This window comes from Myodes glareolus, chromosome 1, assembly GCF_982192425.1.
Source record: "Myodes glareolus chromosome 1, mMyoGla1.1, whole genome shotgun sequence".
Taxonomy (NCBI): Eukaryota; Metazoa; Chordata; class Mammalia; order Rodentia; family Cricetidae; genus Myodes; species Myodes glareolus.
Window position 1 is genome coordinate 108,850,757 of NC_142026.1, and position 288,358 is coordinate 109,139,114.

General features: G+C 41.2%; 2 protein-coding genes across 17 annotated transcripts; one reads left to right on the forward strand and one right to left on the reverse strand.

Moving 5' to 3' along the window:
- The first annotated feature begins 18,139 nt into the window (after positions 1-18,139).
- L3mbtl3 (L3MBTL histone methyl-lysine binding protein 3) lies at positions 18,140-126,871 on the forward strand. 13 transcript variants are annotated; one of them, XM_048425080.3, is made up of 23 exons: positions 18,220-18,289; positions 21,969-22,051; positions 41,595-41,712; positions 49,207-49,318; positions 49,707-49,781; positions 51,330-51,492; positions 52,721-52,856; positions 54,865-54,949; positions 56,471-56,562; positions 58,536-58,640; positions 63,038-63,173; positions 64,936-65,027; positions 67,402-67,553; positions 79,072-79,148; positions 85,063-85,148; positions 87,247-87,357; positions 92,704-92,818; positions 94,282-94,384; positions 103,001-103,150; positions 114,267-114,346; positions 120,893-121,338; positions 121,586-121,648; positions 125,060-126,871. In XM_048425080.3, exons 3-23 carry the CDS (start codon positions 41,611-41,613, stop codon positions 125,201-125,203), a joined length of 2,625 nt encoding a protein of 874 aa, XP_048281037.1. In that variant the 5' UTR covers positions 18,220-18,289; positions 21,969-22,051; positions 41,595-41,610; the 3' UTR covers positions 125,204-126,871. The 13 variants fall into 13 exon arrangements, with proteins under 13 accessions (XP_048281039.1, XP_048281047.1, XP_085545836.1 ...); XM_087911304.1 differs by lacking the exon at positions 18,220-18,289 and adding an exon at positions 19,115-19,167; XM_048425079.3 differs by lacking the exon at positions 18,220-18,289 and adding an exon at positions 20,096-20,390.
- Positions 126,872-129,082: 2,211 nt separating this feature from the next.
- On the reverse strand, positions 129,083-173,362 carry Samd3 (sterile alpha motif domain containing 3). Of its 4 annotated transcripts, XM_048425407.2 has the most exons (11): positions 173,237-173,354; positions 172,953-173,053; positions 172,161-172,350; positions 168,903-169,007; positions 157,042-157,227; positions 156,397-156,481; positions 150,570-150,737; positions 136,178-136,378; positions 131,471-131,642; positions 130,427-130,509; positions 129,083-130,215 (listed from the first exon to the last, which is right to left on the reverse strand). In XM_048425407.2, the coding sequence occupies exons 2-11, from the start codon at positions 173,029-173,031 to the stop codon at positions 129,937-129,939; spliced, it is 1,548 nt and encodes a 515-aa protein (XP_048281364.2). In that variant the 5' UTR covers positions 173,032-173,053; positions 173,237-173,354; the 3' UTR covers positions 129,083-129,936. The 4 variants fall into 4 exon arrangements, with proteins under 4 accessions (XP_048281364.2, XP_048281367.2, XP_048281366.2 ...); XM_048425410.2 differs by lacking the exon at positions 172,953-173,053 and having other exon boundaries at positions 173,237-173,362; XM_048425409.2 differs by having other exon boundaries at positions 172,977-173,348.
- Positions 173,363-288,358: the final 114,996 nt, after the last annotated feature.

Consider the following 288,358-nt stretch of genomic DNA (forward strand, 5'->3'; position numbering starts at 1 on the left):
AAAGCCAAATTCTCATTTCCTCTTAGATTTCTCTCAGTCTCATTTTAACAAAAATTTGAGACGCTACATTCTGTTTTCCCCTCCATTCTTATCCCCTGTATAATAATAATACCCTTGTGGTGTGTTTTCTGGTACAAAGGGGGCTTCTTGAGGTTGACCTCTGGCTTTGTCTTATCATCAGGCATAGCAATGTATATATGTAGATTCTTGACATATTTGTTGACTGCCTTGATATCTCTTATAGAGTTTTGGAAAAGAAGAAACGGTACTGGAAAAGAACCACAGGCAGGGTTGTGTGGCAAGATCTTGGGTGGAGAGATCATCTAGCTGTAAGAGCAGACATCTCCAGGTGATGACCAAAAGGAAGAAGGGTACTTCAATTTTATAATTGGCAGGCATGGGGTTTTGCCAGTTACTAGGTAAGCTCAGAATGGAATCTAAGCCTTAGGGCAGACCTTGATTGCAACTGGGTGAGGTCTTCAGCAGAGTTTAGCTCTGGTGAGATAACACAGGGTTGCTGTAAACACGTGCCTGCACACCTGCTCAGATAGCAAGAGGGATCAAAAACAGCTTCTGCATCTCAAAGACCCGTGGTTCTTAGCTTCCCTAATGCTGTGACCCTTTCATACTCTTCCTCATGTTGTGCTGACCCTCAACTGTAAGATTACTTTTCTTGCTACTTCATAACCACAATGTTGCCACTGTTACGAATCGTAATGCAAATTATGTGGTCTGCAGGATATCTGTTATTCGACCCCCAACCCGGAGAAAAGGTTGTTAGACCCTCCCCCAACACATGCAACAGGGGTTGCAACGGACAGGTTGAGAACCCCTGGCAAAGGCTTTTAGTTTATAAGCAAAGATAGAAAAAAAAAAAAGCTTAATTTATTAGAACAAGACTTGATAGACCATTAAACTGATGGGAATAGTGAACGGTTTTAGAGACAAAAGCAAACAGCATTCAGGAGTTCGGCTTGTGTATTCTGAAGTGACCAACTTGTTCCTCCCTTCCCCCTTGTCACTGGGTCCAGGAACTAGACTGCTCTGACAGAGCCTAGCTGGCCTCATTTTTTTTTTATCACCCCAAAGTTCTCTATTGAGAATCCTGAGAATGGACAGACCCCAAAAGTGTGTTGCCTGAGAAATATACTCTCTAAAAGGAAAGCTCTATGCTCTCGGAGAAGGAAAAGCGAAGACAACAAGGGTAAACACAGGAAAAAAAAGGCACCCTGATATCTCCAAGGGCTGTTAGCAAAGACAGAACAGACAGAACAGTAAAGATCTTAGCCTAGATCTTGACATACAGCAACCTTCATTGAATCAGAACCATTACTTTTAAGTATCCAGAGGACTAAACCTCACCTTGGCAGTAAGACAAAACACTCTTCCTCTGGCGTTAGAAATAGGAGCTTGTTGAGATTTTAAAAAATAAAGAAGAAATAAAAAAAAAGAAAAGAACCTCCCAACACTCAAGGAGACAGGCTTAAGTCGCTGTGGATACCCAGATGGGTTATAATTGAAGTTATCAGAGATTAGGAGGTTACAGATCCCAACATGGTATCTGTGCCTAAGCCCATTCCTCCATGTTCACAGCACGGCTTTAGATGTGAAAATTTAGAGTGCTGATAATATTCGACTTACTCATATTTGGCCCCTGTTCATTAAGCACATAACACCTAAGGATCCCCAGTGCTGAGCGATGAAGCTGTGGTGTTTGCTATGCTGGGGGGGGGGGGGTCTAACTGAGTGCCTCACATACGCTAAGCTGCAAGTCCTCCCTGAGCAGCATCCCCAGCCCTAGATCTGTTTTGGAACTCAAAAAGATCTGTGATCTTTTTGCTGGAGGGGGCCATTCCTCAGCACACCCTTTCTGAGGAAGGTGTCATTCTGGCCCTGAACATCATTGATGGCTGGAGCTAACTTCCATTCCATTCTGTTCAACTCCACAAGTATTTATTGAGCTCCCATTATGTGCAATGAACTGTATTAAGTGCTTTGATAGATTAAAAAATGAATAGATAAGATGGAGCTCCTGACCTTAGGGTATTTTATTATCTCACAAGAGAGACAAATGTTACAAGGACCAGATACAACGCAGAGTGACTTGACAAGTGCTAAAATAGATACAGAAGAGAAGAAAGGTTTATATTTCAAGTGTGGTTAACTAGGCTTTTCCTGGCAGAAGTAGGATGTGAGTCTTGTCTAATCACAGGTGCTCCTAGAAACATGAACATTTTATTTATTTCTGTATTCTTAGTGCCTGGCACAGTCCTTGGTTCATAATCTCTACAATTAAAAATTAGTTTAAAATTATTTAAACTATGATAAAACTCTGCATGAAATTTTTTCATCTTAACCATTTTAAAACATAGTCTTGTGACAGAAAGTGCAATCACATTGCCCTGTACCACTGAAATACTGAATTTTTTTCTTGTAAAGCTGAAACGCTTACCACATTTTTAAAAAAATCTCTGTATCCTCCCTCCTCATTGCTCCTGGCAATGCCTTTCTGTTCCCTGTCTCCAGAAATTTTCCAATTCTAGTACTTCATTGGAATGAAATCAGATTCTGTTTGTCCATTCCTTTATGGCTTATTTCACTTAATATACAATATCTTAGAGCATTGTCTACATTGTAGCATTTGCCCAAATCCCCTTCCTCTTTAAGGATAGGTTATATAACATATGTATGTATGCACTTGTATACACACACATACATATACACACATTTTCATTCTGTGTGTGTTTGTGTATCTCTCTCTCTTTCATACACACGTTTTCATTCTCTTTGAGTCTCTCTCTTTCACATACACACACACACACACACACACACACACACACACACGCACACACTATCTGTTAATAGGTATTTGGGTAGGTTCTCATCTTTTGGATATAAAGATAAGAACATTGCTATTGGCTACGAGAGAGGTGAAACAGGGATGATGTACAAACATCTAATTGAATGAGTTAAGCCCTTTTGTTTGTTTGTACTGGAGATGGAACCAAGGGCTTTATGTAACATGGACAAATGCTCTGCTATTGTGCTTTACGCCCAGTCTATGACTTAGACATTTTGATAGGCTGAGATAGGACATACATAGAGAAGGCATTTGGAGCTTAGGAGGTAAAGAAAATGATAGGTGACAATACACTGGATTTCTTGGTGTAAAGAAGGTTCGGTGGTATTCTAAGTTAAGATGGAAAGATCAAAGAACACTGAGTACCATAAAAGGCAGACAGATTTCTTCTAAAGGTAGGGGAACTCATTTAAGGGCTGAGGCAGGTAAGTGAGTAACATTACTAAAGAGTAAAATCGTAACAAAAATGTAGCTATAAATATAAGGTCATAATTCTGGCTGGAGACAAAGCAGGGCAGTGGCAGAGGAAATAGTAAAAGGGGGAGGAAGGGTGGGGCAGCATTATAGAGGAACAATCAATGGGATTTGTTGACCAACTGGATGTGGGTGACAGGGAGAGGAAGTCGTTGTTAAATCCATGCCTAAGATCTCAGTGGCATTGTAACCTGGAAAGAATAATGCAGAGCAAAAAAATGCAACAACTACAGTTACCATGTGTTGAGTTCAAACATATTACCTTATATAAGCTTAGAATATCCCAGGAAAAGTAGGGATTATTGTAAATGGGAGAAAATTCAGTTTACATAAATAGCTATGACCTAATATCTCATTAGGAACTAAAATGGAGACTCCAACCTAGGTCTAATTCCAAAGTTCAAACATTGTTTTTAGTCAAACACACTATCTCTTTGTCCTAAAATATATAGATGATCCATGAAAATTTCTGTCTAGAAATTGGGAACATAATACTCAAAGCTCAGTAGAGTGGTCGTGATAGCAGTCCACAAAGATGAACTCAGGTGCCATTGAGAAGATACAAGGGCTCACTTAGAACAGGGTGTGTGATGGTTTGAATGAAAATGATCCCCATAGGCTTATAGGGAGTGGCACTGTTAGGAGGTGTGGCCTTGTTGGAGGAAGTGTGTCAATAGGGGTGGGCTTTGTAATTTTAGAAACTCAAGCCAGGCCCACTCATTCTTCTTGCTGCCTGCAAGTCAGAATGTAAAACCTAGCTGCTTTCCAACACCACATCTACCCACTCACTGCGATGCTCCCCAATACCATGTCTATCCACAACTGCTATGCTCCCCAACACCATGTCTACCCACACACTGCTATGCTCCCCAACACCATGTCTATCCACAACTGCTATGCTCCCCAACACCACATCTGCCTACACACTGCTATGCTCCCCAACACCATGTCTACCCACACACTGCTATGCTCCCCACCATGATGATCTACTCTACAACACCACGTCTACCTACACACTGCTATGCTCCCCAATACCACGCCTACCTACACACTGCTATGCTCCCCAACACCACGTCTACCCACATACTGCCATGCTCCCCAACACCATGTCTACCCACACACTGCTATGCTCCCCAACACCATCTACCCATACACTGCTATGCTCCCCAACACCATGTCTACCCATACACTGCTATGCTCCCCAACACTATGTCTACCCATACACTGCTATGCTCCCCAACACCATGTCTACCCACACTGCTATGCTCCCCAACACCGTGTCTACCCACACACTGCTATGTTCCCTACCATGGTCATAATGAACTAGACCTCTGAACTCTAAGCCAGCCCTAATTAAAAGTTTTCCTTTACAAGAGTTGCTATGGTCATAGTGTCTCTTCTCTTCACAGCAACAGAAACCCCTAATTAATACAGAAGTTGGTAACAGGGACTGGGGTATTGCTTTGATAAGCCATACCATGCTTCCATTTGGAGAAAGATGGACTTTGGGACCTTAAATCAGAAACATAGCTGAGCAGAATTTAATTGACCATAATAGTAGGAACATGGAAGACAGTGATATTGAAGGTGGCTTGAACTATGGGGCCTGGCTCAAGAGGTTTCAGAAGGGAAAACTATTAGTATGTGGCCTAGAGACATTGTGGTTTGGTTTTTTGGTGAAGAATGTGGCTGCTTTCTGCCCTTGTCCAAAAGAATCTGCCTGGGGCTAAAGTGAAGAATTATGGATTAACAGCTTTAAGAAAGGTCATTTCAAAACAATCTAGCACTGACTAGATTGTTGTGTGGACAGTCTTAGGCAGATCTACAAGGAAAAAGAACAAGCCAAGTAAGAAAAAAACCCATAAAATGTACACTTGGAGAAGAAAGAGATCACCAGGAAGTGTAAAGAGATTAAAGGAAAGCTTGATGCTAAAGGGAATGAAGGGAATAGTGACCTCAGAAGAGACTTGGAACTTTGGACTTTCAAACAGGGTTCAGACTGATAGACTACGGGGACTTTCACAGTTGGACTGAATGTATTTCTGCATCATGGTATGGCCACAAACCTATGGGAGTCAGAGGTGAAGTGTGGTGTTTTGAATGAAAATGGCCCCCATTGTCTCATAGGGATTGACACTATTAAGAGGTGTGGCATTGTTGGAGGAATAGTATGGTCTTGTTCAAGAGAGAGTGTCACTGGGGCCAGGCTTTGAGGTTTCAGATCCTCAAGCCAGGCCCAGTGTCACTCTCTCTTCCTGCTGCCTGCCAATCCAGGAGAACTCTCAGTTCCTTCTGTAGCACCATGTCTGTCTGTAAGCTGTCATGCTTTCTGTCGTGATGATAATGTATTAAACGTCTGAATGTAAGCCAACTCTAATTAAATGGTTTTCCTTTATAAGAAGGCCATGGTCATGGTGTCTTTTAAGAGCAACAGAAACCCTAATTCATATGTCTTTAGTTACTTTTCTTATTGTGTCAAAAATACCTTAATAAAGCAACATAAAGAAGGGAATGAGGCAGCAAGGTAGCTCAGCGAATAAAGGTCATTGTCAGGCTGAGTCTGATGCTCAGACTTCAGTCTCTAGAACCTGAATGAAAACAGAAAAAGAAAACTTATCCCTGTGACCCACCCACTCTGTCAGGGACCAGCCTTGACAAAAATACCACTCACCAGGGTAAGGGTGTTAGGATTTACAAATATTAGTAAAGAATATGAAGGTGTGAAACTAATAAGACAGAGAAACATAGAATAGTACTGGGAGGGAGTTTCAGTGAATACTGAAATCACCCACATTTAATTTCTGATTGCTTAAAATGCTCCTGACCTCAAAAGACAGGAGTATGACAAACACAAAACAAAAAACAAAACAAAACTGCATTAACATGATGCAAGGAAATGAATAGACCAGTTGAAAGTCACAGGCTGCAACATTCTGTTGGTAGAACAAAACAAGTCACACTCACACCCTAGACCAAAACATTCTGTAGGCCCATCACTCCCTGAGTGGAGTCCAGTGCTATTTCCTTAAAGGAACTAGAATCTTAGTCGGATTTTTAGACTTTTGTTTGAGGTAGAAACATATCTACTTCTCTATTCCTGAATATGAGGTCTGGGTATTAGCCACACCTGTTGATAATAACCGAGAGAGAGAGAGAGAGAGAGAGAGAGAGAGAGACCAGAACTCTCTGATCTAAATGTAGGCGGGAACTTTGTTTGAGGTAGAAACAGAATAACCTTGAAGGAATAGCTCCAACTCTCTGACCTTTGGTCAACATGAAAATAGGCTCACATTTTTTGGGCCTCCACACCACCCCCTGATACACACATCCCATACATGCAACCATGCCACCTAGAATGATAAACAAATAAATAAATTTTAAAAATATTTTAAAGGGAAAGATGGATTTACCTCAGCTCACAGTTTGAGGGAATACAGTCCATCATGGCAGAAATATCTTGGTGACAGGAATATGAGTCAACAGATCATACTGAATCTACAATCAGGAAGCGGAGAACAAGGAATGCTGGGATCTAGCTCGATTTCTCCAGGGCACTAGCTCATGCAATGGTGCTGCTCACATTTATAGTGGCTTCTTCCTACCTTAATTAACCAGGTCTACAAACTTTCTTAGGGAAATACCCAGAGATTTATTTCCAAGGTGAAGCTAGACTCTGTCAGGTTGTCAATCAATATGAATTACTACAGAGTAATTACAAGGGGTCAAAACTTGGTTTCAGAAGCACATGGAACTAGTTCAGAGCTCTTCAGAGGGACAGCACCAATAGGAAGGAGGGATAGCCAATATGTAGAGGATGAATGGACAGGTAGATAGATAGACAAGGGAGGTTTAGTAGAAAATGGGCTCACGTGACTATGAAGAAGTTTGATTTAAAAAGGCCAATAGAATGTAACTCAGTACCAGAAAGGTCAGTAGTGTAACATGGCCCAAGGTGGTGTGGAAAGGTGATTGTTAAAGTTTTGTAGTGCAAAGATAAAAAAAAAAAATCCTGTACTTCTATTGTCGAAGAGCAAGAGACGACTCATGCATCCCATCTCCAGGACAGAGATAGAGAGGAATCTTTCTGTTCTCTCTGGGTTCCCAGATGATTGGTGGTACTTCACAATATTGCACTAGGTTTGCCTGGTGTAGATAACGTGTGAGTCCTCCAACTTGCGATGTCTTTCCTCTGAAAACACGTTCACAGACAGACTCAGCAATAATTCTTTAAGACTCCTTGGGAAAATCCTCAATCCACTCAGAAAGCAAATTTAAACACCAAGTACAGATTCATCAGATGAGAAGGGAAACAGGGGCTGGGCCTGAAGAAAAAGAGAAGAGTGGAACAGCAAATTGTCAGAGAAGCTGCATGAGAAGCCAGGTATCAAAAGGATTAGTTACTCCTGCACAATGATTCCAAAATCTTAAGTAGAAGAATGTTGAAAGTGGCTGCTTGTTTGGTTCTTGGCTACTCAGCCCCAAAATCATCACACAGAAACCATATTAATTAAATCACTTCATGGTCTATTAGCTCTAGCTTCTTATTGGCTAGCTTTTACATCTTAATTTAACCTATTTCTATTAATTTACCTATCACCACAAAGTTGTGGCCTACCAGCAAAATTTCAGCACCTCTGTCTCCAGAGGTAGCTCTATGGCTTCTTTCTGACTCTGCCTCCTTTCTCCCAGCATTCCGTTTAGTTTTCCCCACCTAGCTCTGTTCCCCTGTAACTCTGCTATAGGCCCAAAGTAGTTCCTTTATTAACCAATGATATTCACAGCATACTGAGGGGAATCCCACATCAGGAGGAAGATGGTGGCCAGAAGATCTAATGTGTAGGATGTTGCTGAGGATTTTTCATAGAGCGAAGTGTACATAGAAGTGTCCATGGTTTGAACAATGACTAAGAAGTAGGAAAATAAAGAAAGTAAATGTGAGCCACTTGCTCAGGAATACTTGGGGTGGGGCAGTGAGATGGCTCAGTAGGTTAAGGTACCTGCCCATGCAAGCGTAGCAACCAGGATTCGATCTCCTGAACCCACATAAAGGTGAATTAAGAAAGACAACCCCGCAAAGTTGTCCTCTGACCTACATGGTCCCACACTAATAACAAACAAACAAATACTGGGAGGCAGAAGAGATGGCTCAGTTTTTCAAAGCACTTGTTGCTCCTGCAGAGAATGAGCATCATCATGGCGTGATTTAGAGCCACTGTAACTCCAGCTCTGCGTGTATATACATGAGGGCAAAACAGTAAAATAACTAACAAAACCAACAGCAGAATAAAAAATGTTGGAAGTTTGGAAGTAAAGAAAGCAAAGTAAAGGGAGAGATTATGAAGAAATGAAGAAAGATTTTTTTTTTTTCCTGTCTGGCTAAGATTTGGAAGAAGAAAAAATGGCCTTTGGCTATGAAGAAAGTTCTGGAAGGATAGTCTGGAGATTTTGAGAGGATGATGACAATTCATGGGTTAGGGAGAGGGTGTCTTAGAGTTTTTACTGCTGTGATAAGCACCATGACCAAAAGCAACTTGGTCGGGAAAGGGATTTATTTCATCTTGTAATTCTCAGGTTGCAACCAATTACTGAAGGAAGTCAGGAATTCAAGGCAGGAATTGGGAGGCAAGAGCTGATGCTGAAGCCATGGAGAAATGCTGCATACTGGCTTACTCCTCATAGCTTGTTCAGCCTGCTGTCCTACAGCACAGCAGTCCACCAGCCGAGGGGTGGCACCACCCACGACGAGCTGGGCCCTCTCATATTAATCAATCAAGAAAATGCACCACAGTCTTGCCCATGGGCCAATCTGTTGGGAACATTTTCTTAATTGAGGTTTCCTTCCAAAATGATGCTATGTCAAGTTGACTTAAACCTACTTTGACAGAGGGCATAATCAAGAACACATTTAAAGGCAAAACATGGGTACGAAATATGGGTATTGTTTCTCTGGAGATAAAAGTTTGGAAGTTAAAGAGAAATGCTAGAGGTATTTGATAGAGAGAGAGAGAGAGAGAGAGAGAGAGAGAGAGAGAGAGAGAGACCACCTAGTGAGGAGATCCTCAGATAAAGGCTAGTTTGAAGCAATAAACCCTGCTAGAGCCACTGGGTAAGGTTCCCAACTTTTCTGACAGCTCCTCTGCATTAATACCATTTCAATATCTAAGGACAATGAGCAAAAGCTAGTATCTCTTTCAGAGCAATGGGCATCAACTTCCTGAAACTCTAGAGTTGTCCATGATCAGGCTTGGGTATTTCCCAAATGCCTTGAGGGTGTGTACAGAACCTTATACTACACCAGTTTTTGCTGATTTCATCAGTGGAAAGCTGAGTTTTATCAATTTTAATTTTTACTGCTAACAGATTCCAGGGGCTTACAGGTTACTCTCCCATTCCTACATAAAAACACTAGAAAGAGCTACCTTGTGTATGTGTTGGGGGTTATGTGTGTATGTATAATCACTTGTGTGGGAGTACGTGTGTGAAGACATGTAGGAAAAAAAAAAGGAAAAGCCCTGGCCTCCTCTGTTCCCCAGGTGCTATCTACCTTGATCTCTCCTGTGGCTGTGACAGGGTCTCCTTCATCTGACACTCCGCAATCAGTCTAAGCTGACTGGCTAGCAAGCCCCTGACACCTGCTTGTCTCTGCCTTCCCTAGCTGGACTTGCAAGCATGCACCACCACGCTTTGCTTTTTAAAATGTTTGCTGGGGATAGAACTCAAGCTCTCGAGCTTTATCCGTTCAGCCATCCCCCAAGCCCTAAGAACTACTTTCCTGAACAGCTTGTCATAGGAAAATATTGAGAAATTACTGAGCTATGATGAAACAATGTAATATGAAATTTCAAAATTACATTCTTTGAAGATGTTAAGCCGGTAGAAAACCCTCAGCATAAAACCTTCCTATTGTTTCCAACTTCTAAAATAGAACCAAGTGCGAGACAGGTAGTATAATGTAAAGTAACAGATTATTTCTCCCACAGTGACATCCCATTCAGTCTTCTACACAGTATAGTGTTTTACACACACACACAGACACACACACACACACACACACACACACAGACACACACGGAGAGAGACAGACAGACAGACAGACACACACACACAAACAATGAGAGACAGAGAGTGATTTACTGCAGTTATGTGATAAAGTCAGCATTTTGCAATACCAAATACAGGTATTAGCTACTGGAACCTTGCCTCAGTTATCTCTCTTAAGAAAGATAACATGGGAATGCTTTAGACAAATATTTAGTTAAAAATGTGAATAGGACGGAGAGTGTAAAGCGTAATACAAATGCTAAATAAAGATACTAGATTTTGAACAACAGGCTCCTTTGAAATAGGGCCTATGGATTCCATCATCACTTTGTTTACGTGCTTTTTATGCAACTTTCAGGAAGCTCCTGCCCATGAATACCCCTATGGCATGATATCCATGGCCTGGTGACCAGCAAAAAAGGATCAAGCGGGAGAGCGGTATGATAATATGCATCATAGTATTTCTTTCAGTTGCTTAATCAGCATTTGTTGCACACTCACTTGGAGTTACGAAGACTTTGTCTTGGCTCGTGTTCCTGGGCTCTCACTTCTGTATGATAGGCACACCACAGGAACAAACAGACAGAAGCCTGATGAAGTACGTCTCAAGCAAAGACATACAAATAGTCAACAGATATGAAACAAATATCCAACCATGAGTCATTTGGGAGACAAAATTGGCTGTTAACAGACTCATGTTAGGAAGACCATTATGGAAAAGGGAAAGAGACATGTGGGCCAGAATATGGAGCATATCTTTGCACACCAGGAGGATGTCGCCTTGTAACATTATTACAGAAAAAAGCATGGAGGTGCTAAAAACCGCTGACACTACAGCTATTCATGTTCTACCCATACTACAGCTCAGTATATACACAAAGAGTTGAAGACGGTGTGCGAAGATTTTTGCACTCCCTCTTGTGCTTATTGTAGCACTATTCGTCATAGTAGACCCGTGGAATCAACTTGTATCCACCCACCGATAAACACAAAGAAAAGCTGACATGAACGCATAGAGGAAAAATTCAGCTTGAAAAACTGGGAGCTGATTTCATTTGAGACAGTATCATGACCAAGAAGTGAAATCCACTCGGCCCAGAATGATAACCATCAAAGGTTCTTTTAGCAGAATCCTGACACAGAAGCTGTGCAGAATGGTGATTATCAGAGGGCGGAGTATCTGAGAATGTGCAGATGTGGGCCGATGGATACAATGTTTCAGTTCGACAGAGGAGAGCGTGAGTAAATAAAGTGTCTGAAGTAACGGAGTTACCTTCACTCAATCATCCCACTTTGATAAACATATTAGAATAACTGTATAACTTGTGTTTGTTTTTTTATTTGGAACAAAAATACCCGAGAAAACAATTTGGACCAGAAGAGTTTGTTCAAGCTCACAGTTTCTGAGGGTTCAGCATTTTTTTTCTGGGCTGACATTTTTGCTCTGGGTCTGAGATGAGGTAGAGCTGGGTAGTAGAAGGTAAGGCTGGTCCCTTCAGTATAGGCAGGTCTCAGAGATAGAGCGGGGGAAGAGCCAGGTACAGGATATGCCCTTTATAGATATCTTCTACTAACCTGCTTATGCTTGTCAAGACTGTATGCCATGGTTCCCTTCACTACCTATAGTCTATTCAACTATGAATCCAGTGAAGGATTAAATCACTGATCAGGTCAAAGAGAAGCCTCCTGATCTTGGCCCTTCCCCAAATCCCTTACTGTGCTATGCATTGGAGACCAAGTCTCCCAGAGACATTTCGATTCTAACGCATAGCATCTGAACATATATATATATATATATATATATATATATATATATATATATGATATTTTGTTTGTAATCTAACAAATAAAGCTTGTCTGAAGATCAGAGTACAGAGCTAAGTAACTAGCTGGTCATAGAGGTCAGGCAGTGGTGGCGCACACCTTTAATCCCAGCACTCAGGAGGCAGAGGCATATGGATCTCTGTGAGTTCTAGCCCCTCCTCTCCCATGAGATGGAATCAGTCTAAAAGAGAAACAGAGCTCACATCTTTGATCCTAGCACTTGGGAGTCACACACCTTTAATTGCAGCACTAGGGAGGTGGAGAGAGGAAGGGATATGACTGGGTAGAGAGAAGACCATAAGGAGGGAGGAAACAGGAGCTCTCGGGATTTAGTCTGAGTAGTTATAGAGACAGGATACCCCATGCGGGGTGAGGACTTCACAGAGGTAAGATTAGTGGTTGGCTGCTCTGCTTCTCTAATTTTTCAGCTTTCACCCCTAATGTTTGACTCAGAGTTTTTACTTTAAAGACCAATTAGAATTTTCAATACAATATATAATTATCTTTTTCTAATAGCTGATACATATAATAAACATGGGCAATGTCTTTACCATTTTCATTACAACTAAATACTGAGGACTTTTTTCTTGGATTAGTCCACAAAATTGTTAACTCCTGATCCAACCACCTGTGGCCAGGAAGCCAGGGTAAAAACAAAGGGGATTCTAGAGTGAATTGCTAAGAGAATAACTGGGGACAATTGCCACCGATATGTTCTGAGATCTGGTTTGTTCTCATTAATTTTGCTCAGTTCTGAGGCTTTGAGATTTAGATCTCCTTTCTAAATTTTCTTTCCTGTTTTATTTATTTAGTGTTTTTAGCAGTGCTGGGGATCGGACGGATCCTTTGTGTGGCAGGCGAGAGAGCTCAACTGCTAAGACACTTGACTTTGGCTTGTTAGTTTTCAGCCAGTCTCATATGCAGTGCACATGGGTCCTAATTGCTCTCTTGATCCTCACGCCTCAGTGTGACCCAAGCGCTGGGACATCTAGAATGTTCTTGGAATTATCAATTATAGTTCACTTTCACAAGCTTTGTGCTAATAATGTGTACAGATAGGTCACAAGAATGAGAATGAGAATTGGAGTTAAAGTACTTGGAAGAGCCTTTTAGTGTTATGTAGAACTTGTCTCAGGCTGAGGATCGCATCTCTACTTTGGGTTACATAGCTGACTGAGGAGGTCATGTGCACAAAACAATTGCTAACGGCCCACGGTTCTTGATCAACTAACAACCAGAGAGCAATTCAAAAATCAAACATCCAGGGCTAACGTCTAAGCCATATCTGGAAGTGCCTGCCTGTGTTGTACCGTGACTTTACTGCAGCCTTGGTTCTAACATACAGCATGCACACATTGCGATGAGTATGCAACTGCACCATGGAATGTCAGAAAAGGTCACCTAAAACACCACGGCTTAGAGTTGATGCTGTTGCAGGCTGTGACCTGCAGTGTTTTGACATACAAAACTTTTGGCTCTTAAATAAGCACAAAGATATGATTACAAAAAAACAAAGAGTTTTAATATTTTACTCTCGTCCCTCAGCACATAAATATCAAATCAGTATATCTTTGGATCATATTTTGTTAAATATATTTTGTAAAATATTTGTTTAATTTTAAAAATTACTTGCACTTGCATTGCTGACTTGAGTTTCATAAAAAAAATTATCAAATGAATTTTTACTTGGAATTAGTAAAACATTTTCAAGAATCTAGGAACTGGCCCTAAACATATTTCCACCATTTTGTAGTACATATTTATGTGAATTGCATTCTCAGCATTGATGCTTATAAAATTTAAATGTCAATAAACTCTGGAAAGTCATGAAGATGCTCTACATCCTGCAATACTAAACATTCACATGAGATTTAATTCTTGATGTTCTGATCAATAAACAAGTCTATTCATTACATTAGTATGCAAATTTGCTTTTATCTTTATAAATGGTATGGCTATAATATCAAAGAATTGTTTTAAAACAAAATTCTTCTTAATTTATTATAAATAAGTGCTTGATTTATGTACCTATTTAATATACTCATAGATCTAAATTCCTATAAAAAAAATTGGAGCAAAAATGGGCTACAAGTAGTATAAGTTTAAGAAGTCCTAATTCAAAAGAAGCTCTAACTGAGCTCTTAAAAGTATCAGTAATAGGCTGGGTTGTGATGGCACACGCCTTTAATCCCAGCACTTGGGAGGCAGAGGCAGGCGGATCTCTGTGAGTTAGAAACCACCCTGGTCTACAAGAGCTAGTTCCAGAACAGGCCCCAAAGCTACGGAGAAGAAAAAGAAAGAAAGAAAAAAAAGAAAAGAAAGGTATTACTAATAAGAATCTGGATGAAACCAAAATTACATCCTTGGAATAACATGGAGTACACAATTTCCTAGGCAAACAAAACACAGCAATCACCTGATCACTCGATGCTTGTTTAAAAGACAATTCAGTAAAATGCACAATTTTTAGTAATTGTTTACGTAAACAGTTTTTCTAGAAATAGTCATCTTTACCATAAGACTGATGGCCAATCACACACATTGCCACCGGAGGTTCTGAGTTAAGCAGACGGCGACTATAAAGCCGATCAAATCTAACCGGCCTTAGGGAAATGGAATCCGTGCCCTCTAAGTACCCATTAGTACAAGCTTAAGCCTAGGGAGCGAACTCTCTGTTGACAACGTTCTGCTACCTGGAAGGTGGATGATCCCTCACTCCTGACTCAGATTACTTCCTGGGTTCTATATCATTCGTACTAAAATGTGACCAGCACCTGTCACAATAGGAGGGTCAGAGGCACATGGGTTTTTAAAGAGACTCAGAAATCAGTCAGTTTGTTTGCACTGTTAAACTAAGGAGAGAATGGAGGCCCCAAAATGTGCATGGGCCTGCTCAGTGGGTCCCAGTGGGGGTGGTTCCAGTGGGACAGAACACAGCCCTCCTGGACTTCATCCATTCTTGGGCATCTTTAAACTGAGGGTGAGGGCACTGGATCATGGAGGAGGCCATCCATCGCAGGCCTGCGTTCTAAAGGGCAGGACCTGCTTAGAGTTTGGGACAGGAAGTGAAAGTTTCTAACCTGAAGGTTGTGCAGTGACAGTTACAGAAGGTAAAGGCAGAGGTTTTGAATGACTGCCACTTGGAAGCTCTTTGAGAAGCCTCAAGGATGTCATTGAAGAGTGAGTGCCATAATTTGGTGAAAACATTTTCCATAGAAAATTACTTTGGCTTCAGCATATCTAGGAATGGACACTGTATGTGTGTGTAGGGGGTATGAGTGGATATTTGTTATTTAAAACACATAGAAAAATAAGGAACTGAGGCAATCCCCTTGTTTTGGACATCAGGGGGAATGGTAGGCCTACATCTGAAAAATGAGTTTGGTATTTTCATGTTCTGGGATGAGGCAGAGTCAGATAAACAAGAGGTAGAGCAGGAGGAGATTGACGATGCTGGTCAGAAGCATAAAGTATTTGCCAATTGGCCAGTGACTGATTAGGAGAGGGTTGAAGGCAGTGCAAAGAAGCTTCTATTAGTATATTGTTTTTCTGGGGAAAAGTGGTCCAATGTACTGATGATAGTACCAATTTACATGAAGAATAAAATTGACATCTAGGTTCTCATGGCATTTCTGCTTGTCTGTGATGGTGTCTTTCCAGGTGTTTTGTGGGGATGGGTAGGGGGAGAATAGTTTTTAAAGTCCTTATGCTGACAGGCCTTCATTACCTTCAGTATCTCCACTAAGTAGGGCTACAACAACTTGAGACAAAGTTTCCACAGTGATTTTCGGGAGCAGAGATACAATGTATCAAATCCAACTTCAAGTCATCACCATTTCTGTTAGCCAACCCTCACCAGGGCAGGTTTCCATATAAGGCATACTCTCTAAACCCTTGACTGTAATAGGCTTCTCTGATTGGTCTTCATAGACTTCTGCTAAGATAATGGGCCATCATACATCCTGGATGTACATCTCTCCGTATTGCTAAGGGTACACCTCTATTGTTCCTGCTACCATGGTTTATTGCTTAACAAAGTTGCATATAATGTTACTTTTGGTCATCTTTTCATCTGAGGCACCTTGGAGGAAGGGTGGGTGATCATGGCTGCAAACATCTACTACTCCAGTCCTTAGGAAACTGAGTTAAATAATTGCTGTGAATCTAGGCCAGCCTGGGTTGCAGTAGAAGACTTTAAACCAAAACCAAACCAAACTAAACCCAAAAACCTAGTTGAAAAACGACCATTGAATACATGCCTATGAACACACACACACACGAAATAGAAATATCACCTAAATTTTAAGATGGATGGATTGTAAATTAATTTTGATTTTCCTGGGGGCAAGTTCTTAGGTTACCACAAAACCCCTGGCCTTTCTTTCTCTTGTAGTCTGCCTTTGCCCATTCCACTTGTTATTCAAGAGTTGGGAAGAAAAGGGGAGAAGTTGAAATTCCTGTCTGCTAATGAAGCTGTCCTTGAAGCAGATTGAACTTAACGAGTAAAATCAGTCCTCAGGTGGTGGTCTGAGGTAATCAATAGCTCTCACTAACCAGACAGTCCCTGATGCACACCCCGAACCAGCGACGGTGTGCGCAACACATGAAGTTTCTTTTACAAACCCACTTAAACTCTGCAGGGTTAGTTAGCACCTGTGTCCCCAAAGCACATGGCAAGTCCTGTACCTCAATTTGGAAGTTGGAGTGCTGGTCTCTACAGTAACAGAAGAAATGGGTGGTGATCTGTTTCGCTAGGGCAATTTCACGGGCCTGAGGAAAGAATTTAAGAGTTTATTTTCTGAAGCTAGTTCAAGGAACATTCCTTCAGTGAAAAAAAAATCAATCGAGAATAATCTTACTTTTTAGGGGCAGCCTTTTTAATATGGAATTTCCATCTGTGATATATTTAAATTCTAGGCCTCGGGTAACAATAGCAGAGAAAGGCCCCTGTACCCTTCATTAGATGCAAAGCAAACAGGACACGCTGGGGGCGGAGCTTTCCTTTACTTCCCCACTGCTTTCCCTTTCCCCTCAGAGAAGTGCTAGGCTTGCCTCACAGTCTCTGAAATCACGCGTTATGGCTTTTCCCCCCTCTCCCCTCGCAGGAAACTCTCCCGTTGGCATCTACCTATGTATTGCAACTTTAATGACTTCCAATTGTTTTGTCTGCCCCATAACCATAACCTTGTAGAAAAGGGGAACCGTAAACTCCTTCAAAACCAGCTTGCAGTCCGTAAGCAGAAAACTGTCAATATCGAAATACAATACTAGCTGGATCCAGATTTGACGCGCTGACAAAGGCAGGGTTTGCTATTTAGGAGAGCTCAGCCATCTTGCCTGAGTACATGAAGCGGGCGGTCCCGTCTTATTGCCTAGGCACTTTACCAGGGATTTCTAAGTTGAGGTAGAACTCCCAGCGTCCCTTAGAACCGAGGCCTAACCCGCTGAAGCTGTCAATAGAAATCTCATTTAGGATGCGGAACGAACGCGCAAGTTTCAGACTTGATTATGCATTCTCCCAGTCTCGAAAAGGGCAAATTCAACTCCGTTGCAAGCTTAGAACTTTATTTCTGATTTTTCTTGACCTGTGGCATGTATTCAGCCCCTGGGTAGCAATTGGGGTGAGACCAGGGCCCACTCTTTAATGGCTGAACGCACACATTTAGTCAGCACATGGTGGATTCGCTGCTCTGAGAATTGCCTTAGGAAAAAAAGTAAAGTGCAAAAGCAGACAAAGAAATCTATAACCTTCGCAGTCTTTCCCATTTGTTCGGGCCGTTCTCCGACCCAGCTCGGAAGCAGCAGCGACAAGGATCGCGAAGGGATGCACCTGAACCAGTGTCTGCGGGCGGCCGCCTCGGCCGAGCCGCTCAATTGCTGCTTTCCAGCGGCGAAGGCGCAGCAGCAGTAACAGGGAAGCCAGCGCGAGCCTCCCCGGCGGCGGCGGCGGCGGCGGCGGCACCGGCACCAGCGCAGTTTCCCCTCTCCCCAGCCCTGACTCTACGCGCACATGCGCACTGCGCCCGCAGCCCTGGACCATTTGTCAGGACTACTCGTGAGACGGAGAAAAAAAAAAGAGAAAATTTGGGGGTAAGAAGCGGCTGATCGGATCTAATCTCTAATTAATCCGCAGCTCGGCCCGTGCCAAAGCCATTCATTGATTTTTTTTCTGGGTGAGGATGAAAGTTCCGAGAGCTAGAGAGGGAAGGAAGCGCACCCTCGTCTTGGGAAAGCGATCAGGGGAGGGGAAGGAGAGAAGGGGTTTCTCCCCCACTTCTCTGCGCCTCTGGGAAAGAGGAGAAAACTTAATCCCGGGGAAAAAAAGTGGGCAAGTGACTCGGAAGCGGCTGGTGGGGGAGTCTGTGGGCATCTCACTCTGAAGTAGTGAGTGCGAGTGCGAAAGAGGAACAAAAGAGAGAGAAAAGAGAAAGGAAAAAATGGGGGGAGGAGAGACTTGTATTTTTTCCTCCTTTTGCGCGCACACGGGGAAGGGTGTGGGGGGCCGTGCGGAAGGGAGCGGGCCGAGGCGGCCGCGTCGGGCCGTCGCCGGCGCGCAGGCGGCGGGATGCGTGTGGGCCCCCTCCCCCGCGCCCCCTCGTGCTTGTCACTTTGGTCGCTTTTTTGACACCGGGCGCGGGGTGGCGGCGGTGGGGGGAGTGCGGCGCCGCGGGGCTGCGTGTCCGGGGCGGCGCTGGGTGTGTGTGTGTGTGTGTGTGTGTAGGGGGGGGGCCACCGCGGCGGAGCCGCAGCCTCCCCGGGGGGCGCCGAGTGCGGTCGGCCCGGGGCAGGGGGCGCCGGCTTCGGGAGGGGACCGTGGGGGACGATCGCGGTGGCGACTCGGTGCGGCGGCGGCGGGAGGACGCGAGCCCCGGCGCGCCGCCCCTGCGGCCCCATCCGCCCGTGTGGCCTTTGTGCCGGGCGCGCACCGGGAGAGCGAGCGAGCGAGCGAGCGAGCGCGAGAAGTCCAAGTACGGGAGACCGAGGCAGTGGGAAAAGAGGCCGGGCCACTTTGCTTCCCGGCTCGGCTGCGGAGAACGGACTGGTTGAATGTGGCAGAGGCGCGTCTCGCCGGCGCGGCCGTGTGTGTGTGTGTGGTGTGTGTCGGTGTGTGTGTGTGTGTCGGTGTGTGTGTGTTGAGTGTGAGCGCGCGCCGAGAGGCCTCCGCGACTCGCACCGCGCACACGCACCCTCACACGCACGCACACCCGAGCCGCGGCGGGGCCGGCGGCCGAGAGTTTGCGTGTGCTCTCCCCGCTCGCCACCTCCCCCGCCCGCCGCCGCCGCCGCCGACTGTGGGAGAATTTCCTAGAGATCGCCTCCAATTTCCGCCATTTTGGGAAAGTTGCACGGAAAAAAAAAAAAAGAAATAAAGCCTCCGCTGGATTTTTTTTTTCCCTGCCCGAGAGAGAAAAGTGCTTTTTAAGGGAGCGCGGCCAGCGGCGCGGGCCCGGCATTGGCGTCCCCGCGGGGAGCAGGGCGCGGGCCGGGCACCCGCGCCGTCGCGGCCGCGTTCTTGTCGGTGCAGCGCCGCCGGTGCGGGAGAGCGGGCGGGCGTGTGGGAGAGGCGAGGCGGCGGCGGCGGGGCTGCCGCGGGGGGCCGCGGTGCCTGCAACTTGTTTACGGTCGCCCGCGGTGGCCGAGGCCGGCGAGCCGGGTCCGCCTCGCGCCGCGTGCGTGCGCCCGCCCGCCCTTCTGCGCTCATGGGCTGCTGTCTGGTCCCCGCTCGCGTCCTGGGCCCAGCGGGGCGGCGGTGGCGGCGGCGGCGGTGGCGGCGGGGCGGGGGAAGTAGAGGCCGGCGGGGGTGGGGATCGGGAAGCGCAGGAGCCGAGGCATCCGCCGCGCGCCCCGCCAGCCGCCGACCGGAGGAGGCAAACTTGAGAGAGCGGCGGGCCGAGGGGCGCGCTGGCGGAGGGAAAACTTTAATCGCCTCCTGAGGGTGGAAAAAAAAAACCCAAAAAGACAAAAAAAAAAGGGGGGGGGGTCTGGGATCCGAACCCCGCGATCGCGGCCCACCGCGCGACCGTGAGAGAAAGTTGACCGGCTGGGCGGCTTGTTCCGCGCCCGGCCCGCGCGAGGTAGAGGTGTCTGTCTGTCCGTCCGCGCTCCGTGATAGCCGGGGTGGGAGATCGAGTCGCACTGCCGGGTCGCGTGGGTCAGGGCTCTTGCCCCACCCTTCCACGGGGACACGAAGGTAAACGTCGCTTTGGTTTCCCTTCTCTGTCCTGCAGCCACCGCCCAGCTTCCTTTTCCTCCTCTTTCCCCGTTGATTTTTTTTCTTTTTCTTTTCTTTTTTTTTTTTTGTGGGGGGGGAACCCGAAAAACGGAGTCTCTTTCCTTATGCAACTTCCTCGGGCGCCGTTTGCAAGGCCCTTCCCCCCGCCTTCTGCATCCCTTGGCCCGCTCCTTTGCCATCTCGGGGCCACCGCCAGAAACATGCATTTGAGATCACCCAAAGTACCCAGGAACAAAAATAGATTTTAAAAAATTGTTCTAAGTTAAAGGAAACTGAGACGAGAAATAAAAACCCGTGTGTGTGTGTTTGTGTGTGTGTGTGTTGAATTTTTATCTAGGTTTTCGTAGATGGTTGGTTGTGATGTCTTTATTGGTGTGGGGAGCCCTGGAGGCTTTGTACTGGCTACCTCGGTCGCGTGGATTTTTGCGCAAGTTTTTAGAAAAACACTGACTCGAGTAGAGAGCATTTCTCCGGAAAGTTTCAAGTGTAGCAAAATAGCGAGCCTGCAAAACTGGCCGAGGGGGACCTCTAGTGGTTACAGTCGTCTTAAATTCGCGAGGCAGAGAGCAAAGTTTGGCCTTTACTTGTAGCTACGCAGTCCGTTTAGACGTGGAAGTAATTAGAGGACCCGAGTTAGCAGCTAGATGTGGGAACGGTGCTGATCAGAAATAGAAAGTTTGTAAATCAGAGGACAATGAAGTGGGAGTTTTCGGGCCCTGTGATTTCCGCTCTTTCTTGCTTACATTAAAAAATCCTTTTATTCTGAGATTTGAGATCGGCATACAGTAGATTAAAGAAATTTGTTTTTTCATTCACTGTTTTCCCCCACTCTAAGGAGTCCTGACAGGTAGTTTAATTTGGAACGTTAAGGAGAAATCAAAATAAAACATGCTTAAAACTGCAAAAAGTGAAAAAAAAAACTTTAAATTTGTTTTTTCTACGAGCCTGTCATTTTGTTCTCTGATCGATGTAATTTCAGGTTAAAAAGTTATTCACTAACCTACATATATACTCATAAAATAAATATTCCCGTTGTAAGAATTTTGATTCACCAAGTAAAAAGTTATTATGGGAATACTTTGTATAATTTATGATTTAAATGAGTTGCATACCTATTTCCCAGTGTGTATACTGAAAGGGATCTTGAATTTTAAAAGTGAAAACCAGAGAAATGAAGATTGTGTCAAACCACTCTTGTAACTGCCCCCTGTCATCATACAATGAGAGAGACAGGGCTCACCTATATAGCCCAGGCTGGTGTTGAACTTACATCTTCCTGCCTCAGTGTCCCTAGTGCTTAGGTAGCACTACTCTTGTTTTCAATGAGGAATTTTGTGTGAATTTAGAATATGGGAATGATGTGAATGATTCAAGTTAATTTCGCCTCATGTGGAACTGGCTGACTTTATTCTAATACACAGAGAGATGTCGTGTGAAATTATGCATGTGGAGTTTGAATTGGAGATTATAGATGTGAAGGCTTAAGGAGAGGGCTTTGATTTTTTTATTTTCTTTCTTTTCCTCTTTTAAAATCAGTGCTAGATCCTTAGGAGAAGTCTTGGGGTGCACAGCAGTTGTGAAGGCCGCCAGACGGTTCTGCCTTTCACCACCGCCTCGAGGTAAGAGTCACGTGTTGCGACCAATTTCTTTTCTTATACACTAGGAATGCTGAACACTGCATTTGCAAATCAAGGAGAGTGTGTGTCAGGTTTAGTAGGAAAAAACCCCCTAAGTTTGTGGGAGGTTCTTTGAACCTGTGAACAAGTAGACACCAAGAGTCCTTGAAAAATGAGGAAAGATGAGATTTGTGCTAGGGTACGTGTGTTTGGTGTGGGTGCGTGGGGAGGCCAGACATCAGCTGGAGCTGTACCTTGCCTTCCTGTATTGCTCACCAACTTTTTTTTCTTCCTGAAACCTGATCGCTGGCTTTCTCTGAATCTGGCTCACTGATTGGCTAGATTGACTAGCCAATGAGCTTCAGGGCTTCTTAGGTTGCCACCCTCCCTAAATGCTCAAGTTACATACAGATGAGGGTGTTTTTGTGGGAGTGCTCAGGATCTGAATTCAAGTCTTTCTCTTCATGTTTTTGTGGGTGTCACTTTTGTGAGCTCTCTCCCCAACACCGTGTTACTGAATTATTTTCTTCTTGGTGGGGGGGGGGCGTGAGTGGGAATGTGCATTTCGAGTCAGGGTTTCTTTGTGTAGTCCTGGCTGTTCTGGAATCTTCCCTGTTGACCAGGCTGGCCTGTCACAGAGATCGGCCTACTTCAGCCTGAGTATTAAAGGCCCGTGCCACTAAGGCCAGGCTGTTGTTGGATTCTTAACATTGCAGTGCCCTCTTTTCTACTGAAAGCAATTTCTTCCTTTTGAATTAAGAAAGTGAGAAAACCAGAACAAAGTGGTGTGAATGACTACCTTAATAAATATACAATAGGAAAAAAATAAGAATAAATAAATATACAATAGTAGGAAAGAACCGGGAACTTTAAATGTCTTTGGAGTCTGAGCTACAACTTTGTAGCTAAAATTTATGGCAGTGTAGGGGGAGTTAATTAATTAACGTGTAATTAACATTTAAGTGTCTCCTATGGATTAAATCCAGGAAGGCCTTACTACTGCCAGATACCATGTCTTAGGGGTATAGCATAGACTTGTGAGTTTTTAAAAACATTTCTATGGGGATATATAGTTTTGTTTAGATTCTGCCTAGTAAGATCTCTTTGCTTATCTTGGAGGCTGCTGGCTTAACCCCCAATAAATAATCCAGGACCTACCTTTAGAATCTGAACCATTTGATGGGGGGAACCACAGACTAGAATATCTGATTTCTAGTCTTTAATTTTTCTTTCTCCTTTCCCACTGACTTTCCTGCCTCCTCTGTCTCGAGTTCTAAAGAATTTGCTAATTGGGCTGGAGAGATGACTCAGAGCTTAAGAATCTTGGCTGCTCTTCCAGGGGTCCTGAGTTCAATTCCCAGCAACCACATGGTGGCTCACAGCCATCTGTAACGAGATCTGGTGCCCTCTTCTGGTGTGCAAGCATACTTGCAAGTAGGGCATTGTATGCATAATAAATAAAACTTTAAAAAAATAGCTTGCTAATTCCTGTTTGGCAGAAGCAAAAGGACATGGAAGTTAACTTTCCTTTTAAATTTTATTTAATTATTCTTAGTATTCCTTTCTCTTTGTGTGTGTGTGTGTGTGTGTGCGCGCGCGCGAGCGTAATATTACATGTGTGGCAGTCAGGACATCATTGGGGTTATTCCTTTCCATCTTTATATGGGTTCTGGGGATTGAACTCAGGTTGTCAGGTCTGAGTGACAGATGCCTTTACCCACTGAGCCATCTCACTGGCCCGAACCTTCTTTTTACAAGCAGAGTTAATTATCCTCTGTGGGTCCGGTATGGCTTACCAGTGAAACTGAATAGTGGCCAGAATAAAAGTGATTGTAAACAGTGGTTTATTGTCATTTTCTGCTGTGCACTGACTTAATTAGTGCAGTTAGTAGATTCATAGATCTAGTCCTCGGGCATATGTGGGTGATCCAGCAGAGACAGTGGACAGGAAGAGTCACCAGGCTGTGCAAACACGCGCACGATTCCAGGGAGAGGAGACCCCAGCTTGCTGGAGTGGTCAGTGCAGTACCTGTGTGCTGAGCTGAAGACAATGCTTATTAGTATTGTTTTGAAGAGCCACTGTGGCTGTGGATAGCAAGCTACAATGGAATCAGAAAGCTGAACTCTGCAATCCAATATATCATCTTGTATGAATTACTGGGCCTCCTTCACCCTGGATTTTCCCCCCTGGAAAATGGGAATGTCAACATTGTTCTCTTTCTCTCTCTCTCTCTCTCTCTCTCTCTCTCTCTCTCACACACACACACACACACACACACACACACACACACACACACAAAGGAAGGAAGTTTCGAGACCTGTAAAGAGGTGTTCAAGTGTGTGGTGGTCATTTGACCCTGTCACTGTCAGCAGGCTTTGTGACAAACAAAAGTCAGACTGTTTAGTGTGGAGCCAGTGATTCGATTCGGTCCCTGGCTTTTTACTACGATAGTGTATGTACCTGTAAAAAGGTTTTAGCAGCATCTTTCTTTTATATCACTTTCCTTTCTTTCTTGTTTTTGTTTTTTGAGACAGCGTCTTGGATTTGTTGCTCTGACTCTCTCTGTGTAGACCAGACTGACTTGGAGCTCACAGAGATCCTTCCACATTTGTCTCAGGAGAGTGAGGATCTAAGTCATGTGCCATTATGCCTGGCTTGGTCTGTCTGTCTTTCCTTATTATTTATATTTTTTTCTTTAGATTTATTTGTTTATGCCGTGAAGTGGTGGTGCACACCTTTCATCCAAGCACTCAGGAGGCAGAGACAGGTGAATCTCTGTGAGTTTGAGGCCAGCCTGGTCTACAGGGCTAGTTCCAGGACAATCAGGGCTACACAGAGAAGCCCTGACTCAAACACAGAATAAAAACAAACAAACAAACAAAAAACCAAACAAAGAAACAAAAAAACCAATCAACCAAAACAAGCAAACACAAAACAGATTTACTTATTTTTTATTTATTACTTTATATGTATGTATGCTTTGCCTGCACGTATGTCTGCGTACCACGTTTGTGCTTGGTGAACCCCAAAGTCAGAAGAAGATGTTGGATCCTCTAGAACTGAAAGTGGGTGCTTTGGGTCCACTTGGGTCGTCTGCAAGAGCAACAAGTGCTCTTAACTGCTGAGCCAATTCTCCAGCTCCGGTGCCTTTATTTCTCATGAAAAATTATGTTGGTTGTTGAACGGAGGAACAGCACTCTATCATGCTGCTGGCTACAAGGCCTGAACTTGGTCCCAAATGAATGGAAGGGCTAAAGGAAAGAGATGTTTAAAAATAATGCCTGCTGGTGGGGAGGGTAGGGTGAAGTACGGATCGCTGTGAGATGGAAATCTGTTTACTGTCATTAACATCTTGGTGGCATCGCGTGGTTTTGTCTGGAAAAAAGGGTGAGAATAGGTGACCGGGGAGGTAGTAACGGGAGTCACTGGGGAGGGCAGGGATTTATTCCTGAGAATGACTGCTTTGAAGGAACATTTCAAATAAGACTCCGCCCACCCGTGTTTTCGGACGTCCTTGATATGCTGTCTCACTCATTATTGCTAACTCTCTAAAATCTGGATGGAGAGAGAGAGAGAGAGAGAGAGAGAGAGAGAGAGAGAGAGAGAAGTACTGTTATGCCTTCATCCTCATGATATCGAACCTGACACAGCAAACCCTGGTATGTTTCGGTTCTATTCGTTTTATTTCGTCTCCTTTTTATAGACTATCCAATCAATATCCTGAGTGTCTAAACACTCAGTAGTGAAGGAGAGACTATGTACTTGTCCATTTATTTAATCCTGGAGTAAATGAGAGAGAGGTAGTTCTCGAGTAAACTCCGTGTTTTTGTTGTTGTTGTTTTAATGTTATGCCTATTGGCGCTTTGCCTTCATGCAAGTCTGTGTACTACTTGTGCCTAGGGAGATCAGAAGACATTTTGGAATCCCCTGGAGTTACAGGTGGTTGTGAACCACCATGTGGGTGCTGAGAACAGAACCCGAGTCCTCTGGAAGAGCAGCCAATACTCTTCACCACTGAACCATCTCTCCAGCCCGTGGTATTTTATTTTTAGGAACCATGTGTTGTCATAGGTAAGCTAGCCATGGTTTATGGTCGATAGGTCGGGATAGGGCCATTGTAAGAGAAATTGCTTTATGTGGTGTGTGACAGATAGGCCATGGAGTCTTCTCTCAAGCAGTGTTTTTGGTTTCTGAACCAGTTGCTACTGAGTTTTAACAGTGTTGAAATCTGAGAGGCTAGGGTTTGTTCCCTTGGAGCTCGCAGGCTCTTTAGCCCAGGAGGAGAGATCACTGAGAACTCCGCCAATTGCAGCTGCTGCTGCGGCTGTTCTAGTGTGTGTGGTCACAGTGTGGCGAGTGCACATTGGGCCATGAAGAGAACACATGCTCTAGGTGTTAGAGAAGTCAGTGAACTTGGGTGCTAACTGGTGATGTAAAATGATGTTATACACGAGACAGTATGTATCCCATTTTAATTAGTCTCCAGACATGAGTAAGTCACTTTCTAACCAGGGCTGAGGAACACCTCAGTTGTCCCTCTGGTCAAAGTGATGCCTTTTCTTTGACCAGTGTGCTCACAAGGTGAGCTGGTGAAGATCTGCCCTATGACTCTTCCTGTTTGCTACCGTTGGATGGACTCATCTGCCTTAGAATCCCAGGATACTGTATTTAAAATACTTACGTGTTCACATGTGTAACACGTTCAATGTTCATCATTGGTATATGATGTCTTGAAGTTGAAGGGATCTGTGGAAGTGATATTTTTTGTACAGTCTTTATATATATATATATATATATATATATATATATATATCTTTATAGATAGATAGGCAATTAGGTAGGTAGGTAGATGGATGATTTGTAAAGTCTTCATTATCCAGTGGAGATATTCTCAGGGGTTGTCTTCTCGCGGTGTGAAATTTTCTCAGTAATGCGTGTGGATGAGAGTCAGTGATTGTTCATGGCTGTTATGCAACAGGTGGAGAAAGGCGGGTACCAGGAACACATCACCCTGATGGAGAGTTGAGCTTGATATGGGGTTGAGGAACCCCATTAGGAATCAGGTAGTTTGGAGGAAGGAAAAGAACATGTCCGAGGACCTTGGCTGAAGTTGGGTGATGTTGGAAAGAGAAGTGGATTTGGGACCATGGAGATGGATAACGGGTAAAGGCCCCTGCTGCAGAGTGAGGTGGTCTGAGTCTGATCCAGTCAAGGAGAACTAACTCCAGGAGTTTATCCTCTGATCTCCATAGGAGTTCCACAGCATGTGTGCTTCTAGGTGAGTGCAGAGACACGTGCGTGCACTCATTCACACATGCATGCACATACACTGTGGGAGAGAAATACATGTAATTAAATGGGGAAAAAGTAGTTTGGAGTTAGGAGCTTTGGTGGAAGTTAAAAGGATTGTGTGCACGTTATAGGTAATATGGTAAATGCCTTCTCTAATATCCTTCTGTCCCATATGTACCATAAATGTTTTGTGTTCATTCTGCTTGTTTGTGGAGCATCTGTTTTACTAGGTCAGTATTGGGGAGTAGTCAGGTGATCAGCATGTAGCACTGAATCAATGAATGTTATGTCTACTGAGCTGCAGAGCGTCAGTCTTTAGCCTCAGTGTGTTCGTAATCTAGAGAGATAAGCTGTACACATATGGTAGTGTACAGACCATGATTGCGAGTGTATGGTGGAGATTAAGTCACAGGTACACAGGACATCTCTGAATGTGCTGTTGCCCATGCTGCTGATTTAGAGATGGATAGAGAGCGCCAGGGCCTTCCCTGCTACTTCCACTAGTCTCCAACATTCTGTGTTATTACCTCTGGTTTTGATACAGTGTTTCACTGTGTAGCCCAAGGCAGCTTTAAGTCCAACTGTATCAGAGGTTGGCCTTGAACCCAGAGTACCTCCTGCTGTGTGCGCCTACTTTCACTTGTTATTTACTTTCAAAGTAACTCAATCCTTAGAGATAACTTGTCCAAATCCATTTCGTACTGTTTGAAAGGGGAAGGGCCAAAGAAAATGACAGCATAGGCCTAGGACTGTTTTGTTACCTTTAGACTTCTGATTTTCAAACAGCAAGTTCTAGAATTAAAAGAAAAACGTATTTCCAGATTAATGTGTTTTAACAATAAAGAAGGATTGATGGGAAGAAGGTATTTATCTTTTTATCCTAATCTTTAATTTGAAAATTGAGATTATTGATATTGGGTTATGCTAAAAGGTCCTCTGCCTTGAAATGACCCACAGTATTAGTAACATATTGAAGAAGAGCAGAGAGAGGCTGGGATTGTGGCTCAGTGGTAGATCATTTGTCTAGCATCTGCGAGACTCTGGCTTCAATCCTCTTTAACATAGGAAAAAGTGGAACGTAAGTTTACTGATACAGACTGAAAAGATTATGAAATTCACTCAACAGCCAGGACTGTAAAAAAAAGAAACTTAAGGGACACCACACACACACACACACACACACACTTGTGCGTGCACACACAGGGGGAGGGCAAGTGAACGAGGTGGTGCTAGTGGACAGTAGTGTGGTATCCTAGAGTAAAAATGCAAACACAACCTGGGTTGGAAATATTTCCGCAACAGTGCTTCGACTACCGGTGCTAAAGTCTGATCAGAAGGCCGGGTGTATGGTGCGGGAAGGGAGGGGCCCTTTGCCTTCTTCGGGGGTTCAGTGTTGCAGTGGCCACACATACCTGCTATGTGAGTGGTTTACATCAGACAAGTCTTTAGAGTGGCTTAGACACTTGTCATCACATGCGCTGATTTAGGGGGTAATGAGTTGTTCAGATTTGACCGCGTCCCCTCCCACCCCCCACTCCTGCTAAGTGGGACCATACCTTTATATTGTATTTAGTTTCTGTTTCTAGAATGTTTGAAATAAGGTTGCTTAGCCTGCAAAATCACCTGAGTCTTTCCCCCATCCGTTTCACCATTGACTTCTGGATAGTGAGTGAATTGGAAGGTCTGCATGGCTAATCATGTTCTGGGTGTTAAGTAATCTAAATAATTCAACCTGTTGGTGGTATGGGCTTACTTGGTGGATGCAGCTTCGCTGCTCAATCTGTTGATGGGGAGGCTGCCTACAAATGGTTATCGAGATAAGCCTGGAGGCATGACTTCTGTGAGAGAAAGGAAATCTGGTCAAATCTAATTTATTACATGCAAAAGAGAGATCGAGTGTAAATGCTTCCATTTTGGTTCTGCGTTCTATAAAAACACGAAGCAGAAAAAAAAGAAGATGCTGCTCTTAGCATTTAAAAATTATGAAATGAAATAAAAAGAACAAGGCACTACTTTTAGCTTCTTTTCTTTTAAATCTGAGTTCATGCATATGTAGCGCAAGCGTGGAAGTGTCTGTGTCGGGCAGGTTCTTGTTCTTTTCCTGGCCCTTGGATCTCTCTAATGGGTGTAGGATTTCTATTACTGTCATTCCAGTGTAGTATGTTGATGAGATGGTGGCGCTCTTACGAGCGGTTCTTCTTTGCCCTGCGATGTCTCCTATTCTGTGCATGGAACATGAACTCAAAAGCCTTTGATGGGAGCTTATTAAATAGGCTGTCAGTCCGTTAATGTCGGTTAATGTGATCTTCACTTTCTGTCTACATTTCTCTTTTCTTTCTTGAAAGACATTTTTCATTTTCTGTTCCTCCTTTAGAGGAAGTAAATAGGTTAGGCCGCAGAAGCTCAAACACTTCACCTTCTTACAGGAACGAACTAAGGGGCAGGAAGTTGAGATTTTGTAAAGGTTACCCTGGCGACTACTGCTTTGCATACAGTCTTTATGACAGCACAGGCAGCAAGTCACAGAAATTCTTTGATGCTGTAAATAAGGCTGCTCTCCCTACAATTGGCCAGCTGGGCAAGTAGGGGGAGAATGGCAAGACCGACCATCCTAATTATGGAATGTATATTTTTAAAGGCTTCATAGATCTTACCTGACTCTTGTGTTTTCCGTTGCTCGGGGCCTGTGGATAATAGGAGCCTGAGAGCCTCCAGCATCGCTTCTTGATTGTACTAACGTTTCAGTTCTCACATCATAATAATCTAGAGTTCTGTCTGTTCGCAATATGTGAACCCAGGCCCTCGGGGCAGAACTTATCATCTCTCCAGTACAGATCGCAATTCCAATATGTGTGCAACTCAGAGTTCTTATCAGGCCGGGCGAGTAGAATATCAAAGCTTGTGTCTGTCATGTTTGATTTGAAAGGGAAATTTTTCTTTGTAGCAATATGTGTTTGTTGAGAGATGCTTCAAGTGCGAGTTTAGCTCGCTCTTGTCCATATTGAATAAGCCCATTTAAGAGGTTTGAATTTAACTTCTTTTGATGTGTTCTTCTGACGCTTAAGTGAGGGGAGTTTGTTGGAGCACAAAGCTATGCTTCTACTAAACAGTGAACTAGGTACTTAGCGGCCGAGTTGTCAGCTGGGAATTTTCAGTGGAGAACATGACATGGATGGATAAGTGAATTTCCTCCTGATCTCCCCGTGCTCTCCTCCTCTAGTCTGTTGTTCTGCTACTCCCCACCCCCATCCCCTCTTTCCCCCCAGTACTGATGCTTAAATGCAGCGCCTTACGTAGATGATGCAAGGAGTACACTTCTGAGCTGCATCCATAACTCTCCTTTTTGATTGCTCTGCGTGTCTATGTGTCTGTGTGTCTGTCTGTCTGTGAATAAGTGCATGTGGAGGGCTGAGGACAACCTTTTGTATGTTTGCTCCAGCACCCTTTTATTTGAGACAGGGTCTCTTTTGCCTGGGCCTTTCAACAAGTACACTAGGCATTTAACCAGCCAACCAATCCAAGGGGTTTCCCCTTCCTCTGCCTCCATCTCATCTTGCTGCCTTTCAGTAGGAACCACAGTGTTTTCTAATGTGAGTTCTGGGGATCTGAGCCGAAGTTCTCCTGGTCACAGGGCGACCCTGTACCAACCAATCCATTGTGTGCCCCCCCTGCCCCGCCCCACTGCCAACTCTGGGTCACCCAGTTGATAATTGTCACACTTACCGTTGAGTCTTTCTGAGGGATTTTAAAAATTAGCAAAAAGTTCTCCTTCAAAGCCTTCTTCTTCCTTGGAGGTCATCAGGACCCAGTGTGGGTATTATCAGGGGCAGTTGCTGTCTTCCTGCTTTTCTCTTGGCATCTCCGTGTGCACTGTGTGTGCATCCCGGAGCTCATGCAGAGACTCACCCTGTAGTTATTGTAGCAGCCCCCTCTGGGTGGAACCCCTCTTATCTCTCTTTTCCCACTACCTTCTCACCGCAAAACATATGGTGCTTTCTGTTGCCTTACTTCTTGCTCTCTAGAAAGGAGGTTTTACAAGTACCGTTGTTGGCACAGAGGAACATTTAATGTTTCCTCAGCATAAATATCACAGGGAAAGGTCAGTGGTGGCCTCATTCACAGTAGTTGTTCAGAAATTAGGTCTTCATTATGTTTATTTGCTTTCAAGTTGTTAAATTTTTTTTGTTTGTTTGTAAAAGATTTTGGCAAAGCTAAGTTACCAACCTTCTATTTGGGAGACTCTACAAACTCTTCCACGTTCTCTTTGAAATGAAATCTACTCCTTCATGAAATCTCAAGAGTCCTTGGGCTTCTCATCCAGTCTCTGAACAACTGAATAATTCCAGAGGATTCCTAATGCGGCTACCGGTCTTGGCACTGCTTACAACACCTGTGGTCCTTGGGCCGGGAGGAGCCTAGACATACAGAATATATTGTTTTCCTTTCTTCTGGATGGCCAACCATTAGGCAGAGCATTTCAACTTTAACACTGTAACAAAAAGAAGTTCTTATGTCCCTGACCAGTAGACATTTCTCTCTGTTTTGTAGCCAAAGCAGCTAAGGCTGAGGAAGGGACTGACATTTAATCCCAAGGGTTGTGGCTCCTGAGCCTTTGCTTACCACACTTATTGGACACTTTCCTTTCTAGTGTGTAAAATAAAGAAAGATATTGGGTACTGTCTTAGAAAATGAAAGAGTGTTTCTTGTCCAGATGGCCCGAATTTTCTTAACTTTTAAAGTGGAGATAATAGTCCTTACCAGTATGAAAAGAAAGTTATAGGGTTTTAGCTAGCTTGTGTTGGTGACATCTTTAACCAGAGTTCCTTTTGCCTCAATATGTCGGTGTCTCTCTAAATTTGTCTGTTAGGTTCTTTGACTGTGTATGAGGGCCCCTAAGTTTTTTGACTGTGTATGAGGGCCCTATGTGTGTGGTGCCTTGGAGAATTGGAAATATCCCGATAAAGGCCATATAGGAAGTATGGAAAGTCACTGAGACCTCTAGGAAGGCCTTATAATTCAGGGATCGAATCTTTCTCAGGATTACTTTCTCAAGACTGGACTTACAGGATTTTAGGTATGGGGCCATTCCCAGGATTAGACACCATAGACCTCAGCACAGGGATGCAAACCAGCGGCTAGATCTAAAGCTAGCATCTCAGTAGTGGGGGCTAATCTGAAGATAAGTAAGCTGTGTCCTATAAAACTATGTTCTACAGTGAGGAGTCCATGAACTCCCTGTACTGTGATAAGAAGCCCAAGGCTGAGGGCTGAGTGTCTGTGGAGAACATTGAGAGAGCACCCTACATGTGGTTGAGAGACTTCCAGTGTGAGCCTTGCTTCTCCCAAAGGCTGCTAAGAATTTCACTTTTAAAAAAAAAATCACAAAATTGGTTATCATGAGTAAATGGCTTCCAAAACCGCATCTGGAGGGAGCAGTCTTTGAAACTTATTACCTGGCCTGCAGTCTCATCTTGTTTAAGTACAGTCTGCCCAGGGCAGTGGCACTATGGGCAGTCATGGGTGATGAGATAAGTAGATGCCAGATTTCCCATCCCCCCCCTTGACATATTCTTCTTTGTTATGGTGGAGAATTGCTTTGGGAAGAGACCAGTAATCTTTCTAGAGTGTGAACATAAAGAACTCAGAACAATGAAAAAGCCACTTTAAAACAGTTTTGATATGAGAATTTCATATATGAGTACTTTCTTTATATTATTCCCCCATCTCCTTCTAATGCCTCTCATGTTCTCCCACTCCCTTCAAATTCATGACCTTTTAAAAAAATATTATTGCTATACACACATAATATATGTGTATATATACATATATATGTACACACATATATAAATGTACACACACATATAAATATACACACATCAATACAATTTTCTGAGTCCATTTAATGTTGTTTTCATGTGTATGCTTTTACGGCTGACTTCTTGGTATTGGATAACCAATTAGGAAACTCATCCCTGGGGAAGGCCAATTCTCCCTCCCTGAGTGTCATTAATTGCCTGTAGTTCCTACTCTAGGGGTAGAGCCTTTTGAGATTTCCCCTATCATTTTTCCTTCTCTTTTTTGTGAGTGGGTCTTACTACATAGCCCTGTCTATTCAATAACTTTTGTCAACCAGGCTGGCCTTGAACTCACGAAGATTCAGCTGTCTCTGCCTTCCTTGTGCTGGGATTAAATATGTACACCCTCACATCCAGCAGGAATGCTGATTTCTATAAGGAAACAAAAGGCCTTCGGATAATGATCTTAAAGAAGCACTGGGCTCCTGCCTCTGAGTGTGGCTTTCTTTCATTGTCCTGTGACTCTGACACAGTTGTCATGTTGTTTGGTTTGTGGTAATGATTTTACTGCTTCTGGTTCTCTCTATAAGATAGTGAGGTATGTTGTCTTCTTAACCAAAGCTTAGAGAGGTAAGTCTATCAACATCAGGCAGTAATATCTCAGACCTCTTGTGTGAATCACACATCTTTAATTATGTTCTCCAAATTTTAATATGATTCTGCTTTGATGTGATGCTTGCCCCATTGTATAACCACCCTGGGCTCACAACCTTCGCATCCCTGGACCTTAATTTTGAAATTGCATCTGTCAAATGAAAAGCTTGAAAGTGCAGCTTCAAAGAAAGCAAGTATAAAATGATTGTGGCTCTATAACTGATCTTTTGTTTGTTTCCTTGTTTTGTATTCCTAGGAACTGAATTCAGGGCAGCTGGAATTCTAGGCAAGCATTATACTTGTTGGACTACGTCCCCAACCCTTATTTATGGTTCTTGTTTGTTTGTTTAGTTGCAAAATCTCTTTGTTTGTGGTATGCGTATGTTCACATCTGTGTGCTCACTTGTGCAGGTCACATGTGTGTGGAGGCGAAAGGTTGACATCAAATGTCTTTCTTGATCATTCTCAACCTCCTATCTTGAAACAAGGTCTCTAACTTGACTCTGCTATTTGATCTAGCCAGCTTGCTCTGGGCTTTCCCTGTCTCCCCTTGCTGAGTGTTAGTTAGGATCAAAGGTGAAGCATCCTGCCTGCCTCGCATTGATGTGGATGTTGTGAATCTGATCTCTGAGTCTCACTCTTGTGTGACAAGGTTTCTTCCACTGAGCTGTGTCCCCAGCCCCTGTCTTTTTGCTCTTGATGAGCACTGACTTGCCATCCCTGTCAATATCAATTTTGGAGGAAACACTTTGGACAGAAATGGCCAGGCTGCACACTATGCTGTACCCAGGACATCCTTGTTTGCTCCCTCCATCTGCTGGCCCAGACTTCCGGGGGGAGTTGGGCCACTCTTTTTGCGAAGTGCTGAGCCAGTGAGGTTGTTCTGTTTGTCTTCAGAGGACTGTTATCTTCTCTCCATCTCGTCTCTTCCCTTCAGAGTGCTCCAGGCACCTACAGAGAAGCTTCCCTTCTCCCCAAACCTCTCTTTTATCTGCTCATGGTAGAAAGAGCAAACAAGTGGTATGGAGAAAGTCTCAGGAAGAACACATGCGCCCTGATTATGTTTAGTCAATGTGAGATGAGTAGATTCAGGACATTTGTGAGGGGTAGGTCCCAAACCACCTTCAGTCCTTATATTAAAAAATAAAAATATGAAATAAATAAAACTGTAGCACCTAAGTTCTGTAAAATGGCTGAAGTAGAACTTAAATAATCCCCCCAGACCCTAGCCGCTCATCTCACTCGTTGCGTGATCTTTAGGATGTTGAGCACTAACTGAAGTCAATCTGCACATCTTTTTTACTGATTTCCTTTTGGAACCTTAGTCGTTGTGTTCGCAGTGTGTCTGAGTCATTGCGTTTGACATTTCAGACTTCAGTGTATCCGAAACGTCTATCTTGTGGCCAGGGCCTATGACTTTCATAACTATTTCCATATTCCCTTTCGTCCAACTTCAACACGAGACTCAACTAACAGTTAATTTTGCTCGTTCCGTTTCTTAAAAAGAAACAGGTTTTTGTTTTTAAAATCCTTTTATTTTGCAGTGTTCGCAGCGGTAAGAATAAGCTCTGTGACTAAGAGCATACCTGGCCCGTGGCCAGGCCTGGCGGTGTGCTCCTGCCCCTCAGCTCTATGGCAGAAATGATTCAGAGTCACATTTCTGAGGAAGGATGGACTAGTAAATGTCACCAGAACTTCAGGTGTTGCTCAGGAATGGTAGGAACTGTAAGTGCTGGGGCTGGGGCTGCATCTGGTTGTGCCGTGAAGGAGTGAACCCTTCACTTCTCCCCTCAACCGTCTGTTGTGTGAATACACTTGTGCCGACACCTCTCAGTAAGTTACCCAAGAGCTTCCCAGGGCTTCTTTCCTCTTCGCGACTTCTAGACCGTGCTTTCTCCTGTTGACATCAGTAGCAAATATTTTCGTGGGAAGGCAAGCCTTTTTTTTTTTAAAATATACTTTTGAATAAGTATGAAGCAGAATTAACATGCATTATAATTATATCATGATTTTTGAATGTATTGTTTTAGCATTAGTAGATGCACAGAGAAAACTCAGCATGACTTTTGCTTAGCATCGTTACCTGATTTTGGGCACAGCCAGAGTTCCCAGTTTCTGACAGATCCTTCTAAAAATAGTTTATGTGCATACACAACGCATCCTTCGTATTTCTTTTTGTTTTACATGAAGGTTGACACACCATGTTTACACTTTGTTTAAAATTAGACATATTAACCATGACTTGAATTATTTCTGTATTAGAATGGAGACCTTTTGTGTCGTTTTATACCATGGCCTGGAATGGTTGTAACTCTCTACCCATGATGAACCCATGATGAACCCATAGATTGTTATAGGTTTTATCCACACGGAAGTCTAATATTCTAGAAGTAGACTGTCTGAGTTGGAGGTCTCAGACAGGTCTGAGGTCTGGATTATTAGTCTATACCAGGTTAGCTTACAGTTACGAAAAAGAGGCCGAGCCTCATCACGTAAAACTTTTGTTTGTTTATTTTACTTGTTTGTTTGCTTTGTCCTGGGAATTTTCTACCACTAAGCTATATCCTCAGCCCCTTACCATGGGGTTCTTAAATATAAGATACTAACTGGTGCCAGCATTTGCCTACGTTGGAATTGCTGTATGAGGCCTCAGTTTCCATCTTAGGACACACATTTCTCCCAAAACAAATGAGAAAAGGAAAAAAGAAATCTGGCTTTATTAGAATCTAATGGAGTAGCTTTATTAATATCTTGTGGTAAAAGTTCACTAACCTGGGGCTCTCAGAGATCTGTTTCCATGAGAAGCTCAGGTGGTTCATCCAATAGAGAGATGTTCTCAAGGGAGGGTCAGGTTGTACAGCTTTGGTTAGGAGACCAGGAAGTGGTACTGGAGAGAGACAGGAAGTTATTCTGAAGATAGCGCCACATGTCATTTAGTTTGCTGCATCACTCTACCATAGAAGCTTAGGTCAAGAAGACTGTAATTCAAATGGGTAACGCTGCAGTGGGCTATTCACAAAAGGGGCCTTTGGGACTATAATGTATGGTATGGTGCCAGCAGCAATCATCCTTTACTTCAGCAAATGCCATCAATTTCTTGATGAGGCATCCATAGTAGTCACTGGCAAAGGCGTGCTGGGCAACAATGCCTTGATTATAGTCACAGTCAACAGGTCATATATACCTTCAGGAATCAGAAGCTACTGCCCCATCTAACATCATTGGTGGCTGGAAAGTTTAAGAAAGGGCAGAGTAGAAGAAAATACTGGATCTTTCCTGGTTGCACATATTATGGTGCCCCTCTATGGTACTTCCTTAGGAAATCTCAACAGTATTTACTAAGAGAGTCAGATGGGCATTCTTGCTCAGTGGGATGTTGTTTGTGGCTTTTATTCTCTCTCTCTCTCTCTCTCTGTCCCTCTCTCTGTCCCTCTCTCTCTGCCTCTCTCTCTGTCTCACTCTGTGTCTCTTTCTCTTTGTATGTGTGTATATATCCCCTGTAGATGTACTTATCTTACACACAGAATTAAGGAATAATATCAAGTAGTCATTAAAGAAATATACAAATCTAGAACCTTTCAGGGTGCTGAAAAGGTGACTTACACCTCAGAACAAGAAGTAAAGATGTTTGTGTGTTTGTGGGTCCATGTGATCAGGGGACGAGAAACGAGAAAGACTTGGGTGTCATGAAATAAACAGCTTTTGTTAACAGTGTTGGTTGCCTGCTGTTCTTCCTGATTAGTAGGTGGTAGGAAAACCTTTAATCTGTTGTAGCTATTCAGACTTCTTCTGACAAAGTAGTCAGTGGCTTCAAAATTAGATGATGGCAGAGACAGTGTAGTAATTGTCTTTTACTCTATAATAGCTTATTCAACACCTCCACTGACCTTAAAGTGAAAGAAGTGGGTGGAACCAGTATTTGCCAGTTTGATGGGTGCTTAGGGCTGAGTTGACTGCGTACTGCTGATCTCAGGCAAAGCAGAAGCCTACTCAGACATTATGTGCAGAGGGGGCATTCACCACAGCTTTTATAGACTACCAACTTTTAGAGTTCTTCTAGACACAGACACGTTCTACTGTTCTGTCATTTGTACCTTCATGACTTTTAGGTAGGGGAAGACTAAACCACCCTGCTTACCTACTGGTTGCCCAGCAGGAGAAAGCGTTTTATCAGAGAATACCGCTCTTACTTCAAAGGGACCCAGTTCCATTGCCATCATAGTCTATTTCGTGAAATTGTGAATTTCATTTTGTTCTGACTAGTTTTGCTTTGTTTTTTTGTTTTGTTTTGTTTTGGTTTGTTTTTTTTGTCAATCTGACATAAGTTAGAGCTATCAGAGATGAGGAACCTCAATTAAGAAATTACCCCCAGCTGGGCAGTGCTGGCTCATGGCTTTGATCCTAGCACTAGGGAGGAGGCGGGAGGCGGGAGAGAGACAGGTGGATCTCTATTATGAGGCCAGCCTGGTCTACAAAGTGAGTTCCAGGATAGCCAAGGCTACATAGAGAAAGCTGTCTAGGAAAAAAAAAAAGATAAAAGAATAAAACAAAACAAAAAAGGAAAGAAAGCGCCTCCACCAGATTGCTTTTGGAAAATCTGTAGGACATTTTCTTGATTAACGATTGATGCTGGAGGGTCCAGTCCACTGGGAGCAGCATTGCCCCTGGGCCTGTGGTCTTAGCTGATCTAAGAAAGCAGGCCCTGAGAAGCAAACCAGTAAGCAGCCCTCTTCCATGGCCTCTGCTTCAGTTCCTGCCTTGAGTTCCTGGCCAGCTGCCCCTCAGTGATGGAGCATGACTTGAGGGGTGTAAGATAACATAAACCCTCCCCTCCCAAGTTGTTCTTGCTTGCAGTGTTTTATTACTGCAATGGAAACCCTGAACAAAGTCTTAATTCATCTAATATCTTCAAATTTTCCCACATAATTCTCCCCTGGCAATCATATCCTAGTTCCTGTTCTGAAGGTTAAGCCTTAGTAATAGTGAGATCTGCTTCTTGTGGTTCACGCTGCATACTTTGAAATGTCTTCTAGTTGATATTTTACTTAAAGCAAAGGGGAAGACAGAATATCAGCACATCTGGAAACTCTCCGTGGAAGAAAGTCTCTCACTCCACGAAGTACAGAGTTTTTACATACCATTTAGAAATGCATATGACATGTATTAAAAGACCACACTTTAAAAATCTTCAGCCTGCTGGCATAGTGGAGCAAGCATGGAATCACAGCACATGGGAGGCTGAGGCAGAGGGATAAGATCAAGGCCAGCCATGGCTTCCTTGCAAGTTGTGGTTAGTGTAGTACATAACGAGATTCTGTCTAAAGAGAAAACAAGGCACCTTGAACTATTTCTTCTAAGCATATGGAAAATTGAGGATGTAGAATGAGTCACCAAAGACCCTGCTCACTTCTGGACAGTTCCCAGGACAGCATCAGTTTTATTTGGTCACGTGACCCCATTGATTAGTTTAAGACAGATTTTTTTGCATGTCTTCTCTCACATCCATTTGTAGTTTATCACTAACATATACAGAAGAACTTTCCACTAAAAGGAACATATTCCCTGGTGTGGTGCAACGTACCCATAATCCTAGGACTTAGGGAGTAGAAGAAACATGACGACTGTGAGTTCACAGCTAGCAAGACTGTGTCTCAAGAAAAAAACAAAATAAAAGATGGGCCAGAGGTGACTCATTACCACCAAATTTGATGACCTGAGGTCAACCCTCAGAACCCACATGATGGGAGGAGGGAACTGACTCCCTGCAAGTTATTGTTGGATCTACACACACATGCACACATGCACTGTGGCATGTATGTGCCCTGAAATGTACACACACATACAATGAGTGAATGAATGAATGTATGTATTAGTATCTATCATCCCGCCTTTAAGAAGCAGTAGTAGTGTTTCTTTGATATTATCAGATGACCAGTTGCTCTTCATCTTTCTGTCTGGTAATGTTTTTTAATAATTTAGATTGGACTAGATTTGTGAATTGGTGTCTTGTGGTTGGGTACCATGTTCTATACGTGTGCTTTGATCTAAGTTCCATGTTCAGCCCATTGGTTAATATTTCTTCTTTATGAAAAGAAGCGAGTTACTACTACTCTGCATAGCAGTGACTTTCAGACAGTTTGGTCTTAAATCTCCTTTATAATTGAAAAGTCAAGTAGGTATTTTTTTCTAATAGCCTGTGCATATTGATACTGTGCTAAAATAGATTGATTGCTCACTATATAATATATATAAGCACAATTTTTATGAAAGAACAATAAATACATAATAATAGTAGTAATAAATACGAGAGAAGTTGCCATAGTTTCAACTTCTGCAGATCTGTCTACTGTCTGGTTTTACAGGAGATAGCTGGATTCTTACAACTGCTTCTCCCTGTAGTCTATTCCAGTCTGTTTTTTTGGCTGAAGTGTGTGAAGAAAGTCTGGATTAATGTAAATACAGGGTTGGAAAAGAGAGGAATATTTTGCTAGCTTTTCAGTTATAGTGGAAATCTTTGATATCGCAGCAAGGGTAGTTTATGTTAAAGGTGGGTTGGTGTACAGTGTACAGTTGAAACCCGATCACTGAGATTTCACCCTGTATTAAAATTTATTGATCTGAGAGTTGGAACGGATCCATGCTCTGGGCTCAGTGTTGTAACATTATACCTTAGCCATTTGGAGACCATGTCTCCAAAGAACTATGTAAATCTTCCAAATCTCATCACATCTCATTAAGTATTTTAGGCTTCATTCTCATTTCTGTCACTACCTTTCCATGTCTTTGGCAACGTCTTGGCTCTTGGGAAGCTGTCGGGGGTCACAGCAGGTGCTTCAACTGAGTCAAACAAACTTGATTTCCTCCTGATAAAAAATCACATTCACGTCTGTTGTGTTAGTAGGTCAGACATGTGATTGATAGGTTAATATAGATGACAGCGAATAGTAGACTCAATTCCCCTTTTATTTTCCCACTATCAATGGTATCTTTTAAGTCTACATTTTATTTAGTAGTTCCCTTATCTTTGGTTCCACTTTCTGAGATTATAGTTCCCAGAGGGCTCAGTTACTTGAAGTCAACATCTCCTCAAAAATATTAGATGGAATTGTCAAGAAACAAACAATCCATCAGTTTTAAGTGTTGTTCTATGCAGTGTGATATCTTAGGCTATCCTGCTTTACTCTGCTTAGGGATGAAGTCACCTTTTGGTCCAGTGAATCCGTACTGTATATACACTACCCCCCTCCCCCACTGACTGTCCAGATTCACAGTGCGTGTCTTCAAGTACACCTCATTTTGTTTAACACTGATGCCCAACTGCAGGAGCACTGATGCTGATGACTTGAATATGCCAAAGAGAATCCCTTCGTTTGTTTAAATAAAAAGGTGAAAATACTCACCTTATTAAGGAAAGAAAATCATGCCAAGTCACTGACAGTTGTTCTTAACATTTTGCAGTGGCCAATTTAGAAGTTAAACTTCCCTGTAGGAATGTCTGCTTAGGGGGGAAGTGTATGGAGCTGATGGTATAGCTCAGTAGTAGAGCGAGTGTCTCTCCAGCTCTGGTCACAGTTTCTGGCACACAGAGTCAAACAGACACATAGTAGACTAGAGCTTGGAGTGCCCCACACATGCCAGGCAAGTGCTCTACCAGTGCTCAGCCCTATTAGGGATACTTTTGAAGCAGTTGTTTTTAGATGGATAAATCAACAAAATAATGTAATTAAACGAAACAAGTAGTAATGATCACTAAATCAAATTGATGTGCATGTGAAGTATTTACGTTCCCTTATTCCTCTTCAAGGTTAAAAAAATAAATCATGACTGAATCTGCATCTAGCACAAGTGGTCAAGAGTTTGATGTGTTCAGTGTTATGGACTGGAAGGATGGAGTTGGTACCTTACCAGGAAGTGACTTAAAGGTGGGTTTTCTTTATCATGTATGAATTATATGTTGTGTGTATCTGTGTGTGAGCTTACTTTACAGTGAATACATACATAAAATAAGAACTCGAACCATTAAATATAATGTTATGGCTTTATACAGTATGTGGTCCTCTGCAGTAAATTTGTAAGATAACTTGAAATATTGATAGATTGTCAGTTGGGTTAGGGGACTGAGGAATATTTTTAGAATGTTCTTAGTTTAAGAAAATCAATCAATAGCTCTGAGGAGGATCATCTATCTATCTGTTTTGATTCTATTATGATGATGGTCAATATATATGGAAATGGCAGACCTACAAGGTCTAGCATTTTGAATATTTTAGTAACAGCTTTGGAGCTTTGAGTGGGTCCTAGGGGTCTTATATTAAACGGGGTAAACTAATATGAAAATTTTGAATCAGTAGGACTATTCACTGCCTTTAAATTATTTATACTATGAATATAAGTTTTTGTATAATGGCTTTTTTAGGAGCAAGTTCTTTTTATAAGTCAGTCTGTGATCTTATATAAAGGGCTCTTCGTGGGGTTCAGTCTCCCCAAGATATATGTGCTGGTCCACCGTGTATCCACTCTTCATGGGGTTCAATCTGCGCACGATGTGTGTGCTGTTCCTCACTGTCCCCATTCTTCATGGGGTTCCATCTGCCCACTGTATATGTGCTGCCCACCCCACATCCCCTGCCCCACTGAATCTACAGCAGCACCACCTCTACTGCTCTATGAAGCCTAGTTCTGCAAGCTCAAACTGCCCCCACTTCTCATTTCTAATTTGGTTTAGCTGTGTTCCTATCTCTGGGACCTTGAACCTGTCTGTGGCCTTTTAGACTTTGTGTTTGTACTCAGTCATTTAGGTGTTTAAACTTTCTGCCTCTCTAACAGGCTGTCACTTAGTCTGTCTCTGTAATACTTGATGTTCAGTGCTGTCTCAAATAGGAAAATTTTACTCCTGACTTAGGCTTCTTGAAATCTAATCCTTTTGATGGCTGCTTGACAAATATCTTAGCCAAGTCCCTGCGCTCATTTATCCTCAGGGGTACAATTTAAACATCTGCCTGCCGTTGGAAAAATGTTTGAGATTTTGGTTGGCTTAGGTTTAATTAAGTACAAAGTGCCAGTGAGTTTAAACAAAACTATTGCAGCGAGGTTTAGTGAAATCTGGAGGAAGTTCTTTTTCCTTATTGTTATTGTTTTTTTAAGTGGTTACCAAAACATAGCCAGGAGGTTTTTAATTCTAGTATTCTTTTGTACCATAGGAAACTATAGTCTAAAATAATGCATGGTATACTTTAACTAAAAACAATCACAGATGTGCTTAATGCGTATAAGTAGAAATGTCTTAGGAAGTAGGAGAGCTAATTTCCTCATCTGAACATTACATATTATAGGTGTATATGGAAATAGCCTATGGTATTCATAAATATGCACACATACGATGAATCCACTTAAAATTATTAAAAAAGGAGAAATTTTCAGTTTTAGTTTTATGTGATGATGAGTCATGGAATAAGTTAATTCTTCTGGGTCAAAATTGCTCTGCAGTAAAATAAATAAATACAAGAGCAAATAGGAATTGAACGTCTCTGACATTCTGCAAGAGTCTAACTGCAGGAGACGTGATGGATAGAGAAGGCTGAAAAAATACTATTCCTCAAGCTCTGATAATGTGAATCATATATCAGCCATGTGAACTTTGCCAGATTATTTAAAATCCGAGAGGGGAGAGGTATTTCAACACCTAAGAGCATGCACTACTTTGGTAAGGTACTCTAGTTCGGTTAGGCTTCACAGCGCCTGTAAGGCCAGTTCCAGGGGATTTCCAGTTCCAACAGTCTTTTGGGTTCCAAGGGTATTTGCACTTGCAGCCTCCTGATTCCAGCCACATACATATAACTAATAATAAAATAAACCTTGTGACTGATTACTTAAAATCTTTACATTTTGTAAGCGTTATCTGGAAAAACATTGGGTGTTGTTAGGACCCATAAGGTCCACAACTTTAGAAAGGATTTAGAAAGGATTGTAAATAATTACTAGTGTATGCATTTTCTGACTTGGCAATAAATTATGAAAACTGTCTTTTTCTGTTATTTCATCTGCATACTGTTCTTGTGCATTTTCACTGTATAATGGTGAAATTTATAACTTTCTTTTAGTTAGCTTTTGATAGTAAACAGGAGTTTCCATCCCTAAGAAATCTGGATTGCTTTAAAGTTTTCCAAGCAGTGGGTTTTAGAAATTGACCTATTATTTTTATTAAGATAATCAGGTAATTAAGTCATTTAGGGTATTATAGTCAGGGTTATTTGATATGACTTTTACACTGATGTAATTACTGGGGTAATTGCTATGTGTCCAATCTACTTCATGAACAGTAGACTGTTTGATACCTCATTTTCACAAATAATTTGAAGAGTTCGGGAGATTACTTAGTGGAAGAGCACAGAGTTTAGAGAAAGGCCTTTTCTCAAGGAGATAAGGGGTAGAGTGACAAAGCAGGACATAGACGTTCTCCTAGCCTCTGTATTGTATGTATGGTGTGTGCACCAGATGTGTGTGCGTACAACACTCACATACACCTCTCTCTATCTCTCTGTGTCTTTATCCCACACACAATGTTTTATTTATAACCCCTTTAATTGAAGAGTCATATCCCATCTATTGGGTAACGGTTTCCTCTGAGATTTAGACATTTAATCATCCTACAGAAAAATTCCTTAAGCAGGAAATTGAACAACTCTAATAGCTTCAGGAAGTCCCCGAAACTGAACAGATTCACTAGGCCTCTCCCTGCCAGAATAAACAACAGAATAAAGCAGAGATTCTCTCTCCAGAGAGAAGTGCCAGGCTGCAAAGAAAATTCTCAGACAGGCTGGCCTGCAAAAAATCAGAGCAGAACAGCTGACTGGAAGAATCAGAAGCCAGCAGACCAACCTGGAAGAGGTTTAGCTCAACAAAGGTACCTGGAAAGGACACTCTCCATCCTGATGAGTTGTCTGCAGGCTGGATAGTGTGCCCCAGGTTCCTAGATCTGTGTGCACACCACCCATGCTTGGGTAGGCTCTGGTGATGCAGCTGTCTGAGTCATCTTTGGTTCCGAAAGTAACCCCAATTTTAAAAAAAAAAAATTGTTCACAAAGTTGAACTTTGATAGTATCTGTACTTTGGTTTGTTGTGGGCTCCCTATCTGGGATGAGTAGATGTGTGCATTGAGACTCCCTAGGAAAAGTTTTGTCATACGACGCCGTCTCATTGACTATACTTTGTAGTGTTTCTTATATCCCAATCTCAGTTGTTTAAGAGGTTGATAAAATAATTTTCTCCTAAACTAAAATGTTAACACTTTGAATAATTCATAAAATTGGCTTCCTCACATCATGCTGAGAATTTGGCCTTACCCAGGCGGCTGCTTTTAAATGGTTTGTGTGTCTACAGGCATGTAGATTTTCGAACAGTTGGTACCTAAGCCATCCAACTGAAGTTTGTCCAGCTGGTACAGCCTGGCCTCATAGGCAGAGGTCAGCCTCCCATTGTGCGAACAGGCTTTATGTTCCGTGGATTTTGCCATCCTGAAAGAACTTTCCTTTGTGACAGCCTCATGGTTGCTGGCTAATTTCATTGTCATTTTTCTGGTTAAACTTTTCGAGCAGCTGCCATTGGCCGAGGTTGAGCTCCTGAAGGTTTTTGGATGTCTGGCCCCCACTTTTCTCTGGTCCCACATCTCCTTTTACCTCAGTGCCTCTTTGCCCCCTCCCCCCCATCTTTGGCACATTTTCCTGACTTGTCACTAGTATGTTCAGCCCTCCCACATTGGGCCAATTAACTGTAATTATTTGAAATAAAGCACAAACATCTTTTTGGGTGTAGAAGTGAGAGAAATAGGAAATTAACCCCCTGAGGGGGCACCTTACCTCCACTGTATTTCATCCTTTCACAGCCTCTGCCGTCTGTCTTGTCAGTTGACGCATGGGGAAACTGAGGCCCATTTGCCCAAGTCAGTTATTGCAGCTCTGGGGTGGAGGAGACGGCGGTGGTGTTGAAACTGACTCTGTTAACACTAGTACAATGTTGTCTAAAGACAGCATCCTCGAATCAACAGACACAAGGAAAAGTGTGCACAGTTAGAGACAGCAGCTTCCTTCAGCAGCGGGGACCAGGAAGTCCTTTGAAAATCTGGTGTTCTTTGAGTTGAAAATGCTCATTGTGAGGACTTCTTGGAAGGTGCGGCGGAAGAGAGAGAGCAGAGCAAGCTTTCCAGAGGCAGAGCCCCTTCCAGGCAAAGTGTTCAAACGACACCAGTCTCAAAAAGATTGTGGTCATTATCACAGCGTTTCTGCCTAGACAAGCTTCAGAAATTTTACCGTTACCTAATCTGTTCCTTGAAAATACAAAAGAACTTGCTTAGAGCGGCGTCCCCAGGTTGACTGTCGGAGAGGCAACTGACTAAGTGGCTGTAGAAAGGTACCTGGCAGGACTTCCCCAGGCCCGAGTACCTGAGTTTCTCTACCTGAATTTCTAATGGCGTCTTAAACATTTCTTCAGAAAGAATTAATCCTCTGAGTCAGAAGGAGTTAGTCTCCCAGAGGCCCTCAGTAAAACGCAGGTGCTCCCCTGAGAGCGATAGCATCTTATCTGGCAAGAATAATTGCTCCTCATCAGAGAGCAAGACCTGCTACGGCAATGCAGAAGCCAGCTGTCAATCCAGCCCTTATTCATTATGCATGGCTTCGCCTTGTCTCACTAAATGTTTGAAATAGTTTAGTGACCGAAGATCTTTGCCCTTAAAGCGCATTGGTAACTGGGATTCAGGTTTCAACATCAAAAGTAGTAAAGGGGAAATCATAACCTCAAGAGTGTCTTTTAGTGATCTGTTATTAGAGACCCCAGAAGAAGAAAAAAGGCTTTTGACCCTGGAAACAAAAATAAAGAGTAGACAATTAATGTGGCTCAGGCTAAGCCAAATAAACAAAACCTTGCCACCCTGCAGATGTCTGAGGCATCGTTCTTCCTTTTTTTTTTTTTTTTTTTTTTGACTGACCTGGATAGATTCATATGTAGTAAAAGCTGCCGTGCCAACTGTATGTCTGTCTTGCTTAATGCTTAATGAATTACCTTTGTAAAGTTTATGATTTGATATTTTCTGTTGGAGAATAGAACACTTGAGGAGTTTTGTGTCCTGCCAGAGTCAGTCATAAAATCATTGAGGACCCAGGTGCTCAGTTGGGGAAACAAAAGGCAATGCATCCATCTTTCTGGAGTCCTGTCTTTGGACGTCCAGTTCCGCCAGCACACTCGTTCTTCCTAAGATTTCTCTCCCCTCATCATGCCATGGAAGACGCACAATCCAAGTGGAGAAGCCACAGGGACATTTAATTCCTCTGCCTTTTTTACGCCTGTGTAGTGCATTAGTCCTTGAAGTCCATCCTTGGTCTGTGACTTCAAGACCAGAACTTCGGGTTGTTCACGGTGTCACCAGGTGACACGGTATGTCTGTTTGTATTTAGACTATGTATTTAGACTATTAATTTAGACACTGCCATTAATTATGGCAGTTAATGTTAGCAGATAGAGAAGATGGCGAAGATTAAATGTTGCATTTGTCGAGATATGACCTTTTAACTTTAAAGGGATTTGAGTCAGACCCTTACAAGTGTCAGGCCTGCACTTTTCACCCAGAGGTCTGTTCCGCTGTCCTTTCTCAGGTGATTACAACACAGGGTGGTTTCCAGGGTGCCAGCCATTATAATCCTTTCTGCGTGCTCTCAATGTCTGTGCTATTTCTCACATGTCACGTTTGTCAAGTGAGCATACATCAGCATAGATAGCAAATCATGGGAGCAGAATTACTCATCGTAAGTGAATCATCATTTACGCCTGTTAAAAATTGGAACTCAGAATTGATTTTTGTATCGCATTCTTTAATATCATTAAATAACGGTCTCAGCAGCGTGTTCTGTCTGCTCTTGCCCAGTAGATGGTACTGTCAGCCTTATTTTGAACAGTTGCTAGTTAAGTTTTTTTTTTGAACCTTAACGTTTCTTTCTTTTTTTTTAAGTTGTTCTTTTTAGTTCTTGTCCATAAAATTAACTTTTATCATTTTCTAAGCTGATGTGGACACTAGGTATGCCACACATGTTGCTTGTGAATTTGTACTTAGGATATATAATACAAACGTCACATTCCTGAACTTTTTTCGCTCATTCAGTCTAGAAAGTACTTAATAATTTTATACCATGAGTGTGGGAAATACATATAGCAGAGTGAAAGATCTGAAACATTTTATTGTTCTTTCAAATCTGAGCTTTCCACTCTTCTTCCTACTGCTGGCACCTGCGTATCCTGACTGTCATTCTGTCCTATGAAAACTAGGGGTGAGAAAAACATTTAGGTCCATGAGTTCTGGAGTCTGAGAAAGCTCAGGATCTCTGCCATGGTATCGTAGCAGCAATGAAGCCTTCCACTTAAAACATAAGCGGCTTACTGCAGAAACCTGCTTTTTCAGTTGCTGGGGAGAGACTCCATGACCTTCCTCCTCAGTGATGCGACGCCACGTCGCAGGCTGGTTTAGCTCTTAAAGTTCTTTCTCTGCTGTTTTCCACTTCTTTGGGACTGAACTTCATGGAGAATTTTTGAGGGTGGTGAGGGAAGTGTGGCGCTGGGGAGGGACTGTCTCATGGTTTGTGCCTTTTCTTCCTGGCATAGAAGGAGGAAGGTGACAGGCCATTATAGCCTCCTCTTTGAATCAGGACACCTTTAGCGAGCCGAATCGATTTCTGGGGATGGGGTGGGGAGCGGGGAAGAGACTTTTCCTTTAGTGGCCTTGCTAAGTAAACAGTAGTATTAAATAAATAAAAATCTTAGGAAAAATGTGTCTGAGATGACAAATAGAAGTGCGCAGCTGTAGTGACGCCCACTCCTTTGTGCACAGCCGTAGTGACACCGTGTAGTGACACTCACTCCTTTGTGCACAGCCGTAGTGACACCCTATAGTGACATCCTTTCCTATGTGCACAGCCGTAGTGACACCCTGTAGTGACACCAACTCCTTTGTGCACAGTTGTAGTGACACCCTATAGTGACACCCACTCCTTTGTGCACAGCCATAGTGATGCCCACTCTTTTGTGCACAGCTGTAGTGACACCTACTCCCTTGTGCACAGCTGTAGTGACACCCTGTAGTGACACCTACTCCCTTGTGCACAGCTGTAGTGACACCCTGTAGTGACACCTACTCCCTTGTGCACAGTTGTAGTGACACCCTGTAGTGACATCCTCTCCTTTGGTCTAGTCTTCCTCAATCCAAAATTCATAAAACAGAAGTGCTTATTGTTACTGCCTAGCCTACCCAAGAGAGACTGTTTAACTCTCCACGTGTGGTTAATTTGCTTAAAGACTGTGTGTCAGTCATGAACTAAATCATGCCCCGCGGAATTTTGTAAATGTTGCCTTCTTTCTTCCTTGTTGATTGCCAGTTTAGGGTGAATGAATTCGGAGCTTTGGAGGTTATCACCGATGAGAGTGAGATGGACAGTGTCAAGAAAGCCACTGCCACCACCACTTGGATGGTCCCGACCGCTCAAGAGGGTAAGGCTGGCCCACCCGCTGCTGACGTCTTCTCGCCGAGCGATTTAAAGTCGGTCTGCCCAAGCTTTCTTACAAGAGGGCCAAACTTTGAAAGCCCCAGATTACCTTTGTGTCTTGGGTCCCTACGTAAATTTTTGTAATGGAGTAGACAGGAAACAACTTCTACATTTTAAAATAATTATAAGCTGTCTTATTTCTAACGCCAGATCTGTAATAACCTGAGATTCGTTGTGAATTATCAAAGTAAACCCAAGTTGCTAATGGCCTAGGTGATTTATCCAAAAGGCCTGGCACTTTTGGGTTTTTGTTTTTGTTTTTGTTTTCTCATATACTCCAATGATTGTAACTAACACCTATATGCTGACGACTCCAAAATCTATATCTCCAGCCCCGACCTCTCCCCCGAGCTCCAGGCCCGTATTTCCACCTGCCCACTGGACATCTCCACCTGGATGTCCCACAGGTACCTCAAACTCCACATATCTGAAACGCAATTCATTTTCTTTTTCTTTCTCCCTTCCCCTAAAACCTACTCTTTCCTCCGTAACCCATGTCAGCCGGTGGTAGTGCCATCTACCTGGTGCATAATCAAGATGTCTAGGAGTCATCCTGCATTTGTTCCTCCACTTCCTGTTCCTTAATGCTCTCGGTTTTTAGTCCCTAAATAAGTCTCAGGTCTGGCCTTTCCTATTTTCACTGCCACTGCCGTAATGTAGGCCTCTAACTCTCCCTGAAGCTATTGCAGAAGTCTCTTAAATAATCACCGCTTCAAACTCACCCCTCTCCAATTTATCCTGCACTCTGAAGTCAGTGGAACTTGTGTAGACTGCTCACCTGCTACTTGGCTAATGTCTCTCTGCCACCCCAGCGAAGCCTTCAAGGATCTGGTGGCCTGCATCCACCTGATTGCTCTATCTACCCATTCTGTTCCTTTCTCTGTGTGTTGTACTCTGGCCCTTTGAGCAGCTTGGACCTATGTGTCATTTTCCCAAACTGTCCTATGATTTCTGCTTCCCTGCCTTTGTTCATTTTGTTTTGTTTTGGTTTGGTTTGGTTTTTTTTTTTTTTTCCTGACTCAAATGCTGTTTCTTTCTTTGCTTTGGCCTTTAAAACCCTGTTGAAGTGCTGTGTCAGAACCTCCCTCCTGCCTGACCTTACCCCTGGCTGAAAAAAAATCACTTCTTCCTCTGCCACCCTAAAACTTGCTTGTACTTCTATGAACTTCTATGGCTGCATGCATCCCACATGATTAGAAGGCCTGGGCTTCTTGTATGGCTTCTCCTCTAGACTGTGAGCTGTCTTGGGCGAGTGTACTGACATAATCAGTGTCCAGCATAAATTGGTGCCTAATAAATGTTTGCTGAATGACTCAGGCAGAAGGAAATGGTAGTTCCTAAATGACTCGGATAATTATGACCCACGAGATCAGTTACATTAAAATTACATGTGTTAATTTAGTCAGTTAAATAAAAAGTCACTCATCAAAATGTTATAAACATGAAGTAACTTAGATGACCCTTTTAGCTGTACCAAGATTCACCTATAGGTTAGAGCTTTTAGACCAATAATATTTTCTGGAATTCAGTAACTAATGAAATTCTTTTCTTTCTATTTTGAACTCTGTAGGAAATGCTGAGGTCTTGTGTGAATTTTTTTTTATGTTTATCCTTTTTGGATATTTGTTGTTGAGATAGGTCTCACTAGGTCAAGAAAGCCTCAAACTCAAAGAAATCTGACTGCCTCTGCCTCTCAAAGGGTGAGATTAAAGATTAAAGACAACACACCTGACCCTCTGTCTAGATTTAAAAAAAAAAAAGAACCAGAAGTGATTTGAGTGATTTTTCTGCCAAACTTAGCCCCCATTCCCAACTTTATAGTTCAATAACTGACTCATTCAACAAACATCATTCTTTATTCTGTCGCTAACAAAATTAGTAGAAGAGAAAGTTTACACATACTTTGAAGCGCCTGCTGACGTGGTTTTCTTTTCCTCTCCTTTCTCACCTTCTAGTCTTTTCAGAGAAGACTGGGGTACCATTCAGGTTGAAGGATCAATCAAAAGTAGATGGGCTTCAGTTCTGTGAGAACTGTTGTCAGTACGGCAACGGCGAAGAGTGTCTCTCTGGAGGAGGAAACTATTGCAGCCAGAACTGTGCTCGGCACGTCAAAGACAAGTAGGTTTCCTTCCCTTTCGTCTCTGAAATCGTCAGAGACTTCCAGAGCATCGTATCTGCGGAAACGAGGATTAAGTGGGCCATAGAACATCTGTGCCCCTCTCGGACCTGTTTGCTAGGCTTTCTCTCTGGTAACAGAGGACCCTTGACCCCTCCATTGGATTGACTTTCTCTAGAAAGTCTGTTCTAGTAATGCTGTTCTGTCTCTGTAATCAACCACTGTTACCATTGATTTGATTGTTTCCAGTGAAGAGTGCTTAGGTGTTCCAGACCTATGTGCACATTTGGATGGTACTGATTTTTATGGCAACACACTTGTTCACTTCCACATAGGGAACCAAAGTCCCTCGTAGAAATGTCCATAGTAGATAATGTTATAAGTCCTTGTAGGATGACCTCAGTGGACATACAGGAAGTGATGTAAAACCTCCCCATCTGGGGACTGTCTAATAAACTGCAGCTTAGGAGCAAAAGGTGTGTTTCTTGAGTATAACGTAGGACAAAATAAATGACATTTATTTTTTTAATTTAATCTTTAAAAATCTCTTATGTGGGTGTTTTGTCTACATGTATATCTATGCACCATATGTGTGCCTCAGAGATCAAAAGAGGACATCAGTTTCCCCTAGAACTGTAGTTACAGGCAGTTGTGAGCCACCATGTGGGTGCTGGGAATTGAAGCTGTGTCCTCCTGAAGAGCAATTAGTGCCCTTAGCCACTGAAGCATGTCTCCAGCCCCTTGACTTTTGTGTTTCAATGGAGATTCCCTCATATCATATTTAATATAGAAACTCCTGATTGTTTTGTATTGGCAAAGGGATTCTTTGCAGATTTATAATTGGCCTTTTCTACTGGATTTGACAATCTTAAAATTGCTAGTTCCTTTGTTTCAAATTGCCTCGGAAACATATATCTCAACGCAATTGATTATTTTGTTATTATGCAGACAAGTAATTATAAACCCATTAGAATCCATTTTACGAGCATTGATATTTCCCTTTTGAAGTTAATATATAAAATAATTTCCAGTTTTTACCCAGGAAGATCTATAAAGCATGATTTTAAATGTTCCCTAAACTGTATGCTAATCCCTGTGGATTTCTCGTAGTAATTAGATATTTCCTTTGAAGAGGAATTTTTTTTTAAAAAATAATTCTGCATCAATAGTCAACATGTAGGTATTTGATAGGTATTGTTTCCTGTCACTGTTTTGGGTTTATAAACACAGCAGAGATCAGAAGGAAGAAAGAGATGGAGGTGAAGACAACGAAGACGAGGATCCCAAGTGTAGTCGGAAGAAAAAACCAAAATTATCTCTGAAAGCTGACTCCAAGGAGGATGGAGAAGAGAGAGATGATGAAATGGTCAGTAGCCCTTACCTGCCCATTCAGAGATGCGGGCAGTCATCTTGGGGGTGTGTCCAGTTACCAGATCTGTTCTGGAATCAAGTGCTTGCGTTAGTTAATGCTAGTTTCAGGGACCACTTACGTCAGGAGATTCCATGCCACTTCGTACCTCACTGTCATCATGTAAACCTGGGACTGATAAGTAACAGTGACAGAAGTCGGATGTCCTGGAGTTTATGACTGGGATGAGAGGCAGCAATCAAACCTTTAGTTTTGTGGCTGGATTTCAAATTCTCTCACCAGCAAAATGCCGGTACAACTTTGGTAAATGGCGGATAGATCTTATAAACTATGAGTGGATAGAGAGTGACATGTAGCTATCAAGTGTGCCTAGAGGGGAAAAAAATCATTCAAAATATGTTAATTGAAATGTAACTACTTTCACCCTAAAGTGGGTATTCGTAGTTTTACAGGAGCAGAGACCTTTGAGGTCTTGAAACATTTTATCCAGGATGAGTTAATGAGCAGTTGTTATCTGCTAGACACTATTCAATGGACTGGGAATATGGAAATGAGTAAGAAATGCAGTAGGATTAATGTCCTTCATGAAGACATTGTGTTCTGGCTAAGGAGGCTTGATAATCAGGGAAAAGAACCAGAGATACCAGTTTATCCCAAGTACTATGCTGGCATTTAAAGTAGAAAATTAAATTAGGATTGACTGACTAATGAAAACTGGAGTTTGGTAGGGAGAGAGCCTCAAAAGACAGGAACACTGAATTGTGAACAGTAAGGAGAAATCAGCTGTGTGCAGTTAGCTCTTCACGTACTACAACTTCTGAGGGAGAAGACCTGAAGTGAGCATAGTTGTAGCACATTCTGTTGGAGGGCACCCACAGAAGTCCCTAAGGCGCATGGAAGATTAGGGAAGAGCAGGGTGAGGAAGCTGAGGGTAGTATGACTTGGGTCAGGTGAACATGATGGCTTCCTGAGGAAAGTGGGAAGACACTGGGAAGTTAGAGGCAAGGGGATGCTGTGGTTTGATTTGTTCTTTGCTTGACCAGTTTTCTGTGACCTATGTAAGCAGGAGTAGAGTCAGGGAAACTAGTTAGATATTCTAGGTCAGAGGGCCATGTAAGATATAAGCTAGGTGATTTTGTTAGCATTAGGGTTGTGAGGATATAGAAGAAATGGGAAGAGTCGGGGATTCTATGAATCGTAGCTTCCTGGATTGGATAAACGCCTGGAACGTGAAGGCAAGAGTGGAGGAAAGACTCAGGAGGTCTTTGAGTGTGCAGAGTTTCTTGTGCCTGTTACCTACGCATCTCGAAGTCGTTAGGTAGCCAAGCACAGGCACATGGAGTCCTGGAAAGGAAGCTAGAGATGGAGGGTGAAATACTTAGCGTACAAATGACATTCAGGGATGGGGAAGTGGTTGTCAGTAACGTGCTTGCCCTCTGAATATGAGGACCCGAGTTTGGATCTCCAGAACCATAGAAAAAGCTAGGTGCCATAACACTTGCCTCTAATTCCAGTACAAGAGAATCCCTAGAGCTCATGGCTTGAAGCCTAGCTTACCTGATGACATTCAGTCACTAGGAGAGCCTGTATCATAGGGAGGTGGAAAGAGCTTAAAGAATATCACCCAAGCTTGTCTCCTGATCTCAATACTCCTTGACGTCAGTCACAACCCCCCTCACACACAAAGAAATGACCTTGAAACCCCTGGGTTAGAGAGGTGTAGAGGTTGAATGGGTGTAGACAGCAGTAGAGAGCCTGCAAAAAGGACTAGTGAGATCTGAGGAACAGCAAGACACCGAGGAGGAGGGAGCGGGACTTGAACTCTTCCCGACAGCAATTGATAGTGTTCAGTTCAAAAGCAACATGGTCTCAAGTGGACCATATTGCTGCTTTGGAAGTCAAGAAGCAAAGGTCAACAGCAGAAAGCTTCCAGACGGCCCTCTAAGTTTTCCTTGAGACCAATTTCATGAACTCATGAAGCCAAAGGTTTTCTTTCTTTCTGTAGGAGAACAAGCAAGATGGAAGGATCCTGAGGGGTTCCCAGAGAGCCAGGAGGAAAAGACGTGGAGACTCAACCGTCTTAAAGCAGGGTAAGCTGGTGATGTAAAACCTGCCAACCTGGTGGCCCCAAGACGAAATTCAGAGAAGCAGTATCGGACTTTCTGATTCTCGACACCCCTATAGAGTACTTCTTAGAGTCTTTCTGATGAAGTTTCCTCCATAAACATGGAGGCTTGAGGGAGCAGCTTAGACAGGAAAGGCAGCCAGTTTTCAAGTTGTTACCACGTGTGTAGGGAATACCTTCTTTCGTTTGCTGGTTTATCCGTCAAGATGCCAGTTCCTGCTTCTACCCCTTTGCCCAAACCCCTGTTCTTGCTCATTTCCCGAGATGTTAGGTTTATTGTGCCCTCTCAAAACACGGCCTTGTCATGTGATCTCCTTTTTTTCTTTTCCTTGAGGCTACATCTTACTCTCTTGGGAAATCCAGTTTGAGCCTTTCTCTTTGCTGTTAAATTGGATAAACTCTTCTTCTTTGGTCATTTCTATATAAGCTCCTCTCAGCCTTACTCCACACAACCCAATGCAAATGCCCTGCCAGGCCTTTGATGGAGGTTAGGTGAGGTCACTGTGACCTGTACTGCCCAGCTACCAACCTGCGTGCTCACACTCTTCCCTGAAAGAGAGGGCTGTGGGCCCAGAAGCCCAGCATTCTTGCTCTGTGCTTGGAGACACTCCCTGTTGGTTCTTCCACTGATCCCCCAGAAGGAACTGTAAGTTCCTTCCACCTGTCTTTAGCTCATAGCAGACCCGCCATATTCTTTCAGGTGGATGTTTTTTTGTTTCCATGATTAAGGGAAGTAAATTAAATCCCTTCGTTACTCTGCATGAAATGAAATTTCCTCACTCTGAAGTCTTTCTCTCCTTTCCTCCTAATATCTTCTCTGGATGAAATTCCAAACCCTTGGCTCTAGTAGATCTTGTCCTTCCTATCACTCTTTCCCCTTAACTGTTCCAATTTCCTTCCTTTGTGAGCTGCCCAATGCTTTGTGCATCCCTGTGGACCCACAAGGGCTTCCAGTGTTGTTCCTAGTCAACCTGTCTCATCCCTCCTCTTGTTTCAGCACTTTGTCACGTTTAATCCAAAAGCATCTTATTTTATCACATATGCATTTTTTTGTACGTAATAAATATGATATTCACCACATCAGTGTTTTTCTTCATTTTCAAGAATAGCAGATATTCCCTAAACACTCAGTGCACTAGCCTTTTCTCGGTCCTCAATTTCTAGGTGCCATGGGAACAAACAAACAGCATATTTACACATCTTGCTCCTGGAAGATGTGACTTCCTGTAGCTTCTCTGGGCTTCCTGCTGGACTTTTCATGTGTTCCGAGTTCTTCCATTTTCTTCTGCCTTCATCAACTGGATATTTATACCACAGTTCGTTTCTCAGTTCTTGTTTTTATGGTAGAGGAACCAGAAAAAAAGAGAACTGTCAGCCACGGAGCGGGAAGAGCCAGAAAGCATAGTATTTGCGCAAGAGATGTCCTGGAACATTTTATTGATTTCTTAGCTTCGGAAAGTCCATCATTTGGTTTCCTGTCTTTCAGGTTTGCCTCCTAAAGGCAAGAAAACTTGGTGCTGGGCATCCTACCTGGAGGAGGAGAAAGCTGTGGCAGTGCCGGCAAAGCTGTTCAAAGAGGTGCGAGTTCTCCAGGCACTGTGGGGAAAGACAAAGGAGCAGGGAGCTCATCGGAACTCATATCGTCATTTCCATTGTCTGCTTAGGAAGTGTGACGGGGGATAGTTTCTCAGGGAGAGTGTTACATGGACGATCCCTCAAAAGGCAGCGATGATTAGGGTGTGCACAGAGTGGAGTACAACACGTCCACACTCACAGATGCTCACAATGTCAGCACTGTCACCCATTTTGCACTATGGGAATACTAATACTGAAGCACTCATGGACCCATTTTGTGTCTAATTATGAGGGGCCGGACGTGAGTTACTGAGATTTACGTCCTGTTAGGAAACCTTTGAAATGGTTTAGCGGATTTACTACTGATAAGAATATTCCATCGTAAGTAATTTAAAGTCACTTGAAAGTGTAAACAGTAGATATAGTTCTACCTAGGTTCTCTTGCCACTTGACTCAGGCAGGACTTGGTAAAGTTTCTCTAGAAAGGGTCATGTGCTTTTAAGGCATCTGGAGTCTGTTGCCATAATAGAGCTTGTTACATAATATGCATGAAGGCGGCCATAGATAGCATGTAAATTAGCAGGAATGGCAGTGTTCCAGTAAAATCTTATTTACAAAGCTGTGGTGGACAAGATTTGGCACACAGACTGCGGTTTGCTGACCCTTCATAAATGACTTAATGTATTATAAACCTTCCATGGGTATCTTTCTATCTATGAATGAACAAAAGGACATTAGCGTGAGTACATCGGCCCTGAGAAATGTAATAGAAATTACAACTTGTTCCGGATAATTATTTTCTGTAAGTTTGGTCCTTTACCAAATAGACTTTCATATTTTTCAAAAAGATTTGTTTTTAATACTGTGTGTGGGTGTGTGAGTAGTTGCCTGTAGAAGCCAGACGATAAAATTCTCTGGATCTGACGATTCAGAAGGTTGAGTTGCCTGATGTGGGTGCTAGGAGCCAAACTTGTGTCCTCTGTAAGAGAAGCAAGTGCTCTTAGTTATTGAGTTATTTCTCCATCCCCACTTTTTTACATTTTTATAAATTACATGAACTTATATGATTTAAAGTGTCAGTAGTGAAAGACAAAAGTATGACCCTGTGTTTTGTCTTCCTAACCACTAGATTTGTCTTTGCTGAAGGGGCAGTATTGCTAGTTCTTACGTTTCCTTCCTGGAATGTCATAAGCACATACACGCACCTCTCTGCCCTGTGACAATGGCTGGTTAAACTAAAATGACTTTGTTAAACTTGCTTTTTAATTTTACAGTTCGGAGATGATTTCATTTTGGGTCATCAATCCCTCCAGCTTTCTTTTTATGATAAACTATAGTATTTTTAACATATTTATTCCGTAAAACTTTAAGTCGCTCTCTATTGGCTTCCAGGCAGATATATAGACTTTAGAGAGGGTGATGACATTCTACATATCTGTCAATATCTCCATTAGGTACTTTCCCAGAGTCAGAATTGCTGCCAGAAGGCTCAATTCTGTGTAGATAGCATGAAATTGCTACTGATTGTCCAGACTTTTCATTTCCAGTGGTCCATGCCCGAGTCTGCCTTCGCAGGGCCTTCCAGCACAGAGTCAGCAAGCTCTTTGGTCTTCACCAGTCTAACGGGAAATGTATCTTTTGTGGTTCTGGTGGGCAAGGCTGACTGTCTCTTCAAGCCTGATAAAGCTATAAATCATTAGATTTTGTTTTATGACTTGATTATAACCTTTGTGAATTTTTCACCTTTCATCTGTCCTTTTTGAATTTTTGTTTATGTTTCTATGTTTATGAATCTATGTTTGATAAGAGCTATCTTTGGGATAATTGGGATAGGACCCAGGGCCCTACTTGTGCTTGCTTAGCCACTGAGTCATATCCCCAGCCCTAAGAACTCTTTAAAAATAGTAACTGTTTACATTTTGACTAATTGTTTACCTTTGGTGATTATGTAATTCTGCTGCCATTTTCTATTGCAGCACCAATCCTTTCCATATAACAAAAATGGATTCAAAGTCGGAATGAAACTAGAAGGTGTGGACCCGGAGCATCAGTCTGTGTACTGTGTCCTCACCGTGGCTGAGGTGAGCTTTGTTTTGTATTTGCTTGGAAAATAAAATGATAACTGCAGGGCCTTAATGATGAAAAAGAAATGTCCTTGATTGAATGTTTACATCATGTGAAGCAGGATGTTTAGTGTTTTTTATGTATGTTATCTCTCCTGATCATCATGAAATAATGTCTTATGAAACCCATTTTTTTTCATCCCTGTTTCATAGGAAGGGACATGAGGCCAGAGAGGTCAAGTAGTCAATATGAAATCACACAATTGCAAGGTGATAGATCTAGAATTTGAAACAATGTCCATCTGATTCCATAGACTTTGCCATACTATATGTTTCTTGAGAAAAGAACCTAAGCAACATGTACACACACACACACTTGCGCACACACACATACACACATCCATTATATTACTGAGAGTACTTTTTAAATTTGTTTTTCCCTTATGGTAGCCTCCTTACTTCTTCCATTTTTTGAGAAAAGAACCCAAGCAACACATACACACATGCGTGCACACGCACCACACGTCCATTATTACTGAGAGTACTTTTTTAAATTTGTTTTTCCTCCTGTGGTAGCCTCCTTACTTCTTTCATTGAAATAGGGTTATGGGTCTTTCAAAACCTTCTCTCTCCAAAGGAGTAAGGTGCAGGCACTAGCTCTGGTTATTGTAGGGCTGTGTCGGTGACTGGATTGTAAGAAGCTTGTATCCTGCAGAACAGAGACAGCGCAATGTGGTGGTCACAGTAGTATAGTTGCCTCGAGCACTCTGTGTGTCCTGTGCTGTCTTGTAGATGGGGTTTTGGGAAGGAGCAGTACCAATGCCAGCTGCTGTTGGTGAAGATAAGGCCATGGTGTCCTGGACCTGGGTGTTTAAGGGAAATATCTGGAGAAAGGCTTGAGTTTGAAGATTCAGAAAGTCTAGATTAAAGCAATCTAGATATATCTGTGAAAGAAAGGACCTTGGGAGAGTGGGGGTGGATTTTAATGACTGTGTTTTCTTCTTTGTGGTATTGAAGATGGAAGCCAGAGGTTCACATTGCTAAGCAACCGGTCTATCACCAAGCTATATGCTGAGCCCTTGACTCTTGTTTTTGAAGGTTTATAAGAGCTGTTTGCTCTTTGTAAAAAACTTCAGAGTACAGTAGTACTGATTGCTGTCCCATTTGCCTCTTGCCAAATCCCAGAAAGCATCACCCTTACTACTTGCTTCTGGTAGATGCCTTCTCTGCACATCAGATTGTATATCTCAGTTTTCCTCCTTTACATGTAAATGTTACATTGTCATATTCTGCCTTCTGTGTCTGTGACACATATACACATTTACTTTTCACCATCAGGTCTTTTTGAAAGGGTATTGCAATGAAAGGGTGTCTTCGTGACTGTGGCCAAGGAATGCCACAAAAATCATACCATGCCATGGACCTTGTGCAAGAGATTTATTAGGAAGTTGGGGATGCAAAATAGCTACCTCTGAGTAAGATGAAAAACAAATTAGAGCAAACCAGGCTCTAATGCTGGGCCTTGTGGAGTGTGTTGGGGGAAGCATAGAGCATGCGCATAGGGACAATACAAAGATACTGGTGGTTGGCCATTAGTGATGACTGTCAGGAGTTGATGCTGGTTGAAGGTGAGGAGGAACCTGGTTTTGGAAAGTGGGCTACTCTTAGTTGACTAACTCTTGTCCCACAGAATTGCTTTTGCTCATTTCAACTGCTTGCGTATTGATATCAGTTGAATGGGCAGGAGGATGGTGAAATTGAAGTTAGACTGCATAGTGGAACCTGTCCCCATCCCCCAACATTACCAAGTATCTCTGCTTATTAGCCCTGGAACTCCTGAATGAGAACCGTTAAGGATACACTGTCTGTCATGCTCTTTGCTGTGTGTGTGACAGGGCAAAGCAATATGGAGCCTCCTCCGTCTCCTTCATTTTGCTGAGCTGAGGTCATTTTAGGTTTGACTGGCTTGCCTTGAGTTTACCAGTTCTTTAATCTTCCTAAAAATGAGTGAGAATTTGTTGACCAAAGACTGATTAAGGCTTTTGTTTTTATTTTAATCTACTCCCTGCCCTGAGAGGGCGAAAGAGCAGGTGGAGTCCTGTTACCTGAGGGCTTTGGGGCTTTACTCCTGGAACAGTGCTTGCAGGGGAAGAAGGGGTAAAGGAAGGATGGGGGTCCTGAGCACAGCAGGCCTGCCTGTTAGAAGCAGATGGGTTAATTTCCTTGACACAGGTGTTGAAGAATTGTCAAAGAAATGGAGATGACTGTGTTGCTGGAAAGGCAGAAAAGATTTGCATGAATAATGAGGAAGGAAGCTAGGCAATCCTTAGTGGAAACAGCCCAGCATTCCATCAGAGCTGATTTCTTTTGTCATCAGTCTTCCTGTGCAGAATCTAGCCTCACACATTCTCCTGCCTCAGTTTCCTCTGTGTTGGGATTACCACCGGGTAGTTGATTCTTGTGACTCTCTTGGTCATCACATCCCTCAGATTACCTCCTGGGAAACCATTGCTCCTACAGGAAATGTAAACAGGAAGTGTAGGCTTAGATTCCTACCTCCTCTAGTGACAGTACTTTGGTCAGGACACATACTTGTTTTTGCTTGATGATTCCTTGTTTACTATATTATTGTTTTGTTAAAACTGAGCTCTCATTCATCAGCAAAGCACCACATAAGGCTTGAATAAGGGTCCCATTACACACCTTTTCTCTGTTAGGTTGACATAGGGTTCTGGGCACTCAGAGGTTAATGAGTGAAATCACCAACAGAAAGGCTGGGGATGTGAAAAACAGACACTCTGTGGGGTACTTATTCACAGGAGGAAGGTCCCTAGGAGAAGGCCCTGTCAGTCCCTGCTGGGAACCTGGATCTTGTTTGACTCATATTGCTGCCATTCAGTATTCACCTCTCTACTGGCACCAAGTATGTTATTTTCGGTTAGAAATAAGTTTTAACAAGCAAGTGAATTCATAGGTACAGAGGTTATGAATAATGAAAATTGCCTTATTTTTTGCTTCCCAGAAACATCCACCCTAGGAATCTTGGGAAGAGGTGGGCTAGGAATTGGAAAGATGAAGGCTTTCTAGGGTTAGACCTTTCACGTAAGAGCTGAAAGGAATGGCAGTTCCTGGTGGGAACCAGTTCCATAGGAGCATGTGTCTGACACAAGAAAGAAAGGATATGGAAGTCCTCAGAATGGAGAAGAGGTATCTGTCAATCAACTGGGGCTCAGGGTCTTAATGAGAGGGGACAGACTAGAAGTATAGAACTGAGGATGACCACGGTGAGAGACAGCGTAACCCTGTGGCCCAAGCCTTGGAGGAACAGAGTAAGGGAGCCAGCTATGGAAAACGTAAAGCCTCAAGGCAAGGCAGAGCTGGACAGCTGTCTCTAGGCAGTGAGGCTGACAATGTAGGAGGTTGTTCACCAAAGCACAGCACTGCAGAGGACAAGAGAGTCAGGACGAGCTCAGAGTGCTGTGACCACAAGGGACTGGGGTAAATGATTTAAGGCTTCACTTGTAGAAGGGGAGCAGAGACAGCTTCCTGCAAGGCAGGGTAGACAAGAGGACCCTGAGCTCCTCTGGGCGTGAGGTGGTGAAGGTGAACCCTCAACCTTCCCAAGAGATTGAATTCCCCAGGGACCCCAGTGTCACCTGGGACTCTAGATTCTGGAAGGAGTGAGTTTAATTGTAAATTTTTTAATGCTAAATATTGATGCTTTTTAACTAAAATATAACATATAAACTTATAAAACATATAAACATATAAACTTATAAAACATGCTCTCTGCCCCCCCCTTTTAGTTTTTTTTTATTTTGTTTTTTGAGATAGGGTTTTTCTGTGTAGCCTTGGCTGTCTTAGAACTCTTTCTGTAGACCAGGCTTGCCTCAAACTCAAAGAGAATCTGCCTGCTTGAATGCTGGGATTAAAGGCGTGCACGTCCACACCCGGCTCCTTTCTTTTTATTTCCACTTCCCAGAAGAAATAGTTGTCAATATTTTGTCGTGCATGTATGTACATGTAAATATGTCCATACATTTGTAGAAGGAGATACACAGCATATATGTAAGTGCACACATAGTTTTCTCACAGACAGACTCACCTTGTATAATTTGCTCTACCATTTGAATTTTAATGGACTCTTTTAGAGGCCTTTCCATGACAGTAACTACAGTTTCCTCACTTTGGGTGCTCCCTAGTGCTGGCTCTGCACTCAGCCTCCTGTGGGATCCTCACATTTGTGTGGCAAACACCTTCCTGACAAGGCCATCTCCTTAACCCCACTAAGGATATGTCATGCCTGATACCCATGTTCATTTAGAATGTGTGTGTGTGTGTGTGTGTGTGTGTGTGTGTGTGTGTGTGTGTGTGTGACTGAGTATGAACTTACTCAACATGCTGATCTATTTCAGGTTTGTGGATATCGGATAAAGCTTCACTTTGATGGATATTCTGACTGCTATGACTTCTGGGTAAATGCGGACGCTCTGGACATCCACCCTGTAGGATGGTGTGAGAAAACTGGCCACAAGCTCCAGCCTCCAAAAGGTACTGCTGCTTGTTGTTTCATGCTTGAAATTCAGTGAAATCTTCCTTTCTCAGGCACTAACTTGGAATTTTTAGATATTAGTCTTCATGACAATTTAAGTCAAGCTTATTCACAATGTAAAACATGTTTATTAAAGTTAAAAAAATAAAATCTAATTTAAGAGAATGAATTATTTCCATGCACTTATTTGCATAGAGATTAAAACCCGAATAGAAATTCTCTTCTATAGACAATTGTTATATACAGATCTGTTTTATCTGTGCATGTGTGTGAGTACATACACATATATACACATTGCTTTGAATAAAACTATTTGAGACATTAATTTTACTGCTAGTTCATTATATAAGAAAGTTTTGAGAAGCCAGATGTGATGCACACACCCATAATCCTCATGTTAAGGAGGCCATGGTAGGATCATGGGTTAGAAGGCAGTTTGGCCTTTACAGTGAGTTCAGAGCCAAGATGAATTACAGTAGGTAGATCTTACCTCTGAGAGAGAGAGAAAGACAGAGAGAGAGAGAAAGAGAGAGAGAGAAAATGAGTAATTGAGGAATTATATCTTGAACCCACCAGTTTTGATATGTTAGAGATCGTAGGGGAAAATATAGCACTAAAAGCTGCCACGGATAGATGTTGGGCTAACAAAAATTACTTGTTAGTGCTAGGGACCAAACGTAGGGTCTCATTCATGGTAAGGAAGTGCTTTACATTGATATAGGGCCCTAGGCAATGGGGTGCTTTGCTTTTGATTTGTTTATTGAGACTTGAAGCCTTGTCTCCAAGGGAACTCTTTCCTGTCTCCTGAGTGCCGACTTAGGCTTGCATGGCTGTACCTGGTAGAATCCTTTATATTATAGTCTGCCAGGGTTTGTTGTTTTTTTTTTAACCTGTTTTATGATTAGAAAAACAGACATTATCACTTTTAGTCCACCCCCCTATATATTTAGTAGTATATCCTTCTTTTCAACTTTTTGGGGGTTGTCAAAAATTCAGCCAACAGTTTGGTACTTTTGCCTCCTCTCTCCACTATGCTGGGGATGGAACTCAGGGGCCCTGCACATGCCAGGCAAGAGCTCCACCACTGAGTTACATTCCAGCCCCAAAGATGTGATCTTATAGTAGGCTACCTTTGAAATGGATTAATAAAAAATGCTGCATGTCCCGAGGCGCGATAGAAATGCTGCAGGTCACAAGTGACAGCAGTGGGCCATGTGGCGACAGGCAGTGGGCAGCGGTTCCCGAGAGCAGCCAGTCCCAGGAAGGGATGGCGCAGTTCCCCTAGAGGCTGCAACAGGCCACGAGGAGAGACAGAAGGATGGGCATGCCAGGAGACCTCATGGCAGGTCTCGGAAGGCGGCTGGTCCTGGGTAGGGAGAGAGACGAGTGAGAGACAGAGACATATATAGGCACACCATGCAGAGTGAGGTTGGACATTTATTTAGTGGGTTATGAAAGGGAAGGGGAGAAGGCACAGTGTAAAACCTGCCAGTTTCAAAATGCATTTGCTTCCTTATGCCTTTTCTGTACATCATTACCACACCCATTTAGAATTTAAAAACAATAGCATAGTTTGTTGAAGCTAAATACAACCTGGATCTAAAAATACACAGTTATAGATTGTGGGCTAAGTATTTATTGAAAAACATCCTTTGGTTGCGTGATTTGAACATGTTCCAGCTACAGGCGGAGTAGGACGGGGAATTAGCTGGTGATGCTCTGTGTGTTTCCTAAGTCTGTCCACGTGTGCTTTCCCCTTAGGGTATAAAGAAGAAGAATTTAATTGGCAGTCCTACCTGAAGACCTGCAAAGCCCAGGCTGCTCCCAAGTCATTATTTGAAAATCAGAACATAGTAAGTGTATCCAAAGTACTTTTCCTTTCAGGAGGAGGGATTCTATTTTTAGGGTCTCATAGGATAAATCACAGTGACAACAAGGAACTATAATCAATTTTATTGCCTCGGTAAGTAGAATTCTCGTATCTTAATTAAACTTTAAAATTAGCTTCAATTCTTCATGAGTAAATATCTATTTTATAGCCATATTATGGTTGTCTTATTGAATGGTATGCCAACATAATATGAAATCCAGGTGTGACTTACAATTAAGATACATAAAAATTAAATCGACTGGAATATTATACTGTTACCATTATTTGGCTAGGAGCGCAGTTCAGATGGGAGTCACACCGTGTGATGGATACAGCCTTGTTAGAGTGTGCAGGCGGGAGGTCACCAGGGACTCCACCATGCCTTTATTGCAGCTCATAGCTTTGTTGGCCGCAGTTTGTGTAGCAAGAGCAAAGGCAGATGTATATGCATTTTCTGCGTCTTTGCTGTCTTTCTGTTTTTATCCTGTGTTCCTCCCACGGCATATCTGAGACAGCCTTATGCATTACACTTTTCCTTCCCCAGGATGTGACCTAATTAGGACAGGGGCAAACAAAGTGTCATCCTTATAGCTGACACGGACTAGATAGGAGGACATAACGCAGCCTTTCCCTGCAGACAAATGAGCCTCTTGATGCCGAGCCCTGGAATCAAAGTTGCTTTTTCTTATCCCCCGTCACCCCTGCAACACCAGGGAGCCCTGGACCCTCAGCAGAGTAGAACGCGTGCCTGGCTCTCTTAATAGCACAAGCATCCTCGTCTCCTAGATTCATCCTTTAGGCAGCAGGGAATGGAAGGATAGGGGCAGCAGCATCACTATCAGAGCTCCCTCCACGTGGAACAAGCATCAGCAATGGGGAAAACTTTCTATCCATCCAGTGTTATCAGGCATCTGGTTTGCAGGTACAAATCTAATGGAAGAAATGCTCTCTGATTAAACCGAACGTAAACCAGTTTGAAAGAAGAGTGAAAAGAGAGAGAGACAACATGGTCAGTCTCTTTTATTATCTCTTAATTGGGCAGCCAGCTTAATCACCGGAATGTAAATACTGCCTTGTCAGTATCTATTCTCTGACAAGACATTTCCCTGGAGGAAGGTCAGTTTGCTGGACACTCAGCAGCCTGCTGTGTCTGCCCCATGGCTGCTTCCCTGGTGATAACTTACATCACAGTGTGATTGACTGCCGTGAACCATCGCTGCATTCTGGTCATGGTTAGCATACACCCTAATCTTAGGCCATGGGTTGGTATTTGAGAGGCAATTAAGTTTTCTATTTCTAGAGAATAGTCAGATATTTATGGCCATAAGTGATATATAATTTCAGGGTTCAAATATATGGTAAGTTTTCTATGTATTATTTGCACTCTTTAATTCGCTCAGGACTTGCAACATTTTCAGATATACTTGCTTATATTTTTGTGACTGTAGCTAGATAATTTTACTTTTACGTAAAGTAAAAGGTAGCATTTGTTTACTTAAAGCATTAGACTAGTGATCATATGCTTCATTTGGAAACAAAGGGTTTTTATCAGAGGATAGAAATGGTGTGCATTATTTTATAGCTAACGTAATGAATATTCAAGTAAAGTATCCTACTCTGAGATTAGAATATTTTCCACAAAAAAAAAATGGTGAGGGTTCTTTACACATCACTGTCCTTCAAGCACTAACTTAGTGAACCTCTATTGTTTTCCTTGTAAATCCCAGACGACTGATAGTCTATGGATTACCTTAAAATACGTCATAGTCCTAATGACAGCATGAATTAACAGCCAGCTCCTATGCTGCCGCTATGAATAAGAACTGTCTGTAGTGGCAACCTGAAGTAGTCAGAGCTTGAAGCTTTTCCTAAGCGAAGGTGACCTACTTTCCACACAGTGCTTGAGGGATCTGCTCAGAGGTGGGAGTGAATTTGTACGACTCCACATTTTTAACACCATCTAGTGCATCTTTTGTGGGAAATAATTTTCATTGTCCAATCTGTAATCAAGGAAAAAAAAAAAAAAGAAAGGCCAGACTATCAGCTGCGTGGTGAGTGAAACTTGCCTGCCTTGCATACATCTCCTAACTAAGGTGTTAAGACACACACTGAAATGAATTACTTTAAACTCTGCCAGGTTGCCGACGACGCTTTCGTTCTGAGGCTCAGATAGTTAATTGAAAGTACGGTAGAGCTTCGATGTTTATTGTTGCCGGTGGAAAGCACCCCCACTGTGAGGCTGGCCTAGCATTTCATATTAGGTGAAGATGCTTGTCCTTGAAGCAGGGGCACAGAGTATGTAGATCTCACTGCTGTGAAGTGTGCTTGTCTCTAATTAAATCTGTGTGTTTCCATAGACAGCGATCCCGTCAGGCTTTCGGGTTGGAATGAAGCTCGAGGCTGTAGACAAAAAGAACCCTTCCTTCATCTGTGTTGCTACGGTAACAGATATGGTGGACAATCGCTTCCTGGTACATTTTGACAACTGGGATGAGAGCTATGACTATTGGTGAGACAGTTTCCCCTAATGTGTGCTGTTGAGAATTTAATGCTTAGCTAGGGAAAGGGAGTTCACAGTTCAAAATAAGGAACAATGTGAAGTGTGTAACAAAACAAAACAAAAAATCTCTACACGTGATGGTGATGCCCTCCTACTCTTGAGTGGTGAGGCAGAAGGATCAGAAGGTCAAGGTTTTGAGACCTAGGGTGTTTTGAGACCAGCCGGAATTACACGAAAGCTAAAAAATAAAATTGACGGGACCGAAAGAAATGGCTCAGTGGTTAAGGGCACAGGTTGCTCTTCCAAATGACCTGGGCGGGTTAGCAGCACCCACGTGGCAGGTCATGACCCCCTTTAACTCTGGTTCTAGGGGATCCAATGCCCTCTTCTGGCAATGGTGGGCACTGGTATACAGATATACATGCAGGCAAAATACCTACCCATACCCAGAAAAAGAAAAGCCAAAAACAAATGTTTAGAAGTTCTGGTCCACTTTTTCCTGTTTCAGATTTTTAAGGTTTTGCTTGTCCATGTATTTCTAATTAATATCTTTTCAGATGACTCAGGATTTGTGTTTGACTTGACTTTGTAATATGAAATTGAAATTTGCATCCCCATGTTCCCAACATAGACCTGCGTGTGGCAACTTAGACCTACATATACATACAAACACAGACTCACTTTCCTTCTCCTCTTGAGTGTCTGGTGTAACTTTTTAGTAATTTTATTTTAATCATGATCAGCTAATTGAACCATTCAGATAGTTGAATACCAATGGAATATTATTTTTAATCCCTGCATTTTTAGATATACTATATACAATAATAAGAACATCATACTATGAAATTATGCCATTATAAAATCATCGTACTAGAGCATTTGACTTTTATATGCATATATATGATGCTAGGGATGAAACCTAGATTCCTACATCTGCTAGGCCAGTGTCCTCCCTCTGGATATAGCCTCAGCCTAAGCCGTTGCATCTTATTACACAGCTGATGACTAGAATTGGATTTCCTGGTGAAGATCATCTGTAAAGTATTTCTGTCTTAAGAACATGTGAGATACGAGTATTGTAGAGATATGTCAGGTGTGATATGGCTCTTACCAAGGGAACATTAATTTATGTAAATGTTCCATAGTTTTTTCTCTTCAAAAGTTTATTGCATAGATTTCCATTTATTGAGGGCAGTGCATATGGAGGTCACAGGAATCATCCTCTCCGTCCACTGTGTGAGTCCCAGGGGTTGAGCCCAGCTTGTCAGGGTTAGTGACAAGTGCATTTACCCATTATAACTCACCTTAATATGTGTATCAGTAGATCAGTCAATAATTCTCATTACTCTTCAAACTGTATTTTTAGGTATCAGTTTTAGCTGAATCGTTTAAGAAGGAGAATCTTTGGATATATTTTTAATTGTTCGGTATATGTGTGTGCATTCATTGAGAGGCTAGACGTTAAAGTCGGTGTCTTTCTATTTCACTTCATTGTGTTTTCTGAAGTGGAGTCTTCCACTGGATTTTTCAGCCTGCTAATACAGTTAGTCTAGCTACCTCTCTTGCCCAAGGGATTCCCCGTCTGTCTTCTGAGTGCTGGGTTCACTGGCTGGCCGCCACACCCACCTAACTTTCTGTCTGTGCTGGGGTTCCTAACTCTGGCCTTCAGGGTTGTGCAGACAATGCTTTATCCCAGGAAACATCTCTCTAGCCCCTACAAAAGACTGCCATGCATCCTCTTTATTCAACTTAGATAAAATGAATTAATGTTTATTTGTATGACCACATAAGTATCACAGTGATTTTGTTGTTGCTGATGTTATTGTCATTTTTAATTTTTTCATTTGTTTGTTTGTTTGTTACTTTTTGACAAGGTCACTTTGTATAGGCCTGGCTATCCCAAAACCTGCTGTGTAGACCAGGCTGGTCTCAAACTCACAGTTAATCAAACTGCCTCTGTCTCCCAGTGCTGGATTAAAGGTTTAGAAACCATGTCCAGCTCATCACGGTGTTTCATAATTACTTCTTTGGATTTCTGGAATAAAGCAATGACAATGGGAAGCTTTGGCACAGGCACTTTCTCTAATGTCAGGTTCCTTAATGAACTATCAAAAAGGACCCTGGTTTCTTCTGAGAAAGAGCAAAGGGGAAATCTGATCTCTTAGAGCTGATTTTGCACTTTTAAAAGCATAAACTAATGTCCTTATTTTTACACTGTTGTGTCCTTTGAGGATTATTTATATTTCTATTGACATGAAACCATATCTCGTTAATTGTCAGAAAAAAAAAAGTGTGCTCCCTTCCTCAGGGTGCAGCAAAGGCACATTAAAAATTGCCTAAGTGCCCTGGATTCTCTCCAGTTCTCTAGTCTTTGAAATTTTGTTTCTGCATAAATTACTTTGGTGTGTAATTGAGGATACAGATTTCCTTTCTTTTTTCAATTCAAAGTAGTTTTGAAACCAGAGTGTTTACCCCCCACCCCCCCCACACACACCCTTAGGATAGAGATACTGTATCCCATTTAACACAAAGAGAATGGGAAGCATGCATCTGTCTGTCAACATCCAGGTGCTACATGTTCAGTTGTGATAAAGTTTTCTTCCTTCTAAAGAGGAACATGATAAGAAAGGAAAAATAATTTATGTTCAAAATAAAATACCTTTACCTCTGGGTTTCTTGATGGCTGTTAGGGTTAGAAATAACCTGAAATATCACAAGATATTGAAACTACAAACTGTTTTGAAGCTGCAGGAAGGAAAGTGAGGGCTGTTCCGGGGATCCCACCAGCGATAAACACTGAGACACATCTAGCCCATCGACAGTCTTTATTCCCGCCGGTTGGGAGTACATACAGGACCCTAGTGTATCACTGAGTGTTTAGGGTGAGGGGTTTTTAAAGGCAAAAAAAGGCTACTTTCTGGTAGCTTGCTCCACAGCTGCAGGGGAGGTTTTTAACTTAGCTTAGTTTAACAGAAGCTAAGCTAAGTGATTAGCTGGAGGGGAGGGGAGGCTTGCACAAGCAGGTGGTTTAACAAGCTAAGTTGAAGGGCATCTTTTCCTCAGGTTCTTAGAATAGAGCTGGGTAATTTTCCACGGAATTCTCCATCAAGGAGATCAAATTCTAGTTAAGACTGAAATGACTTCAGCAAGAATACAAGATACGAGGGCTGGAGAGATGGCTCAGAGGTTAAGAACACTGACTGCTCTTCCAGAGGTCCTGAGTTCAATTCCCAGCAACCACATGGTGACTCACAACCATCTGTAATGAGATCTGGTGCCCTCTTCTGGTCTGTAGCATATATGTAAGGAATACGCTGTATACATAATTAATAAATAATTTTAAAAAAAAAGAATACAAGATACGGGAACCTTTGCATTGTATTGCCATGCATGTCACAAGGACCTTAGAAGTCATGTACCTCACCCCCTTTTGCAAACAACGCCTCTTTTCCCTCTTACCTTCCTGCTGTCTGATATTGGGCTCCAGGGGCAGAAACCTATCATGAGAACAGTCACTTCTTATTTCTTCTCAGATGCTGGGAAATATTCTTCCTTGTAAGAAATAGTATTTCCTTGTGACCTTGTCTTTGGGGATTCTGGACAGCGTGACAACAAGACTTAGCATGTTCAGCACAAATCCCTGGGTGGCTAGAACTGCGGCTTCAGCCTCTTTGATTTTATTCCGATGAGGCATCTCAGTGAGGAAGGGAAGAAGTCAGCAAGGAACAGATCTGTGCAGGGAAAGAAGTATCAAAATAGGGATTCACAGAGTCCCAATCTTTCCCCAGGTGCTCCTAAGTAAACTGCAGACTTTTTAAAGTGAATTTCCTCTTTTATTTCTAGATATATTGAGACTGTATTTATAAAAATGTTATATATATATATATATATATATATATTGATGTTTAGGTTGTTCATCTTTTGCTTTTTTGTGGTTGTTTTCCTTTTTTATTCTTTTTTTATTGAGCTCTACATTTTTCTCTGCTCCCCTCCCTGTCTCTCTCCCCCCCTTCAGCCCTCTTCCAAGGTCCCCATGCTCCCAATTTACTTAGGAGATCCTGTCTTTTTCTACTCCCCATGTAGATTAGGTCTATGTATGTCTCTCACTGTTGTCTAGGTTCTCTAGGATTATGATTTATAGGCTGGCTTTCTTTGCTTTATGTTTTAAAACCACTTATGAGTGAGTACATATGATAATTGTCTTTCTGTGTCTGGGTTACCTCACTCAAAATGATGTTTTCTAGCCCCATCCATTTGCCTAAACTGCAGACTTTTTAAAAGGTAGATTTCTTTTGTGTTTATGAATGAGAATAATAATAATTTTGTTTCTCCCTAATGGAATTCTGATGTACTTGTAACATGGGTCTTAGAGTGATATCAAAAGTGATTTCACTACTGAGTTTAGTTGGCGGTGCACTGGATGTCAGTGGTGACAGAAAAACATTGAGTGCATGAGACTTAGACAGTCACAAACTTCAGCTCTGGGGGCCCGTGTTCTCCCGTAGGAAAGAAGCATGCCCCCCAGTCATTGGTGGTTAGTGTTTAATTGGTAGAACCAACTGTTATTGTCTTCTGTGACATGTGGCATAAAGGGTTGACTCTACCTCACTGGAGGGCTCATGGGGAAAGACCTCTCAGAAGACATAAGCTTGGAGTTACACCACGAAATAAGGCAATTGGCACATGGAAAAATAGAGGATCACCGGTCAAAGAGAGAATGCCTGTGTTTGGGCTAAGGGTAGGGTGTGTAAAAGTTGGCAGCCTGCTTATGTAGTAGGTTGCTTAACTGAAGCTCTAGTTGTCCTTGCAGAGGGGTCAGGTAATGCCTACCTCATCACGTGCTGCAAGGATTCAAATAAGAGTTTTAGGGGCAAAACCCAGTTTGCAAATGGTTGAGGAGGTGGCTGAAGAGACCATTGGTAGAAAAACTGCTAAAAGCAAAGGATATTTGCTTGGAGAGTGGCAAGGCCATCTTCTGAGTTGGGGTTCCTGCACCTAGATTGTTTTGACTGTGGTTTCATGGCTGGAGGAAGGTCTTACACCACTGTGAAGCGCGAAGTGGAAATATCTAAGACTTCACGTCTTCTCTCTCAGCCCGGAGAAAAGGAAGAAACAAAAGGATAATCCTAGGGTGACTAAATGGCATCACTTTGATCTTTGCCAATTTACCATGCTATCAAGAGATCCTCACCAAAAAAAGCACATTAATTAGTATGAAGTAGGGATGGAAGAGAGAATTAGGCCACTCAGCCGGATGAAATTTGTAGTTGATTAGTAAAGCAGGGAGTTAAGAAAAGACGAGTGGCTGGGGCCACTCCTGGCTAGGCGATCGCGCTGCGGATGGGGCAGTGGAAGGGATTGGTGACATAGCTTACAAAACTGCAACCACTGTTACTCGAAAGACACTTTGATGCTACCTTACATAAGGCCCTGGAAATGCTCCTGCTTGGCTCTCTGCTAGGCTTGCATAGGTACATGGTTTTATGTAGTTTTTGACTGTGACATGATAGTACTTACCTGTAATCTCATGGGAGGTAGAGGCAGGAGGATTAAGAGATGAAAGCCATCCTCAGCTTCTCAGCAAGTTCAAGGCTAGTCTCAAAACAAATGATCATGGCCAACAAAGCAGATGTCTTTCTTTTCAGCCCCTAGGGCAGAGGTACTCACTTAGCCTGTTTGTGTTTCTATAGTATGGCCTTCCTTTCTTGCTCACTTTAGAATTAAATCGTAAGTAATGATTTTTTTTGTGAATTATTGTGTTTGTTTCTGAGTCTTTCAAAATGTACTAGTCTTGTTCCAAATGGATCATAGCAGACTCTGTGATTAATTTTCACTTCAAGTTTTTTGAAATGTACTTCTGATATGACATATGAAAACCTAAGTGATCTCTGAATAAAGGAATTTAAAAAAAAAAAAGAAAAGAAAACCTAAGTGATAGAAATAGAGAGGCCCAGTGAAAAGCGATTTGCTGTCAGTTCCTTGTTCCTTTTGCTACATTTCTGCCTTTAAACACTAGATGGGAGTAAGATGTGGTGAAAGAAATGAGTTTGGAACCTTCCAACTTTTGAGTGAAGTGTTTGCTCCTGACAGAGTGTAAGTAAAATAGGTCATAGTAGGCTATTCTTATCTTCTCTACTGAGTGGTGACTTTATCTTAAATAGTGAGTTTAATCAATATATAGTAATAGTAATGAGTAAGACCTTACATAAGATTTAGGTAATACTAATATGTAATACCTAAGGTTTCCTTAATTATAATTTATAAAGAAATGAAATAAAATAAAAAGTTATCTATTGTTCTTGCCTTGAAATAATCATCATGGATCTGGCAGATACTTTACAGTTATAGTTGATTGGCAGTAGGAAGAATTAAACCAGTGTATATTTATTATTATGAAGCTATTTATAAATACTTCCTTTTTTCTCATACAAAGTACTTTTATTGTAAAAAAATATAAATTACTAAAACATCATAGTAATCTATTTAGTATATCATAACATACCAATATTTTAGAAAGAAAAATAGAATAGTTATTTCATGTGTTGAAATATTATATACTACCCCATAGTATGCTTGTATTTCAGCATACAAGCTGCTGAAGTAGAAATACTTTCTTAAAGGTACTACACCACCAGTAAAAATCCATAACCAAGATGATTCAGAAAAGCTGAGGGTATCCAAATAGCCCTATTAGTATAATTGTAACAGTACATCATAAGGAATTGTATAAAGTGAGACTGGACTCTGGCCCCTATGACCTTTAGCCCACTATTTCCCAAGCTGAGTTTTGCAGAACAGTCATGTTCCATGTGATGTTAAAGGTTTGCTGGATAAAATAGTATCTCATAACTAACTGCCTCCCGGAAATGCTGCTTTAGAGAATTCTAAACTGGCTTTTTTTATAGTATAACTTTATAGTGTTTTGATATACTGTGTACTGAAATTCTTGGAAATGGAGTATATCGTGCTGTTTTGAAATATCTTGACATGTTATGTGTATTTCGACTCTTGCCAGGTCTGGTCTGGTGTCAGTCTGTCGTCTCTCATCTCTCTCTCTCTCTCTCTCTCTCTCTCTCTCTCTCTCTCTCTCTCTCTCTCTCTCTCGTGTGTCTGTGTCTGTGTGTGTCTGTGTGTGTGTTTCAGAAAACTTGTTATCTTTGAGAGCACAGATGGGGCAAAGTCCCAACCAGTTTTTTAAGAACGATGCTGTGGTATGCCAGTAGGACTCCTGGTATTCTGTAATATTTACTGTGAAGTTCTCCCTTGTAGAACAGTCTTTATCTTCTTACTGTCTACTTGCCTGGCATCACAGTGCAGGTTGAATCTACTTTCTGCCTACTGTGTCTGTGCCTGACCATTGAGTATAGCTAGAGATAGGAACACCACATGCTGGCTGGTGTGACCTTCCATTTGTGGCTGTTAAAGTCAGCTGGACCCTCAATTCCAACCTCTCTCCTTGTCTAGTCTTCCAGACCATATTTCCTTCCGGTTTTCTCCTCTCTCAGACTCTTACACTCTAACTCTGTCCCCTCTCCAAACAGAGGTTTTGGTTTTTTATTTAACTGAGAGAAAGCAGTGAGAATGGACTCCCTCTTCCTGTACCTCACTTGGCTCCCCTTCCTGATCTCCAGGTGGGTGACTAACTCAGAGGCTCCCTTGGGGCTCCACCCTCTGACTCCTCCTCTTCTGGGCACCATCTCACCCTCTCTGATGAATCCTTGCCAGTGCACACGTACAGGAAGAGAAATATGTTTGAAACCTGATGTATCCTTAGCATATGGAATGCCCCGCGGGCCCCCACCCCCATCGCGGGCTTTGTTCAGCAGCTATTTCTTTTTTAACTAATGTATACTTCTTGCCTTGCTTTAAAAAAAAAAAATCCAACTTTTATTTTCCGATAATTTTATACTAGAAAATAGAAAATTCCCATATGTACCCTGTCAGGTTTCAAACCCTACCAGTGGTCCAGGTGCCTATTTAGCATATCAAAGCAAACACTGGCCTGCAGGTTCTCCTTGCCCTCCTCAGTCCCTTACAGGACACTCATGGCTGTCATACTCCACCTCCTATCCTACATGTCTCTAGTCCAGGGGCTCGACTGCCCTTCCTGCAGCTGCTCTCCCCTATATAGTCCAGCCATTTTGGTTACCCCTCATCGTTTGGGCCTATTGGCTGCTGTACCTGGTTCCCCTCTTTTTCCCTCCCTTCCTTTCCGGCTCTCCTCACAGGGCTCAGAGTCGTGTGCACTTTAGACTCCCAGACGTCCCTGCCTCTGGCTATGCTCTCCCACATACCTGTAATAAACTTTCTTCTCCGCCATATCTAGGGGCAGTTATGTTCTCTTCCTTTTTAATTTCTTTTTTTCATTCATCTGGTCCTGAAACCCAGGACCAATCATGTCCTTTCCTTTCCTATTTCTCTCTTCCCCCCCCCCCACTCGTATCCATCTCATGTCTTTCAATTTTCCAGCTTAAGCAATAAAACAGATCTTCACTTTTGCTCTTTCACTGCCTCCACTTATTTATTATTTATTTTGGTTTTTCAAGACAGGATTTCTCTGTAGCTTTGGAGCCTGTCCTGGAACTAGTTCTTGTAGACCAGGCTGGCCTCGAACTCATGGAGATCTGCCTGCCTCTGCCTCCCGAGTGCTGGGATTAAAGGCGTGCGCCACCGCCACCCGGCTCACTGCCCCCATTTATAACCGAAGTTCTTAAATATGCTTTCTGTGTCACCGTCTTCATCGTCTCTCTGTCCGTTCTCTCCGAACGCCATTTTGTTCCCGCGTTGTATTATACTCTTGTCACTGATGTAGTTCCCTCCCCAAACCAATTAGGAGACTGGGTCCTGTGTGTAAAAGCAAAGAGCTTTTCATTCTTATACAAGTTTGCGAACTTGAACTCTCTGTGAGTCCAATGTATTGGAGTGACGGGAGAGCCCAGAACTCCGCTGGGGTTGGGTTTTCACAGTAGTTAAGGTGGGGGGTGAGAAGTTTCTAAGGTTCAGGACTTCTGATTGGCTGACATTTGTCTAGGGGTGCCCTGGTGAAAAGCAATGGGTGTGTGCTGGCAGGTGATCCTATCTACAATGGTTGGAACTTTAGGAATTTTCTTTGGATGATCTGTACCTGGGAGGGGCCTGGGTGGTCTCAGTTTGCGGTCTTTCTTGGAACCAGTTATTGCCTTAGGGTAAACTACTGAGGCTCAGGCCTCAAGTGAGCTTGTCAGGGCTGGGTGCTACATTGTTGACAGGTCCCACGACAAGCCCTTGCTTCTCCTTTGATCTGTAACACCATCGCACCCAGCCGACTTCTTCTGCTACTTCACTTGCTAGTCCTCTGACATGGACTTCATTCCCTTCTCTCTCTGGATTGTCTCAAGTCTGCTTGTGGATTAAATATCATCCCAAATGCTGATAACTCCGAAATGGATACTTTGGCCCTGATCTTCTTTGTGTGTGAACTCTAGACATGGTTTATTTGACATTCTTTTTCGTTTGTCTAATGGGTATTTGCTAAGCACGCCGATAGCAGGAGCTTTTATCCTCCACTTGAAATGTCAGAACCATCGCTAGCAGTATTTTCCTGCCCAGGAAATGGTAGCTGCGTTCTTGTTGCCTATGCCCAGGACCTTGGAGTGTCCTGACTTCTTCATTTCGCTCACCTCCTATATTAAATGTACCAACAAACGCTCTTAGTTCTATACTTAGATTGTTTATCTAAACCTCACTGGTTTTACTACCTCCACTGTGGTCCAGGCCCCTGTGATCAATTTGGATCACCTTCTAACTGACTCTTGCTTCCAGTGTGGATTACTGTTTGCCTAGTAGTTAAAATAATCACTTTAAGACATAAATCAGACTAAGCTATTTAACACCCGCCACAATGTTCTACTTCACTCTTGATTACAAGCCTTCACTTTGTTGCATGCTAAATGGGCTTCCGTTCTGACATTTTGTATTTATCTGTTTCCTTTCATCCGTTTTTTTTTCTCTCCATGATACAGCACTTCCTAGGATCCCCTTTTCAGAACCTTTGAACTTATCTCTACCCAGAATAGTATTTTTTTTCTATGTTCGAGTGGCTCACTTCTTTCTTTCATCACATCTTTCAAGTGTTGGCTCAGGTATCGCCTCACAAGAGACTAGGCTAGAAATGGGAGCGCCTTTGCGCTCTTAACCTATTCCTTACTTCATGTATCTGCTTCCCTTTGTGCCAACCGTAGCTCATGAATTTAATTAGGCCTGTGATGGTCGCAATAGTACTGAACATGTACAAGCCTAAAGTAATTTATTCTCCCATAACAATTCTGTAATATTTACACCATACAAGCTATTTTAAGTAACCCTGAGGTGGTTTCAAGGACACAGGAGGATACACATACAGTGAATACAAATGTCACACCATTTTATAGAAGGTTCTTGAGCACCTCAGTTGTTATCTTCAGGGGTCCTGGGCTCGAATCCCCTTGCAGGGACCGAGGAACTTTTATTTCTAAAGTTCCTGTCTATAAGGTCATTTCCTCAGGATCTGCCCAGTGCCTGGCATATCAGTTTTTGACATACTGTCTTCACTTGATATTTAAAAGAATGAGTGAGCAGATACATGGGTGAAGTACATTGCATGGAGAGGTAATAACTTACAGAACAAGTGTGGTGAGGAGCAAGGTCTCAAAAACACCAATGTCGTGAGCTCTGGGGAATACACACTTAGTTATAGCGAAGATGATGGGCAGGAGAAAGCAGAAAAAGGAAGAAGCGCCTCATTTTAGTCTCTGGTGTCTGCAATTTAAAGGGTAGCAGAAATGGCATGCTGTTACTATTTATGTATTTGCTTATTTGCACTGGGCCTTTTGCTAGTCTATGGGATCTAGAAGAAGCACCCCACACTCCCATTATCATTTATTATATTTATTTTAATTTTTCAAAAACCTTCGCAGCAGTAGGTTCCCACATGGTGTTCTAAAATTTTTAGTGCTAGTTAACCTTCCCGGTTCCATTGCCCCCACCCTCACCCCCCATTTAATCCTCCTTGCTCCTTTACCCCTTTCCCTGCACACCACCTGGGTTCTATCCTCCTTGAACACTTCCCTACCCAGAGCCCCTGATTTTTGTGGGTACTCTAGCCTGCTGGTTTTGATAGTGATCTTGCCCTTGAGCTTTAGAGATGCTAAATTACTTTTAGCTTTGCTTTTACATAGTTTGTTTCCTCCCATGATGCTTTCGAATGGTGCTCTTCCTTTGTACTTCTTTTGCATTTGAGGTTTCAGACTTTAGCGTTTCCATGGGAAAATAAACCTGTGGTGTCAATTCCGTATGATAATTTATCTAGCAAAAATATACACTATATGTGTGAAAATTTTATGCATGTATTTATATGAAGAATGAAAGTTCCTTTAGCATTTTATCAAGTTTATTTTATTCAATAGATAGAACTCTTGAATGTGTTCATAATTGGTAATTAATTTTCCTCTTGAAATTTTCTGGCAGTATTTGCCTGTCTCTCTAGTAACTACAGATTTTTAACTTGCAGGTGTGAATCGTCCAGCCCACACATCCATCCAGTTGGTTGGTGTAAAGAACACAGAAGAACCCTCATTACCCCACCAGGTTTGCATTTATAATGTGTCTTTATGTTTTTCATGTACTTGCCGAGTTGACCACATTTTTCTCTAAAGAGCCAGAAAATAGATACTTTGAATTTGGGGTGCCCGGGAGTCCCTGTCACAATTGCTCAGCTCAGTTGTAGCGCAAAAGCAGTTGTGGGAAATAAGTACACACATGAATGTGAATGTTTGCAGTTATCCTTTACGAAGTCCTGCAGCCGACAGCAGGCGGAAACTCGCTGACCCCTGATAGAGCCTCAGCTGTATTCAACAGTGGCACCGTTTCCATCCCAACCTTAGCTTATCATCCTCTTTGACAAAGTTTATAAAGATGTCTTTCTGTTTTCAACTTGCGATTCATTTTTTGGACTCATTTATATTAGGGCACAGTTACTAAACTTGGGCAGGTAAGCAAAGTAGATGAGGTGCTGAAGGCGGAGCATGGACCGCATTGTTGGGTTCAGTTCTCCCAGGTGTCCGGTGGAAGTGAGAGCCTGTGACTTTAAGCTTTTCTACTAAGTTCAGAGCGTACACCTTTGCTTTTGTTTAGGTTGCTGTGGTTTCTGGTTCCAACACAGGTTTTTGTAGCTTGTGCTAGCTAGTATCTCTGTTCCCTGAAGCTTTGGGGGGAGAGGGTGCTTCAGCTGTCTGCCAATAGCTGTGGAGTCTTATTTTACTGGTTTTCTCTTTGACAAGAAACAATGTAACTGCTGACAAATAGTGTCCTTGTGGTTTTATGTGCCAAAGAACAGATTCATCAGCATCCTCTTATAAGAACTGTTTGAATGTGTCCCTGTTGAAAGTGCCATGGTCCCTACAGGTGGGAAAAGGCAGGATCATCAGCTGACACGAACCCCTACTGCTCAGGGGCTGGTGGCTTAGTGGATATTAGAGTAAAGCAGACCACCTTGGTCACAGAGAGAAAATGAGACCTGGGTTTCCGGGCAGATAGTCTGGATGGAGCCTGCAGCGTATAAGATCAGTCTCAGTTTGCAGCTTCTCGATAAAGCTTCATTCCATTCAAATAGCCCTCTGTGTGTTAAGATTCACCCCCAGTTCCTTAGTCCAGGGCCACATTCGGACTGCCTGATTACTTCCTACAAGGGAATCCACCATTCTTATCACCGGCACACCTAGTCCTTTCTCCTTTCAAAGGTGTTTGTAGGGGGAAGGGAAGAAAGGGGAGAAATGACTCATCTTCATGGCCAGTGTGAAGACAAGAGAGGCAGAAGTAGCAAAGTTAAAGCAGAATATTAATAGTTCTATGACTCAAACCCGTGCCGCCTTGTCTTAGGCTGGTGATCGCAGAGTTGGTTCTCTGGCAGCACCACCGTCTAACCTGCTATGAGGAGTTCTGATATTTCCCAGTTTAATATCAGTTCTGTCATGCACACCACTATTTCTGTGATCATCAGCATCCGGTAAATAAACAGTGAACCAGTGGCTAACAGGTTCCTGATGCTGTCCCTGGGAAGGGATGCGTGTGGTGTTGCGTTAACTTCATCTGTGAGGCCCAAGCCAAGACATCCATCACCTTTCATACACTTTTGTACTGAAATGGAAGAAAATAACAATTTCTTGGATAAGCTTTTAAACGTTCAGAGTTGCCTGTGAAGATGTCCAAATATCATGGTATGTTTTTAAAGGCACAGGAGACTGTACACCAAAGATGATGAAAATGATACATTCAGTATTACATAAATTCTACAAAATGTAAGAGCAAGACTAACAGTGAGGAATCTCAGTCAAATGTGAGCCTAGTTCACCAGAGATGTGTTGTATGGTTCTTTACAGAGATTCTCTCTCTCTCTCTCTCTCTCTTTCTCTCTCTCTCTCTCTCTCTCTCTCTCTCTGTCTCTCTCTCTCTCTCTCTCTCTCTCTTTCGCTTTCTCTTTCTCTCTCTGGTTCCTTTACCTGTGAGGGCTCAGTCTTACCTCTTGTCTGAAAAGAAGTGTCTAAGCACTCAGTTTCCTTGGACAACTTTTCTGTCACCATTGCTACCTCATGCAAAGCCTGTCCATCTCCTGACCACTTCTCCTGGCTACACTGTGTTCACATTCCGTCCATATGCCTGTCTGTATTGTTCCTTTTTTGAAATTAAAATCTTTGCCTTTTAAAAATAATTTTAAATATATATACACAAATGTGCATTTATAAATTGAAATCAAGGCACTGCATATGAAAGAAAATATGTGATACATGTCTGAGTCTGGCTTATTTTACTCATATAGTGGTCTCTCTTTCCACCCAGATTCCTAAGACTGTCATAATTTTATTCCTCCTTAGCAGAAATTCCACTGTGCATCCATGCCATATTTCTTTATGCATCCGATGATGGGCCACTAGACTGGTTCCGTATTTCGGCTAATATGGGTAGTTTAGCTCTAGATACAATGCTTGTGCCTCGGTGGTATCCAGACTTGGACTTCGTACAGGTTTTTAAAAGGACAGAATTGCACATGGAGTAAGAGTGACTTCGCCTCATCGTAGTCCTGTTCCTACACTGCGGAGAGACCGCCACGCTGACGTCCATGATGGCTGTGCCAGTGTGTGTTCCCACCAGCGATGTGTAAGGGCGTCTCATTCACACCAGTATCTCTTGATTTGCTTTATTGATGTTGCTCATTTTGACATTAAGGTTTTTAAAGGCCTTATCTGAGGCTGTTCATTTTTATGCAGAGTGAAAGACAAGAACCTAGTTTCATTCTCTTATGTTTTGAGAACTTTTTTGTCTCCGTTCACCAGGAGAACTGGTTTGTGATTTTTCTTTGTGTTGTGTGGCTTTACCAGGTTTGAGTATCGGAGTGTGTTGGCTTCATGGAGTGAGTTTGGTAGTTGATCAACAGTTTGAGAAGTGCTTGCTGATTTGAGTTCTTACTTAAAGATTTAGAAAACATTAGCACTTCGTCTGGTCTGGGCTCCCTTTGCTGGGAGACGCTGTGTCTCTGATTCAGTTCTGTGGCTTGAAGTGCATCTGTTTGGTTATTCACAGTGTTTCCTTTCCTTTGGGAGACTTGTCCATATCTTGGATTTTTTTCCTAGATTTCTCTTGTAATACTTCTAAGGATTTATTTGTAATTTTGTATTTGTATTTGTAATTTTTTTCAATCAGGTTTATTTTTACAAATAACCAACTCTTTGCTCGAGTGACTGAATATATTGTTCCTCAGTTTTCGTTTTATTAATTTCTGTTAGGATCTTTATTATATCTTCTCATTTACCTCAGTGGGGTTTGGTTTGCATTTCTCTTTCTAAGAACTTATGGTCTATTGGGTAATTTATTTGGAATGTTTCTATGTTTCCGTTTTGTTGTTGTTGTTGTTTTGATTTGGTTTTTTTGGTTTTGGAGCCTGTCCTGGAACTAGCTCTTGTAGACCAGGCTGGCCTTGAACTCACAGAGATCTGCTGCTTTTTAAAAAAAAATATTTATTTGTTTGTTTGTTTGTTTTGTTATGTATATGAGAGTTCTCAGATCCCATTACAGATAGTTGTGAGCCACCGTGTGGTTGCTGGGAATTGAACCCAGAGCTCTGGAAGGACAGCCGGTGCTCTCAATTGTTGAGCCATCTCTCCAATACTCTGGGTTTTTTCTTTTTGTTTTTAATGTAAGTTCTCACAGTTGTAAACTTCCACCTTTGAGCTGCATTAGCTGTGTTCATCAGTAAACTGTGCTTCATGTTCATTTTAGGAACTTTTAAATTTTCTATCCTCATTTCTTCAATAACCACACTGTTCATTCAAGAATATATGTTCAGTTTCCAAGTGTATATGGATTCTGTGATTTCTCTTGCTGTTGGTTTTTCGTTTTATTCAATTATAATTTGATAAGCTATAAAAGTAATTTTGATATAATTATGTGTGTGTTAATTGCATACAACTACTTTTATTTTTCTAAGTTATATCCTACTCCATGTTTGGTTTTAAGTTCAAAATGAAATGGAGTCAGCCATAGTTTTCACTCTTCACAATTTAAAGGTTTGTTAGCTTTTTCTGTTTATCCTGTCATTTTAGAGAATGCTCTGATTGAGGTTAAAGCGTGCTAGGTAAGGTCATTAAATTCTGTAAAATGCATGTGTGTGTATATAGACTTGCATGTTTCCTTTTTAATTACTTTGAAACATCCTCCAATGGGGAGAAGTTTCAAGACTACTTTCAAACTCATCTGTACTTTGACTTGAGCCAGAAATTCATTCCGGCTGGACAGCTGTCCCCACAATGCCATTTATGCAAACCCATCATGCACTGCAGTCAGCTACCGATTCTTCAAGTCCCCAGTCAGAGTCTCCTTGACAATCACAGCCTTTGTATGTGTGAGACTTGCAGACGAATCATTTTGTACAGAGTGATATCGTTTGAGTATGATTGACACTTCCTTATGACTGGATCCAAGTTGTACATTTGTTTGTTTTGTTTTTGAGATGGTCTTGCCAAGTAGCCTTGCTGGCCTGGATTTCACAATGTAGACCATGTTGGACTCAAAGTCACAGAGATCCCCCTGCCTCTGCCTCTTGAGTGCCATGACTAAAGGAAAGCACCCTTATGCTCATCTCCAAGTTTTCCTTTTTTTTTTTTTAAACGAATATCAGTGTTTTTTATTGTAATTCTCTCAAGGGCACAGCATTTGAGTCTATCTTTCACCATGAATTATTCAAGGAGATATTTGCTAGTCTCTTCTCCCAATACTTTTTTCTCGTGTTCTTTGAGATTTTGTAATTACCGCCTATCTCATCTTTCTTTCAGTAGTTTTACCATCTGTTAATATTTCTATTTGAAACTAATTACTATTCTAAGTTGACAAATGTTAATGGGTAATGGTAATTTTTCTGACTCCATCTATTTTTGTATAGAATTAATTGATGTTTTTCTGTAAACATTAGCTTTTTCATTTCCCAGTTATTCCTCCAGTTAATTCATTTAATGGAACTGTAGAATACTAACTTCATCCAGAGTTCAGTGTTGATTTTCATGTGGATGTTTTAAAGATGTACCCAGCAAGAGCTCCTTTCAGCTGGCTTCTACCTCCTTTCACACGCTTGTCTCAGTTTCTGCAAACTGCTGTCTGGAACAGCTGGGATTATCGTACCCTCACACGTCTTGATCCAGCCCTACAGTCATTCTTTCCGTGTGTGCGTGTGTGTGTGTGTGTGTGTGTGTGTGTGTGTGTGTGTGTGTGCTATATAGAAACCTTGGTCTGCTTACCCACTGCTGGTCAGGTGATGCTCCTATTGGGTATCTCAGTGGCTGTAGAAATGGACATCTGTGAGCATGTGCAAGACTTCGTGTTCTTTTCTATTTCAGCACTAATGTATGTTAAAAACCCTTCTCATTGATACCGTTCAAGTCTCAAACTATTGGCTTCATTTTAGTTTTCTTCTATTCATGTTTATACCTGTTTCTCAGTTGGGTGGAAACCTGGCTTCCATTATAACTAATCTGTTTGCAGATTTTGTAATTCCCCTTCATGTGGCAAATTTTTCACCCAAATAGGCCACTGTTTTGCCTGCCTAATAGATCTGGGGCTGTATAGGAAACAAAAGGCAGCAGGGAGAGGCAGAGGGGTTATTTTTACACACACTTTTAAAAATATTCTGTGATATAGGCATGTTTCTTTATTCAGCCTAATAAAGGAGGAGCTATCTGAAATATTTCATAAATAACACTCATAAGTCTTATGTATTATTTCAGTATTTTAATAAAGATATTTTGTATAATCTCATCTAAAAAATAGAAGAATAAACGATCAGAGTGGAGCTCCTCACTGTGAGCGACAGCTCTGGAGGAGTATGTTTCCCTGTGGTCCTGAGCAATTCTTTCCTGGGCTAGGCGCTGATGGATCATGATTTTTATGGGACACCTTGTTATTCTCACTCTCATTTCACGACACCCTCACAGGATTCATGTTTCTCTTTATTTCCTAGGCTACTCGCACGTGAAACACTTTTCTTGGGATAAGTATTTAGAAGAAACCAATTCTTTACCTGCTCCTGCAAGAGCTTTCAAAGTGGTGAGAGAATTTGCTTTGTCCCCCTGATTTGTGTGTTCGATGATGCTGTTGGTTCGTGGACATTTAGGAAACTGGTCAGCAGGCGTGGCAATGAGAAGAAGCAGGAGGTTAAAGGAGATGCTGTCAGAGCTTTTCAGTTTTGAAAATTCCGAATTGTTTTTGTGATTTCTGTATATGTGGACGCACATGTGTTCCGGAGGCAGGCATAGGGGTGGATGAAGAAGAACCTTGAATGTTATTCCTCAGCGTCTGTCCATCTTGGTTTTTGAGAAAAGGTGTCTCACTGACTTGAAACTTGCCAAGTGGGTTTAGGTTGACTGGTGTGAGCCACAGAGATCTGCTTGCCTCCACCTCCCCAGCTGGGATCTTAGGTGCACCACCACACCCGCTTTGTAAATGTGGGTTCTCGGGAGCAAGCGTGCCAACTGAACTAGCTCCCAGCTCCTCAAATATATTACTTTATACTTTATTTTTTCTCATGAATTTATGGGGAAAAATAATTATGTTAAATAATTTTGTAAGAGTCGGGCCCTGGACACTTGTGTGTCGTCCTAACATTTGAGAGGCCACAGATCAAGGCCAGTGCAGGCTATGTACAAAGATTCTGTTTCAAAATAAAATACTGTTCTTTCGAACATGACTCTGTTCTGCAGACAATTTTCTTCTTTAGACGATACTTTAGTACAAAAACTGCTAGAGGTTTTAATGGTAGACTTAATTAGTAAGTATAGTTTAAGATAGAAAGGATTTTAATGAGAAACCATAGAGAAAAACTTGTGAAAGGATTTCTATGATTCCCCTTGACAGAAGTTCAGGCTTTCGAGTAAGATTGAGGGGTGCCATATTTTTCCATTTCTCTACCCTTTCCACATGCAAGCTTTTAAAAGCCTGTACACCGGCAGCAAGATCAGGCTACATGTCTGCTGTGGTATAAGAGGTCGAACTAAGGTTTCCGCAGCTTGGATGTCAAGAATCTTGCAGGCATTGTTCTGTTCTTCATGTTATTTTATATAATTTACTAAAATCATATTCACCTTACTTTCCTCTGCCCATGGCTTTCTCAGAATGTAACTGTTTCTTCTGAGTGTTTAATCTTTCTTTCCAAGAACAAGATTTTCCATCTTGTTCAGTTGGATTGATGATTTGTTTTAAATTGTCCCTTCTCCACTTGACCACCACTTCTAGATGTTCCGCAGACACTTTGATTTTTTTCCCTCTTTAAAAAAAAAAATCCCTTTCTGTGTCATTACTGCTCCTGCAAGCATGGTGAGCGTTCCTAAGACCTGCCAGATGTTCTGTAAGAAATGACAAGCACCAACCCCACAAAGTGACACAGGACAAGAAGGGCAAGGGCTCTTTGTATACCCAGGGAAAGCGGCTTTCTGACAGGAAACAGAGTGGTTAAGGTGGGCAGACTATTCTCTGCGAAAAGGCTAAGACTACAAAGAAGTCCCCACTGAGACTGGAGTGTGCAGAGCCCAGCTTCTGATCTAAGAGGATGCTGGCTAGTAAGAGATGCACACATTTCTGAACTGGGAGGCAATAACAAGAGAAAGGGCCAAGTGATCCAGTTCTAAACCAATTTTGTTATGAAGACAATAAAATTATGAGCTTTTACTCACCTCAAAAAGGAAAAATATGCCAGGCATTGGTGGCACACACCTTTAATCCCAGCACTCGGGAGGCAGAGGTAGGTGGATCTCTGAGAGTTTGAGGCCAGCCTGGTCTACAAGAACTAGTTCCAGGACAGCTATGGCTGTTACACGGAGAAACCCTGTCTCAAAAAACAAAACGAAACAAAACAAAACAAAAAAATCATGCCTATTGACTTTATTCTTACACCTCAACCTGTTAGGAAATGTCTAGTCTTCCCTGTGACTGATCAAATAGCTATGGTATCTCTGCCTTTCTGTTTTCTCCCTAGCTGGGCCGTCAGGTTGTCTTTTTACATGTGTATTGACCTGTATGTTTTGATCACAAATGTCACTCAGTGCTTATCTAAGAACTGGTAACCTAAACAATTCAACTGTTGCTTGCTTACTGGTGCTGTCCATCATCCTGCTCTTCCTCACGACATGATATCCTTCTGTTATGGCAGAAACCGCCACATGGATTCCAGAAAAAAATGAAGCTTGAAGCTGTAGACAAAAGAAATCCGTTGTTTATCAGAGTAGCAACTGTAGCAGATACAGACGATCACCGAATCAAGGTAAGTGTTCTTGGTCCTGCCTTGATTTGGACCTTTGTTATTCTGTATCTTAAATGGTAACATTACTAGTTTACTAGGCAGTGAACTTATGCCCTGTAAGTAAGTTACTAAAACCATGGGATTATGCTAAGGTTTGCATCCATCCAAGTGTTTTCTTTAATTGCCCCAAGATATTTTCTCTTCAATTATGAATAACAGTTTCACATTTTGAGCGTGTATTTGGAGAAAATAGATATATCATATTTAGGTACTGTTCTCTCCAGAAGAAAAAGAAAATAAGGGCATCGTGCCTCTTTTTAAGAGGCTAATTTTTTTTTGTTGACTCCACTAGATATAGTTTATAAAATGTAAGTAAAGATAAATAACTTTATAAATAAAATCAGAGTCTTACTGGAATTGGACTAATAGACTTCCAATACCTCTTTATAAGAAAGCCAGGGTCAAGACAATATTGCTAGTTCCATCCATATGTGGTTCAGATGTGTAGAATTCAGATGCTACCCACAAAGGCCTCCTAAACTTCTGATTTTACTACTTATTTTTCTCTTTTGCCAGAATCGTGCTTACCCTACTCTCTACCTAGGTTCAGGTAACTTTTATGTTAGGAATAATAATGTCTCTAAACGCAGCAAGCCATTATCAGCTTGTGGCAATGAGTTTCTCCATACACTCATGCTGATGGACATTTGTAGTTGCTTCTGTGTGGGCCACGTGAGCCATTAGCACCGTATCAATGAGGCCAAGGCTCAGGCAGGTTTGATGAAGCACTTTATTCAGTACTAGAAAAGAAAGAACTCTTAGTTCTAGGCAGCAGGAATTCTAACTTCAAGTTCATTTTTCAAAATAATGATAAATCAATAGCTATTTCTAATGAGATAATGTATAAGATAGTAAAGTTTAACATAAGCTGGAAAGTTATACAGACTGTTATTTCTGGATAATAGTAACGTTAATGTTTAAGTATGTTTAAGAGCCAATCCGTTCAGTCGGGTTTGTAGCACATACCTATAATTCCAGCAGTAGAAAGGCAGAAGCAAAAAGACCTGAGTGTCTGGCCTCCTGCATGGCCAGAGTCTACCTTAGAGACAAAGAAAAGGCGATATAATCATAAATTTTAAAAAAACCATAAAAAAAAAACTGTAAGCCTATGTTAACCATTTTCTAGTGTACTTTTTTTTTCATTCTTTCTTTTTGTTTTGTTTTGTTTTGTTGTTTTGTTTTTCAAGACAGGGTTTTGTAGCCCGAATTGTCCTGGAGCGGGCTGGTCTTGAACTCTGTTTCTCCTGCCTCTGCCTCCCAAGTACTGGGTTAAAGGATTAAAGGTGTGCCGCCACCACCTGACATTCTAGTGTACTTTTTTCTTCATTATAGTTGGTTGTGATGTGCAAATCAAATCATGACAAAATCAGTGCTTTGGAATTAGATTTTAAATGAGATCGACTTTTAAAGTTACACAGTGTCTACTGTTTAACACCTTGAGCGTCTCTAGTGGTAAGGAGGTTGTTCCTGCTGGGTGCTGTTGAAGGCAAGGACCAGAATGCATGTCTGCTCTCATCTTCTGCTTTGGGGACAGGACATGAAGTAGTGTAGCATCCCTCTTCAATCACATCTGTCTGCCTCAGCTATCAGTGACAATTCTTCTCCAGTTTTTATAATATTTTTGATGCACTGTTTTTCTCAGTTCAGCTTTCGTTGCTGTTATTTTTGAGGCAGGGCGTCACTATGTAGCCTTGGCTTTCCTGGAACTCACTGTGTAGACCATTCTGGCCCTGCCTTCCAAGTGCTGAGATTAAAGGCTAGTCCCTACACCAGCTTCTCAGTTCAATTTTAAGTTGCTTTACTGTCTGTTAATGGACCTTGTGACTTAGATCTTGCTGTGTTTTGTTTTATTTTCTCCTTCCCGTGTTGTTATTATAAATATACTAGCGTTGTTCGTTTCTAAGTCTTTTTAAATTACTTTTTTTTTTTGGCTTTGCTGTAGTCAATGATCTTTTTGTAGCTTGCTCTTTAACCACTTCTAGTTTCTTACTAGATGTTTTTCAGATGCTACAGTAGTTTGATGTTTTGAATCAGAGGCGCGAGTTTGCTTTTCAGCGGCTGATGTCTATCTCTTTCCTTTGAACCTGTTTTTCCCACAACTCTTCAGCCGCCTGCTAAGCAGAGTGGGTGCTCTCAGCCGGGCGCACAGCCCGCATCCTGAGACTCCTTTTCACGGATGCACCAGTCTGTATTTCATTTTCCTGAAAATTACAAAGTATAATGAAATGCCTTGTTTTGCTTGGTGTACTTTTGTCCCGCTGAAACATGTCTTTTTAGATAAACATCTCTTCACTCCTTGTATTTGAGAAAATGTCCATCTGCTGGCTTTGTGTTTGATTGTTAGTGCAGCTAGGTGAGATGTTCTAGGGAGGGAGCTTTTACCCTCAGTGTTTCACTGTTCGCTGCATCTCACTCCTGGAACTTTTGGATACCCAAGGTCTCTCTGGTTGAGTCTCTTTGGGCCATGGGCTTCTTTCTGCAGCACTTGGAGATGACTGGCTGTCTCCGGTGGTCTCCAACCCTGTGATCTGTTTGTCAAACTGGGTCCCCATGCCTTCCCACTGTGAAGCTTTCTGTTCTGCAGTCTCTGTATCCTATTTTTGCTTTGATGGATCCCATGTCTCTGCTCTCCTTCTGGAAGTTGGTACCCTGATATTGGCTGTCAGGTTGATGCTCTTGTTTTCTTATGTGTTGCTGATGTTTCAAAATTGTTTGCTTAGAAATGCTTTCATCTCTTTTTCACACTTTGTTATTACATTTTTAATTACAATTGTGATTTTTTTGTGAGCTTTTCAAGAATTTTTTAAAAATGGTATTTAGTTCCTGCTTTGTTTAAAAAGCATCTTTTTATTTCCTGAAGCAATGTTGCTTCTGTCTGAGGACACTGCTGATAGTTTTTCTTCTCTTCCTTGATTACTCTCTCAAATTCTTCTTAAATATTATGTTTGTTTGTTTCTTTCTTTCTTTCTTTATTATGTATATGTGTGCCTTTGTGTCTTTGTGTGTGCGTGTGTGCCTGTCTGCTTTTGACAGCCAGAAGAAGGCATCAGGCCCATAGAACTGGAGTTGAAGGGTGATTGTGAGCCAGCGAGCAACAGATTCTCTTACCCCTTGGGCCATTGTTTTAGCCCCCCAAATTTCTTTACTAACTAGCATGGTCTCTCTTTTCGTATTGGTTCTCAAATATCAGATAATTCTAAGCATCAAAGCTTCATGTTTGAAGTAAAACAAAAATACCTCACTATGGTTAGTTGAAAACCAGAAGGTTTAAAATGAAATTTAACATAAATTATCGTTGCTCATTCTGTGGTAACCTTGATGCCATAACTGTCTATTTTCAGAAAATTGTGAATATTATTCTGGTTGTTGTTTTGACAATATTTTTGATTAAAGGAAAGGAAACATTCAAAACTAACAAACCTTAAATGGTGCTTCAAATTTTTTGCATGTGAATAATAAATGACTTTCTTTCCGACTCTTGGCCCGGTTCCTTCTGTCTGTTGGTTTACTAGCTACCAATTTATCTCTGTGAGCTCTGTCCCACTTAGTGTGGTATCCATGACTTCTTCCAGGAGAGGCAGTCTTTAGGGCCTTGATTCTAGGAAAACTGACTCATAGTCTTGAGAAATTACATTATTTCTACCCCTCACACCTGTGTACTTATTTTTAACAACTGCATCCTACTTTCCCTACAAATGGTGAGTTACTTTTTAGTATCAGTTTTGATAAGTCAAAGACAGTATGTTTCAAATGTTTGTTGCCTTTGCCACATAGTGCCGCAGACATATTATGTCGCTGTCAGTGGTCTATGGAGTTCCCTTTATGCTCCTGCTTACAGCAGTCGGGTTCAACAAGATGTGAACCCTTTTGGGCAGGCTGATAAGAGAATAGTGTCTTGGACTTTTCATTTGTAAGTTTTATGTTGCGAATAAATTGATTGTCTCTTCATATATTTACCAACAATTTAATTTATTTTGTCGATGATGAGCCATTTGTATCTATTTGCCGTCTTTCTGTTGCAGTTTTCATTTTTTCTAATTGATAGATTGGGGCTTAATAAGAAGGAAAGAGCTTTGTCACTTGTATAATAAGTGTATTTGGAGGACTTTCATCTTGCTTACGGTGACATTTACTATCTGAAGCTCTACATTTTTATGATATCAAATCGATCAGTGTTGGTTTTTTTTTACGGGCTTAGTTGGTCTTTTGCCATGATTGTACTGTGTTTACTCAAGCATTCTTCTAGAATATTTATTGTCTTGTAAAGACTGAAAGATTTATACAGTTCCAAAGAGTCTAGTTGACAAATTTGACCTAAAAGTAAAATATATCAAGTACTTTTATTGTAAAAAGATAATATATATTATATGTACATAATATTTATATTATATATTACATGTGTGTATGTAATGTATATAAACCTGAAGACTATGCACTAATAACTAGTGACATTCCCTAAAAGGCCATCGTTCTTTACTTTAGAGACCAGTAACAATGTCACCTGTGACCACTTTATAATGTATCTTGAGAGATACTATGTTTATTTACAAGAAAGATGATTTGGGGGTTGGAGAGATGACTCAGCAGTTAAGAACACTAACTGCTCTTCTGCAGGACACAGATTTAATCCCCAACCCTCACATGGAGGCTCACAACTCTCTATAACTACAGTTCTGGGGATTCAGTGCCCTCTTCTGGATTCTGTGGGCTTCAGACATGCACATGCTATGCAGACATCCATGTAGGCAAAACACCCATACATATAAAATAAAAATAAGTCTTTATAAAAGAGAAAGACATTTAAAATGGAATGGTTCCGGGATATTTTATAAATTGGATGTGTTTCTAGCAAGTGAGCGATGTACTTTAAAAAAAAAAAAAACAAAAAGCTTACTTTATATTTACCTCAAAGGTCTTCCTTTCCGCTCTTCCCATTTTCCCTTCCCATTTCCCTGATTTTTAAATCACCTCAGCTATGTTTGTGAGTGTTTTGTTTGCTTGTCTGAAGATGTTATTCATGTTCCTATTCTTCATTTGCTAACAGCGTTTAAGGATGTGAGTAATAAACCTGCAGAACAGCTGCCTCAGGTGCATCTTTGGGAAGGCAGTTATTAATGTTTCGATAATCTATGTGTAGTTTCAAAAGCATCTTTTATTTCAGGTTGTGAGTGAAGTGTTTTAAATAATTGAAGTGATTTATTGAGCATTAAATATACTGGTAATCAGAAGGAAGTATAAAAGGCTCACGCCGTGGGTAGAAGATTTACAGTAGGGATTCTTATGACTCTGTGTTCTCCTGTTATCCAGGTTCATTTTGATGGCTGGAGCAGTTGCTATGACTACTGGATAGATGCAGACTCTCCAGATATTCACCCTGTGGGCTGGTGTTCCAAAACTGGTCATCCTCTTCAGGCTCCACTAAGTAAGACACACTTAGATCATCATGACCAACGTTTTCATTTTCTTAAATAGTGTGCTTAATTTTTTTGTCTCCTCTTTCTCCATTTCCTTCTATTTCTCCATATATTTCTTCTCTTTTGATTGCCAGTGGTGCGTGTATCACGTGAGCGCACACACACACACACACACTCACGTGCACATGAGCACATACACACAAAATTATAAAAGAAAAATCACGTTGCCTAAATAAATAAGGTATGCTGTTTTGAGTTTTGTTTAGAAGTAAACATAACCTTTTACAATTAGTGCTAATTTTTAGAAGATAATTTGCCAGACTATTAAAATTTCAGTATCCTAATAGTGACCTGATACTATAACCTTGAAAATGTTATCATTGGCAGATCCTAGGAAATGTATTAAAAAGGCCACCTTCTGCTTTGTAATTTATTCTAAATGCAAATTCATAGTTCACTCAGTAAAGATTTAAATCCAGGATGATAAGAAAAGCATATACCACACACAAACACACACACACATAGAAAGAGAGAGAGAACATACACCATAATCTGCGTTAAAGAATATATGCCTTGTGTGAGAAAATTATGAAATCCAATATGCTATAGTCAGTTTTTTAAAAAATAATTGGTGTTCTTTCCCTAAGCTATATGCGAGATTTATGTGTGCTATATTCAGACTAAGGGTACATAGTCATACTTGGGTATACTTCTAATTGAAGAATGTCTAAAGTAACAAAGTTGGAAGTTTTTAGTTGAATAAACTATGGCACGTAGTTTGTATAGATAACATCGTTGTGAAGAATATTAATAATGTAAAATGTGAAATACAAATCGGAAGAAACTGTTTTAGACACACTCTTGAGTTGTACCTTTTAAGAAGCAGAATGAAAATCCTCCACTTGATACAGCTGTGAATCGACAGGTTGGAGCCATAGCTAGGAGTGCGTTCATCCACAGTGGTGGGTGGGCGAGAACAAGCTGCCAATGTTTGTAACTTCGTGTGCAGTCCAACCCTGGCCACTTAGTTGGCTTGGGTGGGTCCAACATGGTGCTTATATTTCATATTCTATGATCCAGTGTTTGAAATTTTCACAATTAAAATTTTTATGTGGTTTTTCCATTTGATAACAGTTCTTTCAAATATCCCTATCAAGTCACTTTTAAACATCCTTGTTGTCTGACCTCTTAAAATAAGGTTAGATCAAAACTTAGCATTTCAGGATAAAGAAATATAAACTTTGTGACAGAATGAACCATAGAGAATATTATTAAAATAGAGATATTAAAACATTTAAATTTTTTACAAGAATTCCTTTTTTTTATATGTACACATAGAGACAATCGTTCCAGAAATGGAGTTTTTTTCCTCCACTCTACTCTCATTCTAGACATTTAAATCAATAGCTTTCTGTTCAACTTCTTGTTGTATTTTCTTTTTTACCTTTTCTTTTTATTATTTTTGTTGTAGGCCCTGCAGAATTAATGGAGCCATCAGAAACCGGGGGATGTCCAACTCTAGGCTGCAGGGGGATTGGTCATTTTAAAAAATCAAGGTACCTGGGAACTCAGAGGTACGTGTTCGCCACTATTTGCATGGGGACTTTTGTGCATGTTGGATAGAGGGTGCCTGTCTGCGAATGTAGAAGATAATTTTCTTCCATAAGAAACAGATGTGAGCTGATTTTATATTCAGAGCCATAGGGAATGTGGTTACCATGGAGACTGTAAAACCGAAGGATATATCTAAAGTTAAGTCTTCCCAAGGGAACACTCATTCACTGTTTAAAATAGATTTACTTTAGTTATTTGGTAGGTTTGTTTGTTTGTTTGTTTGGTTGGTTGGTTGGTTTGTTGTTGTTGTTGTTTTGGCTTGGCTAGTTTTGCAAATACTTGGCTTCTAAAATAGTTATTTGGGATTTACCATTAACGAGGTGAGGGCAGGTACTGTTGAAATTATTTAGTGAAATATGATGTGGCTGGGTGACTTCACAGTTTGAAAAGTCAGATATTGTAGATTAGCCGTGAACATCACCAAACAATATGACCAAATGTAAGGATTTAATGGTCAGGAAAGTGATTATTTTTCCCCAATATTTTTTCTTAATGGTAAGTAACTAGAAAAGAAACCAAAAATACAACTAAAACTTGATGTTCAGGTGATTTGGGATCTTCATAGATATTGAAATATATTACTGAAATAAATTCCTATGATTTAGTAGGACTTCTCAGGGACAAAGGGGTCACCCATTTGAATATGTATTAAAATAGTAATAGCTATCAATGTCCATTATGGAAACGTGCTAATTGTATTACTCATTGGGAAAATTATTTCTTATTCATCTGGTTTGAGTCTGGCCCCTTAAAATTCTGAAATTATAGGTCAGTGAGATTGCTCAGTGAGTAAGTACCACCAAGCCTGGAAACTTGCATTCCATCTGGAATCCATATGGTAAAAGGAAAGTTGTCCCCTAACCTCCATACATGCTGTGGCCCCTGTAACATTAAACACATTCAGAAATGTTGCTACCCATTCCTCTAAGAAAGAGTTAATAAGACTTGCAAAATTGGTGCATTGTTTTCATTTGGGTTCAGTGAACTTTCTGTTTGTCTCTGCATCCACAAGTGTTTCTTTTTCTTCTTGTTTTGACATTCATTGTGTTCCAGAATAAAAAGTGCACAGACAGGATAATGATCCCATTTGTAGATACCCATTTTTAAACCCTTAGTGCCACTCATATGGCTGCAAACCAGATAGAGCATTAATTTAAACTCTGCTGAAGACACTTCAGCCTAGAAGTTATTGGCTTTGCCTCACGAAGGCAGCCGGGTCACTTTTCAGCTAATAGGTCAGTCCGAGTGCAAGGCACAGTGCACGAGTGTGCAAAACTGCACCCTCAATTGAGACAGTCTTTTGTTCAGTGGTTTCTCCTGAAGAACAGTTCTTTTTCTCAGTCGGAACGTGTAACCCTTATCAAGCATTCGCCTCCTCTGTATCAGAGATTGTTCTGTTGCCCAATGGCAGTCTGCTGGCTTTCAGAGCCTCACTCTTAGAGGAACTCTTTTCCCATGAGCTGTGGTGTGCCCAGTGGAGTGCTCCATAGGCGTAATAACTTGTCCTCTCTAGCCACAGGTGAGGGGAGCTGAAAGGTCTGGCCTTGACCTTCGCCGCCTCACTGCCCCCCACAGCCCTGCTCCATGACTCGGTCCCACGTTCAGCATCCCCACTCACACGGCATCATTTTAGGTGGAATACAGAACATCCTAACTGAAATGAGGGTCTTTGACTCATCTGCATTACCGCCGTACAGTCCCGTGATGTTCATTAGACTCAAGGCAATTTCCTCAAATTGAAAGGAAAGAACGAAGAAATGATTAAACTGGGTAAATTCTGACGTGGTGTTAGGATACAGTTGGCTATTTAAAATCTGCCTTTAGCACCGGAAGGGAACACACCATACAGCACTGTGCATACTGAATAACTCTAGAGATGAGAATTCCACACCATGTGCATAGTCTCACTGGCAGCTCCTTAGGGCCCAGTAGGAAAGTTGTGACAGCGAAGTGTGTATGACAACCAAGCCACATGCCCTAGCTGCTTGTCTGGACTGCCTTTACCCTTAGGCTCCTCCAGCCCAGCTGCTCCCCCAGTTTAGTGATTGTCTTTGGGGAATTTCTTGATGGATTGGCTACGACAGGTGGTGTTGTGCTTGTTACTAGGAGGGGTAAATTATGGGAAGATCCAGAGAGTAACTTATGCATAAATGCGGGAAGGAAACAGAGTAATTGGAATCATGTTCAAGAACTGCTCATGTTCTTTAAAAAAAAAAAAAAAAACTGGCAGAATATAGTTTATGACGGAAAAGACAAGGCTTAGCCAGAAAACCACAGTGACTCTCTTGAGGACGCAGGGCATGGCTATCGGGATCTTTGTCTTGTGCAGGGTTGGTGGGCCAGGTCTCTGGACAGAAGAATAAAGCTATGAGAACTGATGACATGGTCCAGGTTCTGCTGTCCGCCCTTCCCAGCCTGTGCACAGGTTTTCCCCGCTCCTTGTGTAGTCGGTATAATTTACAGTGCTCCACACTGTCTTCTTGGCAGGACATTAATCCTTAGCGGGCCCGGCCTGTTTTCCATCTCATCAGTACACTTGTGGATTAGCTCGCTGCTTCATCCATATTCTCTGAAAGGTTCATTTCCCTGGCAATTATTTCTGTCCTTGCTGAGAATGCTGTGCTTAGGAAAACATAATGAGAAAATTCTCTTTGGATTAATTTACTGAGAAACTGAATAAATCAAAACATGCGTTCTTTGCGTAGATAACAAAGAAAGTTGCTCTTTCAGTAAGGTTAGCGTTAGGAGCACGTAAGCAAAAGACTGGTGGTTTGGCTGGCATTTACTTGTGACTGTCTCTGAAGATTACAAGTTATGCTTGACCTAAGAAACGTTAGGAGCAGAGTATGCATTTGGTAACACAGGTGGGGGCTGCAGCCTTTCTTTACTATGAAATACAATTAGTGAAGAGCGTTCTCATCTCCAAAGAGGATTCTATAGCCAGCTCGCTCAATCCTGACTCTCCATTCTTTTTTTGGCCGACTCAGAGGTCTGAGAATGGGAAAAGCCCACTTGAGGTTAAGAGAGCTGAAGTTACATCAAAGCAGCTATTCTACATATTTATTGCCTTCAGAAGTACGTCTTTGATATATAAAATCTGATCTTTTAGAAATTAAACAAGAGAATGCTTATTTCCTCCCGTCTCTAGAGAATATAGTTGGCATTCATGTAGTGCTCTGCAAATTAATAACCGTGGGTGCACATCTGAAACCTGGTTTCCATTTAGCAGCCATCCATCCAGCTCTCGTGAGGCTGAGTGCCTGCTTTGGTCAACTAGCCCTTGTGGTTGTGCAGAAGAGGGGCGGAGCCTATGTCTGAGGCGGTAGGAGTGGCCATGCTCAGTAAAGCACTCGCTATTTCTGAATGGAGTCGCGTCCTCTCAAATAGGCTTTCCATACCACTGTTTATCTTTGCTGATTTTTACCCTTACATGATGGAGGCCAAGTACCTCATTTGTTAGGTCATTATAATGTGTGGGATGTGTTTGCCCTCCTCTATCATAGCCGCTGTTCGAAGGCTGTGTGTTTGACCACATTTCATCCTCCCAGCAAGTCTGTGAGTCGAGCACCGCTTATAGATGATGAGAAGAAGTTGGAAGAGTTGAGCAAATGCCCTGGATGGGACACTGATAGAAGCAGTGCTCAATGAATCCCAGGATGGCCTTGATGTCTCCTCCTCCCATCAGGACCCTGTACAGAGCGGTCACCTGATACAGCCTGTCCTGTATGTTTGTTGGTATTGTGTGTAAGAGTAACGATGTGGATGCTTATACTGATGCGTTGCCTTGTTGTTGAAACATGAATAGTTTATAACTAAGAGGGGTTTTAGACAATACTGGATAGCAGAGGACAAGGCCTCCCTTTCACTTACCAACAGCCTACTGAGAGGCTCTGGGAGCAGGTACTTGTCAAGTGGTTAGTGTACAAGAATTTGCTAATATTCGTGACACAATAAGGTCGTTTTGGGGAAGGATTTGTACTGTTCCTTCCTGAAAGGACTTTATTTGGATGAATAACTAGAGGGGAGAAAGAAGAAGGGAAACAGGGAGGGAAGGAAGGAAGGAAGGAAGGAAGGAAGGAAGGAAGGAAGGAAGGAAGAAAGGAAGGAAGGAAGGAAGAAGGGAAAGGGGAGAGAGAATGAATGAGCATAGGAGAAAATGAAACCGTACTTGCACTTTCCTCCACCAGTGCCTTCCTCTGTAACATGGGTGACGATGGCCTTCATAGGCGGGGTGTGATGAAAGAATTAATTCATGGGAAGGACTTGGAGCCCTGCTTAGCCCAGAGAAAGTTGCAACACACAGAACTGTGCGCACCATAAGAGGTGGGCAGACCCAGCTCTTGATGGTGCTTTCAGATCAGTGTCGTCGTCTCAGATTAGAAATAAAGAAATTCTTCCATAATACAGGCTAATATTTACTCATATCGTGCAGCAACTAAACAAGAGCCAGTCAACTTCACCAAGAACGGTGTGACACTCTACAAGTCCCCTTTGAAGCCTTTTTTTTTTGTATCTGTCCCATGAGCGCCCTCTTTGGAGCCGCTTCCACAGTGGTGAGGATAAATGCCAGGCAAGGAGATTGTTCGCCTGGGTCAGGCCTGCCCACTTTTGGTGGCATCATCATTTTGAAATGAAAACTCAGTCTCAGACACTGTGCTGGCTCATCACCGTGCTTGGATGAGGCCACAGAGCCCTCTGCCAGGCACCCTGGTTCTACCGGAAGCATTTCTCATTCCGCCGTGGCTATGACTCTTGGCTGTGTCTTGTCACATGTCCCTCAGTCATCTCCAGCTGGCATTCCTTTCCACCCTGTGCAGGTGTAAGAACAGGGGTTCCTCAAGGTTCGAAGGAAGGGAGAGGCTTAGTGTACATCTGTGGCTGGCCATCTAATGGCTCCCTTGGTAGGGCAGATCTTGCTCATTAGGGCAATTCTTCAGAAAGCAGGCTTGTTTCTCTTTTAATTGAAAGGTTGAAAGAGCTAGGGCAATCTGTTTTCAAAAGAAAACAACAACAACAACAAATCCAAAAAACAAAACAGGCATTTAAGCAGCAAGGCTCCGAACCAGCATTTTACCTTTCTCTGAACTATCCCCAAGTTTTTCCTTTAGTCAACAACAAAAGCAAAGGGCTGTTTTCATAAAGTTTGAACCCAATTGTCTGCTTTGTAACTGGTGTTTTGCTGGGGACCTAGGCCATCTAAAATTCCTGCATGACTTCCCATTGTGTGAAGCTGGTAGTGTGTGTTCCTCGACCCTGATGCCGTCCAAAGTAAGTTCACTGCTTGTAGAGCCCGGAACTTAAGGATAAGTGAGGTCTAACTATACATGTACGCTGCTGCTGGGTCAGCACTATACTGTCCGTCGAAAGAAGACAAAACACCACTTTTCTTTTATTGCCTCAATATTGAAATACATAAATTCAATAAAACATGCACTGGAGAGAATGGCCTAGGCTGGCTTCCGAGATGACTGAGGCCGGACCAACTCAACTCCTTTGTCAGAGCAGAGACTCAAGTGCTTGGGAGGAGCTGGTTATCTGTAACTTTGGATGGTTTTAGGGAGGTTCAATGAAGATGGTAAGTTGTGAGGAAACCCTCAGACATCTGAACAGGACTTCAGTAGACACTTGGACCCTGCCTGAGCTGAAGCTCAGCATTAAGGAAAGTGTTGTGCCTTAAGGTGGCCACATGGCAGCACAGCTTGTTTGCTTTCTTGGTAGGAAAGAAAAGGGCAGCTTTCTTTCACAGGGCAGCTGAAGACCCAAACACACCATGCTGCGCTCTGGGCTTCCTGTCTTGAGGATCCTCCAGAGCACAGGCTTGCCAGGCTTTGTGCTTGTAGTCTCCATGAACCTGAGGAATGTGTCGGGACCGCAAGGTAGTAGACAGGCTAAGTGTGGCCCGTGTATGCTGCCCCAGCAACCCCATCCCGTGCAGAGATTCTCTAAGGCCATATGTTGTTCTGAGTCCTGCCTCCTGCCTACACCTGATTGTCTGCCTTCCAACTAAGCTACAGGCTGCCTCATTGAAAGTCTCTGTTCACGTTAGGCAGAACTAGTTTTGGTAATTTGTGCCTGTGAACTCTTGATAAGTTCGGGCATCCCAAACAGGATCCCATGCAGTGTCTGAATGGCTGATGCGGTTAGATTTTCCTTGATAGTGTGGCTGACTGAAGTACTACGCCTGTTATTAAATGAGTAGACTCATCTTGCTGAGCTATTTCATTGCGGTGTGACCTCCGGCAATCAGCATTTTTATTTAAATGTCTAATAATAAACTTCACATAATTAGTGCTTTGCTCCACATTTACTTCCCACTACTCATTCTTTTCTCAGAAAGAAATAAAAAAAAAAATACAGCACAAACCAGCAATCCCTTCTGGATCCCTGCAGACCACAGGCTGTCTCTCGGTCTGCAGGGCATCATGGGATAGCAGGAGAGGTCTAAAGTCCTTTAACTTTCCTTGCATTTCCATCCCACACACCCAAGGTGATCCCTATCACTTCTTGTGTTTCGAGATTTCCTAGGGCCTTCAATTTTGAGCCCCAAATTAAACTTGGAACTGCTGACTATGGTCTAGTGAGACATCCATGATGTTATCGCTCCCTGCATCTCCTGACTCCGGTCTAGTGAGCCATGCCTAACACTACCTCTCCCTGCATCTCCTGACTCTGGTCTAGTGAGCCATACCTGACACTACCTCTCCCTGCGTCTCCTGACTGCGGTCTAGTGAGCCATACCTGACACTACCTCTCCCTGCATCTCCTGCTTTCTGTCATCTCGACTTCTCTCCCTCCTGTGTGTTGCATTGCCTTCTCCGGAGTGTGGGAAGCAGACATGAGCAATTCTGTCCTGACCTTTAGGGATTTGTTCTCCTCTAGAGAAGCCCTTCCTCACTGCCCATCAGAACATCCTCAGGTCCTCGCTAATGCTGTGCTCTTTCGCTTTCTTTATAGAAGCCGTTTCCGTGTAAAGTTACAGAATTTGTGTGATTAGGTCTTGCCCATCTTGCCCTAGATCAGCAGTTCTCAACCTGTGGACCACAGCCCTGTAAGGGAGACAAATGACCCTTTCACAGGGGTTGCCTAAGATCATCGGAACACAGATATTTACATTACGGTTCATAACAGTACCAAAGTTACAGTTATGAAGTAGCAGCAAAAATAATTTTATAATGTGGGGGTTACCATAACATGAATTGTATTAAGACAATTGTATCAGGAAGGTTGAGAACCACTGCCCTGGACTACTACTCTCTTGAGGCCAGAATTTTCACCTCTCTTTTTATTTTATTCCCATGCCTAGAGAGGTGGTTAACGCAGTAGATACTTAATTGATAAATACTTGCTGATAATCAGAAAATTAAAGACTGAAGTTGCTTAACCATTTCAAAACCTAGTGTTTCATATGAGATGTCTTTTCTATAGGGTATTGGGTAGATTAAGACAATGTATATAAGCACAGCACAACACAGTGCTCAATGTGATCCATAAAGATTTCTGTCAATTGTGTTTTGGTTTTCTTGGTTGTTGCTGGATAGACATTATATAAATTTATATCAGCATGTGATTAAATGTTGTTGCTTTTGCTTAAAGTACCAGTGAAGAGCAGTATGTACTTACTAAAGCTTGCATTTTTGCTCACAAGCTATCTGAGATGAATTTTATGTCTCTTCTAGAGTTACCAGGGAGCATTTCAGATTCTTCTCTTCTTTTTCCGGGAGAGTGTCTTGGCTTCTCTTGATAGAGAATATACGCATTGTTTAAGAAGGTTCCCTTGGGTTATTGTTAATATTCTCACTGTGATAGAAAGAAAAGAGCACACAAGACAACAATATACTGTATCTAATGTCCAAATGATTTCCTGACTTAAGAGGGCCTCTCAAAGCAGAGGAGCAAGGTGCACAGTCAACTGGAGAGCTTAGTGTATGTTGGAAGCCTGGTACCCAGATGTTCTAGAGACTGGAATGCTAAGGCCCAGGCCAAGCATCTGCTAGCTAATGCCAAGCTAGCACTCAGTGACCTCAATTTCCTCTGCCTAGGTAACAGAAGTTATCACCATATGGGACCTCAGAGTATAACATCTAAGGGCAGATAGGAAAGGTTGGCCTGTGGCTTCCTTTCATACCAGGGATAGAATTAGCTTCAAAGCATTTGTGTGTTCTCTAGGAAATCAGCTGTAACTACAGTCCCAGAGATTGTAGTGTTCCCCGGGGACATTGAAATTTACTAAGTGGTATAGGGGAGATTAAATAGCTATGAATGTCCCAAGTGTGGGTATTTCTTGTTGCTGATTATCCCCAGAGATGTGCATAGGCCTTACCTATAAAAAGTACTAGTGGAATCCTCTGACTGTTGCTCAGCTCAGAGGTTGCAGCTGAATTCTTCTAGTGCAGGTCTGTTCACCTGTGGAACAAACTTAAATGATCTGTAAAGATATAGTTTATGGCTGTCTATCTAGTCATACATTTACACATGTGCATATATAACATACTTGGATCAATTTTGGAATCTTTTCACTAGCCTACAATTTTAATTGTATAATTACGATCTAATGGGAACGCACTTTTCTCTTCTAGTGGTGCCTACTGCCCCTATTCAGAAATCAACTTGAATAAAGAGCGCATTTTCCCAGACCGCCTAAGCGGTGAGATGCCTCCATCTAGTCCAACATTTCCAAGAAGTCGAAGGACAGACATAAATGAAAACTCATCATCTCCTGAAACCAGGTAATTGAAGTGATTGATGATGCCTGCCTTGTGCAGACGCACTCTCGTTGTCTTGCAAGAGGTTGTCGTCATGCATGCTTTATGTTTTGTGGCAATGTTTTCCTGTGGATTATTCAAAATGTACATGACTTAGCCAGGTTGGTATGTACTCCCAGAATCCTATCACTGGGGAGGTAGAGACAGGAGACCCACTATACAGTTTAAGGTCAGCCTGATGTACATGAGACCCTGCCTTAAAAACCAAACAGAAAGTCATTAAACAACAGTGGAGATCCATTCTTGGAAACTCCCTATTATCAGCCCTAACATTTGACTAAGATCCTTAAATCCTTAATTGAATGCGGCTGTGATAACATACGCCAAGCCACTGGCAAGGCAAAAGCAGGAGAATTGCTTAGTTCAAGATCAGTCTGAGCCAAACAGTGAGACTTCATGTCAAATAAATATATAAGTAAAGTGATTCAACCCTGAGCGCAGTGTGGCCCAAGGCTGGCAGCTGTTCATAGAGGAAGTAAGTAGAAAAGGCTCTGCTTTTTCCCAGATGTGTTTTCCTCTTTCAAGAAAACTGTGAAGTGGTTATAAAACTCATAATGTTATGGTTTAAATTGTGTATGTATGCATTATAATATTTTCAGTGTGTCTTGCTTGATACTGAAGGAAATGGCCGGAGGTACTTACGTCTAACTCTCACAGTGATCTACTTCCGGCTGGGGTTATTTCTTCAGGATTTAATGGTGGATGGGGTGGGTGCATTCCTTGAGGTGTAGACAAGGACTTGATCCTTCTTTGAAGCCCTGAAGCCTTGTGCTGGAAAGTTCAGAGTTTTTTCATAATTTGACATTTCTATTGCTGCGATAAAACATCACAGACCAAAATCAGCGTGGGGATAAAGAGGCAAATTTATTTCAGTTTTCATTTCCACTGCACAGTCCATCACCGAGGGAAGGGAGGGAGGAACTCTCAATAGAGCTGGAACAGCAGTCAGGAGTTGTTGCTGAGGCCAGCACGGAATGAGGAATGAGGCTTCTTGGCTTGCTTCCAGGACCACCAAGGGTGGCACCTCTCATGGTGAGCTGCCCCTCACCCCCACCCACCACACCAGTTATCAATCAAGAAAATATACCACATCCTTGCCCCTGGGCAAATCTGATGGGGCATTGTCTCAATTGAGGTTCCCTCTTCCCAAATGACTTGCATCATAAAACTACTCAGCAAAGAGTTGGAGACTGTTCAAAACCCTATTTTGCTTTCATCGCATCTTCTCAATTGGCCTTTTCTGCATCAGCATTGGCCAAAGTCTTGGTTTTAATATGTAAGGCTTGTGAAAGAGACATAATGGAATCTTCATAACTCGTTGTATAGGAGTCCTTATTTCTTCTGCTTTCCTCCCAGATGACCAAGAAACAGTAAGTCAGTTCCATTTTGAACAATCAAAAAATATATCAAGAGTTTATAGAATAATAATTATTATGAGGGACTGGGGGGATGGCTCTGGGTGTAAGCATTTGAGCTTGGAGCTCTGACACTCGGGTAAAAGGCAGGCACGGGTACACACCTAACCCCAGTACTAGGAGGGGATGACCGGTAGATCCTATGGGCTCCCTGGTCAGCCAGTCTAGCAGACATGGCAAGCTCCCAAGTTCAATGAGAGGCCCTGTCTCAAAATCTAAAATACTAAGGGAACCAGTGTCTACCTCTGGCTTCTAGATTTGCACACATGGGTGAGAGAACCCTGTCCCCCAAACACAGACACACACACACTCGCACACCAATGCCACCACACACATACAGTTTAAAAAAAAAAAAAGGTTATGAGAATTATAAACATTCTGCTTAATTAAAGCTTTAAGTCACTGAAGCATAAGTATAGTAAATAATCTCACATTTTCATTCAAAGTTTATGCAGTCCCTGGCAAGGGAAAAAACTTTTTTAAAAATGATATGCAAAAATATTTAGTAACTAACTTCTTGGGGCCCTAACAGGGATTATTGAAGGATAGTTCTTGTTCCTTCTAGACATTTTCTCAAATGTTACTTTCTTGAGTAAATAGTCAATGATGCAAACCTCTCCCGCAGACCAACGAAGGGCATCCAAACACTGGATGGTGAAAGTTGATGAACTAAACATTCCTAGTCTTGCCTCTCCACCCAGCTGTGCTCTCGACTCTGTGCTTTTTCCTCCATGGAAAGTGATGTAATAGAAGAAAGCAGGGGGTACCCCAGCTTATGCATTGGCTTCTCTGCATGCTGTGCATATGACCTTTGGTCTTTCACTTGTCTCTTGGATTCTTTTAGTTAAATGAGGATGATAAAGGTGAAAAGTGTAGTTGAAAAGCTCTCCAGGTGATAACTACTAAGCCCTAACTCCCTGCATCCTGGCAGTCACTCACAAATAACCACACAGAAACTTATTAATTATAAATGCTCCGCCAATAGCTTAGGCTTGTCTCCAGCCAGCTCTTACAACTTAAATTAACCCATTCTATTCATCTATGAGGCTGGTTTACCTCATCTGTAAACTTCCCATGTTGCTTCTTCCACATCTGGCTCATGATGACTCCTTGGACTCTGCCCTTCTTTTTCCCAACATTCTCTCTGCCCCCAAAATCCTGCTTAGCTATCAGCTAATCATCTTTTTATTAACAATGAGAGCAGCACGTTTTCATAGTGTACAGAAGGATTATTCCACAGCAGTTATTAAATGGTAGTTTTATGAGCATTTCTGAAAGAGAAATAGGTTCTTTGTTTGTTTGTTGCAGAGGCCTGGTTGAGTCTCCCTTATCCAAAATGCTTGGGATCAGGATGTTTCAAATGGGGGATTTTTAAACATGTTATATTTGCCTAAACTTTACAAGTTGAGCATTCCTAGTCTGCAATGCTCCAAGAAACACTCAAGAAATTTCTGCTTTGGGCACATTTTAGATTTAGGGATCAGAAATATTCAGCCCATGTTTCCTTTCTTTCCTAAGAGTACAAGCATGGCCAGTCAATTTCTGTAGTATTTCTGGGTGATGTTCATAATGTCCGTGTTCCCCTTTCTTCTGCGATCACTGCTCACCTCACATGTTTAGCAAATTTTCCGTATATAGTTTTTAATTTGTTAGACTTGAGCTGCCGTTCTGTACTTCTTAGATAATTTTCACTCCCAGAGACAAGCTGTGAGATGGATCTGATTGCAAGTGGCTCATTTGTGAGGTGAAGAAAACACGGGTAGGGGACTGGGAGTGAAGCAGGGGGGAGACAATCAGAAACAGCTAGCCTGTCACACCAGTTCCTGCTGCAGGGCAGCAAGGCACAGACCTGCTGGGAATGCTCTGTGAAGTGTGTAAACCACACATTTCAGAGCCTGCCTTGGGGAGGGGCAGGGGAGTGGAGCTACTCACACGCCCCTTTTCTTCTGAGGCCTCCAGATGAAGCAAGTGAGCATTAGGCCTGCGTGTGCTGAAGAGGCAGCTAGTAGCCTGGGGTGTGCACAGGCTGTGCACTGATAGGAGCGCTGTGCCATCACCATACCCAGATGCCAGATAGTCCCCAAGTGAGTGATGTGTTGGTATGGTTGGTTCAGGGGTTAATCTAACAGGCAAGGTCAAATGAATAATGCCAGTCACGTGTCTCTTCCTTTCCTTAAAGGTGTCTACCTTTAAGGTAGGTGACGCTTAAAATAGTGCCTTTCCTACCTTGGCACTATTTTAAGCGTCACCTACCTGAGTTAGGCCATGGGCGACTGATACTCTCTAGCAGCAGTGCCCAAACTGTTGAATGTCAGATGCCCTGTAGTGTCCTTAACGTTTAGGTTTCAGACCTGTACCAACCCACCAAAATCTTCTAGGCTAGGGCCCTGAAGTCTGAATTTTAAAAATTCTTCTGATACTAAATCCCCTCCTTCTTACAACTTTCAGTGACTTCCTGATCCTGGGCACTGAGACCTTCGTCCCTAATGTAACCCCAATAGAGTCCTGCATTTCCCCTAACTCTGCCAGACTCTTTCTTCAGGTGGATGCTTCAGCTGTCTTTCTCTTTGCCGAAAAGCTGAATCTCTGCCCATTAAAGCCACCATCCCGCCCTCTCAGAAGCTTTTGCTGACCTTCAAGCCTGTAGATCGGGCCATTATACGTTTGGAAAGACTTCCTCGGAGTCTTTGTGCTTTTCTTTCGAAGTTCTATCATGGTAGAGGCCGTGTCTATCTTCCTGTCCCTCTGCATGGAGCATCCTTGATCTCCTGAGAATGTAAATGTTTTAAATTAGCCATCCTTTCTCAAAGGAGAAATGACTGGTATGTGATCTGGGAGACATTCATTATGTAGTTTTCTCTTTATGTACTTGAAAGCCCTACATTTTCCCTTTTGTGAGACTGTCATACCAAATATTTCAGAAGTCATTACCAAATGATGATGCAGAGTCTCCAAATACATTCTTGTACTCTTGTAACTTAGGGTGAGACTTTCTTACTGGTTATTTACCTTCCTGGCCTGCCTAGATTAGTAAAGATACTACATGAGGACAGATATGAACCTGCCTTCAGTCACCAGAGAAAAAGGTTCAGGGACCATATCCTAGTACCTTTCTCTACCTGGGATTCAGAATATCCTCGAGTCTTTTTGTTGGGTTCTCAAAGCTTGGGCCTGTTTTCTTTTAGACACTGCTCAAATGGCTGTGCACCATCCCTAGGGCATCCGAGATAGAAATGGGGGTATTCATGCAGTCCTTTTCCATCTCCACCCTCTTCCTTGTCTGTCACAAACTTAGCGAGCATCTGCTGAGCCAAGTGCTTGCTGTGAGGTAATGTCCGCATTTTGGATAGAGCGGGTTCATCACTACCCTCTCGTTGCCCCTGGAAGATGGTGGCTTTTTCTGGGGATTTACATCTCCACGTGTCTCCAGCTGAGTCAAAGAATATGTGTGTGCATTTCTCTGTGTTTTAATAAAACCTGGGTCTGGATCTTTGATTCATATGGGATCATCTAGGCTGCTTAGTTAAATGTGGCTTTTGACTCAGTACCTCCCAGGAATTCGCTTGACAAACAATCCCGGGTGACAGGAGCAAGTGGTCTCTGCGCTGGACTACTGGAAATGACTGGAAATGACCCATTGGAAGGGAACATAAGATCTCACTCCCATCAAGTCTGTCTGCATCTACTTACACTTGCCTCTAAATTAGACACTATCTCTAAAGAGTCACTGAGTGTTATAAACCCCACACTGTCTAACCCTGCTTAGATATAACCACAGAAGCCCAGCAAAGCCTCTTTAAAATGCTTGGCAATTACTTGTATTACCTTGTAAGCCAAGTGCCCACTGCTAAACTTAATTTAATGAAACCATTCAGTCTGTGCCGCTCATTATAGACTCTCAAAATGCCTTTTCAGTTGTAGGACCAGTGCTACAATTCTGAGAATCACGTAGTGCCTGGTATAAGAATTGCTGCCATCAATCTGATTAATCTTTTCCACATGAACTCAATTGTGCCAGTCATACCAGAGCCCATCTATATCGTACTAAACAGATGAGGAAATGAGCTAACATAAAGTATGATGGTGTGTTCATGCCAGTGTGTGTGTGTGTGTGTGTGTGTGTGTGTGTGTGTGTGTGCGCGTGTGCGTGTGCACGCGCACACGCGTGCATGCCTTGCAAAATGATCACACCAAGCAGAGTAGAGTTAATTAAAGCCAAACTCATAAATGATTACAAAAGTTAATCAGCAGTCCTGGGGAGCTTGGGTTTTCTGGTCCTGGGGCCCTGCTGTGCTAGAGTTAGCTCTCTAACTCTAGCGTGCATTTCCCCAGCTTCCAGAGTCTCCCTCCTCCTGTTAGTAGGCTTCCAGGTACACGTGGATCCGAGGCTGGCCTGTGTAGCTGCTGTGTGCATCAGGAAGAAGCTCTGTTTGAGTTAAAACACTCACCGCTCTGGCGCCAACCGCTGTGACACCAAGGCAACCATTGAAAGTGTCAGAAAAAGAGGAGTCTCGTTGCCAGATGCTGCGAAGTTGTCGGAACAATATTGTAACAGATCTTAATTTATCTCTCAACTATCACTAATTCCTACTCCAGAAACTTTTTCATTTGGAACAAAATGGCAGGGGCATCTGTTGTTTTCTCCCTGTGAGAGCTCACCTTACTAAGTAGAACTTCCATTTCATGGGGGGATTGACTAATTAATTGCTGGGTACTTTTTTCTGGAGACTTTTTCTCTGGTATCTTGCTTGATACACTTGCTATATTCCTTCTATTATGTTCCCTTGGTGACATATGTTCTATATGTTAAATTATAATTTTATGGGATTATCAGTCCAGATGTTTCACTTTTACTCATTAGATAAAGAATAAGTCATGTTTATCTCTTCTCAGTCTTGTTCATGGAACCATGGTTAATTAAAACTCTTGCTAAACTATGACCAAAGGAACATAACTTTAAAAATTCCTTGTTTCAGTGTGGACTCATAGGCATGAGAAGACACTGCTTCAGTCACCCTTTCTGAATCCCTTTGAAAGAATACCCTCCTTGTTCTGAGGCTTGTCAAACTTCTACATTGTAGAAGATGTGTTCGGGGCAGGTTAAGAACCCAATTCTTGACCTTTGATATTTTATCTATTAATGACTTCATTTTTTTTAAAAAAATGAATTCTTTTTAAAAAAGCTAGTGAGTCCTAAAAAGAGGTAATGTTTTGGCATTCAAAAGTGACCCCCACGATTTTTATAGGGCTTACCCCATAGGCATGTTTCCCCCTACATTTCATACCTCCTGCCTCTTCCCATGCTCGATTTAGCGAAGTGGCTAAAATGAACGCATCCCTGTAGGGAGGGAAAATAACTTATTGTTGCATCTTTTCTTGATGTCACTCTCAGCAGACTGGGGCTGGCTTCAGCATGGCTGGTCAGGGGAAAGCCCACACTCTGGAGAAAATGAGCTGTGAGCCTTCAGATGCCACCTGTTTTCCTAGGCACTCGCTCTTCCCGTGTTTGTTTCCCCAATATTTACCACAGGCATAATTCAAGTAAGAGAGTAAGATGTTTACAATGTGACGCATAATTACAGAGAAAGAGATGGCTGACTCACAAGAAATTCTGCTTCCCCAGCTAAACAGCTTCTACTGTCCTAATTAAAGCCACCGAGTAGTTTTTCTTGAATAAGCTTTTGCTGTGGCTGTATTCAGTTTAAGCTAAAGAAATGTTAGAATAAATGGTTGCTTGGAAATTCCAAAATCCCAAGAGGAACTGTGCAGTCGAGGCACTCTTTGGGCTTCTTCACCCTTGGTGCTGGAGACATTGTTTGTTCGTAAACTGTGGCTGCTCCGAAACTCACTATGTCAGCCAGGCTGGACTTGAACTCACAGAGATACTCTTGCCTCTGCCTCCCAATTAAAAATGTGTGCCACCACAATCACCTCGTCCTCTGTCTCGGTTTTAGCCCACAGCAGGTCAAGACCTAGCTTAGAACCCTAACTGTCGAGCTGTCTGGCTATAGAAACTCCAAAGTCTGCTGTAATGCTTGAAGAAAACAGCTCACTAAACAGGTCATTTATCCCAACATAGAAGGAAACGGTAGCCAGGGAAAGCTGTCGTGAGTCAGACTTCCACTTGTGTGCCTGGCCTTGCGCTAGGCACTTTCTAAATATAAACATATTTATATATTCAGTCTTCGGATTGTCACACTAGGACTGGTTCTCCCTCTCCTGCTAATGATGCAACTGAGAACTTGGGAAGTCAAGTAACTTGCTGCAAATGTCTATGCAAAGCTAGTTAGTCAGTCATTAGTAGTCGGGCTGAAATTGAGGTAGGTCTGCTTCCCACCAAGGTCACACTTGGGAGCACAGCTTAGGCACCCTTGAGATTGCAGACACAGGTGAGAGTAATGATCAAGACAGCCAAGTCAAGAAGCTTCTGTGCCGAGCGACATTGGAATATTAAAGTACGGTATAAAATGGCTGTTTTTTTTTTAATCTGTCAAGATCTTATCTTGTATTTGACTACAAAAAATCCTGTATTATTCCAGAATTTTCAAGTTGTAATTTGATCACGTTTGTGTGTCTGGACTATCACTGGGAGTGAGCGAGGAGGTTGGGGGGCAGGCATAGCCCTTGGTCTTCTTTCCGTGCCATTGCCTGCTTTGCCCAGTCCACAAGTCTCGCTCCACTCCTCCCCTCGTCTGCCCACTCTGCCACAGGAGGGTGCAGAAAGAGCTTTTGACCAAGGAAGCTGAAAATCTAAGGAGGATTTCATCTCTGTGAACGGGAAGAGACCTATAGAGTAGCAGCAATTGGAACAGAGAGATTTCCCACCTCACAGAGGAGAGGAATAATGGTTTCCCCAATGATGAAAACATTTTTTAAATTTTGAATAAAATGTACGTTAACTAAGAACATGTAGGCAGGGTCTCCATTCTCAGCTTTTTCAAGGAAGGGCAGTTTGAGAATAAGTGTGGACATGGAGTACACCCTTTGCCTTCCTGGAACAGGGGCATGCTCTTTATTTTGAAGAAACCCAATGTAAACATTTAAGCGTATTGGTTCTAATTGTAGGTCCTTGGTGTCAGGAAGACCTGGTGTGTACTCACCCCTGTAAACATGGACTTGATGTTTTGGTGTATGGAATACCAGACCTTGCATCAGGGAGAGCTATAGAATATCCAACCTGCCAACCACTCAGCCCGTTTGGTTTGCAGTATGTTCATAAGAATGCTGACTGACCCCTTCCTCATATCTGAATGGGCTGCCAGGATCTGTTCCAATAGACTGGATGTTGGCTCCTTCCATCTTCCACACCACTAAAGGAAACGGCACTAAAGGAAGAGCCTGTCACGTATTGAGTTTGAGGTTTAGATGAGTTGACTTGAGAATTGAAAAACCGATTATATTTCCAAAAAGACAAACAAAATAACATTTTGCTCTTCTTTTGGGTACATTTTGGCATATTTGGGTATAAAGGAATTTTTGGCTCCAAAATGTTATTTTCCTCTTCTACATTTCAAAACATAAACAGTTGATATTGTATTTGTACATAGACTACAAAGGAGTTTTTTTTTTTTTTATATTTAAGTCTTTTTTGGATGTCTCAAGACAGGATTTCTCTGTTTATTTCTGGCTGTCCTGAAGCTTACTCTGTAGACCAGGCTGGCCTCAGAGATTCACCTGCCTCTGTCTCCTGAGTACTGGGATTAAAGGCGTACACATCTTAACACAGTTTACTTTGAAGAGTAATTACGCTGTATTAAAAAACCACAAAAGTGCACTTGGGTTATGAGTGACTATTTCTGGTCATGAAAGTGCACAAACAGAAAAGTTCAAGACTTCACTTTCACTTTTTGTTTCACTTCTCTTTTTTTCCACTTTTCAAAAAAAAAACACCATCAGTTCACTATCTAACTTCCTAAGAAAGGCACAAGAACTTGTTGAGATTTATTTTCTTTGACTCTGAGAAACACTAATTTTAAATTATTTCACAACAGTGTGTGGTTTTTTTCTGATAATATTAATATAGCCACCAAAAAGCTGCTTCTTTTTCATTAGTCACAATATTAGGATAAAGAGTTTGTGGACACAAAGAATGTTATGTCTGGCTTAGTGCAAACAAGTCTAGAAATTTATGCGTCAATTTAGTGCGTAGCCAGTTGATTTTGACATACTGTAATTAGAAAGTATGGCTTCATTGGGTCTTTTGTTTTGTGGGCGTTTTATTTCTTTTTTCCTTATTTTTTGTGATACTGGGGATTATGGGGCTTGCATGTGCCAGCCAAGCACCCCAGGGCCAAGTGGTATTCACAGCCTTCTTTGAGTTTTTGTGTGTTGTTTTGATTTTTGTTCAGGGGTTTGGGTCTCTATAATGTAAATCTCCTGTCTTGGCCTCCTGAGTAGCTAGGATTAGCGGCCTGTGTAATCAGGGTTGGCTGATGCTATCCTGTTCCTATTTAGAAAACACGATTTTTCTGTCAACACCTTGGGTCATGTCGTTTACCAGCCCTCAGTTAGTTCTCACATGTGGAGTAAGAGCCTCTGACTGTTGAATTGGCTCTGTACTAGATTATATAAGTTCAGGGTGCTCTGGGGGGACATGGGCTCCTCAAAGTCCTCATTTGGACTCTGGGTCTCCTGGGGGAAGTATTTGTATTGCATGATAAGCTGGTTCCTCCTAATCAAACAGGTGCTCATCTCAACAGTTACAAGATGTTTTAGTCAAAAACTAAGCCAGAAGCTCAGGTCTGAATGAAAGTTAATGTGTACTCTTGAAAATAATGTTTCTAGCCCGTAGTGAACATTTATTGCATGCTGCTTCTAGGAGTTTCATTTAGAGAGTATGTGCCTTTGGAATGGAAAGTGAGAATTCCTTTTGTGATAGATTAGTATGTTTAGTTGTATTTTCATTGTTCTTGAACCTTCACAGTACAGCCTGGGTCAGAATAGTCTAAACACTGAAGAATATGCTCTAGTATGACCTTCAGTAAATTAAAAAATTTTAAGTTCCATAAATTTCTATTTTTAAAAATGTGTTACTTTATTTAAAATAAAAAACAACAGTTTTTGTTTTTACCCTCAGGATCAGGGCTCTAAATTAGAGTTTTAATAAGTTGTTTACATTTTGGAGCGTCCAAGGCTTGTTTATTTCAGAATTTATCCGCTACTGCTCAAAAAACAGGTGAATTCACTTCAGTGGAATTGACCTGGTCAAGGCAGGAAAAGCTTCCCTGGGGTACATGTGAGTGACTGAGTCTCACCTTTCACCCCGGCCTCAGGACTGAGAAGATCGAGTGATTTGGTCGCATGCTGCAGACTTTAGAAAAGTTTTGGTTCTTTGAGTCATACCAAAGAGTACAAATGTTATTACTCCATTCCAAGCTGTCAGAACTTTCAATAACCATATCCTTCAGGGTAATTCATCTTCATAGCATTCTCACCATTCAAAATCTTTCTGAATAGCAGCCACCAAGTGATTATGAAGAAAGTGAGCACTTATGGCTGTCACTGGCGTTAGCTGCTTTATGGTGGAATTTCATTCTTTAACATTTAGTGGTACCATCCATCCGTCATTAAGTTAAGGGGGGAAAAAAAACCAGTTGCTACAATACAGTTCTGAAATGCTTTAAAATTCTTCTGTCATAAAATACTGAAACAACTATTTTTCTCAGGGAACACCGTGCTAATGACGTCAAAGAAGACTCTGCACAGAAACCAGAAAATGAAGTGAGAACGTCAGTCGAAGCCAAAGGTAGCCATAGCGTTATCGTGTCGTTGTTGGTTGTTACTATAAATAGTCAAGAACCAAAAGTTGCACTGCAGCCCAGGGCAGAGCAGGGCCTAGAATGCACAAGACAATGGGTTTGATTCTCAGCACCAGAGAATAAGTCAAAGTAAATGGAGACAATTGGAAAGTGACAGTCACAGTGTACTGAAGATACACTTGGTTTGTTTGTCCCTTCATGGAAAACAGAAGTCTGTTGCTCAGGATCCAGAGAGCCAGAGACTTTCAGTGGCACAGATTTACCTGTAGCCTACGTGCATAGTTTTCTGTCACGCATTGGTACAGCATTAAATGTAAGGTTTGCAAAGATATTCTCTTTGATTCTTGCCACACATTTTCTTTAGTGTTGCTGGCTCTGCTTGCTTCAAATGTGTTTTGAAATCTAAACAGGGTTTTAGCTTGATGTGAAGGCACAAAATGAAAATCACTTGAACAAGTGTTTGCTAGAGTAAGTCATTCTGCTCCCATCTTTGTTTCAAAGATGATAGTTTAAGCAGTGAGGGCTTAATGACTCTTGGTCGTCATATAGATTGAGCTTATAATTTGCTTATGGCTGGGTAATTATTGTTTGTTTTTCCAATAAGAAAATGCTGCTCTGGCTATCAGTATGTTACTTGTTCCTGTAGACTTTCCTTCTCATGTGTTTTCCAGTTTGGATGATTTTAGGGTTGGGGAATGGAAACTAATGACTGCCTGTAATGAGAGCCTGATTATTATAGAACAGTAACTAATGATTACATTGAAGACTGTGTACTATGTTCAGCATGGTTTATGGTAGAATAGTAATTAATGAATACATTGTAATCTGTGTACAGGGTGACGTTCAGCATGGTTTATGGTGCTTGCGGTAGCACTAGGTACAGGTTCTACGGTTGGCCAGGCATAGTCTTTACTACATGCTCCTGCATGGCTTTGACCATGGCATTGAGGTCACTAGGTACCCCTGTTCCTTGTCTATACAGAAGAACGGTATATTGTGTGTCCATGAGCTTGCTAGGAAGAGTAAGAGCAATGGCAGTGTTCCTTGCTTAGCACATGCCTGTCCCATACTAAGTCCACACAATTATTTGATTATCTACAATGTCACTTATAAAGGTCATTTTATTTATTTATAAAGAGGTATTTAGCCCATGAAGGTTTTGTTGTCATAGCTGTTTGAACTTCTTACACAAAGAATTCAGCTTTTCAATGTAAGCCATTAATTCATCAGAAGTCAAGAGCAGGACTTGCTTACTGTTCAGACCTCAGCTTACCTGTACTATCTGTGTCTGGACCTCACTTTTCTCTTGTGTGATCCTGATGTAGTCCTAGTATACCTCCTTGGCCACGTGTGAGTAGCTGGAGTGCTCTCTGGTGATGCTGCCACTGTGGAATAGTCTCTTGCGTCATTGAAAGCGTGGTCAGGGCCGTAAGAAAACTTTCTAGGCTTAGAGCTTATCAAGGCAGTGATGGTTCGATGAATACTTTCAGTTAACTTCGTGATCTGTTATTTTTATCTGAGGAATCAATTTTGATCAACCCCCCACCCCCACCCCCATTATCTACTTAATTGAGAATTTCAAACCTGTTCACATTTGGTATTCTAGTGCCGTTACAATTTATCTAGTTTAGTTCTAGTTTTATTTTTCTGTTGTTCTTCATTTGAATTACATGGGTGTTGTTTAGTGATTCATTGTAAAGAAAGATCGTTAGAATCCATATGGAATTTGTTTATTCTTCGGAAGTCAATTATTACTTTTTGTTTTCCTCTTTGTTTTTATTTATTTGTCTGAAAACCTATACTTGAGTATGCTTCTGTCAATCGCTCTTTTGGAATTGATAAAGAGAGCTTCATTTTCAAAATTTCCTACCTTATATTCTTAGGTGAGACTGACTAGCAATGTAGGGTTGGCTTTCCCGAAGACTTTGGAACTTGGTTTTTGTTTCTTATCTGGGTTTTTTTTTTTTGTGGTGTTGCAATATTTTGAGTAAGCCTATTCTATGAAATTAATTGAATGTGTAAAGCTTTTTGTTGTTATTGTTGACTTTCACTTAGCACTAGTTTACTAGTTTTATATTCCGTTTATATTCCTGTTCTTGACTTCCATAATTTTTGTCTAGAAAGCAAGGAGAATTTTCGGGTTTTTTTGTTTTTGTTTATGTTTTGTTTAGTTAGTTTTGGCTTTTTAAACATTCAAATCTTCTTTAAATTGAAAAGGCATCCTTCTGTTATAGCTTCCATTGCTGCCTCTGCTCCATTTGTCATTTTCCTTGACTGGTAATATCTCTCTGTCATTGAAAGGATTTAACAGCTAGTTTGGTTCCAGTATTACACCACGTGGCTAAGCACACTGAACTGACTGTGGGTGAGTCGGTGACTCTTACGGTATCCTCTGTGGGTCATGATTTATGTCACTAGCCTGTTTTTACCTGGCAGAGACCTTGTTCCCTGGGGCTTATGAGGATCTTTAGACTCTGCTGCCCATAAGTCTCTACTCTGCAGAATATTTCATAGGAATTTTTACCAGCAGCCCGGTGGTGGTTGTTGCCTTATATTTTATTTTGATCTTTCTTATTAATTTTTTTTCTCAAGAGAAACTTTCATGTGTATTTTGTGAAGAACACATGCTTCCTCCATTTGGGCCTCAGTAGAATCCCTTCAGGGTGAAGCCTGAAGGTCAGGTGTGGCACATCCATTCTGGACCCATTGTCCACTCTACCATGTTCATTCGCAGTGTGTTGGTGACCCAGCCTAGCCTAGCCTTCTGCCTTTGGGGGTGAGAGAGACACTGTAGGGACAACACTCACTGAGGAGCCTAAGCATCCACACAGGACTTCCTTCTTGTATCAGTAGGATTTAGGCTTTTGGGGCCCACAAGGACTATTTTGTTTGGAGTCTTGGGACAAACTGGTTGGAGAGAGAGAGAGAGAGAGAGAGAGAGAGAGAGAGAGAGAGAGAGAAAGTTCTTCCTAAAACAAAGCCAGTGCAGTCTATGTAATCATGACCTTTTTCTGTAGTATTTCTGAGTGTGATCTTGGGAAATTGACTATAATTTGCTCCATTTTTCTTATCTCCTTTACTTGAAAAGAGAAATACTCATTTCCACCACTGTGGGAAAGCCTACATGGTGGAGATTTTGTAAACTGGCTCTTTCCCTGGCATCCTTATGTCCTGGGGAAGGTACAGTTCTTTGTTCTCTCTGCAAGAATTCTTCCTCACAGGATACACATGTTCAGAAGCTGAACGCTGTCTGGTGTCATGTCAGGTTATCCTGGGGACACGGAGCATCCTTTTTGCCTTTAGAACAGTTGGATTGATTATTTGGATTTTTGGCATTGACATTACTCTCAGATAGTTCTCATTCCTGAATTTAAATCTAACTTGGAAGTCAACTGTATCTCTGTGCTTGGTGATTCGACCCCTCTTGTTTTATGAAACACTTTTTGCTCACCCCCTTTCCATTTGCTCATCAATTTTTAACAGATGCATCCCATTTCTTCTGCATTTCTTCCTTTCTCATTAAAAACCCCTTTTACAGACTCCTGGAATATCAGCCTAGATGGATTATTGACTCATTTTCATTTTTACCACTTTGAATCTAAAAGACTGTTGATTATTTTCATCCCTTTCAAGACAGAAGTAATGTCTCCCACCTGCCAAGCCCTGTATGTTAAGATAAGCACGGTGGAAACCTCATGCAGTTCTTCCAGTAGATTTTACATTGGCTCCACTGAGATGATAGAGCAGAAGTCTAGGTTCTGTTTACCTGAATCCAACATGTAGCATGTAGTATGTAGTCAGGACCCTGTCGTGGAAGTGGCCGGGATGACGACCTTCCACGTCTCATATCTCTGTGTTGCTGAACTTCTTTCTTTCCTTTCTGTTCCAAAGAGCACCATCATGGCCCTGGCTGACGCCGCAGTGACAGGAGACACTTGGGGGGTCTTGCTCCACTTTTGTCACTGACTTAAAAGCGAAGCATGCTTAACAAACCAAGTAATGTATGTCAGCGAAGACTTTGCTCCAATCGTTTTGATCATTTTCACTTTAAGACATTTCTAAACTATGGAAAACTCCTTGAAAGTGTTGTTTTTCATTCAGGTAGATGGGGTACGAGGAGGGCAGTAAGAAATGGAGACTTGGTGAGACAGGAGTGGCAGAGGTACCTTCCGAATTGAATGCCTGTGCTTTCTGAAGCATGCTATAATCTGCAACCCCCTCTTTCTCACTCTCACCATTGTGCCAGCCATTGCTACTGAAGTCTTCTTGCATTTCTTTTAGTCTGCAGTGCATGTTTGATCAAATCCTGGAACCACATCCTGTGCAGTTTAAGGAATCAAATAGTTGCTTATGTGAAGATGCTTTCCTTATCCCATTTGGATGAGAATAGGAAGGAATGTGTTTTATGATTAAGGGGTACCTCGGCTATAACAGAAAAAGCTGCCAAAGGAAGGAGTGTCTGAGTCAGTGGGACAGCATTTCTCAACCTTTTGGGGTCCAGTGATATTTTCACAGGGGGCACCTAAGACCACGGGAAAACACAGATATTTACAGTAGCAAAATTACTGTTGTAGCAATGAAAGTAGTTTTACGGTTGGGGGTCACCCCAACATGAGAAACGGTATCAGTGGATCCCAGTGCTAGGAAGGTTGAGAACCACTGTGCTAGTAGAATCGGAGTGGCATATGTTTATTGTACCATCTTCAAAGACTTCAGATTTGTGGTGACAAGCACTGGGACATTAGTGTGGTTGTTGGTGTTGGTTTTCTGATGAACAACGTAGAGCACTAGAAACGAGCTGTGAGGAATACAGATTCCAGCAGGAAATGGATGGAATGGGAGTGATGGAGTGAAGTGTATCTAGAGCACAAACAATTATAGGATGGAATGAGCATACATTTGTAGAAGACTTATATATGACAAGCAATCAGAAGCAGAATTATAAAGCAATCTCTATCCTGTTGCTCTAGTGTGAAGACAAAGTCTTACCGTTCCTGTAAGCCAGCCTTGTGTGTACATTTCATTTCAAGTACTTGCTAAACTCTTGGGAGTATCTGAGATGAAGCTATTAGGTTACTCACCTTCTCCCACATTTTTTATTAAGTAGTGTGTGTGGGGGGGTCAAAGCTGGGTTCTTGTGCATTCTAAGCAAACACTCTACCACAGAGCTGCATCCAACCCCACCCCTATTTTCAACTTAAATAATTTAAAATAAAGGAATAAAAACAAATGTGGTTTAAATAATTTAAAGGAATAAAATAAATGTGGTGGTTTATATTTGGTTTATAATACCTAGTCAGTAAAAATAGGACTAGTACTGAAACCTGAATTTGATGAAGCATGGGAAAGAGGTATCATAATGTCTGTGATTGTGTCCTGTTACATCCATTTTTCAATAAATGACAAAACATTAATTGTCAATTAGGGCTGCGAAAATTTCCCATCATACATATACACCACATTTTCCTTAGCCTTCCCTCTGTTGTTGGATACCTAGGTTGGTTCCATAAGTTAGCTATCATAAACATTGATGTGCAAGTATCTCTAACATGTCCACTTGGTCTTTTGGGTAATAGCCAGCAGTGGGAGATCTGGGTCAGAGTTCTTTAAGAACCCTCCATACGAGATCAGTAGTGGAGTGGCTGGGCTGATTCCCACCGTCAAGGTCTAAGGGTTTCCTTTTGTACACTCTGTGCCTGGATTTATTTATTTTTCTTAAATGACTGTCATTGAGTCGATTGAGATTTTTGATTTATATCTTTCTGGTGGTTCATGAGGTTGGGTTGGGCATTTTTTCCATATGTTTATTGGTTATTGTATTTCTTCCTTTGTGAATTGTCTGTTCATTTCATTTGAACACTTATTATCTGGATCCTTCTTTTCTTGTAGCTTGGTTTTTGTTTGTTTCTTTGTATAATCTAGTTATTTTCTACCATTCAATGGATTTCCTCTCCACTTGGTTAACTATTTCCTTTTATTGCAATAGCTTTTTGTTTGTTGGTTTGTTTGTTTGTTTGTTTTTGAAGGCTTTCTTTGTGTGGCTCTGGATGTCCTGGAACTAGCTCTGTAAATTCAGGCTGGCCTCGACCTTGATGGCTATGTAACATCACTATGATAAATGACTTGAATTAAACCGAGGCTAGAACAAGTCAGGAAAACCAGCTGCCTGCAAATAAGTTGCAGGAGCTGCAGATTGGGGTCTACTGCCATTACATCATTTAAAGCATAGGCGAACAGACAGAATTTCTGAAGACAGAGTTCTGTCCTGAGGCACAGTTATCTAGAGCATTCAAGCACCATCGATATCGCAGCACGCGATAGTCGTCAACAGTGTGTATAAACTGAATGTACAGTTTACTTACCATGGCAAGCATCAGCAAGCTATAATTACTCAATGAGTGTGGTATTGAAAGTACAAAGTCTTTCGATGTCCACTTCCCTGATGTTATTATCTCGTGGGATGCCTGGCACGTGGGGCCGCCCTCCTGCCTTTCAGATACACATTTCCTTCTTTCTCTTTTTCCATTGACCAGTTGTTCGGGAAGAACCTACCCCTACCATCCAGCAGGCTCAGCAGGTACAGAAGGCTCAACAGGTACCCCAAGTACAGCAGGCTCAGGCTGTTCAGCAGCCCCCACAGGTACCGCAGCCTCAGCAGCCTCCGAAGGCGCCACAGACCCAGCCGCCTCAGCAGGTTCAACAGGGGCAGCAGACTCCGCAGGCGCAGCAGGCTCAACAGCTGCCTCTACCCGCTCAGCAGCCTCAGCAGCCTCCCCAGCAGGTCCAGCAGACTGCGCAGGCGCAGCAGACTCCCCAGCAGGCCCAACAGGCCCAGCAGGCTCAGAGGCGGTCAGCTGTCTTTTTCTCCTTTAAGCCCCCAATTCCATGTCTGCCCCTGCGCTGGGAACAGCAAAGCAAGCTTCTTCCAACTGTCGCTGGAATCCCTGCCAGTAGAGTTTCCAAATGGAGCACAGATGAGGTATGTTTGCTTTCGTTATTTTATGTTGTCGTTATATTTGATCTACAGTGCAAGGATATTGGCCTCATGAGTGGTAAATGCATTTACTTAGTAGAGTCTAGTCTTTTGGAAAAATAAGAGAAAATTTGTTTGGAGGGAACTACCTAAACTATAAGTTTCAAATGTATTTTAGAAGCTGTAGCACTTGGATTCCAATTTCTTTTTGCTTTTTATTAAACACTTGGAATCTTGATATTATTTTTGACAGGTGTCGGAATTCATTCAGAGCTTGCCTGGATGTGAAGAACATGGAAAGGTGTTTAAGGATGAAGTAAGTGTTCGTCTATATTGCAATATGTTTCTTAATGTATCAAAGCCCGGAGATACAGCAGTAGGGAAATGTGTTAAGTGAGCAGGCAGGAAGAGACAAGAGATCAAAGAAGACACTTCTGACGTAACTGCATTACAAGTGGCTTTAACCACCTGAATTAAAACGTCTTACAGAAGATGAGGTCCCAAGGAAAGCTTGGACAAAGCATTTCATGATCATGCACAGTAGAACAAGGCTCATTCTAACACTCCCCACAAAACTCAATAGCTTGTTCTTATATAGTCCATAGCACAGAAATAAATCAAAGGAAGCAATTAGCAGTGCTTTAGTATGGGGATTTCCCCTTATTATTTTACTTCCCAATAACCGTATAACAGCGTCAGTCCTGACTCCATTTGATACTCAGAATAAAGATTACCATTAGAACCAGGAGCAGTCTTACCCATGTCTCAGTAGTATGTGTGAGAACAGGGATTTATCACCATCTACCTTGAGATTATATCTTTTAAAAGTATTTATTTATTTCAAATTAGTGTAAAAGTAACAGGTTTCCTTACGGCATTTTCATAAACACTGTTTCTGACTAATGCCTTCCCACACAGGGTTCTCCCCCATCTGCCTGTTCACACCCTCTTATCCCATTCTGCCCCCAGTATTCCTCGTTCAGCTTCACATCACATGTAGTCCACCACCCTTCCCATCCTGCTTCCTTAGTACTTCCAATTAGAAGCTAGATTGTATTTGAGACAGCATACAGTATCCAGTCTGGTTAATTGAATCAATATAATCATGTCCAGACCCAACTAATTTTCCTGCAAATTTCATATTTTTATTTATCTCTGTTGGCTGAATAAGATTCCATTGTGTATATGTCCAACATTTTTATTTCCCATTACACTACTGATGAACGTATGGACTGATTTCATTCCCTTGCTGTTGTGAGTAGAGCAGCAATAAACATGTTTTGTGGGGATGTAGAGTCCTTTAGCTACCAAGGAGTCTCATAACTGGGTCTTATGGTGATTATATTTTGTTCTGTGAGAAACTTCTACACTGATTTCCCATGGGGCTGCACCAGTTTGCTCTCTATCCAACGGTTGATAAGGGTTCTTCTTTCCCCTACATCATCTCCAATATTTGTTGTCATTTGTTTTCTTGATGTCAGAACATGTGTAGAAATCTATGAACACAGGGCAATCGGTTCTCTTTCTCATGTGGGTCCCAGGAATGAAACCCATGTTGTCAGGCTTTATCCGGTGGGCCATTTCAACATTCTACATTCTATATTTTGTAGAATGAGGAAGGTGTTAAAAATAAAAACAGCTACTTACTTCTATAAGCCTGCAAGTAGTTAATTCCAAGGAATTCAGGCTTATAGTAGCTTGCTTAGTGTACCATGACAAAGCATGGATCAGTAGTTTAAACAGCAGAAATATACTGTCTCACAGTTCTGGAGGCAAGACTAGAAATCGGCCTTCTAACGTCTATTCTAGCCTGTCCTGTAGCTTATAGATAGTTCACTTTCTGCTTTCTTGTGTGTCTGTCTCTGTGTACAAATTTACCTTTAAAAAAAAAAAAGAAGAAAAAGAAAAAGCTTTTATCTTGTGGATGCTAGCTCTCCTGGACCAAGACCTCACCTGGCCTGTGTGGACGTTCTTAACCAGTTGCTGCTTACCATCACAATGACATTATTTCCATTAATAAGTTTCATTCTGAGCAACTAGGTAGGGCTTAAGAATGCAATGCAGAATTTGCAAAAGAGGGCCTGGGAGGATGGTTCAGTGGTTAGTGGCACTGCTCTTCTAGAGGACACAAGTTTGATTCCCAGCCCCAACATGGAGGCTCACAACTGTCCCCAGTACCAGGGGATTCATTACCTCCTTCTATCCTCCACGGGCAATGCACATGTGTGGTGCACAGTTATACATACAGGCAAAGCAACAATACACATAAAAGAAAGAAAGGAAGGGAGGGAAGGAGGAAGGAAAGAAGGAAGGACCGAAGGAAGGCTTAAAGAATTTGCAACTGGGCATTGTGGCACACCCCTTTCACCACAGCATTCCAGAGGCAGGGGTAGGTAGATCTCAGTGAGGTCAAAGCCAGCCTAGTCTACACAATGAATTCCAAGACATCCAGGGATGTTGAGAAACAGGGATGTCAAAAAAAACAAAAACAACACAAAGGAAAAAGAATTTTCGGAAGATACAGTTTAACCCCATCTAGCCATTCACTGCGTCAAAGTTTCCAATTACTCTGAGACAGAAAAAATGTTCTTGTTGTTGTTCAAAATGGGGAAATTGAAGAAATTAATTGATGTGTCTTAAGGCCATCCATTCCTTAAAGGTTGAAACTTGTACATGCATGCACACACACGTGTGTGTGTGTGTGTGTAAAATCTGTCACATTTGTTGCCCTACTAAACCAAATAAGCATTTTCATCATCTTGTAGCTTTGAATTTCAAAGTGTCCTATTCTGCAATTCAGCTTTTCGTCTTAGACGGGGCCTAGAAAAAAAAGGCTGTGCACAATCACACCAGTCATGAAAGAAACAACCTACAGTCTGTGATGCTTAACACTGGCCTCACATTCTTCCACCCTACTGTTTGCTGTCTCTTCTGCTTATGGAAGCAGAGTATGGCCACGCCAGACAAAAATACTGTATTTTCCTTCACGGTAGAAGGCTGAATCTGTTAGGTGTTTATATATAACTGGTTCTTTGCCTGAGTTCTTTTTTTGTCCAAAAGCATTATTATCTTTTGTAAGTAACTAAAAAACCAACATATTCTTCTTGACTAAATACCTAATTCAGAGGAACACAAGATTTGGGGATGGAGAGATGGCTCAGTGGGTAAAGGGCTCGCAGCATGAACATAAAGGCCTTTGATCCCCACCACTCAAATAGAAAACCAGGCACGGCAGCACATATCTGTAACTCCAGCACTGAGAGACAGCTGGATTCCTGGGACTCGCTGGCTACACAGTTGAGCTGGAATGACAAGCTCCAGGTTCAGAAAGAGACCCTGTCTCCAAGAGTAAGGCAGAGAGCTATAGGGTTAGGCATGCAAAATTGAACTGGGGCTTTCTACTCACACATTCACACATACACACACACACACACACACACACACACACACACACACACACACACTTCAAGTTATAAGCGAGTGTGACCGACCACCTTCTATTTTTCTGTGGACTGAGGTTTCAGACAACTGAGTTTTACCTTGTTGGATGTATGATTTTAGGTAAGAAAGACCCATCAATCAGGAATGTGTTCATGAACCCTAGTGTATGCCTTCTGAGTATTGCTGTAAAGTCACCTGTATATAATACAACATATAGCTGGAAATGTCCCACAACCATGCATCTGGTTAATCCATATTCCTTTGTTTGTTTTTTCTTTTATTTCAGCAAATTGATGGAGAAGCATTTTTACTCATGACCCAAACAGACATTGTTAAAATTATGAGCATTAAGCTGGGTCCAGCTCTCAAAATTTTCAATTCTATTCTGATGTTTAAAGCTGCGGAGAAGAATTCCCACAACGAACTGTGAAGGCGGTGGATTCTGGTACCCTCAGCTTCCGCTTTCAAGCTCATCATGTTTATTCAAAGCACAAGGGCGGTTCTAGCTCCTGAGGGAGAAGTTTTCAGGACTCACAAGGGCAGCGCACAGGATTCCACTGGTCCCTCCAGACTGCGCATGCGTTCCTAGGAACCGATTGCCTGGGCTTCTCACCAGCCGCTGGCCAGCACCAGTCATCTTTCAGTTCTGCTCACCGAGCTAAACTTACCTTTGTAAATCTTTTGGAGGTGGGAGGAGGGTGGGGAAACGGGGGCTTCATTATTTATGGATGGGGGGGCAAAATAAGAACTTTCGGCATTTTGTAAACATTGTTGGATTCTCTTTCATGTACACGTTCTTTTTTTCAATACTTTCAGAAACCTTTTTATATAACTGAATTTCAACCTAAACCAAATCCGTTGAAACCTGGCTGAGTTTAGCCTGGGACTACTGTCAGTCGTGTTCGCCCTGTGCCATATTTGGAATTGCAGCATTAGCCAAGTGTAATTTTGCGAGTCACGATATTGCCTAACTGTGTGTCATCCTTCGTTGGGACTGAAGAACTTGTAAATACTGCCTTTCTTTGAATCCATGTTTTTACTTTTGCACGTATTATGAATTGTTAAACAAATTACTTTTCACCAGCATCTTTACTGTTGTTACCAAAAAAAAATGTATATAAAAGAACGGAATTGAAAAATAAAATATATAAACCTACTTAGATTTGAATGAAGTAGTATATCTGAGCGGATCAGTTTTGTACATCATGGTGCCCACGTGTTTGCAGCAATCAGCCCTGGAGAACTGTGTGTGGTTGGTTACACTCCAGGGTTGATGGGGGCTTGATCTCCGAGATTACCCTGTGCATCTCTGTAAACGACATGGAAGTAACTGGTGCTTTACAGGAAAGGACTCGTTCTGTTGACAGAAACACTAATCGTTCAAGTGATCCCATCCGTCTCCCAGGTCCTCCAGACCCACGGGATTTCCTCCGAGTGAGCTGAGAGGCAGTGCATGAATGGTACCGCACAGACCTGTGTGACAGAGTCACACCAGCAGACCCAAAAATTCTCCATGCTCACAAGTCGAAGAAGGGGATCCCTGAGCCACTTTTCGGGAGCTGCCAATGTGGAGAGATTCCTTTTCCTATTAAATATTTTGCCTTGATTTTTTTTTTTAAGCATCTGGATGCACTTTAAATGAAAGCCCCTGGTTATTTATAAATCCATAGCTGGCGGTGTTTCTTTTGTAAGCATGCACTTCTAGGGGAAAGGTAAATTATTTTGTCAGGCTTTTGATGGACTTTCTAATGCCAGGATTAGACATTTGTTCAAGGACCGCTTTAAAAATAGAAAGTTTAGTGGCATGCTGTCGGAACTCTGGGGGAAAGTCCCACCTCTTTCCATGAACTCTCTAATGCTTTTCTGACGCAGGACTTCCTTTGATGTGCCATAGTGGGGGTTTATTATCAGCCCTTTGCGTTTGTCATGATTCAAGGTAAAACAGGGTCCGTGACATCTGCCGTGTCCAATTCATTTCTTTGCATGACTCTGCTAAAGAAGCTTTTTGTTATTTTTCCTTTTTTGTTGTGTTCAGTATTTGTACATTAACTTGCACTTGTTACATGTGATATGAATGAAATAAAAACTTAATTACAGATTCTTCTTTATTATATGTATGATTTTTAAGGAGGTTGTTACGTTGGAGAGGTAGGGAAAGGCAGGAATAACATCCTTTCGAAGAAAAGGTCTAAGGCATGAGTGTATATCAGAGCGCCTACCTGGCATTTATTTGTGAGACCCTGGGCTGGATCAGCTCTACAACAAAACAATACATAAACAACAGCAACAACATTAGAGATACCATCGGCCTGGGGAGCTGCCTCCGTTGCTGAAGTGCCTTCAGGATACTGTGAGTCCCCGGCACCCATGTAGAAACCAGGCACATCTTTGGCCGCTGGTGCTGTGGGGCCACAGACAAAGGAATACCTGAAGCCAATTGGCCAGGGAGTCTACCTGAATTTATGAGCTCCAAGTTTAGTTAGAGGCCATGCCTCAAAAAAAAAAAGCGTAGGTTGTGTGCTGCGGGAGCTCCTTCTGCTCCTTCAGCCAATAGCCACTGAGATACCTGCCCATTGGGGCGTGGTCTCTCTTTAAAAAAGCAGCTGCTGTCCTCTGTTCTCTCTCCGACTTCCTGCTATGCTTCCGACTCCTTTCCTGATCGGGCAGAGGGCTGTTGTCTGGGACAGCCCCTTTAAATAAATAGCCATTCTATTAATCATAATTCCAAACTGGTGTGGGATTGTTTGTGACTTACGCCTGCAATTGTGAGACTAGAGAAATAGGCCAATGGTTAAGAATACTTGATTCTCAGCCATCTGTAGCTGTAGTTCCAGGGTTCTGGTCCCCTCTTCTGTCCTCCATAGGCATTGGGCACATACATGGTATACAGAGTTACATGCAGGCAAACACTCATACTTCCTAAAGAGGAAGTGCAGCGAGGAGAGTAATAATACAGGAAGACACAGGATTATAATAGGAAATGGACCACTGACCACACATAGACACACATGAACCAGCACACACACCACAAAGGAAAGGTGTGTATGGCAGGGGGGCAACAAAGCAATCTAATGACTGTTAGACTGAGTATTTTTGTCAGTGTACTTAGGGAAGGATAAGTATTTTAAAAAAAAAAATCATCAATCACATTTTTAGCCCAAGTAGTTTTCTGCCACATTGAGAATATTTTTTCTTTCTAATTTAAAGTGTATGCTATAATGAAAGAGGTTTCTTAAAGATTTAACTCAGGGCTACACAGAAAAACCCTGTCTGGGAAAACAGAAACAAAACAAAAAAGACTGCTCCTAAGCAGTGTGCTGTTCTGTTGTAGGAAAAGCAAAGCATTGAACATCCCTGAGTGGCGCAGGACTCAGTGTATCTCAAGCATGTGATCTTTTGCTGTCCCATGGCTGCAATATGCTCTGAGTGTTAAAGGAGGAAATAGGAAGGGCTGACGGTAGGGGATGCCTGAGTAGATGGCTCAGGATGAGAAAAAGAAAAGGATGCCTCTGTGGGATACACAGGGACTGTCCATGCGGTCCCGAAAGATCACAGTACTGCACAGGGACAAATGAGACCTGTCTACAGGCGCAACTATCCATAGCACAACTCTCCATAGCCCAACTCTCCATAGCCCAACTATCCATAGCCCAACTATCATCCATAGCCTCAGCCTGTCACTCTGAGTGACAGCGACACTCAGCTTCCAACTGTGACCCTATAAGGAAAGACACACTTCAAAATTTAGTAAACCCAGATTGAAGGCAGATTGTGGAATTTTTAAACGATGGATTCGAGGGGATAATTTGAGTAATAAAAGTTTGTAAGGCAGTTATTTTATCTTAGTGAAAAGGAAAAAAAATAAAATTTTTCAGCATTTTTTAAAACTTCAAATAATCCAGAAAAATGCTTAACCAATTGTGTTGTAAGTATTAACACATTGAAATCTCTGTAATATCTAGGATGTGAATTAGGAAATAACATGATATTTTGATGATACCATCAAGGCATGCCTTAAGCTATTGCTTTATGGTTTTTCCTTGTGGGATTCTTCAGAAAACCGAATACTGAGTCTTGTTAGATCTCAGAAGTACTGTCTCACCATTATTATGAGTGAACAAATACATTTCTAATGAGACCATAGACCACAGGCTGAGCCTGTAGGAAAGGAACCATGGAAAATGGACACATGTGCTGACCCTGAGCCACAAAGACTGTCTACCAAGGAGGTTACCTCAAGACGGCAGCTGTCCTCATGCTCGATATTGATAGAAGGAAAACCAAAACATATCAGACCAGGCAGGCCATCTGGGGTAAGGAAACTGAGGATTATGTATTTATTTTTAAAATATTAAAGTTCAAGATATTTCCAATCAATGTTCTGTGGGAATTGCTACCTCGAGTTATATTTCCCTGCCGCCATTCGAGATGCTTATCTGCAAAGAATCATAACTTCCCTCTGCTCCTGGAGTTGGATGAGGAAGTTTGAGTGCACGTGATTATTCCTTGATCCCTGCTGGGGTCAGGTGACAGTCCCTACTGGGGACAGGTGAAGGTGGAGTGCAAGTGATCAGTCCTTGACCCCTACTGGGGTCAGGTGAGAGTTCCTCCTTGGGTCAGGTGACAGTCCCTTCGCAGACCCCTCCCCATTTGATGCCATGGTATAAAAGCTAGCCCCAGCAGAACAATAAAGGAGCTGCTGTTTCACCTCAACCTCATGCTCTGTGGATTTCATTCAACCTGGACACCCTCCGCTGAGACTCGTGGTTCCAGACCGTGCTGGCGCGGTAATGTTCTAACCAAAAGGACTTAAGAGGTTGTTGTCCAATTTCTGGTCTTTCAAGCCATCACACTGAGTTACATTCAGGTTTGAGACTAACTGGGAGGATGGTACCTCATAATGTCTTAAAAACTGACACTTCTGAATGTGTAATCTTGGCCATAGAATTCCTATGAACTCAGATCAAATGCAGAACTTTTAAGTAGTATTTTATTACAAACTTAACAGAGAGCTTAAGTATCTAAGTTAAGGACAGACACATCAAAAATTCATTGACACTTGAGATGACATAATTTTTCCAATTCCTACCTCTAAGGCAACCCTAAATCATTCTGCAATTGTTTATGGAATTCCATTTGCCCTGGAGGTTAATTCGGATAATCTTAAGTGATGGGAAGCTGAGATCTGATTTCCTTTTCTTTCAAAGATGGAAAACAGGGACTCTGTGCATCAAAGATCAAGGTCTCCAGGAAGTTAAAGGTTTGGGACAGTCTTCTTGGACACTCAATCCCAAACACACGAAAAGCAGCCACCAAAGCAGCCAGGGCTGTGACACAGTCATCCACCTTGGCAAGCTTCTCTTTGTCCAGATACAGAGAGAACTCACAGCCATTGATGTGGAAAGGGTTTTTAACTTCCAGCACGGGAGTGGATGCATGCACCTAAGAAACAGGAATGGCGTCACTACCCACTGATATGTAAATCAGCAAAATGATAAAGCATGCCTGAAATTCACACAACACTACTGTAAATGAGCTAGTTACTATATAGCCTAAATGTGAATATGATTAAAAAAAAAACAACTTGAATAGATCACTGACCTTATAAGTTATGTGAAGGTGTAAAGTAAATGACCATTAACATACTGCATACCTTCTCATTCACAACGACAAAAAGGCTGGGATCATCCCCAAAAACGTCTGGGAGGAGTAAACATGTGGCCGTCATCTTCATATCTGTCAGAACAAGCATGTCCAGGTAAAGAAAAGGGGCTTTGAGAAATTGTAAGAAAACCTACCATGAAGATGTTGGGTTTGCTTTTTACTAAATTATCGCAACCTTCCAGTGCGAAGAGCAAATCTCAAGTATTTCACAACCACTTTTAGCATGTGTATGTGTGGTCTGTGGACATATGTGTATGCATCATCACATATGGGTGGATGTGCATGCACGTGTGTGGGGTACCCAAAGTTGACACCCAGTGTCTCCCTCCATTTATGTATTGAAGAAGTGTCTCCTGTTGTGCATGGAGCTAGAGCATAAGGTTAGCCCAGTTAGCTATCCTGCCTCAGAATCCTGTCTCTGTCTCCCAAGTGCTGGGATTGCAGATGGCCACACAGTTGCCCAGCTTTTCCACGGGTTCTGGAGTCTAGAACTCCTGCCTTCATGTTTACACAGCAAACACTACTCTGATCGTCTCCTCCTGCTCCCCCCGCCCCAACACCATTTTTAACAAAAATATTCTAATGAAAACTTCCAAACATCAAGTTTACCCTCTAGGTCATGGCTAACTGAGGCCAGCATTCTGTGCTGTGTCCACTGGCCAGGATGATTTAATGTGTTTGGCCTTGCGGTGTGTCTTAAAAGTTAAAGGATACGTGTGCCCATAATATAACTGTATAATGTTGAGTGTATTTTTGACCTAGGTTTTCTCTCTCATTTGAAAAATTCTTTCCTGTCTCCTTGATTTTCACTCATTGCAACAAAACCCTTCCATCTGTAGTTACAGACTTGACTGTGACCCTCCCTCTCTCCTGTAGTTATAGACTTGGCTGTGACCCTCCCTCACTCCTGTAGTTACAGACTTGGCTGTGACCCTCCCTCTCTCCTGTAGTTATAGACTTGGCTGTGACCCTCCCTCACTCCTGTAGTTACAGACTTGGCTGTGACCCTCCCCCACCCCTGGGCTTTACTGACACTTCAGCACTCCTTCATCTGTATAGTGTTTCATCTTCTCTTGCAGCGCACTGTTGATTGGATTGTCCACCACGGAAAAGGCAGTCAGTATATTCTCCGAGTAGGATTCCAGAATATGCCTTGTTTTCTTATAGATATCTGTTCTTGTAAGAAGTTGGACTTCTCGGAACATCTGATAGAAGAAAGGAATACATATGTCAGGCCATGTGTAAAGGTTATTAGCATTCATAATATAGGGGAGTGGACAGCTCATTGCCATTGCATAAAGCTTTGGCAAATAACATAGACTATATACCTGAGTTCTTAGTTTCTTAGTGTAGTGGCCATAGGACAAGCAGGAAAAGAATGAAAATCTGAAGTGAATACCAAAACAAATAATGGATACAGAATCAAAACTTTTGAGCCTGGCGTGATAGCACACACTTTTAATCCCAGTGCTCAGGAGGCAAGGTAAGTAGATCTCTGAGTTCAAGGCCAGCCTTGTCCACAAAGCAACTTCCAAAACAGCAAGGGCTATATAGAGAAACCTGTCTTGACAAACAAAACAAAACAACAACAAAATCTTAGGAAAACATTTGTTTTTGTTTTATTTTTGTTCTATTTTAAGGAATTGGATGTTTTACAATACTAGAATTGAGAATAAGATCAATTACCAATTCAAATTTTAGATATAAATTCCACTAAATGAGGATCACGAACAGTGAATACACACATATTCTGGTTGCCACATGGGTCACACAGGTAGAATTCTAGACAGGTTTCTTTATATAAACCACATTTTTGCCATTACAGTTCATTTTCTTAACTCAACATAGATTCAGACATAGCGGGGAAGGGAGACTCTCAATTGAGAAATGGCCTCTATTAGATTGGACAGTGAGGACATCTGTGAACATCTTCTTAATTGCTAATTAATGTATATTTACTTATTATTTATAGCACAACATACTAATAAATTTCTATTTCATTGAAAGAGTTACTAATATGATCCTAATAAAATATATAAATGTTTATATATTTTCCAGATTTTTCCAGTAGAGGATATGTCCTCTTGACATAGCCCAATAGTTGGTGAACATTACCTTAATTGTGGCATTTCACAATATTTCAGCCTTATTATATATACTACACACATATGTATGTGCATATATGTATACACACAATATATGTATCGTGTGTGTGTTTCTTAGCCATAGAGTTCACAATGTCTCTCAAAATTTCTAGCTCTTTCTGTTGGAAAATACCATTTAGAAATTAAAATTTCAACCCGCAAAATGTGCCTTTTTCTCCAGAAATGGTATTGCTGTAGGCATTCTCACAAAACAATGCTGAGGAATATGTTCTGTATACTGTGAGTGGTGTTAAAATCAAAACAGAGTGGCTTATTTCAAACACCAGCAAAAGAGAAGCTAAGAGGCCACACAGGAGGACTTCACACAGATATATATACCTGATCACCAAAACCTATCACAACCATAACCATGCACAAAGGCCACCACAATCTTATACACACACAAAAGACTTCCTTGCAGACACTTGCAATAACCTTGATATTGACCTTATAGCCAAGGATTATTATTCCAAAAGCAGTATATGTAATCTTCCTCATTTTGACTTTTAGATCCTGTTTTTTTTCCATCTTCACTATGCCTACTCCTCACCAGAGCCAATAATCTCACATCGTGGTTTCCATTTTCAAATTCAGTATCCACTGAGAATCTCCCATGTGCCATTTATGTGACAAGGAAGGCAAACATAAAAATGAATGACTGTTTATGTTCCTACATATAAGTAGACTCAACCATACTGATAATCTAGCGTAGCTCATAGAGCTTTCTCTAGCCTTTCTCTTTCCATGCTTCTAACTTTGCAGTGGTTGTAATGATCTGTTCTGTCCCTTTAAGAGACAAGCCCTGACCACTCCCACCCTCATCTGCTGAGGCAGGCAGTTCTTACTTCCTGCTTGCAGCCCAAGTCTCTTCCTTTTCCATCTCCCTCTCTAAGAGGCAGCTTCTGTCTCTCTTTCCTCTCTCTCTTTCCTCTCTCTCTCTCTCTCTCTTTCTCTCTCTCTCTCTCTCTCTCTCTCTCTCTGTTCTTTTCTCCTTCCCCCACCATAACCTCACTCTGCATGGCTTGCCTATTTGTCTGACTTTTGCCTGCCTCGTTGCTGGCGGCCTGGGATTAGCCACCTACCTTGGGAGACCTGTGGCGTGGTCTCGTGCACCATCCTTGCCTGGGACTGATTGCTCTCAGCACTCCCTGCCTGCTGCTTGCCCCCACTCAGGGACCTGTGGCATGGTCTCATGGCCCGCTGCCAGCGAGAACCTGCAGCATTCTTGATTAATCCATTACATTTGTGTCATGACTCAGATTCAAACCAAATTTGCTGTGGTGGTAAGTTTGTTTGTGTTTTGCCCTTGACTGGGATAAACCAAGTGAAGGGATGATTCTTACTCACAAGGTGTGGGCTTCTGGATGCCACACGAATGTGTGAGTGCTCTTATCGAACTATGTGCTTCCCTTATCAGCCCTCAGTTGTTGGGGAGAGACCGCTTGTTTGTCCCTACCACCCCAAACCAAAATGATCACACAGAAACTATACGATTTCAATCACTGCTTGGCCTGTTAACTCCACTTCTTATTGGCTAACTCTTACATATATTAATCTATCCCATCTCTATTAATCTGTGTATCACCATGTGGCAGTGGCTTACTGGCAAAGTTTTAGCATGTCTGTCTCTGGCGGAGGCTCCATGGCTTCTCCCTGATTCTGCCCTTCTTTCTCCCAGCATTCACTTTAGTTTTCCTCACCTACCTGTATTCTTTTGCGCTCTCAGGCCAAGCCAGTTTTCTTTATTAATTAACCAATTGTACTCACAGCATACAAAGGGGAACCCCACATCACTCAGTCCTGGAGCAGTCTCCCTTTTCAAGGCATTAAGGAGACCAGATGCCAGACAGGGAGCTTCTTCCCATGTCCCGCTCTTCTTCCAGAATCCTGCCCAGCAAACAACCGCTGTCCATCATCCCCAAACCCAGGCTCTTCCTGTTGGGCTGAGTGGGACCACTAAGTACTGCTTGCTCCCACCTGTCAGAACAGCCATCTCACTGTAGCTCTGCACAAGTGTCTCCCATACCAATGATGCCAGGCCAAGGAGCTAAGGCCTGCCAGCCAATGCCTCACCTAGTTTGGTTCTTCAGTTCTATCCATGCTGGCAGTATTCCTACTCCATTAGAGCAAAAGCAAAACTTAGATTCCTTACAAACGTTTTCCATGTTCTATTAGCTTTGTTCTTAGATGTTTGGGTGGCGTTACGGGTTTGGTTTGGTTTGGTTTTGAGTAAAGGTCTCACTATGTTGCCCAAGTTGGCCTTAAACACCCTGGCATAAAGGCCCCTCCTGTCATCTTCTCATTGACTGGAACAACAGTTTAATCCAGAACCCACTTTCACTTGACTAAGAGGTGGCTATTGAGGCTGCTTCATAGGAAGAAAATCGTGGTAGCACCTCAAAGGGCTCAAGAAACTTCCCCACCTTCGTAAATCTCTGCCTTACTTGGCTTTCATCATATCCATAAAGCCCAGTGACAGAATCCTAGATGAAGTTCTATACAATCAAATGCGATTTTATTATTAATTTTTAAATTTGTGGAGGCCGAGAGGTGGTGGTGAATACCTTTAACCCTAGCACTCTGGAGGCAGAGGCAGGAAGATCTCTGTGAGTTCGAGACCAGCCTGGTCTACAAAGCGAGTTCCAGGACAACTCCAAAGCTACGGAGAGAAAACTTATCTCGAAAAAACAAATCCGTTGAAAGAGTTTTAAAGGAGAGGATACTAAGGTTTATGAGGTCGTGGAGCGTAGGGCTTAACCTCCAGGCCCCTCCCCCAGCAGCCCCTTCTCTTCCTCAGAGCCTACATCCCCAGCAAATGAACTCTAAGTGGTTCCAGGACAGTGAAGCAGTCAGATCACTTCATGACCTGGTTGGTTTTGCTCAACTTGGTCCAAACCTGGACTCCTGTGAGAAGGGAGAAAGCCGACTGAGATAATGCCCGTATCTGACTGGCACATAGGCTCAAGTCTGTGAAGGGTATCGCCTTGATGGGTGATTTGTGTGGGATGGGCCAGCTCACTGTGGACAGTGCCACGCCTTGGGCAGGTGGCCCTTGCTCAGAAGGCAAACTGAGCAAACTGCGGTGGGCAAACCAAGAAGCAGTGAGCTTCCACGGCTTCCGCTTCACTTCCTGGCTCCAGGTTCCGTAATCCTGGTGAGGGACTGAGGGGAAAACGCCAGCCAAATAAACCCTTTCTTCCTAGAGCTGCTTTCGGTTATGGTGTTTTATCACAGAAACGGAAACCTTAAGACACTTTACGAAATTATTTGTTAGGATAAAAGACATAGAAAAATGTTACATGGGAGGAGTTCTGAACTGTCTCAACTGTTTTACTGTTTAAACGCATACAGACATCTGGCCCTCCCCTCACCCCATACTGTGCCCTACAGGGAAAGCTAAAGACTTCGGGGCTGGTTCTCTCGCAGGGGCTTCCTGAAGCTCTGACTGCCTTAACTGTCCAGCTCACACCATACTGAGAGCCACACCCACTGCCTTGCCAGGCTGTCTGGTCACCACTCCGGAGGAAAGAGGAAGAAAATGAACGTGACGCAAACGTGACGCCAAGACCAGAGGCTGTTCTGCGCGAGTAGCTTACCTGGTAAGGGCACTTCAGGAAAGGGAACATCGTGAGAATGTCCTTGAGGGGAGCTCGGCAGTTGATCATCTTTCTTCTGATTTCCAGAGTCTGGCTCATCCTCCTGTCGATTTCCCTCCAGTCCTTGTCTGTTTTCATAAATTCTCGCTGGAACCAGTGAATATGCTCATCCACCTCCGAGTCTAAATAAACGGATTCTTCCTGCCAAATATTTTTCAAAGTATCAGTTAATCTCCTGTTTCAAGACCGAGCAGAACTTCATGGAAATCCGGCTCTCTGAGGAACTGTTATTGCACTCTTTATGATATATCCCTAAGATGTGTGTCGTCATGTGTAATTTCAGTTGGCCTTAAACGTGGTTAACCAAGAGGTGGTTATTTATGAAAGAAACTTAGGTGCTTATAGTGGAATTACAGTCTATGCTTTTTTTAAAAAAAAAAAACTTTGTAATTGTTATATTTATGCCTGTGTGTGTCTATTTCTCTGTGCGCCATGTTGAACCGGCCATTGTGAGCTGCTCAGTGTGGGTGCTCAAACTGAACCCAGGTTCTTGGAAATAGGAGCAAGTTCTGTTAACTTCTGAGCCATCTTTCCAGCCTCCTGTGCTCTTGAAAATTTTAAAAGAATCCAGGCGGTGGTGGTGCACGCCTTTAATCCCAGCACTCAGGAGGCAGAGACAGGCGGATCTCTGTGAGTTTGAGGTCGGCCTGATCTACAAAAGCTAGGTCCAGGACGGGCTCCAAAACTACAAAGAAACCCTGTCTCAAAAAAGAAAAAAATTAAAAAGAGTGGAGGACCAAAATTGGGAGCCTTTTTTCCACCCTGACCAAAGGTCAGAGAGTTAGAACTTTTACTTCTTCAAGGTTATTGCCTGTTTCTACCACAAACAAAGGTCCCACTTAGATTTAGACCAGAGAATTCTACTTTCTCAAGGTTAATTGTCAGCAGGTGTTGACTAATAGCCACGCCTTGTATTTCAGGAATAGAGAAGTAGATCTGTTCCTACCCCAAACAAAAGTCTAAAGAGCCAACTAAATTCCAGTTCCCTTAGGGAGAAACAATGGATTCATTCCACTCAGGGAGTGGTTTGCTTACAGAAAGTTTTGGTCTAGGGTGTGAGCATTACTTGTATTGTTTTAGCTAGAGAATGTTTAACTAAGAATGTAGACCACAACCTTCTACTGGTCTGTTCATTTCCTTGTATTATATTAATGCGTTTTTTTTTCATCTTAATTCTACCTCTTAAGGACTTTTTTTTTAAGCAAGTGGAAATTAAACATGGGTGATTTCAGTACTCACTGCAACTCCCTCCCAGTACTATTCTATGTTTTCTGTTTTATTATTGCCACTCATGTCTTCGTACCCTTTACTAACTTTTCTAATCCCCATGCCCCTACCCTGGTAAGTGGTATTTTTTTCGAAGCTGGTCTCCGACAAAAAAGTTATATTAATTTCTACTTATCTGGTTACATGAAATCAGATTATCCAGAAAATTCACGATTTACCAGTGTTAATTCTATACATTTAATTCTTAGAAGACAATAAAAGGTTTTAATTAAGGTTTTGTTATTTTTCTCTCTTGTGTGTGTAGGGGTATACATGTATGCACATGAGTGTAAAGGTCAGAGGTTGACATTAGATATCTTCTTTGATTATTGGCCATATTGCTTGTTTGTGTGACTAGGACTCGCTTGCTGAACTGAACCTGAAGTATCACCAGTTGGCTAGGCTGGCTGACTGGGAGACCAGGGATCCTCCAGTCTGTACCTCTCCATCAATGGACTCGGGTCACAGGCTCATGTCACTGTAGCCACAAGAGTGCTGAAGACAAAACTTTGCTCCATGTTTATTCGATAAACACTTTACCCACTGAAAAGTCTACCCGGTTCTTCTTTTTAAGTACCCTTTTAATAGTTACCAAGCATGCCAGGCCAACAAAATTCAAACAAAGAACTGTTTTTTTGTGTGACAATACATCATCAATGTGTCAGTCTTGTTCATTATGCACTGGGTGGGTTGGGAGTAGCAAAGACTAGCTCATGTACCCTTGCTTAAAAAAAAAAATCTAAGACTACAGTGTTGAGGAAGCAAGAAGGAACCCTTCCTATAAAAATCCACTCTGAGGAACTCAACTGATGACATCTGAATGGAAGTTAACCGGCAGTCTAGTTCCCCATGATGTGACACACAGTTGTTACCTGTCCATGAGGAAGACAACATTTAGGAACTAGAGCACTCTAGCATCAAAGCATTAGAAACGCTAGGAAGACTTTGTGTCCATCCTGCTGTCTGTGAGCTCAGGATGGCTCTTCAGACAAAGAACAAGTGACTTCCTAGAAAAATACCAGTTATCACAACAGCTTAACATAAAATTTCTCCAATCTTACTTAAATTTCATTAGAGATAGAAATCTTTCCACAAAGAAGAAGTAGGGGTTTTAGAGCTAAATTCTACTTGACATTTGATGCTGAGTGCTCTGAAGTTAGGCAAAGTTTGCCAGAGAATTTAGAAAAAAGGAGAATGCCTCCAGCTATTCTACAATGCCTCTCTGATGTGCCTCTCAAAGATGATAGAACAGTGTAAGAAAGGGTAATTCAGATCACATTCAACAAAGAGGTTGAAATACCAGGGACCAGGAAAACTAATGGACTAATCACTGAAATGCAGGGTTCATTTGACATTACAAAGGAACTATGTAACAAAAGATAAATGTGACTGATTTCTCCTAAATTTTCACAAGTGATCACACTGAAATCCCAGTTATGGAGAGGTTTGGGACATAAAAGAGAAATGCTGTGTATTAGAAGCCCCATCATTTACTTGGCCTGTCCAAATGTACATAAACATTATATAGTGCATGAGCCGGTTTGAGATGAAAACATGATCATTTCAAGTAATGTTGAAGAGGTTATCAGAAAGTTCCACATCTATTTATGATTAAAGAGAAAGCACTCATCAGAGTAAAATAATAAACTTAAAAGATTATAGTTATTGAACAACAACAAAAAAAGAAAAAGCTAACATCATTTTGAGTGGTGAAATTTTCAAAAGGAATCTCCTTAAAATTAGAGAAATGTCAAATATGCTGTATTATATTCTTATATAACTGCCTGCTGAGACAAGGAAAGAGAAACAGGTACCAGTGAGATGATTAAGTGGGTAAAGGCACCTGCCAGGAAGTTTAACAATCTGAGTCTAATTCTGGTATTGAACTCACAGAGTAGAAGGAAAAACCAAGTCTACAAGTTGTACTAACACACACACACACACACACACACACACACACACACACACACGTGCATACAGATGTCATAAAATTAAATTAAAAGAAAGAAAAATATGTTATAAAACCTAGTGCTAGAAAGGAATTCTCATTGTTCCTAGGTTATGAGATTGTTTAAGGAAAACACCAGAGCATACACAGTATGGCTGAGGGGAGATTTTCTGAACTGCTGGAAACATCAATACACATCATGTACTAACAAACAAAATCTATATTATCTTTAGAGAAAGTTTTACCATGTAGCCCAGGCTGGCCTCCAGTTCTTCAATTCTTCTACTTCAGTCTCCTAAGTGTTGAGACTACAGGCATGTGTCATTCCCTCCAGCTAGAAAGCATTTTCACTATTTCAAAAATTAATACTAAAGTACTTTTAATGTAATCAGGAATAAATCTAAGAAATGACACAGGAGGTATGCTTGAAGAAAATTTCAGTTACAAATAAATGTGTGGACTGACCATTTACAGTTAGAAAGATTCAACTTGTAAGAAGTCATCTTTTTTTCCAAAAAAAAAAATTATAGGTTCAATAGCATTTGTATTAATATATAAATTACCCAGAGCCAGAGAGAAAAGCGCTTACTATTCTTTCTGAGGACCAGAGTTTGTTTCCAAGAACCCCTGTCAGGAGGCACACAACTGCCTGTAAACCCAGCTCCTGGGGATCTGATGCCCCCTTTTGTCTTCTATGGGTACTTACATGCAAGTACATATACATGCACACAAACACAGATACACATACATATAAATATAGAGCAAAACAAATCTTTTTTCCTTTAAAAAAAGATAATTATCAAAAGTAGAAACAACTAGTAACTTGATCAAATTCTAAAATTCATGAAAGAAATATGTAAAGCCCAAGAGTGAGCCCAGGAAATGTTTAGTTGACAGAGGAACTGGTTCACAGACCTGCTGATCTCATTCTAATCCTTGGATTCGACAAGGTGTCAGGAAAGAGTCAATTCCTGAGACTTGTCTTCTGTCATTCATGCTTATGCCACCCCATACACACACACACCACACACGTGCACACCACACACTCGCACACATATGCACACCCTCCACACACACACTACACGTACATGTGCATGCACACACAACAAATATATATACACACACAATGCACTCATACCACACATGCCACATGTCTGTCTCTCACATACACATACATACACCACACACACGCACAAGCACAAGTACACAGACATACACAACACGCACATACATACAAACACACGCACACATGCACACACCATCCACATGAGCATCCACCACACACATGAACACACACCACACTCACATACATGTACTCAAAACAACTTAAAATTCAAGCATAAGGCTCTTCTAAAAAAGAATAAAGGAGTGATGGGGAGGTATCCAGATGTTTCACAGCTGTGTAATCAAGGCATGCTGCTGCTGTTACAGAGGTAGATGGCTAGAGCAGTGCATTACAAAATACTTTCAGACACAAAACCAGAGAAGCAGCAAAGATGGGCCATAGGTCCCTGGGGTAGAGAAGGGCTGTTCTGTGAAGGTATACAGCATTATTTTGTCCAAAAATGAAAAGGAATCCTTCATGGTTTAAGGACTCTAATGTTAAAGGCAAAACTCTTTTTTAAAAGTCAAAGAAATAAAAGAATATTTTTATCACTTCAAGGTGGGAAAAGATTTCCCAAAGGTGTTAAATCAAAAGAGAAATATCTGTTAACAATAATTGTATTAAAATGAAAACTATGAAAACTTTGTCTGTTAAAACACATACAGACTGAATGAAGATACTTACAGTGGATATAATTGATAAAACAATGAAATACAAATTATATATATATATACATATATATATATACATATATATATATGTATATATATATATATTCCTGCAAATAAGAAAAAACTTCACAGTAAAAAACATGAACAGGAAACTTATGGAGAAGTAAATGTGAACCATTTACAAATATATGAAGATATGTTCAATTCATAATTATGAGAAAAATCAGTACCAATAAAACATCAATTTATTTGCAGTAGTTTTGAGTGTGAAAAGGATCCAATAATAAGTGTTGCTGAGGGACTCAAATTCTACAGTCACAGAAACAATTTCACTCTGTTTTACAGAGTTGCATATTTGCAAGATCTCTTAGCCAGCAGTTCCACACTAAGCAAAAGTCTTTGGCAAAAGCTCCTGCATAGGAACCAAGGTAGCATGTCCTAACAGCCAAAACCAGACACAAGTCAGACAGTGGTGGACAGGCGAGCAGCCAGATACAGCAGAGTTCCCTGTCGCATTAGATTACCCAGACCTGGAAAAATAAATAAATGCCCCATTGAACTCAACACCCTGATTGGATCCCAAAGACATTACAGCAAGCAGAAAACAGGAAGCTATTCAAAGTCAATCATATTCACGACTCCACATCTCAGAAATTTGCCACATGGAACAAGAAATTCGTTGGGAATTTATGCATCGATGAGAAAAAAGTTATTGTCTTAAAAAGTCATGAATGATGACATAGAATTCCAAGGCACAGTTACTTCCAGATGCCATGGTGTTGGTGAGGTGAGCACCAAGGGAGGGAAGGGGAACTCAGGCCCATACACTGAAACCGGCAGTGATCCAGTTGTAAGCTAAATGTTACACCTGGTGTCCATTTTGTCTCATAAATCATATATATGCCACATACCACACGTTGTTTTGTATTATCTCAAATGCATAGATAGTATCTTTTAACAAAAAATGTCATATTTGCTAAAAAAAAAGTGAATCTAAATTTGAGTTATAGGAACAGCTTACCACCGTTGAAATATAATGGCGTTTATGTTGCTGAAATTGACATTTATAAGCTACTATATGCATAAGGTACTTATTCATTGTGTCATCCCTTACCTGTTATGACACCGAAATGTCTAGGCAGCTCCTATGTGATCTATTCATACGACTAGCAACGGTTAGGGTTTGTGTCCTGGATTGTGTATATTTACTTATTAGAAGAGTGCATCAGAATTTTAACTTCTCAAGACTCTTGCCCTTTGAATGACTTATCTGTAGGTGTGTTAATGGACTCTATACTGTCAGAGCTCAAAGGAGTTTAGAAATTGGTTGGTTCAGGTCTCTTTCCTTAGGAATGAGCACACTGAGATCCTCAAAGTCAAAGTGGCTTTTCAAACACAGAGAAGGCCAGAGGAAAGAGGATGTTTCTGTTCACTTCTCTTGTTCCCAAGGCCCATTCCCAAGCAGTGAACACTGGGTAGAAGGGGATCAGCACACCTTACTCTTACAGAGCTGCTATTGGGGTGTCTTTCATAAAGAAAATGTGAGATGTGCACTCATAAGAATTGAGGCAAAGGGCAGAGGAAGGAAAGTCGAAGGCCACAGACACTACTCCTGTCCCGGGAAACAGAAAAGGACATACAGGACAGTGACCTCAAGGGAAATCATCATCAATTAATCAGAAAATGAGCACCAGTTGGATTCAGATGCATAGATCTTCCTTTACCACACTGATAGTTGTGTAGTGGTCTCTGCAAGACTGAGGTATTCAACTGGAACACAGGAGTCTCAGTTTATGGCTGGGACAGAAATGGGAGGATAAATATGTCCAAATTAGATGTCAACAGATGATTGAGCCTGCTTTTGAGAAAGGAAGATAAAGAATAGTTGAAATGTTACTAAACCTTTTCTTCCTCCTTGGGGTGAAGAAACTCAAGTTGCATTTTACTACACAAACTTTTGCTTTGGACTCTGCAGTCTGAATGATTCTGTAAAAAAAGGTATCTTGTTATGAGCCCAGTGTGAAGGTACACATCCATCATCCCAACATGTGAATCCCAGGAGGATGGAAGTTTAAGGTCATCTTTGGCTATGTAGTGAGTTCCAGGCTACCCTGGGCTACCTGAGAGCCTGCATCAAAAACAAAGTGGGGCTTGCAGAGATGGCTCAGCAGCTAAGAGCACTGGCTGCTCTTTCAGAGGATCTGTGTTGGATTCTTAGCACCCACACAGTGGCTCACAGCCCTGAGCGACTTCAAGGCCAGTTTATCCAATGCCCTCTTCTAGCTTCCAGGGGCAGCAGGTGTGCATGTGTTACACGCATGGAGAAGCAGGCAAAACATTTCCATACATGTAGTCTTTAAAGACTTTAAGCATGTGATTTAAAAATTTTTTTCTCCTTTAGTATACTATCAAAAAAAACCCTACTTTAATGGCACTGTGGGAAATAAAGTCTGCTATTATGGTGTTGGCTGTTAAGAGTCACTCTCGTGTTCTCTGTTTTTTCAAAGGTTTAATGAACTTGAGAGGCCAGATGTGGTAGGCACTAGGCACATGTGGCTACTGATCAGTTTAAATCTGGCTAGTTCATTTGAAGGGCACGCAGGTAATATTAGCTTTCAAAGATTTCATAGCCAAGGACAGAACAAAGACTATATCATTGATTTTATAATGATTACACATTGAAATGATGATACGGCGACCAGAGTTGGTTCAGTAAAAGATACTATTAGCACCAATTCCATCTGCTTCTTTTTCCCTTTCATAATGTGGTTCCTAGAAAATTAGAAATCACCTACGTGGTTCATATTATGCTTCTGTTGAAGAGGGAGGGCCGTGTTGGAAGCTGGGAGGTTGTTCATACCAAATTCCAATTGTGTCTGTTTTTAATTTTATTGTCATTAAGTAGAATTTGAAAATGATGTTTTCACTATGGATTCTGATCAGCCTCTGGGCTAGCATGCAGGCCGGCCTCTGAGGCGATCAGCAAGCGGTTTGCTCCCTAAGTCTCACCCAGTGCTCTCAAGTATTCAGCTGACTTGTGAAACTTCCCAGCATTAGTAGATTAGCTGCCCGCTGATGGCAATAATTGCATTCTTTCTGGAATACAGCTAACTGGCAACATTTTTCTTCATTTTCTGCTGTCTAGTTTGGTTTTGGACCGAGAGAGAAACATCTGTGGAAACGGATATAAAAATAATGAGTATTTATGCAATTAATCACTGTGTGTCAGCTGCGGTAGGAAAGAAATAGCCCTGAGAAACAGCCAAGGGGGCTCTGTAAGGAGTCCTGGGCAGGCTTTGGCACAACTTGCAGCCCATTTTATTTCTGGGCCAAACGAAGTAACACAAAACACCACTTCAAAACGTTAAGCAAAGGAGGTGCGTACAAACTGAATAATAAGGAAACGCTTTAATGAGAGAGCGGAATGGTAAATACAGTGTCGGAAACTTAACAAGTGGTGATTAGTTTGCGTTTCTCACGTATTTAGCAAATAATTGGAAAGCTTTGGGATACAAGGGCACCATTAAAAACATCCATCAAATTCCTATGTCACTATCCTACATACATATGTAGGTTAAAAAAAAAAAAGAGGTCCAAATTTCCAAGTTTCACATGCCAGTAGGATAAATATTCATTTTATTTCCGTTTCAGGTTCTGAGAAGTGTCCTTAAAATTAAGGTCACATTGGAAACAATCTGTCCCTAGACTGAAGGCTGAGAAGGATCTCCAAATGTCTTAGGAAGCGAAATGAAAAGTGGGTGTGTTTGTATAAAGTGAAATTATTTTCCTATTTTTTAAGCAGATTACAACACGGGGCAATGCTTCTCACAGGTCTCCTTTGCCCGCCACAGAACAAAAACGTGGGGAGGAGGCAGGGCCAGGCAGATCCTCAGAGACACATCTCCAGGAGGCTGACAGAAGGACAGAGAAGCCACAGAGAAGCGAAGCTGAAGCCTGGAGTCCCCAGTGCTGCTCGGGCTAGGCATGCATATTGGCATCCCACAAAAAAAGTACTAAGAATTTAGATCTTTCAAAGGATATGTTTAGAGGGCTGGATCGATGACTCAAAAGTTAAGATGGGCCACTCTTACAGAAGACCCAACTTGGGTTGAGAGCACACATGGTAATTCTCTCAGAACCACTTGGAACTCAACCTTCAGGAGATCAGACACTTCTGACCTCTGTGGTCACTTTCACACATATGTACATCCCCCCCCCACACACATACACATGCACATATACAATAATAAAGCTGTACATGATGGCGCACACCTTTAATTCCAGGACTCAAGTGGTAAAGCAGGCAGATCTTTATGACTTAAGACCATCCTAGTCTACGCAGCAAGTTCTAGGCAACCAAGGCTACATAGTGAGGTCTTATCTCAAGAAAATAAGCAAATATACAGTGGCGGTGCATATCTTTAATCCCAGCACCCAGAAGCTGACACAGAAGCCATGGAAGAGTGCTGTTTATTGACTTATCTCCTTGCTTGCTCAGTCTGATTTCCTATAGAACCCAGGACCACCAGTCCAAAGATGAAACCACCCACAATGGTCTGAGCTCTCCTGCATAAATCACTAATTAAGACAATGCCTTATAGCTGGATTCTTTGGAAGCATTTTCTCAGCTGAGGTTCCCTCCTTTCTGATAACTCTAGCTTGTGCACATCATTGACATAAGACTAGCCAGCATATTCAGCAATAAATATACAGTAAAGTACAATTAAGTGGAAACTAAGCAGAATTTTACAAAAGTGAGTGAGCAAGAGGGTGACTTGGGTCACTGGGCCAAAGGACGTACTGCATAAGCCTGGTGGCCTGAGTCGGATCCCCATAACCCACATGAAGATGGAAGAAGAGAACTGGCTCCACAAAGCTGTCCTCTGACCTCCACACATGCACCATGGAGTGCACATGAGCACATGCATCATACATGCACACCGATAATTAATTAATTAAAAAAACAAAAAGAAACATAGTATTCAATGCGTGGAACTACAAATTATTTGGTTCTGGGTTATGCAGACATATTCGCTGACTCACAGCAGGCTACCATTACCCTGCGCTCAGCCTTTCTCCTGTTTTATGTCTTTGACACCGAAAGGCAAATGCCTAGGAAGCAACGGAACAACCACTGCACTGACTGCAAGGCCAGTCTAGTGGCACCACGAGTACCGGAGATCGGAAAAGAAGACATTTTTAAAAATGGCAAAATACCCAACTTTTTGAGGGATTGGTCTAGAGATGCAGCTCAGAATACTGGCAAGGCAAGCCAACCTTAAAATACAGTGCAAGTGTTGGTGGAACAGCCAGAGGCACTCGACACACACGCACAGGTAGGGTATTGCTCCTACTTTGGGTACTGTAGCCAAAAAACCACAGTTTGTGCAGAGCTAACCCGAGAGACTGTAGACGGTGAGGATTTGGAATAAAAGATCTGTAGCCCCTGGTCAGAGCCACACAAGTTTCTTTGTTACCAATGAAAGCTATGCGATAGAACTAAGAAACCTGTCTTGGTTCCTTGAGATATTTCCCATTCTTGGGTCCTATCACCAAAGGGGAAAAAAATTCAGAGCGAAAACCAAAGCCAATCAAATCAATCCCTTTTCCTTCCATATTCCTTCTTCTAAAGGACCCAATCCCTCTCCCCACCTTAGAATGCATGGGCAACCTCTTCCTTCTTGTCTGCACCAACATTTTGTATCTCTACAGCATATGAAAGAGATTTATTTTTTTTATAGTGTGTAAATATTGTACCAGTCAAAGAATTTTTTAAATATGAAAATTCCCCAGTGATATCTAACTCTAAACATCTTTGATGTTCAAACCTTAAGAGAGCTATCAGAAGGTCAAAATGGAGATTGAAAGTAATTCAAACAATCAGCATGAGGTACTAAATGCCACGACACAAATCCAATGCATTGAGAATCTGCCAACCTCCACACTCACATTCATATATTTTTTAAGATCATAGGAGCTAAAATAAAATACATAGAAATATGTGAATTCTGTGCTGCATCCTTTAAAAGCTATGGCTTTATAGAACACAAAATCATAAACAGAGAAACCACTGACATTTAGGAAACAGTGATTTACAGCTCATTTGAGAAGGGAAGAGAAGAAATAATTCCAATGGGATTCCTTTCCCAGAAAAAAATGTTGCATCCTCAGATATAAACAATAACCACCTTCTGAGCTTAGATAGCAGGATGGTAAAACCTGTTTAATTACAAAATAAAACCTAGCATTGAAAAAATTCAAATCCCTGTTTCTTTTAAAACAACATCCCTGTTTCGTAGGCCTTAGAGGGGTACAACCCATGATGTGGGCACCACTGGGGGTTTAGAAGACCCACACAGACTGTAGCTCTGAACAATTCTAAGGTGCTTTGACAAAAGACTGACAATGTACACAAAGGACTTAAAGATGTGCTATGAACAGAAAAAAACTTCAATATAGACTTGTGCTTCTCAGTGTGGCCTCGGGTCCCATGGAGACATTAAGTGTTAATGCAGGGGACAATTGCTATTTATTCAATTTTATCACTCATCAGTTCCAAATTATTTCAGTGGGACATGAACCATGGAAAGGGAAAAATGGAACTTTTTTTTAAATTCACTTATTAAGAAACTTTACTTTCAATGTAGCAAAAATCTATTTTTGGAGGGAAATAAATTTATGCACAATTCTTATGCAGTAGTATCCTTGAGGTTAAAAACCTTCCATCCTGGAGAAGCACGTGCAGTGTTAAAGGGGAAGTAAAGGGCTGGAGAGATGGCTCAATGGTTAAGAGCATTTCCTGCTCTTCCAAAGGTCCTGAGTTCAATTCCCGGCAACCACATGGTGACTCATAACCATCTGTAATGAGGTCTGATGCCCTCTTCTGGCCTGCAGACATATACACAGACACAATATTGTATACATAATAAATAAATAAATATTTTTAAAAAGTGAAGGGGAAGTATACCAGGATATTTTAAAACAGGGAAGTGAAACAACAAAACTTTTCTAAGGCGAGGTGAAACATTCCACATCGCACTGACGTTCATTAATATAGGAAGTAAATGAAATAGCTTCAGGAAGTCCCTGAAACTGATCAGATTCACTAGGTCCCTCCCTCCTCAAGGGTATACAGCAGAAAAGACTGCCCAGAAACTCTATAAGACAAGCCTAACAGCTTGGGAGAAGCAGAGCTCACCAGAGCTGCCCAGAAGACTCTCAGGAAAGTTTACTTACCTTGAGGAGGTTCAGATCAAATGGACCACCTGGAAAGAACACATCTATCCACGGAGCTGCCTACAAGTTGTGCAAGGAGCTCTAGGTGTCCAGTTTGGTAAGCTGTCACCCATGAGTCATTTCTGTTCCTGTAAATAACCCCTCACCCAAAGTCCTGTTAGTTAGAGCAGTAAAACTCATTGGTTGACTATTAGATTTTGGTGACATCCATATTTGGTCTGTCACCAGTATCCTGTCTGTGTTGAAATGTTGGTTCACAACTCTCCAGGAATAGTCACACAGCAATGACAATATAGTTCGTTCTCAGAGTGACTTTTACAGAAAGCAAGTGTGTGCTTCTAAAGCTACAGTGGTTTTAGTTTCTAGCTGGAATTGTCCAAACAAAATTTCTTAAAAAGTTGCCTCACTAAATTCAGGGTACTGTTCAATGGTCTTGCCATTTTGCCAAACAAGATGTATAATTAACTTATTAACTTAACTGACTTAGCACATGGAAGTCTCATTTAAAGTTGCAATAAGATATTTAAGTAACACACCTCTGTCTGAAACTGCATGGTGCATGATGCTGGAATGAATGGTTTACAAAACAGGTTGCACTGGAGCTCATTGAAAAATGCTATTGGGGTATCAGAGGTTAAGAGTATTGTCTGCTCTTCCAAAGGTCCTGAGTTCAATTCCCAGCAACCACATGGTTGCTCACAAACATCTGTAATGAGGCCTGGTGCCCTCTTCTGGCCTGCAGGCACACACACAGACAGGATATTGTATACATAATAAGTAAATATTTTTTAAAAAAGAAAAATACTATTAAAGCTGATGTGATCATATAGTTTACTTTAATAATTATAATAATTATATATAATATATAATAATTATAATAATAATTAATAAATATACCAGATTTAAAAATTAGAATATTTACAAAATATACTTTCTATAATATAAATGTGTAAAGAATTAAAATTTACAATATTCCTGTAGATTAAAGTGAAAAATATAATTGGGCAGGCAAGAGATTCAGCTTTTACATTTGACAGCATTTGGACAGCATTCCTAAGAAGTTCAATCTATTATTGTAGCTAGCTATTAGGAACTTGAAGGGGGCATGTTTTTCTGAGGACACCTGGGGCTCTGAGGTAATTAAAGGACACTCACAAGGCCTCCCCTTGGTGCAGGAGGAATCTCCAAGTTTTACATGACCCTCACCTTAAAGCTACTAAATGCAGGGGGTTGGAAGCCTCTGAACCAGCAGACAAGGGAAGGCAGTATGGAGCGCTGTACCCATGCTTACGGATAACTGCCTCACTTCAATCTTGGGACTGGAGATGGCCTAACTTCTGTAATGCATTAAAATGTTCCTAAGCCTAGAAACAATGTTCAATGGAAAAACATCGTTCTAACATGCACAAGGCCCTGGGTTCAATCTCCAGGACTCAAAATCAGTGACTAAATTAATGCTAACACAACTTTCAATTCAGGCAGTAGTGGCTCACACCTTTAATCCTAGCACTTGGGAGGCAGAAGGAGACAAATCTCTGCGAGTTCAAAGCCAGCCTGGTCTACAAAGCTAGTTCCAGGACAATCAGAGGCACACAAAGAAACCCTGTCCCAAACAACAACACAAAAGAATCCTACTTGATTTAGTAATTTGAACATCACAATATGAACCACACCATGAGCGAGAAACACAGGTCTATAATTTCAGCACTTGGAAAGGGAAGGCAGAAGGGTCAGTCATCCGAAGTCATCTTTGGCTATCTAAGGAATCTGAAACAAGTTTGAGCTCCACAAGACATTCCCCAAACTAAGAGGAAAAGAGAATTATGCAATGCATTATAGCAAGAGTAGAAGAGAAAGAATTCAGGAAACCAGAGCTTAAGGATTTTTCCAGGTTCTTCAAAGTCTGTGAAGAAAACTGGTCATGAGATGTTTAGTAATATCACGGTGTCCAAATGTTTACTGAAACCCTCTTTAAGAGACATTAGATCAGCCATGCAAATTTATTGGTAGCTTTTAGAAGGGGTCTCACTTGGTTTAATGCTACAAACTATTGCCACAGACAATCAATCAGCCAGAGCTGTCAGAGTGTTTAGGATTCAGGCTTACTTTTATCTGCACAACTTTAATTTCGTCAGATCTTGTGTCAGCGAGAGACTTCCTTCTCTGGCCTCTTCGGTGTCCAAATTTGCACTTATTTCTCATTACTTGCTCGTCGTCCTCTATGGGTCTCCGAACATATTTAAAGCGATCTTTGAGAGCTCGTTTCCATAAAAACTGTGGAAAACAACAAAGCAAGCCAATCAATTATTAAAGATTGCCTAATCTTTATAGAATGACATAATTTTTGTAGGCCACCCATAGGGTTGAATCTATTCTTAGATTTTTTTTTATTTATTACATATACAATATTCTGTCTTTGTGTCTGCCTGCAGGCCGGAAGAGGGCACCAGATCTCATTACAGATGGCTGTGAGCCACCATGTGGTTGCTGGGAATTGAACTCAGGACCTCCAGAAGAGCAGTCAGTGCTCTTAACCTCTGAGCCATCTCTCCAGCCCCTATCCTTAGATTTATCTTGACAACACTTTTGTGATGTTACTGTTCAAATTATAATCCCCAAGTTACAGCTAGGGAAACAAAACAAACAAATAAACCAAAAAAATCCAAACAAACAAACAAATGCACTTTATTTCCTTGTGAGCAATGGGACGGATGAGAAAACCTTAGTTAATGATCTGGCATTTAGTTATTACCATTCCTGGTTTCATAGCTCAAGTTCCAGCATCATCCCTAGATCCTCAGCAAGTTCTACAGCCTAGGTTGAGAAGAGTCAGATTCCAGCACTAAACCTAGTATGTACTGACCAAGTAATTTTCAATAAGTGACCCTTTTAGTCTAGGTTCTTCAGCTACCAAATGGAACAGCATAGTATTTCCTACCCAATGCACTGAGCTTGTATGCAGGTGCACAAGCAGGGGTGCACAGGGATCATAAGCATGCACGCCATCACCACGGTTTTGGTGTGAGTGCTGGCTATCAACCTTGAGTATCATGCTTATGTGGTTAGCACTTTATTGACTGAGCTAAATGAAAGAGAGAGAGAGAGAGAGAGAGAGAGAGAGAGAGAGAGAGAGAGAAAGAGAAAGAACTAGAGACACAGAGAGAAACTCTCCTAAACCATGTTTTAAACCATGTTTAGAAGACAATTTTGGTAATGCTGGGTGGTGGTGGCACATGTCTTTGAGCCCAGTGCTCAGGAAAAGAGATAGGCAGTTCGCTGAGTTTGAGGCCAGCCTGGTCTACAGAGCGAGTTGTAGGACAACCAGGGATACACAGAGAAATCCTTTCTCTAAAACAGAGAGAGAGAGAGAGAGAGAGAGGGAGAGAGAGAGAGAAAGAGAGAGAGAGAGAGAGAGAGAGAGAGAGAGAGAAAGAATTTGGTCAATAGTTACTTATGGAAGATACTTATAAAGTGCTGTTCACGAAGCCCCTTGACAGTTGGAAAGTCCTAGTGAGCCATTCTGTAGGCTCAGTCAGGGGCTGGTTTGTGCCTTGATTAAGCCCCTGGGCAAGTGCAAGTCAGCGATGCTCCATCACCTCCCACAGGCTTCTATGTTCTGTCATTGCTGTTTTACAACAGTAAGAACTAATAGATGGCTTGTGTTTTTCTTCGTCAGTCCTGAAATATGAACTAGTTCAAATATATCTGTTTCTGTGTTTCCTACAGCTCGGAAAGGACTCTAGCTGTGCTGAAGCTATTCCAGCTATCAATTGCTAGGGTATTCACACATCCCTCAGTCTGAAAAGGACAAATTAAATATGATCATCCACGTGAGTGTTCATTCTGTGAGTATTTAGCGAGCACCTGCTATATGCCTGTGTTGTGAGTGATTCACGTAGCAGTGTGAGGTAAGTAGGCTCAGCGGAAGCAACTTGTGCTGTAGAATAATTCCTCCCCTCCCCCATAGTCTCCAGCTGAAGAAGATGTAAAAAGTCCTACACAGACACAATCTTCCTAATCATTCTGAAACTGCATGCTTCCTGTGACACGTGAGGCAATCTGTAGCATGGGGCGGGTGCTCCAAATATAACCAGTAAGAAACATGCAGATAACTGTAGCATGTATGTCATCTGACATGACATCTAGGGTGAAAAACAACAGCTTGACCAGAAAGTCAGCATTAGGGAAAACAAAAGAGGACAAAGAGACCAAATTAGAAAAAGAAGAAAAGGACTGGAGAGATGGCTCAGTGGTTAAGAGCATTGCCTGCTCTTCCAAAGGTCCGGAGTTCAGTTCCCAGGAACCACATGGTGGCTCACAACCATCTGTAATGAGGTCTGGTGCCCTCTTCTGGCCTGCAGGCATATACACAGACAGAATATTGTGTACATAATAAATAAATATTTTTTAAAAAAGAAAAAAAAAGAAAAAGAAGAAAAAAGAAACCAGAAACAGAAGAATCAGAAATGATCCTTAATTCAGATTACAAAGGACATTATATGCAACTATTATTAATTTTCACAGGCATAAAAATAGTCTTTGTTGCAATAGAGGAAATTGTCATTATCCTTTAAGGCCTATGCTAAAAGGACCGTGGCTATGGTTTTGTTCTGTGGTAGAACATTTGCCTAAAGTGTGAGAAACCCTGAGTTCAATCTCCAGTATGGCAAAAACTACTCAGCAAACAGCAATGACAGCAAAAAGACACTTGGAGATGTCATTGGTAACTTGTTTCTAAACAATCATGTAGCTCAAACAACATGCAGGAAGAAGGAAAAGGCCACAATAGCTGGTGAGCCTGGAATAGCACCGTCATGGCTTTCCACCCACCTGCTGGCACCGCCCCTTTCTCTTCCCCAGAAGACATCTCATGATGCTTGAGGACATGTGCTAGGATTGGAGTGGAGAGGGAGCTATGCACACCTAGTGGGAGTCAAGAGTCCTGTTCACTGTCCCAGGATGTCCCCACTACAGAGAACTCATAATTATCCAGCACCAAGTGCAATCATATGAAGAGAAATCTTGTTCTTGAAAGGCTGTGGCAAACCACTGTGTAGATTTGAAAATTTATAAGACAGGCAGTTAAAACAAAAATCACCCCTAAAAGTGATCAAATATTCTCTCTCCTCTTTTTCTTCCTCCACTTCTTTTTACGTGTGTGTGTGTGTGTGTGCGCGCGCACACACACACACACACACACACACACAATCTCTCAATATTCTTAGGCATTTTCTATATCATACAATTTACAATTTAACATGAGGACCACAACCTCATATACAGATGTGATGAGAGTTTGGGCAAATACCTATCCATGTACCAGCCCCCACTTACACTCTTTAATTGTTCAAATGAGGCCACAACCTGCTAGTAATTTTCTATGTCTCTTTATTATATTTACTTAATATCTGGAAACATATAGATCAAATGCCCACAGGAGCCCAGTAGACATTATTCATTACTTTGTAGAAATCTCACTTCAATAACCATAAAGTGAAGGTCAAATTGTAACTGGTGGGGTAGGAGAGAAGATTTAGTGAGTAAAGGTGTTAGTTGCCAAGCCTGATGACCTGAATTTGATTACTGGGACCTACACAATGGAAAGAGAGAACTGATCCCCACAAATTGTCCTCTGCATCCATCTATATGTCAGAGAGAGAGAGAGAGAGAGAGAGAGAGAGAGAGAGAGAGAGAGAGAGAAAGAGAGAGAGAGGAATAGAATTTTTAAAATATTATAGATATTTATTTGCTTATATAGGTAAAAGTCTCTGGAAGGACTCCCCTTCAATTTCAGGTTTCTCTGTGCTACCTGGGATATGCAATGCCGTGTAAATGTCAGGTAAGTGTTGCATTGCTTGGGAGACAATGACAGAAAAGTAATCTGTTCAAGTTCATTACAAGTACACCATCTTGGCCCTAACTACATAATACTGTATCAGAGATTGATTAAAGCTGAGGATGCAGGATTTACGGAGACAGAGACGAGTCTGGAATTCTATGTGCTGTGTCACTGATCAGATGGCCAGCATTATATTATAATATAATATTATATATTCTCGAATGGAGAAGGAGCACTGAATGTTACCTATCATGTCTGGAGATGCCAGAACCCCAGATTTGTGTTGTTGTTTGGTTTGCACTATTTTGACTTTAGCAAAAGGAAAATTGGGTTCTTTTGTAGCATGCTTTATATACTGAAAATCATTTTTAAAAAGGACAGCATGCTTTGTGAGCAAGAGTGTCTGAATTCTAGTCTTGACTGGCTGTTATTTCCGGACATGGGATACCACATCTTTTCTGCTTTTGGGGGGAAGAAAAGAATTTTTTAAGGCCGTCTGTTATTCAGAATCTTCTGATTTTACCTATATATGTGAAGCATTTACTTGAAGATGGAAAGATGGTAGAAAGAAAAGGAAGGAAGAAAAGCAAAATGGAGAGAAGGATGGAGGTGGGGAGGGAAAGAGGAAAAAATTTCTTCCCAGTATGTAGTTGAGATTATGAGGTAATGAGCTGATAGATAGAAACATATCTGTCACACTAACCATATTTACTAAAATGGACTCACATAAAGACAGGGACGGGAGTAGCCCCTTATCTTCAAGAACATATACCTATAGCTTCTCACCACTGTTTCTCAAATTATCCATTTCCTGTTACTAAAATCCAACTTTTTGTTACAATTTTCAAGTACTTTTTAAAGTTTATTGTTCAGTAATACTGAACATATTTCCACTGTTACAATGAAGACTGGAAGATGTTCTTATCTCATGTGAAACAGTATCTCATGAAGCCCATACTAGCTTCAAGCTCCTGGTCCTCCTGTCCCAGCCTGCCTCATGGTCATACCTCAGCTGGTATGCCGTTTCCTAAGCATGCTTGAGCAGCAGTTCTCAACACTTGCTCTCCTTAGAGCCTTGGGAATCTTTTAAAACTCTTGCTGTCAGGATCTGCCTTCACATCATTTAAATCAGAATCCCTGGTGCTCCTGAGGACAACTGTTTTGTTTTGTTTTTTTTTTTTTGAATCTATCTAATCCAGGCAGCAGAGATGTGAGAGGGTGGGTGAGGCTGGAGGACAAGACTTCAAAGCCAGACAACTTCTCCTTTGATTAGATCAGAAAGCAAGAAGCGGTCCATCAATAGCAGCTTTGATGCCACCAAGAACTCTTCTGGTCACTCACGGGAGCTGTGAGTTAGTTAGGAGCTCCTGGGATGCTTTAGGAGAGAGACAGAAAGATGGGGACTCACAGAGGAAGACAAAGATACACAGGATAGAGTCAGAGAAGGAATAACAAAGAAGAGGGGTGAGAGAAAGGAGAGAGGGAAGAAAGAGGAGAGAGAAGAGAGGGGGAGGAGAGAAAGAAATGAGAAAGGAGAGATAGAGAAAAGACGAGGAGAAAGAGAAGAGAGGAGGGAGAGAAAGAGGGAGGGAGAGAGAGAGAGAGCAGGAGAGGGAGAGGGGGAGGAAGGGAGAGAGAGAGAGAGAGAGAACATGAATGCTAAACTTGCCAACATGAGCACAGTTTCCTGCTTCCACAATGTTTCAACCCTACACAAAGAACTATAGGCAACTAAGAAATACTAAGATTGGGAGAAACAGTGTTCCCCAGAATAGAACACACCAATTTATTATCCAATACCAAGTGATCATCCCTGAAAACATATACACAGCATGCAGACTAAGCGGGTTATATTTAGAAATATATATGAATGTAACAATGAATAAATCTCATGAATTTGTAAGAGTAAGGAGGGTATATGGAAAAATTGGAGGGAGGAAAGAAAAGGAATAAGTGACATAATTATTATAATCTTAAAGATAAAAGAAAAATTAAGAAAATGAAAAAAGACACCAGAGCTGGAGTGGAAAATGCAAAACTCTTATTTCAAGTGAACTGAGATGGACAGGAAGGTGGGGCCGTGCAGTCACTTACAAAGCCACAGCCGTCCTCGTCCAGGAAAGGGTGGGCCTGCAGTAGAGCGTTGACCACGTCGTTGTACTGCTGGGTGGTGGGGTACCTGTTCACAACAGATAAGACAGAGCTCATTTCCAGCAGCCCCGAGTTAAGGTGAGTCTAAAGAACACACAGGTTTCCTCTAAATTTTCTCTTGCTGTGGTGTCTTTCTGTCTTGTATCTCTTGTGTGTGTGTGTGTGTGTGTGTGTGTGTGTGTGTGTGTGTGTGTGTGCGCATGTGTGCGGGTATAAAGGCCTGAAGTTAACCCGTTTCTCAACACGGTCAACCTTGTTTCTTGAGACAGGGTTTCTCATGGAGAACTGGGCCCACCGATGGATTAGACGAGGCTGGCTGGCCAGAGAGTACCAGGCACCCATCTGTCTATCCCCCACCTGCCCAGGGCAGAGCTACCATGACAAACATGTGCTGCCATGTCTGGATTTTTATATGGGTGTTGGGAGTTATACAGCAAGCCCTTAACCAACTTGATGACCACAGGCCCTCTTCTAAATCCGCGTATTGAACTTTGATTCACTTTGTCAGCCATAAGCCAAGGAGACCTGGACCCACACAAATTCTACTCTCCTCGGAGCACAGATTACCTCCTCACTGTTGCTACTCACAGCGAGCCTTCCAGGTACTTAGTCATATCTGCCTGGAGAAACTCGATGATCCTTATCCTCATGCTGTGATCAGGGCACTTCTGCTCCGCCAGCATGCACTGGACATCATAGGGAAACTCTGGTAAGATATAGGACTTAGTCCATCGTAATGCTTTATGCCTTGCTAGAACATGCTTCGAATTTCTTCTGTGGAATAAAAGCACAAAGAGTGAAATTCTGTGTTGCATCGATATGCAATGTGTCAATTCTCTACACTCAGAAGACCTAGGGTATAAACCACGTCCCGACACCTCAATATACCACACACACATAATCACATGGGTTTAGAATTAAGTTCAATGTTGGAAAATATTACTCCATATGTCTTGAAGAGCCAAGTTGTAAGGCATATCTCAAAGCTGAATAAAATATTTAATAGACAGAAGTGATAAACTGCAAGTCTGCCAAGCAAGTGGAGCCACAATGAATCAGTTTTAGTACCCGGTTAAGAGAACTCTTCTCATCTACTCTACTGCTGTTTGTAGCAAAATACAAGATGCACCTGACTCGGTTCTTGGTTATTTCAATAAGGGAAAGCTGGTCTCAACACTAAAATAAGAGTCAGTGTTCTTATTCCACAAGATTCCTGATCCTATGGAAGGCGACAGGAAACTATAACTTCCCAAAGTCAGTCATCGGCTGCCTAAGGCTACAAACAGCCGAACAGATTGTGTTGAGGGCTGGACAAAATCTTCTAAACATAAGTTTATTGAAATTAGCTAGCTGTACACTTGAAACTAGTGGATTTTATGCCATTTAAGTTCAACATCACTAAGACTGTTTCTAAAATTGAGCTTCAGAACCAGGCTGAAACCCCATCCTTATGCATGCACAAAGAAGGCTTCAAAATAAGACTTAGAAACCACCATTAATCAACACAATAGGCAGCTATCAGTCTAGTTCACTAACAGGATCGCATAGGCTGGAAGGAAAGGGGCAGTGGTGAGCCAAGTACAAGACACCAGGGACATGTCTTAAACTAGTCTAAGCAGGTTTCTCTGAGCATGGTTGAGTTTAGTTGTTCAAATAAAATTCAAATGCATTTTCAAAAGCCAGGCTTCCCTTAGCACTGTGGGTCATCCTTTATCAGAACGCACGAGCTGTCAGGGAAGGTGGGGACTCGGGAAGCAGAAGGCATCTCTAGCCATCTTTCAAGTAAGCTGCCTCCCATTTCCTTCCTCTGGCATTCACTGTAGCCAGGGTGAAAGACGTGACAACAGTAAGCACACCACTCATTTCATTATTGGGCATAATACAGCAACAGCAACTCTCAGACATAAACTTCTACCTCAGCTCAAACCATTTCCCAGCTTTTCTCCCATTTCACTCACCCCCTCAGACAACGTAGGTGGGGAGTCTTCCATACCGGCTGCCCTGACACCACCTGCCATTTCCTCCCGCGACTTAGATCCTCTCATGGTAGATTCATTCTCGCTTATGTCCAGAGACTGAGAGTAGGAGACAATTTTGAGGACTAGACTCTGCGCTGCCCCAGAGTCTTACGGAGGTGATGGAAGGAGGCCAATGTTAAACTGGGCTGCAGTACAGTTTGGCACCCATCTCTTTTTCTCCAGTGAGTGTTTAAGCAGCGAAGACAGCTGCCCACTATCTGTGCCCTTCTAAGGTGGCGTTCACTCACTTCATGCCACCAACAGATAACTTCAGTATTCCAACAGTGTCGGAGAGAACTTAGTTCAATCTCTGCCCTTTTCTAGTCCTATTTTTTCCCCTGTATGTTTCTCATCCTCTACATAGGTGGGGACTATAAGCCATGAGATCGCTCTATCAAATATTCAGAATGCACTATAACCCATATAGGATCCACCATCAGTCCATCATGCTCCAACTGGACAAATCAGAGGCATCAAATGTTCCTTTTCTTCACATCTAAACAATTCAACACACATTTCTGAAGTGAATATAATCTAAGCAAGGCAACCGAAAACTAGTTAAAATGGATATTATGCAAGAAACATAATGCCCCAAAGTTCACAAATGTATTCTAATTCAGATGTAGATAACTACAGCCACAACTATTTCCCATCTATAAAATCATATTTGCACTGCACTAAAAAGCTCTGTACTGTGATGGTAAAATCATTCCCAGGCCAGGACTTTTAGTAAACTAGTGTTTAGCATAGCCCCAGCAGGTTGCCCCAAACTAAGTCCAGGAGTCAAAAGGACTCCCAAGTTAAAAGGACACTAATATTTCTCTTCTCACTTCTAAGTCAGGGTTATAAGACAAGCTGACCACCACAAACGCAGCTCTATTTTCAATCCTGGGTATAAAATAAGCCTGCAAGCCATTTAAAATATGCCAATGTGGCCCCCAGTCTGAGAACATACGGCTTGCTAACTGCTCAGTTCATACAGTGATTAAAAATACATATTCATGATAAAATTTATAATAAAGCGAGCAATGGCAAATGGCAATACCATTATGACAGTTTCAAACTTGTTTCATATACTGACAAATGATAATTATATAGATTTATAAGATTAAAGAGATACTGTGGTATACCTATGGTATATTTATACAATGGGGAATTATTGAGTTAAGCAGATTAACCTATCCATCATCCCCAATTCTCCTCAGTCACTTCACCTGCCCAGCTGAAACATTATATTTTTAAATTGCGCACTAATTTTTTTAAATGATGAGATGGGAGTTCTCATAAAAGGCTCATTGGTTTTCTAACTTTGTCTAAATTTAATAAGAATGAAAAATCATTCAGCTCTTTCCAAGAGCAGACAAACTGTAGTTTAATGGGGTTCACATAGGGTAATAATGCTATTTCTGTGAAGAATAGGTTCAGTGGACTATCAGCCCGCTAAGGAAAACCCTTGATGGGAATATTGCTGAGCATCAGTAGGAAGCAGGAGAGACCTGGCTGTTACACTGGGGTAGGAACTCTTTCTTTGCAGTGTGCAGACTCTTGCTTAGCAAGGCTAATGTATGGCGATTTCTCTTAAGAGAATGAGAAAAGTGAAAGGAAAGAATTCACATCCATATCCCCATTTAAATCCAAACAGTGCCTCCACGCACTCTCCTCATGATTCTTTTATCTCCATCTCTTCTCAATCATTAGTTTGATAATACTATTGTCTTCAAGTCTCTCTTCTTTTTTGAATGTTTATTTTTATTTGTGTGTATTTATACCACATGTGTGGGTACCCAAGGAGGCCGTAAGAAGGCTCCATATTCTCTAGAGCTGGAAGGGCTCACAACTTTTAAGTTGTGAACTGCTCAGTGGAAGTATTGGGAACCTAACTTGGGTACTCTGGAAAAGCAAGCAGCAAGTCCTGTTGAGTGCTGAGCCCCTTCTCCATCTCCTAAGAGTCTCTTTTCCATGTTATACCCCACATTGCCAACAATTTAACTCTGTTTACCTCCCATTCAAGGCTTCTGAAATAATTCATCTTTTTTTTTTTAAATTCTAGATGCTCATTTATGTTCCCCACCTCCCCAGATTCCATGTTGAACTCCTAACCTGTATGTGATATGACTACACCCAGGGACAGGCTTTATGCAGGTAACTTGATCTAGATGAGGTCATAGAGGTTGACTGAGACTTAGCATCCTTTTATGAAGTGCATCTCCTTTCTCAAGGTCATGTGAGGATGTAGAGAGAAGGTGGTTGTCTTAGTTAAGGTGATTGCTGTGATGAAACACCATGACTAAAGCAATTCGGGAAGGAAAGGGTCTATTTCGCTTATATATCCAGGATCAGGGATCATTGAGGGAAGGCAGGGCAGGAACTCAAACCAGGCAGGAACCTGGAGGCAGGAGCTGATACAGAGGCCATGGAGGGGTGCTGCTTGCTGGCTTGCTCCTCATGGCTTGCTCAGCCTGCTTTCTTAAAGAACCCAGGACCATCAACCCAGGGATGACACTGCCAAAAGTGGGCTGGACCTTCCAACATGAATCATTAATTAAGAAAATGCCCTACAGATTTATCTGCTAACAGCCTGATATTTTGGAGGCATTTTCTCAATTGTCTTATCAGAGAACAAAATGACCACCACTGTGACCTTAAATTTGAGACTCTAAAATCAGAATATAAATCTGCATTGTGTAAACTACTCAGCCTGTGATAATTATTGTGGCTAACATAGTGACTGATTTCCTGGTGGCTTTTACCGTGCATCTTCCTCTTAGTATGGTGAGACTTGGCGTCTTTCATCTTCATTCCGTACCCTCAGGTGTCATGAAAATTTCTTGCATTGCACCCCTTGCATTATCTATTCCTCATGATGATTTATGCTCCCACATTAATCTGGGCTTGATCACACAGCTTCAAGTGTGTTACTACCAGAGTTCTTCTTTCATAATAGCAAGCTACGAGCTTTACAAAAAGTCTAGAATGCACCAGTGTCAGCAGCTTAACCCTGTCTCCCTCTCCCTCTTCAGAGTGTATGCTAAGCCTCTCCTCAGATGGATACTCATGGCTACTTTGGTAGCCCTACTGCGCCCTTCCTCGGCGGAAGTAACAACACTGCCTGCTCCAGCATCGCATTTGGACTCGCAACTATTCTTGACTATCTTGATTCCTGTATTGTATAACTGTACCCCTTGCAAATCAGGACTTTTTGAATCATCCTTTTCTTTTCTAGGTTCACAGGGAATATCACACTGAGAGCTGAGGAAGCCCTCAGCACAAAAGCGCAGGCCCTTGGGTTGAAAGAGGTTGTAACAAGAGCCTAAAAAGTAAGAATTGTAATTTTTGTGACCTCTCAGCTCATCTGGCAGGGTCTCAGAGCTAAATCTCTCTCTCCCTCCCTTCCTCCCTCCCTCCCTCCCTCCCTCCCTCCCTCCCTCCCTCCCTTCCTCCCTCTGTGTATGTTTGTATGTATGTCTTCTGGCTGTCGCCCCATTTTTCTATTACTATCGCTGTACGAAAGGGAGAGACAGTGAGCAGCTCTTTAGTTTTTGGCTCAAAGTAAGAATGTTAATAAATCCATTTTATATATTTGACGTCATTTTCCCTCTGTGCAGGTGAGTTACCAGGTCACACGCCAGACCTTTGTGATCAGGGACTGCAGTAATATCCCGTCCTCGCAGTGAGAAATGGATTGAGTGATAACAACGTTCTGAAAGGATCCAGGGATGTGCGAAGAGGAGAGATGCTATATAGGAAGTGCTGTAAAAGCTGGGCATAGCAGTGCAAGCCTGCAAACCAGCACTTGGGTGACAAAGGCGGAAAGTTCAAGGACACGTTTTATTGCATAGCAAGTTCAGGCCAGCCTGGGCTACAAGAAGCCCTGTCTCTCAAACAAAACAAGCAAACAAAAATCAAACCAAGAACGTGCTATTGAAGATAGAAAGTCTTTCATTCTATAAACTGGCGACAGAATACACAAAATTCACATCTTTCAAAATTCCTCAATCTTTTCAGAATGTTGTTATCACAATCCATTCCACACAATGAGGACAGAATGTTATTGCAGCCCCTGGTCACAAAGGCCTGGCTCGGGAGCTGGCGGCTTACCTGCACAGAGGGAACATGACGTAAAGTATATTTCTAGTATATTAGAACAGTCCACACATGGCAAGGGAACCACTGACTAGTAAGGCCAGGGGTGTCAATGACAAGCACCACCATGAGAGGCGGCATCCCTACTCTGTCATAGATGGAAAGTGAGACGAAGCTCATGCCTCCAGGGACTGAACCAAATGACCAGCTCCCTCCGGCTGCTCTGATGTGACATTCCATTTCATTTTATTCTCTTTGCCTTTGAGCTGGAGCTCTCTGAAGAACCCCCACACCGGTTGAAAACCCCAAGGACTGGTTGACTGACTAGAACTTAGTGATTGTGGGGAGAGGTGGGCTAGTGTAGTGCTCCGGGAGTCAAACTTCCCTGGGAGATCAGTTTCCTCACAGTGCCTGCTACACACTTCTCTTCTGACCTAAACATCTTGACTAAAACCTTTGGAAGGTATTATTAAAGTTAGCTTGACCACTGGCTTCCCAAAGCTCTAAAACCAAGACTGTTAACAATACCTAAATTCTACAAAAGAGATTACCTTGTTCTGCTGTAGCCCACCTACCTGATGTTTTCCTTTGTTCTGCTACTATTAAAGTTCTCACAGCATCTTCATCAGGGTAATCTGAATTTGTGTTTCTGGCCATAGTTATGCATCTTCGGGACAGAATTAACCTATCATTTGTTTATGTATCAATTTATTTATTATTTTTGAGATAGAGTTGGAGCAGGGTCTCTCTCTGTGTAGCCCAGGTTAGCCTGCAACTCACTACATAACCCAGCAAGATAAGAGCCCAGCGAAGCAGATGTTGCGGCCTGTTGCACTGCTTCCAACAATTCCTGGTATGCAGCAAGTGCTTGTTCAGGCAACGTTGGCATATTGAAGGAATGAGTGATGATTTCATCCTGACTGAGGTCAGCAGTCTCTCGATAAGTATTTCCTGTTTTATGGAACTAGCAGATATTTCACAAAGAATTGTAGGTAAATTTATTTTTTTATCTATAGGATTCCTCAGAGCCTCTGCTAGCTGACTGTACACTGACAGTTCCTCACCAAGGAATGGGGTTTAGCTTGTCATGGGTCTCAAACACAGATCTTTGGTAGGAGAGCCTGTGGATCCACTAACCTGGGATTCAGTAGCTAAATATGGCTTCTAGCCACCTGTGTGCTCTCTGATGCCCTTGCAATGGCAGCAATGTCTCTCCATGAGGTCTGGAAGCTTCTCTCCAACTCTCATTGTATACACAGGCCCACAGGACTCCTTGTTCGGTTTTCTACTGCAACTCTCAACGCATGGCCAGACCTTCAAGGACAGGAATGTCCCCTATTCTGTTCTAGAGCCTGAGTCCCAGGAGGGGACTGCTGCCCCAAACATCCTGGTATAAGCCTTGATCTTTCACCTAGGACCACCTGTGAGAGTTGAGACCTTTTAAATCTCACTGAACACCGTGCTTGCCTTAATGCAAACAATAGTTAAAATATATGCATGCCAACTGTATGCCAGGTCCTAAGAACTTTTCATATATTAACTCATCATTCTGTTCATTTGCCAAGGAGAAAAAAGGCCCACTTAGGCTGCGGAATTTGTTACTTAATTGGTAAATGATGGCAAATGACAAAGCCAGACTCCAAAGCTAAGCTCTTAACTATCTGCTTGTCCCTGGTCCCCAGCCTTATGAACTCTGCCATCTCAGGGTTGGCATGCTCATACTTCCATCCAATTCTTACAATTACCCCTTTCTCATCTCACCAGCCGTGTAGAGTTGTGTGTAAGCCACTAGCTATGGTAGGGGTCCCAAAACCTCCCATTTAATCACAAAGTTCTCCTGAAAGATTCATTTTCTAATCTGGTCATATAGATTTGATTCAACTATGTATGAAGAAGTCATGGAAAATTCATCAAATACTAGTCTCCTTCTATAGTGAATATTTGGTAACACGACAAAGGTATGATTAGTCCCTGATAATCACCTCCCATGCCTCTTGGCCAACAGAACAAAGGGCAGAAGCGTATAGAAACTGGAAATACCAATCACAAGGCTGGGACCTAGCACGGTGATAGAGTGCTCCATTTGCAAGTGTGAGCCCCTGATTTTATTCACCAGCATTGCTGAGAAAACTCACTGCATATCTGATCAGAACTTGTACTGAGCAACTCTACCTGGGCTGCCACGCTTTCTTTACGAAGCCTTCCCTTTATTACAGTCTGGGATATAATGTGTCCACAGTTGTGTTGCTGACTCTTGTCTGAAACACTGATGTGAAAACGACCGCAACTAATGCATTAGAAATGTTGATGGTCCATTGACATTTGCTTCAGAGAGCAGAGGCAGGGAAAGTTCGTTCTATACCATCCCGCAGCAGTAGCCAGACCACAAAAAAAGTCATTAAACTAATTCTTAAATATGCATGAAACCATGACGAACTTCCAATTATGCCCCAAGGCAGGAGCAAAGCCTGGCATGTCTACTTAAAGTTCAAGTCGAGTATTTAAAGCAACGCGTAGGAAACCTCAGTTTATTTGATGTCTTGCCTTATTGGTCACTAAAAGAGAAATGAACAGTTTTTAAGTATGCAAATAAAAGAAGAAAGAATTCCACTGCAGAAGAAACCATCCCCAATACGTCATCAGTACGTGATGATGTCACCTAATGATCCAGAAAGGTATTTAAACCGTACAGTAACAAGCACCCATCACCCAAGAAAAGTCCCCTGCTCCAGAGTGCCATCGTATTTCATCTCCTAGGACACATGTCTTCTTTTGACTACAACCAAAGACTTTTCCAGAGACTTTGACACAACTACAGTTAGGTGAGTTTGCAGCCTCTAGAGACCTGTTTTTCCCCCCCTTTTTTATCTACAAATAGCCTGCAGGGAAAGCTTAATTCCCTGTCAGGAAACAAATATCCCAAATATCCTCAACTGCCTCTGTGTGACCTGGGTGACAAGTGTCAGGTGCATAGATGTGTCTCCCACCAAGTCCCCATGGGTATCAGGTGGTGTTCTCATTCCAAATAGTTACAGAAACAATTTGGGGGAGGCAAGTGAAACCAGCACTTGCTCCGCCACTCATTCCCACCTCTTGAAAGCAGTTGGCTTCATGAAAGTCTAGTGGGCAACACCTTCAAATTTATTACCTGCTCTGAATAAATGGGAAATATCTGAAGCTGTGTTTGTAAGATCACCACATTTGGTATGGATTGCCTCAAAAGGTCAAAAAGGAAATTGCTGCTACTCAAATATATATCCTGTCTCCCCATAGTATATTGTCTCTCTTTTTTTTTTGGTTCACATTCAACAGCTCAGTTTTGGAAGCCTGATTGAATTTTGAGGTATCAGAGGCTGAGATAATAAATTCACTCTATAAAATAACAGGATGTGGTCATTGTCTCTGAGGTGTTTATTGTCTGAGGTGTTTATTGTCTGTTTAGTTTAATAAACTAAGGTTATTGTCACTTTTGTAAGCAGAACAAGAATTACAAATAAGGCACTATTTCTAGAAGGACTGAGCCTGAATTATCTTGTTGTCAGGCTGACTAAATAGTTTTAGATGGTGGGCAGGGTTTAGGGAGGCAGGTGAGGGGACCACACAGCCTAACAGAAAAGGAAACAAGAGGCCCTTGATGCATAACTATCAAATGGATAGAATAGAAGGACAGAAGAAAAAGATGGAGGATGCTTTTAATTATTTTAGTTTACATGGCTGGAAAGAGATCAAACACGAGATGATGAGATCTCTATCCTCCAAGTTAAGACCACTGTGGTCTTAACTTGTCTCAGAACCAGTTGCTTAGAAGAAGGTATTTGACCATGCATGGCCTGTGAGTTTTCCTTTCCCAGATGTGAAGCAGTAATGAAAGACTGGGTCCGTTGACATTGGAGATCTGAGCTATTATCAGATAGGATTTCTATGGAGTTGGAGCTGAGTAAGGCAGTATGGAGGGAGCAGAGCATTCATCATTAGCAAAGGAAGAAGGCAGGCAGTGATGTGGGATTCCCCTCCGTATTCTGTGAACACCATTGGTTCATAAAGAAACTGGCTTGGCCTGATAGGGTAGAGTAGAGCTAAGAGGGGAAAACTAAAATGAATGCTGGAAGAAAGGAGGCAGAGTCAGAGAGAACTCACGTATATCTACCGGAAACAGACTTGGGAAATTTACCCCATAAGCCACAGTCTTGTGGCAATACACAGATTAATAGAAATGGGTTAAATTAATATGTAAGAGCTAGCCTGTAAGAAGTTAGAGCTAATAGATCAAGCAGTGATTTAATTAATACAGTTTCTGTGTGGTTATTTCGGGTCTGGGTGGCCAGGAAATGAACAAGTGACCAAGTGGCCTTCTACCACAAGGCAAGTAAGGAAGAACAAACAAAAGAAAGGGGTCCAGAACCAGACCCTTGGAGCCAGGGGAGCTTAAAGATTCTGCCTCATAATATGAGTTGTTTTTCTTACAATAAGCCTATTTTGTCTTTAGTTTTCATGGATTTTTGTTTTTTAAACTCACATGTGTAGAAGGTAGGAGAGACTGGTTCATGTTTGTGAGTCATATATATGTGTGTGTGCATGTGTTGTGTGTGTGTGTGTGTATATATATATATATAATTTGAGGTCCTTTTCCAGATGGATGGGTAATAGGTGATCTAATACAGAAACCCACAGCTTAGGAGATACTTCGAGGTGAACGGCTATGACCATATATGTTCTGCTTCCTAAGCCTTTCCATCTCTCTCAACTTCTAAAGCAGTCTTATTTTGATTTCTTCCACTCGGTAGGTGCGATGGAGAACAGTAAATATGAGGATCATTATCCGTGTTTTACAACAGAGGATTGAGGACCGTGGTAAGGAGGTAGATACCACAGGCTATAACCCTCACCCATGGCGCTGCTCCCACTTCTGTAGTGGCAGCAGCAGCACTAGCAGTGTTAGAGAGAGCATTTGGAGACTTGCGACTCACTCGGTGTACCTGGAGCCACAGCAAAAGAAAGCTTCAGGAATCAATCTGCGTTGTGGGCAGAAAGGTGGGAATGAAGCTTCCTTGAAAATGGATTTGCATTTTCTGAACCATTCTTGAACCACGAATTCCCAAGGGACTGATTTTCTGCCTCTCCTGTTTGTTGTCCCAAGCTGTAGTGTACCTACATGTTTGTCTCATTTTGAGATGGGGCTTTCCTCAGCTGCCCAGGGTGACCCCTTCAGCTCTCAGGTAGCTGCTATTTATTCCTAGGCTGTACCAGTGAGCACAGCTCTGCTTTCCCTCTTCTAGTTCACCATCCCCCAAAGGAGCCATGGAATAAAGGCGGCTGAGCTGTAGTACAGAGGCTGTCGGGAAACTGTCCAGAAATCCCTTGACTTCCCCAGCTTTCAGTTTTACTCATTCATTCACAGAGAAAGCAAAATCTCTTTTCTTTGTGGGCTGTGCCAGGGAGACTATATAATGATAATGTAAAGGGGTTGTAAACACACACACACACACACACACACACACACACACACACACACACACCACAAAGGACCATAGTCCCGGTTGGTTGCTGTGGATATTTCTCCATTACCTGAAAAATGCTTCACTATGCAGGGACTCCTACCATGCATGGTAGCTGAATGAACCTCCTGAAATGCTTTACTCTGCAAGTGCAAGGTCTTCTACCATGCATGGTGGATGCATGGCCCACTCTGCAGGAACTCTTACTATGCATGGCAGATGCATGGACCATCTGAAATAGTTCACTCTGCAGGGATCCTTCCCATCCACAGTGGATGAATGGACCACCTGGACTGGGTGACCGTAAGAGGCTAGAGGAGGATGCAGAGGCGCCTCTTATCTGCTACCACTTCATCAGTTTTGTCTGAGTACTGGATTCCGACATGTGGTTCTCTAGGTCCATAGTTTTTCCCCCCTTTGGTGCAATGGAACCCAGACACTGAAATATCACCAGAAAATTTAACGAACTACTTATGAGAACAGTGCCTCCCTCTGGAATAGTCAAGTTAAAGCAGCCTCCAAAATTCAAGGCAAAACCAAAGATTTTTTTACTCAATTCAAGATCTATGGGACGTTATCTACAAATTATCCTGGATAGATTACGATAGAGGAACATACTTTTTCTCACCAAAGGATAAACACTTGAAAGAAACGTATAGCATCATCAAAACTCCTTTGTCAATTCAGCCTTGATATTTTATCTAGTATCTCCATTCCTTGATAAAAGCTTGCCTTTTAGGACAATGACAAAGATTTAATAAAAATTTAGATTTAGTATATCTAAACACATGAAATTTTATAAACAAAGACAATTACCATTTGGCTTTAAAATATTATAAAGTTGGCATCTCACCTCTGCTTCAATACTCTTTGGTCAATGAGCCCATTATCAAGGTTTTCCACTGGATACAATGATGTCTGGCCCCCATAGCCGGTGGGACTGGAGTTCTCTTCATGCCTGGAGTAAAGTGGAAGAGCTGTGTGATTGACATGGAGTGTTAAACAGAAACATTGACCACTGATCTCATGGTGTTTGAAAGGGAAGGCTCAGCTCGTCTTCATCCTTATCTGAGCTCATGTGAGGCTCATGGCTAAGAACACTGATTGCAAAGAAGACTCCATGCATCATCGCACAGTGACTTGTTTATGGAGCAGATTGCTGCCAGTTCACCTTACTGCCTTCATGTGTGTGTGTGTGTGTGTATGTGTGTATGTGTGTGTGTGTGTGTGTGTGTGTGTGTGTGTGTGTGTGTGTGTACACAACAGAAGTCAGCCGCAGTTGTCATTTCTCAGGAGCCTTCAACCTTTTTTATTGCGAATCGGGACCTGCTGGTTACTCTAGGCTGGCTGGACAGTGGGCCCCACGTATCAGCCTTTCCCCATTTCCCCAGTGCTAGGCTGCAATTGTCTGATGTGAAACCTGCCCTTTCATGAGGGCACTGTGTAGTGAGCGTGTGTCTTCATGCTTACATAGGAAGCACTTAAAACCGAGCCATCTCCTCAGCACCTGATGTGGCATGTTTTTAAATCGTGTTAAGATAAGACTTTCCTTTACGAAGTGATGGTTATAGCAGAATCCGTCATTCTCTGTAAATATTCTTGAAGTAAAAACAAATGCTTAACTGTGTTTGGCCTCTCTGCAACTCCCTACTATTTTCAAGGGATTGTTTTTATTATCATAAAATCCTTTCCTCTTAGAACTGTACTCCATCACTTCAAGTGAGGAAACCCAGAAGCCCAGGATGGAAGGAAACTTGCTCACGGCCACAAGTTTAGTTCTGTATGTCAGAATCTGCACCTATTTCCTCCAATTTCCCATTCACTGATTTCTCTATCAGATCCAATGAAAACAACAATCGAAAAGCAACTGCAGGCTAGACATTCCTGTTATTTGTGTAGTTTTGAATGGGATACATCCTCTTCAGATGTTTCTCTGCAAAATACTTTACCAGGCAACAAGTGAATGGAATTTTAATCAAGTTTAAAACCCATTTGCTCTCTCTGATTTAACTGTTTTATAGACTTTTAAGAATAGGACAAAAGAATCATTTATTCTATGTTTCATCTTACAGTTGAACAGGCTCAAAATAAAAGTAGCAAAAAGTCAAACAAATACCCAAGATCAGATAGCAAATATATAAGTAGCAAATACAGCAGGAATCAGAAATCACGTTTAGTTGCGTAACTGTAGGGTTGTATCAAGTTTCTGGTCTTTATTAAGCATTTTTACAAATGTTTGACTCCATGGCATATATTCATATCTGCTTTATCATTGTTCTCAAGTGACAACATATTCTTTAAGTACAACGTGCTTGGCAAATATAACCAACAGGCAACTTGTGATTTCACACAGAACACTTTCACCGAAACACAAGATTACACAAATCCTTAAAGGAAGCTGGGAACTCACGGGATAAAGCAATAAACTCACATTCATAAATCTCTGCTGCCAGTCTGCTCAGTCTTGGCTACAATTGAAACTAGCATTCATAACCTGGTTAAGAAAGTTTCAACAAACAAAGGACTATGTTGGTCTGGTTAAAGGGAGCAAAGATTTGGCACAAGATTATGATGTCTCAGTGTAAACTTAAGCAGTAAAGAGTGCAATTTCAGTCTGTAGATGAAGACACAAGATCTCCAACACAGGAACAAAATCAATCCAAGCCAGTGGTAAAAGCAGGGATGAAGCCCCGAGCTCTTGGCAGTCTAACCAGCTCCAGTGTGCCACAGAGCAGTGTAAATGGATTTAAAGGCTGCCGGTTTTCTTTTGAGCTGTGCCCAAGGAAAGATCAGGATTCCAGTCAACGGGGAGGGACTTCCAGTTCAAAAGTTCTAGCCATCCCAAAGTGCTGGGAAACATTGCAACCTCTTTGAAGTTCGTTCCTCTCTTTTGCTAGAGAGAATTACAATCCTACAATGGGAACTTTGCAAAGTCACAGACCTAAGACCATGCCGCAACCATGTTTGGAAGAAATCCTTCAAACATGTCACTTGTAAAATTTCCAGTCTGATCTCATTTATAATCATTGTTACTATTTTTTTTTAAAAAAGACAACATCTAACTCTAAACTAAATCAGTCTTAAACTCACAACAACCCTTCTGTCTCAGCCTCTCAAGGATTAGAGTTACAAATCAACCATGTCCTACTCTTCAGCCCAACATAAGACTAACCCTTCATGGCTACCTGTCCCAAATACCTAAATACTCTAGAAATCAAATTACTTAAGCCAAGTCCCTCTAATGTTATATTGCTTATCAAGAAAAAGAGAAATATTTATAATTACAGGACTAATTTCAGGAAAGGTAAAGATAAAATGATACTATATACATCTTACTATTTTTTTTATGAACAGTGATTGGTCAATAGCAAATATTTAACCTTAAAAGTCTTGACAAGTCTTAAACATGGAAACACTAAACCAGAGTACGTGAGAGCATCTTGAAGCATAGATTTGTGAAATGAAAATTTTAATTGATAAATCTTGCTATCATTCCTTTAGATTAATGGGTCGGATGTGAAAACAAGCAAAGCCACCCTCCAACTTTCGAGCTTTTATCTGACACCATGAATTTTCTGCACGATTTCTCCAGCATTCTGTCACAGTGTTCCATATTTTATGACTAACTCTGAAAGAATCATGAAGCTCAACTGTGGCAAAGGGGTTAGCAAATTCTTTTGTGAAGGGCCTAAAGAAGAGAGTATAAATTGTATATCACAGAGAGACCTAAGCAAATAAACACACAAATGAACAAACAGCTTGAGACAAGGCAAAGGCACAGCCACAGGTCCTGGTCATAGCCCAGCTACAGAGCGTCCCCTTTCCACAACTTAACATGCATTTTTACTGCTGGCTCTGCAGCAGCTCCTGAAGAAACTTCCTGCCTGCAGCATCGCCCTAACAACCCCAGTCAGTGTTTAAAGACCAGTGGAAAGAAACACAACAGATCCTGACCCAATTCTTCATAAGCGTCAGTCAAATAGTAAAAACACTGTGCACACCATCTAGCTGAAATTGGCCACAGTTTTGAAAGAGCTTTGATTGCTTGCCACAAGGCAGAGCCATGCAGAAACGGGGAACGAAAACCAAGCCTGTTCACCCGTGTACTCACTCAGAGGTAGCTTGTGCCAGGGTCAACGGGGATGTCTCTCTGGGGCCTCCAGTGGGCTTCGGCCATTGATTGCTCTGCTTGTATTTTTTAATGAAGTCCAACAGAACAGCCTGGTGTCCAATTTTCTTTACTAGTTGCTGTATCATCCGGTCATTAAGAGCCAGGAGTGCGGCTCCACTGACTTCTTCCTCTGGGAAAAAGAAAAGTAGCTTTCATATCACTTCCCAGTAAAACATGGAAAAAAAGAGAAAACGAATTTTCCAGTATTTAAAGGATCATCTAGACTTGCAACAGCAGTGTCTGTTAGAGTTCTGATGGTGCATAGTTCCGACTTGACGTCTGCTGCTAAAAAGTTACCAGAACACAGAGTCCCAATATAAAAACTTTTTGTTTGCATATTAACGCCTTCTCCAGGCCAGTTTTAATGGTCAAAAGAAATAGAAGGTCTTTCGGGGGAGGCTGTTTTTATACTACCTCCTAGTTGATGTTTAATATTGGCACGTCCCACACTGTATAAAACACATGTGATTCCATAAGACAAAAGAAACACACAACATCTGTATCAAAAGTAACTCCCAAGAGTTTGCAATCATTTCAACATTGCTTCTCCTCAGAGCATGATAGGTGAACTGGAAACAGTCCCAGTCTGTGGAAAAGGGACAAAGTTCCTCACCCAAACGGCTCCTTTTCCGCCACAGGCAGACAGGAGGTGACAAAAGCAGCCTTCACGACAGAGGACACCTGCACAACTGCAGGGCTCAAATCACATTACTGGAAGAATAAAGGACTCACCTTGAAACCTGGGGACTAGCTCACCTAAGTTTTTCTCCACCAACCACTTGCAGACCTCATCCACTGACCACGCTTCCATTGCTGGATCCTTGTCAGTACACCTGTAGAATGAAAGGTGAGGATGACCTGCCTTCCTTCCTTCCTTTCTTATTGTTGATCCTTGATTTTTTTTTAAGTCACCTCTCTATTCTGCTACACTCTCTCCAATATTTAGCTCTTAAAAAGATTAGGTTTTTTTTTTCTTTCTACAATGCACACTTAGAAGTTGCTACTAAAACAAATACCTGCTTTAAAAGTGGCTTTTTAGCCTATTGCCTACTCTCATGTCTTCACCAGCTCCCACTTTAATTCCACAGGCATCCCTCAGTTTAACTCACAGGCAACCCGCGCATACAATGGCACCCAATCCTTTACCATTAACACCCAGGTTTCTTCACAAAGAACAGAAAGGTGTGAAATCATCAGGAAGTGGTTGACATTTACAGAGGGGTGGGCAGGGGAGAAAGGGAGGATGGATCAGATAGAAGCCTGACTGAGAGATGTGAGTAAACCGGGATGGTTTAACCCCTTCTGCTCCCAGCTAGGAGAGGGGGCTTCCCACCACCCTGGCAGATTTGGATTAGCAGATGTTCACGCCAGTTCTCTCTGGGGAAGGTGACTTCAAATATCATTCTCCCGTCCTTCCAGTCTTGCTCTCACATATTCTATTACATTCCCAAATGGTACCAAACACTACTATAACTGGTAAAGTAACTAGCATAATTTTTAAAAATTGGTTGGGAAGATTCACTATTAGGAAATAATTGAAATGTTAATGTCGAAGGGAAAGAAGCAAGCATAGACTTTGCCAGGTACATTCTTAACTACTCACTGACTTTTCATGCCACCATCCTACCCTATCAACTTCCATCATTTTCCTATTTTCTTGAGGAAGGGTCTTTCCTGCCTTTATAATTCAACCCAGGGGACTTCTAACGAACTGATAGAAGCAAAAAGCAATCCTAAAGTACGTTAACCTTTCACCGTTACTTTCAATGTTGACTTTTATTCTAGATGATTTATCATTTCGCTGTATGATACTATTTTAAAAAGAGAGCGAGAAAAAGTCCCATTGGTGGAATTGGAATTATAAGGAAAAATAAAACACAAATATATCTGTTTGTGTGTTTAACCTTTATTGCTGGAAATTTTAAAAATAAACATTTTTGCTTTTATGTGTGTGTGTGTTTGTGTGTGTTTTAAAGTAAGTTATAATTACCAACATCAGACTAAGAATGGTGGGGAAAAAAAAGATGTACCCTTCATTCAGGACCGTCTGATAAGAACAGACTTCAAAAGCAATTTCCTAGAAAACAAGAAACTTCCAAGTAACAGGCCACATACTCCTAAGCATCCAAAAACACGGACTGGAAAAACTGAAAACAAGGGTTAAACACAGAAGAACACCTTCTGAATCCCAGCAGTGGATCTAATTTGCTTCAGCAAACAGTAGCCACAGAGCTCCTCCCCAGGCTAAGCAGCAATCGCTGGGTGTGAAAAGTCATTATTTGCAAGCCGCTGGTGTAAATTAAAAATCACACCTTTCTGTCACACTTCTGGCTTCCTTGCAAAGAGTAAGAGTCAGAAAAAAAAAATAGAAAAGTAAGAAAGGAGAGGGAGAGAAAAACAATCTCTAAATACCAAGATTAGACGGTATGCAGAATAGAAGATCCTTCCTTGCAGGCAGCCACTGATAGGAGAAAGGAAAGAAAAACAACGTTTGGAAGCATAGGTATTTTTAGTTGGTAGGAATTTACTCTAATTCTTCTTCTGATAAAAACACAACAATTCTTGAATAATGAGCTCAGACAAACTGGTAGTTTTTATTTTGGTTTTTCTGAATATTAAGTAAAATATTGTTGCTACCTAGCCAATTTGACACTGTTTCCTTAGAAAAAAGCACTACACCCAATGAGAAAAAATAATGTATCAAGGAGCTTCAGGTTAGCTTTCTGAAACCTTGAAAATATGTCTAAAAGATGAGAGCAAGTACTAGCTCTAAATACTTACTTCACACAATAGCAAGAAAATAAAAAAGGAAAATTAGTACCATGTATGAGCACACCAGCCAACAACTCTAATTCTATTAAGTTTTGCTTCCATGAAATAAATTTATATTAAATATTAAAGGGACGGAACCTTCTAACTATAGTCACGAAGAGGTAAAATTTAAGGAAAAGCAGACTACATAGAAGGGAATTTTATTTAATAAATTTTTGCTAGACTCCAAAGAAGATAATAACGTAGACTGCTGTGAGCATGACTTAGAATTTGTAATATAATACAAAGTATTAACCACAAAGGAGCAGTTTTTAATATTTGAATGAAATATTAAAAGATCTTGCCTTTTTTTCTGTTTCTATTTTTCATTTTCCTGCAGTCTAAAAGCCGAGACAAGAAGGTTTCTAAGAGCTTCGCTTGTAGTACGTGTCCTCGTCTGGAACATTCCCTCATCCCACCTTACAAAGAGCTTCTAACTTTCCAGACAGAACAAAAGGAGCCATGGAGAAGAAATATGCCAAGCCATAGCTGTCATATTGTCCAACGTCTAGGCTGTTGTGTTGAGTAGCAGTCTTGTTAGCATTTGAGATGACAGCATCAGGATGCTGGTCACCACCTTATCTATTTGGACCAACATCATCATCCCACTCTTCGCTAGACAGGATGACTGCAACCTTGGAAGAGTCAACGAGAATTCCTTTCTTACTTCAGTTATCAGGATGTTTGCTGCAGATAACCCAGTTCAGGGTGAGTAGATGTACGGAGGTCTTGCCAGAAAAATAAGATGCCTGCTGCCAGAGAAGCAGGGCAAGGCAGGTCTCGTTGGGATGGGGAACGATGCTGGAAAACACAAGGCTGCGGAATTTCCCGCTAGCATCTGGGAAATGACAGAAGTCTTGGTTTGGAATATGACGGTGGATGCAGTTTAAACAGTGAAGGAGCTGGGGAAGGTGTAGTGTGTATGAGCAGACCTCAAGGCTTCTGGAACCGAAGCTACATGGTAGACAGTGTCACTGGGATTTCGGAGCTGTTTGTAGATCGGCTTAGGCTTGGGAGTGCCATTGATTGAGAGAGTGTTTAGCGCTTTCAAAAGGTTATTTCGGCAGCAAAGTCAGACGACTACAAGAAAGGATTCTTTCTTAAAGTAAAAGTCACATGTGCTAGAAGAGTTTAATTTCCTCTGGCATCAATACAAGTATCGATTTTCAGTCATTTTTCAAAGTGTAGATTTTTTTTAAAGCCTCGAACTCTTATAGGAATAATATTTCATTTTTTCCCCATCATTTTTTTGTGCCAGAAAAACATGAACAACTACAAAACTAGCCACACTCATTGAGGTGGCCCGTGAGCCATAGGAACTGGCCGATTTTGTACACACATGAGTCTGCGATTGAAGGTGAGATAACTCAACAGAAGTTCATCTTTATAGTCTGCCCAAGAAATGGGGCTCAGTTCCCAGCCACCACTCAAAAATGTTTATGATGCTTCAGCCGTATGATTGGAATTTTTGATTGTCTGGCTTCTGTCTTCCATCTTTTTCTCCAGCCGATCTTTTCAGAGGGATCTATAATTTATTACTTGTGTGAAACTGAGGAAGAGGGAAAAGAGTAAGCACAAGAATCGTTACCTAATTTCATTTATTTATTATTGGATGTGTACCTGTGTGGGGGGTGGGGGGACAATGAGCACATGTCACAGTGTGCCGTGGAGTCACATGGTGGTTTTGTGATGTGTTTCTCTCCTTCCACCTTTGCATGGGTTTGAGGGATTAATTCAGTTGTTAGACTTGCCTTTACAACTTATATTCTTGTGTTTACCAAGACACAGTCTGGGAGGTTTAATTAAAATAATGAATGAGAGCATCCCTGAGTAGGGTCTTCAGTCTTTCAGTCTCTTTTATGACTTTCTAGTCACAAACATCTGGGTCACTTGGCCTTCCCATCATACTTGTTTGGTTCCTGCTTCTGAGCACTTTATGGTCAAAACTCAGGGCTTGGAGCAGAGCAAATATCTTCCCAGCTCTTGGCATAATGTCAAACTGCTGTTTGTGGCTGTCAGTTCTATCAAAATTCATTTATAAATTCCAAATAAAGTGAATATGTTTTACTTTCTAGTGTTCATCTGGGGAAAAAAGAGGCTGAAACACTTCACAGGAGGACTTTATCTGCTGGACTATAAAACATATCCTATAGTTATAATAAAGATACAGGTCATGTAAAGGAACAAAAGGGAGTCGCTTTCTAGTACAGGAAGTAGAGTGGGAACAGGGAAATGGAAATTTGCAACTGGGAGAGCTAAGACCACTGCTCAAAATTAATGTCAAGAAAAGGTATTCATGAACATGTTGTGTTAAGACAATGCTCATATCACCTATAAAACAAATAAGCTATTTAATTGAATTAAATGTTTAAATGGAAAATTAATTAAAATGACAAAATATGATCACATAAAACAAATGATGAATATATTTCACTAATATATATATAATACATATGTGTACATATATATGAGTCCTTAAAACCACCAGGATAAATATGCCAATATTTAAAAATAATGTACAATTTATGAACTAAATTTTAAACCTAAAATATCTCATGTTCTTTGTAATAAAGATAATTAACTTCCATTTTGCTTTATTCTGTTTGAAAATAGCCTCAGCAAAGATTAGGGTCCTGAGTGTGTCCTATATTGTTACAGGAGCAGAGACTGGCAAAGATTTTCTGTCATGCTATTTTCATTTTATGGGTAAAAATCATGTAAATTTCAAAGATGACTCATATAAAATTTTGTATTATGGCTTTAAATTTTTAATCCAACCAATTTAAAAGCCATTATTATTGCCATAAACTTCCAAAATATCTCCACCAAATGACACTCAATTAACATTTCATAATAGTACGTAGAGAAGAAACAAACACAAGACCATGTGCCACAGCAACTGTTACAATAGTGTGTGAGTTAGCCAATGAATGGAGCGTTATGCAAATCAGAAGTACTCTGGAAAAAAGCACAATTTGGAGAAACAGCAGAGAAGTATGGTTCAACGACAATACATCCAAAATAACATGACTTAAGCGTGTGAAGAGAATAAAGTATGACATCCTTTTGTGCTCTGCCATTTTTGTTCTGTGGTAGCTCTTGCCATCAGAGTGTTTTTTCCCGGGTGCCAAGTTCTATGCATGGTGTAGGACGTGTTGCTTTCATTGGTTGAATAAAGAGACTGCCTTGGTCTTTTGATAGGGCAGAAACTTAGGTAGGCGGGAAAGACAGAACTGGATGCTGGGAAGAAGAGAAGAATCAGGCAGACACCATGAATCTCTGGCCTGAGATAGACGTAGGTTAGGATCTATCCTGGTAAGCCTCAACCTCGTGATGACATACAGATTATTAGAAATGGGTTGAATCAAGATATGAGAGTTAGCCAATAAGAGGCTAGAGCTAAGGGGTCAGGCAGTGTTTTAAATGAATACAGTTTCTGTGTAATTATTTCGGGGCTAAGCTAGCCAGGCGGTGGGATGCAGCCCGCCGCTCCTCTTACTACATATCCACTGCTGCAGAAGCACTTAGCACAGTGGTTCTCTACCTGTAGGTCTCGACCCCTTTGGGAGTCGACTCTTTCACAGGGCTCACCTAAGACCACTGGAAAATATAGATATCTACATTTTGGTTCATAACAGTAATAAAATTATAGCTGTGAAGGAGCAATGAAAATAATTTGATGGTTGGGGGTCACCACAACATGAGGAACGGTTTTAAAGGGTCGCAGCATTAGGAAGGTTGAGAACCTTGGTGTCTCAGGACAGCAGCTGCTGCTCGAGGACAATTCCTTTTCCTGAGTTTCCTGGGTGGAAGTGTGCAGAGGCTGTCGCTTGCAGGGGGAAGAGGTGCTACTGAGGGATGCGAGGTTGCTGTTGACCCACCTATTGAATTAAGAACTTTCTTTTAATCAAGCTGGTACCCAACTAGAAGCTTCACCCCTATTGACTAGTGTTCATGGTGTAAGAAAGTATCCTTCACGCTACCTGAAGAGAAAGTTAATCACCAGTATCGTCCAGCTATAAACCCTGCAACCCACAGCAGCAACCTGCCTGCAAGATACACTGGTGCAACTGTGGCACAAATGTTAAAGTAAGAAACAACCACTTTTTTATATTGACTTTAAGACACATTCCATGAGATGGAACCCATATGTGATGTTACTAAAGTGGCTTAGAACTTAACACCAATAGGTCATGGGCCTAATGGAAAACCTACTTCTATTATTTTGTTAAAGAAACATATCGATAAAATCACTCCTAATAATGTTACTATCACCATAAATCAGTGCATTGCTCAATCCTAATTGGGGAAGCTTTTTCTGACAGTAGATGAAAATTTAATACTAATGCCCACAAGTGTACAACTTGCATAGAGTAAGAGACTTTGGAGCACTCAGTCATAAGAGGGATGACTTCATCAAACCCCTCCCCTCAAGGTTCAGATATCTATGTAGAAGAGGAAACTCCAAGGAAATAGTGTCTTCCTACACAGTAGGACTGATGCACACATGAATTCATGGAGACTATGGCAGCATTCATGAGACCTGCACAGGTTTAAGCCAGATAGGGTCCCAGAACTGGGGCCCAGGGGAGTGGATAACCAAGAAGTTATTTGAATTGATACCTGCTGGCAAAAGGCAAATCAGTTTTCTTCAATGAAGTGTTACTGGGTGTATAAACCACACTCCAGGTCAAGCCTCAAGCCCAGTAATTGACCTACACAAAATAAAATCTATGGGTTTGGTGTTGCTGGGTGTTTTAGGGGAGAGAGATTTTTATTTCATTTTATTCTGCTTTGGCATTTTTTTTTTTGCCTCATAGTTCTTTGTTTGTTTTGATTTTCATTTTTGAGTTTTGTGGTGGGTTTGGTTTTTGTTTATTTGTTTTGTTTTGTTTTATTGGTTTTTCAAGACAGGGTTTCTCTGTGTAGCTTTGGTGCCTGTTCTGGAACTAGCTCTTATAGACCAGGCTGACCTCGAACTCACAGAGATCCACTTGCTTCTGCTTCCTGAGTGCTGGGATTAAAGGCGTGCTCCACCAACAACAACAAAAAAAAAAAAAAAAAAAAAAAGAACTTTCTTTTTAAAAATGAATCTTCACCCGGCAGTGGTGGTGCACACCTTTAATCCCAGCACTCAGGAGGCAGAGGCAGGCGGATCCCTGTGAGTTTGAGGCCAGCCTGGTTGACAAGAGTTAGTTTCAGGACAGGCTCCAAAGCTACAGAGAAACCCTGGAAACCCTGTCTCAAGACTCTCCCCTCCCCCCACAAAAATGGATCTTCTAGCTCATCTCATATGAGTCAGCTGCGCACTCTTCATGAAAACATTGACTATTGACTCCCAATGCCTTTCCCCAAAATAATGTGGTTCAGTTGTATTGAGGTGAGCCCTGTAACTGTCCTTAGAGTTTTATAGACCTAGGTGATTAAAGTGTACTTAGGAACCTGATTATAAAGTTGTTTTTCCTCTGTGGAAAAATATGTAAAACATGAAATTACTGTTTTAACCCTTTGAGGTAAATTCATATCACTCTGAAAGCATCACTGCCCATTTTTTTTAAGACCTTGTCACCAAAAACTCTGTTCATTGACCATAGCTCTTAATTCCCAGCCTTTGGGGGGCAAGAATTAGAGTTTTTGTTCCTATGAAATTTTAATTTAAAAGTTTTGCTCATGTAAGTACTTATGTTGAATATTTTAACTCAATTATTACCCTTTTACACCATTCTGAAATTCTTCTTGCAACAAGAACCCTCCTTTTTTTTTTCCCCCACAGAATTTAATTATGATTGCTAGCAGGAGGAGGGGTTTATTTACTGGAACATGGGCAACTGATTGGTTGCTACACTGCTTAAGGCCATGATACTCATTTCCCTAAAACCCACTGAAAATAGTAAGGACAGGGCCTCATGAGTCCCTCATCCATGCAGGATGAACAGTGAGAAGATCAAGTCTGTGCAGTCTTGTGCAAGTGAACACAACTGCAGTGAGTTCACGATTAGATTTTATTGATCTAGATTTCAATACAACTAGAATCATACATCTACTGCTGTGTGTCTAGCTGCTTTTTTCTTTTTCTTTTCTGAGACAGTTTCTGCCCTAGTCGCTGTTATATTATTGTGACAGAGACACTGTGACCAAAGCAACTTTTATAAAAGAAAGCATTTAATTGGGAGCTGGCTTGCAGTTTCAGAGGTTTAGTCCACTGTCATCATATCAGGGAGCATGAGGGAGACTGGGCCTTTCAGACCCACCCTCACTGTCACACTTCCTCCAACAAGGCCACATGTCCTAGCCCTTCTAATCCTTTCAAATAGTATTACCTTCTGGTGATGAGCCTATGAGGGCAATTCTTATTATAATTACCAAAGTGTCTTATATAGCCTAGCCTGGCCCCAGACTCACTATCTAGCCTTGTTGTTTTGAATCTCCTGCCTCTACCTTCCCAGTGGTGTGATTATAGACTATACCACAATGCCTGGATTATGTGGTGCTGGGAACTGGTTCCAAGGCTTCACATTTGCTAGAGAAAATCTTCACCAACTGAGCTGTGTTCCCAGCCCTAGTACTTCACTTAGAATAATTTCTAGAAGCTCCATCTATGTGGTCAAGCATATTAGAATCTCCTTTCTTACAATAACTGTCTAATAGGCTATCACAGGATCTACCATGTTTTATCTGCTACTTAGAAAAGACATAGTTGGGTTGGACCCCTTTTCATGTACATCACACAAGTATCAATTCAAGCCCCTGCTTTAGAAATCTGATTTTGTGAATTTTTAGTTTTAGTTTTTTGAAACAGGTTCTCCCTTGTTAGCCCAGGCTGGCCTGGATTTTACTCTGCAACACAGACTGGCCTTGAATTTGCAACAGTCCTCCTGCTAGGTCTTTGGAATGCAGGAATTAAAGACTGAGCCAGCATACCTGTCTTCCTAATCTGACTTTAATGCTATAGAAATTTATACTAACCACTGGTGCACTCTATCTCCTGCTGCATCAGCTGAATACGGGAAGCCACGTGGATGATCCGGTAAAATCCTTTCACGTCCTAGATGAACAAAGGCTTTCAGGAGTGCGAAGTGTCTTTACACATAACTAGCAAAATAAAATATTTAAAAATGTTTGAGTGTCTATGTATGGTGTGTGCGTGTTTGTATACATGTGTGTACAGTTGTGCTCATGTGTGCACACATCCACTTTTGCATCTCTGTCCCTTCCCACCTTATTTAGTTGTCAACCTTTTAAATTTATTTATGAGGTGGGATCTCTCACTAGAGCCAGAGCTCACTGTTTTGTCTGGATGTAATATGGAGTCTACATGCCTTGACTGCGGCACCTTCCGTCGCTGGGACCATAGGTGTTTACTACCATACCTGACTTTTATGTGGGTACAGAGCCCTGAGCACAGGACTTATGATTGTGCAGTGAGTTTCTAGCCCATTGAGCCCGAGATAAACATTTTCTGTGTTAGTACTGCAAATAAAATGAGCTGTATTTAATGATAGCATGCAATAAAGCCTTTTCAGAGCAATAAAAGCCAGGAGCTCTAATGGGATGACAACTGTGTCTGTTCATCTTTATGTCTGTGTGCTGAGCTCTCCGACATACTGCAGGCTGGCGAAGGATATGGTTCACTTTCCTTTCTGTTACTCTGATAAAACATTGTGATGAAAAGCTACTTAAGGGAAGAAGGGGTTTGCTTGACTTTTTCTTCCAGGTCACAGTTTAGAACTGAGGGTTGTCGAGACAGAAACTCAAGCAGGAACCTGAAGTAGAAAGCATGGGAGAAGGCTGCTTACCCACCAGCTAATGTTCAGTTGACTTTCGTATATACCCTAGACCCAACTGCTGAGGAACGGCACTGCCCACAGCGGGCTTGACTCCTGCACATCAATCATCAACCCAGATAACCTCTTACGGATAGAGGTAACTTTCCAATTGAGGTTCCCTCTTCTGAGGTGACTCTAGGTTGTGTCAAGCTGACAATAAAAACTAACCAAGATACATACCAAGTTAACATTTCAAGCAGAGACACATACAGAATTCCTGTGTGACTGTGCTCTGAAGAAAATTCTACCGATGTCATATGTATGGGGCCGGATGTCTATGTAGACAGAGAGGTGCCTGAACCTAGTTAGCCAGGTAAAATGTGAGGACTCCCTCCCACCTGCTTTCTTGTTGCCCTATGCCTATAGTGCTGTGCATACCCACAAAGGCTCACTCTGTAGCAATACCCTGCCTGCAGAAACTCCTCAGGGTGCTGTGTGAGAAAGAAGAGGAGATTTCCAAGGAGTATCTGAGGTCAGGTAGGCCTCCCAGGGCATCTCTAATCTGGGACCATTTTGAGAACTGGACTCTATTGTGTCTGCAGTTCCAGCTCTTCCAGATTTCTAGAGATGATAAGCATTTAGATGTCATTTAGACCATCATGCTGTATTTTTATTTTCATATATGCCGTGATGAGAGCAATTTGGAAAGCACAGAGCTAGGCTGGAAAATGAAGTGTAGAAACACAGGAAGGGATGGGCACATGAGAGTTGGAGCCATACCTTTAACTGTATGCCCATCTCCAGGGAACCACAAAAAAGATGCAGTACCCATTTTCCATACCAGCAGCTAAGTGGGTAACAGGCCTTACAATTGGGCAATGCTCTCCTGATTGTTATTAGCCTGAGTGTGAGTTCAAAACTACTGGTGTGAAGTGGGCCAGAGAGAACACGGACATTCAAAAACAAACATGGCTATGGAAATACCTCACTAGTTAAATTCGGTCAACACAAGGAGGGGCTACTGGGGCCTTCAGGTAGGCAGTGTGAGCACTAATGATACGCGAAGGCATTACAGTGTGTGTCTGGGTCATTGTATCCATACTCCTCTTCGCTGTCCCCTCTCTCCAGGATGGACTCTGGGCTTATTGCTCCTAGGGAGCAAAGTCATAATGTACAGAGTAGAAATGATTATGGATGTTTCTGGTGTTTTAAAGCAAAATCCAGAGTCCGAAAAAAAAGTTTATGTGTTTTTCCATCTTACAGAATATCCTGACTGGGAAGACCTCTGGAGAAGAAGCACCTCGGCCTCTTTGTAGCACTTCAAAGGAGGGAGTATTCCTGAACTTCAATCTCCGCACAGATCTGGGAAACTGGAGGCCTTTGGTTAAGTTTTTTTGTGCCTCAGACTCAAGGTGGATGGGGTACCAGCATTAGCATACATGGACTTCCACCCCTAGCCAAGAAGCTGTCTGTAATTGACACCCACTTGCAAAGAAAAAAATTAGTTGACATCAATGGATTCTCACTGAGTCTATTAACCACATTTTAGGGTAGGCCACATGCCCAGCAGTAGATGGCAAACACAAAATGAACTGAATGGTATTTTTATAGACTTTTTGTTTCATATTGTGTTTGGGTACTTTTTACCTTATTGATCTTTTGCGTGTATATTTTCGTTTCTGATTTTTTTGTATGTGAATTTCTTTGGTGATTGTTTGTTTTTCCTTTTTTAAAGTTATAAACTGATTGGCCCATTAGTTCAGGCTTCTTAATAATCAGTTTTTATAACTTACATTAGTCCATAATTTGTGTCTGAGTTAGCCACGTGGCTTGGTACCTTTTTTGGCAAGGCAGTCGCATCTTGCTTCCTCTCCAGCTGGGTCACGACTGCATACTGCAGAATCCTCTTCCCAGAATTGTCCTGTTCTCATTGCCCCGTCTCTGCTTCCTGCCTGGCTACTGGCCAATCAGCATTTTATTAAACAAGTACAAGAAACAAATGTTTACAGGGTAAAACTATTGTCCCACAGCACTTCCCCCATCCTCCCTTTTTTAATGAATAAGAACTCTGAATCTAATATTCTTTATTTAGCTTTTCTCCTGACCATTATTCATAACAACTTGTAATCAACATTCTAAACAAAGGAAAATACCTATAGTCTATTTATTTTGGAATGTGGGCATAGTTTATCTAAGCTACTTCTTTCTGATTGGGGGCATTGATAATCTTATGGGGATCTGAAGAAAATTTAAAATTACGAACAAGTCATGATTGGAGTATCCTGTGAGGCTTGATCATCTCAGACAGCAGTCTTGAGTCTGTTATGGATGTAGAATTCAGATGTCTGGGCCATCCTTTCCGAGATTTCTCAGATGGTCTTCCTTGATCAAACCTGATTTTTCTTAACTCAGAATGAATCCACAGCCTCTCATTTCCTGTGGAAACAAAAGCAAAACCTCTTCTACAAAGCAACATACTTTTTGACTTCAATTTTGAAATCAAGGTATTTTCAAAATATCTATCTTGGATTAATTCAGCAGCATTTATAAACAAATATCTTTTAGCAGCTGTTGCCCCTTCCTCAGCATTCAAACAATTCAAAAGGAACATAATAATATACAGTATCCAAATTCTCTGTGTGTTTTCCATCTCTATGTGGCTTTGTTTTAAACTCTATTTCTTTTTTTAATTTTTGGCTTTTTGAGACAGGGTTTTTCTATGTATCTTTGTCCTGGAACTCACTCTGTAGACCAGGCTGTTCTTGAAGTCACAGAGGTTGGCCTGTCTCTGCCTTCCAAGTGTTGGGGTTAAAGGAGTATGCCACCAGACCTTGAACTCAAAGAGGTCGGCCTGCCTCTGCCTCCCAAGTATTGTGAATAAAGGCATGTGATACCACACCCAACTACTCTCCTTTTTTATTTTAAGAACTTTTTCCTTTTTTTTCTCCCATGCCTACATATATATTTAAACATACTGTAAACCATTCAGAGGTTTTCTTCATCTGAATCTATCTTTACTGTATATCTCTCTTTTTCTAACCATATGAGTCTTTAATTTGCTAAGCAATATGGCTATTATTAAAGCTCAGCTACCTCAGTTGGTAGAGCATGAGACTCTTAATCTCAGAGTTATGGGTTCAAGCCCCATGTGGGTGCCATTCTGTTGCCCGAGGTTTTCTGTCCCACCAGATCCCATAGCTATTTAGCCCCAAAGAAATCACACAGAGGTCTACATTAGTTATAAACTGATTGGCCCATTAGCTCAGGCTTCTTATTAACTATTTTTTATAACTTACTTTAGCCCATAATTCTTGTCTGAGTTAGCCATGTGGCTTGGTACTTTTTTCGGGGAGGCAGTCACATCTTGCTTCCTCTGCAGCTAGGTCATGACTGCTGATTGTTTGTTTTTCAAAAAGAGAGAAAGAAAAAAACATAGAGTTGAGAAGGTGAAAAAGTCCTTGGAGGAGTTGGAGGAAGGGAAGTTGATATTGTTTAAAAATATGTTTTCATTTAAGAAAAAGCTTCTTGTGCCTAAACATGACCCATATGTAGTAGTGAGGTTGAGCAAAGACAGTGGTTATTGTGACTGAACACTATGTACCCAATCACTAAAAGCCAGATTTCCCCTTGACTACTGTCTCCAAGCCATGTTCATGTCATGGAATACATTACACAGTGACAGAGAATAAGATGAGGAAAGTCCAAGTGATGTGAAGCTCTTTGTCTTTTCTCATTACTTGGGACAAACAGACTCCAAACTGTAGGAGGAAGGCTGCTAGTTTGTTCCTGGCTGCTTAGCCACAAAATAATCACACAGAAACTGTATTAATTAAATCACTGTCTTGCCCATTAGCTCTAGCTTTTCATTGGCTAACTCTTACATATTAATTTAACCATTGTCTATTAATCTGGGTATTGCCATGTGGCTGTGGCTTTCCAGCTAAAATTCTGGCGTCTGTCTCTGGCGGGGCTACAGGGCTTCTCTATGACTCTGCCTTTGTCCTCCCAGCATTCAGTTTAGTTTTCCCTGCCTAGCTCTATTCTTTTGCCCTATCAGGTCAAGCCAGTTGTCTTTATTAATTAACCAATTGTATTAACAGCATATAAAGGGAAATCCCACATCTCCTCCCCTTTTCTGTTTAAATGAAAAAGGAAAGTTTTAACTTTAACATAGTAATATTATATATAACAAGACAGATTTCAAGTAAGAAATACAGTTATAATATTTATATCTACTTCATCTTTTATCATATTCAAGAAAAACTATAACTATCTATCTATTCTTTAACTCCATCAAAGACTCCAGAAGAATATAATATTACCTAAGTAAGCAATAAGCAACTTCCAAAACTCTAGAATTGACAGAGACATCTTGCTGCCAGGATAGTCACCCAAAGTTCTTCTGTACCATTGGGACATCCATCTTTAGCCTACAGGCCCATAGTATCCTGCAGACTTTTCCACAAAGCAGGAAATTTCAAAGATAGTTCCACATATATTGGCAGTTTGCCAGTGTCTTTTGTGTCCTGAATGTGTCTGGCAGATTCTTTCATGAAGTAGAAACCTACCACGCCTGCATGGTCTAGAACCACGAGTCTCGGCGGAGGGTGTCCAGGTTGAATGAAATCCACAGAGCACGAGGTTGAGGTGAAACAGTAGCTTGTTTATTGTTCTGCTGGGGCTAGCTTTTATACCATGGCACCAAATGGGGAGGGGGATGCGAAGGGACTGTCACCTGACCCAAGGAGGGACTCTCACCTGACCCTAGTAGGGGTCAAGGACTGATCACGTATATTCAACCTTCACCTGTCTCCAGTAGGGACTGTCACCTGACCCCAGCATGGATCAAGGAATAATTACATGCACTGAAACTTCCTCATCCAACTCCAGGAACAGAGGGAAGTTATGATTCTTTGCAGATAAGCACCTCGAATGGGGGCAGGGAAATATAACTCAGGGTAGCAATTCCCACAATTCCCCCAACTTTATTTTATAATGAGGGGTCCTCTCTTAGGTCCTGTGAGGGAAGTACCTTCCCTTACCCGTCACTGGGCCCCCGATATCCTGTCTTGGGGGGGTCACCCCACAGGTTGCCTGTCCTTGGAGACCTTCATTTTTTTCAGCATCTGTAGCCATACCTCATGACTTTCGGGAGAGTCATGGGCCAAACTGAGTAACACCTGATGATGGACAAGCTCGGTTTTGATGAAGTTGTTTAGAAGTCGTTTTAAGAGGAGCAGATCTACTGCTACCCCTACTAGTCCCAAGATCCCCAGGGACAAGGCACCTCCCCATCGCTGTGCCCAACCCCCAATCTGGGAGTCCTGGGAGGACATATGGTTGGAAATAGCCTGTTTTTTCCTCTGGATCCTGCCATTTTAGAATTTTTGCACTTTTTTTGGGGGTATTGCCTGGCCAATCCCCTGAAGGGTGGCAGTCCCTGCCTGCTTAGGCCATGCTTTAGGCCAATGTTTTTCAGCCAGAACAGAGACGTCCGCCCCTGTATCCAAAATTCCTATAAAGGGTCTGTCCTCTACCTTTAAAGTGAGTTGAGGGCGTTTATTCAAGGTGGCTACCCAAAGTGCAGATGCTCCAGTTTCCCCTAAGTATTGTCTTTTCCGTTTCTCTTTTAACACCAGAGTGTCACATGGGACCACTGGTATGAGGATTAATTGGGCAATTCAGTCCCCAGCTGGCACTATTGCCACTCCCTTCTCCACAGAGGCCATAATCCTAATTTCCCCTTCTGAGTCAGAATTCATCAGTCCGGGATGTATACAGATGCCCCTAAGGAGCGCATTAGTGCGTCCCAACAGTAGGCCCATAGTACCTGGAGGTGGGGGTCCCCTCACCCCCATAGACAGGGCCTGTATTCCCATTTTAGGTGTCAACACTGTTTGACTGGCGGGACTGAGGTCTAGTCCTGCACTTCCTGGGGTTCCTAGGATGAGGTCTGAGATATGAAGGGGTTGTTCTGGGGGACAAAACGGATCCTGCCACTCCCTGGAAGGGAGGTCATAGTGCCATACACACTGGCTTGGGGGCCCTGGGGCTGGGTCCTCTTCCAGTTTCCCTGATTGATAGGAGGAGGAAGAGGCCGTTCCTCCACATCTGTCTTAGAGCAACAGTCATTGGCCCAATGGTGTCTCCGCTTGCAGCGGGGGCACAGTCCCGGGCGGCGAAGATTGCTATTTAAATTTTGGGGGCACTCTTTGCGAAAATGTCCAATTTGGCCATAACCAAAGCAAGCCCTTGGTTCCTTGGTGGTACCATTATTGTTCCCCCCTTTTTGGGGTCCTAATGCAGCGGCCAAGACCTGCCCCTGAATAAAATTCCCATCAATGTCTCAACATTTTCGGATATAGTCATTAAGACTCTTCTTCCGATGGGGACGGAGGGCTTCCTCACAGAACCTGTTAGCATTCTCATAGGCCATTTGTTTCACCATTGGCATAGAATTTCCTGCTAGTCCAAAAAGCCACTCTGCTATTTGTATGAGTCGATCTACAAAATCTGAAAATGGTTCGGAGGGTCCCTGAAGGATTTTGGAGAAGTAGTCCCCTCTGTCAGTTAGAGGGAGGGCCCTCCAGGCCCCGATGGCTGCAGTTGCCACTTGGGCATACATTGCCAGATCATACTGAATTTGTTTCTGAATGTTCCCAAAAGCACCTGTCCCTGCTAGCATATAAGCGTTTCTTTGGAGTTGCCCATTCAGCACATTTTGAGCAGCAGTCTGAGTACATCTATCCTGGAACTCCCCTTTCCAAATAAGGAAGTCATCCCCACTAAGTGCAGCACGGCAGAGCTGCTGCCAATCACTCGGAGTGAGGTTAAGAGCCCTAAAAGACTCCATAAGAGATAACGTAAATGGGGCTTGGGTGCCGTAAAGGCTGGCAGCTTTCTTTAATTGTTTTAAATCCTTAAAGGCCAGGGGTTCATGACGGCGAAAAACCTGTCCTGGATTGTTGGGATCTGGAATTTCCAGAACAGGGGCGACCACTGGATAGCACTTAATGCCTCCCCAGGGAGCCTCCTCCGAGCCCAGCTGAAAGGGAGGGGCCGGAGAGTTCCTAATTGCATCAGAAAGAGCATAGGGAGGAGGTTTATCCTTCTCCCCAGAGGTCCTTTTTGTCCTTTCTTTTAAATGGGCCCTGTGTAATTTTCTCTGCAATGCTGTAATTTTCCCTTCCAAAGTTTCCTTTTCCGAATCTGTTGATTTTCCAGAGCTCTCTTCAAAATCAGACAAAGAGGGATAAAGGCGTGTTTGCGTCAAAGAATTTTGCTTGGGACGAGCCCCTAAGTTTTGAGAGGAAACTCTGTCCCGTGACTCATCTCCCTCCTTCCAGTCTGGAGGTTTTTTCTTTTTACTCTTCCTTTCCTCTACCTTATCGGGCCTCCACTTAGCAGGCTGAGGGAGCAGTTTTGCCTCTGTCTCGGAGGCCACATCAGAACAAAGAGAAGCCTTGGTCTCACTATCTTGAATCTCAGATAACACCTCTTTTGTTACTTTTAAGGCCTGCTTAACCCGGACTTTCTCTGTAAGCAAAGCATCCCTGATCATTCTTCAAAGGGAGAACGTGGCAATTGGCAGGACTTCAGGCCCCTCCTTTCTCAAAGTTTTTTGAAGATCCCCGTAAACCTGTTCCCACTCAGAAATATTGAGGGCTCCACTGGTGATGAACCAGAGACTCCACGTTTCTATAGTTTTAAGAAAATCATCCAAAGTCTTAGTTTTTACAGTTGTTCCCTGTTTTTTTTTTAATAACCTCTTTAATTGAAACGTTAGCTCTGATTTACCCAGGGTATTTTTCATTTTTTTACTTATCTCTTATCTCTTAATTGTCTCTTAATTTTTTTAAGTATCTCTTATTTCTTAATTATATCTTAATCCCCAATGCATCCTGGCTGGCTACAGGATGACCCGGTCCATTTTCCTCACCTTTCCGATCTCGGTGGGACCTCCAATTACCGCGCCTGCACAGCCTGGAACCACGAGTCTCGGCAGAGAGTGTCCAGGTTGAATGAAATCCACAGAGCATGAGGTTGAGATGAAACAGTAGCTTGTTTATTGTTCTGCTGGGGCTAGCTTTTATATCATGGCACCAAATGGGGAGGGGGATGCAAAGGGACTGTCACCTGACCCAAGGAGGGACTCTCACCTGACCCAAGTAGGGGTCAAGGACTGATCACGTGTATTCAACCTTCACCTGTCCCCAGTAGGGACTGTCACCTGACCCCAGCAGGGATCAAGGAATAATCACATGCACTGAAACTTCCTCATCCAACTCCAGGAGCAGAGGGAAGTTATGATTCTTTGCAGATAAACACCTCAAATGGGGGCAGGAAAATATAACTCGGGCTAGCAATTCCCACAGAAACCCCGAAGGATCGTTTCACCTTTAGGTAAGTTCAGCAGTCATTTCTCTGTGGGTCCTGGATGTCCAGTCAAGCAGTCCAGGCAAAAGCAGTTTCTTGACCAGAGGGCTAACGAACTCCATAAGAAGCCTCTTTGATGCCCATCTACCTCTTGATGTAGTTTGGTGCTGCCAGGAGCAGATGTATCTCACTGTCATGAAAAGTCTTAACTTCTTAAAAGATTTTAAATACCATATTCTGAAGGTCTCTGAAAGATTTGAAGAATACCTAACTAACTGAAATATATCTCTACATATCTAGAAAATCTAACTAACATGACTACAAGCTTGACTATTATAGATGATTATCTATTAACCTATATTTCTTAATTATACATTACATTTTTAATTGAGCTGCACAAACACAATACCTTTATCAAGAGCAGAAATATACACATACGAAAATTGACCTTAAATTTATATCAATAAACCAAGATCCATACCAATGCAAACCTCTATAGCATATCTCCCTTTAAACATAAACAAACACTTAGAGACTATATTTTGGAATATGGCATAGTTTTATTAAACTGTTTCCTGCTGATTGGGGGTGATACTAATCAGGTCTTTCATGATATATCCTGTGTGATAGGTTCATCTCAGTCAGCACTTGGACAAAGTAAATTTTGTGAGTTTTCATGGCAACCTTTGAGGGGTCTTGTTCCATCAAACCAATCCAGTCTAGAAGCAATCCACAGGTTCTTATCCACTGTCGAAACAAGAGAAGAACCTCTTTTCCAAAGCAATATATTCTTAGATCAAAATTAGGAAGCTATGATACCTTTATAATATTCATGCTGGTTTAGCTTAGCAACCCATACAAAGAAACGTCTCTCAATACTTAGCTCATTCACAGTCAAAAAAATTTAAAGATAACACAATAATATACATAATCCATACTCTCTGTGAATTTTCCATTTTTACATGGCTTCGTTTTCTCTACTCCTTTTAATCTATGACTATCTGTAATCTATCTCTTTAAAGACGTTACTTTTTTAAAGCATTAACTTTATTTCATGACTCTCTACACTCTTTTTCTTCTTTCTTCCAAGCCTACGTACATTTATCCAATACTATGAATCATCTAGATTTGTCTTTATTGCATATCTGCAATTCTTTACTGTCCACGAGTGCTTTTTTAAAATGCTAAGTGTTTCTTAAAGCTTAAGCTGCACCATTATTACAGTATATATGGCATCCAAGAGGCTTCTTATGGAGTTGGTTAGCCATCTGGGCAAGAAACTGCTCTTTGCCTGGACTGCTTGACTGGACAGTCAGGACCCACAAAGAAATGACTGCTGAACTTGCCTAAAGGTGAGATGATCCTTTGGGGTTTCTACTTCATGAAAGAATCTGCCAGACACATTCAGGACACAAAATAAAGTGACTGGCAAACTGCCAATATATGTGGAACTGTCTTTGAAATTTCCTGCTTTGTGGAAAAGTCTGCAGGATACTATGGGCCTGTAGGTTGAAGATGGATGCCCCAATGGTACAGAAGAAATTTGGATGACTGTTCAGGCAGCGAGATGTCTCTGTCCATTCTAGAATTTTGGAAGTTGCTTACAATACACTTCCCGTTTACTTAGATAATATTATATCCTTCTGGAGTCTTTGATGGACTAGAAGAATTTATAATTATAGTTATAGTTTTTTCTTATTTATGATAAAAGATAAAATATATATAAATATTGTAACTGTACTTCTTGCCTGATAATTGTTTTGTTATATGTAATTTTACCATGTTAAAGTTAAAGCCTTCGTTTTTTTTTTTAAACAGAAAAGGGGAAATGGTGTGGGAGGGTCTTCTCTCTATGTGTTGCTTTTGTTGGTTAATGAATGAAAAACTGACTTGGCCTATAGCATGGGAGGAGGAAGGGGGAGTTGAAGAGTTGCCATGGAGCTGCTTTCAGAGTCAGACATGCCGAATGCCAGTAAGCTACTCTCATGTGACAATACACAGATTAATGGAGATGGGTTAAATTAAGATGTAAGAGTTAGCCAATAAGAAGTTAGAGCTAATGGGCCAAGCAGTGTTTTAATTAATATGGTTTTTGTGTGGTTATTTTGATTCTGGGCAGCTGGGATAAACAAGCGGCACCCTCCTCCAACAGTTCAGGTCCTCATGTTTGCATGGCAAGTACTTTATTGACTGAGCTGTCCCTAGGTCTTATGCTGGAACTTTTTTAATCAAAATATTTGCACCACAATTTCAAGAGTTTTGTACCAGACTTTAAGAGGTACATGAGGCAAGCAGTGAGCAGGCTGGTGCCACCCCAGAACAGCTAAAACACAGAAAATCTGTTATCCTGCTCTGATCATGCTCAAGAGGTGACTGACTGATACACTTTGGGGGAAGCTAGTTTTGGCTGCCTCTTGCATATACAACCATGGGACCCATCTTGTTTAATGTAGGCAAGAGGGATATTTAATAAATATTTGTTGAATAAACATTGTGATGTGTGGTCTTCTATCCTACTTGAAAGAGTCTTAATAACATCTTGCGGTCAAGGAAAATAAATGTAGGTTGGGTGCCAACACACAGGACTTCTACACAAATTTACTGACTGCTGAAAACATTTGAAACATGCTAACTTGAATCCAGGAAGAGCTCTTCAATGTCTTCTCCATCAATTCAGCCTTTAATTAGGTTTCATTCAATAGTATTAACAATGACTTAGTAAGAGAACAAAGATCTCAAAAATTTTACAAGTGTTTAATACAAACGTATGTACTTTTATTTCTACTTGTTGGAATAATGTTTCCAGTCTAGAAAATATCAAAAATATGTATGATGCAGGGAAACATATTTAAACCCCACAACATATATGTTGTAACACCATGAAGAGAGCAATGCACAGTTTTATATTTGTATTTTTCTTGAGTCACTTATCTTCATAGCAAAAATACGACAAAGAAGTGGTTGGGAAAAGACATCCTATTAACCTCTGGCATTCACATATACCCACACAGACACTTGCATTCACACATACCCACACAGGAACATGCATTTACACATGCCCACACAAGTACATGCATTCATACATGCCCACATAGGCACATGCATACATTTATACACAGACAGACACAGACACACACACACATCAGACACATGCATACACAGGCACAAGCATACATACATGTCCATACAGGTACTTGCATGGACACATGTCCACATGGGTACATGCATACACACATATTCACATAGGCACATGCATGTACATATGCACATACAGTCTCATGCATGCACACATGCATATGCAGACAGTCATACATTTCCACACAGGCACATACATATACACATGCCTACAAGGCACACACACATACACACACGCCCACATAGGCACATGCATACTTACAAGCCCACATAAGCACATGTATACACATAGGCATACATAGACTCATGCATTCACACACATCCACATAGGCTCATGCATGTGCACACGTCCACATAAGCTAATGCATTCACACATGCCCACATAGACCCATGCAGGCCCGCATGCCCACACAGGAACATGCATACCCACATGCCCATACAGGTACATGCATGCACACATGTCCACACAGGTACATGCACTTACATATGCCCACACAGGCACATGTATTCACACATACCCACACAGGCAAATGCATTCACACATAACCACATAGGCTCATGCGTACCCACAAATCCATATGTATACCACAGACACACACATAATATTAATAATAAAAAGTATGGTGAACACCCCGTTCACAGATGGCTCATAAATGGTTCACCTATTGCAAAGGTAAAAATAGTTATAAAATTTTTCAAGTGACTTTTTGGACACATTCCACAGAATGGTTCTATGTTGTTGTATAAACTAAACTAACAGACACAGTGAACTCCTCTTAGCTATGAGAGTGTTCTCTAGCTGTAACATTGTCTAGTTTTGTATCCCACAACCACAAGCGCTTGCTGAGCACTTGAAATGTGGGTAATGGAACCAAAGCAATTGCTTTTCAGCTTTAATTTTAATTAAGTTTAATGTGTCACTACAGCAATAGATCCTGCAGGGGCATAGTTTCTGTGTTATTCAAACTTTAATTGCAAGGAACAAGTGACAGGATCTATCACTGTCTACCCATAACCTGTCAGGTTCTGAAAAATCCTTCTGTGACATACAGAAGCATTGAGCAGCAGAGGCCAGGAGTTGCAGAGTATGCTCTTAGCGAGTCTTAGCCATGAACTGATAGGATTTGACACATCTGACACATCCTTTACCCCTGTCTGACTATGTGAGGCAGCTACACTGGAGCAGGCTAATCCGTTCACCCTTTACCACTGTCTCCTCTGCTTCCCTTCCCACAACTCTCCTGGCATTTCTTTGCATCCAAATTCTCCAGGGAGCTACTTCTTGTGATATAAACACTGAGAATATTACTAGTTGCAAAGCCATACCAACCCATCAGTGTAATTGAAAATTTTACTTTCCAAAATCAAAGAGTTCAGGGAATCAAGTAATAGAGACAGACAGCTGAAGTTCAGATCCTGGTACCCACCGTACCAGGATGCATGGCTATATCCTAAGGCTCAATTTATTTTCTGTGAGAAAGAAAAGTACTAACTTTGCTTGGTTCACAGGACTGTGGTAATGCCCAAATCCGTTATCAGTGGTGCTTAGTTGATGCTTTAGTTGATTGTGTATTTTGCCCATCATGACGTGGAGGGAAAGGGGCGACATGGTCTACTCTGGTATTGAAATGTGACAATACTCAAAGATCACTGAACAATCTAATCGGTGTCAGAGCTGTTTTTTAAATAAACATTTGTGTGTGCACACGCATGAGGAGTCCGTATGACAGCTCTATGTAGGTGTTATCCTCAGGAAAGGTGCCCACATCCTTTGAGACACCTTCTCTCATTGGCTTACAGCTCATCAATTAGACTAGTCTATATGGTCAGTGAACTCCAGAGACCCTTCTGCCCCTGACCACTGCTACAATAATCATACCACCATGCAGACTTTTAATACAGTGCTGGGGATTTGAATTTAGGTACTTACCTGCTTGCAAACCAACTAAGTCATAACTTTAGTCCCTAGAGTGTTTGTAAGTTCTCTTTAAGTAGGTATTATTGATTGAATCATAGCAAAGCTACTTCTGTCACTTGGGAAACCACAAGGGTGTAGCTGCTATCATCCAGGGACAAGGAGCAGTCAAATTCTCCGTGACCCAGCCAGAAAGTGCATACATCAGATCCGTAAGTTCTATAATCACTGGGGCAGCAGGGCATATTGTGTGTACTCAGGGTCCTAATTCTTCCTGCTCTCTCAGAATGCTTTGGTTCCAAAAACCAAAAAAGAAAATAAACACAAAGGGAACTCTATCATTCATCACAGAGCATAACTGTAGAACATCAGAAATTTTCTCAATGATAGTTCTGTCATACTGCATGCTGCTGAGCTAATATAGCTGCAGAACAAGGGTGGACATGTGAGTAAGAATCTTCTTTAAATTTCATTTCTGCATCTGAGGAAAAAGAGAAGACAAACAAGGGACAAAATAAAGAATCAAAATCCTTTCTTTCCCCTGATTTTTTTTTTGAAAGACACAAAAACCTGCAACCAGGATCCATTTGATGCTAAAAATCCACGTGGGTCCACATAGAGTAAACAAGGCAATTTGCCTACATATAATACCCGGGATTCACCTTTTCTACAAGGGCTAGAAGCCATGACAGCACAAGGAATTATTCTTAGTCATTTCTTGCCAAGAACAGAGATCATCCAGGCTGCCTGGGAGCTTTGATTGGCCCTGTAGATGGTGTTAGGAGAGAGAAAGGGTCTTTAAGCAGATGTGTCATTTTGATACAAAGACCTTGAAAATTAGAGAACCTTAGCCCTCTGTGTTGATTGCTAACGATCATTCAGGATTCAAATTCAGGGCTAAAAATGGAAAGGATTCGATTTAAATTTCAGATTAACATTGTCCTCCCAGCAATCTGTCAGAATGGTGGATGAAAAGCAAATGAGGTTATCAAGGGTCCCACGCGGAATGGAAAAATAAATTTCAAGTATCTGGTTGAATTTCTACTCAACAGCTACATCTTCTGAAGGAATCACTTTAAAAATCAAGATTGGCTGGAAGGTGACATTTGGCATTTGGTGCATGCTGGGAGATTTTTAAATGTAAGGTAAACCATAAAACCTTTTAGTGTCTATTACTCCAGAAGTTTAACCTGCCTAATGTGAGATGAACCCAGGGCTTACCATGTGTATATAAATTTAATTTTATAGATCATTAATCTCTAATATAAGCTAATTGCTTTTATAGTAAAGTGCGTGTTGTTTTCTACATTTTGAAAATGTAGTTGGGCCAAAGATGGTTTAGCAGTTAAAGCACACATGGTAAAGAGAGAGAACTGATTCCCACAGGTTGTTCTTTGACCCCCACGTGTGTCCCATGGCAAGTGTCTGTCCATACACACATATACACACAATTAATAAGTGTAAAAAAAGATAGAAATAAAATTTAAGGATTGTTGGGGCTGGTATACCTCAGGAGTAGAACTTTTGCTAGAATGCACGACACTAGGTTCCATTGCTAGCACTGAATCATCATCACCATCATCATCATGGTCATCAATGCAATAATAAGTAGGTTTTGTGAATATCTTTCCATATTCCTTAAAACATAAACTCCATTCCAAATCTTCATGTGTTTATTTCATGATTGTTCAACAGTTTTTTCCCCAGGGGTGGGTAACTGAATATATGTATATATATTTATTTATTCTTCAAAAATTATTTGTTTACTTAATTATATTTTTATCTAAATATAGACATGTCCCTTGCTATGATTTGGATGTGCTTTGTTCCCACCAGCATGCGTACTGAAATGTAGTTTCTCACCGTGGCAGTACCTGCAAGTGAGAGTCGTTATGAGATATGTCAGGAGGGCTGGCGCCTCTCTCCTGGAGTGAGAACTGGCTTCTGCTGCTCTGCATTGATCCCCAGGAAGGTTTTTGGAGGACAGGGATGCCCTTGGTAATTTTGTCTCTTCTGCTAATGCCCGCAGGCCTTCTGCTACCCATCACAAGATAAAGCAGCTTGAGGTTCCCACCATATACTTCTTCTGAGACTAGGTCCCCAGCTCCCGGAACTATGGGATGAAATCAGCCTCCGTTCTTTATGAATCACCAGTCAGAATATTGTTATCTCAATAGGAAATGGGCCATTATATCCTTCAAAATAAATATCTGAATGCTTAAAAAGAAACATTTTTAAGAGTGTGATTATGTAAATTTTGCATCACTGACAGGATTAGATTATGCCTCTTGGTTATTAACTGTGTTGGTTCACTTCCCGTTACTGCAACACAAAAGTCAATGCTAAACAAGAAGGTTTGTAGAGATGGATATTTCTTTGCGCTGCCAGCTCACAAAAACTGACATAAACACTTATTACTAATGAAAGCTTGGCCTTAGTTTAGGCTTGCTCCTAACTAGTTCTTATACTTTAAACTAACTTTTAATCTATGTTCTTTTACTTGGCTCAGTTACTTTACTCTGTCCTGTGCATCCTGTTTCTTCAACATCTGACTGAAGAGAGCCTGGTGATGTGGGATTCCCCTCTGTATATTGTGAATATCATTGGTTAGTACAGAAACTACTTTGGGCCTGTAGCAAGCTGTAGGGGAACAGAGCTAGCTGGGGGAAAACTAAACTGAATGCTGGGAGAAAGAAGGGAAGAGTCAAAGACAGACACCAGTTGGAATCTTGCCGGTAAGCCACAGCCACGTGGTTATATGCAGATTACTAGAAATGGGTTAAATTGGGAAGTATGAGTTAGCCAATAAGAAGTTAGAGCTAAAAAAAAAAAGAAGTTAGTTAATGGACCAAGCAGTGTTTAAAATATTATAGTTTCTGAGTAGTTATTTCTGGGCTGAGCAGCCAGGAACCAACAAGCGGCCTCTTTACAATAATTTGGTACCCAACGTGGTTGATTAAAATCCACTTAAAACCTGAGAGAGCTTAATAATACAGTATTTGTGTGGTTATTTCAGGGCTGAGCAGCTGAGAACAAACAAATGGCCTCCAACAGCCTTCTTCCCAGCTTTCTTCTACCCAGAAATTCCACCTATCTCTCCTGCCTAACTATTGTCCATTCAGCTTGTTATGAAACAAATCGCAACAATACATCTTCACATGGTGTGCAAATATCCCACAACAGGTTTAGTTTTACTCACGACTTAGAGTTTCCAGTCTGTGAATGCTGGTTTTTGTCTCTGGGCCTGTGGAGAGTCAGAACAAGAAGAGAGAGAAGACTTGGTGTAACAAGGCTAGTTATGCCCAGGAGGTCACAGTGAGTGAGGAGGAAGTTCCAGGGTCCAATGCTTTCCATGGGACCTCAGGGCTCTCCCTGCGGCCTGCTTCCCAAAGAATCTGCCACCCCTAATAATGCCCATGTGGGGACCACTGTGGAGGTCTTATAGAGCGGAGTGTCCCGCCATGTGGCTGTTCACTCACCTCTTGTTGTGGGAGTAACTTCTGCTGCCTCAACCAATAGTCGCTGAAATACGAGCCCACAGTGCAGCGGGGAGCGACTTCCGCTCCGTCAGCCAATAGCTGCTGAAATACCAGCCCACTGGGGCGTGGTATATTTCTCTTTTAAAAAGAGAAACAGATCCGGATCAGGCCCTCTTGGTTCCGGTGCTTGGTCCCGGCTTCTGCTCCTGGCTCCAGCGACTAGGCTCCCTTCCTGACGGTTTATGGTGTATGTAAGTTTTACCCCCCAAAATAAATAACCCCTTAAAACATAACTGGTGTGGGATTGATTCGCTGATAACCTCTTATGTCCCCCTCAGTGTTGGAGCAAGTTGTTTCAGAGTTCCACCCAATTTAATCTTCTTTAAAATTAATAAGCATCAAAATATTTCATTATTTTTGAATTAGGAATATATTCACTTGATTTAAAAATAAAAGTTTCTGGGGGCCGGGGAATGTCTCAGTCAGAAAAATGCTGTCCTTGGAAGCACATGAACCCGAGTTTGATCCTCATCACCCACATAGAAGAGCAGGATGTAGTGGTGCTTACTTGCAATTCCAGCGCTGGGCAATAAACAGGGCAGATAGATCCCTGTCCTCAATGGGCAGCCAGCCTAGCCTAACTAAAGAGCTCCTGGAAACCTAGAGACCCTGTGTCCCCAATCATGGTGAATGGCTCCTGAGAAATGACCCCTCAAGTCAGTCCTTGTATGCAAGCGCAGTGAAACCACTGAACTAGACCACTCAGGGCAGAAAAAGTTTATGGGGGGACGAACTTCAGTGCTGTGTCGCAAGAGCAGAGAGGAGTGGCCTGAAGAGAAAGCTAGCAGATTTTGTAGGACAGTCAGCAGGGTGGGGTCTTTGAGCAGACACCTGCCGCCTCTCAGGTTAATTGGGAACCAGATGCCCTTTGCCCTCATCAGCTGACTGTTGAGGTGGAGAAGTCAGATAGTGGCTTTCCCGACGGCCAGAAACTCCCATCACAAGGTTTCTGAGGGCTGTTGAGTCTAGGTTTCTATTTACCCCATAGGAATCTTTTTGTTTGTCCAGTAAGAATCCGGCCTGGATTGGGCCGGGGCTATCATCTTAGGACATTGTCAGTCACACTACAGTTTTGGGGCCTACTCTGTAACCTAAAGTCCTCAAGACTTCACAGATAAATACACACACAACTAAAATAACTAAAACACCCCAAATAGAAACGAAGGAAAGTTTTTGTTCTCGTTCTGCTCCATCTGGCTAATTTCCTCTCCTCTCAGATAATTATTTAATTCTACCACCATATGATAAAACCAATATGCTTTCTCATTTTGTTGACAGTCGTAAGTCAATGATTTAGCTACTGCTTTAGGAAGAGTAAAGCGCAGAAATACATCCTTCTCAGAGCACAGAGCATCATTAGCCTTTGCTGCAGCTGAGTGGTGCATTGTGGGAGTAGAGCTTCATGGACCAGGGCCTGGGAGCCACAAAAGGGCTGTTTCCAAACTGTTTGGGTGCAGGAGCAGTTTAACTCAGGGTTTCATGCATGATAAGAAATATCTCTACCAATTATATCCTTAGATCTCTTTTAATTATTTATTTTTAATTAAAGATAAGGCCTTACTAATTTTCTCAGGCTGGCCAAGAATCACTCTTTAGCCTAAGTAGTCCTTAAAATTGTGATCTGTTTTCCCCAGCCTTCCAAGGCATGGTGTTATAGACCTGTATTGCCAGACGCAGTTGTAGACTCCCTTCCTCCCTCCGTCCCTCCCTCCGTCCCTCCCTCCGTCCCTCCCTCCGTCCCTCCCTCCGTCCCTCCCTCCCTCCCTTCCTCCCTCCCTCTCTTCTTCCTGCCCTCCTTTCTTCTCTTCCCCTTTTCTTATTGTTTTGAAACAGTGTCTCATATAATCCAGGCTAGACTCACACTTGTTCTATAGCACAGGATGACCTTGTGCTCTTTAACCTCTTGCCCCCACCCCCCGAGTGCTAGGTTACAGGTCCATACCTTACTAGGAAGAACCATGCTTCATGCTGGTATATATCACTTGTTGCAAACATGGGAGTTTGTAACATGAATTCCACGGAACTCAGCTGCTTGGATCAAAATTAAACGTATTAGTCATTTTGACAGACATTTTGGAAAAATCCTCTAAATTGCCTTCTGCAGATTTTTATTTATTTATTTTATTACTATCACAATTATGGGAAAGTACCTTATCACCTCCATCCTTCTTGCTATTGGAGGTTGCCAAACCTTGGGATTGAAGGCTTTTTAAAAAACATAGTTTGCAAAGAGTTTATTGTTTCACTATGATAAAGTCAATCATGTGTTCATGTACTCAGGATCTGTTTCTATTGACTTTTATATAAAACCACACACCTCCACTAGTTCGTGTGATTATTTATTTCCAACATCAAAGAAACTTATTTAAAGGTAACTTTTTAAAAGTTTAGGTGTTATGCAATAAACCACACATTCGCAAACGCACAAGTGATGAATTTTGATGTCTGAGCCCATATCTCCATGGCGTCCTCACCATCACCATCACCATGATACACTCATTACCTGGAAGGTGGATGTCCTGAAGCTCAAGCAAGGGCAGTGCTTGGAGGTTTGTCCCGCCACCCACACCGCTGGCCAGCAGGAGGCTCTTAGGGGACTGGTGCCTCCAATTCCCTTACGGTAGGTCAGAGATGAAAAGCTGGTTTTTCTTTAAAAGGCAATCATCAAAGACTTTCATACACTGTTTGAAATAAAGTGAGTCTTAAGAGGCAGTGGAGAAATGATAGTTCTTTGAATTGAAAATCAAGTTTCTATTTTGGCTTTATTATGAGCATATGGAAACTTGTTTTTTTTTTCTTGAAGAGTTGCTGCTGGAAAAGGTGTATACACAGGTATATTTCTATGTATACCCCCACCTAGCAGCGCTGTGTCAGGTGCTATAAAATGCAGCTCTATGCAAGCGCATGGCTAGCATGTATATGTAATCACATTACTCTCTGGCAGTTCTAACCCACACTATGTCAGAGTTCTCTGTTCTCTACAAACCAATTCCAAGTTTTTATGTCAAATTTGAAAACAAGAATTTGATTTTCCACTGTGCTCAAACTTGTGGTTAATGCTGAATTTTATATTGTTCCCCTTAACGATGTAATTTTTCTTTTGAATTTCTATCCATTGATCTGAAATCTAGACCTTTGAGTACACAATCTCTGTTGGACTGAAAAAAGATATCAGCAGACAAAACAAAAAAATGATAAGGAAGGTTTTCTACCTGGACCATGACCTTAGGTTTACAAAACTGCACCTAAAACTGATAAAGCTGTGGGGTTTGGGGGCTCAAAACATAAAATGTCATGGAATGTGAATGTGTTGCTTCCTCAGAAGCAGAGCAATTACTACTTAGTGCCTGAAAACATTTGAAATATAGAGGCAGATACAGGTGGTTATATACTCAAATTATGCAGTGAAAGCTATTTTTAAGTCCACATTTAAGAATATTCATACTTGATAAGAATGACATTTACTGAGTGTCTCTGTGTTCCACGTCCTATGGAAAGTGATTTATAGTATGCCAGTCAGTAATATAGGTGGTGCCATGACTTTGCTTATTTATTAGCTGAGCTGAAGTGATGTAGCCAACTTAAGAAACAACAGATAAATCTGACACAGGGGTCAAGCTTAACACACAGTAACAATACCTAAACAAGTACTACATTAAATAGTAAACTTCAAAAATGCTTAAAGTAATACAACAGTGCCAATATAGATTTAAAATAAAAACATTATTTTTTTCCCAATCTTTTATGTTTAAATTATTTATGAATTTTATTTAATTGCAAAGCACTTTTATTTGTGTTGCTTTTGATTTTATGTGGCTGCTTTGTTTGCTTGTCTTTTCTTTTTTCCTTTGTTCACGTAGCTATGTGCACAATTTTGCATGTATGAGCTCATGTGTGAGAGTGTGACTACATATGTGTGCATGTTCATGTGGAGGCTCAAGGTGGATGTCAGGAATTATACTGGACCAGTCTATCTTATTTAGTTAGGTTAGCTCTTTTAGTCAAACTCAAAGCTCACTAAAGTGCCTACTCTCAGTATCCCAGGCTAGACTCACATTTGTTATATAGTATACAAAGAAAGCTTGCTCTGGGAATAGGCTGTCTCTGTCTGTCAAGATTAGAATTTCAGGTAGCCCACCATGCTCACTTGGCATTTCCATGGGTTTCTGGGAATCTGTATTCTAGTCTAAGGATGCCTGTTTAATATCAAATCCTCAACCTCTTTGTTGTTGTTTTTGAGATGGGGTGGCACACAGTCCTGGCTAGCCCCAAGCTTGTGATTAGATTGAAGACAGTCTTGTATTCCTGTTTTTCCTGCCTCTATCTCCCAAGTGCTGGCATTATAGTTATCCTAGCTATTATACACCTACACACTTTTTAGCTTTAAAAGTCATGTCCTAGTTCTTTCAACTAAATACAGTGGGATATTCAAGCACGTTAATCTCTGTAAAACAGCCTGTTGTTTCCTTGTAACAGCCTGAACTGTGAAAAAGAGTTGGATCTCAGGCTACTTTGTCTGCCTTTGGCTAAGAGAAAAGCAAGAAAGTATTTTTAAAAATTAATACCTAAGTTATTAGTGCTAGTAATATTATGAAGTGAGTGTTTAGGCTACTTTTCCTTTCTTTAGATGAAGGCATTGGTATATTGTTTGGCTAATCAATAATTATAGCCTGCTACCTCTTATATATTTTGGTTACATTTTATAGTTTTTCTTTTCATTGTATTGTAATTATTATTATAAGACTTTCTTTGCACGCTGCATATGTGAACACAAACAAAAAATGCACTAAAAACAGATTAGCCTTTTTATTACATTACAACTAGTCAAATAGTCCCTGATTTTATCTAACCCTGATAATCAAAAAAAGGCCCTCAGACAATATTTTAAAACACTACAAAATTCAATAAAACATTGCAAGCAGAGGCATTTCGTCTCCAAATCACATCTATAGTAAATACAGATTTGATTTATACTAGTGGAAGAATATTAAGAAGCCTAAGAAGCAACAAGCGCCTCCATTTAAGGGAAGAATACTGGCCAAGCTGGAGGTAAGACCAAGAGCAAGTGAGTTCCCCGGTCAGTTATCTCAGGTCAGTCAGTGGAAGTTACGACAAGCCAGCCCACACCACTTTCCAGACCAATAACACGCACATCTGTGGGATGGAAAAGAGGAATCTTTACTATGAGCCTCTCCCTTTCCATGCAGAGCTGAGGAAAACGTAGCGTGCCACTGACACACTCAGGGCAGATTGCCTAGATGACACACTAGGTGGGACCAGAGAGCTTTCCTTCTTTTTAATCAAGTGGAAAAGAATGAGAAGAGGGGAATGGAAGGACAGATGGCTTGGGATTATGGGCAATGCAAAAGAAATGTACTCTTCTTTCTCTCAACAGCTTAAATGAGACAAAACTCCATGGGAAAAAAAAAAGTTGTATAAATTACCATTTGACAGAAATTCAAAACTCTGGGGTCAGACTTCTTGAAATCAAAATATTTGGTCAAGGTTGCACTCAGTGCCCAGAATTACATTCTTCTCATCGACCACACCCCTTCGAATTAGCCAGTCACATAGGACTATGAGGTTGAGCCCTGGCCACCAGAGTGAGTCACAGAGCCACCATTGCAGTACTAATGTCAACCCAGCGAGACTCCTGCTGAGTGTGCTTGCCTGCTGGCACACTTATTGCAGCTAAGTGCCCAACCACAAAATGATGTTTTAGCCCAGATGAACTCCTTTGAATTGTGTGGTCATTTTCTTGAGACCCACACACCCCGTTCTAATACCATGGACAGCTGGCATTTTATAAATAGGTAGCTTGCAAATCCCTTTTCTATTTAGCTGCTTTTGGACTAATTCAATAAAATGGCACAACACAGGAGAACCCAGTCTCTCTCCTCTCATGGGACTTGTGTCCTCTGGTTCAGTGTGCTCCTGTCTGAAGAACAGAAAAGAACTTTGCTCCTTACACAATCTCCTTCTGACCTTGGTTTTGGAAGACACTCTTCCCCAACAAAGCAATTGGGTTAGCTCACACTGTAGAAAACTATAGGATTTTTTTTTAGTGCCATGGGATACCTCTACTACTGACCCCACCTTACATAACAAGGAACAAAAACAGCGTCTCAAAATGTCTTAATAAAATATCCACAGGATTCAAGAGGACCATATGGAGAAAGGCAGAGCACTCAGAGAAGGCAAAACTGTCAGAAGTGAGTAATGTAGCAAACAGCACCTGTGGGATCCAAGACAAAGAAAAAGGCAATCAATTACATTAAATTTCTTTGAGTTAAATAAAAAAATCCTATCATTTAAAATTATTGTGTCACATAAATGTCATGAATTTATTTATGAAGAATTTAGAATAGCCAGACATAGCAGACATGTGTGCTCCTTGGCATCAGGAAGTTATTTTGGGGCTGTTTAGATTATGATGACTCTGCCCTTGTGAATGGACTAATCCTGATAGAAGGTCTTGGCATGGTCCATTCACTCTCTCCTGTTTTTCTCCCGGGTGAGGACACAGCTTGCCCCTTTCTTGTCCTCTACCTTCTGCTACGTAGAGATGCATCAAGGCAGTTGGCACACTGATGATGCTTTGACCTAAGAATTTCCCATCTTCAGAACTGTGAGGATGTGTTCCTGCTTTATAAGTTTCCATGTCTCCGCTGCTCCCTTACAGCTGCACAAAATGGACCAAGGCGGTGGACAAGTGGTTCTGTCTTCCTTGCTTGCGCTTTATTGGTCACGCCAGCTCAATGTCTCGAGGCATGCTTCCCTTCTGTGCGTTTGTCCTTGGAAGACCGTCTGTCAAGATGCTCCACACTCCCTTTGCTAGAAGCTGGAACAGGGAGCGGAGCTCAGGGACAGCCGCAGCTCATCTGTTCTGTCGTCTCCCTAAGATCCTGTTCCGCTATGCAAACTTCTATTTAATTCTGCTTTCTACCCAGAAGATTTTTTTTTAGCAAATTTGCTTTTGACTTAATAGCCTCTGTGTCCAAAATTATATCAAGTAAGCTCTTATTAATGACACATATAAACTGTAATATGTAGTTGAAAATCTATATCTTAATAAGAAAACAACAGCTTTGATTTTATTTATTTATTTATTTTTAATACACAGGGTCCCATGTAATCTTGGCTGGCCTTAGGTTCTTGGATTCATTACATAGCTGAGGATTACCTGAACTTATGATTCTCCTGCCTCTACCTTTTAAATGTTGGAATTACAGGTCGTGCACCACCAGGTTGTTTGTATTATGAGATATTGAAGGTAAAAGTCAAGACTCTTTGGGTACTCAACCAGTTGAACTCCATCCATGGCTCTGAAATTTTTCCTGATAATTGGAATAAAAAACATCCTTAAAAAATGAGATAGATGTTATTTTTCTTCCTTCTACATTTCAATAATAAATATACTTATCTTTTAAAACTAACTCTATAAAACAAAATATTTTTTTTCATAAAATTAATACACCCTTTGATCAAATTTAGTTATACAATGTGTCTCTGAAGAGCAAATGTCTGTCACTGTGGAGGACATGTCTTGTTTAAATCACCATAGCCTTCTTGCAAGATGGAGAATTCACCTGCTTTTCCAGGCTAAGGAACAGGTTTAGTGTGGTATCTCATGTAACTACTCAGGACAGACCTGGAATTTGACTGAAATTTTATAAATTTCTGGACTCTTTCAAGTACAGAAATTCTCAAATGATAGTTGTTTTTAGTACTTTTAGAAACCTAAGACTCAATGAATCTTCATAATATCCCCATAAGTTCAAGACTTGGGGAAGACAAGGCCTTCAGACACTGTGACACACATATATGTATACCCATGGGTATACACATGCATCTACTTACACAGATCTGCCGTTAGGTGTATAAGAAAAGGTTTTGAATTCATCTCCTGATAGTTAAAGGCTGCTTTCTTTTTATATAATTTTATGAATATCTACTTTCTGAAACTTGGTTTTGAATCTGTTTATGATGTTGGATGAAAAGAATAGGTAACCATTAAATTCTCATTAGATAAATGACTAATAAAATTTTAATTCGTTTGCACATACAAAATAAAGGAAAGATTTCAGATAATGCTTCTTTTCCTGTGTGAATAAGATTGGTAAACTTGTTCCTAGTAAGTTAGAAATGTATTTTAATTGAAGTGTATAATTTGGTTTTATTGGATGATTTGATTTAGAGGAAAACACTTCATGACTTTGACAGAGATGAATAAAACTTCTATTCTTTTGAAAGGTAATTTACAGCTTCACTAACCTTGTAAGACACATCATTATCGAGCATAAGTGATTTCCATACTTATCAGGAAGACTTTTCCATTAGAATGGGACATAATTTAGTAGCTGAGAGTGGGTTCAGAAGTCATAGTGACTGGGTTTGAGTCCTGCTTCCTCATTTACTCTCTGTGGAATCTCAGGCAAAGTACTTAGAAGTTCTGGGTTTCTTTACCTATAAGATAGCACAGTAGAGCACACATTGGGGAGAGTCATTGGCGTGCACCGTTGTGAGACCATGCCGTAGAACTGTGTAGAACAAAGCTCTGGAGTGGCCCTTGGCACCTGAACTCCAGGTTAATGTCAACTGATTTTACTCCTTGGATGTAGTTTTCATTGTTTACCGGACATAAAGTAGAGTCATGTGGGAAGCAGTCTCAAGGAGAGATTATCTGCTGCCGTGGGCCTGTCGGCAGATCTGTGGGGAACTGTCATGATTGTTTTGATTAATGTGGGAAAACCACCATGAGTCTGGGTGGCCTTCTGGTAGCCGCCTAGATGAAAGAGACACGTGGAAGGGTGGAAGGCAGGCCTGGCTTTTCTGATCACTTGCCTTCCCCTCTCGCAGGTGAGTTTATCTATTCTGTTGTTGCTACTGATTCCTTTCTTGATATTAGATTCTTCAGACTTCCCGAACAGATGAAGACCAGAAGCTGTCCTGGATTCCCCTAGGCCTTTGACACTAGGCTGGAACCGCTGAGCAAACAGTCTTATGGATTGAGCAACTACTAGATTCTCTGCCTCTGCCTAAATGCAACAAACATTGTTGGACTATCTATTCTAACTATCATGTAAGTCAATGTAATAAAATACCCTTTTAATACATCTGTTCATTCTATCAGTTTCATTTCTTTAGAGAACCCTGACTAAGACAACTTCCCAGGCACATTTTGAGACATCACTGATGGAGAGAATGTTCTTCTCATGTGAGTGGGAATCTATGACTAAATACTCTGTCTATGATCTATGGCTACAACACTCTGACACATTGCTTGGCGCTGTCCATTCCCTCAGGATTCATTACACTTCCCCAATCCATTGGAATTTAGAATATTTTGGTTAGAGACTCGTGACAGCTCAGAGGAGAAGATTCAGCAGAACTTTGGGAATTCTAATCTAAGCCATGACCCTCTTCTCTGACAATAAAAGTTATGTGGAAAGTGTGATTGATGGTGATAGGGTATTTCTGTTACCAGAGAATAAAGCAGAAAATACATTAAGATTGAAAGTGTCTAGAAAACTACATTATTGTGAAAAAGGAGCAAGCAAGGCCATTTTCACATCCCACTTGGATATTCTTTCACAAGTTCCAACTGACAGTTTTCACAGCTTACATTTTCCCAGACACTACATACCTCAATAAAGAATGAGAGGAAGCACGCCTCACAGCTTCTCTGTGAGCACTCTCAATTGATACTCAGCACTCTGGGGCCACTCAGGTGGAAGGCCATTCTCAATCACTAGGAGGAAGGCCCTGCTACACTCTGTGTCTGTTAAAGGAAACCACTCTCCAAGGGTATATTGGTGGCCATACTTCAGTAAGGGAACATTCTTGCTAGACTTAAGACTCTCAGCCTGCCTTGGGGGGCAGAACCACAAGGAAGGTTCAACATAAACAATGAAGCTCTTGGACTACGTGTGGTGTTGTGTAGAGTGGGAAAGAAAGAAGTTACGTGAGGAGTTGGCTGGGAGCAGACGCTTGAACTTTATTCCAGTCTTCTCGACATCTAGAGGTGAGGAGAAAATGTTATCTGGACCATTTTTCTTTCTTTATGTGGCAAATCACTTGTTTTTGTTTTCCTTGTTTAGATGAATGCTGATGAAGTAAGCAGAGAGAATACTGCAATGGGAAGATCGATAGTTCCAAATTTGTCATTAACTTGGGTAGCGAAGCCAGTACATGTTGGTCCACCTGCAAATGGAGTTGGTGAGCAACTCCACTGGACCCCATAGCCATTTTCCCAGAAAATGTTCTTAGTGACAGGAAACCCAAACCACCCTTAGTAGAACTGAAGAGAGTTCAGTAGGTCACAGAACCATTGTTAACCCTAAAGAACCAAGACCAAAAATAAACTTCGCGAGAATATATTAAATATCATGATTCTAGCATAAATTATTTTGTTCTGTTTTTTGTTTTTTCAAGATAGGGTTTCTCTGTAACTTTGGAGCCTGTCCTGGAACTAGCTCTTATAGATCAGGCTGGCCTCTAACTCACAGAGATCTGCCTGCCTCTGCCTCCAGAGTGCTGGGATTAAAGGTGTGTGTCACCACTGCCCGGCTGCATAAAATATTTTAAATATATATTTATACCTTATTTTATAAATTTAAATTTGAAACTATATAAATATGTTACACAATCATGAGATAAAACAAAATCTTGAGCTATTCTGCTATACCCATAGATCAGTGCCTAGCCCACCTGTTAGCAGAAAGGCCTCACCTAGCAACTGATGGAAAGAGATGGAGACCCACAGCCAACATTAGGTGGAGCTCGGGACGTCCTGTGGAAGAGGAGGAGGAAGGATCGTAGGAGCCAGAGAAGTCAAGGACAGCACAAGAAAACCCTTAGACTCACCTCAGCTGGCTCATGGGGGCTCACAGAGATTGAACTGACTTCCAGGAAGCCTGCATGAAACGGACCTAGGCACTCTGCATATATGTGACAGTTGTGTCGCTAGGTCCTCTTGTGGGACTCCTAACTGTAAGAGCAGGGTCTGTCTTCGACTCTGTTGTCTGCTTTGGAACCCTTTCTTCCTATCAGATTGCCTTGTCCAGTCTTAACAGAAGAGGACGAGCCTAGTTTTACTGCAACTTGGTTGATATTGATGGGAGGCCGGCCCTTTCTTGAAGAGAAAGGGAGGAGGAGTGGGAGGAGTGGGAGCTGGAAGGAAAGGAAGGAGGGGAAACTTCGGTCAGGATGTAAAAAACAAACAAAGAACAAAACAAAAAAGCAAAGCAACAATAATAAAATTTTTGAAAGCCTCACATTAAAAACTGACTGTGGAAGGAAACAAAAGGTGGTAGCAGAGTCACGGAGACTTTTTTTTTTAGTTTTAAACAAAATCCTTTGATTCTGCATTATTATCGGATAAATCCAGAAACCAAAAAAAAAAAAAAAAAAACCAAGAAAAGCAAAGAGGGATGATAATTTTTTTCTCAGTAATTATGTCTCTGGTAGCAGAACAATGGGGGTATTGTTTGTTTTTTGAGATGGCTGTATATTAAATGGATAATTATGTTGATGTAAGAAAATGGGATGTTAGTTGCAAAGAGTAGACAAATGTTAGACTGGGAAGACTAAGTACAAGCCCTCTGTAATTTTTATTGTAAATACTACTGTGAACGCCTGGCTTACTTTAAGCATATTATTTTAACCATTTAAAAGGCATAGAGCCAAGAGTACTTCTAAAACTTGTTTTAGGATTTCTAAATACTATTTCCAAAGGAGCTGTAACTTCTTGGAGAAATGACTGGCGGCTTGGCCTAAGGAGAGAAATGGATGAAGCGAACCTGAGGCATGTTATTATTTGAGAAACTGAAGGAGTTATTCCAAGTCATTGTTGTCATACCCCAAGGACTCAAGAATCAATCTGAAAAGGTTTTCAGTGAACAAAGATGGTTCAAATGAAGCTTCAATAAGGATGACAACTATAATAGATCGAAACACACTTGTATTCAAAGTCGAGAATTTAGAATTCAACCATGGGTCCAACAATGGAGGATACTCAGTGGTTAATTTTACTGTCAACTTGTCACAACCTAGTATTATCTGGGAAGGTGTAACTTTAACTGAAGAATTAGACAGATCAGATAGTCCGAGGCCATGTCTGAGAGATTATCTTGAGGGATGATTGATGTGGGAGGACCCGCCTAAGGAAGGTGAGTCTTGCCTGGGTAAGAAAGCCAGCTCAGCATAAGCCAGTGAGCAGCATTCCCCTGAGGTTCCTGCTTCATTTCCTGCTTAAACTCCTGCCCTAACGTCCCTCCATAATGGACTATGACCCACAATTGTAAATGAAATACACTTTTTCCTTCCCTAAGTTGCTTTTTGGTCATCATAGAAATAAAAAGCAAACTGGAAAAGCAACCAAAACTTTAAAAACTGGTCAATAAGAGCCACAGCAACTACAACCCTGAATACAGGTATTCATCCTGTCTTACAGTTTTGGAGGCTCCAGAATGGTGCTGGGATCCCCTCTGTTCTTGGCAAATGGAATCATATTGGGTAGCAATGGTCACAGCATATATTGGAGCAAGTAGGTGATTATGCATGAACCCAAGCACTGAAAGGAATGAGCTCGGATTTTTTTTTTTTTAACAACCCTCTTGGGAGAGCCAGGTCCCACCAGATCTACAATCTGATGGCACACCCAAGGACCTAAAGAATCACCATAGAGATCCACCTGGGAAAGTTTTCACAACAAGACTCTCCTGGGCCACAAAATCTAAATCAAATTTTCAGCATTTTTGTGTCTTTTATTAGTCTGAGAGAGATGCGCCATAGCCGTTCACCTCTGGAAAGTGGACTTCTGTCTTTATCTACTGTTTCTCTTGTGACTGTCGCTGTTACGGCTTTTGAGTCATATCTGGTATGCAATACACCCCAAAGCATTTTATATTGCTCTTCGCTGTGTTAAAACTGTTGGCAATATTTCAGCCTTGCTGGTATTAGTACCCATACACATGGCTTCTTTTTAATAACATCCATCTTATATCCTTCTCCCTCCCCCCATCCCATATACTTTTGATCATTCTGTTTTGAACCGCTGTGGATCATTTCATCTCAAGTATTTTTTTTATGAGCGAGACTGAAAAGCTGAGGGCGTTTGATTTTGTTCTTTTACTAAGAAAAAGTTATAGACTGTGACCACTGTCTGACATGAACTGCAACTACTGGCCCTAATGAGTGACCATTTAATATCACTGTGAAGCCAGGGCTCGGGAAGTCGTTTGCCCTCGCTCTTTCCCGTCAGTACCTCACCCTCTTCTCTTCTGCTATTTCACCAGCACCCCTGGGAGTTATGAAACACGCAAAAAGAAAAACATTTTAAAGACCTTAGGAGCCTAGATCACTAACAAGGGAGAGTATTTGGCGGCTGAGACACTCAGAGGAAGCGCAACTCCTTGCTGCCCCAGTGGGGGGGGGGGTCACCAAGCTGTCCACTACACCTTTCTGGGCCATCCTCATCCTGTTCATGACCTGTCTCCTGGAGGGGCCTCCTCAAGCAAAAAAAAAAAAAAAAAAAAAAAGAAAGAAAGAAAAAAGGAAGAAAGATAGACAGTTTACATGTGACAGTATCTCACTGACCCAGACGGTAGGCAGAAATCTGCAGTAATAAGCCAGCCGCCCCGTGGGCACAGGGAAGGAGTGGAGAGAAAGCTTTAGAGAAATGACCCCAGCTCCATTTATAAGCTGCTTGGTTTAGATTCCTCCAAAAACCTTAATAACAAATCCTGCCCAAGAAATTTTAAATTGATATCAGCTGGCTAGCAGGGCTAAATTTGATTAAAACCAGCCCTCGGGGTCGGAGATATCATCTATGTTTGGCTCACAGAACAGACTTTATGAGGCTCAATATCAGTTTTTAAAAACAGAATAGGATTGGAAACTTTGGAAAAGAGAGACAAAGGGAAACTTCTCCTAAATTATGATGCATAAACTCACCCTTCCTAAATATCCCTTCCCTCTGGGACAGTTTGCAGGGATAGGAGTTTAGGAGATGTTGGGGCTGAGCTGGGGATCAGCGTTCCCCGGAGATGAGGGCCAAGGGTTGGAGACTAAATACTTAGTGCAGCCTGAATTCCAGCTCTGTTTTGTCCGTGTAAGTTTCTTGCTGCTCACTGTATAGCTGCATCTTCTCAAACGGTGGCAGCTTTTCTGCTAACTTTGTTCTCTTCTTTCCTTGCATACACCCAGAGCCGAATTTCTGGAAACGAATGGTGTTTGGAGCCTCACAGGGAGAGGTGATTTCACTGTTGGCAGCTCAGCTTCCTGATCCCTGGTGGGAGTTTTGGGACTAAGACATCTATTCAGACTGCAGCTCCTCCTCAGGTATTTATCAACAAACACACACGTAAAACAGTGAGTAACAGTGAGTTTTGAGATTTAAAATTTTTACCATTATTTTATGTGTCTGGTGTTTTGCCTTCAGGAATATCTGTGTACCGTGTGAATGTGTACCCTGTGGTGGTCAGAAGAGTGGACCAGATCCCCGGGAACTGAGATTACATATGGTTGTGTCTCACCGTGTGGGCCCTGGATATCAAACTCAGGTCCTCTGTAAGACCAGTGTTCTTAACCACTGAGCCATTTCTCCAGCCCTTGTTTTTAGTATTTTCTTATGAAATTAAACTTACACCAAACAAGAGAGGAAATCAGCAGAAGCGTTACCATATTTGAGCATGATGACCTTATATTTTCACAAGATATATGATGCTCCATATTGATTTCTGCAAATTATCAGACTGGAGGCCACATGAGTTGTAGAGTACAGAGATCATGGAATGAAGGCATGGAGGAAGAGCTCATTTACTAAAGAAGTGTTTTCAGAGACACACCATATTTGAGTCAAATTGGGCATAATACTTTTTTGAAGTCTAGCAAATCATTCTGTCTATTTTCAAATTAGATCACTTATCTTTTTAACCAATTACTTGCAAAGTTTGAATTTTAGATTCAATTTTCTCAATAATGTTCTTTGAAATCCAAGTATTTTTAATTTTGATGAAATCCAAAGAAACAGCTTCCTTCCTTTGGTTACATGTTTTAGATGTGGTAACAAAGACAACAGTTGTGCAGCACAATTAGACTGGGAGCTTCATTAAAATGGAAGTTTGGTGCGACCTTCATGTGCCTTAAATCTTAAGCTTCAGTTTTACTAGTTTTTTTTTTTTTAATCATTCTGTAGCTAACATCTTACTCTATCGTTTCCAGAAGTACTACTTTAATTAAAAATGTGTCTAGAAAGATTATGTAGGAGAGGGGGTTTCAGCTGCTATCCAAGGCAAGCCAGCGTTTGGGGTGCTTCGTGTGTGAGTTCACATCTCTCTCGTCTTCCCTCCTACAATGAAGGAAGTCAGGTTAATCACTATGGAAACTCTCCCTCTGCCTGGATCCAGACTTCTTCCTGAAAGCACAGCCATGCGTGTGATTTGCAACCTCACTTTTCTCTCCGGACCTCACAGCCAGATAGACTAGGCGCTGCTCTTGCCAGTAATTTCTGAAATTCAGGGTTGGGAGAGCAGGAGACAGGGTTTCACTTACTGTGTGGACACACGCTGGCCTAAACTCACAGAGACCCACCTGCCTCTGTCTCCCAAATGCTGGGATTCCAGACATGCAGTACAACACCTGGCCAGCTTCTGACTGTAGCCTTTTGTAATCCCTTAGCAGAAGTACAGTCCCTCTGTCTTTCTCTATTAGACTATTGAAATAACATGTGAAGGGCCGCATCCACATTCTCCATTACAAGATGGCACTGGCATCCGGTTTCATCGCCAGATGAACGCACATGTGCTCGGTAACTTTCCATTGCTGTCCCCGCCTATTCCCGAGGCTTCACCTGGGCTAATGGGCAGCGGCCAAGCCAAGGGTGACATGTCCAAAGCAAGGACTATTTCCTATATAAAGGAGGGGTTCCCTCATTTAGGGGTCCCCGGCCATGTTAGCTGATGCTCTCTCTCTCAGGACGCATTTAAAACTATTTCTGCAGAAGAATCCTAATGTCCCGCGTGGTTCTTGCTGGCGAGACGATAGCATGGGACATTTGGTGCTGATACCCGGGAAATCCTGACCATCACTCACACCAATGGGGATCTCTTGAATTCACCTTGGATTCAGGAAGGATTCAGAACTGCAGGTCTGCATGTTCAGAGAGGTATGATTATTCCTGGACTCAGGATGGCATATCAGAAACTGGATGCAGTGAGAGGTTAGGCGCAAGCGCAAGAAAAGGAAATAAGTAAAAATGACCCCCCGATGGTTCTAAAAATGGGGGAGAAGACTGATCTACAAGGTCAAAAGCTTTATGTTATGTTGTTCATGTTGTCTTTTGTGTACCGGATAGGAGAAAGATATTTAAATTTAGGAACTGCTAAGGATATGATGTTTTGGAAAAGAGGTTCTATTTTCGTCTCCACAGAAAATAAGAGCCTAAAGGTGTACTTGGGATTTATGTGGTTTGAATCACCGAGACCTCCTGAAATGTTGTAATGTATACCCCTAAAATGCAACGTCCCAATTCAGCAGAAAATAGCCAGAGAGACTTAACGACGCCCAAATTCCCTGAAAGATTAAATGAGGCCCTTTCAATGGTTGCAGAGCAGCAAGCCTGCTTCTCTGAGTTCTGCTTTGCTCCGTGCACCAGTTTGGACTCGGAATGAATGCAGCTGCAGCTAAAGGGCGGCTGGAGCGGAGCTTTGCTGGGTGGCTATGGTGGGGGGCACGTTGCACTGGCTCCATCGGTGCCTGGCCTGGAGGGTGTCACAGCAGTACCGAGAATGAGAGCGGTGCCACAAGCTGCCAGGCCAGAAGGCTTACAATGTACCTAAAACTGTGAGGGTCTCTGAGGCTAAAATGGCTCTGGTTCCACTTGGCTATGCTAAACTATGCTGACTTCAGGCAGGACTGATCATAATTATCATGATAAAAGCGCAATTAAGGTTTAGACACAGTAAACAGGCACTACCGTATTACATCTACATAGTTCGACCTAAGTTTTTAAGAACTGCTTAGTATTTTAAGAACTCAAGTCCTCCTGAAAGATTGCTGTATATACGCTTGGCTTATCTAATGTTTCAGGATCCACAGGGAGGTGGATGCGAAAAGCCCTTGGATTTTAAGGTGATTGGGTCATTGGCTAAATCTGTGAGAATTTACAGCCGACTTTTACTGTGGCACAAGTGTTGAGAGTTTGCTAATAAGGAAGCGGCCCTGTTCGCCGCCTCTCCCATCAGCCCCTTGAGCTGCAGCAGCTCTGGCGCTTGGACCTTGAGATATTGCGGGCCTGTGCCGCCTCGGTCTGAGTGTCGGCTCCCGCCACACTCCCCCACCAACACAGCTGCTGAGAACTAGGCTAGCCCTGCGGGGAAGGCAGGAGCGCCTAGGGGTGGAGCCGCCACTTTCTGGCCCGGGACACGCGGAGCCGCACAATGAGCAAGCCCAGGGCCGTGCACAGCCCTCGGATGGTGGGGCGGGCTCTGGAGCCCGAATCTCAATGGAGGCTGGCAAGCCACGTCCCTAAAGGGACAATGTTCAACGAGGTTTACACCTGACAAATGCGGCCTAGAGAGAAAAAGCCCATAGTTTCCAACACGCCTCTGGTAGATTAAACAATAGTCTAGTTATCTTCTAGGTAATTGGACTGGAGAACTTACCAGTTCTTCTTAAAATCGAAAAAAGGGGGGAATAATAAAGGAATTGCCCCCGATGCCAAGAATGGCTATTGCCATGGCTCTGTTCACTATAAATTTTTAAAATCTGGATGATAATGGCCAAAATGCTGCAATACGACATTGTTCGAAACCACAGCTGCCCAAAGATTTGGTTAAATGGAAAGATATGCTTTCTAATGAATGGAAAGGCCCAGATCCCATTCTATTGAGATCCAGGGGAGCTGTTTGTGTTTTCCCACAGGATCAAGAAAGCCCATTCTGGGTGCCGGAGAGACTAACCCGAACGGTGAAGAGTGACCCACAATACGCGGACTCGCCTGAGGATTTGGCTGCTGTTCCTCCTGCCATTTTACGGATGGATGACAGTGGTTGTGATAAAGCACCAATGGGGGATACTCTCAGCCTTCCCAAAGCCGACACCAGTCAGCCATAGAATGGCGGTGATTCCTCGGTTTTTTACAACCAATAAGACTCTGGGGCTCCCCTACCTTCCTAGAGATGATTTATAAGCTTGGCCGTAGGAGTCCAGTCCTGGGTCGTGTCCTTCATCCCCTACTTCAAAGAATGGGTGGGGGTGGAAATGTTTTGGAGCAGCCCTATGCTATGGAATAATGTTTCCCCTCTGGATGGTCTGCTGACTCAAATCCCAAAGTCGTAGGGACAAAATGATTATTGCACCAGCACTGGCTGCCCTGGAACAGGGAGCCTCTGCTTATGTATGGTTATCTATGTTGAAGCAATAAGGTTTATGCCAACCAGCTCCTGCACCCCTAGGACAATGGTCCATGGCACAGGATGGAATGTTTGGCTTAGCTAGCCCTGAAGGCTGTCGAGCTAAAGAACATCGCACAGAGAATGGCCCTCTCTGAGAGATATGTCGCCCTGCATAAGGGTTTCCTGCCACATATTCCCTTTTCTAGAAAAATGGCAGAGGACAGGCCGGATAAGTTCCAGATGTCATGAACCTAGGGGCAGATTCCATGTAAGCCCATTTTAATGTTTCCACTTTGGGAAGTGCGACCTCTATCTTTACCTTCTGAGGGAGTTGCCTTTCTGCAAAGAAGTAAAAAAAGGGGAGATGTGAAGGGCCGCATCCACATTCTCCATTACAAGATGGCACTGGCATCCGGTTTCACCGCCAGATGAACAAACATGTGCTCGGTAACTTTCCACTGCTGTCCCCGCCTAGTCCCGAGGCTTCACCTGGGCTAATGGGCAGCGGCCAATCCAAGGGTGACACGTCCGAAGCAAGGACTGTTTCCTATATAAAGGAGGGGTTCCCTCATTTAGGGGTCCCCGGCCATGTTAGCTGATGCTCTCTCTCTCAGGACGCATTAAAAGCTTTTCTGCAGAAGAATCCTAATGTCCCACGTGGTTCTTGCTGGCGAGACGATAGCATGGGACAATAACAGACCACAAGAAAGCAGAATTTCTCAGGAATCTTTTGCCAAGGGAAGGGAAAGGCTGAAGCCTTGTTTTAGCCAGGGGAAGAACTCACTGTCTCCCAGGGAGAGTTTTCACACAGTTCTGGCAGCTTTCTGGACCACTTTTCAGGACAGAGTCAGGGGCAGGTGGAGAGCCAGATAACGCTGGGTCAGTGGTAGGTGGGACTGCACTGTAACTAGGGCTGCTTAGTTAGGCCTAGCTTTTACCCTCCATTTAAACCTAAATTCCATATTGGTATTTGGAAGATGGACTTGGAGGGTTACCCCTGGACCCCATTTGCTTCTCTCATCAATGTAGCCACTTTAAAAAAAAACCCTCTTTTTTTCTGCTTTCCATTATTACACTTCTTTAATGGCCATGTTTAGGACCAGTGACTGAGCTTAGCTTTGGCCCGGGGTTCACAAAATACCCTGAAAATTCTGTTCTGGGAGACGGCTCAGGCGATGAAACTCACACCCTATCAATCTGAGGACTGCAGTTTGGTTCACCAGAATTCACAAAAAATCCTACCTGGTAGTGATTGTCTATAATTCCAGCACTCAGGAATCAAAAATATGGGAAACCCAGGGCAAACTGGCTAGCTACGGTAGCCAATAGGTTCAATGGAGAGACCTTGCTTCAATAAAGCGGAGAATGACAAAAAATCCTACCCGGTAGTGATTGTAATTCCAGCACTCAGGAATCAAAAATATGGGAACCCTAGGGCGAACTGGCTAGCTATAGTAGCCAATAAGTTCAATGGAGAGACCTTACTTCAATAAAGTGGAGAATGACCGAGGATGACATCCATGTATACATGCATACATTCAAACATACATAACACACACACACACACATTCACACTTACTGAAATAAAAAATTATAATTCCCCTTTTCTTTATTTTTTGAAGTTCTGGTGTCTACTTGTTCCTCGCTTCCTCTCTCCTCACCCTTCTCTTCTTAAGATCCTTGTTCAAACCCAGCTGGAGTCAGAAGCCTTTGCAGTTATTTAGGAACTGGAAATACTGACTTTTCCCAGTTTTATTTTTAAAATGTGGGTTTGGGATGGGCCTGCAGCTCAGTGGTAGATTGTGTGCTCACCAAGTCGCCAGACTGAGCTCAATCTTCAGCACCAGAAGAAAGGAGAACGTGGTTTCTTTTGTTACCCACTCTCTTTTATGTTCTGAGATGACTCCCAGGAGAAAAGGGAGTGTATGAGAAGCTCGTAACAGTTCCCATGTTAAATAAATATCTCCTTTAACCGCAATAGCCAGCTACAAGTCACACGAAACTCATTGGGTCTCACCAGCCTGCATTCATTTCCCTGTGAGTATTAAACATCCACTCTGTATTAGGCCTCTTGGTATAATGTGGTTTTAGATTTCTAGTAGTAATATTTCATTGCATTTTGATAAAAGCACTTACCAACTTATTTCTTTAAGGATATTTTTTTTCTAATAGTAACTTACCTTTTTGATGTGTAGCAGTATATAAAAACATTATCCCTAAAAATTAGGAAACACGTGAGGATGAACCTGCACAGAATAAGGAAACACTTAAGAGTATGTTCCAAGCTGGGTGGTGGTGGTGACTGCCTTTAATCCGAGCCCTCGGGAGGCAGAGGCAGGTGGATCTCTGTGAGTTCGAGGCCATCCTGGTCTACAAGTGCTAGTTCCAGGATAGGCTCCAAAGCTGCAGAGAAATGCTGTCTAAAACAAAACAAAACAAAACAAAACAAAACAAAAAACAAAAAGAAAAAAAGACTATGTTCCTGCTAGTTTTGTGCTAATAAGAACTGTTTTAATTCAATAGAATGTAATAATGGGTATCATTTACCGAACGTGCTATATATCAAGCCTTCTACACAAGGTTCATGTATATGTTATCTCTTATATGGCAGTTTTAAAATTTCCATTATTTATTTTTTCATGTATGAGCAAAGCACACATCAGATGATTAGCCTCAGCTCACACAGCTTCTCTGAGGTGAATTCAGGCTTCTGATAGCTTTGTGGTACCATACCCATGCCCAGAAATGTCATGTTTTCTCATACTGGATGACAGGGACTTTCTCCCACCAGCAACATGAGGTCTGCATCTTCCAGGCCAGCTCTTGTGAAGGCCCTGTGAGTGTGAGGTCCTCTATGAAGGACACTGGAGGGGGGGAACTGCTGGGGAATTTCTGGACAAGCTTTTGTCTAAAAGACAAAACAACAAATGGTACAGGATAGCAACAGTTCTTCTTCGCCTGATGTGTGTACACCAAGCAGTTAAGTTAGAGATGGGCAAACAGAGGGATGGAGTCTTGGTTTCATTCATGGACTTCTTAACCATGGAAGACCAGACTTCTCACACTTTAGCACAATGTCAGAATGAGATCCTTACAACAGTGCCTCCTATAGCTTATACTGTGGAACAATTTTCATTCTGAACTATTTAGAGGCTTTAAATGTTTCATTCTAAGGTCACGCTGTGTAACTGTTCACCAGAAGGCTTTTAAGACCAGTGAGGGCTCTGCCCTTGTTCTTGACTGAGTTTTTGGTTTATCTGGGTTTCATTCTGAATACTCAGCCATTATTATTCTCTGCAGACTCTCTTCTTGGAAACAAATTCCCTTACTCGCAGGCTGCTCTAGCTTATTCTGCTGCACGCCACTCCACCCCTAAGCTAGTCGATCTCTGTCCCCAACGTGTCTGCTCACGATTGCCAGTTTCATCTGCATGCATTTCTCTCCCAGTTTGTCCTGGAAACAGATGCTGTTGTCCAAGCTCTTTCCCCCACTGAAATAAATGCAACAGTACTGCAATAAAAACAAGACATATTTGCTGGTTTCAAATTATTTTAAACAGCAAAACCAGATGTCCCAGCTGATCCAGATTCCATTAAACAGATGAGTTCAATTTTCTATCATTATGTAAGGCATTTACACTTATGAAATGGCATGGAATGAAGGTCTATCAGAAATCTTTGAAAATTCACATCTCACATTCTTTCGGAAGTAATCACTCTGTAAACAATTATTTGAGTCTTTTTGTCCTTGCTTTGGATTCATGTGTGTTAGGAATGTGACTCTACCTGAAAGTGGGGTTTCTAAGAGGTAACTGAGGTTAAATAAAGCCCTGGGATAAGGCTCAATCTGATTGGTGGGAATCTTAGAACAATAGGAAGATTTCTCTCTCTTTCTCTACCATATGAGGAGACAAGAAGTAGAGATCTTCAAGCCAGAAAGACTGTTTTCATCCATGTAGACACAAGTCTATGTCCCTCCTTTTCCTGCATTCAGTCCCAAAGAAACACACAAAGCCATATATTAATTATGAACTGTTTGGCCTGTTAGCTAAGGCTTATTATTAACTAGCTCTTACAACTTAAAGCCCTGCACTTTTCCATTCACACATAGATTGGACAAAAAAATGATACAGTTACCTCTCATAGGACTTGCCAATTAACATAAATTTTTCTATTCAGGATTCCCTAAAGATATCATTGCTCCCAGACAGCAGAAAGTAAATTTAAGAATATGACATCTGTATTACCAAGAGGTGGGGTGAGTGATTTTTGATCATTCAATGGAATATGAAAAATTGTCATTGTTTGGGAGGAGTTGGTTACAAGTTATTATTGGCAATTGTCAGGAAAAAAGCTAAACAAATAAAATTAGATTCAAGATTTTTGCTTTGAAAAGAAAAAAGGGGATATAGATATGATAAAATAAAAGGGTATATTATTGAATCTACTCTAAAAAGAAGAAAGGGAGGATATAGATATAGTGAGATATAAAAGTAGATTATTGAAACTACTTTAGAAAGCAATTACTAGTTTTAAATGTTTTACATTTGATTGGACTTATGTATATAGTATAAAAATTTTGTATATTGATACAAATTTAAGATTAATTTTATTAAAATATACTGTATATATGTTTCTAGTCTTGTTCAAAGTATTATACCTATATAGCTCACTTAACAATGTAATGCAAATTTCTAGTCTTTGGAAGTTATTGTTACCAACACTTTAGGATAATAAGGAAATGCAGGTTAGTAATTAGTCACTTGTTAAACATTAGGTATGTTTTCAAGATCAAATAAAGATATGTTTTAGATAGACATGTTATCTTCAAACACTTTGGAGATCTACAGAATATAGCATTTTAAACAATGTTTTAATAATATAAGTTTTTTTTTATAATGAGACATGTCTGCTCTTGGCAGCACCATTCTACTTCAGAGAATATAATGGGCATTGAAAAAGCCCACATAGGGTTTACTTTCTTTGTGGCAAAAGTAAGCCACTGGACAAGAAAATGCCCTTGCCTCAACTGCTGACAGTATACTGTCCTAATTGGACAAGCAGAACACAAAAGAAAGTGACTACCAAACATTGTAAAGACAAGGAGAAACAGCCTTTCAGAACATCTTGCTTCACAGAAAAGTCTGTCAGATATGCTAGGCCTGTAGGCCAAAGAGATGCCCCAACATTGCAGAGAAACTTTGGGTGACTGTCCAGGCAGTCCTTTCTCACATATTCTGGAAGTCACTTGCTTGTACTTCCTGCTTACTCAGTTAATATTATTTCCTTCTTGGGTCTCCGAGAGAGTTGAAGGCTAGATAGTTATAGTTTTCTTTGGTTATGTGGCACAAAAAGCAAGTTATGATAGAAAGTAAATTGGACACAAGACTTTGAACTCAACAAGATAGATATATATGGAATATTTTTTTCTGAATTTGTCAAATGCAAATAGACCAGATAGTGTTGATGTATTTATTTTTCTCATTCCCCTGACCACAACAATCATCTACTAATCCACGTTGTTTTGTGGTAGAATAGTTTTCACTACTGTGTAAATATAATCTTAGAATTGCTTTCTCTTTTTTCCCCTGTCTTCCCTCCTTCCTTTATCTTTTTCTTCTTTCTTTCATTTTACTATATTTTAAAGCTGAGGATTGAAACCAGAGTTTTGAAGATGATAGGCAAATACTCTATCCCTGAGCTGCTTCTTTTCCTTTTGTTAAAGAAGATTTATTATTTAATTACTTTAAATTGTGTGTGTAAGTGTGGGTCTGTGTGGAATGTGCATTTGAGCACTGATATGAGTGCATGGGAGGCCAACAGGGTCAAATCTTCCTGGAGTGTAATCGGAGACCACACTTTTGTTTTCTGGCTGCACAGAAACTATTAATTTTAACAATGTTTGGCTGATGGCTCAGGTGCATTTTTAGCAAGCTCTTAACATCTTAAATTAGTCCATTTCTATTATTTTATATTTTACCACGAGATTCATGATTTGTTACTTCTTGCTTCTTGGATGACTGCATGGCATCTGCCTGACTCTACCTTCTTTCTCCCTACATTCAGTTTATTTTTTCCACCTAACTATATTCTGCCCTGCCAAAAGCCAAAGCAGCTTATTTTATTAACCAATGGTAATAAAACACATTCATAGTATACAGAGGGGAATCCAACATCATCTCCCCTTTTCTGTCTAAATAAAAAGGAAGGTTTTAACTTTAACATAGTAAAATTACATATAACAACACAGGTATCTAACAAGAATTACAATTATAATATTTAGTCTATTTGTATCTGGCTAAATTAAAGAAAATATTCTATTTATTTTATCTTTGCAAGTTTCATATCTAATCTATCTTTCATCATAATTAAGGAAAACTATAACTTCAATTCCAACAAAGACCCCAGAAAGATATAATATTACTTAAGTAAACAGGAAGTGCATTGTAAGCAACTTCCAAAACTCTAGAATTGACAGAGAGATCTTGCTGTCTGGACAGTCACTCAAAGTTCTTCTGTAACATTGGGACATCCATCTTGGGCCTAAAGGCCTATCATAACGGACAAACTTTTCTGTGAAGCAGGATATTCCGAAGGGTTGTCCTGCTTTGTTTGACAAAGTTCATCAGTTGCTTTCTTCTGTGTCCTGCTAAATGTCTGGCAGTTTCTTCTGTGAAGCAGGAACCCTGAAGGACCATCCCATCTTTGAAAAGTCAGCAGTCAATTTTCTGTGGGTCCTGCATGTCCAGTTTATACAGCATACTGTCAAGAAGTAAAGACAAGAGCATTTTTTTTGCCCAAATTGCTAGCCTTGTCACTATGAAGGCTAATTCTGTAATGAGTTTCTTCAATGCCCATCAACCTCTCTAAAGTAATTGGTGCTGCCAGAAGCAGACATGTCTCATTGTCAAGAAAAGTCTAAGTTCTTGAAACCTTTTAAATGACATATTCTGTAGGCCTTTGAGGTGTTGAAGATAACATGACTACAAGTTTGACTGTTATAAATGACTGTTAATCTGCAATTCTTAATTATGCATTTCATTTTAAATGAGCTGTATAAATGTAATACCTTAAAGAAGAATGGAAACATACATTTAACAAAATTGACCTTAAACTTGTATCAACAAACCAAAATTCATACTAATGTATTCTTTTCTATATCATATCATCCCCCCTTTTTAAGAAAGAGATTGACAGTGACCATTAACCCCTTATAATAAGCCTTCTTTAAATGAAAACAAACATTTGCAAGCAATCAGTTGGGAATTTGGGCATTGTTTTCTTCAAACTGCTTCCTGCTGTTTTTTTGGGTGAAGTATTTTTAGGTCTAATAGAGACATTTCAGGGGCTCTTGTTCCATCAAGCCACATTAGCCTGGAAGGAATCCACAGGTTTTCATCTTTTGTGGAAACAAAAGAAGAACCTCTTTTCCAAAGTAACATATCCTTAGACTCAAATTTTGAAGTCAAGATTTGACTTCAAATATATATGTTGTTTATCTTTAAAATATATATGTTGTTTATCTTACAGCCCTCAGAATAAAATATCCCTCTGCAGTTAAAAAATTTTAAAAAAAGCACACAATAATATACATAATCCATACTCTCAATATATTTTCCATCTTTCCATTACTTTTTAATAATACTTTTACTGTCTCTTTAAAGACTTTGTTTTATTTTTTCTTTCAATAACTGCCTATAACCATTTTCTGTTTTTCTTAAACCTGACCCATTCAGAGCTTTATTTTTGTCTGAATCTGTCTTTATTGCATATTTGTAATTCTTTTCTGACCAGGAGCACTTCTTAACATGCAAAGTGGTGTGGCTAGGACTAAGGCTGTGGCTTTGCCTTTTGGCTCCACTCAGTTCATCATGGGAGAGGTACATTCACCATCAGCCCTGCAAGCCATGCTCACCACCCCAGCTCAGGGACGCAGTCTATGTTGCCATGAAGCAATGTGTAGCACTCCGCTCACAAACCCCATTTAAGTGCTCTGTAACAGGATCGCCTGAAAGAGTCAGAGTCATTCATGCTCCCAGCATAAGTCAGGAAGCCAGCTGTTAAAGAAGCCATGTCTCTGCTGCCAGCAAATAGAGCCTATCTTTAAAAAAAATGCAGCTACCAAGAAGATCCAATTGACTCCTGTTTTGTGGATCTAAAAGCCCCCTTTTTATGCCTTCTTAGGTTTTATGTGGATGTATATTGCCAAACTTTGGGCACCATTATATAATCGGAGACTGTACTTTTCTTTCCTGGCCACATAGACTCAAATAAGCACACAGAAAACATATTAATCACAACATTCTTTGGTCAATGGCTCAGGTGTATTTCTATCTAGCTCTTATATCTTAAATTAACCCATTTCTCTTATTTTATATTTTACCATGAAGCTCATGGTTTGTTACTTCTTGCTTCTTGAGCAGCTGCATAGCATCTGCCTGTTGCCACCTTCTTTCTCCCTGCATTCAGTTTAGTTTTCTCACCTACATAAATTCTGTCCTGCCATAGACCAAAGCAGATTCTTTACTAACCAATGATAATAAAACATATTCAAGCATACAGACAGTATTCCCACATCACTGGAGCTGGAGTTACAGTGGGTTGTGAGCTGCCTGACATGGGTATTCAGAACTAAACTTGGGTCTTCTTTGAGAGCAGTACACACTACAACTACTAAGTCAGCTGCATTTCTGTTCAACTTGACAATCTCTTCTAGGGATACCAGGTGAGAAATAAGCAAGAAAGAACTTGTTTATGTAGTTAAAACTAAATGAAACTGTGTTCACTTACAAATATAAAACATAATTGCTAAAAATCACTTTTAGAGATTCCCTTCCACAAACATTTCCTTATTCCCCATCTGATGGTATGGACACATCAACATGCAGACCTATCTTACCCTTAGTGGTTAACAGTATTCCTTTGTGAGGTTAGCAATAATGGATCTAGCAATATCATCAGGATCCAATATATTGCTTTATTAAGACAAGAATTCAGTAAAGATTCATGGTCACATTTCTTGAAGTACCAATATGAATTCATATTTTTAACATTCCCACAAGAGGCTCTTCTGAGTCAAAGGAAACAAATTTTTAAAATACTGGTAGATACTGAGAAAATGAGCTTTCCCAAACCAAATTTCTAGGATTGTGGAGAAAATTTAGCTGGTAAAGTGATTTCCTTGAAAGTATGGGGACCTGGGTTTGACCCCATAATCCCCACTAGAGATAAAAAGCCTCTACATTATAATCACAGTGCTGGAGAAGTGGAAATAGGCAGCTCCCCAGGGTTAGCATACTTGGTGAGTCTCAAAACAAATAAATACACCCACGCTCACACTCATACATACACCCCCACACATATCAAGGTGGAAAATATCAAAACAACAGCAGATGGAATTGTTCTCTGCCCCCTAAATGCACCTCTACTTACACATGCAACTGGAAGCACATGAACATGTACATGTATGCAAGTGTACACATGCATACAGAGCAAACCTTATTGCCTTCAGAAGACTTTGTAGCCCTCTTGGTAGTGTTCTGCATGCATCCCCGCTTCCCTTCAATCTCCCTAGTATGTACTACTATTCAATGAGCCGCTTGCAAATTAGATTTGATTACTGTCTTTTCTCTATGAATTTTTAAGTCTGTGAGTAAGTATCTTTTCTCACTGGGACTTTTTCTCTTCACACATTCTGCCCATTTCCTGCTGGGCACTTTGTTTACGTGGTTTCTTGCCCCCAGCATGGTTAGAGAACAACTTTCAGTCTGCCCCATGGGCTGCATATATCCTCACAGATTTTGCAGTTGAGAGTTGGCATTCTTTATGTTTATTTTCCTTCTGGCAGAATTCTCAATTTTCTACATAGGCAAATTTATTATTTACCCATTTCTTGGTGGTTTATTGAGTTTTGTGTTTGGCCTTAGGAGGGGTTATCCTTTTTAAGGTCATAAATAATTCTCTGGTCCTGTTATGTTTAAAGTTCTGGTTGCCTGTAATATATTCCCATGGAAGAGTAAGGAAAAAGGGCAATAATATTTGTTTTCAAAATTGTTGACCATTATCACATCTCCATTTCTTAGATATCCATCTTTTCTATCTTTTGTAATGCCACCTTTTCCATAAATGCAACACCTTTGTGAAAATAAAGATTTATCAATATATACTGAATTGATAAAATTAAGGGATAGTTAAGATCAACACTTTCTTCATATTCTAATAAAATTGGGAACCAGATTGGGGCAGCCACCATAGAGGGTGATTTGTTTTACATTATTTCATGCATAAATCGTGTCTTTATATTGCCTGTAGTGGCTAGCTCCTCCAGAATAGATCCACTAATTCTAATTTGTGCACACAAACATAAATAGCTAGAAATATCCAGGAAACTATTCCCTGACACTATGGGAAGACAACTGACTGGTGAGGAGAAAATAGCTCTTTAACTGATAACCAAATCTTGCCAAGCTTTGTGATAAAGATTGATTCCATTCAAGATGAGAATAAATTTCTTTAATTGGTATAAAGAATTGGGTCTCAACTTTTAATTATGGCTACTCATCTGTGGTTGATTCAAAATATTAGAATGAGGGAAATTTATGCAAAAGCATAATAATCTGGTGGGTAAGAGAGAGCACTGTCCTGTACAATCTAGAGTTATCTGGGAGGAGGGAGCCTCAACTGAGAAACTGCCTCCATCAGATCGGTCTGTAGGCAAGTCTGTGTGGCATTTTCTTGGCTATTGATTAAAATGAGATGGTCCAGCCCACTGAGGACAATGTCTGCTCTGGGATGGGCAGGTGATCTTGGGTTGTATAAAAACAAACTGAATAAGCCTGGAGAGCAAAGTTGTATGCAACCTTCACCTACAGTTCCTTCCCTGCTCCTGCTTGAGTTCCTACCCTGAATTCCCTCAACAATGAGCTGTGATCAGGATGTCTAAGTCAAACAAATGCTTTTCTTTCCAAGTTGCTTTTGGTCATGGTGTTTGTCACAAGAGCAGAAAGCGCACAAACATAAGCATCTTCATCCTTAGTCTCCATTCTTTCACAGATTCTGTTTTTAACTAAAAGACATTTCTATATAAAAACAGGAAAATGTGACATGGTGTTCATCTATCCACCATTGAGACAGAACAATTATTAATTTTTAAATCCCCATTTTCCTTTTTAAAGAATAGTTCACTCTTAAGCACATCATTATGAATTTCTCATACATGTGAACAATGATTACTGCAAAGCCATGACATCATAGAACAAAACCCACAAATTCATTGGTAGTGCAAAAGAATAGCATAGAATCAAATCCAGTCATCCAAGAAAGTTTTTATTTTTTGTATTCTATTTGTCTAAATCCAAATTCAATCAAATTTTGCTCATTGCTAGATTTTTACGTCTTACAATTTTATTGAGATTTAATTTATATAAAATGCATGCATTTTATGTTTTTACTTTGTTGTGTTTCTGAGATTGAACCCATAACATATTCACGCTAAGAGCATGCTCTGTCACTGAACTATATGCCCAGGCTTAACGTGTGTAGTTTGATGACTTTGGACACATGCACGTACATGTGATACCTTCTATCTAAATTTCCTGTGTCGTGTGTGTGTGTGTGTGTGTGTGTGTGTGTGTGTGTGTGTGTGTGTGTATAAGAATATAGCATGAAACATAAATTCTTAACAACTCTTTTATTTCAAGAATACTTTACTAGTTTGGGTACTATGTCGTACAGTGTATCTCTGGAATTTGCTTATCTTACACAATTGAAACTTTATGCTCACCTAAAAAGAACTCATCAACTTACCTCCTTGTTCTTCTAATCATATTCCTATGGATATTCACTTCTCGATCTTGTTTGTTTTGTGATGTGTTATATTTCACTAGCTATTTTTGCTTTTCTAATTCCTTGGCCAGGCTACTACAATCTTCCTTTTTACAGAAGCCAGTCCCTCACCTATTCCAATCAGTCTTACTTTTATTTATTACACTTTATGAGGACTTTCAGATGCAGGCCTTTCTTGTTATCTCCCGACTCTCATTCATGTCCCTGGTCAAGGTGATGGAACGAACCACGTGACTCTCCTCCCTCTCTCTCTGTCCACACCTCTCATTATTAAATCTTTCTTCCAGCTGCCTCGTCAGTTCTTTCCAGTAGTTCATCTCAGTCATCTTCTCTGTTCTCATACATTTGCCCTTGGTACTCAGCAACCACATTGAAAGATTTCAGAATATCACCTGCGCATGGGCAACCTCAGTCTAGCCTTTGACATTAGCCTCCTGTATGAGTTCTTTTCCAACTTTTTGGTGTCTAATTAAGCTTTTGCATGCAGTGTTTTCTTTTGCTTCAAATTTAGGACATCCAAAATTTAGTTCTCTTCCTATACAGCAATATTTCATGTTCATATTTTGACAAAATGTCATAGATTGTAGCTACCTGGAACATTGCAGTAGAGATTCAGAAGTGACTGAGCTACGAGTTATGAATTATATCTTCATCTTTCCAGTTCTGTTTCTTTTCTCTATGCTCAGTATTAAAATCCAGCCATCATTTCTACAGTCACCAAGAGTCTGCCTGACAGTTACAATACATGCAGTGTATACTTCAATATGACTGCTCGCATAAAAATGGGTCATAACATAACAACACAGCAGGAATCATCCTGTGCACAAAGAGAGATCACCTCATATTTGTTTGATTTTACTGCATCAAAGCATTTCACTTTAATTTCAATTTCAGGGTCAACAGACGTGTACCTTTGTTGATATTTAATTAGGGTTAGATGTGCACTGCCTCTTTAATTAGGATTAAGCACGTCCTGCTGCCAAGACAGAGAAGACATAGCCTGCATTTTCCAAAAGAACACGAAAACTCAGCAGCAACATCCACTTCCTGGAACATCACCAGTTGGAGCTCATCATTTGGTATAGAGTGGGTTTTGCTTTAAAATTGGAAGACTTCATTTTCATGCTGTTTCTCCCTTTGGAGTAGGACGAGAGCGATAAACACCTGCTGGGCATCTAGAGGTTTGCCAGACTCATCTTACAGAGCAAATGGAGAATGAAGACAGCCCAGATTTCTTCTTCTGGCAGGAGCACTGCGCCCGTGCTCCCACGTGATAGGCCTATCTCTGTAGCCACAGAGACACAGCTATACTGTACTGAAAAAATTATCTCTCACAAGTCAAAACATGGGATGCATTATTTATACATTGTTTTTGGCCCCTTCTTTATTGTTGATTGTATTTTAGAATGGGTTTTCCGTCATGTTAATGGATCAGAGAGCCAAGTTGAAAGGCAATTAACAGTAAGCGATGGATTTGTGCGCACATTGTATGAACAGTGGAGGCAGACAGATCTAACAGCTGTATCACTGTTGACAGAGCACACCACCAACAGCACCGAGCTACTTTAATTTTTTCATGTTGCCCATTCACATGGGCTGTTCTCCATCTTGCTGACCTGGGTTTCTTGGTTCATGCTAGCTAACATGGGCCATAATTCATCATCTGACTCTTGAACTTCACACTCCTAACTTCTCTCCTGGTTGTTTCTTCCTTTGCTTTTTACATCTGTGGTGTTAGGTACCCTGGGCACATTTCCTTGCATCAGAACCCTGCTCTGCTCTGACATCATCCATCCTATATGGTCCTTTATGGCCTGGGGAATCAGACACGTGACTTGGTACAAGGATGCCTTCCTGCATCTGCTCTCCATATTCGTATTCTGCAGAGGAAAACTATTGTGCCACTTTTTCTATTGGACATCCTCCAGGAACGATTAACTGTCCTTAGGATAAAACACATGCTTCTCAGCATGGAATTCAAGTGGATTTACATGATCCAATCTTTGACTTTGGCCACTTTTTCATGGCTTGCTTAGGTTCTGATAGAACAGGCCTTCTCACAAAAGCCAAACAATTAGTACTCCTTCAGGTCCCCCAGCATTTGCATACAGAGTGTTATCTGTCCACTTCAGGACTGAGCTCCTCATGAAAACCCTCTTTGACACATGGGTATTGTTTCCCATACGTACACTGACACAGGTATAAATCATGCATGAGTAGATGTTCTCTCTCTCTCTCTGTCTCTCTCTGTCTCTCTCTTTCTCTCTCTCAAGTTTGGGCTTGTTCTTTATCTTAAAGTTGATTTCCATAACTAGTGGAAGCTTTCCAGCATTGAAGAGATAGGCCAGTCTTAAAGAGAAACAGACTGGTTTCACTCCTGTAATCCTAGAATTTGGGCATCTGAGGCAGGAGGATTGCCATGAGTTTGTGGATGGATTAGACTAGAGAGTTAGTCTAATAGCTTAGACGAATAGTTTAGATAGTTTAGTTCTATCTAAAAATAGAAAGCCAAACCAAAATGGCAACACCATAAAAGAAAGATAATAAATAGAAAATAAAGATGAGTATAAAATGTTATGTCTAGAGCCATCAAATGATGGATATCAAACAGATATAAAAATTGACTGATGGAACAGTTGGTTGACTCTAAAATGTTTTAAATGTACGTGTGATAATATTGATTGACAAACTGATGAGATTTAAAGTCACCATGAGAACAGGCTACTGGCAGGTCTCTAAGGAATTTTCTACGTTAATATTGAGATGGAAAGACCTACTTCTAATGTAGGTGACAACATTCCCTAGACTTATGTCCCAGACTGAATAAATAAAGAAGGGAGCTGAGCTCCTCTACCCCTTATTATCTCCTTCTTGACTGTGAACCCAATGTGACTAGTGGACTCAAGCTCCTGATCCATGACTCCTTGCCCTGATGGACTGTGCTTCTTCATACTGTGAGCCAAAATCCCTCTTCCTTTGGAAAAAAAAAAAAACTGTTTTTGTTCACAGCAATGAGGAATTCAACTAATATAATATGCATATTTAAATTTATTTTTAAATACGTGACTGTTTTAAATATGTGTCTTTATGTTTTGGTTGAGCATAAAAGAAGGGTTGGGGACTATTCTCATGGCAGTGAGGTATTGGAGACTATGAGTAACCACAGTCGCATTGGGATATTCTTGGTTCTGAGTGGTTTAATATCTTCAAGAGCTGCCTTAGGCCTTTGTAGTCAGAAGAGGAGGCTGAATTGAGAACAAAATAAATAGGGAAACCTCAAAATACTAGGCCTAGGAAAATATCCACAAAAAAGGATTGTAAATAAAATTGACAACCACCCACTGATACAGAGAGAAGACAGATGTGTGCAAGTGTAACCGCAAGGAAAGGAAATCTTTTTTTTTCTAATGCAAATCCCTAGCCTGCGTTTCATGTGAATCAGGATTCCAAAAAGGAAAAAAAATCTAATCTTCTCACTAAGCCTGGAATCTTAATAGAAAGAAGTTTGATTAAAAGTGAACCCACCAGGGTATTATGCTCCAGGCACGCTGAAAAGCAAATATAAGGCAGCTTCAGAGAAGTACACCCTCAGTGTAATCTCATCTGCTCAAATAATTCAAGGGAGCAAACAAAACAGACTAGATCCAAGCAAATGAAGCATAATAATGGTGATTTGTTGAAATTATAAGAAAACAATAGGATACTGCTAAAAAAAAGTGGCACATTTGAAAAACAATCAAGATTGAGAGATGACTCAGGGTATGAGTCCATATAGAAGTTGGATGCAGCAGTGAGAGTGTCTGTAATACCAGCACTCCTACAGGGAGATGGGGCAGGCCAGAAACAGGAGGATCCCCAATGATTAAAGGACAGCCCCCCCAATGAATGCTGCACACAAACAAGAAAGAGATGATGTGGGAGGCCGCAACCACACTCTCCACCATAAGATGGTGCTGCACCGCCAGGTGAGCAAGAAAGCGCACACGTGTTGGTAACTTTCCACCACTGCTGTCCCCGCCTACTCCCGAGGCATTGTCTGGGATAATGGACAGTTGACCAATCCAAGAGCGACACGTCCGAAGCTAGGGACTGTTTCATATATAAGGGATGGCTTCCTTCATATCTGGGTCCCCGGCCATGTTGGCTGATGCTCGCTCTCCCAAGGGGCATTAAAGCTATTTCTGCAGAAGAATCCTGTGTCCCGCGTGGTTCTTGCTGACGAGACCGAGCGCAGAACAAGATGGTATCTCCAAAAAGGTGGAAGACAAATGCTCACCCCCAAGGTTACCCTCTGACCACTACAAGTAATTCAGTGGCATGCTTGTACTTGAGTCTCTCTCTCTCTCTCTCTCTCTCTCTCTCTCTCTCTCTCTCTCTCTCTCAAAAAGAATATAAATTAGATTTTGTTAAAATAAAAAGTAAATGGATGCCCTCAAAAAGAACAAGATACAAATAAATAAAGGACAGTAAATAGATAGGTTGGAAAAGATTTCTAAGAATATAGCATTGAGAATTGAAGAACTATAAAACATAAAGGATAAATTAAAAGTCATGGAGGTTAGGAGGAGAGTGTTGTGCAATGGATATTTGAGAAGGAAGCAGTTGAGAGAAAAGGAGAGAAACCATATTTGTTAAGATATTGGCTAAGAATGTCGAAAATGGGTAAAAATTAGAAATCCCTAAAGAAATATTATGAGCCACAAGCAGGCTAATAAAATGTCATATATAAAACTGAAGGATACCATTTCACAACCCTAAAAAGGAAGATAATAGGGACTTGAGGACAGTAGAAATAAATGGTCGATTGCCTTAAAGACAAACTCTGCTGGTGCATGCCCCCAAACCAGCAGGGAGCCTAGTTGATTGTTCTCCTGTCTGTCCACAAAGTCCTAAGGGAAATGAACTTAGTCTTAAACAAGTGGTTCAAGTTAACATCTGTGGGAAAGGGACTAAAACCCACATTTTTACATACATTGATAAATTCTCCTAAGGATGCAAGAAAGATGTCAAGAAGAGCAGACAGCAAGTGGTGACTGACGCAGACGAGCAAACCCATGCGACAACGCAAAGCACTTCTTAATTAGGACAGCAGCAGTGACTGCGAGCTCTGGAAATCTGACACATGCAATAACACTGATCCATAATATCTAATAAGGAAAGTGGGAAATTACTATCTAGAAGATCAGAATTACTAATCTTAGTTTCTGCCTCAACAAATACGCTATTTCAACAAAATCATTTAAATAATAGAATTTGATTGTGTAAATATACAAATAACCAGAAGAACTAATCCATAAAGCCTCGCCAACATGTTGGCCTACATATGAGCTGAACAGGGGTGATACCTGTACACATGCCAAAGAGGACAAGGGGAATCCTTTGAGACCTCAGCCTCTACAGGCAACTAAGGAATGTTGAGAGCAGGAGAGGGGGACTTCCTTAAGATTATCCAACACCAAATGGTCATCCCTGAAAGCAAACACATATAAAGTGACATTACACAGGCTTAGGAATATACATACATATACATATATGTATGCATATAACAATTAATTTGAAAAATAAGCCATGACTTTGAAAGAGAGTAAGGAGGTATATACAGGAGGGTTTGGAGGAAAGAAAGGAAAGTGAGAAATGATAGAATTATAATCTCAAAAAATAAAAAAAAGGTAGGAAGGAAAAGAAGAGAGGGAGGGAGAGAGAGAGAGAGAGAGAGAGAGAGAGAGAGAGAGAGAGAAAGAAAGAGAGAGAGAAGGATGCCTTTGTAAAACTTAAGGTAAAACAGAATAAAAAGTGTTTTTAAATACAAAAGGGAGAGATGAAGAGTGAGAGTGAGTGAGCAAGAGACTGAGAGAAAGCAAGAGGCAGCAAGAGAGGCCAAGGTGTGATAACCATATACAGACATGACAGTGTATAAATATCAAGTAGAATACACCAACACACACACATGCACGTGTGCATGCACACACACCCACACTCACATACCACAGTTTAGCGACCTGGAGCCTTAGAGCAATTACATATAAAATTAGAAAAAGAAAGTGGGACTGGGGTGATGCCCAAGTCAGTAAATTGCTTGTCACACAGACATGTGGACCAGAGTTCAGATCCTTAGACACCCAAATAGAAGCTGGGCTAGAAAATGCATGACTATAACCCCAGTGCTGGAAGCTAGGGGTGGGGATACCTAGAACTCATTGGCCAGCCTGTCTAGCTGTATTGGAGAGCTCTAGGTTTGTTGAAAGATACTTTCCTAAAAACTACACTGAAGGTTTACTGAAGAATTTATCTGCCATCTTTTAGCTTAAACACACACACTCTCTCTTGCACGCACACGTACGCGGGCATGCACACATACAGACACGCACGCACACACACACACACACACACACACACACACACACACACACACACAATGAGAGAGAGAAAGAAAATGAAAGAAAAAAAACAAAACAAAACACAGAACCAGAGTCTGGCAGTGGTGACGCATGCTTTTAATCCTAGCACTTTGGAGGCAGAGGCAGGTGGATCTCTGTGAGTTCTAGGACAGCCTGGTCTACAGAGCTAGTTCCAAGACAGGTTCCAAAAAGCTACAGAGAGACCCTGTATCAAAAAACCAAAAATCCAAAACCAAAACCAAAGCAAGCAAGCAAACAAACAAAGAAATCAAACCAAAGCCAAAACCTGAAAATGGATCTAAAAAGCCTTATAGATGATACAAGCCAAAACGTTCTGTTGCTTACCTTTGCTCCTTCCTGCCCTGAGTGTTGTCATGGAGACACACAATGCCTGAACTACAGCAGTCAGTTTGGAGCCAAGAGAGCACATCTGAGGAGGAAAAATGTGGGGGATGAAGGTTAGAAGTAAAGAAGAGCTTCCCATTGTTGAGTCACCTGATTAATTTGGAAACGCCACTTACAGAATTTTGTTCTGTCAGATGGGTATTTGCTCTGTAAAATCATTTACAGAGGTGTCTTCTATTACATGACACCTAAAGCACTTTCAACCCCAGTGACAACCTAAAAAAAGTCATTTATTTCCCAGAGAGAGGATGGTTGGTCCCAGATGAATGTATTAGCTATTCAGTAGAATTGCTAAAGTGACCAAAGCCAAATTCTCACCCTGGAGATCATGGTGGAGAAACAGTCATGTTTATTAACTTGTGGCCTTTGGGGCTAAGATCAAGTGTGATGACACATTTATACTTAGAGACATGAGAAACGGCAGGGGCTTGAAGATGCTTGATGATGTGAGATCTTAAAGACAATATTTTAGAAACGTGAATTTTGTGTCTTAATGAAAGTGATTGTGCACCTTGGTTGCCTCTACCTGTCTTTATAACAGATTTTATTTTATTTGACCCTTAAAGCAAATCAGTAAGGTAGGTATTGGCCATATGTTATGGGTGAAAAATGTTGAGGCTCATGTAATTTACTTATTTTTCTCAGGGTAAGACAGTGCAAGTTTGAAACGAGGTTTGTTTAACTGTAGACCAGGTTCTTTCCTACAACAGTGTCCCTCACGCTGGCTTTCTCCTCTATATCCACGGAAACAGCATAGGGCGACCCAAGTCTCCTGAGCGGGCAGGAGTTGTCAAGGACGAAAGCAGTAAGGTGGATAAAGAATACGGTGAAGGAGAAAAGGAAGGTTGAGGTGGCAGGCCATTCAGAAAGGAAGGGCTAGACTTAGTGATTCTCAGAGTGAGAGTTAGGTGGTGATAACAGTGTTGCTCAGCTCTCTTTCCTTTTTAAAAAATCAAAATCAACTCTACAAAGAAAATAATCTTGAGTTTATCCAGGACTTAATACATAATTATTTCCTTTCAATGCTTTTCCTTTTACTAAAAATAGATTTCTCCCCTCACATTATACATTTTTATTATTTTTCCCCTCCCTCTACCCCTCCTAGTTTCTCCCCACCTTCCGCCCCATCTGGATCTACCCCCATTCTGTCTCTTAGTAGAAAACAAATAAACTTCTAAGATGTATAGTGAGATACAATAAAACATAATAAGATCAAACAAAAAACTAACTTATCAGAATAGAACAAAATAAAGTGAAGAAGAAGATTCCAACGAAAGATACAGGACACACAGAGAGATACAGAGACCCACTCATTCACACAGTGAGGAATCTCATAAAAACACTAAACTGGAAGCAATAATATACACACAACAGGTATTTAGGGTAAAAAGAAAGAAAAATATATGTAAGCAGAATACAATAAAACAAGATAAAATTAAAGTTAGAAACAGGGGAGAAACCCAGACAACATTATAAGACAAGAAACTGCCAAAGATCTGATTAAGTTAGTTTCTGTCAGCTATCTACTGCTGGGCATGCAGCCTACCCTTAAGAATAGTTTGTTTTCCCATGGAGACTCCCTTGTAAGTGGTTATAAACTGGAGGTACTTCTGGATTAGGGATGAGGGTGTGTGTCTGCTTCTTTCAGCTCTAGCACCTCATCTAGTGCAGACCTGTGGAGTTCTGTACATGTCGTCTAGGTCTCTGTGAGTTCATACGTCCATCAGTCTTGTTGATTTAGAAGGTCTTACTTTGTTGGTAACTTCCATCTGACTCTTACACTCTTTATTCCTCCGCTTCTACAGGGGAGAGATTTGATGGAGACATTCCATTGATTTAGATGGTAATTGTACCTAAAATAGACTTTTCCTGCAACACTGATATTGGTATTTGACCCCAAAATGGATACCATAGTCCAGCCAAGTAGACTGAAAAGTTTACTCACCTCTTGTCTGAAAGGCAGGAACTAGGTGAGGATCTGACCTTAGGCAGAGGAGGATCAGCTGTGAATGGGAAAGTGAGGTTGGGCACTGATGTGGATGTGTAGGGGATCAGGCTGCTGGCTGTGCTGAATAACAGGAAAAGACTGGGGGTTGAATGGCAGTAGATATATGGACAGAACTGGAGATGGGTCAGAGAACAGGTTTCCAAGAGCAAACATCAGATTACTGAGTAGAGCTAAAGGCTGTGATTATTGTCTTAAGGGAGACTTCAAACTCATTAATAAATGTTTGTTGCATAGCTATTTCACATCATCCTTAGATGGCATCTCTCAAAGTGTTTGCACAGTGTTACTCTAGTTAATGACCATGTACCCTGCTGTAATCTCTTTTTCAGTAGTGCTAACTGTGACATCCCAGAGGAGAGCCTTGCTAATGTTCATCTTGAATGCAATGTTTCACATACAATCGAAGATAAAATTCTGCATGGTACACGGGCCACATGGTGAATCAACTGAAGGTGAGGAATGTTATTACTGAGATTGATTTCAGTGTTATTACTGAGAACAATCGCAATGATAGATGTTCTCAATAGGCATTCTCCGTACGTGACTGCTGCATGGCCTGAGAATCACTCACTGTTGTGTGTGACTAGCGTGCAGGCTGGGCATCATGTCCCCGTATGTATCTGAATGAACAGATGAAAGATTTAGTTTCTTGATTCTCTTTCTACAGTTCTGTCTATTGGCATGCTATATTAGCCTCAGAAAGTAGCTAGGAGGTGGTATTTATCTACAGCTTTAATTCATTTTTATTCTTTTTCTCTGGTTATTCATTTAAGGAATAAAAAGGTTTAACAGATTCTTCAGAAATGTGGTCATAAGGCCTAGGTGGGTGGCAGGCCACTTAAATCCCTGCAGAAATGGAGCATGTTTGCACCTGCCAAACATGATACCTGTTCCAGAAGATCTGGCATGTTACACCTTTGTTTTGGTTCAGGATTTATTGCCAGACCATATGATATATGCTTAACCCATCAGTGTTGGCTTAACGTCCTTTATCTTAAAAATGTTTGCAATACTTATTTTACCTAGGGCACAGGATTGGAAAGAGGATTAAATAAAGTAATGTTATGTAATATAATCTTTAGATTATACAAATGCACATGTATTAGCCATGGTTCTACACAGAAATGTAACAAATAGGATATAATAGAACTTTCCCCATCTCTCTTTCTTTCTCTTTTAGAGAGGTTTATTGTAAAGAATTGTCTCTCATAATTATGTGGTCAACGAGGCCGAAATCTACACAACAGGTTGTCAATCAGGAAATTCAAGGAGGCGTTGGAATTATATGTAGAGTCCCACACAGCAGTCTGGAAATTTGAACAGAACTTCTGGGTCACAGTCTTGAGGCAGAAGCATTTCTTTCTGAGGAAACCTCAGACTTTGCTTACAAGGTGAGACCTGCATGTACTACGGGAATAGGGGATGGAAATTTAATGGCTTAAATGACAATCACATCTTTTAAAAAACACCTTTGCAACAACAGACAGACTAGTGTTCAACCAAATAATGAGCACACTGCAGGTGCAATTGCCTAGTCAGGTCTATAAAATTAACTCTTAATTAACTCTTACAACACAGCAGGGAGATTAAAATCTAGACTCTTTAGTTAGGGTGCCTGGATTTAACCCCACCTCTGCCCTTGGGGAACAAAGAGTCCTTGAGTAAGTACTGAACCCTCTCTGTGATTCAGCTACCTCATCTTTCAGGTAATACGTGCATTGTGTTCAGAATAAGACATGGCAGAATAAATGTTCGGTAAAAATGACTTTCACTGGACACACTAAGGACTATTCCTGTTACTTTGATTGTGGTGTGGATGGATTGTGTGGAGGTCAGAGGACAACTTGCACTTGCCAATTCTTCCTTCCACCATGTGTGTCCTGAGGATCAAACTCAGGACATAAAAAGTGTAGATAATTGACCTTTTTAAGATTATAGTTGACCCTCACTACTCGGGTTTATGTTATCGCTTGACAAAGAACTGAAAAGTTAGCCATCTGTCTGTTACAAAGCCATGCTGGCCTCCAGGCAGTATCTTAGCGGTGGATGTGTAATATCATGTTGCGTTTTTCATTAAGTTGTCGTTAGAATCTCAGACGGTTGTAGTTTATTTCCCTGCATCTGAACATGTCAGCATTATTTAAAAGCAATTTGTTGATCAGTGAGTTTATTAATACTCCAGTGATTTTGCCATTTCAAACTCTCACTGATTTTTTTTTCCCTCAGAAGTACTGTGTGGGTTTTCCTTTGGACACGTAATTGGACATTTAATAAGTGCCCAGCTCCATTAGCATAACTGCATGTGGGAGAAACTGTGAGTTCTTAGTGACTTCACATTAGATCTCTTTAGATTAGAATTAATTAGATTTAGAAGATGGAAATAGGAATTTAAAAAAAAGAATTAAAAATTGTAAAGGTTAAGTGACCGTATATTCTTAAAGCAAATCTAATATTTACCAGTTTTCAAGACAAAATTTGAGCATAGGTTTACTAAACCATGAATCAGTGAAAAGCCAGTGTCACTTGTACTAATACAGACAATATGATTGTTTATTGGGGAGACTGTCACAGTGTGCAGACTCTGACGGGTTGAGGGGTCCATTTCACGTTCAGAAACTTCATTTCATTGACTATTCGCACGATTTAGTTTTGAAACAGAACTCTTAATTATCAAACTTAGAAATGACTGCAGGACATTTTAGAATACCCACTCGTTAATTTTCTCTAGACTATTTTTTTTTATTAAAGGATTAATCTAAGTTTCAACTTTTCTGCCATCAAGAAGCCTTGGAAGCATTGGGAGGTATCTAAAATACGTTTGGAAGACCCACAGTTTGGATAAAGGGAACAAAAGTAATGTATTAACTTTTCAATCAGAGGTTCATATTTTTAAAATAATTGCTTGCTTTGAACAATTATTTTATTCTTTAATTTCAATTTGGATTACCCAAAGGGTAGAAGAAATTTTTATACTGGACTGTGAAGGGATTTAAGCATTCTTTGCAACTGTGAAAAATCTCTTCAGGGTCTTGAAGATTTGGTTTAAAGGGAGAATTTAGATGACTGCAAACTTATCTTTTAATAGTCATTTCATATGTATTTTTAAAAAGAAATCTACTCTGCTTCTAGTTAATGTTTATCTTTATAAATCTATTTAGGCTCTTCAAAGGGGTAAATTCATATTTGAGCACCAAGGTGATACCTTGCCGTCCCTTCTTTAAGATTGTTTGGTATTCAGCTGAAGAAGATATTAATCATTGCCATCACAAACACTAACATTTCTAATTTCAAAGATTTCTTTCAGTGTTTTCAAAGGGTCATTTGACTTCTTATGAGTATCCAAAATTATCTGACACCCTGATTTTGGTTATGTAGAAAACTGCATGAAGTCAAACCACCCATCCGGAGCATCTGCAGGTAAGTAATCCTTTGCTACAGACTGTTCTACACTTATTATTTTTAGGCATAAAGTATGTTTAATTTTACTCAAGTTGTTCTCATGATTGCATATCAAAACTCTGTCATCAAATGTTTCAGCATCAATTAACAAAAAACCTGATGCAAAGCTGAACTAACAAAAAGTTGTTTGTCTCACATTAAGAAGCTGCAGAAGTAAAATGCACTATTATCACAAAATAGCATTGCTGGGTTTCTTTAAAACAACAGAAAACTAATATTCAATGCTTTGAAAACTGAGAAGTCCAAGATGGAGATGTCAACAGACTCAGTATCTTGGTGCCTTCTCCTTGGTTCCCCCAGGGACTCGAAGTGGGGGACCCAGGGCCTCAAAGTGGGGGACTCACTGGGATCTGGCTTCTCTTATCTTATCAGTATCTTATCAATACTGCAATCATGAGACTCTGCCCTCTTTTTCTAATCATCTTCCAGGATCACTTTCTAGTGCAAACACATGTAAGCTTAGCTTTCAAGTTAAAAATAAAAGATGCCATGCAGGGAAAGAACATGACCAATCTGGATCATCTATCTGTCAAGATGTATATTGAACCTGCAATTTAAGCCAGAGAATATTCTTTCTCTTTCCATTCTCTTGATGAACTGGTGAATATTGAACTAATTCTCCATAGACATTTTGGTAGAAATAGCTATAAGCCATCAGGAAATGGTGCTTTCTTCGTCTAAAATCTGAGACTAGTGATTTGAGCCCTGGGTCACTTCTATGGTTCCATTTCCACCACGTGACAAAGCTGTGTGCTCCTGTAAGTTGCCTAGCTTGCTTCGTTCTCTCCTCTAATGGCTGTTGTAATTATTTTATTGAATTTTTTAATGTATCTTCCATGTTCGTAGACACATACTAATGTATCTGAAATAGCCTGTGATATTTGCGAACTCACTAAGATTAAAGTTTATAAACATAGTCAGAATAATAGAAATGTACTTGTCAGTTCAAGAAATCATTCATGAGGTGCCAGGAGCTCTGCATAGAGCTGGGTTCAGCAGCCCGAGTTCTGCACAGGTCCACACTAAGATGGTGCCATTCTTGGCTTAAAACTCTGCTGTACTGATTTTCTGAAAATCTCTCTCTCTCTCTCTCTCTCTCTCTCTCTCTCTCTCTCTCTCTCTCTCTCTCTGTGTGTGTGTGTGTGTGTGTGTGTGTGTGTGTATGTGTGTGTATGTGTGTGTGCTCACATCCACATACATATTGGAGCCACTTGTCCTGGACAGAGAAAGGTGTTGGATGCTTGGATACACTGCTTTCTCATTCTGACTCTCATTCCCTTGAAACTGGGACCCCCTCTCAGTCTAGAGTTAGGCTGGAGGCCAGCAATTCCCTCCAAATCCTCCTATCTTTGCTCAGCACCCCCGGCTCTAGGGTTGAAGGTGTGAGCACTGCCCTACTTGGCTCTTTGTGTGGTTACCATTATTGAGTAGGAAGTGCTCTTACCCATTTCAGCCATTTCTCTAGCTTCTTAAAATTCTTTAATACAGGTCTTCATAGTTTTATTTTGTTTCTGTTTTCAAATTAAGTAGTTGGCTTCACTTTGAGCATGGGGGAGGTAGATTTGGAGTTTCCCTTTTATTCCCCATCTTTTCTTTCTTTGTTTTTAATTACAAGAAGGTGTTCATTAACTGGAAAGATAAATACTCTCTTAAGACTTTATTAAAAAATATCAGTCAAACATTCCTTTATGAGAGGAATTATAATGTAGACCAAAGAGACTCGGGTTTGCCATTTAATAAAGGTGAAGAGGGTTTAATATTTATAGGTAGATTGCTCTGCACAGTGTGAGAAATATAGAAAATTTATTTTTGAAAGTTGAGTAACTATGATTCTCAGTTCACTTTGATAGGATTTGACTATGAAATTAGTTTATAGATTGGATCTTAATGATTATGTCTGCAGGTTAGATTTTTTAAAGCTTTTCTTGCAATAGGTGGTGAGGTTTATTTAGTTTAGTCATCCAAGTCAATATTCTATACGAGTATATTGATTTTGGTCTGAAAGGGCTTAGCATCCGTCATGTTGAAGACAGTTGTTACAGAATGAAGGCCTGCAAGAAGCCAGTTGTTGAGTTGCCAGTTAAGACCCATATTCTTCATATCTTTGACATAAATGTATGCAGCAAAGGGTACTTGAAAATAAAGTTTCTAAAGGCGAAATTACCTATGATATATTTCCAGTAGATTTTGCCCAATCTCTATAATTGGGCTGAGATCAAACAGTTTTGTTTGGATTTTGCTTCATTTGTTTGAGTTTCTTCACTTTAGATCTGTGTTGATCCTGGCATTTGAGAAATTGGAGTGAATGACCATCCTGTCCCCAGAGAATTATAGCATCTCTTTTAAGGATCTCAGTCTTTTGAGTCCGCTGAATCCCTGGGAGGGTCAAGAGGCCCTGGTCAATGTATCTTAACTTCCTTGATCTGGCAAGTTCACAAACCCTCCTATGTTTGTTACTGTGTGCCATATGTGGGAAGTTGCCTGGGGAAGAAACTGGTTTTTGAGCTAACCTAGGAGCTTCATTCACTTTGGTAAAATTCCAAGACCCAGCTTTGATAATGTCCCATTGGGCCCCATAATGATAAGCACAGGTGGAATAAGCTAGGAGGCTCATGGGGAGAGTCTAGGTAACTGGTTCAGATTCTGAAACAAGGGACAAACAAGGAAACAAGGTTTCCTTGAACACAAAGCTGTCCTTGTTATAGAAGAAAATCAGGATGTTCAAATGACATTTTCACCAAACTACAAATAAATAGGTCTCAACTACTTGGGTGAGTTGGTTAGGCACCTACCTATGTTTCATGTGCATTAGAATAGAAGACATCTACTGAAATGATGAGTTTCTACTACTCAACTTTTAAAAATTAAGATTTATATCTATGGGTATATTGCATGTATGGATGGCCGTGTGCCATTTGTGTGTCTGGTATCTGCAGAGGATAGAAGAAAGCATCAGTGCCCTGGAACCAGAGTTATAAACCGTTGGGAGGAACCAAGTGGGTGATGGAAGAAGAACCCTGGTCCTCTGGAAGAGTCTCCAGTGTTCTTAATCTCTGAACCATTTATTGAGCCCCAAGTTTGTACTATTCTTTGTGTAATAATCCTCATGAAACAATACAGTTATTATCCATATTCTAATGATAAAAAGTCAGAGACTTAGAGACTTTGAGTGACTTCACAAACTTGGTAACTGGAAGATGAATACTCTTACTTGATCCCTTTGTTAAGACTTGGCTTCTACTTGAGAACCTTCTGCTATAATTTTCACACTAGAGCAGTAGTTTTCAACCTTTGGGCCACAACCCCTTTAGCAAACTTCTGTCTCCAAAGTAATTTACATTATGACTCATGACAGTAGCAAAATACAGTTATGAAGTGGCAACAAAAATAATTTTATTTTGGGATGTCACCACAACATGAGGAACTGTATTAAACTGTATTAATTGTATCTCATTATTAGGAAGGTTGAGGACCACAACCTTCTCCAAGCTCACTGAGTGGGCATTGGAGGATCTTGGAATAAATTAAAAATGAAAGAGTGAATGCAGTTCTTAACATTCATATTTGACATGTTCCAAAGAGGCAGACAATATTTCTTGTGGTGTACGAATCTGGAATATAAGAGATAACAACTTAAGCGTTAAACTTTAAATTTAACATCTGAACCCAACTTTACAGTGTTGTTAGGTTGTTACCATGTCAGATAGTGCTGTAGTTTGTGACATCCTTGGCAGGAAATTAGAGTTTTAGTGTCTAGTTTCTTGAGTTCTTTGTATATTTTGGAGATCAGACCTTTGTCTGATGAGGGGTTGGTGAAGATCTTCTCCCAGTCAGAAGGTAGCCTTTTGGTCTTACTGACAGTGTCCTTTGCTTTACAGAAGCTTCTCAGTTTCAGTAGGTCCCATTTATTCATTGCTTCTCTTATTGTCTGCGCTCCTGGGGTTCTGCTTATGAAGTGGTCTCCTGTGCCACAGCAGCAGTGGAGATGGATCCCAAATTCCTCCTAGCTCCTTCTTGCCCTGGGCTGAAGGCTTGTCCTTATTGCTGACACTCAGGCTTCTTGTTGCTCTTCAACTCCTCTGCTTGGAGGCTTTGCAAGCTGTAACTTAGGTACTTTCTGACATACTTATGCCTATTGGGCTGATTTGGTTAGGCTGTGGCATCCTAATAACTAATTTTGAGTCTCCAGTATGTACAAAACAACAAAAATAAATTCAACATCAGTAGTTACCATTTTGAGCTTTCTTTCCTTCCTTTGTTTTCCTTCCTTCCTCCTTCTCTTCCTTCCTTCCTTCCTTCCTTCCTTCCTTCCTTCCTTCCTTCTTTCCTTCCTTCCTTCCTTCCTATCTTTCTTTTTCACTAAAGAAACTGTACAGCAGCACTGGGGGAAAGGAGTAAAAGTAGGTTCTTGCCTTATACAGCTTTCCCCAGTCAGAGCTGGAGTTCTGCCTTGTTCTAGCTACCTGTGTCCCCGACCAGTTCTGCCCCGAGACGGAGATTGTGAGGGGATATCATACCATTTACACAGAGCTCAGCATTAAGTGATTCTTCTGCAATGTGGGTCAGATTTTGAGATTTCTACTCTGGATCTGTGTCCTACTTTCGAAATCCACTTATTTTGTCAAACATTTTAATTATAAGAGTGGGGAAAAGGACCATAAGAGTAAGGTTTGCTTTGGCAAGGAAAACTTTGAGGGAGAAAGTAGCATTGCAGACTATAGAGTGTTCAGAATGTCCACCGGCCATATGCACAAAGAGAAGGAAGAGACATACAGAAACCGCCTTGGCTGTGATCAGCGTTGGCCTTAATGTCAATGTAGTCTGACCAGTCAACAGCTGTGGTTGGATGAAGCATGAATGCTGTGATTGTTTGAGACCCATTTGCATTAGTAGGCTAGACCACAATGTGTTTACATGTCCAGACTGGATACAATTTAGTATGCACTGAGGTTAGTGTTAGCTAAACTGTCTCATTCAAGGACGGACAGGTTTGGAGGAAAATTTTGGGTGAGATACTTTTTATTGAGACAGATGGTGCCTTTTTAAAGAGTAAGGCATGAACAGATGACAGGAAACTCAAGGAGAGGTTTTGCATATGAAGAGGGCATGAAGCAAGGTCAGCTTCAGACAGCACCAACTCTCAGCAGCTGTAAGGTGTTCCTCCTGGGTACCAGTCTCTCTAGAGCAGTATTTCAGCATCTTTTCCCAAGAGTGTAGCTGCATCTCAATTACCTGGAAGACCTGCTAGATTCCAGAGAGTTGAGCCCCATACCAAAGTCTGTCATTTGATTCATCTGAGGAGAAAGAGAGTCATTTCTTGTAAGTGCCCAGGTGATGCTGAGGTTTTTGGTGTGAGGACCACACTTGGAGCATTCCTGTTTTAATGTGTGACACCACCACCCTTTTAAAGACCGTTTTGTTATGTAGCTCAGATCAGCCCCAAATTTGTGATTCTCCTACCTTTGCCTCCAAATCAGCGGGATTGGAGCTAAGTGCCACTCCCGCAGCTGAGCACAGCAACTCTACACCTTGGTGTGACCCACATTATATGAAGGGTAGTTCTGTTGTGTGGGACTGGCCCAGGCATTTGTAAAATTCTCAGCAGCACTGCCATTTTATGTCTGCCCACTAAACACCAATAGCAACAACTCCTTGCCAAACATCCCCTAGTGGACACACTTTGCCGGACTGAGACGCACTGACTGCCTTAGGACTTCTGCCTCTTTCTAGAAAGCAAAAACATACAGCTGTATGCAATCTAGCAGGAAGGGGGCGGGGATTGAAAGTCTTATCTTTCACGTGGCATACTCTATTTAATTGCTTCATTTTCTATATTGCCTTTCACCAATGCCAGCTGGCTTTGCATTTCCAGCTGTCAGTCTCTCTTCAGAGTTTCCTGGGGAGGAAATCCGCAGGTCTAACATAACATCACAGCTTATCCTCCCGTCTGCATCTCCGCCATGGGTATTTTCTGGGGGAACCCATCGTTCTTAATGTTGTTTCTGAGCATTAGAAGAGCTGAAGCAGTTTCCTCCCACCCAGCTACAGTCCTCTCTTGTCTGCTAAGTCAGTGACTATGCACCCAACTGCTTCCCCAAGCCCAAAGCCTTGTTGATATCTCCTATTCACTGTTATCTACCCTCTCATTCTTTGTGTTCGAAGATTTAGGTCTTTTACACATTCTTTTTCATTTAGGAATGGCACAAAGGCGCAACAACAAACACGAGTGTTTAAGTCGGCAGTGGGTAGCCAGAATTCCAAGATGCCCCTTTGAAATTGGGTTCTGGTATGAGGAAAGATGCAAAAGGCAGAAGTGGGTAAATTGGAGAGAAGCTTAATAAAGGTCGTGATTAAAGATAAAGGATAGAGAAACAAAGGGACAAAGTATATTCTTTTCATATTTCTTTCTTTTTTCTTAAAGCCCTAAACATGTAATTCTAACAGGTCTGCCTTTTTTGTTGCTTGGCCTTTTTCCTTTGCAGCTCTTAATATTCTTTCTTTACTCTGTTTGTTTAGTGTTTTGATTACATCATAGGCATATCTTTCTTTAGGTTGGGAAAGTTTTCTTCTATGACTTTGTTAAATATACTTTCTGTGCTTTTGAATTGAGCTTCGTTTCCTTCTTTTATACCTATTATTCTTAGTTTTGGTCTTTTAATGGTGTTCCGTATTTCCTAGATATTTTGTGTTTAGCTTTTGTTAGATTTAATGTTTTCTTTAACTGATGAGTCTATTTCCTCTATTGTATCTTCAGCACTTGAGATTCTCTCTTCCATCTCTTGTATTCTGCTATTTATGCTTGCATTTGTGGTTTCTGATTGTTTTCTCAAGATTTCTGTATCTTTAATTCCTTCAGCTTGTGTTTTTTTTATTGTCTCTATTTCATTTTTCAAGTCTTGAATAGTTTCTTTAGTATGTTTGGTTGCTTTTTTTTTAAAGGTATTTGTTGATGTCTTCTAATTTTATGTTTGTCATTTTCTCCATTTTTTTGATGGAATATTTTATTTCCTCTTTAAGGGCCTCAAACATTCTTCTAAAGTTATTTTTAGGTCATTTTCTTCTGCTTCATCTACATTTGGTTGTTCAAATCTTTCTGTTGTAGGGTCACTAGTTTTTACTGGTGTCGTGTTGCTCTTTGTGGTGTTGCATGTGTTCTTACCTTGTCTACCCATCTTTTCCTCTGATTGATGTGGTTCTGGCTGTCTGTGACTCTGGCAATCAATATTTCAGGTGCCAGTGGATTCAAGGCTCAGATGGTCCTCCTTGTGGTGTAGTCAGTGCCACAGTTCCAGTCATGCTGTTGGTCATTCCATGTTCCTGGAGGTCGCTCGGTGCTCCCAGGGTTTGCTCTGCTCCTGTGAAGTTCTCTGTCTCAGGTCTGCTCTGGCCTAGGTTTCTGGTTCAGTTCTGTTTCTGTTAATGTCCATGGTCTGGATCTGCTCCTGTGGAGGTCCCTGGCTTGGTGTTGGTCCTGAAAACATCTCTGGCTTCAATCTATTCTCTCAGAAGTCTCAGACTTGGGTATGCCTGGACCCACAGAGATCCTGGTTCAGGCCTACTCCCTCAGAGGTCCCAGTCTCATGCCTAGACACACAGAGGTCTCCGGTTACAGTCTACTCCTTCAGAGGTTCCAGAATCATGCCCAGTTCTGCAGACATCCTGGCTCAGGCTTAGTTCCTTGGAGAGCCCAGACTCATGCCCGGACCTGCAGAGGTCTCTGGCTTTGACCCACTCCCTCAGTTGTTGCTCCCCTGTACCTGTTCCTCCATAGTTCACTGTCTCAGGCCTGCTCAGGCCTAGGTCACTGTCTTAGTCATGTTTCTGTAAATGTCCCTGGTCTGGATCTTCTCCTGCTCCTGTGGAGTTTGCTGTCTCAGGCCTGCTCTGGTCTAGGTCACTGGCTCAGTCCTGTTTCTCTAAATCTACATTATGTATTGTTAACAAACTAGACTGACAGAGCTGGAGAGATGGCTCAGTGGTTAAGAGCACTGATTGCTCTTCCAGAGGAGCTGGATTTAATTCCTAGTACCCACATGGCAGCTTACAGCAGTCTGTAATTCTAGTTTCAGGGCTTCTGACATCCACACTAAGGCAAAATACTAATTAACATTAAATAAAATCAATTACATATTTAAATTTTTTAAAAAGAAACTTGACATGAAACATATGGTTATAGATATAGTTTTTTTCTCTGTTTATCAGTTTTGGCTGTTCTGGAACTCTCTTTGGAGATGAAGCTGACCTTGAACTCACAGAGATCTGCCTGCTTCTGTCTCCCAAGAGCTGGAGATACAGATTTTAAAAAGACCTAAGTTTAGTCCCTAGAGATAAAAGCTGTAATGTGTGAGATTAATAAAAAATGGAAACAGGTGAGATTAAAGTACACAGAGAAAAAGATTACTGAACCCAAAGACATAGTAATCAAAACCACCCAAAGTGAAGCCATTCATTCGTGGGAACTCTTTCAGCCAATAGCCTTTAAGGTACCACCCCCACAGTGGGTGCCAAATTGTAGTAGTACCAAAGAGTTCCACAATAGCTCAGAATGGAGTATAACAAAGGTTTATTATTTGGGGATAAACTCACAGTAAGGGCAGCAATATACACATAAATAATTAAAAATAATGAAGTCATTAAGGAGTCAAAGTAATTTAAAAGAAAAAAAAGCCACATAAAGATTGGAAACTGCACAGGTCGTCTCAATCCTGTATAGTATTGTGTTGGTTTTGAATTTTTTGATTGCTGAAAAGCAAAGATACCTGAAATTGAAAGAGAAACCATTGAAATAAACCAGCCCAGATATTTTAAGAATGCCTTAACTTTAAAAAGTAAAAAAAAGTATTGACAAATGGAAATCAAAAATGCTTTGGAGATGAGATTTGCTTTGGTTTCCACAGGAAACAAGAGGCTGTGGATTCATTCTAGATTGATTTCAATCTGGTTTGATCGGGGAGGCCACATAAAGATGGAAAGTACACAGAGTCTGGATACTGTATATTATCATGTTGTCTTTGAATTGGTTGACATCTGAGGAAGGAGCAACAGTTGCTAAAAGACATTTAAATATAAATGCCGCTGGATTAATAAAACATAAATATTTTGTAAATTCCTTGACTTCAAAATTGAAGTAAAAAAATGTTACTTTAGAGAAGAGGTTTTGCTTTTGTTTCCACAAGAAATGAGAGGGTGTGGATTTATTCCAGGTTAAGAAAATTAGGTTTGATCAAGGAAGAACCCCTGAGAAATATCTGATAAAAGTGGATGGCCCAGATGTCTGAGTTTTACATCTTGAACAGATTCAAGATTGCTGCTTGAGATGATCAAGCCTCACAGGATACTTCAGTCATGACTTGATCATAATTTTCTTCAGATTATCATAAGATTATCAGTGCCTGAAAAACTATGCCCCCATTCCCAAAAGATGGACTATGGATATTTTCCTTTGTTAAGAATGTTGGTTAACAAAGAATATTAGATTCAGAGTTCTTGTTCTTTAAAAAAAGGGGGGTGGGGAAATGCTGTGGGACAATGGTTTTACCCTGCAAACATTTGATTTTTGTACTTGTTTAATAAAATGCTGATTGGATCCAGAGAGGTGAGTGGGTGCTGGCCAGGGCGGTCTGTCCTGGAATAGAGCACAGCCCGCCCCCCTTAGCTTCTGTGGCAGGGTCTTCTGTGTTCCACGGGACTCCTCCCTGTCGCCACTGCCATCCTTTTGTCTCCTGTGTCCTTGGAATACCAGCTGTCCCTGTTTCAGTGCTGAGGAGTTTTATCCAGAGAGGTGAGTGGGTGCTGGCTGGGCGGTCTGTCCTGGAAGAGAGCACAGCCCGCCCCCCTTAGCTTCTGTGGCAGGGTCTTCTGTGTTCCATGGGACTCCTCCCTGCCCCCACTGTCGCCCTTTGGTCTCCTGTGTCCTTGGAGTACCGGCTGTCCCTGCTTCAGTGCTGAGGAGTTCCATCTAGAGAGGAGGAGATGGGCAGGCGCCAATGCAAGAATTCCTCCAACAACCTGAAAGGCATCATGACATCACCAGAATCCAGGGATCATGAAACTAGAAGAACTGAACACCCTACTCCAGAAGAAATAGAAGAAATCGACTCTAAGTGGATCTTTATGAAAATAATAGAGGAACTTAAACAGGAGGTGAAAATCTGCCATAAAGAAATGGAAGATAAGTATAACAAGAAGATTGAAGAAATGAGTAAAGAAATAGAAGAGAATTATAGCAAAAAGTTTCAAGAAATGAGTAAATCTGTAAATGAAATTCTGGGAAACCAAGAAAAAACAATCAAACAGGTAATGGAAACAGTTCAAGAATTGAAAACTGAAATGGAGGCAATGAAGAAAACACAAACCAAGGGTCGGCTGTGTATAGAAAACCTAGGTAAATGAACAGAGACTTCAGAAACAAGCATAACCATCAGAATACAGGAGATAGAAGAACGACTCTCAGACTCTGAAGACACCATAGAGAAAATAAACGCTCTGACCAAAGAAAACAGCAAATCCAACAAATTCTCATCACAAAACATTCAGGAAATGTGGGACACAATAAAAAAACCAAATCTAAGAATAATACACATAGAAGAAGGAGAAGAATTACAGATCAAAGGCCCAGAAAATATATTCAACAAAATTATAGAAGAAACTTCCCCAACCTAAAGAACGATATCCCTATGAAGGTTCAAGAAGCATACAGAACGCCGAATAGACTGGATCAAAAAAAAATCCCCTCACCATATAATAATCAAAACACAAAACATTGAGATTAAAGAAATAATAATGAGAGCTGCAAAGGAGAAATGTCAAGTAATTTATAAAGGTAAACCTACCAGACTTACACTGGACTTCTCTATGGAAACCATGAAAACCAGAAGGTCCTGGATAGAGGTACTGCAGAAACTAAGAGACCATGGATGCAAGCCCAGACTACTATACCCAGCCAAGCTACCATTCACTATCAACGGAGAAAACAAAATATTCCAGGATAAAAACAAATTTGAACAATATGTAGCCACAAATCCAGCCTTACAGAAAGTATTAGAAGGAAAATCACAACCCAAGGAATCCAACATTGCCAATACTTCCTACAATAAGTCAGACAACTAGCGACCCTTCACAAGCACATCTCAAAGAAGGGAAACACACACTCTACTAACCCCCACCCAAAAAAAGGGAAAATATTTGGAGTCAACAACCACTGGTCATTAGTATCACTTAATATTAATGGACTCAATTCACCTATAAAAAGGCACAGACTTAGAGATTGGATACGAAAACAGGATCCAACATTCTTCTGTTTACAAGAAACACCTCAACCACAAAGACAGACACCTACCCAGAGTAAAGGGTTGGGAAAAGGTTTACCAAGCAAACGGACCTAAGAAACAAGCAGGTGTGGCCATTCTAATATCTAACAAAATCGACTTCAAACTAAAATCAATCAGAAGAAATGGAGATGGACATTTCATACTCATAACAGGGACAATTCATCAGGAGGAAGTCTCAGTACTGAAGATCTATTCCCCTAATATAAGGGCGCCCACTTATATAAAAGAAACACTTCTAGAACTCAAGGCAGTCATCAAACCACACACACTAATAGAAGGAGACTTCAACACATCTCTCTCACCATTGGACAGGTCAATCAGACAGAACCCTAACAGAGAAATAAGAGAATTATTGGAGGTATTGAATCGAGTGGACTTAACAGACATCTATAGAACATTCTACCCAAATAGGAAAGAATATACCTTCTTCTCTGCAGCTCATGGAACCTTCTTGAAAATTGACCACATACTTGGTAACAAAGCAAACTTCCACAGATACAAAAAAATATTAGTAACCACCTGTGTCTTGTCAGATCACCATGGATTAAAGTTAGAATTCAATAACAATGCTTCCCTCAGGAAGCCAACAAACTCATGGAAGCTGAATAGTCAACTACTGAATCACCCCTGGGTCAAGGAAGAAATAAAGAAAGAAATTAAAGTCTTTCTTGAAATTAATTAAAATAAAGACACAACATACTCAAACCTATGGGACACTATGAAAGCAGTGCTAAGAGGAAAGTTCATAGCACTAAGTGCCCAATTAAAGAAAACGGAGAAAGCACACATTGAAGACTTAACAGCACACCTAAAAGCTCTAGATAAAAAGAAGCAGATTCACCCAGGAGGAGTAGAAGACTGGAAATAATCAGACTGAAGGCTGAAATCAACAAAATAGAAACACAGAAAACAATCCAAAGAATCAATGAAACAAAAAGCTGGTTCTTGGAGAAAATCAACAAGTTTGACAAACCCCTATCCAAACTAATCAAATGGCAGAGAGAGAACATGCAAATTAATAAGATCAGCAATGAAAAAGGGGACATAAACACAGACACAGAGAAAATTCAGAGAACCATTAGATCTTACTACAAAAGCCTGTATGACACAAAATTGGAAAATGTAAAAGAAATGGACATTTTTTTAGATAAGTACCATATACCAAAGTTGAACCAAGAATAGGTGAACAATCTAAATAGACCTGTTAGTCGCGAAGAATTAGAAGCTGTTATCAAAAATCTCCCTACCAAAAAAAGCCCAGGACCAGATGTTTTCAATGCAGAATTATACCAGAACTTCCAGGAAGAGCTAATACCTTTACTCCTTAATGTATTCCACAATATAGAAACAGAAGAGTCATTGCCAAACTCCTTTTATGAAGCTACAGTTACTCTGATACCAAAACCACACAAAGACACAACCAAGAAAGAGAATCACAGGCCAATCTCACTCATGAACATCGACGTGAAAATTCTCAATAAAATCCTGGCAAACCAAATCCAAGAACACATTAGAAAAATTATCCATTATGATCAAGTGGGCTTCATCCCAGAGATGCAAGGCTGGTTCAACATATGCAAATCTATCAATGTAATCCATCATATAAATAAACTGAAAGAAAAAAACCATATGATCATTTCATTGGATGCTGAAAAAGCATTTGACAAAATTCAACACCCCTTTATGATAAAGGTGTTGGAGCGATTGGGGATACAAGGATCATACCTAAATATAATAAAAGCTATCTACAGCAAGCTGACAGCTACCATCAAAGTGAATGGAGAGAAACTCAAAGTCATTCCACTAAAATCAGGAACACGACAAGGCTGTCTACTCTCTTCATACCTCTTCAATATAGTGCTTGAAGTTCTAGCAATAGCAATAAGACAACATAAGGGGATCAAGGGGATTCGAATTGGAAAGGATGAAGTTAAACTTTCGTTATTTACAGATGATATGATAGTGTACATAAGCGACCCCAAAAACTCTACCAAAGAACTCCTACAGCTGATAAACACCTTTAGTAATGTGACAGGATACAAGATCAACTCCAAAAAATCGGTTGCCCTCCTATACACAAAGGATAAAGAAGCAGAGAGGGAAATCAGAGAAACATCACCTTTCATGATAGCCACAAATAGCATAAAATATCTTGGGGTAACTCTAACCACGGAAGTGAAAGACCTATTTGACAAGAACTTTGTCTTTGAAGAAAGAAATTGAGGAGGATACCAGAAAATGGAAGGATCTCCCTTGCTCTTGGATTGGGAGGATCAACATAGTAAAAATGGCAATTCTACCAAGAGCAATCTATAGATTCAATGCAATTCCCATCAAAATCCCATCAAACTTCTTCACAGACCTTGAGAGAACAATAATCAAGTTTATATGGCAAAACAAAAAACCCAGGATAGCCAAAACAATCTTATACAATAAAGGAACCTCTGGAGGCATTACCATCCCTGACTTCAAAGTCTATTACAGAGCTACAGTATTGAAAACGGCTTGGTATTGGCATAAGAACAGAGAAGTCGACCTATGGAATTGAATAGAAGACCCGGATATTAACCCACAAACCTATGAACACCTGATTTTCGACAAGGGAGCTAAAGGTATACAATGGAAGAAGGAAAGCATCTTTAACAAATGGTGCTGGCATAACTGGATGTCAACCTGTAGAAGAATGAAAGTAGATCCATATCTATCACCATGCACAAAAATCAAGTCCAAATGGATTAAAGACATCAATATTAATCTGTCCACTTTGAACCTGATAGAAGAGAAAGTGGGAAGTAGTCTACAAGACATAGGCACAGGAGACTACTTCCTAAGTAGAACCCCAGGAGCACAGACAATAAGAGAATCAATGAATAAATGGGACCTCCTGAAACTGAGAAGCTTCTGTAAAGCAAAGGACACTGTCAGTAAGACAAAAAGGCTACCTTCTGACTGGGAAAAGATCTTCACAAACCCTGCAACAGATAAAGGTCTGATCTCCAAAATATACAAACAACTCAAGAAACTAGACTCTAAAGCTCTAATTAACCCAATTAAAAAATGGGGTACTGAAATGAGCAGAGAATTCACAACAGATGAACTTTGAATGGCCAAAAGACACTTAAGGTCATGCTCAACATCCTTAGCAATCAGGGAAATGCAAATCAAAACAACTTTGAGATACCATCTTACACCTGTCAGAATAGCTAAACTCAAAAACACCAATAATAACCTATGCTGGAGAGGATGTGGAGTGAGGGGAACACTCATCTGTTGTTGGTGGGAATGCAAACTTATGCAGCCACTGTGGAAATCAGTGTGGCGGTTCCTCAGGAAACTGGGAGTCAACCTCCCTCAGGACCCAGCAGTTCCACTCTTGGGAATATACCCAAGAGATACCGTTTCATACTACAAAAGCATTTGTTCAACTATGTTCATAGCAGCACTATTTGTAATAGCCAGAACCTGGAAACAACCTAGGTGCCCCTCAATAGAAGAATGGTTATAGAAGGTGTGGAACATATACACATTAGAGTTTTACTCAGAGGTAAAAAACAATGACATCTTGAATTTTGCATGCAAATGGATGGAAATAGAAAACTCTTTACTGAGTGAGGTAACCCAGACCCCAAAAGAGGAATATGGTATGTACTCACTCATAAGTGGATTCTAGCCTTAATTAAAGGTCTTTGAGCCTATAATTTGTGATCCTAGAGAAGCTAAATAAGAAGGTGAACCTGAAGAAAATCATATAGTTATCCTCCTGGATATTGGAATTAGACAAAATTGCCAGGCAAACTTGGGTGCATGGGGCATGGAGGGGTGGAAGTAAGGGGAGATGGTTGGAGAGAAGGGAATAGGGGAGGATTGGGGATGGCTTGGGGGAATGGGATGGGGAGAGGGAGGAAGGATGGATGTGGGACCGGGGAGGTGTGTATCTCAACTAAGGGAGCCATTTTGGGGTTTGCAAGAGACTTGATTCTGGAGGGGTTCCCAGGCCCAAGGAGAGGTTCCCAGATTGTTCTCTGGCCAGCAGAGGAGAGGGTGCCTGAAATGACCTTAGCCCATAACTATACTGATGAATATTTTGCATATCACCATAGAACTTTCATCTGGCTATGGATGGAGATAGAGACAGAGACACACATTGGAACACTGGACTTAACTCCCTAGGTCCAAATGAGAAGCACATGGAGGGAGAGCATGAGCAAGGAAGGCAGGATCGGCGGGAACCTTCATCCGATGATGGATGGAAATAGAGACAGAGACCCACACTGGAGCACTGGACTGAGCCCCCAAGATCCAAATGAGGAGCAGAAGGAGGGAGAACATGAAAAAGGAAGTCAGGACCGTGAGGGATGCGTTCACCCACTGATACAAGGGGACTGGTCTGGTGGGAGCTTACCAGGGCCAGCTGGACTGGGACTGAATGAGCATGTGATTGGGCCAGACTCTCTGAATGTGGCTGGCATGGGGGCTGACTGGGAGGCCATTGACAATGGTGCTGGGTCTTGTTTCGTCTGCATGTGCTGACTTTGTGGGATCCTGGTCTGTTTGGATGCTCACTTCCTGGACCTGGAGGGAGTGGGGAGGAACTTGGACTTCCAGTGGAGCAAGAGGCCCTGACTGCTCTTGGGACTGGAGAGGGAGGAGGGGAGGGAATAGGGGTAGCGGGAGGGTATTGGGAGGAGGGGAGGAAGGGGAAATTTTTTATAAATAAATGAATAAATAAATAATAAAAAAAATAAAATGCTGATTGACTGGCAGCCAGAAAGTATACTTGGGGAGACCAGGCAGGAAGAAGAGGCAGGGCAATGAGAACAGGAGAATTCTGGGAAGAGGACATAGTCTGTAATAATGACCTAGCCACAGAAAGACCAAGATGTGCCTGCCTCCCTGAAAAAGGTACCAAGCCATTTGGCTAATATAGACAAAAATAATGGGCTAATTTAAAATGTAAGAATTAATTAATAACATAAGCCTGAACTACTAGGCCGATCAGTTTATAACTAATCTCTGCCATGAGCCTGGAATCTTAGAAAGCTAAGGAATGGGCTGGATTCAGCCATCAAAGTAACATCTTTAATCCTAGTCATATTGTTTCACAAATTAAAGATTCATGTAGTCAAAAAAAGAGAGATATACAGTAAAGAGAGTTTCAAAGACTAAGGAAACCTCTAAATGGTTTACAGTATGTTAAAAATATATGCAGGCTTGGGAGAGAAAAGAAAAAAAGGTTAAAGTCCTTAAAATAAAAAAGAAAGAAAGAGAGTAGTTGGGTGTGGTAGCATACACCTTTAATCCCAACACTTGGGAGGCAGAGGCAGGCAGATCTCTATGAGTTCCAGGTGTGGTAGCACACACCTTTAACCCTAGCACTTGGGAGGCAGAGGCAGGTAGATCTCTGTGAGTTCAAGGACAGCCTGGTCTACAAAGGGAGTTCCAGGACAGTCAATGATATACAGAGAAAACCTGTCTCAAAAAACCAAAAATTAAAAATAGAAGAAATAGAGGTTAAAATAAAGTCACATAGATGAAAAATACTCAGAGAGTCTGGGTACTGTATGTTATTAAGTTCCCTTTGCATTGTTTGAATGCTGAGGAAGGAGCAACAGCTGTTAAAAGACATTTAAATATAAATGCTGCTGGATTAATAAAACGTAAGTATTTTATAAATGCCTTGACTTCAAAATTGAAGTCAAAAGATGTGTTACTTTGGAGAAGAGGTTTTGCTTTTGTTTCCACAGAAAATGAGAGGCTATTGATTTATTCTGGGCTAAGAAAAATCAGGTTTGATCAAGGAAGACAACCTGAGAAACCTCTGATAGGAGCAGATGACTCAGATGTCTGAGTTCTACATTCAGAACAGATTCAAGACTGCTGCCTGAGATGATCAAGCCTCACAGGATACTCCACTCATGACTTGATCATAATTCTAAATTTTCTTTAGGTCCCCATAAGATTATCAGCACCCCCAACCAGCTGAAAGTAGCCTGGAAAACTACACCCACTTTCCCCAAAGATGAATTATGGATATTTTCCTTTGTTTAGAATGTTGATACAAGTTGTTATGGATAATGGTTAGTAGAAAAGCTAAACAAAGCATATTAGATTCAGAGTTCATTTTTTAAAGGGAGGGGAAGTGCTGTGGGACAATGGTCTGTACCCTGTCACTTATATTTTAAATAAATGCTGATTGGCCACTAGCCAGGCAGGAAGTATAGGTGGGATGACCAGACAGGAAGTAGAGGTGGGGCAATGAGAACAGGAGAATTCTGGAAAGAGGATGCAGTCTGCAGTCATGACCCAGCCACAGAAGAAGCAAGATGTGACTGCCTTGCTGAATAAGGTACTGAGCCATATGGCTAACATAGACATGAATAATGGACTAATATAAGTCACAAGAGTTAATAAGACATCTGAGCTACTAGGCCAATCAGTTTATAACTAATTTAGACCTCTGTGTGATTTCTTTGGGACTTAACAACTTTGGGAACCAGGCAGGATGAAAACCATAGTCGACACTCTTCCAAACTCCTTCTATGAAAGCAGTATCATTCTAATGCTCAAAGCAGGTAGAGACACAATAAAAAGGAAGAGGAGGAGGAGGAGGAAGAGGAGGAGGAGGAGGAAGAGGAGGAGGAAGAGGAGGAGGAGGAGGAGGAAGAAGAGGAAGAGGAAGAGGAGGAAGAAGAAGAAGAAGAAGAAGAAGAAGAAGAAGAAGAAGAAGAAGAAGAAGAAGAAGAAGAAGAAGAAGAAGAAGAAGAAGAAGAAGAAGAATTTTTCCTGGTGAACATAGATTCACAAATTCTTTATAAAGCACTTACAAACCAAATACAGACATATATCAAACAGATTATCTACCATGACCAAGTTAGCTTTGTCCAGGAAATTCAAGGATGGTTTAAAATATATAATTTCATAAATTTAATAAACCACATAGGTGGATTTAAAGACAAAAATCACATAATCATCTCAGTAGATCAGAAAAAGCTTTAACAAGATTTAACACTCCTTTGTGATAAACATCCTAGAAATAGTAGATAGGACTGGAGGGAACATACCTCAGCATAATAAAAGATATATATGAGAAACTCACAGTAGACATCATCCTAAAAGAGAAAAACTTGAAGTAATCTCACTTAAAACAACAATTAATGCAGGGCTGTTTACTCTTCCCACTCCTTTTCAATATTGTATTTGACCACTAGCTGGACAATAAGGCGACTAAAAGTATATAAAGATGAACAAACAAAAAATCTTAGTAAGGGAGCTAAATGTATTTATAGACTTGAAATGACAAAGAAACAAAATCAGTGAACTTCAAATAGAAGAACAGAAATGCTCCCAACAGAAAGGTAAAGAGAAAAAAGAACCAAAAACCAGTATGTCCAGAAGCGACGGCATGGTACCAAAGTAGAATATTGTTAAATTTAACCAATCTATCAGAAGACATCAAAAGAAAAAGAATAATAAACACAAAGAATAAAGTATCAAGATACGTCTGTCTGACAATGAAATTAAATCATCTACTCAGATAACTCAAATGACTAACCATAGCAAGGGCTAGAGGAGGCTGTGCAGAGACTGAAACTCAGCATTGAGTGGTGACCGTGTACATACAGTGAATGCTTTTGCTGTACGGAAAACGGTTATCCATTTTTAGAAAGACAATATACCGGATGTTTGATGTAGCTACACGTTTCATGTAGCTATCAAAATTAAATGAGAACATATTGACGTAGATAATTATAAATGAATAGTTATGATAACCTGAGCCTTTTATTGTAATATCCAAGAATAGAAGCAGCTGGGTGGAAGCATAGGCTCTGAGACAATGATATGAAGAACAATGGGTTTTTAATAAACTCAACAACAAAGAGAAATCTTGAACTAATCATGCTAATTTTCACCTACATGCAAGTATGTTTCCACTTATGGAAATTCAAGTTGGTCTAATGAATGGGAATCAGATCAGCATCTGTCCTCCAGGTATCTCGACTTCAGTTTCTGCCTCATTTTACTTGCTCTCTGGCCTCCGGGCAAACTGGCCTCCACACTTTTTCCACACACAGAGAGAATGGTCCTGTCTCACAGTGTGCATGGTCTCACATCCCTACACATGGATACTTTTCTTCAGGTGCCTGTCCCTTACTGACCTGCATCCCACATCATTTGCCTTATGTTAACCCCAGCAGGCACTCCACCCTGTGGATTCTGTTTCTCGAGTGTCTTAGCTGGGTTTGGTGACTAACGATAAGTAACAGAATAGGACTGGGTGAGAGGGTGGCACTGTCGTGACGGGTTTTCATCTTGCAAACAGCTCCTAGCCTCCTACACCCATTTTTCTTGAAACCCACAGGGCTGATCTACGGGGTTACAAGGCAATCAGCAGCCAGGCAGCACCTGGGCTGTTAGACTCAGCTACATGAATGAGCTCAAGCAAACTCTCTCCACGCCGGTCCTGGGAGTAACTGCAGTCATAACTGGGCATCTTTATGGTCATCTGCAAAAGACCATTGGCAACAATAAAATAACAAATGGCTGCTGTCTTAAGCAGGTAAATTCACGAGTAATATTTTCCCCTGCAACAATAAATAACTATACACGGAAGGTGTTGGCTCCATGGCGTCATTTTGTGAGCAGACTAGAAACTTCATAGTCACCCACAATATCATCTGCGTGGTAAAATGAGCTGTGTATTCCAAGTAACCGAACCAGAACCAATTAAGAGATGTGTTAACTTGAGGTGTTTGAAAAGAATTTCTGTCCATTGCGGAAGCCGCCGCTAGAGGCCACTAGGTGGCAGTGTGGTCGCGACTTGCTGGTGAACCAAAGATGGAAGTGTTGAATCTCAAGCTACTGATTTTTCGTTTGACATTTAGAAGTTTACAATAGAAAATGTTCGTGAAATAATAGATGGGAAGTCAAACAGTGAGAGTCGTGAGAACAGCTATTGATATAAAATAGACCTGTTTTACAAGCAGTTACAATGGAACATTTTATGAAAAGTCAAAACACCAAATAATGTCTGCTGTTCATCATCAATGTAATAGTGTGCTAAAACGATTACCCCTCCAAATGCTGTGCATTCGTATGCTAGGCATTGTAAAGTGCAGGCCGATGAGAGAATACGGTACCTCTTTCTCAAACCTTACAAAAGCCAGGCTTCCCGAGGCCTCGGTTGGAGTTTTTAGACCCCAGAAACTCCACTTCCTAGTGACTGATACGCATTCTCTACCGGGTGCTTGTTGTTTTCTTGTTAAAAGCTATTAAATTTTTTTTTTTTGCTGAGAAACAGACCTCGAACTGTGTTACTTATGTGTCCTTGCCTGAACGTCTATGCGAGGACAGACACACTGACATTTGGCCTTTTGTGCTTTCCTTTCCTGTTTCTGGGATGATTACACAGCAGCTGTACAATGCAAACTCGGCCAAGGTTACCGAACCTCTCTTGACTTCATTTTTGTTATCAGTAATGGAGGATAAGAAAGTCAATCTTACAGAGTATTGCAGTATTTAAAGGAGACCTTGACTGCTGTCATAAAGGCCAGGTACCATATTTGGAGCTAGTTTCCCAACCAGAGTGTAAGGGAAAGGGAAGAAAGTGTGCACTGGTTCCCTTCCTGTATGTCTTTAAGTGCTGGATATGCAGCTTATGCTTAATGAATATTTAAATCAGGTGTGAATGTGTGAAGGACTGAGCTATGAGGGTGCACATGAGATGCACGGGGTGAGTTAATAAATATACTCTGGCATTTAATGTCCTGGAACATTTTTAGGAGCATACTAATTTTGCAGGATTTAAAAATATCATAGTAGCAATAAATAAATAAATCCTTACGAATAAATAGAACTTCAAAATATGTCGGCATGTAGAAGCAGCAAATATTGTCAAACACTAGGATGATTGTTTAGAATAATTAGTTGAATCCTTAAATACTCATTTAAGGGGGTAGGCACACTTAGCTACAAGTACCTTTGAGATGTTTAGGGAACCCTATTAATTTTAGACTAGACCTTTATGGTTCGTTCTCCCTTCACTGCCCTAACAGAGTGCCATTTCAGTTTGTCAAAATACATAAATATGAAGACTTTGTTAAATATGGTATTCTTGATAAGAAATGTATGCAGAAACTAAACTTTGATGAGTCCGTAGACATAGAGTGCAGGACAGTGGCCACTCAAAGCCAGCAAGCAAAGGGGTCAGGATGAAGAGAAGGAGGTCAGATAACCAGTGCAGAAATGCAGGCAGGAGAAATAAGTGCCAGTGTTCTGTGACTTCCTGGAGAGAACACGGTTAACAGCAACTTATTATATATTTTATGAACAGGTAGAAGAGAGATTTTCAATAAGGAAATGAAAGGTGTAAAAAGATAAAAAGGCTGAGTGCCCTGATACAATCGTAACACATGTGCTTCTATCAAAGTACTTCCTACTACAAAAATATGCACAATAAAATAGGTGAAGGTTCATTTATTTGTTTACATAATAGTTGATGTGTGTGTGCCTGAGTGTGCGTATGTGCATGCAGGTGCCTGATTTGGTCAGGAGAGGGAGTCAGATCCCTTGGAAATAGTGTTGCAGATGATTGTTAGGCACCTGATGTGGGTGCTTGGAACCAAAGCTCAGTTCTCTGCAAGAACAACAAGTGTTTTTAACCAATGAGCTATCTCTTTCTCTCCTAAAAGATTAAGAAAAATATTTTATTTTTGAGAATTTTGAACCATAAGTATCATATTTACAAAGTTTCCTCTTCTCCCTCCAGTACTTCTGTATATGCCTTCTCAAGTTCATGACCTCTTTTTCTATAATTATTGTTACACAAGCACTCACAAATACACATAACCTACTGAATCTATTAAGTGTTGCTCAAATGTGCATGCGTTTAAGGACTGGCCACCTGGGATGGGATAGCCTATTAGGGAATAGGAGGGCATTTGTGCCTGATGCCTAGCTAGCTGCCCAGACAGGTCATAGATCCTAGGGGAGAACATACTACCATCATTTGGTAGTAGAAATTATACTAATTTCTAACTGTGTGTGCAATGCTCAACCTATTACCAAAAATAAGCATAGTTCTGACCCCTTATCAAAGAAGTTTCATTTTGCAACACATGAAAACTCTTCCAGAGGTCCACAACTGGTCAAAATACAGAGAACAAGGGACAAGAATCAGCCCACAACACAAGCTAGATGCTTAAGGTTTAGGAAACATCATGAAGAAGGAGTGGAAAGATCATAAGATCCAGAGGCCCAGCACATCTGCAACAAGATAGTGTCATCTAGACATGACAGGAAAGCTGTAACTATGAAATTTCAACAATATGATTGGCTGAACATGACTTGCGTAATGACATCACCAGTGGACACGCACTTGGGGGAAATTTCACAAGGTCCCACCTCTAGATGAAGGGCTGCCGAAAGAGGGAAGATGTTTTCTCTAGAGAAGGCCCCTAAAAATAACTTTGAATTAAAAAAAAAGGAGTACAGGAATCAGACAGCCTTTCACCTTCACTCCCCACTAAAATAAAAAATATATGTGAGGAAAACTTTTGGAAGTCTCGATTGCTCCATGGTTGTATCAATTTCAATAAAGTATAAGTGTTTTTTTTTAACAATCTGTTTTATTGTTACTGATTAGATTTTATTCTTAGCCTTTTTTAAAACCATGAAACACATCCTGGACCATTAGAACAAATGTTCTGTGCACTGTCTTCTCTCTTTAAAATTGTTTGTTGTTCTCTTAGGAAAGTTGGTTGAAAGTCTGACTATCCAGAAAATTAGGTTCAGAGAAAAATAAACAATCTATTATATATGTCAAATAAATTCTTAAATTCAAAAGATCTAAATATCATCCTTTAAGCAAACTGGAGTTGAGACTGGAAGGATGACACAGGGGTTAGCAGTGCACTCTGCTTGTCTTAGTTTCAACTGCTGTGAAGAGACACCGCAGCCACAGCAACTTTAATAAAGGAAAACACTTAAATGGGCTGCCTTACAGTTTCAGAGGATTAGTCCATTTTCATCATGGTAGGAAACATGGTGGCATGCAGGCAGACATGGTGCTGGAGAAAGAAGGATCTGAAAATTAATACTGATAATAAAAAAGCTGGAGCTAGAACAAGAAAAATGGTTTTTGAAAATACCCAGAGCAGAAAGTTTTAATACATGCACAGAACTTGCCAGGGTGATGTCACCTAATGGTCAATAACAAACCATCACAGGTAGAAGGGTGTCCCCATCTCCAGGAGAGGGGGTGGAGCTTCTCCTTGCTTTTGCTGTATCAAGCCTCAGCTAATTAGACATTGCTCATCCACGTTGATGAGGCCATCTTTTCTCAGTCCTCTGATTCAATTCTCAGTCTCTCTGGAAATACCTTCACAGATACATCCAAAGTTGATGTGTGACCAGTTTCTCGAAGAGAGCCAAAATCAACCATCAGATGCATGGCTTATGCCTTGCTCATTTTTAAAATACAATTCATTGTCAGCATCCTTAAGCATTGTAGTTTAAGAGCATCAAGCCCAGTTTGACCATAACTAAAGCTGTCACCACTCTCTCCTTCCCCTGTAGTAAATGCAGAGAACGGACCACGCCTCCTCTGAAGCCTGACAGTGGACCTGTGCCAGTCTCATTTTCTCACTTTTCCATATCTGTGAGTTTCTGACCCTCCTCTTTGCCTCCTTTGTGTTCTACCTGTTTGATTTCAAGTGCCATCCAAGAAGAAGGTGAGTTCTTGCAAACTTTAAGGCCAGTTCTGTCCCTAGGGCAGAGCAAGCAACCAAGGAATGGATAGTTCCTTTCTACTTCTGTTACAGCAAGATCAACCTTAAACACTCACCATCTCTCACTGCATTGGCTCCAAAACTGAATTATTTTTCTGACCCTATTCATTATCTCACTCACTGGCTTTATATTTGGTCTCACTTTGCTTTGTTCTTTCCTTCTGTATTCTGCTCAACTAGTATTGAGCTGATCCTGTTTCCTGGCATTCACACCGTTTCTTGCCTTTATGGCTGTACCCATGATATTTTCTTCCCTAGAATGGCCTACTCACTTTTCTTAGTTTAAAAACCACTGCTCATCTTTAGCCCTTGGCTCTCATGACACAGTTTCCAATAATTCTCCTTTGGAGTCCCAGGTTGCATTTAATAGTTCTGTATTTGGTATCTTTGTTCTCTATGTATTTCCCTGACTGCATCCACTGCATTTTATTCTATATTATTGTTTATCTCTCTTCCTTTCCTGCTAAGCTCCTGAGTAGGAGCTGTTTTTCAAACACTGTAGCAATCCCAGTAGACACAGCAAATCTGTAAATGTTTGTACTTTCTTCATTTTAGGGAATGAACAAATAGTTTGGGGAGTGTAGAAATTTAACATTTCTTCTGATAAAGATGCATCTACTGTACCTAAGGCTACTGGCTATAAACACTGTGTACTTTCCTACCCTAGGAGTGGTTACTAATGAGTCCCATAGACCACAACATGAATGTCTACTTGCCCCACGAGTCAAATGGCCACAGGTACTGCCCTGGTGAATTGGGAAGAAATGTACCAATAGTTAAAGTAGTTAACTTTAACATCTAAATTTAGAAATTATTATTTATCCTGATTTTAAAGGCTCATGTCTATACTTACTAAAGAGATATTTCTGTTCTAACTCATCATCTATCTCCTCTTTGCAAAGGAAACCACTTGACTTTGTGTGAGGTGCCAATTCCCAGTCTGTGCTTCTGAAACTGTGCACTCAATGACCTTCAGTTACTAAGCTACATACTCATTCCTTCAAGGGGATCTGCACCTCCTGGAACACAAAGTTTATTTGTATGGACAAACACAAGTCAAGGGATGTCACTAGAAAAATTAAGTGCAGCCTTGAAATATCATTATCCCTATGATACAGAGTAGCCAGCATAAGTAAGTCATTTAAGATCAGAGAAGCTGACCTCAAAGAAAAATCACTAGTAAAGAGCCAGTACTACTCTCCAGTCCCAGAACTACATTAATTATGCTTAATTTATCATTAAATATCAAATTCATAGTTGTTAGAAGAAATTCATTTCCTCCAGGAAGTCAGGATTTTGGAACTCGAACTTTGGATTGAAAGAGATGACATTCTATATTTAGGAACTAGAATATTACACATTAATGGACAATAAACTAGAGGAATCTTTCAATACAATAGAAGTAGTAAAATATCATGAAAATGTATCAAAATAAAAATCAGTTACATGACCAAGCTGGTATGAGACCTAGTGCAGACTTTTCAAGTTGTAGGTGATATTTATAATCCATATGGAATTGATTTTATAATTGCCAGGCTGGAGGCTATGTGTCTGGAACTTAGCTGCATGTCAAGTCCTTTCAAGACTCTTGCTGAATCACCCAGAGTTTATCAGGAACGCAGGATTGTAATATTCGTGTTATGACAGCAGTATGCACATGTGGAAGGACAGAAGAAAGATGCAAATTAAGGAAGATGCAAATGAAAAGTAATTAAACAGAAGATAATGGTTCAGTCAGCAGTGAAAAGCAATGAGAGCATCATGGGTCCCAAGAGCTAAGATTAAATCTGAGCCATCCCAGAGAGCTCTGGCCCTCTAATGTGTTCTGTCTCATCCTTGTCTCAGCGCTTCCATTTTTTTGCTGACGTTCTGAGTCTGTTGTGGAAATACAGTTTTAGAATACACTTGTTCCTCCATGCTACAGGTCTGACGCACATCCCTGAAGTCAACCTCTGTGGCAGGTGACTAGTTCCCTTTGACACAGCTGCCTCCTGCGTAGGGCACTCGTGCCCCAGTTTTATTCACATCACTGCATTTGCGTCACCTTGTGCTATGTTTGCTGGCATCAAACAGACAGCTTTAGCCACACAACCCTCCTAGAAGCTTAAACTCTGTCTTTAACCCAAAGGCACCACCAGCCTAGGTCCTGAATCGGCCTCAAACTGCCTTTCCCTCCTTTCTCTTAGGATTCAGAGGCTATAGTACAGTGCTGCTGGTGACAGAAAACCGTAATGTCTGGGCCCCACACAGAAGAGCAGACTTTCTAGATACTTACATTAGCCTTGGATGAAGCTGACATTCCAAACATTCTCAGACAACTATCCATAGAATCAACTTAGAATTGGGTGCTTTCCTCTCAGCTACTGGCCCTGTCAGCCCACCACATTGAACCAACATTGCAGATGCTGCAGGACCAAACTGCTTCAGGAGTTGCCATACCCGGACTACCAAAATGGCTTTCTTTTGCTCCAGTCATACAAACAGTGGCCTTGTCTGCTAGGATTCTCTTTAGAGCATTGTCCTGATTTGTCAACTTGAGGGGATTGTCAGAATAAAATACAGAAAAATCACTTGGGACCTGAAGAGGGAAGATAAGGAGAAATCCAGGTCAGAAACGAAATAGACGTAAGATTGGGAGTACACAAAACAAGGCCGAGAGTGTCAGAGGGTATTATGGTTAATCTTGTTAGCTGAGGAAGATTTAGAATCACCATGGAAACACACCACTGAGGACGTGCGTGAGTGAGGCTGTTTCTAGAAAGGTTCAGCTGAGTAGGGAAGACTCACCTGAATGTGGTCATGAAGGAGGACTCTAAACTGAATACAAAGGGGGTTGTCACGATGAACATCAGCATCCATATTGCTGTTTGCTGATTGACAGATGCATGTGTCCCGCTCCCTTGTTCTCCTGCTGCTGTGCCTTCCTCTCTCTGGGTGAGTGTATCCTATGCCATGGCTTCCCCACTATGAGTGAGCATTTCCTAGAACTGTAAGCCAGAAGAAGCCCTTCTTTCCTTAATTCCAAATATTATGGCACAGCAACGAGATTGTAGCTAATATAGAGACAGTAACTAATACAGTAACTAAAAAGGCCTTGATTCTATGTGTATATAGGAGAGGGAGAGGGTCCAGACTTCAGTTCTCATCCATCTATGTATCTATCTATGAATGGATCAGTGATCTAATTACTTTGATCACTGTTGGCTTGTTTCTGCCTTCTGTTTGAGTTTGTCGGGCCATAATTCACCGATCTTCCGAGACGGTAGCTGCTATCATTATCATCGCTTTGTTTCCAATGGCTAAATATAGATATTAACAGCATTACACAGGGCTGGTAGGATATGCCTCTGCTGCTTACACTTGCCTCTGTTATGAAACCACTCTATTTGGGGGGATGGGGCGATATCAGCCAGGCATCTTTGCTATCTACTTTCAAGTAAGGAACACCCGGCATGAAGTCCTGAAGGGTAGTAGGATGGAGTTTTAAAAACCAAAGGAAAATGCCCCCGTGACTGTAGTAAGTGCAGAAAAGATGAATAATTGTAGGCTAGCTGAGAGTTAGGTTCTCCCAGAGGAAAACAGAGTGTTACCTATATACAAGGCAGATTCCGGAGAGATGCTTGTAAGTGGAAAAATTGGAACTAAAGATAGAGGCGGCTCAGCAGTTGAGCATACGTTCTGTCCATCCAGAGGGCTTGAGTTTGTTTGCCAGCGCTTGTGTCAATTGACTCACAACTGTCTGAAATTCCAGCTCCAGGGGCTCCAGTGCCTCTCTACAGGCAGCTGCACTCGTGCAAACACACACACACACACACACACACACACACACACACACACACACACAGAGAGAGAGAGAGAGAGAGATCCACACACAATTAAAAATAATGAAAATAATCTTAAAATGTACAGCCGAGCCTTTTCTTTAAAGATACAAAGGCACATTGGGGGTTGAAAGAATCTTTCAACATCTCAACCGTAGAGCCCATATATTACTGATGGTCAACATTACCCTTCTAGAAATAGGGAGATGGATCAATGGGTGAGCATTTGCTATGAAGCTGTAAGGACAGGAGTTGGAATGCCTTGAACTGACGAAAAGCCATGAACAGTATCATACATTCATAATCCAACAATCCTACATGGAATTGGGAGCTCCTGGGTTTGACGACATCCCCAGAGTATACAGTTTATGAAGTAAGTACAAAGAAGTGATCATCAAAGAGATCCTGTCTCAAATAAGGTGGAAGGCAAGGACCTGCAGCCCAGGTTGCCTTCTACCACCCACGTGTATAACTGTTTTTTTTTTTTAACTCTTTGGGGGCCCACCACCCAGCTCATGGAGGCCTACTATTACTTATAAATGCCTGACCTCAGCTTGATTTGTTTCAAGCCAGCTTTTCTAAACTTAAATTATTCAATTGCCTTTTGCCTCTGAACTTTTATCTTTCTCTATTCTATGTACCTTTCCTTACTTCTTACTTCATGGCTGCTATGTAGCTAGATGATTGGCCCCTGGTGTTCTCTGTCTTTTTTCTTTTCTCGCTCTCCTTTTCCTCTCCATCTTACCTTCTTCTCCTTCTATTTATTCTCTCTGCCAGCCAGCCTCACCTATCCCTTCTCTTGCTTAACAATCAGTCATTCAGCTCTTTACAAGACCAATCAGGTGTTTTAGACAGGCAAAGTAACACAGCTTCACAGACGTAAACAAATGCAACATAAAAGAATGCAACCCATCTTTGTGTCATCAAACAAATATTACACAGCATAACCTAATGTAACACATCTTCAACTGAGATTTCACAATATACATGTGTAAAATAGCACACTCATGTCCCTCTATACACAAACATACACACTTGCATATCATACCTAATACTCAAATCACCTCCACATTTTCTGCTTTTAGGAAACTAAAAATGAGATTATTTTCTGGCACTCATACTAAAAATATGAATACAATATGAAGGAGTTTAGCAATTTGCTGAAGTCATATCAATGAATAGGTTATTTCTTTGAAAGCAAACTGGAGTCACAGGGAGCATAAACTAACCCAAGCCACAGTTGTATATGAAAGGATTATGTAGCCAAATCCAGAATATCAACACATTAAGTTTATGAGCAGAAACAGTAAAGGTGTAAATGGATCCCAAAGTAAAGATATCACTGTAATTGATGCCACATTAGAGCTGTTTCTGTTAAAATCAATAGAATATGGTTTGCTATCATGACTCACTGTCAACATGGCTGAACAGTTTTTGCCTAAAGTAATAATACCAGAAAGGCAAATAAGGTATAAAATAATTATAAAGAGAAGACAGTATCAGTTTATAAACAGAAAATAAGGTTTTAGGGTAAGAAATTCAAGAAAATTTTTTTAAATCTTAGGTTGTAATAAGTATATAACACGTATCAAGTTTTACTATGCCCCAAAATAGTTTACTCTCTCTTTAAAAATTGTAATGATAATAATAGAAATGCTTATGTATTTTATTTGTGCATGTATGTGTTTACAGATACGGGGTGAGGTTATCCTCTCTTAGGTGATATTAGAGAGAGTATTAAGACATCAAAAGAGTATAACCCCAGCAACAATTAACGACTAATTATGCCAGGCAAGAAAACAATAAGAGCAAGCTTAAAGGAGGCACAGTGTGCTGGCGTACTTTAACAAACAGGACCAAACAGCAGACTGACTTGGGGCAAGAGGTAAACAACAATGAAGTTGCTGAAATGAAGTAAGTGGAAAGTTCTCCATCATAACTGACGTGACTTGATTCAATTTGTTCTTAACAGTATCTCCGACTGCCATTTAGAGTTGTCTATGAGGATATAGAAGTGTGAGAAAGAAATCAGTTTGGTGGCTACAGGAACAATCCAAACACAATTTAGAACTATAATGGTGGAGGTGGGCGGAGGTGACCATCTTTTCCATAGAGGTGACAGGAATTTGAAGCAGAAGGAAAGAGAAAAGAAGCATGAGTTGTTACCTCCATGGTTTTCTTCAGGGTGGTTACATTTGTAGAGGGGGGTACTATTTACTGAGGATTGGGTAGTGCATAGATTTAGTGCTTAAAGGCATTTTCTTCCCTCTGGTCGCAATAATACACAGAAGTACCAAGGAAGGATTTTACACATGGCTGGTGCAATTCCTTTAATACTTGCTCATCTTCTCACCAATCAAAGCACAATATACCTGTACCACTAAAATAAAAGTCAATGTGTGTCATGAATATCATATTGAGTCTCTGTTAAACATCTTTATTTTTAATCTAAATAGGTACATTTTAGTAGAATTATAAGAGAACATTGGCTCAAATGTCTTCAATAATTCTTAATTAGAATAATGATTTACATAGATGTCTTTACAAAAGCATTGATTAACTCTACTTCAAGATGAATGACTCATGGATACCCATTTCCGAGTTGCAATAGATTAAATGTAAAATGTCCCCCAAAGGCTCATAGGGGATGGATAGATTTTCAGAACCAAGTTTTTCTGTAAAAGGGAAAAGTGAGGCACTGATGTAGGCCTGGGAAACTTCTTTCTCTTTCTGGTCAGGGGAATCTAAGGACTCCCGAGACAATATAGGGCATTTCCATTGCCCTTGGTTGTCTCCCAGAACTTTAAGGTAAGGCCCTACTGACACAGGGCTTAGAGCTGGAACTGACCTGGAAGTCTCTTCACCGAGGACTAGTTTTTATAATGGCCAAAGTCAATTGCAATCTGATGAGGGAGAAAAGCCTATGAACCACAGCAATGATCAGCGTGGCAAGATATCCTCAAGGGCGCAATAATGTTTTTTATATCTCGGGAATAACCAACAGCCATCTCATTTGACTTAGAAGCTGCTCATTTGGAGGGAACCCATGCCTGATACTATAAACTGAGGCAAATGTGTAGCCAGTGAGACTATAGAACTTAGACAAGAATCTACTACTGGCACTTCCTTAAACCAGCACAATTTCTAACTTCATTGGATTTATGTATGTATGTATGTATGTATGTATGTATGTATGTATGTATGTATCTATCTATCTATCTATCTATCTTTATTTAGCTTCATTGGTATTTTGCTTGCATGTATGTCTATGTGAGGGTCTTGGGTCTTCGGGAATTGGAGTTAGAGACAGTTGTGAGCTGCCACGTGGGACTGGGAATTGAACCTGTGTCCTCTGGAAGAGAAGCCAGGACTCTTAATCTTTGAGCCATTTCTACAGCTCCTCTAACTGCATTTTAAATATTTATCCTTATATCAATAGATAGGTGTAGCTCTCACCTATTATCAATGAACTTTCTCTTGATAGCAAATGGAGGCCATCACAGAAATAAATTCACAACTGGCCAAAATGCATTGAACAACTGACCATGGGGTGCCCAGACACAACTGACACATAAACAACACAACCCCTACATCCAAGGCTCAAGGAGCATCATGAAAAAAAAGGGACAAAAATATTATAAAAACCTGGGGACCAGGACACCTACTGCTAGACAGCATCTTCTATATATTACAGAGAAGCTGTACCCATGCAACCTCAGCAATATGGCCACCTACACAAGATTTCCACAAAGACAATATTGGTTGACATGGCAACGTGGATGGAGGCAATTTCACAAGATCCCACACTTAGATGAAGAGCTACATACAGTCAGTGACTGCTGACAGAGGGAGGATCTGTCTTTTCAAGAGACAAACTTCCAATTGTCTCTTGCAACCCCAAATCATCAGCTGTTAACATACATACAAGTAACACCAAGTGGACTCAGAAGATTGTATTTGTATGTATGCAAGCATACGTGTGTGTGTGTGTGTGTGTGTGTGTGTGTGTGGCTGTTCATGCATATGTGTGTGTATGTGCATGTAAAGGGTAAAAGATTTAGAGTCCTAAAGTACAAACCAGTATTCTCTTAGAGCAAGGGAGCAAATTCCGGGGTTTTGTATTGATGTGCATTAAGACTGTGACCTGAATCTTTCCAGAAGTTTTAGCATTCAAAATATTTCACTATAATATTTAATACATAAAAAGCAGACTTATTATGTACATGTTAGGAAGTACATATAATAAGAAAAAGATTCATGTTTTCACTATCTAATTCAAGATCTAGATTTTAGAACTACATCACAAGTATAGCCTTCCCAGTAAGATTATGAAGTACGTTTTGTCAACTGGGTATGAATTAATGGCACTGCATATCATAAGCTTTGTCTGCTTGCCTCATGAATGACTACTAGCAATTAGATTGTTAAAAAAAAAGACGAGGCTATTAACAATTCTACTGGAGGCTGACTCTAATTTCATATAGAATTTTGAGGAGCTCATTTTTAATCCTTTTAGAATTGCATCTTGAAAAGTGGTGGATGCTGGGAGTGAGTATAAACAGAAGAAAAATAGGTTTCAATAAAGCTTCCATATGCACCACACTCAGGCTTGAGTCATAGCCAGAATTATGCAGGTATGACTCAGCATGCAAACTGGCAGCAGGAAATACCACGTTTATTTATTTATTATTTTAAATCGGTATCAGGCCTGCTCTAAGTTCCTGCTCTGTGAGAACAAGCTGGGTCACGCTGCAGAGCATCAGTGTTCACGGTGTGGTCCTGACACGTGCAGGGAGAGCTCCTTCCGCAGGACTCCTTAACTCCTTTCTACTGGCAACCCCCTTTCACCAGAGAAATCTTTAAGCAATCTTGGATCTATACAGGTTGATAAGAGTTGTATATGTCATTTACTAATAATAAATTCTAACACATTGAGGTTTATAGCATTTCTTTGATCCACCAGAGAGCCTCACTGTTTATTAGAGATGGAAGCAAATTTATATTTCAGTGAGATGGGTGAACTTGTTTATTTGTACATAAAGAATTAAATCCTAAATGAGCATTTGATGCTGCAGACATGTAGCATCATCAATGATATTTATAGAGTTGACTGATACCTAGATTTTGTGACTTAATACAGAGAGACTGTTTTGCATAAATACATAGTACAAAAGATTGAAAGCATGTTTAGGTTCATTTCTGTTCTAATGTCAAGACAAAATTTATCTAACTTTTTAAAAAATTAAATCTACATCAGTATCCTTGTTGCTGTTTGTTTGTTTATTTGTTTGCTTCTTTGCTTTGGTTTTTGAGACAGTTTTCTCTGTATACCATTGGAGCTTGTCCTGGAAACTCACTCTGTAGACCAAGCTGGCTTCAATCTCAAAGAGATCCACCTACCTTCAGAGTGCTGGGATTAAAGGCGTGCACCACCACCGCCTGACTGATGAGCAACTTTTATAATGTAATATTTTAATGCAGTACAATTTGATATGTGCTGAAGAATGACTATCTTTGCTTTCCAAAATTAAACCGTTATTTTTCTGTAGGAGCAGAAAACTTTGCTTGTACTGTAAGAACACTGCACTTCATAACATCCAACATTTCAAGTCTGAGCCAAGGCATTTTGGGCAGCATTCGTTGGTGTGGTGTGTATGTATAAGTGCATGTACGGTGCAAAGAATGCATCTTGGGTGACCTTGTAGTAAATTGCAGATTGCAACATGAGTGAGAACTGCCAGAAATTAAACTTTTTTTGAGAATTTGCACTTGAGTGTTTTATTTGCATCATGTCTATTCCTCCTTTTTATCCCCTCTATGACCACATACTCTTTCCCAAATTCAAGCCCTTGTCTTCTCTAATCATTATTGTTTTACACACACGTACATACTCATGTGCATGTATGCACACACACACAATCTATAGCCTGCTAAATCTATGCAGCATTGCTTTCATGTACATGTGTCTAGGAAGATTAGACCACCTATCAGGAAGATCAACCATGGAGAAACTTATTCTCCATTTCTTAGCAGCCATTGACTGTCTAGCTTTCATATAGAGATAGGGTGGTGGAACCTTATGAGATTTCCCCTGTCCATGTAGGCATGTCAGTGGTGTGGTCATTATATTGGTCTTGTTTAGGCAACAGTATTGTTGAGATATCATGGATGCAGCATCCCGTCTTATATAGAAGACACTATCTCACAATAAGTATTTTGATCCTCTGATTTTTACAGTCTTTCAGCTTCCTCTTCCCCCATGCTCCTTGACCTTACAGAGTAAACTATGATGTATATGCACTAATTGGGGAATAGTACCTCTCATCACCTTTTCTCTGTATTTAGGCCAGTTATGGTTCTCTATAGTAGCCTTTGTTCCAGAAAGGTTTTTGTTTTGTTTTGTTTTTGTTTTGATGAAGCACGGGAGCTACACTTATCTGTGGGTATGAGAATAAGTATTTAGACTGCAGTTAGGAATAATACGGATTTAGAAAAAATGGCAACAATAGATTCTCTTATAGGGTCTATGGCATCCATCACTAGTTACAGGTAGTTGCTTAGGTTTATAGTACTAGGCATAAACCCTCTCCTACTGAGTGAGCCGTAAGTTCAATTAGTTGACTGCTGGTTACCCTCAAGACAAAAGTACCACTATTAAACTATTGGGACTGACTTGCTGGGTTTGTCATTTTTGTGGTTTATAGGATTTACAGCTGAGTAGGATTACTACTGTTTGTTTGATTGACATGACCATTAGCATGCTTATAACCAAGGTTACATTGTGCTCGTAAACCTTATGCTGTCATCAAAACTTTTGCCAGCCCCCATTCAATTGTGTAATTTCATATGAGGTCACAGTGCACATTTTAAGAAGCTGCGATCTATGATCTTGCTTCAAGTTTGAGTCACTCAGTATTTCCTTGTCATGACAAGAGCCAGGCTCTCTTCTAAGATTATGATGTCTGTGTTTGGTATCCAGTCTCTGAGATCTCAAAAGGACAGCTAGACTCCTTCACATGCTGCCATATCTCTGAGGGTCTGTCTGCTGAGCTATACTCAGGGTACCACATATAGAACATCATCCTTTTCTTTCTCTGGGGAAAGTCCCCTCCCCTTAACTCCACTGACACAGATTTCTCTCTGATCACCTCATGGTATACTTATCATAAGAATGTCAAAGATCTTAGAGCTTCAGAAATGCCTTCTGCTTTTTATTCCACCTTAATATCTGGGGAACTCTACCAGGGACAAGGATGTGGGCAGCACATTTAAACAGATTTTCTTTGCAGGGAATGGCAAGTACTTCTGAATAAAAGGCATGAGCATGTTACTAAAGAAAACTCTTTAAGAAATTCTTAAAGAAAGAAAGGAATGAAAGAAGAAGCGAGAATGGAAGGGAAGAAAGCAGGAAGTAAGAAAGGGAGGAAGGATTGAAAACTATAAGATCTTGGATTTTGATCTTGCATTGTCAATTCTGTATTGAAAAAAAATGATACTTCATTTAACTCATCTATTTTATTTCACAGGGCAAGTTCCAGAGACAGCATGGAGTGGTAGGAACAACAAAAGCATTGGAATTGGCAGAACTAAGTAAGTTTTCTAACGCTTAGACACACCGGTTCTGCAGTCCTGGGCAACTTACTTTCTGGGTGATTATTCAGAACCTTGGGAAGGTTTATCAGTGCCATGCACACATGGAATCCTACTCAGAGACAGGTAGACAGAAAACATCAACCGTGTTGTTTCTTCCTCCTTGCTCAAAAGCACATGTGCAGTGTGTAACAGACGCTGGAAAAAAAAACGCCACAGATTCTGCTCAATATGCAGCCATTTGCATATTGTTCATCAGTGTGGTCTCTAAGAAAGGCAATGAAAGATGAACAGGCAGAGACAAATTTCCTGCCATAGGTTAGGAAGTGCACGTATCTTATGCTAAAAGAATCTCATGCCAATCACTCTTTTCATTTAAAATATTTATAACATTTACAAAAACACTTGGCGTCATCAAAGACCATTGCGTCCGAACTTTGGGGGATGGGCCAATGCCGGATAACAATGCAGGGTTGGATTCTCAGCTGTCAATTTTCTCACGTTGGCTTTCCTAGTCCCAAAGATGCGCCAAGTGGTCAGCAGGCAGTCAATTAGTGAATTTGTCATGCTTCAGAAAGAATGAAAAGGATGCCAAAGTTGTGGATTCCCTTTTCTTAGGCATGGATGCATCTACAAAAGAGAACGTGTGTGACCAACGTCAAGGCCAGCTCTATGCCAACCAGCCAACTCTTTCTTCAATGTGTGAAACCTGCCACAAGGACAAATTCATTAAGAAATGTGACAGCAAAACCCAAACCAACCACCTCCAATGACACAATTACATCTTGAGTCTTCCTGTGTCCTGGAGCAGTGTACTCAATCTGTGTCACTGGCTCTGGCAGATCAGATTCAGATTTATTCCCTCATTTATCCACTGGGACAGCATTAGCAGCAATAGATTTTTGCATATACAAACATTATCAATCATATATCTGTGTCAGTAGATTATTGTGCGTTGGCTATTAAAATAAAAGATAACATGTATTAATTCAATGTACTGAGTATTTTTCATGGATTATGTCTTTAATTATCAAAAATCCACTTTGGAGATATTTTTAATATCCCTGCTTTCAGATGATGAAAACAAAAATCTAATTCCTAGGCTGGCACACTGGCAAAGCAGGATGTTAGGTTTTTGTTTTTTTTTTTTTTTAAATATTTAGTGTGTATGTATCTGTATCTGTGTAAGGGGGGATGAACATACCACAATGCACATATGGAGGTCAGAAGACAGTTTGTGGGAGTAGGGGAGCAGACTCTCTCCCACCACCATTTGGGTCACAATAATCAAACCAAGTTTAAGTCTTGGCAGCAGGCACAGTAACCACTGGATCCCCTCACCATATCCTGGATATTTGAATCTGTCTTTAGGCATGACGTTGTACTATCTTCAAGGGCTTCAGGATGGTGTGTGGAAATGTCTATAAGATACTTTCATTCTGAAAAAAATAGACAGAATATGAATTTCAGATGTTCATAATTTATTGGTGGAGGGAAAATAATATTTTTGAATGTAAATTTGGGTTTGAGATATTTTTCATAAGTGAAATGGGCCTCTTGTAGTGATTTCTATGCAGGAACATTCAGACAAACAAACATTGTTCCTATACGCGGCTGAGGCCTTATGAGAACACTTATTAAAACTTCCTTCCTTCCTATATGGAAACATACTCACCAATCCTGCTGCAGTAGGTAATACTTAGAGGGGCTGCACAACGCAGAAGGACTGACTGTCAAGGTAGCAATCTCATTATTAAAAATACTTGCTGTTGTAAAATGAGAGAGTCACCTGTTGATGTTGGGGGTGGGGGCACCTGCTGTCATTGCTCTTCACTTCTATGTGGAAGAAAGGAAGCTATTTTCAGATGTTTCAGAAGACACAAGGGAAAGACAACCACTGTTAGTCTTGAGTTTCTAGGGGGTTACAATAGGCTTCTTTGTACAATATAGGAATATGGATATTAAAGTACTCCTTTGCAAACCCCTTGGTGTGAGCCGTGAACTTGCACCTTACTTGAAACCCATGTGTGGATACTGCACATGTTTCCAGTTGCCTCGCCTGTGTGATGGAACCTGCATTCATCCTATTCCATGTGTGTTACTATGATTCTGCTACAACACCTTCAGCGTGGGGGACAGCTATTCTCACCATGCAAGACAGCAAGACCAGCCCAGGACAACTTGAGTTGGGAGACGTTGGTTTCCAGCAACAGATGCATTCATTGCTGGCACAGAGCACCAACATCCATGAGGACAGCTTCTTCCCCTTTTGTTCTCTTCTCTCTTTCTCCCTTACAACTCCTTAATTTAGAAACTAAGATTTGTAAGAAATAAGTCTGCAGCAGGTGTGTGGATGTAGAGGAAATAATCCAATAGTCTGGATAGCTCATTAGCAATCCTGATGTGATGCCGGATTTTGGAATTCTCAACCCACATGTTTTACATGAATTTCTAGGTCTAGCTCTCTCAGTTTGTATGTCCAGGTAGAGTCTGCTAATATAGTACCTCAAAACTCAGGAGAATCAGTATTATGAAAGATTCTCACAGGATTCACTCAGTAATATGCCTAGGAATTAATGTTATCTTCCATTGAACCTATAGAAGGTAGGGGCCATGGCTTCCACTTCATCTATAAAATAGAGATGGCTACAAAATATATATTTAAAAGAAAGTGACTGCAGGGCAGGGATTCTGGAGGCTCAGGGGGAGAAATGTTTACCTTGCCTTTTAGCTTGGAAGACAAAGACAAAGGTGGAGTCTTTTGCCTCCCTATTTTGCCTGTACATCCTGGTGGGTTCACTGAAATACTCCAGAAATTGCCTCCCTTCTGAATGAGACAAGGAGTAACCTTAACTTCATCTAAAGCATCCATTGTATGTATTTAGTTCCTGAGAGCTCAGGAGTACAGACATCTCTGGGGAGGCATTATTCAGATTATCATAAATGCTAATTGATTAATCAAAAATAAGCCTGGGTAGGATAAAATCAACATATCTCCTTATATTTTCATATTGTAATTCTACAAAAAATTCTTAGAGACTCTAAAATGAAGCAAGCTCGATCTTATCAAATTGGATGTTCTAATATAGCTTTGCTTATGTCAGTTTAAGGCTCTTTTCTCTCCGCAAACTCCGTGGTGTGAAGTTTTGTGTTGTCCCTCTGGGCCCTGAGAGGCAGGCTGACGACAAGGGACAGTGGCCTTGAGTGCTTCAGTCTCCTGGGGTCTCCAGTGTTTCTTGTTACAGGGATGTGTGATTCCTGCAGTGTAGTCAGAACATATCGCCTCGGTGTGAAATCCACCTGGGGACAAAAAGAGAGGCTAGAGACATTGAATGGCTTCCAATTCATGGGACATATAAAGTTCAGGTACCTTGAAATGACCGAGTTTTTTCACACTGGAGCCTGAAGCATCCACTATTAATGTTGATATATTGTTGGACAGTTTGTTGTCAAGAAAGAAAGAACAGAGAGTCAGGAAGAAAGGAATGGAGGGACAGAGGGTTCTCATATTTTAATGATAATAATGAATATTATTTATCACTGTTTTGTTTTAACACAGAATAATGCATACACTGATTTTTTAAAAGCTAGTTGACAGTTATACAATGCAAAATGGTCACCCTTTAATAACTCAGAATAAAGATGCACTTCGGATATCTAGCTGCTATTGTTGTTTCTAATTCAATCTTTAGTTTGTCCACCAGTTTCTTTCATGAGAATATACTGAACAGGTTTATTGAACAAAATACAAAAATATATTAGGTTTCACTTATCTCAAAAGTAAAGAAAGTTTGCTTTGGCTAATCGAAGTTTTCTTTCATTGAAACACATATAAATTTCAAATCACATAAAAGTGAGCGAGCATATTCTGGGTTTGTGATAGCCATGGCAAGAACACTAGGGATGCAGTGTCGTGAGACCTCTGTCAGTGGGAAGTAGCTCCCATTTGCTGGTGCAGGAGGAATGCATGGTGTCCTGAAGTCAGTGCCTGATGTACAGCACTCTTTAGGGGAACTTTGTTACGATGTTGTAGCAGGTTGTTAAACACACAGTGGCACTGACATCAGGAGTCTTTCTAGAATGTCTGAAGGACAACCTTAGACTATGTCATCTCTGTTTACTTTGACCAGATTCCTCGAGTTTAAAATATAGGATCCTGTGCTTTTCACATCCAAACACCTTTATAAATTTAGCTCCATAAAGTTCAAATATTTATAAACTATTCATATAATTCCATCAATAATCTGACCTTGGTAAGACAGTGCTGAATTCCTTCCAAGCAGAAACATAGACATATCTCTTGACCTTAGCGTCAGTTATTTCTCTGGCCTGTGGATAGTGGGACTTTAGGCATACAGATAAATGGATGGTCCAAAGACAGGCATCAGGTTGTCCGTAACCATCCATAAACATGGAAAAAATTGTGATGATGGCTGTATCTGTCTTTTTAAGATAAGGTGATATCGCTGTCAGTAGATTCTCAAAGGGTCTAATAAATAACAGAATGGTTCAGGCTGAAGGAATTAGAACTTTTTCTTTTCCTTTTAACAAGATATTGCTTACAAACTTCAGGAACAAATTGTTTTGGAATCATAAATGAGCTTTTTTATCTATGCATAAACTGAGAAGCAGCTTTTTAGAAAATTAATATAAAAAGCATAAAATGCAATTGCTAAGCAACCTGTGCATGAAGCATTATATTTTGACTTGTTTTCATGAATTTAGCTATTATAATTAAAGCTAATCTTTTTAATTCCAATTTTGGGCTATGAAAATTATGGCCAATATATTTTTTCAAAGAATCTTCTGTCTTTAATAATCCAAAACGCAATCATCTAGTCAGGCTTCTATAATATGGAAAATAAATTTCTGCACTCTGATGAAAATGTGAGTCTATTATCAAAAGAAAAGTAATTCTCACACTCAATATTAGCTACCTAGTAAACTTCAAATGTAACTCAACATTTTAATCAACCGTAAGTGTTCTTGACATACAATAAGATGCTGAATAGCTTTCTTGAATTGCAACAGTAAAAACATTCAAGTCTTATGAAACTGTAAGATACTTTATAAAATATGAAAGGAAGGGACACTGAGGTTGTTTGCATGAGACTGGCGTCCACAGGTTCATATATGTGAATGCTTGGCCCCCAGTTGGTGGGACTGCGTGATAGGGATTAGAAGGCATGACCTTTTTGGAGGAAGTGTGTCACTTGGGGTGGGCTTTGAAGGTTCAAAAGTCCCTTGCCATTCTGAGTTAGTTTTCTCCTTGTCTCATACTTGTGGATCAGAAGCAAGCTCTCAGCAATTGCCCCAGTGCTATGCCTGCCTCCCTGCTACTGTATTCCCCTGTCATGTTGGTCATGAACTCTAACTCTTCAGAACCACAAACATCCAGATTAAATTGCCTTGGTCACCATGTTTTGTCATGGCAATAAAAAAGCAACCAAGACAGAAATGAATACTAACCATGTTTTAGGAAGCAATGTAGATTCCAAGCCTTGAACATCTCAACCACATTAGAGATTTGGCAGTGGTGCCTGGATGCTCCTCTACCAGGAGAAAACTTTTCTAAAAGGAGTACAAGAAAAATTCTGGAAGAAGACAGAATTTTAGAAATGAAGATGGAATTTAATCATTTCTAGAATTGCTATGATTGATTTTTGTGTTCTGCTGGTGAGGGCATTCCTCAGTCAGGAGCTGGGAAGCAGAAGGGTTACCTTAGACAGAATAGAACCGGGTCTGTGTTGTGGAATGAGAGTTCCCCAGTCTAACACAGCCCTTAGACAAAACTATGAATACAATTGATTTGGAGGAGATAGCAACATGGGGAATGGGCACCCCAGAGAGAAGCAGGATTTAGAATTCCTTTCAATCCCTTGGTAAAGGACCCCTAGCCCTGCACAGACCCTTGGAGTCTGTTAACTGATTAAGTAAATAAATAAACTGCTTAAAATCCCCTCACCTCAGTGGGAAGGTGAGAAATTGTCAACCTTCCCCAGATGATATGAAATAGATCAGGTTTCCTGAGTTTCCACATGAGCATGGGGAGCTCAAGAGGAAAATAAACAAATGTCAAAATACAGACTCCAAAACTCTCGGTACCTCCTCAAATGCTCCGCATTTCCAGAAACCCTGGCAAGGCAGTCCTGTTAGGAGTACAAAGGGGCTTCAAGAAGGCTAGAAAGGGGAAAACACAGTAGCTTGTTTTGTAAAGCTGAGAGTTTTGATTTTTCCTTTTCATTTTCTTTTAAACCTTATTACAATTGGCAGTCATTGAAATTTTCAGGCAAGAAAACGATTTGATTAAAAATTAATGGAGCTGATTGATGTAGGAAAGGGAGATCAACTTGAGCCAAAGAACTATACTAATGAGTAAGAATCTTAAGGCTTTATGAGTAAAAGCCCATTAAAGTGGTTTTTAACAATTTTCTTTCTTTTTTTTAATTAAAACCTAAGTGTGAGTCACACATTGAATGTTTTTATCTACTTCCCAAGGCACGGTGAAGCTTGATTCCCCATGCTTTGTCCACAGGAATAGATCAATGCTATTATAACAGGTTTGGTGGAGGGAGTCTCCTATGTTTGCTTGGTGGAGGGAGTCTCCTGTGTTTCTTTTCTCCCCACTTTCCTTCACATAGTGATACAGTAGAATGTTCCTTGTCAGATGCTGGTGCCCCATCTCAAACCTTTCAGCCTCTGTAATTGTGAATTAAATTTCTGTTAAAAAAATTGCTTGGTTTCATTGTGTGAATTATACCCAGGTTGGAACCAGGATAAGGAAGTTGCTAATATCATTTTAATGGGCTCTTGTCCACAAGGCTTTCCTAGAACAAAACAGAAGAGATAGCTTTAAACTTTATGGTTTGGAATCATCTACATCTTTGAGGTTCTTATTAAACCAGAGCCCTGCCCTTAGTGAGAATCCTCACAATCATTACAACTTTCTACTCCAGAGATGCACTGCAGTGATTTGTATGCTAAATGCTCCGGAACCCTCGGGCACCAGAACACTCCTAGTGCTGTTTGGGGAGGTTATAGGGTGGAACAACGCTGTTGGAGGAAGTATGTCACAGGAGACTTTGCGAGTTCAAAGCCTCACCCTTCTAGTTTCCTTTCCACTCTCTGCTCTTTATACTTCTTCTTTTCTGAACTTTTCTTGTTCTCTATCATAAGGACTGAACCTAGGGCATCATAGTGCTCTATTATACAGCTGTATCTGAAGTCCTTTTTAAAATAAAAGGTCTCACCAAGTTAGCCAGGCTGGACGTCAACTCATTCCACAGCCAAGCAGGCCCTAGATTTAAAATCTTCCTGTTAGCTCTCCTCATAGCGAAGATCATGGGCCCAGGCCTCCAGGCTCTGCTGAACAGATTTGAACATGGCGTTGGAGGAAGTTGAAGCATTCGGTCACCATTGCCTCATGTTTTATGGCCTAAAACCAAAGAGTAAATCCTTTTACCTGAAAGAACAGTGGTCTACTCGGCAGCGATCTTTTCATTCCGCTTCATCTTAACTGGCTGTGATGGAAGACCTCGTGGTAGAGAGAGAGGAAGCAGAAGACCAAGAGCCAGAGAAGTGCAGTTTTTGCAAACATTTAATGTGCTTACACAACCATCAATAAAGCTGAGGATCCAGTCTCTACTTGGCTCTGTTTTTTTTTTTTCTCTGTCCAGGAGGAGTGCCAACCCTGGAGAGGAAAAGCAGTGTTTAATGCATATGATTTTGGCTATTAATTTTTCTATTTCTATAGTTGAAAATGGGTTTCCAGAAATAAAATCCCAATTTCCATGTTCATAATTAGGAAATAAAGGCTCAATTCTAAATGACACAGCTTGGACTCATTTATTTGCCTTCCCACACCAAGGGTTCAACTGAGATTTCCTGAGCTCTTTTTAATTTAATCGCTTGTCTTTTTGACTCTGTGTTTTCAACAACTTCTCCGGATGTCCTCAGACTCATGGGGCTCAAGTAACTCTACTGCCTCAGCCTCTAGACCAGCTGGGATGACAGGCATATATCTTCTCATCCAGGCTTCTGCCCTTTCTTTAGCTCATGCTTTTATCATCCTTATATTTATAAGAAAAATTATGTTGACTGTCTTAAGTGCCTTCTAGCTATTTATATGCCAACTAGCTCAAATATGCCTTTGGGAGAGAAAGAGATTAAAGAAGAGTAAAAAGTGTAGTCCAGAGATATCAGAATAACTAGCCTAGAGCCCTACCATTACCCATTACCGAGGCATAAGACCAACACGTTCACTCCATAGGCTGGCAGCTATCTCTCAGGTATCAGTTCTCTTTGAAAGTGAGGCACCCCAGAGCCACACTTCCCTGGGAATTGAACTACTAAGAACCAGAGATCTATCTTCAAAGACTCTGATTTCCTCAGCAGGTGTTCATGTGATTTCCAAGAGGAGGTGCACTTTGCACCCCACAGTCTGTCAGCTGAAGGTACTGAAGGCTGTGTGTACATTGCCAAGCACGATGCAGCCCACACTAGTGACGCCTACCAATAAGCATGAAGGACATCTGCCATTCTTCCTTGGCACGGTTCTTCTTGTCCGTTTGTCTCCACGGCACGGAAAAGGCACATGCTCTTCGCTAGCAGTAAGGGCTGTGGTTGCTCGACACAGTTAGGAGTAGGAAATGCCATGTTTTAAAAAATGCTAAACCCACTGCAGAGTGAGGGAGACTGCACATAGCTCAGGGATCCATCCAACGAGACAAGGGCATGTGGAAGACTCAGGGACAGAAGAGCAGTGTGAGTCAGAGGAGCAAGAGAAGAAGAGCAGGGCTGAAAATGTGTGAGAAGAAACAGAAAAATCTCACCCTGGGTGATATTTACAGAAACATCTCCAAGGAGGCACCTGGCAGCATGGAATGGTGAATGTTAGGAGAAAACACGGTAATCTACGTCAATTAAAACTCAATTGCTTTGGTACTTTCAGTCCTGAGGGCTTGTTTGTCTATTTTGTTTTGTCTTCCAGGCTTCCTGGAAGAACTCTAGTTTCCTTTGCTTTGTTTGTCTTGTATTCCCTTCCCATTTCCCTCCTCTCTCTTTTTCTCCTCCTAGATAAGACTGTGTCATTTACCTGTTTTAAGTTCTCCATTGGTTTCCTATTTTAATTACTATGGACAACAACACTTTAGTTAGTCAGGCACCAGAGTCTTCCCTTTGTCTCACCTCTTCTCAGGCACCTCTTATCTTATCCCTCTCTGGCTCAGCCAGTCTGGTCCTCTAGTTGATCCCAACCACTCCCAGGTCATCTCAGCAACAAGCTCCTTCTATGCTACACCATGCCACCATGAGTCCAACAAACTCAGGACTGAAATCTCAGAAACGAACTAAACGTATTCCTCCTCTTGAGGCAGTTTGTTACTACACTGGAAAACTAACACCATCTTTGGAAGCCGGTTATGACAGGAATATAATGGTTTACTACAACTCAAGAGTAGGTGTGGTACAGTCTTCACAATTCTGAGAAGAACCGCCCCACATATTGGCCATGACTGAGTTTGTAGGAGGAGGGCCCACTTGTTCTTCCCAGCCGCCCAGAACCAAAATAACCACGCAAAAACTATGTTAATTAAAACACTGCTTGGCCCATTAGCTCTAGCTTCTTATTGGCTAACTCTTATATTAATTTAACCCTTTCTATTAATCTGTATATCGCCACACGGCAGTGACTTACTGGCAAAGATTTGGTATGTCTGACTCTGGTGGCTCCATGGCACCTCTCTGGCTCCGCCCTTCTTTCTGTCAGCATTCAGTTCCATTTCCCCCGCTTACCTAAGTTCTGCCCTATCAACAGGCCAAAGCAGTTTCTTTATTCATTAATGGTAATCATAGCACACAAAGGGGACTCCCACATCATGAACTATCCTGCTGCAGATGTGTGTTGGACTCTGCCTTATTTCACACACAGTCTAGCATTTGTATTACCTCCCACCCCAAGGTCATTCATTGGCTAGCCCATTGCCCAATTGTCCTTTTCTTTGCACTATTTATCACTTGAGATGTTGCATTATATATGTGTTCACCTCTGAAATCTGAGCTGTGAAAAGCAGAAGTGACTGTCCTGGGACCTAGCAGCAGAAACACATGAAATGTTGACTAGGGGAAGAAAGATCTATTGTCACCAGGCTATTGTTTCTGATCTTCCCACAGATGGTGGTAGAGGCCTCAGTAATATTTTTGGTTTTCTTTTTTTTATCTACGAAGGGTAGGCATTATATTCTTAATGCTTCACCCTTTTCTGATATAGCAGTTACCCCTTTCTGTAAAGATGTAACTCATCTGTTGCAGCTATAGGAAAGAAAGAAGAGAACAATCCAGAATTCATTGCCTTAAGATAATTTGTTCACATTTGATACACTTTCAGACCCAAGTGATTCATATTGGGGCTGCTTATCTTTCCATCTTTCAGATGATTAATAGACACTTTTGATCAGTGTTCCTGTGTTAAAGAAAGTGGACTTTTATCTTTGTAGCTACAACTGTATTTGCGGACTAGATCAAATCTTCAAATGTACTTGCAGAGTTTCTTGGGCATTTTC

Coding starts and splice junctions, on each gene's coding strand:
- Samd3 (XM_048425407.2), bottom strand. CDS start 173,031: ATGGAAGCGTGGTCAGTGGATGAGGTCTGCAAGTGGTTGGTGGAGAAA. Junction 136,379..150,569: donor TTAAAGTTGTGCAGATAAAA/GTAAGCCTGAAT, acceptor AATATTTGGCAG/GAAGAATCCGTTTATTTAGA. Junction 130,216..130,426: donor TTGTCGTTGTGAATGAGAAG/GTATGCAGTATG, acceptor CCTGTTTCTTAG/GTGCATGCATCCACTCCCGT.
- L3mbtl3 (XM_048425082.3), top strand. CDS start 41,611: ATGACTGAATCTGCATCTAGCACAAGTGGTCAAGAGTTTGATGTGTTC. Junction 63,174..64,935: donor CAAGCTCCAGCCTCCAAAAG/GTACTGCTGCTT, acceptor CTTTCCCCTTAG/GGTATAAAGAAGAAGAATTT. Junction 121,649..125,059: donor GAAAGGTGTTTAAGGATGAA/GTAAGTGTTCGT, acceptor CTTTTATTTCAG/CAAATTGATGGAGAAGCATT.